The 243,793-nt window shown below is 37.5% G+C and overlaps 4 protein-coding genes and 1 non-coding gene across 24 annotated transcripts; 2 read left to right on the top strand and 3 right to left on the bottom strand.

Moving 5' to 3' along the window:
• Positions 1-3,390: 3,390 nt before the first annotated feature.
• On the bottom strand, positions 3,391-106,393 carry Kif27 (kinesin family member 27). Of its 10 annotated transcripts, none has more exons than XM_074052293.1 (17): positions 106,096-106,235; positions 97,107-97,193; positions 96,235-96,975; positions 88,785-88,928; positions 67,932-68,138; positions 62,741-62,910; positions 62,125-62,228; positions 59,740-59,895; positions 55,922-56,127; positions 51,163-51,360; positions 43,093-43,206; positions 41,054-41,230; positions 32,800-33,015; positions 13,122-13,328; positions 11,105-11,303; positions 8,975-9,139; positions 3,391-7,362 (listed from the first exon to the last, which is right to left on the bottom strand). In XM_074052293.1, exons 2-17 carry the CDS (start codon positions 97,122-97,124, stop codon positions 6,887-6,889), a joined length of 3,498 nt encoding a protein of 1,165 aa, XP_073908394.1. In that variant the 5' UTR covers positions 97,125-97,193; positions 106,096-106,235; the 3' UTR covers positions 3,391-6,886. The 10 variants fall into 10 exon arrangements, with proteins under 10 accessions (XP_073908394.1, XP_073908392.1, XP_073908393.1 ...); XM_074052291.1 differs by lacking the exon at positions 106,096-106,235 and adding an exon at positions 102,052-102,192; XM_074052292.1 differs by lacking the exon at positions 106,096-106,235 and adding an exon at positions 97,635-97,734.
• On the top strand, positions 76,765-76,869 carry LOC141415895 (U6 spliceosomal RNA). The gene has a single exon (XR_012440846.1). It is a non-coding gene; the product is annotated as a U6 spliceosomal RNA (small nuclear RNA).
• Positions 106,349-132,960, bottom strand: Qng1 (Q-nucleotide N-glycosylase 1). 3 transcript variants are annotated; one of them, XM_074052294.1, is made up of 5 exons: positions 132,426-132,864; positions 131,551-131,810; positions 124,574-124,769; positions 121,794-122,032; positions 106,349-106,480 (listed from the first exon to the last, which is right to left on the bottom strand). In XM_074052294.1, exons 1-4 carry the CDS (start codon positions 132,760-132,762, stop codon positions 121,800-121,802), a joined length of 1,026 nt encoding a protein of 341 aa, XP_073908395.1. In that variant the 5' UTR covers positions 132,763-132,864; the 3' UTR covers positions 106,349-106,480; positions 121,794-121,799. The 3 variants fall into 3 exon arrangements, with proteins under 3 accessions (XP_073908395.1, XP_073908396.1, XP_020029286.2); XM_074052295.1 differs by lacking the exons at positions 106,349-106,480; positions 132,426-132,864 and adding an exon at positions 132,871-132,960 and having other exon boundaries at positions 121,668-122,032; XM_020173697.2 differs by lacking the exon at positions 106,349-106,480 and having other exon boundaries at positions 121,668-122,032.
• A 9,112-nt stretch (positions 132,961-142,072) lies between these two features.
• Positions 142,073-153,627, bottom strand: Hnrnpk (heterogeneous nuclear ribonucleoprotein K). 8 transcript variants are annotated; one of them, XM_020173698.2, is made up of 16 exons: positions 153,468-153,627; positions 151,302-151,386; positions 150,793-150,890; positions 150,208-150,264; positions 148,608-148,651; positions 147,670-147,742; positions 147,119-147,190; positions 146,507-146,620; positions 146,116-146,244; positions 145,462-145,769; positions 145,299-145,353; positions 144,969-145,052; positions 144,706-144,721; positions 144,542-144,624; positions 143,969-144,138; positions 142,073-143,256 (listed from the first exon to the last, which is right to left on the bottom strand). In XM_020173698.2, exons 2-16 carry the CDS (start codon positions 151,357-151,359, stop codon positions 143,223-143,225), a joined length of 1,395 nt encoding a protein of 464 aa, XP_020029287.1. In that variant the 5' UTR covers positions 151,360-151,386; positions 153,468-153,627; the 3' UTR covers positions 142,073-143,222. The 8 variants fall into 8 exon arrangements, with proteins under 8 accessions (XP_020029287.1, XP_020029289.1, XP_073908379.1 ...); XM_020173700.2 differs by lacking the exon at positions 153,468-153,627 and adding an exon at positions 153,120-153,272; XM_074052278.1 differs by lacking the exon at positions 153,468-153,627 and adding an exon at positions 153,120-153,272 and having other exon boundaries at positions 142,073-143,196.
• Positions 153,628-153,676: 49 nt separating this feature from the next.
• Rmi1 (RecQ mediated genome instability 1) lies at positions 153,677-166,306 on the top strand. Of its 2 annotated transcripts, none has more exons than XM_074052277.1 (5): positions 153,677-153,844; positions 155,087-155,172; positions 156,799-156,957; positions 162,464-162,537; positions 163,511-166,306. In XM_074052277.1, the coding sequence occupies exon 5, from the start codon at positions 163,544-163,546 to the stop codon at positions 165,422-165,424; it is 1,881 nt and encodes a 626-aa protein (XP_073908378.1). In that variant the 5' UTR covers positions 153,677-153,844; positions 155,087-155,172; positions 156,799-156,957; positions 162,464-162,537; positions 163,511-163,543; the 3' UTR covers positions 165,425-166,306. The 2 variants fall into 2 exon arrangements, with proteins under 2 accessions (XP_073908378.1, XP_073908377.1); XM_074052276.1 differs by having other exon boundaries at positions 153,678-153,844; positions 162,327-162,537.
• The last annotated feature ends 77,487 nt before the right edge of the window (positions 166,307-243,793 follow it).

Raw genomic sequence — 243,793 nt, 5'->3', positions numbered from 1 at the left:
GAATTCATCCCAAACTACTGTTTCCTATAATTCTCTCCTGAATGGCTTCATTTTCCATTCAAGTACTGCCTAGGATGGCTTTTCATATAATACTGAATTAACAGTAATCATAGAAAGTAGAACTAGTATAAAAACTGGGATATTTTCAAATGGCAAATTCAGTACTAACTAGATGTGTTTTTAGGATCTTCTATTTGTAAACCACTTGTACGTTAGAATAACTGGCCCTTTTTTCAGTTTCTTGTGAATTGAACAATCCTTCCATTTTCAAGGTATTTACTCTTTACCCATGTATTTTTTAGGGCACTTTCTGACCCACAACCTTCACCATTCATTTGCCTTAAGTGTTATCTATAAGTTACTGTTAATATATAATCTCAATGGCTAGGAACTCCCAAATCCAGTGAATGTTAATTAGTATTAGCAAGGTAGGTCAATCTTGCTTTAGTGGAAGTGCTTCCAGTATTGCAGCTTTATGTTGATCTCAATTAGAGACAGACAGTCTTCTGCTTTGATCAAGACAGTTTTCTTTTTTCTTTATCCTTTCATATTTTAAAAACTTATTAGCATATTATAGCTGCACTGAGGTATACTATGACACTTACAAAAGTGCTCATACTATATCTTAGATTCATTCCCTCCATCTTTCTAGAAGTACTCTTTTAAGCTTTTAGAGATATACAGAGGTTGAAGTTTCAGTCCTTTTGCCTAAGAAATAAAATATATTCTTTCCAAGTATTTTTGAAAAGTCTTTCCTGGTCTATAGAATGCTTTCAAATCTTTCTTTCCTGTTCCCTCCCCTCCTGCCCCTAGACACCTGTCATCTTGAGTTGTGTGAATCCTGGGTCACTGTGGAGAGTTAAGGGTAAGTAAGCACATGCTTTTTAATTTGCTGATGATAATTGTGGAGTGAGGTCCAAGAGGTGGTTCTTTAAAAAATAAGACACCTTAGACTAGGTGCGGTGCACAGCTGTGATCCCAGCAGGATTACAGGACATAGGGCAGGATTACAGAGACAGGAGGATTTCAAGATTGAGGCCATCCTGGGCTACACGGTGAGATCCTATCTCAAAACAATGGGCATGGTGGTGCATTCTTGCAATCCCAGCTACTCAGAAGGTGGAGGCAGGAGTATTTTCAGTTTGAGGACAGCCTGGCCAAAGTTAAACAAAAGAGCTGGGGGTGTAGCTCAAGTGGTAGAGTGCATGCCATGCGTGAGGCCCTGGGTTCAGTCTCCAGAACCCCACCCCACACACACTCAAAGACACCTCAGGGTGTAGGCATAGCTCAGTAATTCAAGACTTGCCTAGCATGAACATGGCCTTGGGTTTGATTCCATGTGCTGCAAAAAATAATAAAATAAAAACAAAGCTTGAAAACACAATTATACATATATGAAGTTTAAAAATAATTTTATTCTACTTTAACAAGCATTAACTAGTAAGTGGACTTTAACTGAGAATCATAAGTATAAAATTTTTAAAGGGTTAATATTTTTACTCTTCTCTGTTGTGCTCTTTTGGTTTTGTGGGGGAAGGGATGGCACTGGAGTTTGAACTCAGGATCTCATGCTTGCTAAGCAGGCACTTTTTTTTTTTAATCTTAAAGCAATTATTTTTATTGTGCTGGGGGTGCATTGTGACATTTATATATCAAATATATCACCTCCTCCATCATTCTCCTTTTCCCCCCTCCACCCATTCCTGAAATAGTTTCAACAGGTCTCATTTTTCCATTTACATGCATGTGCACACAGTATTTGCATCATATTCACCCTCCTACACCCTTTCCCCACATTCTCCCCTCTCCCACTGTTCCCCAGACAGGACCTGTTCTGCCCTCCTGTTCTCTGATTTTGTAAAAGAAAAAAAAATGACATTTTTGTTTGTTTAAGCTATACGGGGAGTTTCCTTGTGACATTTCCACGAATATATGTATTACAGCTCCAATTGGTTTACCTCCTCTGTTTTTCTTTCTACCTTAGTCCCCATCTTATGATCATTTCAACAGGTTTTTTTTTTTTAATTCTATATTCATTCTTGTATAGGAAGTACATCAACCATATTCACTTTCTCAATTTCCTTCTTTTACCCTCCTTCACTTGTATTTGACCACCCCTTATCGGGACCTGTTTTTCATAATATTGCTTGCATTTATATTCCACATGAGAAAACATGTGTCCTTTGGCCTTCTGAACCTGGCTAACTTCACTTAAGAAGATTTTCTCCAGTTCCATCCATTTACCTGCAAATGACAAAATTTCATTGTATGTAAATACAATGTAAATACCACATTTTCTTAATCCTTTCATCAGGGGCATATTTCCATAGCTTAACTATTAGGAATAGTGCTTCATTAAACATGGGTATGCGGTGCCTTTGTTGTAACCTTACTAACATTCCTTCAGGCATATCCCTAGGAGTGATATTGCTGGATTGTATGGCAGTTCTATTTTTAATTTTTTGAGGAGCCTCCATGCTGTTTTCCATAGTAGTTATACTAATTTACATTCCCACCAGCAGTGTATGAGGGTTTCTTTTTCCCCACATTCTTGCCATTTGTTGTTGCTTATGTCCCTGATGATAGACATTCTAACAGGAGGGAAGTGGAATCTTAATATGGTTTTGATTTGCATTTCCTGTATGGCTAGAGTTGTTGAGCATTTCTTCATGTGCTTTTTTTTTTTTTTTTTTTTTTTGGCCATTTGGACTTCTTCCTTTGAAAAAGCTCTGTTCAGTTCTTTTGCCCATTTCTTCATTGGGTCATTGATTTTTTTGTTTAGGTTTTTGAGCTCCCTGTATATTCTTATTATTAATCCTTTGTATTGCTAGCAAAGATATTCTCTCATTCTGTGGGCAGTCTCTTCAATTTAGTGACCATTTCTTTTGTAGTGCAGAAGCTTTTTAATTTCATGTAATCCCATTTGTCAATCCATTTGAGTTCCATATAGGAAGTCATTGTAGGCAGGCACTCTTAACCCTTGAGCCATTCTCTGTTATGAATGGTTTTGTTCCTTGACCATAAAGGATTTGCTCATTATAACAGTCTATGAGAGTGCTGCATTTTTCTTTTAAAGAATCAGAAAGATACTCAATAAAGCTGGGTGCTAAGCCTGCATAAATAATAACACTTAAGTCTAATTCATTATCTTTGAGTACAATCAAATTATATTGCTATCATTTCCAATAGTAGCAATTCTGTTGACTCACTGGGGAACTTCCCAGAAGAAAAAGGGTATTAAAAGGGACAAATGAGAACTATTAAAATATTTTTTAAAACATTATGATATCAAAGTTTTCTAGATTTTTAAAAAATAATTTTCCATGTTCTAATTATCCACATTTGGGATTGTACTGGGTTCAATGCAAAGACCCGTATAACAACACCATTCTAGTATTTGATGGAGTGCATTCCAAGAGCAAGGAAAGTTAGTAGTGACCCCTATACAGCAATAAGGAGTGCAGTATTTGTAGAAAATTTAAAAACTAAAATACTATAATCCTATAAACTAATAGGAAGCTTGCTTCCTATTAGTAGCAATGACAGTGATAAAATACCGCTCTGTATTAGGCAGAGGCTTCCCCTACCCCACCATTGGCAAACCACTGCCCATTTGGGCTCAATGCATTTGAGACATTTATTGCAGAAGGATCTCACCTTTATTTTGAATTTTTGAAAATATAAACATGTTATATTAGTATTAATGGAGGCAGCCTACAACCTGTTATGATTTTAAAGGTAAAATATACATAATTATTTTTAAAATTCCAATGAAGTTAACAGGGAAACTGCAGACGAGCAACTTTCTACTTGAACCTTCAGATGTATTGGTACCCCAGCATTTTAAAATCACAAGTGTGTGCCTAAGGAAATAACTGAAAGATCAAAATATGTCATACTTGTATTTAGTGTTTGAAACTTAACCACAGAACTGAATCCCCCACCAAGAATTTGACTCATATAATTTAAGTAAGACTTAATATAAGGTCTTTGTAAGTCACCTATTCTCAAATAAGCATTCATAAGTTTATTGCCCTAGATTAATAAATATAAACAGAGCAATGGCTAGTGGCAATATAGTCCACATGATTGAAAGTCATATATACTTCTGCTGATTTTTTGGAACCTGAGGTTCACAAATGTATAAATAATTGAAGAACCAAAAAATACAAGCATTAAAGTAAAAAAGCAGGCTGGGAGCATAATTCAATGGTCGAGCATTTACCTAGCCATGTGAGAGAACCTGGGTTGAACCCAGCACCAACAAAAAGTACAAAAGCATCAATGTTTCATCAATGTTTTCATCATCCATGGTTCCCATATTAAAGAATTTTCCAACTCTGTTATCTGTAACACTCTGGAGTTAAGGAAGGAACTAGTATTTTTAGAGGCAGATAATTTTCTTTCCAAATGCTGTCATAGGTAGAGAATTAAAATATATAATGAACAAAACCCCCACATATGTTTAGACCAAGGAAAGCATGTGAAAAGAAAGTAAAAATCTGTTCATATATTTTAAAAATAATTGTATTTGCAGGGGGGAGGTACCTTATGTTCTGTTTCCTTTGTAAGGATACTGACTATAAACTACAATGACCAGAAGTTCACTTCTAGGATACACTATTCAGTACATTATTTGTATGTGTGTTTTGAGTATGTACATGAGTTCTATTATAGCATATAAAGGATATCCATTTAACCAAATGCTGGGAAAAAAATTCACACCTTTCTTACTTAGCAGTCAATTCACCTTTACATTATCAGACTGAATCACTGTAATTTGATGTAAGTTTTCTTGCTTTCTTAGTGAGAAAATGTTTTTATTTCCATAGGTAAAACAAATATCCACTAGCTTCTTGCATAGGCAGGATTCTAGTATCAGAATACTTTCTTAAAGCATAGCATATTGCTTAATCCTACAAGGAATTATGATTAGGACATTCATTAATAAATGTATATTTACTAATAAATGTATAATTTCTTTTTAAATTTTTTATTATTGTTGTGCTGGGTGGGGGTACACTGGAGTATTTACAAAGTAATAAATGTATAATTTCTATGCTCTTGTTGAAGGCACTGGGTTTTTGCTATGAGACTGATATGTAAACCAAAGGCAAGCAAAAAAAACAAAAAGAAAGAAAAAGAAAACTGGCTGAAAACCAGTATGACTTCAAATAGTCCCTGGCAAGAATAAAATTTCCAAGTTAGCTTGTAAATGAGTTACTTGAAGAAGCAGTTTCTCACTTGGTTGATGTAATAAACTGTCCAGTTCCTTGTAAGTCCGCAAAAATCTACTTAACGCATAATTTAAATGAATTTTAGCACCATGCTTAAATATAAACTATCCACCTACTTAGAAGTTTATTTCTCCTTTCCTATAGAAATTGTATTTTAGCAATAGAACAGGGAGCTAGCAGCTAGAAAAAAGAAAGAAGCCTTAAGTGTTTTCATCCCAGGGTGACAGTTTGGGTCTTAGAAGAGATGCTCAGGTCAACTGCAGTAGAGGGAAGTAAAAAACAAAGAAGTCAGTAGCAGCATTAGATGAAAACAAATGGATTCAGCAAGGAAGTGAGTGGGTAGCTCTTACTGAGAAGGCCTCTGTAAGTCAAGGTAGTTTTCCTGCTGTCTCTGCTCAAACATTAATTGGTCCAAGAAACTGAACTTTGGTTTACAAATTGAAGTTTAGAAAAGTGATAAAAGGTAACAAAGTAATACCTGAGGTCATTATAATGGGATGTTGCCTGTGATGGAAAAATATGGTGGAAAAAACTGGTGGGAAAATTGTTAATTCAAAATATTATATAAGATTTTGACCAAAAAAAAAAAGATTTTGACCAAGAAAAACTTAAAGAGAAATTTAGCAAAATTTTCTTTTACATATGTATAGCCCCAATGTAGTTTTCAGACAGACAGTCTGAAAAATCTGATGAAACAGGTTGTAGAGAAAAGCCTCAGATTTTTGCCCGTCAGACTATTAGGTAAAGCTCCACTGGTTTGACGTGAAGCTTTACAGACATACTCCATGTAACTAGATTGGTCCCAACCAGTGTTCTTTTCCTTGGAATGTTGAATGCTTTAGTGGTGTTCTATCACTGCTTCCCAATTCCATGGAAGTGCATCCAGCATTTTCTAATTTTGTTAGCATATGAGAGTTATGCTGAATGCATAGGACAGGAGAAAGGTAAAAACGTAATTGTATTATGTTAGCAAACCAATAGTATAAATAAAAGCAATTCTAGAAAAAGAACAGAAACTGTGTTTAAAAAGTCCAGATTGACCTCAACCTCTATGGCCTCTGAGAACTGTAAATCACTTCTGTCCGGAAACCTGGCAAATTACCTTAGCCCACAGACTGCATTTTAGCACAAAATTTCAGCTGTGGTAAAACAAAACATATGCAACAGGTGACTCCCTCTAACACAAGCAACATTTAGCTGGACCTTTTGAAAAATAGCAATATGCTTGTATTTTAGAATAACAGTAATACAGTTACTATATTATAATATGCTTTTCTAATGTATAATAATATACATCTCAAGGATACTTTAATCTATTAGTTTTTTCTTCAAATATGCCTGAAAAATTATTTAAAAACCAATATGCCTAAAAAATTAAGCATACTTATAAGTGGAAATATTTAACTATTATCAAGTATTAGAAAACATTTGATTATTATGGAAATGTAAATTGAAGCTCTAATTTACTATATAGAATCTACTATAGAAATAAATAACGAGAGTATACAAAAAGATTGTAGAGATTCAACCCTCCCCTTTTTTCATTTATCCTGAGGGAAAAGCTAGTGAGCTTGAGCTTTAATTTTTAGCAAGTAAAAAAAAGGAAACTTTTGCATATCTACCAAATTAGAAGTTCTATTGCTAAATGCCTAAGTTTTTAAGTCACTTGGTTTCCTAGATATTACAATGGAATCGGCAGTCATTGATCCAACCCCAGCTCCAAAACTGGAACGTCGTAAGGATATTTCCAAGGCAGAAATCTGACGTAATTCTTTGCGACACAGTTTTACAGGCATGATACCATGGAGCTGTCCCACATTTCCCACTGGCTGCATTTGGGATGATAATCTACTGGGAGACTGTGTAAACCGACTTTTATCTGTCTTCTCCTCATTGCTTAACAACTGCTCACTAGGGGGTACTACAGACCTAAAAATTGCAGGTAACTCTGGGACATCTTCCCACAGCTTCTGAGAATATGGGTGTGTTCTTAAGGTGCTTGAAGAACTGTCTCCTCTTTCTCTTCCACTTAATTTCGTATTTTCAGTTCTGGATGCCCATTTGAATTCTTCTGAAAGCATACTTGCCTCTTCTGGGTTTAGGACTTCATCTCCAGCATTATGATCTTAAAATAATTCAAAAAAACAAAATTTGGGAGATATTTCCTCAAAAACAGATATTCTGATTATAATATCCTAACATAACTACATTATTACCACTCAGTATACTAAGTTTTTCAGAATTATTTTTCTTTTACAAACAGATGTGTGAATATGAATTGTTCTTATTTCATTTACTGGTGTCTTACATGTAAATAACTCAATTTTAATTCAAGGAACAAAGTTGAGAAATCACATCTTCTAGAGATTTTGCTACTCCCTGGAAACCCAGGAGTGTTTTGGGTCTCTCTGTTACCTTGATCTGCTTGCCCTCTGCTTGGCTTGTTGCTTGTGAATTCCAAGTCCTGGCCAAGTATTCTCTGGAGAATACTTGCTCTGCCCCATATTCTCCAGGTGTACTTTGGGAATTTGGCATTGTATTATGAAAATCTGGTTTTAGTTGACCCTCCCAGCATGGTAACAGGATTCTACTGTTCAAATGCACTCTGGAGTATGTGCCATAACTTCCACTGTCAAAATGGAAATGAGATTATACTCCCTAAGTGAGGGCTACCCCACAAGAATGAGTAATCACAGTGAGTAAATAGATTTTTTAAAAAAGGAATATTAATTCCTTTCCATTTTGCAGTCTCAAGGAGGGTATATTTAAATTATAATAATGTATTACTTTCATAGCATTTTTCACTTTTGCCAAGTGTTTGATCATATTTGATCATTTTATTTACAAAGATGCTAATTGTATGTGTCTACATTGTCTCAACAATGGGGTTTAATTATATTTTTTAATTTCCAGAGGTCATAATAATAGAAGACTTATTTATCTTAGAAATATGTAACTTTTACCTTTACTTCTGTTATTCTCCATTGTCCATTTTTTTATGGTAATCAGAAGGCTTACTTTGGTAATCAGAAAGGTTATTTTAAGAATTAAATGAGTTAAGGACTATAAAAGCCACTGGCACATAGCAAATAATAAATGATCATTTGCTACGGTTTTAGGTATCATTTTAGATACAGTTTGTAGTTTATGTATTTATATTTTACATATTTTAAATATCTGAAAGTCAGTTATGCTCCTCAACTGTTAAGAAAATTCAGAGAAGGTTTATAGTGGCACTTAGTGATCAGTACTTGAAGGAAAATGTGTGGTTCTACATACATCATTTACTTTCAATTGCTAATTATACACCATTTACTTTCAATTGCTAATTATAGTGCAGAGATTATCAATTAATGAAGAATTAATCCCAGCATTTATACCACACAAGATATATTTGAAGCAAACTTTATTTGAAGTTAACATATTCTTTTGAACTACTTCATTTAGCCATATTTTCAAATTTGATCTAAATATTCTCCATGGTGAATAAAGCTTTGCCCTCTAGAACAAAAATTTAAAATAATCATTTTCTTCACACATAGACACATGTTCACTCATTCATACACTTCTCATGGGGTTCTGTATTATCAGTAAACAAAAAGCCATTTTTTAATCTATGGGGACAAGCAAAAGGTAAATGTCTCATCCTAAATAAACCAGTCTCTTAGGAAATGCTATATGATAATTCACCAAATGCTAGGTAAACAGTGTTAGCATTACAACCCTAAAAGTCTTACTTTCTGATAATGCTTGTTGCCACTGAACTGCTTCCCGTGCCAGTTCTTTAAGTTTCTTCTTAAGATCCCTGCTGGTTTTCTTATAGAAATAAAGATCTTTTTCCAACTGCTGGATTTTATCTTCATATGTTTTTAAAGTTTCTGTAATGCCTTCTCCATCTTGTTCTACAAAGCAGAAATTTACATTTAATTTAAACTTGGTTTTAAATAAGTGATTAACAACTATGTTTTAATACAGTCCCAGACTATCATTAAAGTCAGTATACTACACATACCTGTTATCTGAATGTTTTTTTTTTCAGCCACATTTGAATTTTTCTATCTATAAAAATTTTCAAAGAACTGAGCCTTTAGTTACCTTGTCCAGCCTACCTCCTACAAACCACAACATATTTATGACTCATAAACATTTTTTGCAATTACTACTAAACAAAATCCTTAGAACAGCACAGTAGGTATTATTAAGAGTTCATACCTGGAACTTTGTTCATTAGCTGTGTCAGTATCTTTAAATTTATTTCAGGAACAGTGGTTATATGGAAAGTCATAAGCCTAAGTTCTACAGGCCCAAGAAATATATAGCCAAAAAAACTCACAAAAAAAGAAAACCTGTTAGAAGAGGAAAGATTAGGTCACACAGGTAAACACCAAAGAAAAAGTGGGAAGACAGCCAGTGTAAACTCTAGTTGATGCCCATCATAATGTAAAGCTTATAGTTAATATTTATGTCTAACCCTATTCTAGGAAGTAAAATCCAGCATACTGACCTTAAGAAAATATATATTTTCAGGTTTATCTCTCCTACTGATATATTTATAAAATGGTCCTGCTGGTTTGTAATTTTGTTATAATCAGCTGTTTTGTAAAGTTTTACTTATTTATGTAGTTTAGTTTAATTTAACCCATCCTCTTGTTTTAAAAATTATGTAAAATTAATGACATCATAAATCAGAATCCCCATAAAGTAGGGCTGGGAATGTGTAGTTCAGTAGTAAAGCACTTGCCTAGCATGTGCAAGGTCCTGAGTTTGATACCCAGCCCTGCAAAAGAAGTAAAATGAAAACATACAAATCAACTTTTATTTTCCATATTCATTTAGATGAAATTATAAAATTCATTAACATTTTCTGTTAAAACTTTGTTATGAAGAACTTGTATGCTATAGAAATGAATTGATTTTTTTAAAATGTTCTCATTTGGCTATAACATGACCTTTGATGTATAATTCTGGTCACTTAAAAAATACATAAAAATTCTATTTAAATATCACTTTTAGAGACTTAAACAGAATGAAACTAAGGTAAGAAGAGCATGTCTGAATGCAATGACATGGAATCCTGCCAAGGAAATCCTATCATTAGACACTGGTTGCTAATTAGGCAGTTAAACAATAAACTTAGAGGCAAGTTGCCTCAATACTCAAATTCACATATTTTCCAATTTTCTGCATTTTCGGTTTGCTTCTTCCAGATCCCCTTTGATCCATTTTCAGCTATGGATTCACTAGAATCAAGACTAAGCAGCCTGGATTGAAGCAGAAACAGTTATCACTTGGCAGTGATTCTATTGCCATAGCAGCTGTTCTGTACTGGCTGTATGCCCAAGTAATGTGCAACCTGATTGCTGTGACAGCTCTCTTTCTACATCAGAGTTAATGGCTGAACTGCTGATCACTATGTGCCCATTAATGGTAGACTAATTTTAGCCTAAGATATAATATTAATGCACAAAACTTTATAATCAACTGAAAAATAAAATAAGAAAAGTAATTAGGAATATGACAGCCTATCACTTTAATTTTATGAATGGAAAATAATTTAAGTTTCATAGTACTGTTATTTTTGTGAGACAAAACATTTTTCACTGAACACCAAAAAGCTTAGTCCACATTTTCACATAAAAACTAGACCAACAAACTAACAGGATTGTAGCACTTTTTGTGTGTGATGGGACAGATAGAGGGATAGCATTTCAAGTATGAATAGCCTTAACATCAAAGTGAACTTTCCCAAAACATGTAAAGGCCAAAAACTGGTAGAAGTAGTAACATGTTGGATCCCATGTTGAGTGACTGAATTCCTCAATACCATCCCCATCACATTTGTGTAACTGACAAAAAGGGGCAGTTACCTTTGAAATGATGTAGCAGCAATTGCATCTTTTGTTCATGTTCCTTTTGCTGGAGGATCAGTCTCGAGTCACATTGAGATTTCAGATGTTCCAGTGCAGATTTCAACTCATGAACCATATTATCTCGTTCAAGAACCTTCATTTGAATCTCTTCATTCTGTAACTGTTGTTTCCGTTCAGCTTCTCGCAAATTAACCACCTAGTGAAGACATTTCTTATCTCTTAAATGTGTCTTACATAGCCTAACACAATAGATTAATGTACTTTTCTTGGACATAAAAGTGAACTTCTTAATCTCTGCAGCATAAGTGCTTCCTAAAAGGTGCTGTGTCCCTAGATAAATGCTTTATAACATACCCACAAAACAACCTTTGGAATTTTCTGCAATGCTGGTAACTTTTATTTTCAATATTGTTGTTCTATAATTATACCCCTTCAAAACTTCTTAGATGTGATCTCTGAGGTTTACATTATACAATTCTGTCTCTCTCTCTCTCTCTCTCTCTCTCTCTCTCTCTCTCTCTCTCTCTCTCTCTCTCTCTCCTCTGTCAGTACCAGGACCTCACACTTGCTAAGCAGCCACTCTATCACTTGAACAATGCCCCCAGCCAGCCTCAGACCATGATCCTCCTACGTATGCTTCTCATGTAGCTGAGATTATAAGTATGTACCACCATATCCATCTTGTCTTCCTAACTTTTTGCCCAGTTTGGTGTTAAATCCTGATCCTCCTGATCTGTACCTCCTGAATAATGTAACCTTACTTGTCTAATCTACATGGATATTAAGAAGAATTCTTATTATTGCAAATCTAGATAATTCCCTGCTTAACCCCAAGTGACAATTTTTTGACCTTAAAAAGGTTTCAGGACTTGCATTTTGTCTGTTTGATTCTTCCCAAGTAAAAATACTTAAGACACAGTATCTTTGTCACAGAACTTGTTAGTCATCTAATGACCTTCTTTTCAAAACAATATTTCTACAAATATTGAAAACCCACCAACCTTGGCTAGGGTACTGGACCTTGGGTTAAGAACCCTTAAACATACCACAAAAGAGTTCTCTATATCCAAGCCTAGCACAGTACTCTACCATTTTTCTGCTCTCCAAACACACAGCAATAGGATGCACTCTCATAAATAACAGTAATTACTGATAGTGATTATTAAAGAGGAGGCTGTATATAACATTTTCATTCACCTTTTATCTTTATTTCACATAATTAGAACTTTAAAAAATACTTGAGTGCTTTTTATCAATTGTCTGATATTCCTATAAACAATATGTTTTTTGGAGAAAATAATACTTCATAATATGTATCATAAGTGGAAAAAATACGAGAAAAAAGATCAACATATTTCTCAATGCTATGAAACATCTCTGGTTCAGTAAACTGTCAAATTTGTATGTAATAAAATATTTTAATTGATTTATGCATATGAGGTTAATAAAATCTACTACTACCTTTGCTGCCAATGCACCACTTCATCTCCATTGCAATTTACATATTATTAAAGAAAAGTACAGGTTTATCTACCCTACAGCAATGAAGAAAAAGAAGTTAAAAGTTGGAGGAGCCTTGATTTTTTCATGTATGCTGCATAGCAACATTCAAATCTAGACTTAAGAAATACAGAAGGAATGTACTTTAAATCCTTTGATTTTAAAACTATGTCAAAAAGGCCTTCTAATGAAAGGTCTTCCAACTTGAAGCACCTCACAAAAAGTTAAGCCTACGTATGCAGAAGAACATACTCAGTGCTGTAAACAGAAGTCATGCTTAGATTTGTAGTTACACCATCAAATCTTTGAGCCTTTAAATTTTTTCTTTAAAAATTAAATGTAAGGGCTGGTGGAGTGGCTCATGTGGTAAGACCACCTGCCTAGCAAGCATGAAGTCTTGAGTTCAAACCTCAGTGCAGCCAAAAATAATTGAAATAAAAATTAAATATAAATACGGGGAGCAACTTGATCTCTATTAGAAAAATACTGTTCCTCAAAAAAAAAAAAAACAAACCTTATTGAAATATCTGAAAAGAATAGCTCTAATCTCAACGGGAGTCAGGCAAATTAGTTTTTCCAGGACATTTGCTTCACTATGAGGTAGATTTTGAAATGATGCTCTAAGTAAGTTCTGGCGACTTTGGATAGTTTCATTCTTGTATTCAATTGCTGCTTCCAAAGCTTCAATCCCTTCTTCAAGTTGGAAAAGCATGTGTTCTTCCTAGACATAACACAATAGAAAAACACTCATTTACAATGAAATAGTACAAATTGGAATTAGTCATATTCTCAGGTCTTACTATACTATTTGAATTTAAGGAACATTGCCCCTCTTTTACTAAATTTTAAGAAAAGGTTTGAGTTCTTGCTATTCTCTACAATGTACCATATCTGTGAATAACATGGAATTGTTGCATCTTCACAATAAGCTTTGTGTAATAAATAGAAAAGGCAGAAGTCAGGTGAGTTCTGCAACATTCCAAGCTCATACACATGCTCATCACCTAATCCAAGGAATACACCTGAATAAAGCTTCATCCCACAGAAGTATCAGTATTATCATCTCCCTCCACAATTCCTGAAGTATATTTTACATGTCAGTATTTCCACTAATGAGATCTAGACACTCCCCTGCTGTCCTGCCAATGACCTATCAAAACAGTACATTTCTACGAGAGAAAGAAAAAATAAATTTAGAATAAGTTATTAAAAACTAGGAATCAGAGGAAAGTCCCTGGGAAAAAATGAAGTATGGTTAACAAAAGCTGTGGATACCTAAGGACATGACTGATTTCCTAAGATTTCTATGAAATGTTATTAAGAGAAATTATTTAATAACAGTCCTAAAAACTGGTACTTAAAAAGGTGGTAACATAACATGTTTTCATATACTAGAGATTTCCTTTGCAGGAAAACAAACCTGATGAATCCCCACCAGAAAACCTACCAGTTCTCTGACATGTTGTTTTGGCTGGGGGAGGGAGGAATCCAAATCTCTGTTAAGAAATTATTTCAGATTTGTGAGATTTGGTATGTGCTTCTGTATTTCTACACCTGTTGTGGAGGTTACCTGGACTAAGCTCCTTGAAGGCAGCAGACAGTCTTGTCCACACTCAAATCCTTATTGCCTAGTATAGTACCTTTCACATAAATCATTGTCTGTTGAATGACTCAATGAAGGAAAAGGAAAAAGATTTCTTATGTCCTTGGTTATTTTTTCCTATTCCTCTTCTCAGCAGCCTAAAGGAAAAGTGGGTATTTCTGATCTACCTAAAGATCAGAGTGACTTCTGGGGCTGGTGGAGTGACAAGTGATAGAGTGCCTGCCTAGCAAGCATGAGGTCCTGAGTTCAAACTCCAGTACTTAAAAAAAAAAACCAGAATGACTTCTGGACCTACTTTTTTGGAATACAAGAAACAGGTATGTAATAACCTCATCTAGTGGGAGGGCTGACATACTTATTTTTTTTTTTCAAGTCTCACTAGTTTCTCCGTTTTTTTTTTTTCATTTTTCTTTTATTATTCATATGTGCATACAAGGCTTGGTTCATTTCTCCCCCCTGCCCCCACCCCCTCCCTTACCACCCACTCCAACCCCTCCCGCTCCCCCCCCCTCAATAACCAGCAGAAATTATTTTGCCCTTATCACTAATTTTGTTGTAGAGAGAGTATAAGCAATAATAGGAAGGAACAAGGGGTTTTGCTGGTTGAGATAAGGATAGCTATACAGGGCATTGACTCACATTGATTTCCTGTGCATGGGTGTTACCTTCTAGGTTAATTTTTTTTGATCTAACCTTTTCTCTAGTTCCTGGTCCCCTTTTCCTATTGGCCTCAGTTGCTTTAAGGTATCTGCTTTAGTTTCTCTGCATTAAGGGTAACAAATGCTAGCTAGTTTTTAGGTGTCTTACCTATCCTCACCCCTCCCTTGTGTGCTCTCGCTTTTATCATGTGCTCATAGTCCAATCCCCTTGTTGTGTTTGCCCTTGATCTAATGTCCACATATGAGGGAGAACATACGATTTTTGGTCTTTTGGGCCAGGCTAACCTCACTCAGAATGATGTTCTCCAGTTCCATCCATTTACCAGCGAATGATAACATTTCGTTCTTCTTCATGGCTGCATAGAATTCCATTGTGTATAGATACCACATTTTCTTAATCCATTCGTCAGTGCTGGGGCATCTTGACTGTTTCCATAACTTGGCTATTGTGAATAGTGCCGCAATAAACATGGATGTGCAGGTGCCTCTGGAGTAACAGTCTTTTGGGTATATCCCCAAGAGTGGTATTGCTGGATCAAATGGTAGATCGATGTCCAGCTTTTTAAGTAGCCTCCAGATTTTTTTCCAGAGTTGTTGTACTAGTCTACATTCCCACCAACAGTGTAAGAGGGTTCCTCTTTCCCCGCATCCTCGCCAACACCTGTTGTTGGTGGTGTTGCTGATGATGGCTATTCTAACAGGGGTGAGGTGGAATCTTAGTGTGGTTTTAATTTGCATTTCCTTTATTGCTAGAGATGGTGAGCATTTTTTCATGAGTTTTCTGGCCATTTGAATTTCTTCTTTTGAGAAAGTTCTCTTTAGTTCACATGCCCATTTCTTTATTGGTTCATTAGTTTTGGAAGAATTTAGTTTTTTAAGTTCCCTGTATATTCTGGTTATCAGTCCTTTGTCTGATGTATAATTGGCAAATATTTTCTCCCACTCTGTGGGTGTTCTCTTCAGTTTAGAGACCATTTCTTTTGATGAACAGAAGCTTTTTAGTTTTATGAGGTCCCATTTATCTATGCTATCTCTTAGTTGCTGTGCTGCTGGGGTTTCATTGAGGAAGTTCTTACCTATACCTACTAACTCCAGAGTATTTCCTACTCTTTCTTGTATCAACTTAAGAGTTTGGGGTCTGATATTAAGATCCTTGATCCATTTTGAGTTAATCTTGGTATAGGGTGATATACATGGATCTAGTTTCAGTTTTTTGCAGACTGCTAACCAGTTTTCCCAGCAGTTTTTGTTGAAGAGGCTGCTATTTCTCCATCGTATATTTTTAGCTCCTTTGTCAAAGATAAGTTGCTCATAGTTGTGTGGCTTCATATCTGGATCCTCTATTCTGTTCCACTGGTCTTCATGTATGTTTTTGTGCCAGTACCATGCTGTTTTTATTGTTATTGCTTTGTAATATAGTTTGAACTCAGGTATTGTGATACCTCCTGCATTGTTCTTTTGACTGAGTATTGCCTTGGCTATTCGTGGCCTCTTGTGTTTCCATATAAATTTAACAGTAGATTTTTCAATCTCTTTAATGAATGTCATTGGAATTTTGATGGGAATTGCATTAAACATGTAGATTACTTTTGGGAGTATAGACATTTTTACTATGTTGATTCTACCAATCCATGAGCATGGGAGATCTCTCCACTTTCTATAGTCTTCCTCAGTCTCTTTCTTCAGAAGTGTATAGTTTTCCTTGTAGAGGTCTTTCACATCTTTTGTTAGGTTTACACCTAGGTATTTGATTTTGTTTGAGGCTATTGTAAATGGAATTGTTTTCATACATTCTTTTTCCATTTGCTCATTGTTAGTGTATAGAAATGCTAATGATTTTTCTATGTTGATTTTATATCCTGGTACCTTGCTATAGCTATTGATGATGTCTAGAAGCTTCTGAGTAGAGTTTTTTGGGTCTTTAAGGTATAGGATCATGTCGTCTGCAAATAGGGATATTTTGACAGTTTCTTTACCTATTTGTATTCCTTTTATTCCTTCTTCTTGCCTAATTGCTCTGGCTAGGAATTCCAGTACTATGTTGAATAGGAGTGGAGATAGTGGGCATCCTTGTCTGGTTCCTGATTTTAGAGGGAATGGTTTTAATTTTTCTCCGTTAAGTATAATGCTGGCTGTAGGTTTGTCATATATAGCTTTTATAATGTTGAGGAACTTTCCTTCTATTCCTAGTTTTCTTAGAGCTTTTATCATGAAATGATGTTGGATCTTATCAAAGGCTTTTTCTGCATCTATTGAGATGATCAAGTGGTTTTTGTCTTTGCTTCTGTTAATGTGATTTATTACATTTATTGATTTTCGTATGTTGAACCACCCCTGCATCCCTGGGATGAAGCCTACCTGGTTGTGGTGAATAATCTTTTTGATGTGTTGCTGAATTCGATTTGCCATTATTTCGTTGAGGATTTTTGCATCAATGTTCATTAAGGAGATTGGCCTATAGTTCTCCTTTTTGGAGGTGTCTTTGCCTGGTTTTGGGATAAGTGTAATACTGGCTTCATAAAATGTGTTAGGCAGTTTTCCTTCCCTTTCTATTTCATGGAACAGTTTAAGGAGGGTTGGTATCAGTTCTTCTTTAAAGGTCTGATAGAATTCAGCAGAGAATCCATCAGGTCCTGGACTTTTCTTTTTGGGGAGACTCTTGATTGCTGCTTCAATTTCATTTTGTGTTATAGGTCTATTCAGGTGATTAATTTCCTCTTGGTTCAGTTTTGGATGATCATATGTATCTAGAAATCTGTCCATTTCTTTTAGATTTTCAAATTTATTTGAATATAGGTTCTCAAAGTAGTCTCTGATGATTTCCTGGACTTCCATGGTGTTTGTTGTTATCTCCCCTTTTGCATTCCTAATTCTACTAATTTGGGTTTTTTCTCTCCTCATTTTAGTCAGGTTTGCCAGGGGTCCCTTCGCTTGCACCTCTTCTCCTTCTTCGATGCCCATGATTCTCAAGTTTGGTCTTTTGATGGAGTCAGTGAGTTCTTGCATTTTCTTTTCACAGGTCTTGAGTTGTTTAATTAATAGTTCTTCAGTTTTTCCTTTAATTACCATTTCATCTTCAAGTTCTGAGATTCTGTCTTCTGTTTGTTCTATTCTGCTGGATTGGCCTTCCATTTTGTTTTGCAGTTCTGTTTCGTTCTTTTTTCTGAGGTTTTCCATATCCTGGCTGTTTTCTTCTTTATTGTTGTCTATTTTTGTCCTGAGTTCATTTATCCATTTATTCATTGTGTTCTCTCTTTCACTTTGGTGTTTATACAGTGCTTCTATGGTTTCCTTTATTTCTTCTTTTGCTTTTTCAAATTCTCTATTTTTATTGTCTTGGAATTTCTTGAGTGTCTCCTGTACATTTTGGTTGACCCTATCCAGTATCATCTCTATAAAATTCTCATTGAGTACCTGTAGTATGTCTTCTTTTAAATTATTCTTGTGGGCTTCATTGGGTCCTTTGGCATAGTTTATCTTCATTTTGTTGGAGTCTGGATCTGAGTTTCTGTTCTCTTCATTCCCCTCTGGTTCCTGTACTAATTTTTTGCTGTGGGGAAACTGGTTTCCTTGTTTTTTCTGTCTTCCTGTCATTGTCCTTGGTGTTGTTACTGTCCCGGTACTGTGTGTAATTAAGTATTTTCTAGCTTGTAATAATAACAATGGTAATACTGAGAATGGAAGAGTGAGCTGAGATGGAAAGCAAGAAGTTAAAGAAAAGGGGAAAACAAATATACAGACAAGAGGGAGAAAGCAGAACAAGGTATCAGACAAGAGAGTTTCAAAGGTATAAACAGGGAGTGTTAGTGTACTAATCGACAGTAAGCTGAACAGACATTAGAGAGACAGAGAGAGGATTGAAAATCAAAGATTAAAAAAATAAAAAATAAGTAAATGAAAGTAATATCTATATATAAAGATGAATTAAAATAAAATGGAAAATAGAAAATTAAAAAAAAAAAACAAAAAACTTCCAAGTTTATATGCAATGCAGTTTCAGTCTTAATAATTTGGGTGTCTGTCTCAATCTCCAGTCCTGGAGTTGGTGCCTCAGATGTTGTTCTATAGTTGTCTCATCAAAGGGGATGCATAAAGTAGAACAAAACTACACACTCACATACACACACACACACACACACACACAAAAAGCCCCTCCAAGTGTCCTCAGTTCAAATGCAATGCAGGTTCAGTAAGTTTTTCGGCTTGCAGGTGTAATTCGGTTGTTCTCTCATCAAAGGTAGGGAGAAAAAGAAAAAAAAGCGTCTGGAGGCAGTTCTGAGAGTGGTATCTGCAACTGTGGCTTGCCTGCCTGCTGCTCTCAGCCTGTAGCTGGCGGCCTTATTTATGCAGATCTCTGGGGTGAGCTTAGCACTCACCTGGTCCCACAGGCTTTGTTTGTTCAGAGTTCTCCTGTGCGGGGGCCTCTGCCACAGGCTTTCCCCTTTGCAAGCACTGGGAAAGGTGGCACTGCCCCGGTTGTCAGGCCTGCGTGTTTATTTACAGTTCACGTGGGAAGTGGGTCTCCCCTCCTCTCACAAGCGTCCCCGCTCCTGGTTGCTGGGCGCGCCCCGCTCCCGCCAGAGCCTCTCCGGCCCGCCCGGCTTGTTTATTTACAGTCCCGGGAAGGATTCCCTTCCCCCAATCTTCAGCGCTCAGGGCGCCCCACCCTCTTTCCAGTGTGTCTTAACTGTTCTTATTGCTTATTACTCAGTTTCTCTTTTTTCCCCGGGTGGAGGTCAGTCTGTCCAGGGGGCTATGCTGCTCTGGCCCAGGCTTGTCTGTGGGGCTACCGCGGTACCGCGAAGCTCACCTGGTCCGCGTCTTCTCAAGCCGTATGGGCGCTGGCCACTGGCTGCCCCGGGGGCCCTCCTCGGTTCTCCGTTTAACGTGAAGTGGAGATTCTCTGCGCCGGCTGGAGATGTGGAGGCGTCAAAGTTATGCCTTTTCTCGGTGATTATGCCTGCAAAGTGTGTCTCTAGCGTCTCTCCAAGATTTCACTCTAGGAGGGTCGCTTTCTGCTTCCTACCTCTAGCCGCCATCTTGGAAAATCACTGACATACTTATTTTTAAAAGCCATTTTAAAAAATCTTCTGAAAGCCATTTGGGGAAAAAATGTTCAATAATCATTCTATTTCTCCATGTAATCGCTAACCATCATTCAATTATTTGATAATTGCTCCATAAGAAATAATATTCACCTCTTTGAGAAAAATAGAAACCACAGAGAAAGATTCCAAGATGGCGGCTAGAGGGAGGAAGCAGAAAGCGACCCTCCTAGAGTGAAATCTTGGAGAGACGTTGGAGACACACTTTGCAGGCATAATCACTGAGAAAAGGCATAACTTTGACTCCTCCACATCTCCAGCCGGTGCAGAGAATCTCCACTCCACATTAAACGGAAAACCGAGGAGGGCCCCTGGGGCCGCCAGTGGCCGGCGCCCATACGGCTTGGGAAGACGCGGACCAGGTGAGCTTCGCGGTACCGCGGTTCCCCCACAGACAAGCCTGGGCCAGAGCAGCATAGCCCCCTGGACAGACTGACCTCCACCCGGGAAAAAAAGAGAAACTGAGTACTAAGCAATAAGAACAGTTAAGACACGCTGGAAAGAGGGTGGGGCGCCCTGAGCGCTGAAGATTGGGGGAAGGGACTCCTTCCCGGGACTGTAAATAAATGAGCCAGGCGGCCGGAGAGGCTCTGGCGGGAGCGGGGCGCGCCCAGCAACCAGGAGCGACGCTTGTGAGAGGAGGGAAGACCCACTTCCCACGTGAACTGTAAATAAACACACAGGCCTGACAACGCGGGGCAGTGTCACCTTTCCCAGTGCGTGCAAAGGGGAAAGCCTGTAGCAGAGGCCGCTGCACAGGAGAACTCTGAGCAAACAAAGCCTGTGGGACCAGGTGAGTGCTAGCTCACCCCAGAGATCTGCATAAATAAGGCCGCCAGCTACAGGCTGAGAGCAGCAGGCAGGCAAGCCACAGTTGCAGATACCACTCTCAGAACTGCCTCCAGACGCTTTTTTTTCTTTTTCTCCCTACCTTTGATGAGAGAACAACCGAATTACACCTGCAAGCTGAAAAACTTACTGAAACTGTATTGCATTTGAACTGGGGACACTTGGTGGGGCTTTTTTTTTTTATCTTCTGTGTGTGTGTGAGTGTAGTTTTGTTCTACTTTATGCATCCCCTTTGATGAGACAACTACAGAACAACATCTGAGGCACCAACTCCAGGACTGGAGATTGAGACGGACATCCAAATTATTAAGACTGAAATTGCATTGCATATAAACTTGGAAGTTTTTTGGTTTTTTTTTTAATTTTCTATTTTCCATTTCATTTTAATTCATTTTTATATATAGATATTACTTTCATATACTTATTTTTTATTTTTTTAATCTTTGATTTTCAATCCTCTCTCTGTCTCTCTATTGTCTGTTCAGCTTACTGTCGATTAGCACACTAACACTCCCTGTTTATACCTTTGAAACTCTCTTGTCTGATACCTTGTTCTGCTTTCTCCCTCTTGTCTGTATATTTGTTTTCCCCTTTTCTTTAACTTCTTGCTTTCCATCTCAGCTCACTCTTCCATTCTCAATATTACCATTGTTATTATTACAAGCTAGAAAATACTTAATTACACACAATACAGGGACAGTAACAACACCAAGGACAATGACAGGAAGACAGAAAAAACAAGGAAACCAGTTTCCCCACAGCAAAAAATTAGTACAGGAACCAGAGGGGAATGAAGAGAACAGAAACTCAGATCCAGACTCCAACAAAATGAAGATAAACTATGCCAAAGGACCCAATGAAGCCCACAAGAATAATTTAAAAGAAGACATACTACAGGTACTCAATGAGAATTTTATAGAGATGATACTGGATAGGGTCAACCAAAATGTACAGGAGACACTCAAGAAATTCCAAGACAATAAAAATAGAGAATTTGAAAAAGCAAAAGAAGAAATAAAGGAAACCATAGAAGCACTGTATAAACACCAAAGTGAAAGAGAGAACACAATGAATAAATGGATAAATGAACTCAGGACAAAAATAGACAACAATAAAGAAGAAAACAGCCAGGATATGGAAAACCTCAGAAAAAAGAACGAAACAGAACTGCAAAACAAAATGGAAGGCCAATCCAGCAGAATAGAACAAACAGAAGACAGAATCTCAGAACTTGAAGATGAAATGGTAATTAAAGGAAAAACTGAAGAACTATTAATTAAACAACTCAAGACCTGTGAAAAGAAAATGCAAGAACTCACTGACTCCATCAAAAGACCAAACTTGAGAATCATGGGCATCGAAGAAGGAGAAGAGGTGCAAGCGAAGGGAATGCGTAATATATTCAACAAAATAATAACGGAAAATTTCCCAAATCTAGACAAAGATATTCCCATACAAATGCAAGAGGCCTCCAGGACACCAAACAGACCAGATCAAAATAGAACTACTCCACGACATATCATCATTAAAACAACAAGTTCAGAAACTAAGGAAAGAATATTGAAGGCTGTAAGAGAGAAAAAACAAGTAACATACAAAGGTAAACCCATCAAAATCACAGCAGACTTCTCAATAGAAACATTAAAAGCAAGAAGAGCGTGGGGTGAGATCTTCTGGGCACTGAATGAAAATAACTTTAACCCCAGGATACTCTACCCAGCAAAGCTATCATTCAAAATAGATGGAGCAATAAAAGTCTTCCATGATAAGCAGAAACTAAAACAATATGTGACCACAAAGCCACCATTACAAAAGATTCTGCAAGGGATCCTGCACACAGAAAGTGAAACCCAACTTAACCATGAAAAGGCAGGCAGCACCAAACCACAGGATAAGAAAAAGCAAGACAGTAGAGAGTAACATCAAGTTAGGTACACACAATCAAACCTTCAAACAACTAAGATAACTAAATGGCAGGAATCACCACATACCTATCAGTACTAACGCTTAATGTTAATGGACTTAATTCACCCATCAAAAGACACCATTTGACAAAATGGATTAAAAAAGAAGATCCAACAATTTGTTGCTTACAGGAGACTCATCTCACCGACAGAAATAAGCATATGCTTAGGATGAAAGGCTGGAAGAAGATTTACCAAGCCAATGGCCCCCGAAAACAAGCAGGAGTAGCAATACTTATCGCTGACAAAGTAGACTTCAAACCTACATTGATCAAACGAGATAAAGAAGGACATTCCATACTAAGAAAAGGAGAAATAGACCAAAAGGAAATAATAATCATCAATCTGTACGCACCCAATGTCAACGCACCCAATTTCATCAAACATACCCTGAAAGACCTAAAAGCATATATAAACGCCAACACAGTGGTTGTGGGAGACTTTAACACTCCATTATCATCAATAGATAGGTCATCCAAACAAAAACTCAATAAAGAAATCCAAGATCTAAAATATGCAATAGAGCAAGTGGACCTAGTAGATGTCTACAGAACATTTCATCCAACCTCTACACAATATACATTCTTCTCAGCAGCCCATGGAACCTTCTCCAAAATAGATCATATCCTAGGGCACAAAGCAAGCCTCAGCAAATATAAGAAAACAGAAATAATACCGTGCATACTATCTGACCACAATGCAGTAAAAGTAGAACTCAACAACAAAAGTAAAGACAAAAAACATGCAAACAGCTGGAAACTAAATAACTCATTACTTAATGAAGAGTGGATCATCGATGCAATAAAAGAGGAAATGAAAATGTTCCTGGAAGTCAATGAAAATGAAAACACAACCTACCGGAACCTATGGGACACAGCTAAGGCAGTCTTGAGAGGAAAGTTTATAGCCATGAGTGCATATATTAAAAAGATTGAAAGATCCCAAATCAATGACCTAATGATACATCTCAAACTCCTAGAAAAACAAGAACAAGCAAATCCCAAAACAAATAGAAGGAGAGAAATAATAAAAATAAGAGCTGAAATCAACGAAATAGAAACCAAAAAAAACATACAAAGAATTAATGAAACAAAAAGTTGGTTCTTTGAAAAAATAAACAAGATCGATAGACCCCTGGCAAACCTGACTAAAATGAGGAGAGAAAAAACCCAAATTAGTAGAATTAGGAATGCAAAAGGGGAGATACCAACAAACACCATGGAAGTCCAGGAAATCATCAGAGACTACTTTGAGAACCTATATTCAAATAAATTTGAAAATCTAAAAGAAATGGACAGATTTCTAGATACATATGATCATCCAAAACTGAACCAAGAGGAAATTAATCACCTGAATAGACCTATAACACAAAATGAAATTGAAGCAGCAATCAAGAGTCTCCCCAAAAAGAAAAGTCCAGGACCAGATGGATTCTCTGCTGAATTCTATCAGACCTTTAAAGAAGAACTGATACCAACCCTCCTTAAACTGTTCCATGAAATAGAAAGGGAAGGAAAACTGCCAAACACATTTTATGAAGCCAGTATTACACTTATCCCAAAACCAGGCAAAGACACCTCCAAAAAGGAGAACTATAGGCCAATCTCCTTAATGAACATTGATGCAAAAATCCTCAACGAAATAATGGCAAATCGAATTCAGCAACACATCAAAAAGATTATTCACCACGACCAGGTAGGCTTCATCCCAGGGATGCAGGGGTGGTTCAACATACGAAAATCAATAAACGTAATAAACCACATTAACAGAAGCAAAGACAAAAACCACTTGATCATCTCAATAGATGCAGAAAAAGCCTTTGATAAGATCCAACATCATTTCATGATAAAAGCTCTAAGAAAACTAGGAATAGAAGGAAAGTTCCTCAACATTATAAAAGCTATATATGACAAACCTACAGCCAGCATTATACTTAACGGAGAAAAATTAAAACCATTCCCTCTAAAATCAGGAACCAGACAAGGATGCCCACTATCTCCACTCCTATTCAACATAGTACTGGAATTCCTAGCCAGAGCAATTAGGCAAGAAGAAGGAATAAAAGGAATACAAATAGGTAAAGAAACTGTCAAAATATCCCTATTTGCAGACGACATGATCCTATACCTTAAAGACCCAAAAAACTCTACTCAGAAGCTTCTAGACATCATCAATAGCTATAGCAAAGTAGCAGGATATAAAATCAACATAGAAAAATCATTAGCATTTCTATACACTAACAATGAGCAAACGGAAAAAGAATGTATGAAAACAATTCCATTTACAATAGCCTCAAAAAAAATCAAATACCTAGGTGTAAACCTAACAAAAGATGTGAAAGACCTCTACAAGGAAAACTATACACTTCTGAAGAAAGAGATTGAGGAAGACTATAGAAAGTGGAGAGATCTCCCATGCTCATGGATTGGTAGAATCAACATAGTAAAAATGTCTATACTCCCAAAAGTAATCTACATGTTTAATGCAATTCCCATCAAAATTCCAATGACATTCATCAAAGAGATTGAAAAATCTACTGTTAAATTTATATGGAAAAACAAGAAGCCACGAATAGCCAAGGCAATACTCAGTCAAAAGAACAATGCAGGAGGTATCACAATACCTGAGTTCAAACTATATTACAAAGCAATAACAATAAAAACAGCATTGTACTGGCACAAAAACATACATGAAGACCAGTGGAACAGAATAGAGGATCCAGATATGAAGCCACACAACTATGAGCAACTTATCTTTGACAAAGGAGCTAAAAATATACGATGGAGAAATAGCAGCCTCTTCAACAAAAACTGCTGGGAAAACTGGTTAGCAGTCTGCAAAAAACTGAAACTAGATCCATGTATATCACCCTATACCAAGATTAACTCAAAATGGATCAAGGATCTTAATATCAGACCCCAAACTCTTAAGTTGATACAAGAAAGAGTAGGAAATACTCTGGAGTTAGTAGGTATAGGTAAGAACTTTCTCAATGAAACCCCAGCAGCACAGCAACTAAGAGATAGCATAGATAAATGGGACCTCATAAAACTAAAAAGCTTCTGTTCATCAAAAGAAATGGTCTCTAAACTGAAGAGAACACCCACAGAGTGGGAGAAAATATTTGCCAATTATACATCAGACAAAGGACTGATAACCAGAATATACAGGGAACTTAAAAAACTAAATTCTCCCAAAACTAATGAACCAATAAAGAAATGGGCATGCGAACTAAACAGAACTTTCTCAAAAGAAGAAATTCAAATGGCCAGAAAACACATGAAAAAATGCTCACCATCTCTAGCAATAAAGGAAATGCAAATTAAAACCACACTAAGATTCCACCTCACCCCTGTTAGAACAGCCATCATCAGCAACACCACCAACAACAGGTGTTGGCGAGGATGCGGGGAAAAAGGAACCCTCTTACACTGTTGGTGGGAATGTAGACTAGTACAACCACTCTGGAAAAAAATTTGGAGGCTACTTAAAAAGCTGGACATCGATCTACCATTTGATCCAGCAATACCACTCTTGGGGATATACCCAAAAGACTGTTACTCCAGAGGCACCTGCACATCCATGTTTATTGCGGCACTATTCAGAATAGCCAAGTTATGGAAACAGCCAAGATGCCCCAGCACTGACGAATGGATTAAGAAAATGTGGTATCTATACACAATGGAATTTTATGCAGCCATGAAGAAGAACGAAATGTTATCATTCGCTGGTAAATGGATGGAATTGGAGAACATCATTCTGAGTGAGGTTAGCCTGGCTCAAAAAACCAAAAATCGTATGTTCTCCCTCATATGTGGACATTAGATCAAGGGCAAACACAACAATGGGATTGGACTATGAGCACATGATAAAAGCGAGAGCACACAAGGGAGGGGTGAGGATAGGTAAGACACCTAAAAAACTAGCTAGCATTTGTTGCCCTTAACGCAGAGAAACTAAAGCAGATACCTTAAAGCAACTGAGGCCAATAGGAAAAGGGGACCAGGAACTAGAGAAAAGGTTAGATCAAAAAGAATTAACCTAGAAGGTAACACCCATGCACAGGAAATCAATGTGAGTCAATGCCCTGTATAGCTATCTTTATCTCAATCAGCAAAACCCCTTGTTCCTTCCTATTATTGCTTATACTCTCTCTACAACAAAATTAGAGATAAGGGCAAAATAGTTTCTGCTGGGTATTGAGGGGGGGAGCGGGAGGGGGTGGAGTGGGTGGTAAGGGAGGGGGTGGGGGCAGGGGGGAGAAATAAACCAAGCCTTGTATGCACATATGAATAATAAAAGAAAAATGAAAAAAAAAAAAAAACCTGGACATCGATCTACCATTTGATCCAGCAATACCACTCTTGGGGATATACCCAAAAGACTGTTACTCCAGAGGCACCTGCACATCCATGTTTATTGCGGCACTATTCACAATAGCCAAGTTATGGAAACAGCCAAGATGCCCCAGCACTGACGAATGGATTAAGAAAATGTGGTATCTATACACAATGGAATTTTATGCAGCCATGAAGAAGAGCGAAATGTTATCATTCGCTGGTAAATGGATGGAATTGGAGAACATCATTCTGAGTGAGGTTAGCCTGGCCCAAAAGACCAAAAATCGTATGTTCTCCCTCATATGTGGACATTAGATCAAGGGCAAACACAACAAGGGGATTGGACTATGAGCACATGATAAAAGCGAGAGCACAAGGGGTGAGGATAGGTAAGACACCTAAAAAACTAGCTAGCATTTGTTGCCCTTAACACAGAGAAACTAAAGCAGATACCTTAAAGCAACTGAGGCCAATAGGAAAAGGGGACCAGGAACTAGAGAAAAGGTTAGATCAAAAAGAATTAACCTAGAAGGTAACACCCACGCACAGGAAATCAATGTGAGTCAATGCCCTGTATAGCTATCCTTATCTCAACCAGCAAAACCCCTTGTTCCCTCCTATTATTGCTTATACTCTCTCTACAACAAAATTATAGATAAGGGCAAAATAGTTTCTGCTGGGTATTGGGGGGGGGGAGCAGGAGGGGGTGGAGTGGGTGGTAAGGGAGGGGGTGGGGGCAGGGGGGAGAAATGAACCAAGCCTTGTATGCACATATGAATAATAAAAGAAAAATGAAAAAAAAATAGAAACCACAAATACTGAGAAGTACTTAGGTGAGTGAATAAAATGAATCATGAAATAAGTGAATTATCCAAATAATATATTTGAATTTTCAATTCACACCGTGATTATGTTTCGCCAAACACAAATATGAAGAGTTTATTTCCCTTTATACCTAGTTGAAGATAATATAAATTTAGTCTATACAGTTTTGGATCTAAGTTAAGGAAGAGCCAAGATAATATGAGGTAGTATGACTATATAACTCTAAGGACAACCCACCCAGTGAGGCTGCACCACATAAGTGTTTGTGATTCCCTCTAACTTAGCAATAGTTATAGGCTGGTAAGGTAAGTGACCATGCGAAACTGTCCTGGGATGAAAAACAGCTATAACACAAACTGTAAATTATTAAGAGTTAACTATCATAGCTTTTCAAATTTTAATGTATACTAAGGAGCTTATTAAAATTCAGATTATGACTGAGTAGGTCTGAGTGGGGCCTGAGAAACTGCATTTCTAACAGACTCCCCACAGGTGATTCTGTTGCTGCAGGTACAGAGAACATACTGTGAGCAACAAGGACCTAAATTAGTGGTCTCCATATGTTTTGGGGGAAAAAAAAACAACAAAAAGTTAACAAGCCAGGCACAGTGGCTCATGCCTGTAATCCTAGGTACTTGAGAGGTGGAAATAGGAAAGATTACAGTTCAAGGCCAGCTCATGTAAAAAGTCAGTGACACTCCCATTCTCAACCAATAAAACCAGATGTGGTAGTGAATACCAGGCTACATGGGAAGCATAAATAGGAGGCTCCAGGTCACCCCAGCAGAAACATGAGAATCTATTTGAAAAAAAACTAAAGAGCAGAGTGTGGCTTAAGTGGTAGAGTACCTGCCTAACAAGCACAAAACCCTGAACCTTAGTATCTCAAAAAAAAAAAGTAAAAACTTTTGAGCAAACACTGTGTATGTGGTATTTATCTATAAATGAAATAAAGGTTCTAATAATAAAACATGGAATTGAAAGTTTATGAAATAAACAATAGTTCTTATATTTTCTCCTTGCATCCCACTTGCTAGGCAAGAACTTTTGTCATCTGCAGCAACACAGATGGGACTGGAAGATATTATATTATGTGAAATAAGCCTAGCACAAAAATGAATATAGCATGCTCTCATTTATTTATAGAATCTTAAAAAGTTGTTCACATATAAGTAGAGTAGAATAGCAGTCATTAGATGCTACAAGAATAGAAAGGTTAGCTAGTAAGTACCAAAATACATTTAGCTAGGGAGAAATTACTTCTTATGTTCCATAGTACAATAAGCTAACTACAGCCTACAACTATTATCCATTTCAAAATAGATAGAAGAGTCCAAAGGTTCCTACCACATAGAAAAGAAAATATTTGAGGAGACAGAAATGCTAATTACTGTTTTGAGCATTACACATTTTATACATATACATATGCATTAAATTGTAACACTGTTCCCTATAAAGAAGTACAACTATATCAATTGAAAAAAGAAAGGTAGAGGCTAGGCATGGTGGCTCACACCTGTCATTCCAGCTACACAGGAAGCATAAATAACAGGATCGCAGTCCAGGCCAGCCAGGACAAAAATATGAGACCATGTTCAAAAAATGACCAAACCAAACAGAAAAAAAAGTGACTAAACCAAAAAGGACTAGAGGTATGGCTCAAATGGTAGAGCACTTGCCTACCAAGTGCAAATCTCTGACTTCAAAACCTCAGTCCCACCATCAGGTTCACTAGACTAGCACAATGATCTAAAGTCTGTCATTCCTACAAAGTAATACAGTTGGGAAAAATAATTTATTATGAAAAGAGAAAATAATTTTAAATAAGTTTAAAGAATCAAGATCGCAACTATTCTACCTAGATTTTTCTTATGTCTTCTGTCAGGTTAGAGTCACATGTTTTCAATCATCTGCTATTGGAAGATCTATTTGGGAAGATTAATCTTGGCTTTACTATAGTGGTAAGAGCAGAGCCAGCTTCACAGCCACACTAAGAAAAAGAAGCTCACAAGACTTAATGGAACCCCAACAACTGGAAGGTTCATCATTACCTCAAGTTAGCACAGTGCTACATTTTCACCATAAATCCATAAATAATATTTTTATCTAGAACTCTACATGAACTAGAAGCCTCAATGATTCTTAATAATGGAAACATAATTCTGCAAACAATTTCCTCACTCTCCTCTCTATACCTTAACATTGTTCTATCTAAAATGGCCTTCTTATAATCTGCCAGCGCATGCCATGTTTTTCAGAATCCAACTCACAATTCTAATCGACCAAGGCAGCCTTGATACATCTTCCCTTACCACTGCACTGCTTTGCATAAATAATGTAATAACGTTAATATATTACCCATAACTTGCTTTTTTTTTTGAGATTCTATTTAATGTATTATTTATAATCTTTATAAATACTACAAGGAGAATGTTTTTCTTTTTTTTTTCTTTTATTATTCATATGTGCATACAAGGCTTGGTTCATTTCTCCCCCCTGCCCCCACCCCCTCCCTTACCACCCACTCCAGCCCCCTCCCTCTCCCCCCCACCCCCTCAATACCCAGCAGAAACTATTTTGCCCTTATCTCTAATTTTGTTGTAGAGAGAGTATAAGCAATAATAGGAAGGAACAAGGGGTTTTGCTGGTTGAGATAAGGATAGCTATACAGGGCATTGACTCACATTGATTTCCTGTGCGTGGGTGTTACCTTCTAGGTTAATTCTTTTTGATCTAACCTTTTCTCTAGTTCCTGGTCCCCTTTTCCTATTGGCCTCAGTTGCTTTAAGGTATCTGCTTTAGTTTCTCTGCATTAAGGGCAACAAATGCTAGCTAGTTTTTTAAGTGTCTTACCTATCCTCACCCCTCCCTTGTGTGCTCTCGCTTTTATCATGTGCTCATAGTCCAATTCCCTTGTTGTGTTTGCCCTTGATCTAATGTCCACATATGAGGGAGAACATACGATTTTTGGTCTTTTGGGCCAGGCTAACCTCACTCAGAATAATGTTCTCCAATTCCATCCATTTACCAGCGAATGATAACATTTCGCTCTTCTTCATGGCTGCATAAAATTCCATTGTGTATAGATACCACATTTTCTTAATCCATTCGTCAGTGCTGGGGCATCTTGGCTGTTTCCATAACTTGACTGTTGTGAATAGTGCCGCAATAAACATGGATGAGCAGGTGCCTCTGGAGTAACAGTCTTTTGGGTATATCCCCAAGAGTGGTATTGCTGGATCAAATGGTAGATCGATGTCCAGCTTTTTAAGTAGCCTCCAAATTTTTTTCCAGAGTGGTTGTACTAGTCTACATCCCCACCAACAGTGTAAGAGGGTTCCTTTTTCCCGCATCCTTGCCAACACCTGTTGTTGGTGGTGTTGCTGATGATGGCTATTCTAACAGGGGTGAGGTGGAATCTTAGTGTGGTTTTAATTTACATTTCCTTTATTGCTAGAGATGGTGAGCATTTTTTCATGTGTTTTCTGGCCATTTGAATTTCTTCTTTTGAGAAAGTTCTGTTTAGTTCACGTGCCCATTTCTTTATTGGTTCATTAGTTTTGGGAGAATCATAACTTGCTTTTTTATATTCTTTGAGGTTTAGGGTTTTTATTTTAATGTTTCTATCTCTTTTTGTAGATAGAATATCAGTTTCTCAAGGGAAGCATAACACTTTCTACTTTTTTGTTTCTTCCACAAAGCCTAGAAAACTCCTGGGTAGACAGAATTCCTTAAATGCACACATTTTACTGTATCTTAGGCTCTTATACTTCCAAATCTAAAAGCTTGGGGTTACAATTTAATACCTTAGGAAGATAACCTGAGTCTGTGAGCCTCTGCACAGCTATCCAAGTTAAGTTATGAAATAAGGTCAGTAAAGGCGTATAATGTTCCTTCAGCTGAGACTCTTCAATTCCTTTCAACAATTCAATGAGCAATAATCTAAATTTCATGCTATCCTTTCTCCTGTTTCTTCTAAACTAGTCCACTTAACTTTCTTGCCCCAATCTGAAATACACTACAAAGATTCAGCAAGCACATAATCCCCAACAATTCACCTTCTTTTAGCAATTTTCCCTTGATTTGGAAATGATAGGATATCAACAATACATATTTGCAGAGAAAATTCAAGCTCAAAAGTTCATCTTTGTCTAATAAAGTCAGGTAGAGGGACCAATACCAACTGAAATAAAAATTTTCTAAAAGACAAGTCTAGGGCAATTAGATAGCCAATGAATGAACTGTCTTTTACACAGTTTTGTTTTTTTTAATAGAGATGAGTGGAGCCATATGCTCTTTAAAAACTGTAACTGAAAGGTATTTTACTGGGATTTGATTTTGTGTGTCTATTTGTTTGGACCTAGTGGGAATATGCTCCCAAACATCAGCCCCTTTCCAAACATGTTTCCACAGAAAGAATTAACCCTAGGCATTTGTGGTACATAGTGAACCACCTAGTATCTTTAAGACAGATATATAAAAGAGAAGTTGGGTGCCCTCCTTGGAAGAACTGAGAAAAGAGTCCTTCAAATTATTTTCTGTGTTCTGTGATTTGGGATGAGAAAACCCAGCTCAGAAGGCCATACTCAAGGAAGTATTAGTTTCCTAATGCCTAACAGTGCCAGGAAGAGGCCACATCTCTGAACCACTCTGTGAGGACATCTGTCTCTACCCAATCATGGTTTAAAATAGTGCCAAAGAGATGCTAAGTAAACTCATTACAGCTGACAAAATCTCAAGGAAAACAAAGTTTACCAGATTTATCATTTTTATGATTATGTGATAAGAAATTACTCAAGTTATCCATCATCATACAGCAACTTCAGTTCCAAAGAATACTGACTTACTTCGGGCGACAGCACTCTACCATTTTTAAGTTTTTCATCCACACTGTTTCTTTGTCTCTGGAGCTGATCCTTTTCTTTCTGGAGGGCTTGAATTTGTTCTGAAATCTTTATTTTCTCCTCAGTTGTGCTGCTGTCAAGCTGCACACTCTTTTCAGACAACTCTTGTTCCAACAAGTTCAGGCGAGTTGATATTTTCAAACTGTCTGTGTTTAAGGCCTAAAAAGACACAACCCAACAGATAAATAACAATTCAGACTGCTTATAAATTAGGAAAAACAGACAAAATATACACTCTTACTGTTTTCTCCCATGGATTTTTTGGGGGTTCCTTATCAGAAACTTAAGTTAAATGCCTCTTTTAAAATAGATAGACAGATCGATTGATTGATTCAAACTATGAATTTACCATCAAGAATGCCTAGGTTAGGTTTTAAGAGGTACTATTTTTCTTTTTTCATTATTTTCTAAAATTGGCTTTTCTTCCTTGGCTTGTTACATGGTAGAATTGTTACAGTTTCTTAGAGGTTGATATTTGGTGTGTTTAAACATATAATTTGCTTTTATTCTTATGGAGTTATCTATCAAATTTATAAAGTGTTTATTGTAGCTTAATTTGAGGATAGTAATATGTATGTTATATATAGTAATTATATGTATACATTGCCATAATTTATAATATATATATAATGCTATCATAAAGTTTATCATTTAAAAAAAAAGCAGTTCCTTCCCTAACCTTTCACCTGAGTCCCACTCCCTAGAGCCAGCCTCCTTCCTCCTTTTTAGCTGTTTCTTCTGGTTTTTATGTCTTTTATGAATTTTAGGTATTGTCTACTGTGTATGTATCATAGGAGTAAGAGTTTATCACCTCCTCTTCTCTACTTATACTTCCCCCTCCATTCTCCCAATGTAAGTTACATTACAGCTTTTAGTTAAATCAATGTTCATTTATCTCATTATGATTTTATGGTATTATTCATACCTGAACTACCTAATATAAAATGACCATACTTCCATTTCATCCAACTTTTTGTGAATTATAACTAATTCTTCTCCAATAAAACTATAAAATTCCTCTCCACTCCTTTCATTCTTTTCTGGCAATGATTTGCCTAGAACCTCCATCCTCCTAGTGAACTAGTGAACTAGTTATCCTGGAACTTTTGATATTTCCTAGCAATGTCCATGATGGGTCACATTTTCAGATTATGGAGTCTTCCTTTTTTCAAAGTTTATGCTTTTATTTTTGGGGAGGACATCCTACAGTAGTTTCCTGAGACAGGTTTAATGCGAGATAATTTTTTACTTGAAAATGTCCACATGCAATCTTCACATATGATTAAGAATTTGGCTAAAAGAATTACTGACCCCGGGAATCATTTTCCTTATTAGTCTAAAGATTGTTTCAGGTCTTTTAACTTCTAATGAAGAAAGCTGAGAAGCTCAGCGCCATTCTGATTCTTTGATTGACAAGTGGATAGTCTTTTCTATTTGGAGGCTTCAGGGTCTGTTTTTCTTTTTGTTGCTCAGTGCACCACAAACCTTCACAGTGCTTTGCTTTGGGTACTCATTTTGCTAGGCTCTTTTTAAAAATCTGTTTTTCTTACATCTTTTCTTAGTATACTTTAATAGTAAGAGGGGATTTCATTGTGATAATTCCTTAGATGCATATACAGTGTACTTTGAAGAAGTTCACCCCCTGTTCCCTTAACCTCCCCTTTTCAAACAGTGCTTTGTGGACTTCATCATACTATCTTCATATTTGTATTTATATACATATATATGTAATGTACTTTGATCCTCTTCACTCTTTTGTACCCTCTCCTTTCCCACTCTCCCACTGATCCCCTTCTCAGTCTCCCTTTTACAATCAAGTCAAAATCATCATCATTTTAGGTCTAGGTCTCACATATAAGCAAAACCATATATGCTGTATTTGGCTTTTTGATCTTGGCTTATCTCATTCAACATGATTATCTTCAGTTGATTTTCTGCAAATGACATAATTTTATTATTATGGCTGAATAATACTACATGGTGTATACATATATGTATATATGTATATATTACATTTTCTTTATGCATTCATCAGCTGTTGGGTACCTAGCCTGATTCCATGGCCTGACTTAACGTGAACAGTACTTGTATAAACATGGGTGTACAGGAATCTCTCTTGTATGTTAACATATACTCCAGAAGTATGCCCAAGAGTGGTATACCAGGTCTATTTTTAATTTTTTGATGAATCCCCCCTACTGATTTCCACATTAGTTGCTCTAGTTTACATTCCTACCAATAGTGTCTGAGGGCTCCTTTTTCCCACATCTGCCCAGCATTTGTTGCTGATGATTGCCATTCTGACTGGGATGAGATGGAATCTCAGTACCATTTTGATTTGCATTTCCTTTATGGTAAAGGATGTTGAACATTTCTTCATGTATTTATTAGCCATTTATAATTATTCTGGGATGAGATGGAATCTCAGTACCATTTTGATTTGCATTTCCTTTATGGTAAAGGATGTTGAACATTTCTTCATATATTTATTAGCCATTTATAATTATTCTGAAATCTATTCATTTATTAATTGGATTATTTGTTCTTTTGCTATTTAATTTTTTGAGCTCTTTTATATTCTGGACATTAATCCTTTATCCACTGAATAGCTGGCAAAGATTTTCTCCCATTCTGTGCAATGTCTCTTGATTCATTTGATTCCAATTGTTTCCTTCGATGGGCAGAAGCTTTTTTAATTTGAGATATCTATTCTTCTCTTATTTCCTGGGTAACTGGAGTACTACTCAGGAAATAATTACAAATGTCTGTATTTTCCAGTGTTTTCCCATGGTAGTTTTGGATCTTACATTAAAATCTTCGAACCATTTTGAATTGATTTTTATACAGAGTGAGAGATAAGGGCCTAATTTCACCATACTGCATGTAGATAACCAGTTTTCCCAGCACAATTCATTGAAGAGGCTGTCTTGTCTCCAGTGTATGTTTTTGGCTTCTTTATCAAAATCAGATGGCTGTAGCTGTGTGAATTTATTTCTGGGTCTTCTATTCTGTTCCACTGGTCTTTGTGTCTGATTTCGTGCCAGTACCATGCTGGTTTTGTTACTCTAGCTCTGTAAAATTGTGATACCTTTAGGGTTGCTCTTTTTGCTCAGGACTGCTTTTGCTATTCAGGGTCTTTTATGTTTTCATATGAATTTTAGGATTGATTTTTCTACTTTTGCAAAGAAAGACACTGGAATTTTGATGGGAACAGCATTGAATCTGTAGGTTGCTTTCAGTAGTATAGCCATTTCCAAAATATTCTGTCAATCCATGAACATGGGGGATCTTTCCATCTTCTAGCATCTTCAATTTCTTTTTTCAAGTTTTATAGTTTTCATTGTAGAGGGCTTTTTTTACCTCCTTAGTTAAGTTTACCCTTATTTTTTGAGGCTATTATGAATGGAATTTTTTTTCCGATTCTTAGTATATAAAAGATGTATTGATCTTTATATATTAATGTAGCAAGACACAAAATTAATGTTTATCAGATCTAGAAGTTTTTTGGTGGAATATTTAGGGTCTTTTAAGTATAGAATCATATCATCTGCAAATAAGGATAATTTGACTTCTTCCTTCCCTATTTGAATCCTTTTTTCTTTCTTCTCTTGTCCTACTACTCTAGCTAGGAATTCCAGTAATATACTGAACAAAAGTGGGGAGAGTGGATACCCTTGTCTCATTACTGACTTTGTGTTCTTTCAGTTTTTCCTCATTGAGTATGATGTTTTGCTAGGCTCTTGATGGGTTATTTCAATCTAGAATCTCACATCATTAGTGTTCAGAATTTTTTTATATTGTATGTTTCATAATCTCGTTTTCTTTGTTCTCTCTTTGTGGAATTACTATTACTTGAATGTTGGTCTTCCTAGATTTATCTGCCAATTAAATTCTTATTTTCTAGTGATTTATTTTTTAATTCACTCTGAGATTTTTCAGCTTTATTCTTTTACCCTTTTCATTCCCAAGAATTTTTTTCATGTTTTCAATAACCCACAGTTCTTCTTTTATGGACAGAGTATCATCTTTTATCACAACGAATATACCAAAGTCTTTTTTGTAGTTTTTTCAGCTTCTTGCTCTGTCTCTAATTTCTGAGTTCCTTTTTTCCTAGTATCTATCTTTCATGGGGGTGCCATTCCTTTAATGTTGGTAGCATTTAAGAGTTAGGTATTAAAAAACTGATTAGATAGCTGGGCATGGTGGTGCATATCTATAATCCCAGCACTCGGGAGGCTGAGGCAGGAGGATCTTGAGTTTGAGGCCTCCTATTTTAGGATCCTATATTAATACAAACAAAATCCAAACAAGCAGAAAATGAGTAAGATGTGTGGTAATAAGATATATGTGAGATCCCAAATCTAAGTATTTTTAGGCATTTTTTTTTCAGGAAGTATTACAGAAAATCTGCTGGTTTCCTACTGGGAATATAAATCCAGCTTCTGGCATCTTGGGATCTAAATTGGAGTTAGGAAACAGATATCTCAGAATTCATATGTTGACTTGCATTCATTCCGTTTGGAGTATTCTGACTAATCCCGACTTTCTGGTGTGCCTGGTTCAATCTTCAGAAAATAAATCATCTTGTCCTAGAAAGAGAGAAGAATATGCCCTGCTTTCATCTTATGCCTTACTTTTGCCTTCGGAAAATCCTAGCCCTTTTATTTCTGTGTCTTTTTGATGTTCTACGTGAGTTTTATCTCACTAAGGTCATTTTTTCCTTAAGAAAAGAAAGAGCTAAAGCCAAAAGCCTTGGTCCTCATCTGTATTAAACCTGTATTGCAGCTTCTTCTGATCTGCTAATTGCTTTGCATATCTCACAAACATTTTTTTTGGTAATCTATCTCCCTTACTATTTTTATAGCTTTTTAAAAACAACAACTTTAATAAGATATAATTCATATACCACACAATTCAACTATTTCAAGTATAGAAATGGATTTGAGTATCTTCAGATTTATACAATCATAATCAATTTTAGGGCATTTTCATGACTCCCCAGTGACCATTCCTAGTCATTCCATTTCCTCCCTAATCCGTGCTAGCCCAGGCAACGACTATTCTACTTTTTGTCTCTATGGAATTGCCTAGTCTGTCTGTTTGGGTTTTTTGTGGTACTAGGGATTAAACCCAGAGCCTTGCCCTTCCTAGGGAAGGGCTCTACCACTTGAGCTACACCCCCTGCCCTGGAATTGCCTATTCTGGACATTTGATATAAATCATATTATACAAAGGTAGTCTATTGTGATGGCTTATTTCATTTAGCATATGTTTTCCAGGATCATCCACGTTGTAGCATGTATCAATGCTTCATTACTTTTATTACCAAATAATATTCAATTGTATGAATAGATCAGTTTAGCCATTCATCATCTGATGAACATTTGTGTTTTCACTTTTTAGTTATTATGTTATGAACATTTATGTTCAAATTTTTGTATAGACATATGCTTTCACTTCTCTTGGACAAATACCTAAGGAAGTGCTGGGTTATATAGTACCTCTTTATTTAACCTTTTGAGGAACTCCAAAATGGTTATTCAAAGCAACTGCACATTTTATAATCCTATTGGCAGTGGATGAGGTTCCAATTTTTCTACCTCCTCACCAACACTTGTTTTTTTTGGGAGGTGGGGATGGGGTAGAGGATTGTTTTGGTATTTTTGAGACAGAGTTTCACTATATAGCCCAGGCCAACCTTGAATGCACAGTCCTCCTGCTCAGCTTCCCAAGTACTGGAATTAGAGGCTGGTTATCTTTTTATTATTGACTTGTAAGAATTCTTTATATATTCTTTTTTCTGTGGTACTAGGGTTTGAAATCAGGGCCTTGTGCTTGATAGGCAGGCACTCTACCACTTGAGCCACACCCCCAGACCCCCGATACATGATTTGCAAATACTTTCCCCATTCTGTAAGTTATCTTTTTTACTTTATTCCTAAGAGTCCTTTGTACCACAAATATTTTTAATATTAGATGAAGTCCAGTTTATTTGGGTTTTTGTTGTTATTGCTGCTTGTGTTTTAGGTATAATATCCAAGAAACTATTACTTAACGTAAGATCACAAAGATTTATGCCTATGTACTCTTCTAAGTTATACAATTTTAGCTCTTACATGTAGTCTATGATCCAGTTTGAATTTTGTTTTGTTTTGTTTTCTAAGACGGGGACTCACTATGTAGCCCCAGCTGGCCTCTGCCACAGCCTCCCAAGTGCTGGGATTACAGATATATGCCACCATCTTATCTTGAGTTGAATTTGTGTACAATGTGAATATATTCCTTTTCTGTCGTTTTATTGATATAATGATACACGTTTTAAGTCTATCTATCAAATGCATATAATTAAATCTTCTAAATAATTTCTCAAACACTAGAAAAGATGAAGTCTTTTTGTCTTTTATTCCAAAAAGAGATTAGTCTCAAGTTTCTCTTCTGTTTCATTAAAAAATTTTTCAAAGAATCAATTTTGCTTTGCTTTGCCTTATTGTGACCTTCATTTATTTGTACTCCCTACTTATCTCCGAATGTTCTTGCTTCCTAAAAATTATAGAAAAACTGTTTTCACCTATTTTCTTTTTCTGTATCATGAAGTAATCTTATTTCAGAGAAACTATTTTCCTCCTAATGCTTCTTTTACTTCACTCTTTCTTCTCTTTTGTGATACAGAACATATCATAAAGGTCCAGGTAATTTTCTTCTATTTCAATTTGTTAATCTTTTGCTGTTATTTACATATTTTGAGGGATAGCTTTTACCTGGACATGGCACCAGCAATTTGGCTTGCTGAAGGCACCACCCCAACCCTCTATTCAGTGGTCTTCTAGATTAGGAAAAAGGACAAAGCAGAGGTAAGTATAGGTTCCTATCACCATCGCCACAGGTGATATATAACTATTACCTGTTGTATCGATGTGGAGAGGCTAAAAACACACCACCATCAACTCAGACCCTACAGGTCTATATGCTAACTAAAAGGCAAGTCTAATAGAGGGGCAGGTCACTGATCCTCTCTTCCATGACACAATGTATGGATTGATCCAGGATGCAAGGTTGGCTAGAGGTGAAGGTATCTTCTTCAAGTTGGAGCAAGACAGCTTCATTTTTAGATGCTGTTGTTGAAAATATGTATAGATAGGTTCACCCCCCCAAAAAATATTTCCTAGTCCTTCTACTTATTCCACAATCATTTCTTTTTCAAAAGTTGAAATTGAGGCAAAGTTGTCCATAAAACTACTTTAACTGGCTCACAAAATACAACACCTCCAGGAAAAATATTTGTAAAGTTTCTCAAATCTTTGTAATTAAAAAATAAATCTTCATTGTGCAAAATCTTCTAAACTCTAACATTAGGTGACAGCTAGAGAGATTTCATATCTATTTTTCCAAATTACCAGTATTCACTATAAAGCACAAAATGATATAATTTATTTAAAATGCCACTAAGATTACTAATAAAGATTGCCAGGGGCTGGAAGGGAAGGGAAATGGGGAGTTATTGCTTAATGTTTACAGTTTCTATTTGGGGAAGTAAAAATAGTTTTGGAAATTGATATTCCTAGTGGCTGTATAACACTATAGATATAATTAATACCAGTGAATTGTGTTTGGGTTTTTTTGGAGGGGATTTTTTTGTTTTGTTTTGTTTTGTTTTGGTGAGCCTTGGGGCTTGAATTCAGGGCTTTGCACTTGCAGATTCTCTACTGCTTGGACCAACCTCGAATCCTGAATTGTATACTTTAAAAGGGTTAAAATGGTCAGTTTTAGGCTAGGTGTGGTGGCACATGCCTACAATCCTAGCACTCAGGAGGCTGAGACAGGAGGGTCTCAAGTTCAAGGCTAGTCTGGGTTATATAACCAGACCCTGTCTCAAAAAAGAGGTACATTTTATGTTTTCTATATTTTATTACAATAAAAAAGTCAACAATATATCATACTTTGAAGAACATTGAACATTTTACTTCAAAACTGAAAATATTTTGGTGATGATCATTAAGTAGTAATAAGCAAAATACACTGAGAATAAAAATAGTTTTCTTTTGTCTGACAGTACTAGGTATTGAACTCGGGGCCTACCACTTAAGCCATGCACCCATGGAATAGTTTTCTTTTGGTTTCTAACTTTACAATTACATAATTTACCTCTTAATGAAAATAATTCTAGAACCAGAACCAAATAGCAAATTAAACAGAATACCTGACTAGATCTCAACTTCTTATTTTCCAGGTGGTTCTTCTCCTGTAGCAGGGCTTCCTTCTTAGCAACTATGGCCTCCCGTTTCTTTAAGTCTTCTTCTAGTTCCTCTAATTCTTGGCGTTGGCTCAGAACTTTCTCTACTTCTTCATCTAACCATTTCTTTTGCTCATCCAATTTCTACATTAAAATTCAAAAGAAATAACATAATTTTTGTTTTTCGTTCTGCCATAAAAATTATATGGTAATAATATAAATTCAGATGGGCTGAATCCTCTAAAATGAACATTAAAACTACCAGTGAGAACACATGCTCCTGTCTGAAACCAAAAAAGTGGTTCTAGTTAACATGTTGTGCTGTGTTGTTTTATGAGAAATTAAAATTTATACTCCAAATACGTTCAAGAGCGTAAGTACATGAAAAAGAAAGGACTGACAATTTTATCTTTAATAAGAACACACTGGGAATCTTTCTCTGTTGTAGAGGTGCATACCTCTATCACAATACTTAACACGGGAGGGGGTGCTCTACTAGTCTGTCTTTCCTTTTGAGTTAATTAGTTGACTGTAGGAGCTGTGCTTTTTACTTCTCCATCTATAATACTTGCTGGAATGTCTAGCATACAGTTGGCATTCAGTAAATGTCAACTGAGTAAGTGAATGTCTGATTCAATCAATGGAATGAAAAAATGAATATGGAGTGGAAAACATAAATGGAGTATGGAAGGAAACCTAATATACACTGTAGTTTGATAACTTCAAATATTATAAAGAAGTTGGAATACTACCCAATACCTTAGCATTTTATTACGGATACTCAGAAACAAGTACAAATATAAATAGAGTAAGGCTAAGATGTACTCTATCAATTGGACAGAGTAATGAAATAAACACACCAAAATAACAAACAAATAGAAAAAATCAATATGGTGTTATTTTTAGTCCTTCATGAACCCGATTTAAAAAAATCTCCTAGAAATTTATGTTAAGACAATAAGGTAGTAAATATGCATGAGAAAAAAAGTGGCCAAAGCAACAAAGCTACTCAGTCCTACATCCAGATGTATACAGTATGTGGTTTATAATACTGAAACCTAAAATAGCAGCTCAACAACCACAGTTTTGTTACAGCCTTAGATAGTCCAATAGGAGACCCTATAAAGTCTGCAATTAGCTTAAACATAGTCAAAAGCATTCCTCAATTGTGAGGGGGGTTTGAATGATGAGTAAAAAATCCTTTTTAAGTTCTGTTCCAATAAAGAGAAAACCCCAAAAAAAGTACGATTCAGTCATACATTTTTCTGGGAGGAAAGGGTATATGGAGGAATACATCCATGCACTAAATTTCACTAATAATATTTATAAAAGTTAAGAAGAAATAACACATTTTTTCATAGTTAAGATGGATACATTTGTATTTTGAGTATAATTATGATTTTTTCTTTGGCAGTACTGGGGGTTTGAACTCAGAGCTTTGTGCTTGCTAGACAGGTACTCTACCATTTCAGCCAGTCTGCCAGCCCTGTAATTACAATTTTAAGTACACTGTTTTTCTTTCTTTTTTAAAAGTACATTAACTTTCTTATAATATTTTCAGTTTCCTTGAACTCTGAAATTAGTTTATGGGTTATAACTTTTTATTTTTAAAATGTGGAACTGAAGTATTAGTTCTTGAATATATTATGTAGCATTTATGCAATTTGACTCTGTTTGAATGTAGAACTCTGATTTTTAGAAATATCCTGTCTCCATGGGAATAAGCCAGACCATAATGGGAATAAATATAATCTAGTGAACATGGATTCCATGTTTACATTCCACAATCTTCAAATGCACCCATTTCTGCTGAAATAAGAATATAGAACATTTCTGGGTCAGAAAATTTTAATAACAAGTTTTAAAAGAAATATTAGAAATTTTATACATAAGTAGCAAAAAGTTTAGTATTTGAAGATTTTATTCAGATTCACCTCTTTTTACCTCTATTTAGACAATCACCAAAACTGAAGTAAAACCAGACACACTAAACAGAATTGACAAACCTGGAGTTGGTCTACATTTCTAAAAGGACTTTTTCTCCTTTTCAAGTTAAATGCATGAAGGTCCTCAGCTTTCAGTTTTAGACCTTCTTCCTGTTCTGTTTTTAACTGTAGTTCCTATAAAAAAAGAAATTAAAACACTTTATTATTTTTATTACCTGGCTATCATTAAATACATAAATAATAGCTTTCTTTTCTTTTTCTGTTCTTTTCATTGCAGTGCTGGAGCTTAAACCCAGAGCCTCTAGCACTGACCTATACCTACAGCCTGGGAGTAAGTTTCTTAACATTTCTTAGTTGCAAAAAGAAAGAAAATGAGTAGATGAAAGTTGAATTTGGAAAAAAAATAGTAATTTTTAGGCTGGGTTGTATAAGCTCAGTGGTAGAGCACTTGCCTAACATACTAGAGCCTTAGGTTTAATCCCCAGCATGGCAAATTAGTTAAGTAAATAAAGCCATTAATGGTTAGCTGGTCTTTAAAAAATAATAATTTTACCTTTTGCTGAGGCAATAAAAATCTAACTGCAAAAGTCAAGGTTCACTAACGTAACAGAGCAATTTTTTTCATTCTTTGTGTTTACAAATTAGCATAACAGAGTAAGAGTCTGACCAATTACAAATGTGATTTTTCCTTTCTGCCCTTCTGGGCTCACGAATTTCATAGTTACTCCACCCAAGACAGCCTTCTACTATGGGTGTATTTGAATTTATTATAGTACAAATTCAAAAAGAAAAGTAACACTCAAGTTTTCAATGCTCATGAATAGAAGTCTGCAGCATAAAAAAAAAAATAGCCTTGCAAGAGAGATCATGGTCCTGTGAAGAGTATTTTCCAAATTTCATTAGTTCCCATCCACATCTTAAGAGTCAAAAGTCCCAGTGTTGTTCACCACTAATGCTTGGCAGGAATCAGGAAAGAGGCCACGGAAAAGTAGCCCATTTCACACACTATTTGTTACTGGTCCATGATGGATAAGTATAGAAATTCAAAGTCTGTGGTTAGATACTTTTATATCAATTTGACAGGATAATTCTATGTGTACTGACTCCTATAATTTAAAAAATGGACTTCAGCTGGGCACAGTAGCACACCTATAATTTCACCTACTCAGGAGGCTGAGACAGGAGGATAATGAGTTTGGGGCCAGCCTGGGTACTACAGTGAGACCCTGTCTCAAAAAAAAATGGATTTTATTTGTATATTTAATTTTATTTTTCTACTAATTCACATTTCACAAAGATTGGGCTGTGACACATACAGTTAGGAAAGAGGAACTTATTAGATTCCTTGGTCTGATGTGTCACAGATGGCCAAATTGCAGTCCAGTCATTGTGGGGACTAGGCCCCAATACTGAGAGGAAGGAGAGGCCACTGGGCTAGCTGCTAGATAGCCCTAGTAGTAGTCTCAACACGGGTTTACATTGCCATTGGAGACAAGATGAAGCCAAAGCATTCCCATGCTCTAAACAGGAAGCCAGACCACCCTATGAGTTATTCCAGCTATGGGCTATATCATCAGGAGCAGGGGAAGGTAGACAAGGAAGAACAAATTCTAGCCAATCAATTCTATGCAGAAAGAGGAAGCCACGCACTCAACTACCACATACACTACACTGGATGCCATCTTGGGAAAAGAAGTATAGGGAGGAAGAGGCTAAGGGACTGAGCACTGTTATTCAAGAGACCTAAGAATTATGTAAAGGAAATATTTACATTTTCAGAGTAAGATTTGGACAGGACATCTGGTTAGTTCCTACCCTATTTCTCACAAGGATCACAGGTCTGCTATAGACTAATGAAATTTTCTGTGTCCATCTGAGTTATATTATGAGTGAGTTTGGACCCCATTTTTATTTTGCTAACTCTAGTTCATACTTACAATTTAGCCCATCTCAAGGTGCTAGCAACTATGAGATGAGAAAGAATGCCACCTTAAATAAAGGCACCTTATACTTGAAGTTGAATCACTACTACTTCTATCTGTCTGTATACATTTTTAAAATATGCTGCAGTAGGTCTAATTCCTTCTCATACATGTTGCTCCAGGCATTATTACCTTTTTCCCTATTACTATATCAAAGTCACTGTGTAATAGACACTGCTAGATTTTTTTTAAAAAATCTGTACTATTTAACCCCCATCACAATAATACTGCAAGAAAGTGACTATTATAAACTCCACTTAATACAAGGAAATGGGTGCTTAAGGAAGTCAAACAACACCCAAGATCATGCCACCACCCATAATTTCAGGAGTTCTTAGTTCTATGCATAAGTCATACTATTTTCTGGAAATGGTTTAGGCAAGTAGAAAATGAATAAGTAGGAGTGTCATGGAAAGATGTCCTTTAGGACTGTGAGCAGGTTTTCTGTTTTTGCATGCAGTAGTGGAACTGTCAATGTACACTTGGAGCAATCTATTCCTTTTTATGGTACCAATATTCCCCATAAATGGGTCATTTTGCTAGAATTAGAAATGTGATTAGAAGGAACAAAACTGCCATACAGTTCTCTTTGAACAAGAGAGTTGTTTTTCTTTTCCCAAGCATGGATTTAGAGAATGTTATATCTTGCTGGTTCAAGTTATGGCCTGTGAGACATGAGAAGGTAAAACTCAAAGACAAAACTGACAGGCAGGCCTGATTCTTACACTGGAGGAGGGACTTTGATGAAGAGCCAAGGTTGTAAACAACAGAAGTAGAAATGGGACAGATTTAAGATATCTGGAAGATATACTATAAAGAGGAAGTCAATGATGGCTCCTAAATTTCTAGTTTACCCAACTGACTGAGTGTATGTACGTATAAATACATATATAATATATATATGCATATAATGAAAAAATATATAAATAACGTAAGCCACATTGGAGAACTATAGTCTCTTCCCCGCGAAGGGAGCTAAGCAAGGAAGATTGTGAATTCTATGACAACTTAACAAAAATGTTGTTGATTGGATTTATAAATCTGGAGATCAAAGGACAGAATTGGGATTAAGGATTAAATCTAGGAGCTGTCAGAGTTTAATGTTAGCCATGGGGGGAAAAAAAAGAGAGACCACTTAAGATAGAGTACAGAAGACAAGAGCAATAGGCAAAATCTTTGAGGAACTCCATTATTAAAGGACTGATAGAATAGAATAAGCTAGAAAAAGATTTAAAAAAGAAATAAGAAAGAAGCAAAAGTAAGGAGTAAAATGTCATGAAGGTAAAGAAGAAACTATTTCAAGATGGAGTGATGAACTATGCTGGATGCATCTGAATGTTAAGATAAGGGCTTTATGCTGAAATATCACACCACACCCAACAAATGTGTTCAATTATCATAGATCAAGTAAAATTTTAATTTTAAAAAATAATAACTTTAGTGACATAGAGAACACTAGTGAACTCAAGAGCCTTGAAGTGGTGGAAGAGCCAGAACCCAGAATGAAGAGGATAAGAGAATGAATGGGAACAGAAGAAACAAATGCAGTCAACTTTTCTAAGAAGTCTGGTTATGAAGGGAAGATGAAAGAAGTCATAGTTATATGGAAAAATAAAGTTGAAGGATAATTTTAGGATGATAAAAATCTAAGATACTTAAAGACAGAATACAAGAGAAAAGGAAAAGTTGAAGATATAGAACACAAAAGGATTAAATAAAACACATGTGTGCTTAGCATATTATCATCTGAATATACTCAGTAAGTATTTACTCCTATAATAATTACCATTTTGAAGGATGAGTAACCCAAGGAAATTAAGAAAACAATTCTATTTATAATATCTAAAAGAATAAAATATCTAGGAATAAATTTATAAGACATTGATGAAATTTTTAAAGACTAAATAAACAAAGACATCCCACGTGCATGCATAAGACTTAAATGCTGTCCATGTCAACAGTATGCTTGCAACCCAGCACTTAGGAGACAAAGACAGAAGGATCCCAAACTCAAGGCCAGCCTGAGTTACATAATGACTTCCAGAGCAGTCTAGGTTACATAGCAAAAAAAAAAAAATTGTTTCGAGTCAGGGTCTTACTATGTTTGAAAGGCTAGCATGAAACTCACTATGTAGCCCATGCTGGCCTGGAACAAATGAACTGACTGATTATAACTAACTATCCCTCTTTAAAAAATAGATGTCAATATCAGCCAACAAAGTCTATAGATTCAATGCAATCCCTATCAAAAATGCAATCCTTATCAAAATTTCAGTGGAGGGTGGGGGATATAGTTCAGTGGTAGAACACTTGCCTAACATATACAAGTCCTAGATTCCATACCCAGCACCACAAGAATTTTTTCCAATGGCTTTTGCAGAAATGTAAAAGCTAATCCTCAGATTCATACAGAATTGCAGATGACTTGAAGGCAACCTTGAGAAAGAAGACCAAAGTTGGAGAACTTCTCAATTTTAAAACTTACTACCAGGCTTCCCTAATCAAAACAATGTGGTCCTGGCATGAGGACAGAAATCTACACCAGTGGAATAGAGCCGAGAGTTTAAAAACCACACATGTATGGTCAACTGACTTTTATTTTTTGCAGTACTGGAGTTTGAACTCCTGACCCTGAACTTGTGAGCCAAGTACCTATCACTTGAGCCATGCCTACAACCCATTTTGCTTTTAGTTTGTTTTTCAGACATGGTCTTGTGCTTTTGGCCAGCTTCATACCACAATCCTCCTACCTCTACATCCCAAGTAGCTGGAATTACAGGTGTGTGCCCAGCCCCCTAGATGACTTTTTAAAATAAAAACTATACATATGTAAGGTATACAACATAGTGTTTTAATATAAGTGAAATGATACTATAGCCAAGGTAATTAATATAACTATCTACTCACATAATTGCCATTTTTGTGAGAAAGAGTAGCTAAAATCTGCTATTTTAGCAAATTCTTAATGTTCTTTTTTTTTCCCTTTCCTTTTGTTTGGTTTTTTTGTTTTGGTTTGTTTTGAGGCAGTCTCACTTATGTAGCCCAGGCTAGCCCTAAACTCAAGGTCCTCCTGCCTCAGCCTCCTGAATGCTGGTGTTGCAGAAAGTATTTATTACTTTACCCAACTTACAATACAGTATTCATAACTACAGTCATAAAGCTACATATTAGATATCTAGACTTACTCATCCTGTGTAACAGCAACTTTTTTCTCTTTGGTCAACATTTGCCCCACCATAGCATCTCTCCACTGCCCTAGCAAACTGATTTTGACAGGGGTGTCAAGTCCATTCAAAGGAGAAAGAACAGTTTCTTCAGCAGATAGTACTGGCACACCTGGAGTTCTATATGCAAAAGAATGAAGTTGGACCCCTACTTTACTTCATACACGAAAACTGAGCCAAAATAGATTAACCACCTAAATATAAGATCTAAAACCATAAAACTCCTGTCAGAAAACCTAGGGCTAAGTCTTCATGACCTTGGATTTGGCAATGGGTTCTAGATTTGACAACAAAAGCATGAGCAACAAAGAAAAAAATAGATAAATTGGACTTCAAAATTAAAAACTTTTGTGCATGAAAGAATATGTAAATGTGTAAGTTGTTTACAGTGGTGTACATCTGTAGTCTCAACTACTCAGGAGGCCAAAGTGGGAGGATCACTTGAGTTCATGAGTTTGAGATCAACCTGGGCAACATCTTGAGAACCAGTCTCGAAAGAAATAAAATAACGAGTTTAAAGACAACCTAAGTAATGGGAAAACATATCTGGAAATCATGTATCTGACAAGGCTTAATGTCCAGAATATGTAAAGAATTCCTACAACTTAACAAGGTAAACAGCCCAATTAAAAAGTGAACATGGCTGGGTGTGGTGGTGCCTACTGTAATCCCAGCACTCAGGAGGCTAAGGTAGGAGGACTGAGAGTTCAAGGCCAGCCTAATCTACACAGTGAGTTCAAGGACAACCTGTGAAACATAGTGAGATCCTGTCTCAAAAAACAGGGTTGGCACAGTGGTTCAAGTGATAGAACACCTACCTAGCAAGCTCAAAGCCCTGAATTCAACCCCCAGTACCACCAGAAATAAATAAATGAACAAAGTGAACAAAGGATATGAACGACATTTCTCAAAAAGATACTCGAATAAGCACATGAAAAACGCTCAACATTATTAGTAACTAGAGAAATGCAAATCAAAACCACAATAAGATACTACTTCAGCCAGGTGCTGGTGACTCACACCTTAGTCCTAGCTACTCAGGAGGCAGAGATCAGGAGGATTGTAGTTTGAAGCTAGCTCAGGCAAAAAACTCACGAGACCCTATCTTGGAAAAACCTAACACAAATAGGACTGATGCAGTGGTTCAAGCAGTAAGAGCATCTGCCTAGCAAGTATGAGGCCCTGAGTTCAAACCCTAATGTTGCCCACCACCCCCACCCCAAAAAAAGATACTACTTCACACCTACTTTGCTGGCTACAATAAAATAGAAAATAATAATGAGATAGGGAGGAATTAGAACATTCATACATAGCTGGTGAGAATGCAAAATGATGCTGGAAACCACTGGCATTTCCTCAAAGGGCTACACATAGTTACCATATGACCCAGAAATTTTACTCTTAGGTACATACCCAAAAGGTACTGAAAGCAGGAACACTTATTCATATGCCAATGTTCTTATCATTATTCACAATAGCCAAAAGGTAAAAACAACTCACTGTCCATCAATGGATGAATGGATAAATAAAATGTGGTATTATCCATATAAAGGTGGTTTCTACTGTTGGGTTTTTTTAAAATGGGTTCTTGCTATGTTGCCCAGGCTAGCCTCAAACTTCTGGACTCAAGAGATCATCCCACCTAATCCTCCCAAGTAGCTAGGACTAAAGGTGCATGCCACTGCACCTAGCTTTGCAATGGAGTATTATTTGGCCATAAAAAGAATAAAGTTCTGATACATGGTACAACATTATGCTAACTGGAGTAAGTCAGACATAAAAGGACAGATGTTGCAGGATTCCATTTACATGAAGTATCTAGAAAAATCACATTCATAGAGACAGACAGTAGATTAGAGGTTATTAGAAGCTGAAAGAAGACAAAAATGGGGCATTATTGCTCAATGATAGAGTTTGTCTTTGGGATGATGAAATGGTTTTGGAAACAAGGATGATGGCTATACAACACTGTATTATTAGTGCCACTGAATTATATACTAAAGTTGTTAAAATTATAAATTTTATGTTTTATATATATATTACCACAGCTTATAAAAATTAAAATGATACACCAAAATCCATTGTACAGTATGTGAATTATATACCAATAAAGTGGCTATTAAAAAATGAGCAAATATGGGCCGGAGGAGTAGGTCAAGCAGTAGATCACCTGCCTCACAAGCACAAGGCTCTGAGTTTAATCCCCAGTCCCAGAAAAAAAAAAAAGAAAACAGAAGTTAAAAAATGAGCAACAATTCTTAAGTTCCCTCTGTAACTAGATTCTGTGATTTTGGACTACAGGTATGGCTCAAGCAGTAGACTGCCTGCTTTGTGAGTACTTCCTTTGCTAGTGTGAAGCCCTGAGTTCAAACCCCAGTTCCACCAAGATAATAATATTCTGTGATTTTTTATGGCCTGAAAGTAGATTGTATCCAACATCAAAAATCCAATGATGTTGATAATGGGGAAAGCTATGCCTGTATGTATGGGACTAGATCTTCCTCTCAAATTTGCTGAGAACCTAAAACTGCTGTAAAAAAAAATAAAGTCTTGCTGGGCATGGTGGTTCAAGTCTGTAATCCTAGTTCCTCAGAAAGCAAGAGACTGGGAGGATTGCGGTTTGAGGCCAATGAAGGAGAAAGGAACTACTGGGAAGGGGGCTAGAGCCTCAATTAAAGATCCTACAAAGAAAAATCACCATACCTATTCTTTTGTGAAGTCAAAGCCTTCAAAGACGGTATTTGGAATTCAATAAATAGGTTTTACTATGTAGATGAACAAGCTTTAAAGTGAGTAGGACTGTAGTGAAAGGAAGATCAAGGATAGATATTTCACAAGCCAACTAAATCAAGACCTTGACTTCTTTAGCTCTGAGCCATTTAACATTTCATATTATACTTAGAAGGAATGTATGACAATATTACTTTGATTTTTTGTTGATCTCGCTTAATTTCTGCATCCAGTTCCTTCTTTTTTTCATTTTCTTCTTGAAGTCTTTTTTGCAGCTGTATCTTCTGATGTTTCATGCGATTTACATTCTGCTGTAGTTCACTGGCACGTTTCTCATTTTGTATCGACAGTGATGCCAATTTCTTACTATCTTGTTGTTTCTTCTGTAAGACCTAAGATCATATGGAATATTTCAAGATGAAAAAGTGTACCTCTCTCTACTAAACAATCTTTTCATTCAGTGGTAAAGGCAGCCATTTTCCCTATATTTCCATTCATTTTTGATAGGTTCACACTTGTTTGTTCTTCTACATTTCTAATTTTGCAACTGGGAAAAATCATAATTTTCACCAGATATGCAAACAATTAAAAATTATGAGCGTTCCTAATGCTGACAACCACAGCAGAATGGCCCTCTTTACTTTTTTATTAAGAATTTTCATTTAAAAAATAACTGCACATGAAAAAATTATACAATATCAAAACTGAACATATATTTTTAAAGATTCTCTCTTATCCCAGACCCCTAATCTACCTATCCTACTCTCTGACACAAAATTACTAATTGATTCTTCTAAAAATAATTTATGCATGTTGCATCTTACAGGTCTAAGATTTGTTCTATGTGACTGCATAGTATTCTACTGTACTCTTTATATCCAGCTGTAACCTAAATCATTAACTCCTTGAATTAAGATGATCTGATACAACATTTTCCCTGACAGTGTCCATTATTTTAACACCTAAAATTATTTATAGATAGCATTAAACATTTGTTACATTTTCAAAGTATTTTAACTACCAATATAAAACAACAGAGTGTTAAAATTTAATCCTGGTTAAATAAACGTATATTACACTTGTACCATTTAGTACCTTTTAGATGGCATAAAAAAGTTAAGGGGAGGTCATCCGTAAATTATTCAGACCACAATTAATTAATAGGTTGTTAACCTAAGCACATTTTCTTTTAATTAAATGTAAGGACTCATGGAGATGTTGCAGCTTACGGTGTGGTCTGTGGACCAGCACTAGATTAGACTGTTGATAAAACACTAAACACACCATTAGATTTAGTTGAGTTGCTATTATTTTCATGGATAAAGACTTTTTTTTTTTTTTTTGAGACAGGGTCTCACTGTGTAACCCAGGCTGGCCAGAAATTCTTGATCCTCCTGCCTTGGTCTCCTGACTCCTGGGTTTACAGGTGTGCATCACCATGTCTGGTTCATGCAAGACTTTTTGATGAAGGAAGCTCCAAACTGATTGACCTTATATCACTGGAGACCAAAAACTAACAATCTGTACATGGCCACTAGCTTGGAGGCCACAGGCCTTTGTGGTTTCCGTTATCTGGAATTGGATGCTAGTTTTGCCACATAACATAATATCAGCATATCAGTTTCTTTTTCATGTAATATTGAAAATATCAGGCAAGTGTTGGTGGCCTGTACTCCTGGCTACTTGGGAGACTGAGTCTGGAAGGACTGTGGCTTGAGGCCAGCCTGGCCAAATAGTTCATGAGACTCCCCATCTCCAAAATAACCAGAACAAAATGGACTGGAGGTATGGCTCAAGCAGTAGAAAGCCTGCTTTGCAAGTGCAAAGCCCATTCCCACCAAAAATAAATAAATAGATAAAAAATATCAATAGATAGCCTGATAAACTTACTTAAAAGTCAGACAAGCTGCCAAAAAAGGACACCTTTTGTTAGCATTAAACTATCAATGTCAAATGTAACTCTACATATATCTAAAGACATAAACATACAGATTTTTAGATTGTTTTTGGCAGTACTGGGGTTTGAACTCAGGATCTCACATGTACTAAGGCAGATATTCTACTGCTTGAGCCAGTCTGCCAGCCCGTGTGTGTGTGGTGTAGGGTGTGTGTGTGTGTGTGTGTGTGTGTGTGTGTGTGTGTGTGTGTGTGTGTGTGTGTGTGTTGGGTGTTTTTGAGATAAGGTCTCTCAAACTATTTGCCCGGGCTGGCCTCAAACTTCAATCCTCCTGATCTGTGTATGTGTGTGTGTGTATGTATTTATGTGTGTATGTTGGGTGTTTCTGAGATAAGGTCACTCAAACTATTTGCCCGGGCTGGCCTCAAACTTCAGTCCTCCTGATCTCTGCCTCTCAAGTAGCTAGACTTACAGGCATGAGCCACTAGTGTCCAGCTTCAAATTTTAGATTTTTTTGAATTTAAAACATTTTTGTTTATTTTTTTTGGCAATACTGGGGTTTGAACTCAGAGCCTCACGCATGCTAGGCATGTGCCCCACCACTTGAGCCACTCCACCAGCACGAGTTTTTAGTTTTAAAAATGAAAATAATTGGCTGAACACAGCAGCTCATACCTATAATCTCAGCAATGAGGGAAGTGTAGATTGAGAGGATTGGAGTTCAAGGCCAGCCCAGACAGAAAGTAAAAGAGACCCCTTTCAACACATAAGCAAAGCATAGTTGTGTATACTTGTGGTCCAGCTACATGAGAGGCCGTAGGTTAAGAAATCCTATGTAAAAAATAATCTAAAGCAAAAGGGCTAGAGGCATGCCTCCAGTGGCAGAGTACTTGCCTAACAAGCACAATGCCCTGAGTTTAAAATTGCAGTACCACCAAAGGAAAAAAAAAAAAGGAAATAACTAAATAACTGCATTATATTAATGAGAATGCTAGTATTTCAATATTCTAAAATGGCATATTAAATTACTGAAAACTGGTATTGTCATCATCACTATGTGATTCTGAATGAGTTATTTAACCTTTCTAAAACTTAAGTTTGCTCACTTGTAAGATGAAAACATACACTTCAAAGGATTCAAAGGATCATTACTTAATGATTAAATAATACACACTGGTACATATTTGGCACCTTGTAGACACACAACAAATGCAACTATTGTACTCATCTTCATCTAGCCCCATCCTTGTCTAGTTAAACCCTATTAGTAATTTTAATTTACTCTTTTAATCACAACCATTTTAATTGTGTGAGATTAGAAAATATAAAAATAATCTTTGTAAAATCCTTAACAATGCTTAAATTGTGTATGTATATGATATTAATGTTACTCATGAGTGTAAGAATTGTATCAGGAATGAAGCTAGGATATAAACCTATGAAGTTATAAATAAAATTTTACAATAAACACAAAGGAAAAATCTTACTAGGTTTAGTCTACTAAAGTCTTGTTAAAATGAGTACTTTGTTAAGACATCATGTCTCTAACTTAAAGGATCAAGAAATGAAAAAAATTGGTTACAAAACTCTGGGAGGTGAATTCTAAGTTGAAATAATTATTCTGAAGGAAAAATGACAGGTGTTACATGTACAACCACCATTCCTCCTTGAAGCAGTTCAAACATTCAAGTCATTATTTTAACTTGGTAGTAACTTGACAGGCTGTACAGCCAACAACTGTTAGTGAATTCAGATGTTTGATGCATGGAAACTGTAGGAGGGGCTGACTTTCATCTCTACCTGTGATAGGTCTTGGAATAACAAAGATGCATAGTAAATATTTACCTTGTTGAAAAAAGTAACAGTGACATAGTTACTTTCTCAAAATAATAATAATGCTCTGAACAAGTTAATTACAACTCAGCTCTAGCTACAATGGAAACAGCAGGAATATGTTCATTATGATCTGATTAACAAAGCACTGTGACTATCCCCAAAGCATCTAGAAATGGCTTCCTTACACAAAATCTCTCTGTAATGGAATATTCTCATAGCATAGGATTTTTAAAAAATATTTTTACAGTGGTAGGAACTGAACCGAGGGCTTTACACATACTAGGCAAGCACTCTTACTACTGAGCTACCTCTCCAGCCCTAGAACAGGGTTTTTGATTTTTTTTTTCCAGTACTGGAGTTTGAACTAAGGGCCTCACACTTGGCTAGGCTGGCAATTTACCACTTGAGCCAAGCCTCCAGCCCTTTTTGCTTTAGTTACTTTTCCAATAGGATCTCACATTTTTGCTCAGGGAAGCTGGACCATGATCCTCTTAATTTGCACCTCCTGTGTAGTTGGGCTGACAGGTGCATGCCATCACACCCAGCTTATTGGTTGAATGGATTCTTGCTAACTTTTTGCCCAGGCTGGCATGGAACACTATGCTCACAATTTCTGCTTCCCCAGTAGCTGATTAACAGGCCAGTGAGCCACTGCTCCCAGCAAGAATTTTTAATTGTAGCTATTTCTGAAGTTGTAGCTAAATTCAAGCATTAGAAAATTACAGTTGAATCATGTTACTCAAGGTTATTAACCTTTCTTAAACCAATCAGTTACAGTTTTAGAAAACTATATGAAATAGTTCCCATTTGTTGAGTGTTTACAAAGTGCCACACAGATACCTGATGTTTTATGTATATTTTTAACCATTATTTAATCCTCTGTCCTTCATAAAAGGATGCTATTTCTAACCATGTGGTTTTTTACATCAATATTAAAATAATACACTTATTGATAAAGAAATATACTACCCAGATCGTAAGATATGTAAACCAACCATAACCTGGGGGGGTGGGGGAGGGATACCATCCAGTTTCTACTACTCTGAATCTCACTTCTTTCCTAACTTGGTACAGGAATCCTCAAAAGTAGCATTCTTTTTTCTTACAGTGATGGGGATCAAACCATGGGCCTCATCAACACTAGGCTACATTCCCAGCCCAGCAGGATTCTTAAGGAAGGAAGGAAAAAAACGTTTTCTCAATTATAGTTTTTAAGTTACCTGGATTCTCAGCTTTGCAGCATCCATCTTCTTACGGAATTCTTTCTGTAATTTTACCTTCAAAGCAACGTCAGAAAGATCTTTGTTTTCCAGTTCCTGCAGCTGCTTTTCTGTTTCAGTCAGTTCCACTTTTGCCTGTTCTGCTTCATGCTCTAGTTTTGTTACTTTCAGAGAATACTGTCTGCTTATAGATTTGGCATCATTACCTTCACCATAATAACAATAATAACAATTATAAATTGTGTTAAATAAAACATTAAAACAAAAATGCTCTACTCTAAAATTCCACCTGAAAAAAAAAAAAAATAAAATAAAATTCCACCTGGACATTTAAGGTATAACATAAAAACCCAGCTGTCCCTACCCACCCCCAAACATAGCTTGCCACTAGGCCTCTTAATAATTAGTTCCTTAATGACTGTTCCCATTTGGTACCAGATGATCTTCTCCCTGGTTCATTGTTTGTGTTTTAGTGTGAAATTTTTGACCCTCTGAATTTGCAAGTGAGTTTTACTGACATCAAACTCCAGGTAAGAAGGCTATTAGAAATGCCTCTGTCTCTTGGCTTTCAGCTACCCATGATCTGTCTTTTTGAAATTTTAAAAAATTACTATGGAAAAAACATAAACATATCAAAAGTAAAGAAGTGAAGAAATGAAAACCCACCACTCAGATTCAATAGTTATCAATATTTTTTCACAGTTGCTTCAACTAAGCTTCCTTTTGTTTTACTTTGCTTAAATATTCTGAAGCAATCCCAGATGTTATATCATCTGATTTATACATACTTCAATAAACATCTATACAAAATATAGACATTACCAAAGTCATCACATCTAACATTAACATTAACTCATTAGTCCATATTCAGACTTCCTCAATTGCCTCAACATGTCTTTTATAAACTGGCTTATTTTAATTAGGATCTATAAAAGGTCCACAATATATCTGATTGCTAAGAATCTTTTATCTTAAGAAAAGATTTGCTTAAGAATCTTTTAATCTACAGCTGATTCCTTTTTTCATTACATTAAATTTGTTAAAGATTCTTTTAAAATGCTTTACTTAAAAGTATTTAGAACATACAGAAAAACAGGACATAGAAATCTCTACATTTGTTTTCATTCTAAGGCCAGATACTGACTCTAAAAGTTTGCTTTTGATTTATTCTAAATAGGAAACTATCTCTCAACTAGACTGGCAACTCGTGACAGCAGGAAACAGGAGTCTAGAGCTCAGAGGATGAATAGTATATGACACTGTTATACAGTTTGTTACACTGTATAACATTATACAGAAAATCTTATAATTTTTAATAAAAAGTTATTGAACTATTAAAGACAGTAAACTATCTTCTCACTCTAAAACTATATTTGACTAACTTTTTTATTATATTATTGTTGTATGACTAACTTTAAATACAAATAACTAGGGGGTTGGGGGCATACTTCAGTGGTAGAATGCATGCCTAGATGTCTAACATGTATGACTCTGGGATCAACCCCACACCCCCAAAATAAATACAATAAAACATAAAACTATTATGTATTTTAACAAATGTTGAATTATTCATCAGTTGTTCAGCAGACCAATATTTTATGAAACACTAAGAGAAAAATAAACAGGGCCAATTATGTCATGATAAAATGCTAAACTGCCATTGCCATTGATTGTAAGATACATCCTGATTTCAGAGATATTAAGATATAAAAAAAGCTTATTAGATTGATTATATATATTCGTTCTGTTATTACTGCTGACTAAATTAGCTCCTATCTGGGAGAAGTTTTCAGTGAGAGAACTGGAAAGTAATCATGCATTGATCCTTTTGCTAGTCACTACCTCTGAGGATCTTTAGGTAAGTTCCAAACTGTCCTTGGTCCTAAGGAGAAGACTGACTCTATGTCAGCTCAGATATTTTAAAGAACCAGGATGGGTATATCAGGCTACAAAAGTATTTTTGGTGAGATAACCTCTATGAAAGATAATTTATTCTAGGGAGTAAATATCCTCAAATTCCACAGGCACTATCCTGAAATTGTAAGTATAAAGAAATCATTTAAATTTCTAGATCAGCTACAAGATACTCCTAAGAGGAGTCAACTGGCATTTAATCCTGCCAGTGATAAAGAAGCATAGTCAAAGTCAATTAAATATCTGGGATAACTGGAGTTAGAACTGCATGGCAAGTATAGAACTAGAAATGAGGAAGGAAAATGCTTTGAGAAAGCAGAAGAGGTTGGGAAAGGAGGGGAACAATAGTTAGAAACCAAAGTTGCAGGAAAGCAGGGAAATGGGAAAGCCACTTTCTTCTTGCTGTCAGCATATTAGCATTCACCACAATTTAAGTCATTGTCATTATAGCCTTGGGTTTCAAGAAAAGTTCCCCAAAAAACTGACAATTGTTTCTTTCATGGAGTTGGAAAAAGAAATGCTAGTATCCTTTACTGAATTTCAAAGTAGTCAAGGCTGGTCATTTGGGTAAAAAACAAAAAACCTGAGTTATCCTTTCTAAGGCAAGTCTAGTACAGATAAGGAGATCTGGCACATATCCCCAACCTGACAAAGATATGAGACAAAGGAGAAGAGCTAAAAGCTTGGCTCACCTAGAAGAACAGCTCACAAAAACAAATCCTCACATCCTTAGAGAAATAAAAACTATCTCTACACCTAAGGGAACTATGGGGAGATAGAAAAGGAAGAGAATGATAGAAAGTGAATAATACTGAAACATAGTACAATCTGTGTATGAAGAAAGTATAACGAAATGCACTGAAAGCTGCTGAATAATAGGGCAATAGAGAAAGAGTAAGTAATAATGTGGGTTAATCTGATTAAAGGACAATATATACAAGTGTGAAATACCAAGGTGAATGCCCCCTTGAATAATCAATATAATTAAATATGAAGGAGCAGAAGATAAAACAGGTCCTATCCAGGAGGAGGTACCAGTGGGAGGAGGAAAGGCGTTAACAGAGAGGTGAAGGAGGGTGAATATGGTAGATGTATTTTGTATTACAACAGTAAAACTTGTGGAAATAGTTCTAAGAAGGTGGGGGGGGTGAGAGAGAATGATGGAGGGGATGAATCTAATTAAGATATACTATAAGCAAATATATAAATGTCACAATGACTCCCCCCGACTACTATTATATGCTAGTAAAAATAAAGAAAAATTAAAAACAAAGCAAAAAAATAAGAATATTTAAAATTAATGTTAAAAATGAACCATCAGCCGGGCACCAGCGCTCACACTTTTAACCTTAGCAACTCAGGAGACTGCAATTTGAAGCCAGCCCAGGCAAATAGTTTGTGAGATCCTATCTCGAAAAATCCCATCATAAAAAGGGCTGGTGGAGTGACTCAAGGCAATAGGCCCTGAATTCAAGCCCCAGTACCACAAAAAAAAAAAAAAAAGAGCCATCTGACTGGGATGTACCTCAGTGATAAAACACACACAAGACCCTAGGTTTAATCCCCAGCACCTCAAGGGAAAAATGAATTAGAAAAATGTCTCAGACATATTCCTAGATGCCTGGTATAATATTTTTAAATTGGGGAAAAATTAAGAGCCATAGATTTCTGTACAACACAGAGTTCCCATGCTCCAAACAATTCAAAGATGAAATATCAACATAACAAACTTCTATTGATAACTAATGTCCACATATTGGCTCTAAAACATATCTTGTTATACAAGCTACAGTGGATAGTTCTAAGTTTCAAAAACAAAAGTAAATGATACCACATTAGAAGCAATCCTAGAAGTTTTTTTTTTCTTCATGTAAGTTCATTTAAATACAGGACACTACTATTACCTGTTTTTATTAACTCTTTAATCAAATCTTCTTTCATCTTGATGTTAATTTTAAGTTCTCTCATTTTTTGTTTAGCTTCATTAAGTATAAGTTCTGAATTCCTTAATTTTTGCAAATTTGACTCTCGACCCTCCCGGAGACATTCAATCTTTAAATCTTTAAAACAGAAGAAACAAAATTCAGAAACAAAAATACCTGTTCATAAAAATATTCAATTGAAGTATAGTTCAAAAAGAAAAACAAAACAAAAGGAAATGAGAGGTAGCAGAGGAAGGGACAAACAGGAAGGGGAGGAAAAAAATGCATAGCAACTGAGACCTTACCTTTCTAGGTTACAGTCAGGATTTTCATTTACTTAAAAACTTTTAATTAAATGTGCGTGTGTATTATATATACATATATATATGTGTGTGTGTGTGTGTGTGTATATATATATATATATACTTTTTTTTTAATCATATCCCATAGGTTTGTATACACAGCTTGTCATTGCCTTTAACTGGAATTATCTGAGATGGATGTGAAATCTCCAGTTAGGTAAAGGGGTAAATTTTTGGCTTATTAACTTCTAGTTGTATGGTGATCAGAGAATGCAGTTTACTCAGAATATGGCCCTTTACTCTTTGTTACTGTCCTGCACCAGCATGTAAATCAACGTTTTTTCATAGCAAGGTTTTTCTCAATGAAGGAACTAGTGCACTCATTTCATGGTTGCGGACTAGAAATAAATAATTCAAGGATAGCTAGTTGAATAACACCTTTACTATTTCTACGTTTTGAAATTATTTTGGTTTATTTACAGTTAACTTTTGGTAAATATTCATGCATTTACTCTTAAAAAGAAGCTCTTTTTTTTATGCTGGAGCACTTTTCATTTTAAATTCTCTTTAACCATACTTTTCGTGTACTGACGCACTTACAGGCCGAAAGTAATGAAGTAATGAAAGGTATAAAGCATATTAGCTCAGGTATGAATATAAAAACCTGTATTCTGAGAGAGTTGGTCTGCATCTTTAGCCAAAATCTATTGGTAGAAACCCCTTTGCATTAAGGAATAAAAAGAGTGAAAAACTGAGGTAGAACTGAGAATGTAAAAGAAGTTCTGCCAGCTTGGAAAACATTCCTACCACGTTCTGGTTTTGAAAATTCCTAGATGCTTCTTAAATTATCGACTAAAAAGGGGGAGGGAGGAGAAGCTATTCATCTGATGGGACTAATATCCAGAATCTACAGGGAGCTCAAAACACTCAACCCCCAATGAAGAAATAGGCACATGAATTGAACAGGGAATTTTCAAAGGAAGAGGTACAAATGGCTAATAAATACAACTCCCCTGGCCATAAAAGAAATACAAATAAAAACTACACTAAAATTTCATGTCACCCAGATGGAATGGCTATCATCAAGAACATATACAACAACAAATGTTGGCAAGGATGCAGCAAAACAGAATTCCTACTGTTGGTAGGAATGTAAATTAATACAACCAATATGGAAAGCAGTATGGAGATTCCTTAAAAAACTAAAAGTAGCATTGCTATATGACGCATGATACCACTCATGGGCATATACCCAAAGGAATATAAGTCAGGATACAATAGAGACACTTGTATACTGGTATTTAATGCAGCTCTGTTCATAATAGCCAAGCTACAGAAACAACTCAGATGTCCTACAACTGATGAAGGAAAACAAAGGCCACATGTTTTCTCTCGTATGTGGAAGATAAATCCAAAAGATAAACATATACATAAAAACAAACATGACCATATACAAACTTATATGTAGAACATGTCAGTAATGGGGAACTACTCTATGGAATCTGGGGGAGGAGGAAAAGAAAAGAAATGACAGTGTCAATAATATCGAAATACATTACATCTGTGCAGGCAGAGGAATTAGCAATATGTATTAAAAGGTGTTGAATAATGGGGGTGTGGGAGGGAAGGGGTAAGGGAGAGTAATGGAAGGGGTTGAACTTGCCAATGTAAAGTATACTCACAGCAGAGATACTTCGAGAAACCCATTTGAACATTGACTTTGCAATTAATAATGAATAACAGGACTGTAAAATAGGTACAGTGCGAGGAAAGTGAATGGGATAGATGAAAGTGAGGGAATATGGCTGATGAACTTCATATACATATACAAAATAGAACAATGAAACCTCTTGCAATTGCTTTAAGTGGAAAAGAGAGAGGGTTGGGGGGAGATGTACAATGTAAGGCTATTTGGAATTGTCAAAATGAATCCCCCTGTAAATGAATAAAGAAAAAAATAAATCTCCGCCCCCGTACAACAAATACATTCTAATAAAAATGGGGGAAAGTGGGGGAGTGTCTTACAACGTTTAGATCTAAAATTATTTGAGAAAGTTTGAAATACCTTCATTCCCCAAACTTGACTTTTGTGATCCATCCTGGGTATCATTCAACTCAACAAGAGAACAAACAGAGCCTGGCTTTTTAATCCATGAGCGACTTGTACAGCTTTAAAAAAAAGATCAGGATAAAAGATAATTCTTGCCTTTCTAATCTGCTCTTAAATTAGTTTCTCCAAACAAGTAACAGTAATGTTAAAAATTAATTAAAATAAGCATAATTTTACTAATATTCCTCAAAAGTATGCTCTCCATGTTGGATTCAATGGAAAAGTCATGTTTGCTTCTAGTGTAGCAGTAAAATCAGGAAATACAAAAAATTCCCTCTGAAAATTCGAATAACTACAAATGCTCTGAAAGCAAAATTATTTTTCAATTATAAGACTGATGACTTCTGTTCAAACACTAAATTCATAGCACATTAGATGACAGTAGATTAACGAAAACTATTTGCTCTTTGATAAAATGGAAAAGATACACTTTAATAGAAAAAACTACATCTTCTGTTATGTATTCCATTATAAAATTATAATATTTATTAAATGGGTATACAGTACCCCATTAAATTATGGGGTACTGTATAATTATTAAATTATAATATTTATTAAATGGGGTACATACCTAATTCTAGATTTTTCCTGGCCTTCTGATTCTTCATCATCACTGTTACCAGAAAACTGGCAGTGGAGGACTTCATCTTCTTCTTCTATGTGACCCAACAGCATCTGACTTCGTGTTCGAAATCCAGCAAATACTTTATCCAGAGAGTACATAGGAGGACTTGAGTAGACCTTGCAAAGTGATTCCCCCACCCAATGACAAAAGAAGTGATTTGTTAAATGTCTGATTTTGTCCTATTCGATTTTTTTTTTTTGGTGGGACTGGGGTTTGAACTCAGGGATTTGTGCTTACAAGCAGGCACTGTACTACTTAAGCCATGCTCCCAGTCCATTTTACCCTGGTTATTTTTTGGAAATTGGGTGCCGCAAACAATTTGCCCAGGGTGGCCTCAAACCATGATCCTCCTTATCTCAGCCTCCTAAGTAGTTAAGATTATTACAGGCATGAGCCACAGGTGCCTGGCTCTATTATTCAAATTTTTAAAGAGAAGATTAGATAGGTACTCTTAAGATAGTCGATCACTGAAAATATGCCCCCCCAAAAAGATCAAAATTAATTTCACAATACTATTGTGCACTGTGGACACATACTTCTTTCAGAATCTACACAGTTCTTTCTCTTCTGGAAAGCTCTCCTATCTTCAATGATAGATTCATGTAAAAATAATATTAAAAAGTAAAACCAAGGCATCATGGAAAACATACCAGTTCTTCAACAAAGCACAGGCATTCCCCCAATAAAAGTGCCCACCACCCAATCTTTCCATTTCAGAACACATGGAGAATTTTGGGATTACTGCTGAATGTCTATGAACCCCTCCAATCCAAATCTCAACACAGAAAGAAATCCAGCACCATGATCAGCCACTCCCCCTGCCATGACAACACTCCTAACTTGGAATGCAGAACGCATTTACTCATACTTGACATGTAGTGGTTAGATACAGCTGAATTAATGTTTCAAGTGCTATATTTAATATATGCATATATATCATAGAATAAATTTTACGGGATAGTTTAGGATCAGTCTATATTAATAACATGTTATTAATGCACATGTTATTAGAAATGCACTTTAAGTACTCAAACATGACCTTGGAAATAGTTAACAATGAGGAGTTAGAAATTGTTTTTTATACTTTTTTCTTAAGTATAAAATTACTGTATGTTTTCTTTTTTATCTCACCTCTCTGTAACCAAACATTAGGATGATTTCTCAAAATAAGTAAATAATGAAATCTCAGGACATTCAGTTTATTAATATAAATCACTATATAAGGAGCCAGGCACTAGTGGCTCATGCCTATAATCCTAGCTACTGGGGAGACTGAGATCAGGAGGATCACAGTTCAAGGCCAACCTGGGCAAACAGTTCACAAGACCCCATCTCCAAAATAGACTGGAGGTATGGGTCAAGCAGTAGAGAACCTGCTTTGTAAGCACAAAGCCCTGAATTCAAACCCCAGTGTCTCTCTCTCTCTCTCTCTCTCTCTCTCTCTCTCTCTCTCTCTCTCTCTCTCTCTCTCTCACACACACACACACACACACCATTATATATGCTGTTAAAATTATAACATATAGTGAAATATGTATATCATATGGTGTTCAGCATTCAATCAGTTAACAGTAGGTCCCTCACTTATCCCTCATTAAGAGAAAAAAGTCTACCAAGTACAGAAGATTCTCTTAAATCTGATTTTTATGCCTCCTCTATTGATCACCTTCTAAGACCATCTATCACATCAACAGTAAGATGGATAGGGTTTTTGAGGTGGCCTCCCAGTTCTGGGAAATGACATATGAGGGATAGGGATTCTTCACAGAATAATCGATTCAGGAATTATCTACCTGATTAGTACAATGTGCCCAGCATAGCCATTTCACCCTATAACTGAAAGGCATTATAGTTTCTCTCGTCAGGGTTTGGATATTTTTTTAGGAGCAAATGAAACTTTTTATTAGGAGTCAAACTTTATTTTCTGGTGTTGTCATTTGCTTTTAAATTTTATTTTTACAAAAAAAAAAGTCAAATGGCTCAGCTTAATAATGAAAAGCAAGTAAGACCTGCCACAATGAGTAATATCTAGCAAATTAGTAAATGCTTATTCCAACACAACACATAATGGTTCTTGCCCCTCAAAAGTTCCTAAAACCTTCCATAATCCAGCCTCATTCTACCCTCCCCTCATTTGCTTCTATATTCCATAGGTACCGCTAGGGATATTTTAGCAAATTAACTATACCCCAAATAGTACTGATTGTAACATAGAACTAAAATAAGCTGACTGTGCAAAAAACTGAAACTAGATCCATGTATATCACCCTATACCAAGATTAACTCAAAATGGATCAAGGATCTTAATATCAGACCACAAACTCTAAAGTTGATACAGGAAAGAGTAGGAAATACTCTGGAGTTAGTAGGTATAGGTAAGAACTTTCTCAACGAAACCCCAGCAGCACAGCAACTAAGAGATAGCATAGATAAATGGGACCTCATAAAACTAAAAAGCTTCTGTTCATCAAAAGAAATGGTCTCTAAACTGAAGAGAACACCCACAGAGTGGGAGAAAATATTTGCCAATTATACATCAGACAAAGGACTGATAACCAGAATATACAGGGAACTTAAAAAACTAAATTCTCCCAAAACTAATGAACCAATAAAGAAATGGGCATGTGAACTAAACAGAACTTTCTCAAAAGAAGAAATTCAAATGGCCAGAAAACACATGAAAAAATGCTCACCATCTCTAGCAATAAAGGAAATGCAAATTAAAACCACGCTAAGATTCCACCTCACCCCTGTTAGAATAGCCATCATCAGCAACACCACCAACAACAGGTGTTGGTGAGGATGTGGGGAAAAAGGAACCCTCTTACACTGTTGGTGGGAATGTAGACTAGTACAACCACTCTGGAAAAAAATTTGGAGGCTACTTAAAAAGCTGGACATCGATCTACCATTTGATCCAGCAATACCACTCTTGGGGATATACCCAAAAGACTGTTACTCCAGAGGCACCTGCACATCCATGTTTATTGTGGCACTATTCACAATAGCCAAGTTATGGAAACAGCCAAGATGCCCCAGCACTGACGAATGGACTAAGAAAAAGGCAATGTGGTATCTATACACAATGGAATTTTGTGCAGCCATGAAGAAGAACGAAATGTTATCATTCGCTGGTAAATGGATGGAATTGGAGAACATCATTCTGAGTGAGGTTAGCCTGGCTCAAAAAACCAAAAATCGTATGTTCTCCCTCATATGTGGACATTAGATCAAGGGCAAACACAACAATGGGATTGGACTATGAGCACATGATAAAAGCGAGAGCACACAAGGGAGGGATGAGGATAGGTAAGACACCTAAAAAACTAGCTAGCATTTGTTGCCCTTAACGCAGAGAAACTAAAGCAGATACCTTAAAGCAACTGAGGCCAATGGGAAAAGGGGAACAGGTACTAGAGAAAAGGTTAGATCAAAAAGAATTAACCTAGAAGGTAACACCCACGCACAGGAAATCAATGTGAGTGAATGCCCTGTATAGCTATCCTTATCTCAACCAGCAAAAACTCTTGTTCCTTCCTATTATTGCTTATACTCTCTCTACAACAAAATTAGAAATAAGGGCAAAATAGTTTCTGCTGGGTATTGGGGGGGAGAGGGAGGGGGCGGAGTGGGTGGTAAGGGAGGGGGTGGGGGCAGTGGGGAGAAATGAACCAATCCTTGTATGCACATATGAATAATAAAAGAAAAATGAAAAAAAAAAAGAATGCTTTGGTTGTTTTCTTTATATATATAATTATGTCAAGTACAGAAAGAACATCTTTTGACTCTTGCTTTTATTTCCCTTACATAATACCAGACTTCATCAAGTATAAAATGCCACCAATTACAAGGCAACCATTATTTTTATACCATCAAGAAAGAAAAATAGCTGTCAAACTGTTATTTACCATTTACTGTAAAATGTACCCAGCCATCAATGATGACACATGTGAAAAAAATGTGTCTTACAATCAATGAAATTATCTGTTACAGATATCTATTACAGATTTTCAGCAGTGTTTTGGAATTTCATTAAACTCAAGCTATAACTAGGACTATCTTATAATTTTCCTTCCTAAGGTAACTTTTTAAATTTTTGTTTTTTGGTGGGACTGGAGTTTGAACTCAGGACTTTGTGCTTGCAAAGCAGGCTCTCTCCTGCTTCAGCCACACCTCCAGTCCATTTTGCTCTGGTTATTTTGGAGATGGAATCTCTCGAACTATTTGCCTGGGCTGGCCTCAAACCACAGTCCTTCTGATCTCAGCTTCCTATGTAGCTAGAATAAATAAAAATTAATACTAAACTTCGTATTCATGTTTGTTCCATCTTGACTTCATCAGCTTGGTAACACAGAATCATACATAAGTGTCATTTTGAAAACAGTAAGAAAGACCAAATAAATCAAAATAACTACCCTCCACCTCACCTTACATTTATGCCATCCAAAGGAAAAAAAAATCATGAATCAAACTTAGTAATGTCTGAAGTGATAGCTTTTACTTCTTGACAAAATGTAGACATTATCTTCATATAATTGTTTCCTCCAAATATAACTATGCATTCTCTTGCATTAATTTTTTTGTCAAAAACAAGCATGCTTGACCAAGTGCAGTGGCTCAAGCCTATAATTCTAGCTACCTGGGAGGAAGCACTTGAGAGGATTGCAGCTGGAGGCAAGACCACGCAAAGAGTTCCTAAGACCCCATCTCAATCAATAACTGGGTGTGGTGATTCATAACTGTCATCCCAGTTACGTGGGAAGCACAAACAGGAAGACCAAGGTCCAGGCCATGATACAAAAGAAGCTGATGGAGTGGCTCAAATGATAGAGCACTGCCTAGCAAGTAGAGCAAGCATGAGGCACTGAGTTCAACTTCCACTTGAACTGCCCAAAAATAAAGAAAGAAGAAAAGAAAGAAAAAAAGGAAGGAAGGAAGGAAGGAAGGAAGGAAGGAAGGAAGGAAGGAGGGAAGGAAAGAAGGAAGGAAGAGCATGCTCAAAAGAAGTGGTACATACAAAAATCCATGCAACCAAACAGAAAAACACAATGCAAAGACTTTACAAATATACAGTAATGGTATACTATAAATTTTGCTAAATCTCAAAATAAGAAAAAGATTAATTTTTAGACTTTACCTTCCTGGAATCTTGTCTTGCTGGGATGTGAATATAATACCCAAAATGAGTATCAAATGGTACAGTATATGGCCTCTTTTCAGGGATTCTGGCATCAGGCTCATCTCCACAATTTTCCTTAGCTGAGGAAGTCATGGATAGGTTAAGTTTTGTTAGTTCTTCATTCAGTTGATCCACAAGAAGTTGCTGTTCTATTATTTTTTCATTCTTTGTGGAAGAAAGATGAGAATTTGAAAAACAGAGAACTTCAGTACATGAGTAGGTAATGATTAGAAATGAATTTACATTGACCAAAATCACAACTACCTTAACAGTACAGTCAAGCCTCATTTATCCAAAGACTAGCCTTCTGGTGTTCACAAGTAGCTAGTATTGTTCAAACACATGAGAAACCTTTTCTTTTTTCTTTTTTTATTTTGCAGTGCTGGGGAACAAATCCAGGGCCTTGAGCATTCTACACCAAGTACGCTACCACTGAGCCACATCCCCAACTGATAAAAACCTTTTCAATATTAAGCAGAAATAGTCAAAAAGGTCACATACTCAAAGAAACACCCATTCACTGCAATTGCTGCTTTACCAGTGACTGAAACAACTTACTTAGCTGTCTTTATAAAAGGATGGACTTTTTGAGTAAAATCCAAGAAGTTAATAAGAGACAAAAAGTTGAAAAGTAGAGAAAGTATTATAGATTAGCAGAGGTTGCAGGAAAGGAGACAGAAAATGGTAAGCAGTTCTGTGAAGTAAAAGCCTTTACTCAGTGAAATAGGAAGCCAGAAGCACAGAGATAGAAGATGGCCAACTGGTAGTCCTGGGAGGAAGAGAACATAGAAACCAATGACAGAACACACTGTTTATCAAGTGTGTGTGTGTGTGTGTGTGTGTGTGTGTGTGTGTGTGTTTTTCTGGGTCCCTCTCTCTGTGATTTAGGTTTTCATGCATCAACTAAACAAAATCTTTGAATAAATAATGCTGAAAATTCTAACTTTAATCTTTGTTTTACAAGCACAAAATTACATAAACAAATCATTGTCCGATGAAGACTAGAGGTGTGACTCAAGCAGTAAAGTGCCTTCTTTGCAAGTGTGAAGGCCTGACTTCAATCCCCAGTCCCACCAAACAAAAAAGCTCAAAATTACAGAAAGTGTTGGGCATGGGTAGGTCACACCTGTAATCCCAGCTCCTCAGGAGGCAGAGATCAGGAGGATTGCAGTTCGAGGCCAGACCAGGCAAAGAGTTTGTGAGACCTTCTCTCAAAAATACCCAACACAGGGGGATTCCAAGATGGCGGCTGGAGGGAGGAAGCAGAAAGAGAGCCTCCTATAGTGAAATCTAGGAGAGACACCGGAGACACACTTTGCAGGCATAATCACACCTCCAGCTGGCGCAGAGAATCTCCACTTCACGTTAAACGGAGAAACGAGGAGGGCCCCGGGGGCCGCCAGTCGCCCGCACCCAGACAGCTTGGGAAGACACGGACCAGGTGAGCTTTGTGGTACTGCGGTACTCCCACAGACAAGCCTGGGCCAGAGCAGCATAGCCCCCTGGACAGACTGACCTCCACCCGGGGGGAAAAAGAGAAACTGAGTAATAAGCAATAAGAACTAATAAGACACGCAGGAAAGAGGGTGGGGCGCACTGAGCGCTGAAGATTGGGGGAAGGGAATCCTTCCCGGGATTGTAAATAAACAAGCCGGGCAGCCGAAGAGCCTTTGGCAGGAGCAGGGGCACGCGCCCAGCAACCAGGAGCAGGGAAGCTGGTGAGAGTGGCGGAGGGAGGAAAACTCCACAGGAGAGGAGGGAAGACCCACTTCCCACATGAGCTGTAAACAAACATGGCAGCTGGCAGGAGCAGCAGCACCGCCCAGTAATCAGGAGTAGGAAAGCTTGTGAAAGCGGAGATGGGAGGAGAACTGCACAGGAGTGGGACCCACCTCCCACATGAACTGTAAATAACATGAACTCAGGACAAAAATAGACAACATTAAAGAGGAAACCAACCAGGATATGGAAAACCTCAGAAAAAAGAATGAAACAGAACTGCAAAACAAAATGGAAGGCCAATCCAGCAGAATAGAACAAACAGAAGACAGAATCTCAGAACTTGAAGATGAAATGGTAATTAAAGGAAAAACCAAAGAAATATTAATAAACAACTCAAGACCTGTGAAAAGAAAATGCAAGAACTCACCGACTCCATCAAAAGACCAAACTTGAGAATCATGGGCATCGAAGAAGGAGAAGAGGTGCAAGCGAAGGGAATGCGTAATATATTCAACAAAATAATAACGGAAAATTTCCCAACACTAGAGAAAGATATTCCCATACAGATGCAAGAGGCCTCTAGGACACCAAACAGACCATATCAAAATAGAACTACCCCACGACATATCATCATTAAAACAACAAGTTCAGAAACTAAGGAAAGAATATTGAAGGCTGTAAGAGAGAAAAAACAAGTAACATACAAAGGTAAACCCATCAAAATCACAGCAGACTTCTCAACAGAAACATTAAAAGCAAGAAGAGCGTGGGGTGAGATCTTCCGGGCACTGAATGAAAATAACTTCAACCCCAGGATACTCTACCCAGCAAAACTATCATTCAAAATAGATGGAGCAATAAAAGTCTTCCATGATAAGCAGAAACTAAAACAATATGTGACCACAAAGCCACCATTACAAAAGATTCTGCAAGGGATCCTGCACACAGAAAGTGAAACCCAACTTAACCATGAAAAGACAGGCAGCACCAAACCACAGGAAAAGAAAAAGCAAGACAGTAGAGAGTAACCTCAACTTAGGTACACACAATCAAACCTTCAAACAACTGAGACAACTAAATGACAGGAATCACCACATACCTATCAGTACTAATGCTTAATGTTAACGGACTTAATTCACCCATCAAAAGGCACCGCTTGACAAAATGGATTAAAAAGGAAGATCCAACAATTTGTTGCTTACAGGAGACCCACCTCACCAACAGAAATGAGCATAGGCTAAGGATGAAAGGCTAGAAGAAGATTTACCAAGCCAATGGCCCCAGAAAACAGGCAGGAGTAGCAATACTTACCTCTGACAAAGTAGACTTCAAACCTACATTCATCAAACGAGATAAAGAAGGACATTCCATACTAATAAAAGGGGAAATAGACCAAAAGGAAATAATAATTATCAACCTGTATGCACCCAATGTCAACGCACCCAATTTCATCAAACATACCCTGAAAGACCTAAAAGCATATATTAACTCCAACACAGTGGTTGTGGGAGACTTTAACACCCCATTATCATCAATAGATAGGTCATCCAAACAAAAAATCAATAAAGAAATCCAAGATCTAAAATATCCAATAGATCAAATGACCTAGTTGATGTCCACAGAACATTTCATCCAACTTCTACACAATATACATTCTTCTCAGCAGCCCATGGAACCTTCTCCAAAATAGATCATATCCTAGGGCACAAAGCAAGTCTCAGCAAATATAAGAAAATAGAAATTATACCGTGCATACTATCTGATCACAATGCAGTAAAAGTAGAACTCAACAACAAAAGTAAAGACAAAAAATATGCAAACAGCTGGAAATTAAATAACTCATTACTTAATGAAGAATGGATCATCGATGAAATAAAAGAGGAAATTAAAAAGTTCCTGGAAGTCAATGAAAATGAAAACACAACCTACCAGAACCTATGGGACACAGCTAAGGCAGTCCTGAGAGGAAAGTTTATACCCATGAGTGCATATATTAAAAAGACTGAAAGATCCCAAATCAATGACCTAATGATACATCTCAAACTCCTAGAAAAACAAGAACAAGCAAATCCCAAAACAAATAGAAGGAGAGAAATAATAAAAATAAGAGCTGAAATCAATGAAATAGAAACCAAAAAAACCACACAAAGAATTAATGAAACAAAAAGTTGGTTCTTTGAAAAAATAAACAAGATCGAAAGACCCCTGGCAAACCTGACTAAAATGAAGAGAGAAAAAACCCAAGTTAGTAGAATTAGGAATGCAAAAGGGGAGATAACAACAAACACCATGGAAGTCCAGGAAATCATCAGAGACTACTTTGAGAACCTATATTCAAATAAATTTGAAAATCTTAAAGAAATGGACAGATTTCTAGATACATATGACCATCCAAAACTGAACCAAGAGGAAATTAATCACCTGAATAGACCTATAACACAAAATGAAATTGAAGCAGCAATCAAGAGTCTCCCCAAAAAGAAAAGTCCAGGACCTGGTGGATTCTCTGCTGAATTCTATCAGACCTTTAAAGAAGAACTGATACCAACCCTCCTTAAAATCTTCCACAAAATAGAAAGGGAAGGAAAACTGCCAAACACATTTTATGAAGCCAGTATTACACTTATCCCAAAACCAGGCAAAGACACCTCCAAAAAAGGAGAACTATAGGCCAATCTCCTTAATGAACATTGATGCAAAAATCCTCAACAAAATAATGGCAAACCGAATTCAACAACACATCAAAAAGATTATTCACCACAACCAAGTAGGCTTCATCCCAGGGATGCGGGGGTGGTTCAACATACGAAAATCAATAAACGTAATAAACCACATTAACAGAAGCAAAGACAAAAACCACTTGATCATCTCAATAGATGCAGAAAAAGCCTTTGATAAGCTCCAACAAAATTTCATGATAAAAGCTCTAAGAAAACTGGGAATAGAAGGAAAGTTCCTCAACATTATAAAAGCTATATATGACAAACCTACAGCCAGCATTATACTTAACGGAGAAAAACTGAAACCATTCCCTCTAAAATCAGGACCCAGACAAGGATGCCCACTATCTCCACTCCTATTCAACATAGTACTGGAATTCCTAGCCAGAGCAATTAGGCAAGAAGAAGGAATAAAAGGAATACAAATAGGTAAAGAAACTGTCAAAATATCCCTATTTGCAGACGACATGATCCTATACCTTAAAGACCCAAAAAACTCTACTCAGAAGCTTCTAGACATCATCAATAGCTATAGCAAGGTACCAGGATATAAAATCAACATAGAAAAATCATTAGCATTTCTATACACTAATAATGAGCAAACTGAAAAAGAATACATGAAAATAATTCCATTTACAATAGACTCAAAAAAAATCAAATACCTAGGTGTAAACCTAACAAAAGATGTGAAAGACCTCTACAAGGAAAACTATACACTTCTGAAGAAAGAGATTGAGGAAGACTATAGAAAGTGGAGAGATCTCCCATGCTCATGGATTGGTAGAATCAACATAGTAAAAATGTCGATACTCCCCAAAGTAATCTACATGTTTAATGCAATTCCCATCAAAATTCCAATGACATTCATTAAAGAGATCAAAAAATCTACTGTGAAATTTATATGGAAACACAGGAAGCCACGAATAGCCAAGGCAATACTCAGTCAAAAGAACAATGCAGGAGGTATCACAATACCTGACTTCAAACTATATTACAAAGCAATAACAATAAAAACAGCAAGGTACTGGCACAAAAACAGACATGAAGACCAGTGGAAGAGAATAGAGGACCCAGATATGAAGCCACAAAACTATAACCAACTTGTCTTTGACAAAGCAGCTAAAAATATACGATGGAGAAATAGCAGCCTCTTCAACAAAAACTGCTGGGAAAACTGGTTAACAGTCTGCAAAAAACTGAAACTAGATCCATGTATATCACCCTATACCAAGATTAACTCAAAATGGATCAAGGATCTTAATATCAGACCCCAAACTCTTAAGTTGATACAAGAAAGAGTAGGAAATACTCTGGAATTAGTAGGTATAGGTAAGAACTTTCTCAACGAAACCCCAGCAGCACAGCAACTAGGAGATAGCATAGATAAATGGGACCTCATAAAACTAAAAAGCTTCTGTTCATCAAAAGAAATGGTCTCTAAACTGAAGAGAACACCCACAGAGTGGGAGAAAACATTTGCCAGCTATACATCAGACAAAGGACTGATAACCAGAATATATAGGGAAATTAAAAAACTAAATTCTCCCAAAACTAATGAACCAATAAAGAAATGGGTAAGTGAACTAAACAGAACTTTCTCAAAAGAAGAAATTCAAATGGCCAAAAAACACATGAAAAAATGCTCACCATCTCTAGCAATAAAGGAAATGCAAATTAAAACCACGCTAAGATTCCACCTCACCCCTGTTAGAATAGCCATCATCAGCAACACCACCACCAACAGGTGTTGGCGAGGATGCGGGAAAAACGAACCCTCTTACACTGCTGGTGGGAATGTAAACTAGTACAACCACTCTGGAAAAAAATTTGGAGGCTACTTAAAAAGCTAGACATTGATCTACCATTTGATCCAGCAATACCACTCTTGGGGATATACCCAAAAGACTGTGACACAGGTTACTCCAGAGGCACCTGCACACCCATGTTTATTGCGGCACTATTCAGAATAGCCAAGTTATGGAAACAGCCAAGATGCCCCACCACTGACGAGTGGATTAAGAAAATGTGGTATCCATACACAATGGAATTTTATGCAGTCATGAAGAAGAACGAAATGTTATCATTCGCAGGTAAATGGATGGAATTGGAGAATATCATTCTGAGTGAGGTTAGCCTGGCCCAAAAGACCAAAAATCGTATGTTCTCCCTCATATGTGGACATTAGATCAAGGGCAAACACAACAATGGGATTGAACCTTGAGCACATGCTAAAAGCGAGAGCACACAAGGGAGGGGTGAGGATAGGTAAGACACCTAAAAAACTAGCTAGCATTTGTTGCCCTTAACGCAGAGAAACTAAAGCAGATACCTTAAAAGCAACTGAGGCCAACAGGTAAAGGGGACCAGGAACTAGAAAAAAGGTTAGATCAAAAAGAATTAACCTAGAAGGTAACACCCACGCATAGGAAATCAATGTGAGTCAATGCCCTGTATAGCTATCCTTATCTCAACCAGCAAAAACACTTGTTCCTTCCTATTATAGCTTATACTCTCTCTACAACAAAATTAGAAATAAGGGCAAAATAGTTTCTGCTGGGTATTGAGGGGGTTGGGGGCGAAGGAGGGGGCGGAGTGGGTGGTAAGGGAGGGGGTGGGGACAGGGGGGAGAAATGACCCAAGCCTTGTATGCACATATGAATAATAAAAGAAAAAAAAAACCCAACACAAAACAGGGCTAGTATAGCACCTAACTAGCAAGCATGAAGCCCTAAGTTCAAACCCCAGTACCACCAAAACAAAACAAAATACATGCCATCTGGGTGTTGTAGCACACAGGATGGAGAAAGATCATTAAGTTTAAGGCCAGCCTCGGCTACATAATGAGAACCTGTCTCAAAGGTAAACAGGTCATGTTAAGGGGAGGATACTTGTGGGAGGGGAAGGGTAAATGAAAAGGTTAAAGGAGAGTGAATATGGTTAATGTACTTTCTATGCATATATGAATATGGAACCTGTTATCATTTTAAGAAGGGGGTGGGGAAAGAAAATAATGGAGGGGACGAACCAAACCAGGTTCGTATATATGGAATGTAACAGCGAAACCCCCGTCTAACTATCATATACTGATAAAAATGTTTAACAAAACAAGAGCCTGTCTCAAAAAAAAACAAAACACACACACCTAGAAAGACAAATATTATGTGTTTTCTCTCATGTGTGGAATCTAGACCTAAAAACAAACAAAAAGACATGAATGTAAAGGAGAGACTATTATGGGGGCAGGACCAGAGGAAGGCACACAAGAGAAAGAGATGGGGATGAATACAATTAAAACACATTGTATGCATTATGAAAATGTCATAATAAATCCTGTTATCTTGTAAATAAAAATTTATCATCTTAGTACTTCGTGTGTATGATCAATGTTTAAAAAGAAAAAAATAAAACCTAATTTTGACTGTTAATACATAACAATAAAAATGCAATCTTATTTAAAATTCATGTGTTCAGATAATTAAAATATACAATACCAATGACATATAAGTTGGGAAGTGTTAAATGGAGTCCTTACATCACCCGAGAAAAGAGTAAATTACTGATTAAAATCAGACTTTAAGTCCAGGGTGTATGGTACACTCTAGGATAACCACTAAAAAACAGAATGGCTCAAGTGGTACACTACCTTCCTAGCAAGCATGAGGCCCTGAGTTCAAAGCCCACATCACCAAAAACAAACAAAAAAAAGGGCTGGAGGTATAAACAGTAAAGTGCCTGCTTTGCAAATGCGCAGCCCTGAGTTCAAGCCCCAGTACTACCAAAAAAATAAATAAATAAAAGTTAGAGTAATGACAATTAAGGAATAAAACACCAATAGAAGGTAAGGAAAGAAAAAGGAACACTGAGGGAAGGATAAATAAAGAGTACAATGACTTTAACCAAAATGTAAGAGTAATTATGCTAAATTCATAAATGAACTAAATAATCCTGTTTGTTACAAGACCATCAAGAGAGGATTGTAAAATTAGCCATATGCTGCTTACTTTAAATAAAAACAATTAAAATAGACACAGAAAGATTAAAACTATGATGGACAAAGAAACACCAGAAAATGCCAATTCAAAAAAAGCTAGTGTAGTTATAGTAATAGCAAAGAAGACTTTAACACAAGAACCATTAGAAGAGATAAAGAGGTAAAAAAAAAATTATTAAAAGGTCAATTCACCAGGACGAAGTAACAATTTTCCATTTTTATGTACTTAATATACAGAAAAAAAAACATTTAAAATCATTGTGGGGAGATTTTAACATCACTCCCTAAATTAATGACATAGAGCAAAAAAGTGAATAAAAATACAGATTTGAATAACATGATTAACTTCACCAAATGAGTGCTCGCTTCAGCAGCACATATACTAAAATTGGAACGATACAGAGAAGATTAGCATGGCCCGCGCAAGGATGACATGCAAATTCGTGAAGCGTTCCATATTAAAAAAAAAAAAACTTCACCAAATGAATATAGAAACACACATGCTTTTGAAACACATCTAACAAGTACAAAAATTGACCTTATGCTTAGCCAAAAAGCAAGTTTCCATATGTTCAAAGGATTAAAATCATACCAGACCAGAAGGCAATTAAGATAAAAATGAACAAAATAAAAAGAAATGCCCAATGTATAGGAAATAAAATTATTATAACTCACAGGTAAAAGGAAAAAGTCACAATAAAAATTTTAAAATATGTAAAGCTAAATGTAAAATGCAGATAAGGATAAGCTTTGGAGGGCATATATTATTTTAAATGCACATATTATAAAAGAAGACATGCTAGTATCAATGAACTAAGCATCCATCTGAAGAAGCTAGAAAGAGAGCAGATGGTTATCAGCCCTCCAAAATAGAAAAATTAAATAATAAAGGACACAAATTAGTGAAATAACAAACAAGTAAACAGTAGTGAAGACACTAAAAAAAATTGTGAGTGTATGTACGTGTGCTGCTATCAATCAAATCCAGGGCCTAAGCATGCTAAGCAAACCCTCTACCCCTGAGCTACATCCTCAGTCTAAAGATACTGATAAAATTAATAATCCCCTAATAAAGGTGCTTAAGAGAAAAAATGAGAATAGACACAAATAACCAGGAAGGAAAAAGAAGATATGAGTTAGGTATGGTGGTGCATACATACTTGGGAGTACTTGGGAGGCTAAGGAAGAAGGATCACAAGTTTGAAGCCAGACTAAGCTACATACAAGTCCAAGGCCAGCCTGAGCTATACAGCAAGATTCTACATAAAACACACACACACACACACACACACACACAATAGAAGGGAGGTTAAAGATGTACTCAGTGGTAGAGTGCTTGCCTAGTGTGTGCAGACACTGGGTTCAATCCCCAGCACTGAAAAAAGAAAAAAGGGATATATGACTGCATATCAGAAGGCATTAAAGAGACAAGAGATGCACATATGAATATAATAATAAATAAAAAAAGACAAGAAACTATCACAAACATGAAAGTAAATTTGAAAATTTAGAATGTAATACTCAATCTCACTTGTGAATATAAATACAAAAATCCTAAACAACATATTAGCAAACCAAATCTAGGACAACTGTGCAGAAAAAGTTAACAGAGTAGACCTGACAGCTGTCCTTTCAAAGACAAGCTATAAGGTTATCAGTTGTCTACTACCTGAGAATTTCAATTTGGGGAGGATTCCCAAATTCATTATGCTCAAATTGTTTGCACAATGTGTTTTATACTGAAAACCTGCTTTCCTTCTAACAGTCTGGCAATATACTCCAGGCAGAAGGTATCTTCAGATCCAGCCCTTGATAAAAATCATAGGAACTGAGGCTCTACTGAGTTTCCCTGGTAGGCAACATTTCACATGTTGTTACAGTCAGTGCTAGGGAATTAAGCACATCTTGTGTGGTTCCACTGAAAGATGACTCTTGGAAGCCTGCAACTTGTTTCCTCCAAAGTTTGCTCTATACCCTTTCCCTTTGCTGACTGCTCTGTATCCTTTTGCTGTAATAAATCTTAGCCCAATAAGAACAACTATTTCCTGAGTCCTCCTGTTACAACATCCAACCTGAGGGTGATCTTGGGAACCCCCAATACAACATAACTTTACAACCAAAAGGGATTCATTCCAGGGATATAAGCTTTGTTTCAAAGTAGAACCAGGTAATTCACATCAGCAGAATAAAATGGAAAAATTGTATGATTAAAAAATCCAGCCGGGTGCTGGTGACTCATGGATATAATCCTAGCTACCTGGAAGGCTGAGATTGGGAGGATCAAACGCTGAAGCCAGTCCAGGCAAAATAGTTCACAAGACCTCATCTGATCAGTAGCTGGGCATAGTGGCGAGTGCCTGTCATCTCAGTGGCATCAGGAAGCATAAATTAAGAGGATTGCAGTCCAGCTTAGGAAAAAGTGAGATACCCATCTCCAAAGTAACCACAGCAAAAAAGGTTAGAGGCATGGCTCAAGCAGTAGAGCACATGCCTAGCAAGTGTGAAGCCCTGACCTCAGTATCACAAAATAAACAAACAGAGAAATAAAATCATGTGTCTGGTGTAAGACCCTGGGTTTGATCCCCAGCATCATAAAAAAAAATCAATTAGTTAGAACTGGGATTGGGGATATAGCCAGTGGTAGAGAGTTTGCCTAGTATGTACACGGCATTAGGTTTGATCCCTAGGAACACACATACACACACACACACAGAGTAGGTAAAACTCAAAATCCAGTCAAAATAAAAATTCTCAGCAAAAAAAAAAATTCCTTAATTTGACAAAGGGTAAATAAATAATACCCATAATCATATGGTTCTTCATAGTACAATGCTGAAAACTTTTCCTCTATGACTACAAACAAGACAAGGATACTTACTACCACTGCTTGTATTCAGCACTGTATTTGATGGAAATCCCAATAAATACGGAAAGGTAAGAAAAAGAAATAGTCTAAAAGATTGCAAAGCAAAGCTAGGCATGGCAGCATATGCCTGTAATCCCAGCACTCAGGAGGCTGAGGCAGGAGGACCAAGAGTTCAAGTCCAGGCTGGGCTACACAGTGAGACTGTCTCAAAAAGAGAGAAAAGACTGCAAAGCAAGAAATAAAACTCATTATTTGCTGATAACACAATTATAAATGACAAAAGCATCAGAATTAAAGGGCTGGGGATGTAGCCCAGAGGTACAGCGTTTGTCTAACGTGTAAGACCCTGTGTTAGGTTGCTATGCGTACAAACACACACAAAATCAACACAGTTCCAGATACCAACAAATAATTAGGAAAATAAAATTTTAAGACTGCATTTATAGCCACATAAAAACTCAAGTATTTATAAATAAATCTAACAAAATATGTGCAACTCTTCTATATACACAAAAATAAGTCATTATTGAGAAAAACCAAAGGAAATATAAGTAAATGGATGAATATACTGTGTTCATAAATTAGAAAACTCATAATCAGAGGTTTATTCTTTCCAGACTGTGGATTTAATGCTAAGCCAAAATCAAGTTTTTTGTGGCCCTGACAAGCTGATTCTGGACATTTATATGGAACAACCAACATATTTAAGGTGGGAGGGACAGAGAACAGAGTAGAAGACATTGCTCTCAGACTATCTAGACTTACTATGAACCTATGATAAATAAGAAATGTGATACTGGCTCAAGAATATACAAAAAAATAGGCCTCAATAAAAGGCCCAGAAATAGATTCATGGACCTTTAGTTACAAAAAAGATAGCATTTGGAAGAATGATGAAAGGATAATGCTTTCAATAAATGATGCTGGCACAAATGGATATCCACATGGGAAAAAACTGAAACTTAACCTTTACCTTAGCCCATACACAAAAAACAATTACAGGAGGAAGGCAAAACTAAATGTGAATGGCAAAACAACAAAATTCCTGAAATATACAAAGTATCCTCAAAGGAAAGACTTGGAAACTGGAAAAACTTATTAAACTGAGAACAGACATCATTAGCTTAAAGAAAAAAATTGTTGAATTTGATTATAATACAAAATCTTTAAATCAAAAGTCACCATTGAGAGAAAAAGCTACAGAAAAAGAAAAAATATTTATAAAAACTCATACCCAGAAAACACCACCACACACATATATACATATATATATATATATATGTATGCATATGTATATATACTTCTACAAATTAATTTAAAAGACAGACAATTCAGCAGAAAAACAAGCTAGAGACTTGAAGGAGCACTTCACAAAAGAAGATTTCCAAATACTCAAAAATGTGCTTAAAAATGTTCAATCTCAATAATCATCAGGGAAATTCAAATTAAAACCACAATTAAAATAATACTTACATGCCTACCAGATTGGCTAGGATTTAAAAATTAATAGTAACATATGCTGGCAAGCATTTGAAGCACTGTGAACATTCATGTAACACTGTGGAGACTATAATTTGGAAAACACTCTGGCATCTACTACAGCTAAAGATATATCTACCCAGCAATTCAACTCCTAGGTTCAAATCTTAAAAACATGCATGTTACCAAGATACATGCATTTTAAATTTCATAGGAAAAAAACTCTACAAATTTCTATTAACAGTAGTTCAGAAAATAAATTGTGGTACAATGAAATCCTATATTATCTATCAAACTAAACAAGCTAATTGTACACACAAAACGTTCAACAAAAGCAGTTCCATACTGAAAGATACACACTGAACACATGTATTCAAAGTCTAAAAACTAAACTGTAGTGTTTAAGGATAAATACTTAAATAGTAAAACCATAGGAATAGCAAGAAAAGTATTACCACACAAGTCAGGAGAGCAGCACTTTGAAGAAGAGGAAGGGACAGTGATTGAAGGAGGCACTGAAGACTTCTGAAGAGCTGGCAGTTTAAAAATTCTTAATCTGGTGATTGTTACCCAGCTGTTCTCTTTGTTACAAATCACAGAACAATGCAACTTGTGTATCTATGTTTTAGTTTATGTTTTAAAACAGATAACTGAAAAGTAATTACTAGAAGCTAGGCAGGGGAAGTGAGAGGGGAAAGAGAGTGAGTTTGTATGACTGGTATTAAAATATACTTCAAAATATTGTTTTATTAAACCCAGGGTCATAAACATGCCAGGCGAGCACTCCTCCCTAAGTTACATCCCCAGATGTAACTTTTTAACATTTTGAAACAGGGTCTCACTAAATTGCCCAAGCTAGCCTCAAACTGCAATCCTCCTGCCTCAGCCTCCTAAGAAGATAGGATTTCAGGCATGTGTCACTATACCTGGCTGAAATATATTTAAATATTAGGAATAAATTCTAATAAATGGGACATCTGCCCAGGAAGCATGAGGCCCTGAGTTCAAACCTCAGTACTGCCAAAAAGAAAAAAATCTTGAAGTTAAAGAAATCAAAGTGAAAATAAAATGCAGTTGAGGGCATCAATAGCAGAACAGATCAAGTAGAATTTCTGAGCTTGAAGACAGACCTTTTGAAATAACCCAGTCAGATAAAAAAAGAAAAAGGAAAAAAATTAAAAAGAATAAAGAAAGTCTTCAAGACTTATGGGACACCATAAAGCATAAGAGAAGGGAAAAAGTATAAAAAAACCTGTTCAATGAAGTACTTGCTGAAACTTTCCAACTCTTTGGGAAAATACAGACATCCAGGTCTAGAAAGTTCAAAGTATAACAAGGCTCCACCTTCAGCCCCACTCCCGTAGAAACAGAATGATGACTTGACAGCAGAGATTTGAAAGAGGGCCCAGTCACTGATCTAGCTAAGTCCACTTTGTTTCTGATTCTCTCCTTCTCCTGAGCCTTTCTCCTTACAGTTACCTTGGATCCCAAGAACAACAAGCCTGACTGATGACCATCTTAAGACAAAGGACTGACACCATCCCTAAGCAATAGGGACCTTCTTGGAACCAATGGTTAACCCTGAGATAGTGGATGGATTTAATGATGAACTACGCCAGGACCATGCCAAGATGACCTGAACTACTACCATGGAAACCCCAAATCCTTGCCTTTGTTTCTCTTTCCTATGTAATACTGAGACTGCTCTAAGCACTTTGAAGACACTTTAGTTCATTAGACTTCTGTTCTTTCTGGTGTGGTCAGACTGTTAATTAGTGCTCATCTTATTAATTGGCTTTCCAGAATGGGTAGCCAACCCTGGTCCACTGAGACTCCTTGTAGTAACTTTTTCCATAATTCTGCTATCAAAAGGACCATTAATAGATTGAACCAAAAAAGATCCACTCTGAAGCATATTATAGTCAAACTGTCAAAGTACAACACAAAAGAGTTCTAACAATATTAACAGAAAGGCATCAAGTAAAAAAACCAGAATCTTGTTTAGACTAACAGCAAACCTTTCAGCAGAAACCTTACAGCCCCAAGAGAGAATGGATGATATATTCAAAGTCTTAAAGAAAAAAACTGCCCACCAAAAATACTATACCCAACAAAGCTATCCTTCAGAAATGAAGGATATTTTCTAAGACAAGCAAAAACGGAGAGAATTTACCATCACCAGCAAAAAATGCTTAAGGGAATCAATCCTACACTAGAAGCAAAGGAATGATAACTACCATAATTAAGACATGTGAAAGTATAAAACTCAATGGTAGATCAGATACACAAAAGAGAAATAGAAGAGAATCAAACCCTATCAATACAAAAAAAAAAAAAACCATCAAACCACAAAGACAGGAAGAAAGGAACAAAGGGTATATAAAACAAGCAGAAAAAAAATTAATAAATGCTAGAAAAAATCTTTATTTATGAGAGTACGTCTTTTTTTTATCAGTGGTAATAACTTTGAATGTAAACAGATTAAATTCCCCAACTGAAAGATATAGATTAGCCAGGTATGGTGGTACATGCTATAATCCCAACACTTAGGGGGCTGAGGCAGGAGGATAAAAAATTAAGACCATATATGTATTTTAAAAACGGGGATATTGAAAGTTCAAAGCCAGCCTGAGTTACACCCTGAGACCCTATCTCAAAAACAAACCAAAAAGATATATACTGGTTGAATGAACAGCAACCAAAAAAAAAAAAAGAAAGAAAAGAAATAGATCCAACAATATGATATACTGCCTACAAAACACTCATTTCACCAGTAAAGACAAACACAGACAAAAAAATGATGGTATGGGAAAAGAAATATCATACAAACTGAACCAAAAGTGAGCCTAAGTAGATACAATTAGATAAAATAGACTTTAAATCAAAAGCTAAAAGGTGAGAAAGATACATATACATACATGTATATATCTATATCTATATATAAAAAACAGGATCAATGCAACAGAAGGAAATAATACTTGTAAATTTATTAAGCACCCAATAATATAAAACAAACATTATTAGATCAAAAGGGAGAGACAGATTCTAATACAAGGATAGTTGGGAATTTCAATATCCCACCTTCATCAACAGACAGAATATCCAAGCCCTCCAAAAAATCAACAAAGAAACATCAGAGTTGAACTATACCATAGACCAAATGGACCTAACAGACATTTACAGAATTCTTCATCCAAATGCTTTAGCATACTCATCAGCACATTCTTCAGGATAGACTATATGTTACATCATAAAATGTCTCAACAAATTCAAACAAGTTAAAATCATATCATGCATCTTCTCTGACCACGATGGAATAAAACTAGAAACCAACACATGGAACTCTAGAAATTGTACAAATACAACAAACTAAACATTTTCTTTTTCTTTTTTTTTGCGGTACTGGAGTTTGAACTCAGGGCCTACACCTTGAGTCACTCCACCAGCCCTTTTTTGTGCAGGGTTCTTTCAAGATAAGGTCTGGCAAACTATTTTCCTGGGCTGGCTTCAAACCAAGATCCTCCTGATCTCTGCCTCTTGAGTAGCTAGGATTAGAGGTGCGAGTCACCCGCACTGGCTTAAACAACATTTTCTTGAACAATCGATGGATCAATAAAGAAATTAAAATGGAAATATAAAAATTTCTGCAAATTAAAATGAAAAAGGAAGGGCTGAGCACAGTGGTACATACCTGCAATCCCAGCTATTTGGGAAGTAGAGATCAGAAGGATTGCAGTTTGAGGCCTGCCCAGGCAAAAAGTTAAAAAGACCCCCATCTCAACAAACTGAGTATAGTGGTTTGCTTCTAGAATCCCAACTACAAAGGAGGTAGAGGTAGGAGGACAGCGATCCCAGACCAGCCTAGGAGGAAAAGCAAGACTTTATCTAAAAAATATCCTAAAGCAAAAAGGAATAAAGACCTGGCTCAAGTGACAGAGCCCTTGCCTAGCAAGCACAAGACCTTGAGTTCAAACTCCAGTACTTAAAAAAAAAGACCTTGAGTTCAAATCCCAGTACTTCCAAAAAAAACAGAAAGAAAAAGGAAAAAGAAAAAAAGGTTGGATTTCAGTGCACACAAACTATATGCATTTATGAAAATACCACACTGAGCCTCATTAATGTGTACAATTAGCATGTTCAATTTAAAAGACAAAAAAGAAAATACGACATACCCAACAACTGTGGGACATAGCAAAAGCAGTTCCTTAGAGGAAAGTTTATAGTAATAAGTTTACTTTAAAAAAGTAAAAAGAAAAAAAATCTCAAATAAACAATATAATGATGTAACCCAAGGAACCAGAATGGTATAAACAAACCAAGCCCCAAATTAATAGAAGGAAATAAATAACAAAAGTCAGAGCAGAGATAAACAAAGTATTGACTAAAAAAATTCAAATGATGAATGAAATGACTCAGTCTTTTAAAAATATAAACAAAATTAACAAACCTTCAGCTCAACTAACTGAGAAGAAAAAAAGGGAAAAGAACCAAAAAAATTAGATGAAAGAGGAGATATTACAAAAGATTATTAAGAACTACATGAGAAAAATTTAAAAACCTACATGCCAAAATTTAAAAAACCTAAAAGAAATAGAAGTGTCTAGAAACATAATCTACCAAAACTGAACCATAAGGAGGACACAGAAAACGAAAACAGAGACCAATAAAAAAATAACAAGATTGGGGGGGAAAGGGTGGGAGCGGGCGGAGAAATGACCCAAACAATGTTTGCACATGTGAATAAATGAATATAAATAAATAAATAAAACAAGACTGATCATTAACACAACAAAGATGCCCAGAACCTGATGGCTTCACTGCTGAACTTTACCAAACTTTTAAAAAACTAAAGCCAATTCTTCTGAAACTATTTCAAATTATTAAAAGTGAAGAAACCTTTTCAAATTATTCTACAAGGCCAGCATTATCCTAATACCAAAAACAAAGACACAAGAAGAAAGTTGCACACCAATATCCCTAATTGCTGAAAAAATTCTTGACAAAAAGTAAATTGAATCAAACAGCAAGTACATCAAAAAGATTACACACCACAATCAAGTCAGATTTATCCCAGGGATGCAAGGGTGGTTCAGGATATGCAAATCGATAAATTTAATGCATCAACTCAACAGAATGAAGGATAAAATCCACAGGATCCACCTGAGATTAGAGCTCAGTGGTGAGAGCTTGCATAGTATGTGTCAGGTTCTGGATTCAATCCCAGCACCACACACACACACCCCTTACTAGATGCAGAAAAAGTACTGAATAAAATTGAATAACCCAGGCATGATGGTGCACACCTGTAATCTCAGAACTTGGATGGCAGAAACAGGAAGATCATAAGTTCCAGGCCAGCGTGGGCTGCATAGCAAGACCCTATTAATAACAGTAATATATCTGAGGATGGGAATGTAGCTCAGTGGTAGAGCACTTACCTAGCTTATGTGAGGACCTAAATCTGATCCCAAGGACCACAAGTTAATTAACTCTACATATATATCTTCATGACAAAAACCCTTAAGAAAGAGATATAGTAAGAAGGTACCTCAACACTGTAAGACAAGACAATAATACAAACCCACAGTCTATATCATACTGAATGGTAAAAAGCTAAAATTATTTCCTCTGTGAAAAGGAACAAAACAAGAATGTCCACTTCTACCAGTCTTACTCAATACGATACTGGAAATTTTAGTCACTGCAATAAAACAAGAGGTAAGAAAAGCATTTCAAAATGACCAAATAAAAGGCATTTCAGAAGGGGATTGGACTTTGAGCACATGATAAAAGCGAGAACACACAAGGGAGGGGGTGAGGATAGGTAAGACACCTAAAAAATTAGCTAGCATTTGTTGCCCTTACCGCAGAGAAACTAAAGCAGATACCTTAAAAGCAACTGAGGCCAATAGGAAAAGGGGACCAGGAACTAGAGAAAAGGTTAGATCAAAAAGAATTAACCTAGAAAGTAACACCCACGCACAGGAAATTAATGTGAGTGAATGCCCTGTATAGCTATCCTTATCTCAACCAGCAAAAACCCTTGTTCCTTCCTATTATTGCTTATACTCTCTCTACAACAAAATTAGAAATAAGGGCAAAATAGTTTCTGCTGGGTATTGAGGGGAAGGAGGGGAGAGGGAGGGGGCAGAGTGGGTGGGAAGGGAGGGGGTGGGGGTAGGGGCAGGGGAGAGAAATGACCCAAGCCTTGTATGCACATATGAATAATTAAACAATAAAAAAGAGGCATTTGAGAAATAATAGAGGAAAGGGGAGGTCAAGTTATCCCTGTTTATAGACAACATGATTCTATAGACTCCCCAAAAAATCTGTTAGAACTGATAAGGCAGGATACAAAAATCAATATTCAAAAATCAGTAGCTTTTTCATACACTAATAACAAAACTGCTGAGAAAGAAACCAAGAAACCAATCTCATTCACAAAGATGTAAATAACCTCTACAATGAAAACTACAAAACCCCAATAAAAGAAATTGAAGAGAACACACACAAAGATGAAATTACTTTCTAAGTTCATGGACTGGAAGAATCAATATTGTTAAAATGTCCATTACTACCCAATCTACAACTTCAATGCAATACTTATGAAAATACCAGTACATTGTTCACAGAAATAAAAAATCTCCCCAAATTTGTGTGGAATTACAAAAGACTTCAAATAATTAAAGCAATACTGAGGAAAAGAACAAAGCTGAAGACATTATAAAATCTGACTTCAAAACCTATGATAAAGTGAAAACCAGAACAGCATAGTACTGGTATAAAAACAAACAGAGACCAATGCAGCAGAACACAGGACCCAGAAGTAAATCCATGTACTTATAGCCAACCGGTTTTTGACAAAGGTAGCAAAGACATACATTGGGGAAAGTCTCTTCAGTAAATGGTGCTAAAAATTAAATATTCACATGGAAAAAGAAAAAAACTGGACCTCCATCTCTTACTACATAAAAAATTAATTCAAAATGGGTCAAAGACTTATGACTTAAAACTACCAGGAAAAAAAAAAAACAAAGGGAAAATTTTTCAGGATAATGGCCTTAGCAAAAATTTTTCAGATATGACCTCCAAAGCACAGCAAACACAGCCAGGTGTGGTGGTACATGCCAGCACACAGGAGGCTGAGGCTGGAGGATAGGAAGTTTAAGGCCAGCCTAGGTCACATAATAAGACCCTGTCTCCAAATAAACAAATATTAAAAATAATTTATAATCAGAAAGGTTAAAAAAAAGAATAAAATGTCTAAATCAAAATCTAATTTGCACTAGATCAAATTATTTCTCTGGGCATTAGTTACTATCTGATATGAAGCTAAAGGCTTTGAATGATATTAACCATTTGCAGGGTAAAGAGTCACCATCAAGGAGTATAATATTTAGGAACATACTAAATATTATAATGCAGGCTATCTATATTAACCATAGAAATGGTTAGAGAATTTTTTGTAAGATTTAAGCAAAGTTAATGAACAAATCACTTATGGGATGTAAGAGAATAATTTAATTTAAAAGTTTAAATTTTAAAAGTTTAAATTATATGTTTGCCTTCCAACTCTTTTGAGTTTTTTTGATTGTGTGTGTGTGTGTGTGTGTGTGTGTGTGTATGTGTGTGTGTTGATGCTAAAGATGGATCCTAGGGTCTAGCACATGCTAGGGAAGTACTCTCCCACCGGGCTACCAGCCCTACCTTCCAACTCTTAAAATCACACTGCCTAGTAACTTAGCAAACAACTAAAGGCAAAAAAGTATGGAGAAAAAAATAACCATTATCTAATGTATAAATTAAGTTCCTGGATATTATCTTTATATTTGTGAAATAGAATCAGGCTAACAATAAACATATTTTCCCCTTAGGCTGATTCAGAGGGAATATTATAATTCTTTTCAAGTGCCTATGTCCAGAACTCTTCAACTGAAATACACTTTCGTAAATGTACCCATTTATCATTTAAAATGTTGTTCTGTTTGGTTAGGTACTACATCTACAGAGCTAGATACACTAAGAAACCCTACCTGCAATCTATTCACTTTTTGTGCTTCTTTCAAAGATACAATATGTTGTTTGTTTTCCCGTACCATCACTTGCACTTGATTCTTTAGTTCCTTCACCTCTAATTCCTTCTTATTAAATACTACTTCATCAGCAGCAAGAGCACACTGGGAGGGAGAGAAGGCACAAATGATATTTACCAGGGAAATTCTCAAGAAAACCTACGTAACATCACAAAACTCATATAAAGACAGCTTGACAATGTCTTAGAATTTTTTTACCCTTTTCATTTCAACTTTTTTTCTGGTTTATTTGTAAGAAAGACAAAAACAGTTGAGGACCTGTCACTGCTAAACCCTAGGAATTAATTACCATGAAGACAAGAACATTTGCCTTATCTTTATTTCCTGCATATGAAAACTAGTTATCTAGGTTCTAGCATACATACAACAAAACTTTTTCAAGTTTGCTAGAATTATCATGTGATTTTAATCAAAAAGATCATATTTTCTAAACTGATCTATAGTAAGTAATAATATTTGAATTTGGACATTTAAATAAAGTATACTTGGGAATTTTGTATACTTTCACTATGCGAAATACAGTTACATAGTTTTATTTCTTGGTTTCTGATGAAATAGTCCATTTTTAAGTAAACTTAGGATATACAAATAATTTTTAAAATTAAGTTGAATAAACGCAATTATTTAAGTGTCTACTTCATGCCAGATACCAACTTGGTATTTTGAAAATTTCAGTGAATAAACATGATTCCCTTCGATGAAGAAACTAAGGCTCAGTGAAATTAAAACCTCTTCCTAAAATGATACAGTGGCTAAACCAAATTTATAAGATTCAATCCCAGGGCCTATCTGTATCAAAAGTTTTCTACAAAGCAAAAGCCAGAATGAGTAGCTCATTTACAAAAACACTATTCACTTTACAAATAAAATTTAATCCATAAAATGTAGTCTGTGCATGACTCTTCTGGAGATGGCAAGGTAGAGGATGGGTCCCTACACTGGCAACCTTTCTGAGCCCAGCCTTGATTTTACCACAGATTCACACTTGCTTTGGGCAAGTCCCTTCTATTCTCTGTTTGGGATTATTAAGTTACCAAAGGAGGAGGGGATATATAATTCTCAAGGTCTAGATAATGCTATATGGTTGTATCACTTATGTGACTACTCTCTTCTAAAAGTAAGATATAACTATAATTCTCATGAATTGATTATCCTGTTTCTATATGCAACTAATTGTCTATTTTGGAAGTTCAAAATGTAACTTCTCTCCTGTTTCTGCATATTTAAGTATTTTCACATATGTTTTATAACTTAGTTTTATTTAGTTTACTATTTATTTAACAGTGCTTAATATACTCATCTTCATATACTACTCTTGTGCTCAAAATCTGGAATTAAAAAAAAGCAACAAAGAAGCTGGATGCAGTAGCTCACACCTGTAATCACAGCTACTTGGCAAGTGGAGATCAGGAGAATTGCAGTTTCAGGCCATTTCCAGGCAAAAAGTTAGCTAGACTCCCATCTCAAACAATAACCTGGGTACGGTGGTACATACTTGTGATTTTAGCTAAGAGGATCAATGTTTGAGGATAAAAACTCCAGACCCTAACCTAAAAATTAAAGCAACAACAGGCTGGGGGCACGGCTCAAGTGGTAGAGTGCCTGCCTAGCAAGCACCTGAATTCAAACTCCAGTTCTTGCGGGGGAGAAAAGAAAAAAAGGAAAAAAAAAAAAAAGCAACAAAGTCCCTTAAGAAGTATGAGGGGATGGAGTGCTTCAATAATTGACTAATGGTGAAAAACTGAGGTTATAAAAATGGTCAGATCCTAAAAGGGAAGAGAATGGTAACTTCAAAATAAACACTAACTTCAAAATAAACAGTTACTTCCTAAGCATTTATAATCTGGCCAATTGTCATCTGTGAATTGGCCACAATCTCATATTAGCCAAGAATTTTTTTAATAAGTATTTACCTGCTTGCCTAATAGACTCAAGAAGCAGGGCTGAGAAAGAAAATATTCTTGCTTCTCCTCACTCAGACTGCCATCCTGTCACCTTGCCTAGCAATCTCCCTAAGCATCCCAGTTTACCAAGCTACCTTCACAGTAACCCTTGGATGTGTCCTTCCCTATGACTACTAAATCTGATTGCTTAGCTGCCACTAATATACGCCCTAGGCAAGGGAGGGAAAAAATAATGGAAGGAGACAATAACTAACAATCATTGAGCCTTACTATGGCAGGCAGCCTTCTCTTTGCTTTTTGGATACTAATGTTTTAATCTTCACCACAGCTATATAAAGTAAGTATTATTGTTTCCATTTTACAGATGAGGAAATTGAAACACAGAAAGGTCAAGTATAAACCAAAGGTTATGGAGCTGGTAAGCAGAGGAGAGAGCTGTAGATTCAAATCTAGAGTTTGGCACTCATCTTCTTAACCAGTTTTTTGGCATCTCACAGAAAAGGAAGGGTAAAAAACAAATTTTTAGAAAGGATACACAAATCAGGGTACAGAATGACCCAAACAATGTATGCACATGTGAATAAAAGATACACAAAGTGAGAAATAACACCAGTCATTTCACCATTTGCTATTCAGTAATACCCAAAGATTATTAATCATGCAAGATCCTAGACAAAAAAGTGGGGGGAGCTGTATCCCTCACTTTGAGATTTATAATACTTACTAGCATTTTCAAAGTTCTGAGACGTTTTGCCATTAAGACTACTTTCTGCTGGTGGAATGGTTCAAGTGGTAAAGTATCTGTCTAGCAAGTGTGATGCCCTGAGTTCAAACCCCAGCACTGCCAAAAAAAAAATTAGCAAAGACTGCATTCTGCAATCTAGCATTCCCCCAAATAATCTGATGACATTACCCTTTTTCAGCAAGACTGTTAATATCTTTAGGAAGTCATAATCTAGAGCAACTTTAAATGTAGAGATTCCAGCAGATGGAGTAAGAAAGTAACCACCTTCCCACCCCCAAGCAGTGCCTTATATGGGCTTTCAATTTCAGCCACCTAAAAGCAAGAAGGAAAGAAAAGTGGTTGATTACCAACTCCTTCCAATTACCTGTACTTCCTGCTCTACCAGTCTCTTATACTAAAGAGAAGGGCTGCTCTATGTAGGAATGAGCATGGTTACTACCAAAAAAAAAAAAAGGAAGAAAAAAAGAAACCCTAATTTTAAAACAATATTACCTTAAATGCTTATGTTTACATATTTAATATGCATTAAATAAAATACTGAAAGCTTTGTAGTAGAGCAGCAGTTCTCACAGTGTGTTCTACAAAGACCCTTTTCAGGGCATCCATGAGGTCAGAATCATTTTCTCAATTAATATTAAGACAGTATTTGCCTTTTTCCCCATGCTGCCATTTGTGCTGATGGTGCAAAAGCAATGGTGAATAAATATGCTGGCTTCTTAATACAAATAAAGGAATGATACCAAATGCAATAATAATCATTGCATCTGCAATTGTATGCACTCACAATACAAATCAATGTTAGACTTTTTGTGTTTTTTGGGCGAGATGGAAGTTTGAACTCAGGACTTCATGCTTGCACAGCAGGTGCCCTACCACTAGAGCCACACCTCAACCACCTTTACTTCAGAATGTCTTGGTGAAGCAATAAAAATTCTTTAACCCTCAACTCTGGAGCTTTTGTTTTATCTTTCGGTACTCAGTATGACAAAGTGAAAGGTATGTGTAAAGTATTTTTGCTGCATGCTGAAGGAAAACAGTTGTATGTAGGAACTTGTGCAGCTGAATCCTAAGCAGAAATCACCACTTCAGAATAACAAATTAAGCCTGGCGCAGTGGCTCATACCTATAATCCCAGCTACTTGGGAGGGGAGATCAGGAGGATCATGGTTTGAGGCCAGCCTGGGCAAAATTTTGAGAGATTACATCTCAACCAATAGCTGGGCATCGTGGTCCATATCTGTTATTCCGGCAACACAGGAAGCATAAATAGGAGGATCCTAGGCCAGCCCAGATAAAAATGGGAGACTCTATCCCTAAAATAAGTAAAGCAAAAAGGGCTGGGGGTGAGGCTCAAGTGGTAGAACATCTGCCTATCAAGTTCAAGATTCTGAGTTCAACCACCAATACCACCAAAAAAAAAAAAAAAGATAACAAATGATGGTATAGTGGTGCATGCCTACAATCCAAGCACTCAGGAGGATGAGGATGGAGACTCAAGAGTTAGAAGCCAGCCTGGACTCCATAGCAAGACCCTGCATCAAAACAGCAACCAAAAAGAAATGACAAACCATAGTTATTCACACTTGGGTATGTAGCAGATATTTTCTCAAAAATGAGAAGCTATCATTTCAAGGAAAACAATTGTTACTAATGATAAAGTTTCACAAAAAAGTTAGAATTCTGGAAAACATTTCTGCTAGTATTAGCTTGATGGCTTCCAATAAATACTTAAGGACTTTATTAGTGAGCTCACTGGTGACATTAACAATAATGGCTGGGTGTGGTGGTGAACATCTGTAATCCCAAGTACTCTGGAGATGGAGGCAGAAGGATTGAGAGTTCATCTAGCCCTAGGAAAGTTAACAAGAGCCAATTCCTCCCAAAACAAAATATAAACAATAGAGCTAGAGACACAGCTCAAGTGGTAGAGCACTTGTCTAGCACATTCAACCCCCAGTATCACAAAAAAAGGTAATCTTTTGGTAATATAACAATGAAATTGAGTATCTGTATAACTTAGTACAGAAATATTTTGCAAATGACCAGTTTATGATACTCAAAATCATCTGTGGGTAAAAGATCCACTTAAGGTAAGACAGGGCTGGTGGCATGGCTCAAGTTATAGAGTGCATGCGTAGCAAGCACAAGGCCCTGAGTTCAAACCCCAGTACTTCCAAAAGAAAAGAAAAGGGCTGGAGGAGTGGCTCAAGTGGTAAAGTACCTGTCTAGCCATTGTGAAGCCTGAGTTCAAACCCCACTACTGCCAAAAAAAAAAAAAAAAAAAAAACACCAAATAAACAAAAAAACCTTTCAAATCATACATTACAAGTAAAGACTTGTTAAGTTCTGCTCTGATATCAAAGAAGAATTTCCAAGCCAGGAGTGGTGGTATATGACTATAATCCCAGCTACTCAGGAGGCACAGAGGATCTCCAGTTTGAGGCCAGCTTGGGCAAAATTAACAAAACAAAACAAAAAGGCTAGGGGCATAGATCAAGTGACAGAGCACTTTCTTAGCATGCAGGAGACCCTGGGTTCAATTACCATTATGGAGGGGGAAAAAAAAAAAAAGCAAAGAATTTCTACAATTATCTGACAAAGTTATTAAAATACTCCTCCCTTCCAACTACAAATCTACATGAGACTGGCTCTTCTTTAGAACTTCAACAACATATGGTAACAATCTGATGAAGCACATAATGAAAATCCAATTGTCTTCTATTAAGCCAGATGTTAAAGATTCCTGCAAAAATGTAAACAGCTCTACTCTTACTCTTTTTTTTTTTTTTTTTTTTACAATGCTGGGGATAAACCCAGAGCCTCACAAATACTAGGCAAACCCTCTACCACTGAGCTACATCCCCAGCCCAGGTCTTGGAAAAGTCATTTTTCATGAAAAAATGTTCTTTATACTAACAAGTTAGTAACTGGGTTATTACTGTTAGCCTTACTAAATGATTAAGTAGTTTGATTTTTTTTTTCAGTTTCTTTTTTTTTTTTTTAAATAACACTTTTTTTGAGATAGGACTTCACTACACAGCCCAGCCTGGCCTTGAACTCATGATCCTCCCGCCTCCCAGTATTGGACCACTCCAGCCCTCAGTTTTAACTCTAATGTGGTAAATCTCAAAGATATATAATCCACATAAACAATAGGTCTTTGGGAGCATCTTGATTTTATAAGTGCAAAGAAGACGGGAATGGTGTTTCAGGGATATAATCCCAGCAACTGGGAAGCAGAGACAGGAGTTCAAGACCAGCCTGTACATAATGACCTGGTCTCAAAAAAGAAAAAAAAAGCAGGGGCCAGGTGCAGTGGCTCATACCTATAATTCTAGCTACTTAGGAGGTAAAGATAAAAAAAACTCATGATTTGAGACCAGCACAGGCAAAAAAATTAAAAATTAGGAAGACCCCATCTCAACAACAACAAAAAAAACCCTCAGGTGTGGCAATCAGCACCTGTGAGTCCAGCTATGAGGGAGGCCACAGGTTAGGAGGTAGGAGGATCTCAACTGAGGCTGGCCCCAGACTAAAAGGGCTTATGTGTAGCTTAAGTGATAGGGCACTTGCCTGGACTCAAATACCAGTACTGGAAAAAAAAGTGCAAAGAAGCTCTACAATCAAAAAATTTGAGAAATGCAGTAATACAGAATAATACAAATGGCTTCCAATACATATGAAGGTATATAGAAACTATTTCTAAATAGAAAGCTATACTTTTATCTATGTCTTCCTATATTTCAAAACAACACAATGGAAGTTGGACACCATGCTACTTAAAGGAACTGAAGGCCCATCCATCTGTTCACTGGCTTCTGCTTACAAACTCCCAAAAGCAGAACCAGATTTATCTCATTCTCCACTATCTCACCCATGACAAACAATCTTCATGCAAAAAAATGGAGAGGATAATTCTGAACTCAAAATATGTACATACAATATGAATGCATCTTCATACCTACATTGTTTAAATATTATTAAACATGTCAATTTGTATTTTTTTTATCTTTACTCTGAATTCAAAGGAAAGTACTGTCTTTTACTTTTTTTTTTTTTTGGTTATACCAGGGCTTGAACTCAGAGACTCAAACTTGCTAAGCAGGTACTCTACCACTTGTGCCACACCTGCAGTCCATTTTGCTTTGGTAATTTTGGAGATGGGGGTCTCAAAAATTGCCTGGGCTGGCTTCAAAATGCAATCCTCCCGATCTCAGCCTCCCAAGTAGCTAAGATTACAGCTTTTATGAACCATCGACCTGCTGGAGGTGTGGCCCAAATGGTAGAGTGCTTGCCTACCAAGTACGAACACTGAGTTCAAACCCTAGTACCATCAAAAAAAAAAAAAAATCCAGAAAAGCAAAACAAAACCAAAAAACCCTATAGACCCATAGACAGAGAGAAACTGAATGAGGTACAAATTAATTTTGTTTCTGAAAACATTTCTTCTCATCTTCTAAACTGATAGCAAGGTCCACAAGGTTCTACTTAATAAAATATAACACATTAAGATATATTTTAATCATAAGAGAAGGAAGATGAACCAGTAAAGGTAAAATGTTGATGAAGAAGCAACAGGAAAAGAAAGAGTAGAAAGAAACAAAGCAAGTGAAAGGCAAATGAGATTTTACAGGTAATTCATTTTAAAAACTTCTGAAGTTCCAAAGTGACTTTTAGAATTTACTTGCCCAAATAAACATAGTCCATAAGAAAGTTACTCATAAAAATAATGTCTAGGTACCTGGTATTTCTTAAGCTTTCTCTTCAGCTGGAGAACTGTAATATGCTGTGGTCCCTCTTCCAGATTTTCAATGCCTTGGATCCCTCGGAATGAAGTGAGGACAGCCTTCCTGACCTTTTGGGTCATGTTAAACCACTCCTGCAGTTTGTGCTGCTGCTTTTGGTTTAGTCTGACAGAATCTTTTAAATCCACGAGGAAGGTAAAGGCCTCCTCTACACAATTTTGGTAGCCCTGACACTCCTCTTGTAGCTGAGCTACTTGCTCCTCAAGAGAATGAATCCTGTTTTTACCAGGAGCGCCCTCTTGATGGATCTGGCTAGTTCGGCTGATACTTGCCTGCTGGCTTTGCAAAGCTTGTCGCAGCAACTTAATTTCAAATTCCATTTCATCCATTCGGTCTGATTCTGGGCTAAAGTTTAAAGTGGGTTTGTTTCTAATGTTCCGTGCTCTGTTGGCATATTTGAGAGAATTTAAGGACTCATCAAAGTCCGAGGAAGATGGGCTAACACAGGTGATCATGACAGTCTTGGCCCTGCCTCCCAGGGAATCTTTCAGAAGCCGAGTAATTTTAGCATCCCTGTATGGGATATGTGAACTCTTCCTGCGTGGGTGTCCAAGAGCACTTATTACATTTCCCAAAGCCAGCAAGCCACTGTTGATTTGAATGGATTCTTTGAACCGTTCACTGGTATTCCCGGTTTTGGTCACTCTCTCTGATCCAGACAAATCTACAAAATGGAACTTGGAGACAATTTGCCGATGTGAATACCATAATTCATCTTCAGCTGCTTCTGTATTTTTCTCAATTTGACAAATGCTGATTGTAAAAATTGCATGTGATCTACTGGAGTGTTCATTCATCTGGGTGGTACCTGTATGTCTGGCCGCATTCCCCACCTCCAGAAGACTCATCACCTCATCCACAGTCTCCACATGGCATTCCTTGGCCCCAACAATCACTTAAAATAGCAACAGCAAGTTTTAAAACAAAGTTTTCATAAAAATCTAGCACAGTTAATTTAACCACATAACAGTTATCATTTTCTAAACAGCCCAGTCAAGATAGCTCCTTTTAAAAAAATAGCATTTCAAATAACAGTAACATCTGCAACATCATTAAATGATTTCAGAAAATCTCCCAAAGGAACCATTTTAATAGACACTACACATTTTGATGTTTAAACTCTAAAAGATCTAATATATTTTTTTAAACCTAGGTTTTTTTTTTTTTGTCAAACATCACACTTGATTCTTTAAAATGACTGACAAAAAAATCTTGAGCTAGGAGTATAGCTAGGGGTGTAATACATGAGGCCTTGGGTTAAATCCCGACACCCAAAAGAAAACCCCAAAACAAAAAAGTACATACACACATATACAATGCAAACAAACAAACAAACCTTTGTTTCAATATTCTGTTTTGTCTTACTTAGGTAGTTCAATATAGTTTCTCTCTTCTGGATAGACTGGTGGTTTGAGTTTCTTGTATCTTATGGAATGTAATTATTGAATCTTATATCAAAAATGACAAAAATAATATATGCAAGTTGTAAAACATTAAAGAATACTGAAGTATACACTATACTACTATTCCTAATAAATGTGATGATTAATTAAAAGAGATTAAAGATATTACTCAAAATAATCAGAAGTAATTAAAAGAAAAAAATTAGTTTCTTTTCAATTTTGTTAATATTCAATCCATCCTTATCTTAAGGGTGTTTTTGTATTATGGACTCATAATCAATGATGAATGAAATACAAATACAAATAAAGTTGATAATTCATTTAAAAAATAGGTATGTCCTACGTAGTATCAGATTGCAAGGTAAACAGATAGCAATTCAAAAAAAGCTTCTATTTTTTTTAACAACAGTGTAAGAACCAAATGCAACTTAAGCTTACTACCTGCATTAATTGTTTATATCCAAAAATACTTCAAAAAGGAATAGGTACATTTGAGATTTGAATCAGAAGTAAAGCTCCTGATCCTCACTCGAAGTACAGTGCCATGTTTCCTCTTCAATCAGATCCTGTTGTGTCACTGTTTCTTTAAAAAATAATCATTTCACTTATATTATTTCTATCATGACACTTTTGAAGTAACTAGTTCATTTAAAGTTCTAAACCAGTTGAGGTGGTTCATGCCTGTAATCCCAGGTACTTGGGAGGCAGAGTTGGGAAGACTGAACTTTGAGGCCAGCCTTCTGGTCAAAAAAAAATTGAGAACCTATCTCAAAGAACAAGCCAGGCGTGATAATGTACACATGTAATCTGAGCTGTGCTGGAGGAATAGGTAGGAGGATAGTGGTCCAACGGTAGCTGGACAAGAAGCTTGAGACCCTATCTGAAAATAACTACAGCTAAAAGGGATGGAGGCATGGCTCAAGTGGTAAGAGCTTGTCTAGCAAGCATTATTCCCTGAGTTCAAACCCCAGTCCTGCTAGGTGTCAGTGGCTCATGCCTGTAATCCTACCTACTTAGGAGGCTGGGATGAGGAGGCTCGAGGTTTCAGGTCAGCCTGGGCATCTGTGAGACCACATCTTCAAAATAACCAGAGCAAAATGGACTAGAGGTGTGGCTCAAGTGGCAGAGCACCAGTTTTGCAAGCATGAAGCCCTGAATTCGAAACCCAGTCAGACCAAAAACAAACAAACAAAAATCTGCCAAAATAAATAAATAAATAAGGTTCTGAAGTACCTGTACTACAAAAAGTCAGTGTTAAAATATCAAGGTTTATATAATATGGCAATGAAAACGCAAATCATCATAAGGTTTTCATGAAATTTTTCTGTTGGACTATAACTTAGCACCATGGTTTTAAAACCCACTTGCATATCACCTGGTAGCTTTATAACCTATGTCCAGATCCTATCTCAGGTCAATTACATCAGAATCTCTGAGAGGCAGAGATGAGAAATCATTTTTTTTAAGTTATCCTAGGTAATGCAAATCATGTAGCAGCCAAGGTGGACAAATACTGCTTCAGAGAGGTGCTAAAGAAATTTGTCAAACAAACACATTCTGGTTGTGAGACATTACATAAGATACATGGCAGCTGTAATTTGCTTTTGTTTGTTTTTTGTTTCTTGGTGGTGGTACTAGGGTTTAAACTCACGGCACTTGCTAGGCAGGGGCTCTACCATTTGAGCCCCATCACCAGCTCTTTTTTCTTTTTTTTGCCTCATTTTTGCCTGAGTTGGCCTCAAAGTGAGATCCTTCCAAGTTCTGGCCCCTGAATAGCAGACCCACGGGGGTGACTCGTAACACCTGGCCCCAGCTATGAAATATTTTGATCATCACATTTATTAGGAATAGTACTATAGTGTATACTTCCATGTTCTTTAATGTTTTACAACTTGCATATATTATTTTTGTCATTTTTGATGTAAGATAGAAACATTCAATAATTACATTCCATAAGATACAAGAAACTCAAACCACCAGTCTATCCAGAAGAGATAAACTATACTGAACTACCTAAGTAAGACAATAGACTTTCTAAAATATAAAACAAAAACTACTTTGTTCAAACATCTGGATTGCCACAACTGCCAACACAGGGCTATAAGAAGGCAAGATTTACTGTCCCCTGTAAGTTGCTATTTGAATGATGACACTCATTTTACTGTCCTCAGTGCTACAAATTCCCACAAGGAGTCAACTCTTCTGGCAGGATCTCCAGGAAAGTTTTACTAAATGTGTTTTCTAAGAGAAGAGGACACCAAGAACAGTTATTGCAATGTCATTAGTAAGAAAACCAGAAAACAGTCTTAATATTCCAACAAAGGAATACTTACTAAATAAATTATTATACAACATTGACGAGACAAATTACTATAGGACATTAGTTATAACTATGAAAAAATAGGGCTGGCAGACTGGTTCAAATGGTAAGAATGCCTACTTAGCAAGTGTGAATTCAAACCCCAGTGCCACCAAAGAAAAGTTAAACATGAAAATACCTAGAGGGCCAGGCAATGGTGAAGCACATCTGCCTATGATTTCAGTTACTTGGGAGGCTATAAGGAGGATCATAGTCTGAAGCCAGCCCCTGGCTAAAACACAAGACCCTATCAGAAAAATAATTAGAAAGCAAAAAAGGCATGGGGATGTGGCTCAATTGGTAGGGTGCCTGCCTAGCAAGTACAAGGCACTGAGGACAAAACCTACTACCAGCCCCACCAAAAACAAAACAAAAAAACTTAGTGACATGAAAGTGCTCACAAAGTAGAAAATAAAAATGCAAAATTAAATTTGAGCTTGCAAGTACATATTTTTTTAAATTATATGTACACAGAAAAACAAATTTGGAAGGAAATACAAAGAGAAGTTGTGGACTGGCAGTAGTGGTAAAGCACTACTTGCCTACCATGTATAAAGCCGTAGGATCAATCCCTATCGGCACAAAAAAAAAAAAAAAAGTTGCATGCTGGGCACTGGTGGCTCATGCCTGTAATCCTGAGACTCAGGAGGCAGAGATAAGGAAGATCAAGGTTCGAAGCCAGCCTGGTCAAATAGTTCCAGAGACCCTATCTCAAAAGCACCCATCACAAAAAAGGGGCTGGTGGAGTGGCACAAGGCATAGACCCTGAGCTCAAGCCCCAGTACCGCTAAAAAAAGGTTGCCATTTGTAGGTTCTGAGGTCAAAGATTAACTTTAACTTCCTAACCCGTAGTTCTCTATGTTTTCAATACGTTCTACAGTAAAAATACTAGCTTTTAAATCAGAAATTGCCAGACATGGTGGTGCACATCTATAATCCCAGCTACCCTAGAGGCAGAGACAGGATGGAGGTTTGAGGTCAGCCCAGACAAGTGCTGGAGATCCTATCTCAAAAACAAGCTGAGCATGGTGGGGCACACCCGTGGGCCCAGCTACTCAGGAAGTGAAAGTGGAAGATCAAGGTCCTAGGACAGCCCAGGGAAAGTTAGCATAAGACGCTATCTAAAACACAAACTAAAACCAAAAGAGTTGGGGGAATGGCTCAAGTGGTAGGCCACCTGCCTAGCAAGAGCAAGGCCCTAAATTCAATCCTCCATACCTCACAAACACACAAAAATTGTCATTCCTTAAAGTACTTGCATTTTCACCTTCCCTTTGCAACCCTCTCCCATTTCCAAACAATGGGTGTTAATTAATGAGGTTAACAGGTGCAAGCAAAGAAAGTTAGACCTCAGAGAAGCCTAACAAAGGATGGTAAATATCAATATGGACAAACAAAAACAAAAACACTAAACTTCTTTAACCAAAAAAAAAAGGAAGAAATAGGTGTTTGGGGAACAAAAATCAAAGAGGGAAAAAGGAGAATTTCAGATCAACTGGATGAACAGCTGAAGGAAAACCATCCTTAATTTCAGAGTATCTCTGAGAGTAAAAAACATACAAAAACAAACTTAGCCCATATCACAGTTTCAATAGAGGTCAGTCCAGAGGGGGCTGACCTCAATTATAGGAAATCAGTACCTTCAATTACAAATTAGTAAATTCACCTTACCAATCAGTCTGAAGAACTACATTTTCACCTGAGTGATTTAAATAAGACTGATAATCAATAAGCTATTTAAAATATTGGTTTTGCCAAAGTAAAAAATGAAAATAAGAGGTTGGGGTGTAGCTGGATAGTAGAGTGCTTACCTAGCATGCACAAGGCCCTGAGTTCAATTTCCAATGCCACAAAAATAAATAAATAAAAAGCAAAAACAGATTAATTTTGCTTATATATCTGTTTTTAAGAACTCCTTGGATTATATCCAGAAGCCGAATTAAGTGTATCTGTTTGCTAATGAAGGCAATCAATTAAGTAGGCTACTTTACCTGTGTTTCCTTTTCCATCTTCTCGGATGTGAAGATCTTTCATGGATGTCTCCAACTCAAGAAGATCTCTTAGGTCTTCCTTGTATACTTCTATATAGGATACTTTTATATTAAAGTCAATACTAGGATTTTCAGTGATGCTTTGAAATATTTCTTGGATAGCTCGAGGAATGATACCCTTTTGACCCTCTGCAACTGAAGCTAAAAATTAGGACAGGAAAGCACATCTGGAACTTGAAATGTAAGAAAAACCACACAATCCAAAACATACTTAATAAATGTATTTTCTTATATTTTTCTGCTATAAAAAATGTTAAGCCCTAAAACTCATGGACAAAATAAGCCAAGTGCCAGTGACTCATACCTGTAATCCTAGCTACTTGGGAGGCTGAGACGGAGAGGAACACTGTTCCAGGCCAGCCTAGACAAAAAGTTCTCAAGACCCCTTCTCAACCATTAAAAAGCTGGGTGTGGTGGCATGCACTTGTCATCCCAGCTGTGGTGGAAAGCATAAAATAGGCTCACAGTCCAGGCTGGCCTGAACAAAAAGCAAGACCCTATCTTCAAAACAACCAAAGCAAAAAAAAATGGCTGGAGGTGTGACTCAAGCAGTAGAGCCCCTGCCTAGCAATCACAAGGCCCTGAGTTCAAACCTTAGTATTGCCAAATACATTTATAGAATTAATACAATCTTCACTATTTCAAAAAATTTTTATCACCCTAAACAGAACTCTGCATCCATTAAGCATTAACTACCTCCAACCTCTAATATACTTCTTTCTCTATACTTTTTTTTTTTCTGTACTGGGGTTTGAACTTGGGGCCTCATGTTTGCTGGGCAGGTGCTCTATCACTTAAGCCACTACGCCAGCCCTCTCTGACTATTCTAGATATTTCATGCAAGTAGGCTCATATAATATTTGCCTTTCTGTGTCTGGCTTCTCCTATTATATATCAGAACTTCTTTTCTTTTTTTCTTTACAGTAGTACTGAAGTCCTAAGTTCAAATCCCAGTATACCAAAGGAAAAAAAAGTTTTTAAAAAAAGCTTACAAGGTAAATTTTAAAATGAAGGAATAAATTGAGACAAGGTTAAGTAAGTTTTTATAAACCAGGTTAGAAAATCTGCACAGTATTTTTAGCATTGTTCCACAGAAAATACATTCCAAGCAATAAAAGATTCATTAGCAAATGAACCTTAAAAACAACATGCTTCGAAAAAAAAGATTATTGAAATTCAGATTTTTGGCAACAATCATCCTAAAATCTGAACCTCTATTAACTTGAATGGACTGCCATCCTGTGGCAAGAAAAGGAAGCTGTTTGTTTTGAAGTTTGTTTTTCCAAAACAAGGGAAAATTCCTTTTTAAGAGTTTCCAGACTGGGTCTAGTGGCACTGTAAATCAAGCATTTGAGAAGCTAAGGCCAAAGAACCTTGAGCCCAGAGGCCAGTCTGGGTTTCACAGAGAGTTTGAGCTCAGCCTGGATTACCACTTCAACAAATAACAAGGCACAACAATTTAAAATATTTAAAAATTTGAATTTCAAATATTTATAATACAGATTAAATATGTATTTTGGTAACCTAAATATCACATTCCACATATGCAATGTTGGTCTTACATTCCTGAAACAGACTATTTCAGAGAGTAAACTTGTGAAGTTTAATATTCAACAGTCATTACTTTGCTATTTTATGCTACTTAAAGGATATACAAGAGTCTGTACTCACAGTCTCTAATATAAATCAATATAACTAAGTCACAAACCTCTGAATATTTTATAGCTCCTATTGGTATAAAGCATATACTACATCTTTAAGATCATAAGCCATCTGCCAATTTTTAAAAAAAGCTACAATTCTCAAGAAAAAAATGCAACTTTTTACTAGAAATATTGAATTCTGCAGAATGGTCATTTTTAAAAATTGGCATATGGGCAAGGGAACATAGCTCAAGTGGTAGAGCACCTGCATAGCAAGCATGAGACGCCTGGGTTCAAACTTTGGTACCGTCAAAAATACATTTAAAAAATAAAATAAAAAGCGGAACATATTGGGCTCTTCAGGCCTCTCCTTTTAATCTTTGGAATGAGGACTTCCTCATACTATACAGCTACTCTCCAAACTCTTCCCAATCTATGCATGTAATAAGACATTATTATATGAAAGTCACACATTTCTGAAAGTCACATATTCTATATTTGAGAAGTATAAAAACAGAAAAAATTGAGAGCTACTATATAAAGAGAAAATACTAAAATTTAGACAATGATGCATATATACAATATTCAAAAGTTTATTTTTAAATCAAAATGAGACAACAGTTTTCCAGGTGCTCTGAGAGTCATAGGTAGGATTCTCTACAAGCAGATATGAAATGGTGTGTGAGTGTAGATGTTTATTAGGGGCAAAGCCTTTGAAAGGAAGGAAGAGGAAGCAGAATTGTGCAGAAGTCACTCTGGCAAGCAGGTTCATCAAAGATGGTTCATGTGTTGTTTCCTCAGAAAATAACACATTGGAAATGCTTTGGAGACTGTGTTCCATCTTTTTCAGCTTTCCATAAATAATGTTCATAAAAAAGTTTCTTGGTTAAAAACTCTTCATGCTATGTGAAAATGAACCATGACTATAAATGATTCTTTACTTTATTCCAGCTCCTGAAACTTCCGCAGAACTTTTTTTTTTTTTTTGGTAAAAACCAATTTTAGCAAGAATCCTACACAGTGTAACAAGAATCCTCCAACCTCAATATCTCATCAATTACTCATCGTCCACCATCTCCCAGATGATGTCTGATCACCCTGGCCTGTCTTCTACAAGAATTCTATTAGTGCAGTTTGGTTAGAATCCTCCTAACTCTGATGTTAGTAATTTTCTATCCACCAGCCTCACCTTGTCCTCTGGCTATAAATTCCTACTTGTCCATGGAATTGACCCCAATCTGTCTCCCTCACTGCAAAGTCTCATTGCAGTGGTACCTACACCTATCAAAATAGTCTTGAATAAAGACTTCCTTACTATGAAAGAAAAAATTTGTTTCTGGCATAAAAATATAAATACAGGAAAAAAGTCTCAACAGAGGACTTGGCTTTCAATCCTCCACTCCATCACCAACCACCTAATTGAACAATTTCTTCATCTCTCCATGACTGGAGCGCTCATTTATCAATGAAGAAAAATGATTGCCAAGGTTCCCACCAGCTCTACTAGAAATCCCATGACTCTACCTTTTCCAAACTATTATTACAATTAGAAGAAATTATATTCTAAAATATTAAGTATTCAAATTAGAAATCTGAGAACTGGATATGGTGGCACACTCCTGTAATCTAAGCACTTGGGAGGCTGAGGCAGGAAGATCAAGAGTTCATGGACAGCCTGGGCTACACAGTAATATCCTGTTTGGGCAGAGAAGGTTAGAGAAAGAAGCATGGCTATAAAATGAAAACTTGAACCTACATAATAAATTTCTCCTACTCCCCCCTAAATCCTGGCTATTTAAGGATGTAAAATCTGATCATGTCAACTCATTTATCCCTATTTTAAATTCTGTTCAAAATGACAAGGGCAGAACACTGAACATTGTCTTAAATTTTTGTTTGTGTGTATATGGTACTAAGGATTAAACCCAGAGCATCATGCTTGCTGGGAAAGTACTCTACCACTTGAGCCATGTCACCAGTTCTTTTGGGGTTTTTTTGCTTTATTTTTGAGATAGGGTCTCCATAAATATGTCAGGCTGGCCTAGAACTCCTGATATTCCTGTCTCCATCTCTGGAGTAGCTGGGATCACATGCAACCACTATACATGGCACTGTTTTAAACTTCTTTCCAAGAAAAAATAAAATCATAAATTAGATTATTCAATGAAATCTCAATATTTAAAAATAAATCCTTCAAAAATAATGATTGTATGCCCACATTTTATTATCCTATTCATTCCTTCATTATTCAGTCTACATACTAAATATCTACTGTATTGGTTATTGTCTTATTTTAGTTTCTTTCTAGTGTCTCAAATAAAACTCAGTATGAGACTCTTACCAATATGGCCTCCTCCAATGGTGTATGTCTTCCCAGATCCAGTCTGTCCATAGGCAAAAACAGTTGCGTTATAGCCCTCAATGAGTGATAACACTAAGGGCTTTATACACGTATTATAAACTTCATCTTGAGTGGAATTTTTACCAAAAACAAAATCAAAAGTAAAAACTCTATCTCTCCCAATGATAATTTGCTGGGTGTTTGGAATAACTCTCACACAAACTTGATGATTATGAAGAACTTCTTTACAAAGCAGAGGTCTAATTCTTACGGCGACTTTTACTGGTATTTCTTCCATGGCAGCTTAAATTTTATTAAATAGATTCTCTACTTAAATGTTCAGTATACAGTGTGAAAACATCCATTTTATGTAAGATCTGGACTCCTGTGTATCAAAATAAAAGACAAATTTTAATTACTGACTCCTAGTAAAAGAAAAGCAAAGTCATTTGGAGCAGGTTTTTCTTTTGTTTTGTTTTCTTCCCCAGAAAGAAAACAAAGAGGGCTGGGGATGTGGTTTAAACAGTAGTGCCTACTTTGCAAGCAAAAAGCCTTGAGTTCAAACCCCAAGCCTCAGACCCCAGTCCCACCAAAAAAAAAAAAAAAAGTTACAAAAGAATAAATCTGTTTTGTAAAGTGGGTCAATAGTTTACTTATAAAGTGACATGATGTCTGTATTTGCTTCAAAACAGTTGAGACATGGAGGGCTGTGAATTAGTAAATTACAAAACCAAATGATAACCACATGGAATTCTGCTGTGTCTTTATTTCTACAGTGGTAATATTGACCAGTCCATTATTCCAAATACTGACTAATTAAAGAGTTGCAAAGTTCAGGCAAAGCTGGCTGAGTGGCTCAAGTGGTAAGAATGCCTATCTAGCAAGCAGGAGACCCTGAACTCCTGTGCCACCAAAAAAAAAAACCTCAGGCAAACATTTGTATTAGATCTTAGAGCTATTTATTTAAAAAACAGCATCTCCTCTTTACCACAAATGTTAGATGTAAATCTTATGAAAAGTTTCTATGTCAATATAGATTTAAAAATAAGTAAATATAAAAATACTAAACTTTTTATTTAAAATAACTAAAATTAACAAAAACTACTTTTTCCAGTCATAAATATTATGTTGCACTTATTTCTGAAACTCTCTGGTGAAATTAATACACTAAAAATTAAACTGGAGGGCTGGCAGAGTGGCTCAAGACGTTAAGAGCGCCTGCCTAGCAAGCATAACACCCTGAGTTCAAACCCCAGTGCTGCCAAAAAAAAAAAAAAATTAAACTGGAAACTACATTTACAATGAACAACCTGAAAATGAGGAAAACAATTCCATTTATATTAGCATCAAAAAGAATAAAACAGTTGGAGGCACGGCTCAAGTAGTAGAGCTCCTGTCTAGGAAGGCCCCGAGTTCAAGCCCCATTGAAAAAAAAAAGATGAAAATACCTAAAAAAACAAAATTAACAAAAGGTTTATAAAACTTACACTTTGAAAACTACAAAATATTGTTAAAAGAAAGTAAAATAAGTTCTAAAACAATGAAAAATATCTTATGTTCATGGATTGGAAACGCTGACCTAGGATTCGGCAATTGCTTCTGAGATACACCAACAAAAGCAAAAGCATAAAATAGACCAACTGGACTTCACCAATATTTAAAACTTTGTGCCTTAAAGGACACCATCAAGGAAAGAGAAAAGACAACTCACTGGATGAAAGAAAATATCTGTAAGTCATGTCGCTAGGCAGGTGCTCTCACCTCTGAGCCACTCCACCAGCAGTAAGTCATGTCTCTAATAATCTAATTATATATTCTAATATCTAGAATAATCTATTATATATTCAATATCTAGAATATATAAAGAATTTTTGCAATACAATAACTTTTTAAAAAGCACTCTGAATCTAGGTGGTTCCATGGAGAAAGAAAAAAGAAATAAAAAATAAAAAGCAATCTGAAATGGGCAAAAGACCTGAAAAGGCAATTCTCTGGAGAAAAAGGTCAATAAACACATGAGCTGGGCGACATTGGCTCATGTTTTAATGCTAGCTGCTCAGGAGGCAGAGATCAGGAGGACTGCAGTTTGAAGCCAGCTCAAATAATTGGGAGACCCTATCTCAAAAATACCCAACATATTAAAAAGGGCTGATGGAGTGGCTCAAATGGTAGAGTACCTGCCTAGCAAGCATGAGGCCCTGAGTTCAAACCCCAGTACAGTCGGAAAAAACCAAAAGTACATGAAAAGATATTCCAACATCATTAGCTATCAGCGAAATATAATCGAAACCACAATAAGATAATTCCACACCCACCAGCATGGCTAGTGATCAAAAAGGTAGATTAAAGAAGTGTTGGTAAGAGCTAGAGAAAATTGGAGCCCTCATCTACTACTAGTAGAAATGTACAATGCCACAGTTACTTTATAAAAACAGACTGGTGGTTCCTAAAAAAGCTAAACATAGAACTATCATCCGATCCAGCAATTCTACTCAAAGAAAACATGTTGCATAAAAACATACATCAATTTTTAGTCTTGGTAGGATAAAGCTTACACTATATAAAGCTTTTTAAAAGCTAGCAAACATGTGATCTATGTGCACATTTGAAAAGTAATCAGTTTGGGGTGAGGCTAGACTCACAGGGCAGAAAGTAATATTTTATGAACTACTTGCTATGGAAATGTTTATGACATATTTAATATTCACTTAGAAAAACTCTGAGCAGACTACCTTGCACTTATAATTTGGAGTGCAGAGTCAGCCTGGAGATTACAACAACAAAAGCCATTTACATCACTCTATTAGAATACCATTGAGAGTAAAAATATATGGGGTTCCTTAGGATGCAAAATCCCAAAACAGTCAACAAACTACCTTTAATGAGCAAAACAGAGATATACCTAGCCTTGGCAGTTTTAATCATTTTAATCAAATTCAGCACTGAAAAACTAAATGCTCATGTGTATGGTGAATCCTTTTTTCGATCATAAAGGACTACAATTATTTGGTACTGGAAACTTCCAAACTGCAGGGATGCTATCTTCTTTCTTCCAAATTGCTCTGAACACCTACAATTGAAATTTTCATCATACAGATCAATTTGCTTTTTAATGACATAGCACTAAAGCAAAAGTAAAGGTCTGTGTTAAGCTAACCCTAACTGCTTTTAAAGAAATTACTAATAAAAAATGTCAAGTGTAATTAAGATATTTTCACTTTCTTGGTTATGATGGTGGGAATATAGCTATCGAAGCTCACCTATCTGTAATCATTCAGAAACACTAATGACCCATACAAAATCAAATTCTTTTTAATCTGTCTATAACAATTATACTACTTCAGATTAACTATAGTTACTAGGAACAAGTATTGTCACCAACAGATGTTAACAACAAAGGTAAACTCTGATTGCCTGGCAATATTTCTGCATACTCAATAGGTTTTTGAAATGTGACCAAATGCGAGGCAACTGGTCCTTGATACCAGGTCATTGATCAGGAGGAATGGATGTCTCCAAGTACCTATGCCATCCTGTGCTCTTGGTTTCTTAGAAAGTAGTTGTCTAAAACTTGGGGTTTGCTAATTAATATTATCATAAGAAACTTCCTAGCAGAGAGTGAACTGCACAAGGATCTCACTACAGGCCACAAATGCATAAAGACGGTAGCTGAGTGAAGAGAGGAAAACGAGATATGTTTTAAAAACTGGAAAGGACGGCGTTGAGAAGTGTTTCAAAGGCAGAATGCGGAAGCCCTTCCTCTTTCTCCATGGTCGCCTGGCCCGGAGGACGCGGCTCGCGGGCTTCGCCGACGTTCGAACGCAAGCCTGGGTGGGAAGGGGCCCTGTCCCTCAGTCCCCTCACGGCCGACAGTGGGAGTACAAACAAGAGACACGCACGGGATGCGATTCCGCGACGTTCCCGGGATCCACCTCTACCTCAGTGGAGACCCAACTTGCCCCTGGAAGCGACGCTCGGCCTCGGGCCTACCCCAGACCTCTCGGGTGCCCTGCTCAGCCTCCCCGGCCCGCGAGCCCCCCCCCGCGGCGTCCGCAACTCGGGGCAGCGCCGCTCCTTCCAACGGCGGGCACAAGCGGGATGAAGGGCCGACGCAAGGGCACCGCGGGCAGAGCCGTGTCCAGCTTCCTCGTCTCATCTGGCCGGCCGGCCGGCCGCCGAGCACTAACCAGTTCGGAAAGCCCAGGCCGGCGCAGAACTCCTCGACTTCGCTCAGCTACGCCGCCGCCTCCGCCGCCCACGCCTTTTGTTGTCACAGGTTCTCACGGCAACCGGCGCCGCCCGACGCCCGTCGCACCTCCTCCGAGTCGCAGCGTCTCGGCCCCGCCCCTTTATTGGCCCCGCCCCTTGTAGGCCCCGCCCACGAGCCCGCCCTGCAGTGGAGTTGCCGGGCGCCCTTGCCCAGCTAGCCGCCAACCTCTGAGTGTGCCTGCAAAGGCTCGCTGTATCCCACCAGCCACCTGTTCGCCTGGGCTGAGCGCCAAATATCTATCCACAGGCTCCCAAAATGAAACATTGCGTTTAAATATCTTAGCTGCCAATTCAGGTTGTTGGGGATGGGGGGAGAGTTTCTTGAGGTAAAATTTGCAAAATATAAAATAAGCCACTTTTTAAAGTTTTTTTTTTTTTTCCAGTGCTGTTTACTATTTAGGAGCGAAAGGAAACGCTCCCTAAGCCCTCTGAAGGTTCGTAAGAATGAACAGACAAAAAGAAAAGATAAACTTACTAACATGCAAAAGGAGAAAATTCGCAGCGGAGGGAGGCTACGATTACCTACTAACACAGCATGATTCAGAAACATTTACCCCTTTTCCACAGGGGAGAGGAACAATGAGAATATGATGATTTTAAGGGGAACTCAATGGACTTGGAAAAAAAAATATCTGGAACCAAAAAAAATGGCCTGGGACAAGTCCGTTGAGGTCACAGAAAAGACAATGATTCTTTTTGAAATATTGAATGGAACCAAAACAAAAGACATTGGAAAAAATACGGAAAACTCTGGAAGATACAGGCATAGGTAATATTTTTCTGAATAGGATTCTAATTGCCCAGGAAATAAAAGCAAGAATTGACAAATGGGACTACATCAAATTAAAACGTTTCTGCACATCAAAAACAGTTACAAGAATCAAGAGACAACCCAAAGTGGAGGAAATCTTCAACAGTTATTCAACAGATAAGGGATTAAATCCAGAATACATAGAGCTCAAGAAGTTAAACAGCATGGGCTGAGGGAGTGGACCAAGTGGTAGAGCACCTGCCTAGCAATCTGAGTTCAAACCCCTGTACCACCAAAAAAAAAAAAAAGCCAAACAGAAGAATAATACAATTAATAGAGCAAGCGGGCGCCTGTGGCTCACGCCTGTAATCCTAGCTGCTCAGGACGCAGAGATCAGGAGGATCGAGTTTTGAAGCCAGCCTGGGCAAATAGTTCACGAGACCCTATCTTAAAAATACCTAATACAAAAAAGGCTGGTGGAGTGGCTCAAGGTATAGGCCCTGAGTTCAAGCCTCCGTTCTGCAAAATAAATAAAAAAGCAAATGAGTAGACAGTTTTCAAAAAAAAAATTACAAGTGGCTAATATATGAAGCAATGTTCAACATCCTTAGCCAGAAAGGCAATGCAAATCAAAACTGTACTAAGATTCCATCTCACTTCTATCAGGCTGGCAATCAAGAAAACAAATGTTGGCGAGGATGGACAGGTAGGAGGGAGAAAAGTGTATATTCCTCCAACATACACTGTTGGTGGGAATGTAAACTAGTGCAACCACTATGGAAATTAATATAGAGGTTCCTCAAAAAACTAAAAATGGAACTACCTTACGACCCAGCCATACCACTCTTGAGCATATATCTGAAGGAGTGTAAATCAATATTGATTTACAAGATATATGCCTGCATACCTTTGTTTATTGCAGCTCTCTTCACAATAGCTAAACTGTGGAATCAGCTGAGGTAACCAACAATGATGAATGGATAAAGACTATATGGAATATACACACATCATGAAATACTCAGCCATAAAGAAAAACAAAATTATGCCATTTGCAGGAAAACACGTGGAACTGAAGAGCATCATGTTGAGGGAGATAAGCCAAGATCAAAAGGTCAAATATCAAACATTCTTATTTGTGGAACCTAGACCAAAAATGATGATGATGATACTACTACTACTAATAATAATAATGGGACATGAATGTCTATGGGTGACTGTCTTGTGGGGGGGATTAAATGGAGAGGGGAAGGAAAGGATACTGAAGAGTGAAGAGGATGGAAGTACACTGCAATATATACACAAGAAGACAGCATAATGGAACCCACCAAACACTTTGAAAGAGGGAGGAGGAGGGAATGGAAATGTAATGCAGGGGTGAATTTACTCAAGGTACACTGTATGCATGTGTGGAAGTATATAACAATGGAATCCCCTCATTAATTGTATGATAAATCAGGAAATTTTAAATATTTTTTAAAAAATAAAATAGAAGGCTTTGGTGTGTGATAAAAGTCCATCCAAGTGTGTTGACAGACTTCAGTCTTTTGTCCTACAATATGACTTGAGTTAAGGGAAAATTCAGGGAAGAAAATATAGGTAATTATTTTCTTCCTTGGCAGTCCTAACTTTAAGCAAACAAGGAGATAAAGTAAAGCCTCTTCCAGTGTCTGCTGCTCTCTAAATTCCTTTAATACAAAATAATCAGCATGCCAGGGGGCCATATTTTGGGGTGACAGTTCCCGGACTCAAACATTCACAATGTTGCACAACCATTATCTTTGTGTTTAGTTCCAAAACAGTTTTATCACCTCCAAAAGAAAATTCTTCCAGATCCCATCTCCCTGCCAACTACTAATCTACTTTCTTTATCATGGATGTACCTATTCTGGGCATCTCATATTCATGGAATCTATAGTATAAGACATTTTGGTCTTGCTTTCTTTTTCCCCATGTACTGAGGATTGAAACAGAGCCTCACACATGCTAGGCAAGTGCCCTACCACTTGAACCATGCCCTTAGCCCTTTCATGTGTAGTTTGTTTTTGAGATAGGGTGTCTCACTAACTTTGCCCTGGTTGACCTCAAACTCCAGGATCCCTCTGCCTCTGCCTCTTGAGTAGCTTGGATTACAGTTGAGAACTACCATGTCAGGCTTGTATCTGGCTTCTTTTGGTTAACAATCATTCAAGATTCACTCATAGCATCCATCAGCACCTTTTATTCCATTTTTAAGGCTGAATAATATTCCATCACATAGATGTACTCCATTTTGTTTATCCATTCATTAGTTGATGGAAACATGAGTTATTTCCATTTTTTGGCCAGTACAAATAATGCTCCTATAAACATTTATATACAAGTATTTCTTTGAATGTCTGTTTTCAGTTCTTTTAGGTTTAGACCTGGAAGTAGAATTGCTAGGTCATGTGATAATTTTTTCTTTTGTTTGTTTGTTTTTGTTGGTGCCAGAGATGGAACCCAGGTCTCATGCATGCTAAACAAATGCTCCACCACTGAGATATATTCCCCCAACCCATTTGGTAATTCTAATTCTTTTCTAATTTAGTTTTAAATGGCTATTACATCTCATTTTTAGTAGCACAAACCAAGCATCTTTTTTTTTTTTTTTGGCAGTACTGGGAGTTGAACTTAAGTCTCACTCTAAGAGTATCTGGCAGGCACTCTACCACTTAAGTCATGCCCCCAGTCCTTTTTTGCTTTGGTTATTTTTGGAATAGGGTCCCGAGTTCATGCCCTCACCAGCCTGCATCTTGATCCTTCTATTTATGCTTCCCATGTAGCTGGGATGACAGGCATGTACCACCACACCCAGCTTTTGGTTGAGATGGGGTCTTACTTACTTTTTGCCCAGGCTGGCCTCAAACCTCAATCCTCCCAGTAGCTGGGATTAAAGACAGGAGCCACCATGCCTGATTCACTATATTGTATTTTTACAACTCATTAAAACACAAACACAGCCAGGCATGGTGGCACATGCATGTAATCCTAACACTTGGGAAGCTAAGGCAGTAGAATCATAAGTTCAAGGCCATAAATAAAACCTTCTCTCCAAAAAAACAAGAAAACATGTTGTACATAGTGACTATGAATTGACAGGAGAGACCACTGGCCTGCTGACAAAGTCTCAATAAATAATAGCAATAATTTAGGTTTGAGAATATCCAGAAGACCATGCAGAAGTTCTCAAGAGACCATAGGCTGTCCTCCATAGTGGAGAAGTCCTATAATCCTAGCACTCAGGAAGCTGAGGCAGAGGATCGTGACATCGAGGCTAGCCTGTGCTACATAGCAAGACCCTGTTTTAAAAATGAAAACAAAAAAGCCTGCAGAGAAAGAATCAGCAAATGCTAACAGCATTGTAACGAAACATTTTCCCCTGCCTCAAAATTGGTATCATGAGTCCAGAGATAAAAAGAAGAGGTTAAGTTCCCCACATTGTAAGTGAATGCCAGCCATTGCCATCCCTTCCTCCCTAGGATTTATAGCAGAACAAAGCTAATTCTATTATAGCTCTAATCATATTTCCTCTAAATATCATTATCAGAGGGACACGAGGTGATAAGGGAAACAGACAAGGTGTCTTGGGTGCATAGCAATTATAACGGGTACTTAAACTGCTTTTGTGTGGGGCCCATGAATTAACTAAAAACAAAAGAAAAGCTTGCCCACCTTGCCTCCATTTTCATGTCTTTGCCCTGAGCTATTCACCTTGCATCTATCTTGGAATCCAGGAAGGACAGAACTGTATCAAATAACAGTTTTAGCCAGGCACTAGTGGCTCACGCCTGTAATCCTAACTCAAGAGGCAGAGATCAGGAGGATGGAGTTCAAAGCCAACCCAGACAAATAGTTCGCAAGACCCTATCTCAAAAAAAAAAAAATTACAATAAAGGGCTGGCAGACTGGCTCAAGGTGTAGGCCCTGGTTTCAAACCCCAGTACTGAAAAAAATAAATATCTTTACAAGGAGGGATGGAGAAAACTGCCCCCCCCCCCGAAAGGAACAGCAGAGCCTCCTTCAGACGCACCATCCACCAGGCATCGATGACTTGCTTATCCTAACCAGATTGCTCTCCTCAAGTGATGACAGAGATAACTTCTCCAGAGCACCCCTCAAAACCAAGACTAAAATAATGGTCCACAGGAATATGGCTGTGACCGAGACTAATCAATAATTATGCATTCCTTTCTCTCCTTGCCCCTAATCCTTTTTCTATTTAAACCTAAAGCTCATGTCTATGAAGATGGGCTAAAGCACTTTCTCCCATGGTGTATCTGTGCCATAGAATCAATCTCCTTTCTCTGTCCTTCACCATTATCATCTCTTTATAGAGATGAAGGGGCAAGTGGCTAACTTGTGGAACCCTGTGAGTTTGGGCCTGTGACCTAAAATTCCAGTTTCAGGAAGGGAAGTAAGAGGTGAGATGCATCCCTTCTACCTCAAAGGGGGCTAAGAGATTTCTGAAGACCCTATAAGAGCTGCAAGAAAGCAAACTGGCCTTCTGGCTTGGTGCAGGTCATGAAGAGGAGGCTGATATGTTGCTATTCTCTTGGGACTGGAGCCAAGCATGAATGGCAGTGTGGGGAGAGGGTGCTGGAAATGGATCAACCTGTGCTCCTGGCAATTAGCAGGGTGAGAACCTGAAGACTGTCTTGAGAGCTGTCTTCTGGGCTGGGGTACTCAGCTTCCAGAGGAGGTGGGAGTAGCTGGCCTTGGCACTAAAAGAAAAATTGCTGACCTCCCCTTTGAGAGAACTGTGTCTTTTAGAGTTAAAACACTCACAGTCATACTATCTCATTCTCCTACTGGACATAATCTCACAAGATACTACTAAAACTTCTGAGATGGAAGTGTCTCTGAAATAAAATGATTTATTGAGTGACAGAACATCCAGGAAAAGGACCTGGTCCTGGTGTTACCAGAGATGAATGACAGGTTCTTTTTTTTTTTTAACTCTTTTTTTAAATTCTCTTATTCACACGTGCATACATTGTTTGGGTTATTTCTTCCCCCTGCCCCCCTCCCCCGGCCTCTCTCCCCTTCCCCTCTCAGTTCCAGGCAGGTCCTGTTCTGCCTTTATCACTAGTTTTGTTGATGAAAAGAGACAAGCATAATAAGGAAGACAACATGTTTTTGCTAGTTGAGTTGAGGATAGCTATACAGAAATATTCCTAGCATTGCTTTCATGTACACGTGTTATGACCCATGTTGATTCATCTCCAATTGATCTTTACCCTGGTTACTGATCCCCTTCTCATGATAACCTCTGTTGCTTTAAGGTTTCTGTATTAGCTCCTCTGGAGTGGGGACATCAAATGCTTTCATGTTTTGGGTTTTCTGCCTATTTTTACATCACCCAAATGTGCTCTCCCCTTATCATATGACCCACGTCTAACCACAATGCTGCATTTTCCCTAGATCTAAAGTCCACATATGAGGGAGAATATACAATTTTTGGTCTTCTGAGCTTGGCTGACCTCACTCAGAATGATGTTCTCCAGTTCCATCCATTTACCTGCAAATGGTAAGATTTCATTTTTCTTCATGGCTAAGTAAAATTCCATTGTGTACAAGTACATTTTCTTGATCCATTCATCAATAGTGGGGCATCTTGGCTGTTTCCATAACTTGGCTATTGTGAATAGTGCTGCAATAAACATGGGTGTGCAGGTGCCTCTGGAGTAACCTGTATTGTATTTCTTTGGGTATATCCCTGGGAGTGGGATTGCTGGATCATATGGCAGGTCTATGTTTAGATTTTTAAGGAGTCTCCAAATTTTTTTCCAGAGTGGGTATACCAGCTTGCATTCCCACCAGCAGTGGATTAGGGTTCCTTTTTCCCCACATCCTCACCAACACATGTTGTTGGTGGTGTTTTTGATGATGGCTATTCTAACAGGGGTAAGGTGGAATCTTAGCGTGATTTTGATTTGCATTTCCTTTATGGCTAGAGATGGTGAGCAATTTTTAATGTGTTTTTTGCCATTTGAATTTCTTCTTTTGAGAAAGTTTTATTAAATTCAGTTGCCCATTTTTTAATTGGTTCATTAATTTTAGGAGAGTTTAGTTTAAGTTCCCTGTATTTTCTGGTTATCAGTCCCTTGTCTGATGTATAGGTGGCAAATATTTTCTCCCACTCTGTGGGTGGTCTCTTCAGTTGACAGACCATTTCTTTTGTTGTGCAGAAGCTTTTTAATTTTATGAAGTCCCATTTGTTCATCCTTTCTCTTAGTTGCTGGACTGCTGGGGTTCTATTGAGGAAGTCCTTGCCTATACCTATTAGCTCCAGAGTGTTTCCTGCTCCTTCCTTTAGTAACTTCAGAGTTTCAGGTCTGATATTTAGGTTCTTGATCCATTTTGAGTTGATACTAGTACAGGGTGATAAACATGGATCTAGTTTCAGTTTTTTGCAGATGGATAACCACTTTTCCCAGCAACATTTGTTGAAGAGACTGGAATGACAGTTTCTTCATCTAGCTGAAGAAAGGGTTCGGGAGTAGACTCAAAGAGGAGTTTTAAAAGAGCAAGATTTACTGAAGCAAAATGAAAGAGCCTCATTAAAGGAGATTAGATGGAGGCAGTTGGACTGAGAAACTGAGCCTCATTAAAGGAGATTAGATGGAGGCAGGTGGACTGAGAAACTGAGTGCCTGTAGCCCCCAGGTCTTAGGTACTTTTATGGATATGCTTTAATAATTAGACTGAGGACATTGATTATGGAGCTTTCCAAGAAATGGGCAGGCTTTTCCAAGAATTGGAGGACAGTGAATGGTTATCTAATAAGGTGTCCTCAGAACCAACATGATGATTTGAGGGGAGGTGTATGCATAAAGCCATAACTATGAGATGTAGATGAGGCTTCTAGATAACCTTTAGCATTGGTAAAGTCCCCAACAGAGGACTGTTGGGCACTGTACCAAGTAGTCTCAGCTGTGGTCAGTCATTACTCCAGGGTAATAGTGGAGCAGGATGTTTGTCAAACTGCTAGGTAGGTGCTCCACAATTTGAGCCACTCCACAAGCCCAGTGTTTGGCAAACTGTATCAGAATACAGTGCTGCACCTGATCTCTGGCTCCTTTTAAAACACTGTTCCCTTTCTGCCTGACAGTCCCCATCTCATTAGGGTAAGTTTCTGCAACTACCAGCAGTAAGGCTAAATAGAAGTTGGAAAAATGCTTGCTAGACCTGGAGCTTAGAGTATTTTTACAACAAAACTGGGGTAAGCATAAGTTGTTTACACTGAACCTACATTAGTTGTATTTAAGATGGGTGGGATAAGGAAAAGCAAGGACAGCTTTGGAATAGGAGGCAGGTCTGTAAGAAGTAACTGTTGTTTCTGTCTTAGTTAGGGTTAACAGGCCAGAAGATAGATAGATAGATAGACAGATAGATAGACAGACAGACAGACAGATAGATATCATAGTTTTGGCTATCATGTTTAGACAGAACATCACTCAGAGGAAGAGGGATCTTCTCCTACGTCTCCTTCCTAAATGCAAAGAATCCTTTTCCAAAAGCCTCCTGGTAGACTTATCTATTTATCACTGGCCAGAACTAGATTACCCATTACAAAAGCAACCATAGGCAAGGGAACAGGATTACCATGAACAATAAATAATTCATACTATACCAGACCTAACTATGAAACTGGGCCTAGGTGTCCCTTCCCCTGAATCACACAGGGAAGAAAAGTCTCCAAATATTTATGGTTGTGCAAACTGCATTGCCCTACACCAGGAGGCCTCATTCACATTCATTGTCATCTGCATGGTGACAAATTTCCAGCAGATGGCAGTAAAGTGCTTAGGGAAAGGGCACCTTATTTGATTTACAGTTACAGCAAGAAGACAAGGCAACTGCATGCAAGGTAGGGGCTCACGCCTGGAGTCTGAGATAAGTAGGATGGCAGTTCCAAGCAAGGCTGAGCAAATAGTTCGAGAAACACAATCAGACCAAAATGGAGTGGCTCAAGCAGTAGAATGGTTGCTTTGCAAGCCCGAAGCCCTAAGTTCAAACCCCATCCTACCCCCACAACACATATCCACACAAAAAGACAAGTAAGTCTTCCTCATCTGTGGGTTCTGTGTGACTAGAGTCAACCAACCACAGATCAAAAATACACTAATCTTATCATCGTTCCCTAGCTAATTACAACTACTAATTATCAATTACTTACACAGCATTTAAACTGTATTAGGTATTACAAGTACTCTAGAGATCATTGAACATATGTGGAAAGACATGTGTAGGTGATAGGCAAACCAATGCTGTTTTTTATAAGGTACTTGAGCATCTGTGAATTTTGGTATGGGACAGGGGACAGGTCCTGAAACCAATCCCTGACCCAGCACAAGAAAAAAAGTACTGTAGATGCCTCTCTTAGAAGGAAAGTGGGGGTAGAGGTGGGAAGTGAGTGCTTAGTTGGTCCTACATTCTGCAACAGAAAGTAAATAATCAAATCTACTGTAAACCTTTAAAAATTGTATGTGGGAAATTCTATTTTTGTTTGTTTTGAGATATGATCTTGCCATGGAGCCTAAGCTCCTAATCCTCCTGTTTTAGCCTCCATAAGTGCTAGGATTACACTTATGTGCTACTATACACAGCTTGCCGAATTTTAATTTCTTTCACTTTTCAAGATTTTTTTTTTTCTCTCGGTAGTACTGGGGTTTAAACTTAAGAGCCTCATGCTTGCTAGGCAAGCACTCTACTGCTTGAGTCACTCTGCCAGCCCACTTTTTAAGATTTTAATACAGTTCAAATCAGTGTGACTGGTTCATTTTAACGACTTCACTGCCAAATCTGGGGGGCAGGGATTGCTTCAGTTTCTCTACTTCCTCCTTGTCAGTGATGACCTAAATATAAAAGTATCTGCTGCAGCAACCTTTGTTTATTTTTTTAGGTGGTACTTGGCTTAAACTCAGTGCCTCATCCTTGCTAGCCCATGCTCTACCACTTGAACCACTTCACCACCCAATTTGTGCTCCATATTTTCAAGATATGGTCTTGGGAACTATTTGCCCAGGATGGCTTTGAACTGAGATTTTCCTGATCTCTGCCTCCTGAGTAGCTGGTGCCTGGCTGCAGTAACCTTTAAAACTTGTATTTCTTGACCTTGACAGATTTAACATACTTTGGCTTGGCAATAAGTAGCAAATTCTTGATTTCCTCAGTAGTTCAAGGCATGGTGACACAGCATGCGGGGCAGACCAACACAACCTTATTTTATTTCGCAATTTTTTTTCTTTTTTTTGGTGGGACTAGGGATTTAATTCAAGGCCTTGTGCTTGTTAGGCAAGCACTCTACCACTTGAGTCAGCCATTTTTGCTTTGGGCTTTTTTGTTTTTATTTTTGTTTTTTGCAGTACTGGGGCTTGAACTCAGGGCCTCACACTTGCTAGGCAAGTGCTTTACCACTTGAGACACTACCCAGTCCTGTAGTTTGTTTTTGCCATAATCCCCCTATTTTTGCCTCCTGAATAGCTGGGATTACAGACATGTACCATGGCTTGGGTAAATTTTATTTTAATTAAATAATCCATTCCAGGTTTAAAAAGTTTTGAAATGTTTTGCTTTTTTTTTGTTTTTGATGTTGTTAATGTTTCTGTGGTCTGGGGATTAAACTCAGGGTTTTGTGCTTTCTAAGCAAGTAAGTACTTGTCTACATGAGCCACAACTCCAGCCCTTGAATATCTTCAACTCCATATAGTTAGTCTGAAAATAAATACTAGGCAAACATACCCAGGACCAGAAACCAATGTTTATATGCCCACTACTGTTATCAATAAAAAGTTTAAAATAAGTTGTCATCACTGATTTTTAGGACTTTAGGGCTGGGTGTGTGGCTCAGGTGGTAGAGTACCTGCTTAGCAAGCACCAGGCTGTGAGTTTAAACTCCAGACCACCCAAAAAAAAAAACACAGATCGTTATAAAAGTAATAGCTTATATGTCCAAAATTCTACCTTCTTTCTCTCTTCTGTATTAAATGATTAAGGCATATAGAAAATTACTGGGTAGTGCATATGGCTTGCCCAGCATGTCAAGGCCCTGGGTTCAATCTCCAGCACTACAAAAAAAGAAAAAAAAATTACTACAAGATGAGAAGAGCTATCAACTGAATAGACACAATATTATCATTGAAGACTATGCAGCACAATTTTTTTAAATCTGGGAATTTAAAGAAAGTATTAAAAAGTCAACTATGTGTCCAAAGCAGGGGAAAATACAGTCAAAATTAAATAAGCAAATAAAGTTGGGAATACACAATGAAATATCAAGGAAAAAACTTCTTTTTCTTTTTCTTTTTTTTTTTTTTTTTTTTTGCAGTACCAGGGTTTAAACTCAGGGCCTATACCTTGAACCACTCCACCAGCCCTTTTTTTTTTTTTTTTCCACCAGCCCTTTTTTGTAAGGGGTTTTTTCAACATAGGGTCTCACGGACGTATTTGCCTCGGTTGACTTCAAACCTCAATCCTCCTAATCTCTGCCTCCTGAGTAGCTAGGATTTCAGGCATGAGCCACTAGCCAGAAAAAATTTTAATAGCGACTTAATAATCAGTTTTCTTATGTAAATTATACCACCTTAAAATCAAACCAAAATTGTACAAATGATTATATGATATAGAAATGTAGACGTTTTCTTTGGATCAGTTTATACTTGGGGTCAATAATATATGCAACGTGTGCGATGAAAGGGAATTCTTTTCATATCTTCCCTATGGTCACGGGCATAGTCCCATAAGTAATAATCCAAAAGAACAGAATTGATCTCTTCATTAGGTTTTTCACCATTTTTTTCAATAAGCTCTAGAAGACAATCCCGGATCAGCTCGACACACCAAAGCGTACAACCTCTGATTTCCACTTCTTGCTTATCCCCATAGGAAAGCATTTCTCCTGTAAGGGTTAAAAATGGAGCAAAAAAAAAAAAAATCATTTCTAAACTTAGGCATTAATGAAAAATTAAAAATAAATTCCACAACGATAGGGGCCATGTATGGCTTTTTTGTCTCAGTACTTCCAGGACCTAGCATAGCATCTTGCATATACTAGCTTCCCAAATAGACATCTGTTAAATGAAGATATACCAACCCCAAATTTAAAAATATTATTAAATTTATTTAATATTAAATTTATTATTCAAAAGTTTGTTATTAAAAAGAAAAGATGTGTGTGTGTGTGTGTGTGTGTGTGTGTATAATTGAAAATTGTGGAGGCTGAATGTTGTCTTGGGAACATCCTAGGTCCATAAGGAAAACCATAGACCATCACAGTTGTTACCCTGAGCAAGGAAAACCATGATTGTGCTCTGGATTCAGGATCCTTTGGCCAGCTCTGGCTGAATATGGAGCTCATAGTTCACATAAGACCTCATCTATTTAGTATCCATCTCCAGGGAATACCCCATCTTGCAGGGTGGGCCTTGGTGTCGTGCCACTGAGACTGCAAGTAGAACTCATCAATTCAAATACCCATAAGAATCAGGCAGATGGAGTAAATGAACACAGCAGTCAGATGCAGACTGTGGTAAGCTACAGAGTATGTGCTGCCTTGTCTAAAGGTAGCATGTTTCTGTATTTCTCTACTTTTACAAATGCAGTCAAACAGTCTGTTTTATTTGTTTGTGGGACTGGAGTTTGAAGTCAGAGCTTTGTGCTTGCAAAGCACATACTTGAGCCATACCTTCAGTCCATTTTGCTCTGGTTATTTTGGAGATAGGGTCTTATAAACTATTTGCCTGGGCTGGCCTCGCACCTTTATTTTCCCAATCTCAGCCTCCCAAGTAGTTAGGATTTCAGGTGTGAGCCACCAGTGTCTGGAGAGAACATCTGTTTTTAAAGCCAGTCATAGTGGCCCATGCCTGTTGGAGGCTGAGGCAGGTGGACTGAGAGTTCAAGACCAGCCTGAACTACAAAGACCCTGTCTCAAAAACAACAACAACAAAACAAACAGTTGAATACAGCTGTATGATTAAAAAACAAAACAAAAAATATGCATAAAGAAAAATATGAGGGAAAATAAAATACAAAGAAAATGGCTTGATCAAGGGCAAACACAACAAGGGGATTGGACTTTGATCACATGATAAAGCGAGAGCACACGAGGGAGGTATGAGGATAGGTAAGACACCCAAAAAACTAGATAACATTTGTTGCCCTCAATGCAGAGAAACTAAAGCAGATACTTTAAAGCAACTGAGGCCAATAGGAGAAGGGGACCAGGAACTAGGGAAAAGGTTAGTTCAATAAGAATTAACTTAGAAGGTAACACACATGTACAGGAAATCAATGCAAGTCAACTCCCTGTATAGCTATCCTTATCTCAACTAGCAAAAACCCTTGTTCCTTCCTATTATTGCTTATACTCTCTCTTCAACAAAATTAGAGATAAGGGCAAAATAGTTTCTGCTGGGTAGTGAGAGGTAAGGACGGGTAAGGGGGGATAAGGGAGAGGGTGGGGGGAAGGGGGGAGAAATGACCCAAACATTGTATGCACATATGAATAAAACAAAAATTTAAAAAGAAAAAAGAAAATGGCTTTTTTAACATGTCCCTTTTAAACAATCATCAAGAACATAAGCATTATGACATAATATAGTATATCATTTTTCAAATAAGAACAAAATGATTGCCCAAAGCCAGCACAATAACCTGTTAAAACTAACCTTAGGAATAACGGTACCTTTATAGTCTATGTTATTCTGATTTGGGAAGACTTAAATCTATTTCACAAGACAAAATTATTCACTCATAAAACTGCCTCCTGAGAAGCTAGGATTACAGACATAAGCCACTGGCGCCCAGCAACTGTTTTTCTTTTAGAAAGAAATGTTTATTTTTTAAAAAAAAATATTTGCACCAACTTATCAACCCAAATTCCCTATTCTTATATTTACTAAGGTACCCAGTCTTGATGTCAATAATCATACCCAATAATGAATGACTAGTAAAAGGAATGACACATGAAGACAAATCAGTCTTTACATCACAATGTAGTGTACTTCTCAGATTAATTAATACTCCTCAAATACTACACCTGTACCATACACATCCATGGAACATAAATTTAGGTTTCATTTTATTAAATTCTGAAATTACAATATCCAAATAGCACAATTTTCAACAATCTCCATATTTCACAATGTAAACAAGAAAAGCCATTTTATTTTATTTTCCTATGTATTTTTCTTTACATATACTTAAAAAAATTTTTTTAGATAGGGTCCCCCTTGTATAGCCCAGGCTAGCCTTTAATCCTCTTGCCTTTGCCTCCTTATCCTGAGATTACAGATGTGCACTACCATGCCAAGCATATATATTTTTAACAATAGTGCCTTTTTTTAAAGCAAATGAGAGGCCTTTTTTTGTGTGAAAGAAACTAAACAAGAGATTCAAAAACAATTCATAATATAACAAATGATGACTTAAGGTTGCAAACCTTTGAGAAGCTTCTCCAGTAGTCTATCAGAATATTTCAGGGCTCCAAGGTAAGTAAGAATCTGAGGCAATCTATAATCAGCAAACATGGTGATACTGGAGATATCCTTAAAGCAGCCATCTCCCTTTCCTTCTAATACACTCCACGTGTCTGCCACAAGAATTTGGGCTCGTTTGTAAAAAGAAACTCTTTTCCCCTAACAAATGGAGAGAATATAAATGTTAGCAGGCTATCTGAAAGCTTTAGCTTGCTATTTGTTTAAAAGGCATACGTTTAATACATTTTTTTAAGGGCTGAATAATGTTACTCTTTTGGTAAGAATTTACAGACCTTTACAGAAAACAAAAGGATCTCATTAACATAATCACTCCAAATGTATTTTCTAGTTTTTTTTCAAGACATATAAAATATGTTATGTAATTTTGGTATGACTTAGTATTCTTTTTCAATGGTATTGCTTAATATACATATTTCAATGTCATGATAATCCAAGTAGTTATTGTTTTAACATGTAAATAGTATTCTTTTTGTTTTGGTGGGGCTGGGACTTGAACTCAGGTCTTTACACTTACAAAGAAGGTGCTTTACCACTTGAGCCACAACTCCTATATAGTATTATTTTTGAAACACTCTTCAATTTAAAAATAGGTTTATCTGACCTGGGGATTTAGCTCGGTGGTAGAGCACTTGCCTGGAATGAACATAAGCCCTGGGTTTAATCCCCAGTACCACCAAAAAAAAAAAAGTGTTTATCTGGTTTTGTTTGCTCACTTGTTCTTTTTTGGAGTCAGGGTCTCACTGTATTGCCTAAGTTGCCCTCAAACTTAAAATCCTCATGCCTCAGCCTTCCAAGTACTGAGATTACAAGCATGTACCATCATACCCAGCTCACAACATTCATTTAACTGTTTCCTTTCAGAAATGTGATTAACTTATTTTAGAAATGAAGACATAATTGAACAACAGCCAAAATTTATCAAGTCTACAATTTTTGAGGAAAGTCAAAGCCAATGTTTAAGACTATACAACAAAATTAATTAGCCAATCGTATTTGTACATAGAAACAAATTTAATCAAACATTTTAAGATAGTGGGTTATAGGCTAGCAGAGTGGCTCAAGTGTACAGTGTGCCTGCCTAGCAAGTGTGAGGCCCTGAATTCAAACCCCAGTACCACCAAACAAACAAACAAACAAAAATTCAGGATCTTTCTGGGCTCTGGTGGCTTATACGTACAACTACTTGGGAGGCTGAGATCAGGAGGATTGCGGTTTGAGGCCAGCTCCAGCAAATAGTTTCAGAGACCCATCTCCAAAATAACCAGAGCAAAATGGACTGGAGGTATGGCTTAAGAGGTAGCACACTGCTTTGTAAGCATGAAGCCCTGAGTTCAAAACACCAGTTCCACAAGAAAGAACAAGAGAGAGAAAGAAGGAGAGAGGCAGGGAGGAAGGGAGGAAGGAAAGGAAAGGAAGAAAGGAAGGAGAAATTCAGGATCTTGATTTTCAGGACAAACATACATGCTCAATTTTTTGACATGATATACAGTCTGTAAATTATATTGAAGGACTGGGGGGACAAATCATCATTAACAAATATTTGTATATTATTCTATGAACCTAAATTCCCAAACCTACCCAAATATGACAACTTGACAATTCTTCTTCTATATAGATTTATATATGGTAGGTAACTTTGTTTCTAGTTCAAGTTTCCTTTACAAAACAACATGATATAAAACTCAACTTCAAAATAAACTATATTAAACACAATTATACTATAAAGTTTACTGTAATAGTAGTTACTTTTATTTTTAACCTGATTCATATTATCTTCTAATTTTAACAGTATTCATAGAAAATAGAAAAAAAAAAACTAGGAATCAAACTTATACAACAAAATATACTAGCATATAAGAAAACATATAAATTATCATATAATGACCATTGCTTCTATGATAAATTACTATATCACAAAGATTAGATTATATTACCTCTTAAAATGAAAAAGATAAAGATTCAAATAAGGAATCAAACAATAAATTCAATTAATACATACTCAACCTCTAAAGCATTTTCTTAGTAAACTAATTATGGTTTAAGTAATCAAATTCTAGGTCTCAGGGGGCTGGTAGAATGGCTCAAATAGTAGAGTGCCCGCCTAGCAAGTGTGAGGCCCTGAGTTCAAACCCCAGTACAACCAAAACAAAAATATTCTGGATCTCAGAACTGGATAGGTAGTTCAGTAGTAGAGCTCCTGCCTATTATATTTAAGACCCTGGATTCCACTGTAAGCACTGGGTCAAGATGGGGGAAAGGGTGGCACAGGGATCTGGATCTCCAAATATTCACTGGTAGTACTAAAAATACCAGTAAGCCCCCAAATAGCAACTCCCTACTTGTTCCATCATAGTGCTTTGTGAATAAGGTATTTTCAAAATCATGTTTATAAAATAATTGTCAATGAAAAATTCTATCATCATAAGTTAATTTTTTTAAAAAAGTTCTATTCTTATTTAAAAAGTTTTCAGACACACAAAAACAGACATTCTACATACTAATAGGATACCATTTAATACATGTATATGTTGCGTATTTAAATCAGGTTAAACATATTTATCTCCTCAAACACTTACTATTTCTTTGTGATGAAAACTAAAAATTCTTTCTTGTAGCTTTTTGAAATGCACATTGTATTGTCACCATCCTGTACTAGGAGCTTCTTGCTCCTAGCTAGCTGTAACTTAATACCTACTGGTCAACATTCCCCCATCTCTCCCAATGAGTTAATTTTCTTAAACAAGGTCTTCAATACATTTTTATGAACACACAGAAAGATTAAAGATTACAAATGCTTAAGAGTATCATAAAGTGGGCTGGGGGTGTGGCTCAAGTGGCAGAGAGCCTGCCTATCAGGGGCAAAGCCCTGAGATCAAACCATATTATCACCAAAAAAAAATGGTAACATAAAGTATTATCTGTTGACATATTAAAAGGCCCATGTTTAATTTTTTTTTGAGGCAGTGTTCCCAGGGTAGTCCAGGCTGGCCTTAAACTCAAGGTCTTTCTGTCTCAGACTCTTGAGTGCTGAAGTTACAGTGTGCCACCAATGGCCCTCATCTGTATTTTTTAAAAGATAATGGCCCAAGGAAGCTTATTTATTAAGTAGGGCTTAGTGACTATATACTCTAAACTAAAGTCATTTCATGGGCTTAAAAAAACAGCTCTTCGTATAGCACCTGCTTAGCAAGCATGAGGCCCTGAGTTCAAACCCGTGTCCCACCAAAAGAAAAAAAAAGGCTGGCACTTTGCAAATACTATCTGAATTTTAACCTTCCTAAGTGATAAGGTATATGGAATCATGTTGGGAAATCAGTTATCTAAATCTGTCTGAATTAAAATTTGTCAACTTTATTTATTTGTTCATAAAGTCTAAAATTCAATGATAATAAATAAGTATTCATCAAAACTTTTACCAAAGCCTAGTACAACCAAAAAACAAGAAAACTTTTAAAAAGAATAAAAAATAATTATGACTGTTTTGTGCAAACTGTTAAAGATTAAAAGACATAGCAATTAGACCAGGTATAATATCAGTACTCCCAGCTACTCAGGAGAAGGAGAGAAGAGAATCAAGGTCCAACACCAGTCTAAGTAGTCTAAGTAACAGCACAAGATCTATTTGAAAAACAAACGAAAAGCACAAGGACTGGGTTGTAGCTCAAGCGGTAGGTCAACTGCTAGCAAATGTAAGGTCCTAAACTGAATTCCCAATATCACCAAAAGTTATGAAGCATTGGGGCTTTATCATTTTTCTAGAGAACAGTTTGCATTTTTATATATATGAAGCCTGAAAATTCTGCCCTGCTCTGACTTAGCAATTCTATACAATACTCTATTGTAGGAAGTAATTATAGATGTGTGCAAAGATTTAATTAAATTATTGTGTAGCATTGTTTATGATTGTGTAAAGCTGAAAACAAAACATAAAACTCAATTTACAAAATAAAACTGTGCACTAAACACAATTATTGAGGTAAAAATAGTTTGGGCAAATAATTATGGGACTGAATATTTACATATGCAAATATAACTGTAAATTGTCTACCCAACCCTAAATTGTTTAGCATTAAGTGAGCACCATATGTTCAGTATTATGTTAGAATATGTAGTTACAAAAATATAATGCTTTGGGGTAACTAATGATAATTTTATAGCAATTAATGATAACCTGCTGGAACAAATAAATGAGAAAAACATGGTGCGCATGTAAGAAACTATTGATTCCTAAGTGTGGCTTTTTGTTACATTTTGGGGATTCTTATGTAAAAACATATGAGAACTCATAGGAAATGGTTCATGTGCCAATTTTCATTTTAAAATGTGGAAAAGCGTTGGTGGTATAGTGGTGAGCATAGCTGCCTTCCATTTTAAAATGTGTTACCCTTGGCAGGGAGCCAGCTGGTTCATGCCTGTAATCCTAGCTATTTAGGAGGCAGAGATCAGGAGGATCGTAGTTCAAAGACACTCTGGGAAAACAGCTCATGAGACCCTATCTCGAAAATACTCACCACAAAACAGGATTGGTGGAGTAACTCAAGTGGTAGAGCACTTGGTAGCAAGTATGAGGCCCTGACTTCAAAGCTTAGTACCACCAAAAAAAAGTGTTAGCCTTACAATTAATCTACATCCAGGTACATTTTTTTTAAAAATTGAATTTTTCAGCAAAACAAATCAAAAGCACTATACTATAAATGGAAGTGACTGTACAAAGAAAAAAAACCAAAACAATACTCCTTTCACCCACAAAAACAAAAACTCAGAGTCTTTCCTCCCATTTCTTGCATGGGGAACAGAAAAGGCTTCTCTCTCTTTTCTCCCCATTGTTCCTCTCATAGTAAATGTTACTGTTACTTTTTACTAAAAAAAAAAAAAAAAAAAAAAACTCAAGACAACTTGAAAGAAAACAAACTACATGGTGTCCTGAATTTATTCCATTCTGCAGTCACATAAAGTTTTATCTCAGTCCTTCCTGTACTACAACAATGTCTATTCTGGAATACATGGATTATTAGCCATATGACTGGCAGACTGATTTCTTACTATTACGTTAGATGGACTAAATGATAAGACCAAGGAACTTGATCCATAATTCCCTGAAAAACAAGGATGAAAGGACATACTTTGAAGACAAAGATAAATCTCAAAGAAACTTTTGCATTAGCAAAACAGAACAGAATGAAATTCAACAGTGGCCTAAGGACTCTTTTTGAGTAACTACCTCTTTTGTCACATCCATACCCAGTGACGATAATTATGACTGACCATAATCCATGTCAGTTCATTTAGTCCTTGCCCTGGAGTTTTATAACTGGTACTGAAAGTGTGTCCCTCCCTCTCTCCAGTGACAAAAGCAACCAAAGCAATAACATGCAAAACTCATGCACAGTAATCCTTTCTACTTTATGGAGAAAGTCTGTGGTAAGAGAAAAAAATAGTGCCATCAGAAACAAAGATGAGAGGCTGAATCCTGATGGTACTTGAGTCCCAAAACTAGGATGTCCCTGTCACAAATTTCCATTTAAAATTCTTTTTTTGTTTTTTGCTTAAGCTTTTTCTAGTTATGTGTTTGTCACTTGCAATTTAAAAAATCTTTACTAACCAAACATAATCAGACATCTTTCATTTTGTAACAGAACCAAAAAGCTAACTATTTCTGACTACATGACCTAAGGTTAACCATCTAACCTTTTAGATTTTGGTTCCTGGTACAAAGAGAGGACAGTTATACCCCCTGCCCTTGGTCCACACTGCTATTCTATGGATCAAACGAGACTGTATATGTGAATACCTTGTAAGTCATGAAGTATGATTTAAGCAATATTATTGGTAATTTTAATTGTTGAATTGTGATTACAAAAGGAATAGTTTCAAAATTTCAATATTACATAAGCATTCACTTAATTATTCAATATATTTATATCTTTTTTTTTTTTTTCAGTATTGGGGCTTGAACTCAGGGCCTACACCTTGTGCCACTCCACCAGCCCCTTTTAGTGAAGGGTTTTTTTTTTTTTTTTTTTTTTTTTTTTTTTCATTTCAAGACAGGGTCTAACTATTGCCCAGCCTGGCTTCAAACCACAGTCCTCCTGACCTCTGCCTCCTTAGTAACTAGGATTACAGGCATGTGCCATCAGCACCCAGCTTCACATTCTTCTGAAGTTGCTTCATTTCTTTGTCACAGATAAAATACACAGCAATGAAGGATTAAACAAACCAGACATGGTGCACTCCTGTAATTCCAGCACTTGGGAGGCTGACACAGTAGGATGAAGCCCTGAATTCAAACCCCAGATCTACCAATAAACTCAACAGAAAACATAAAAAATGTAATGGCTTTATTTTTTTTGGTGGGACTGGGTTTGAACTCAGGGCTTTTTGCTTGCAAAGCAAGTGCTCTATCACTTGAACCACTTCTCCAATACATTTTGCTCTGGTTATTTTGGACATGGGATCTCAAGAACTATTTGCCCTGGCTGGCCTCAAACCATGATCCTCCCAATCTCAGCCTCTTAAGTAGCTAGAATTACAGGCATAAACTACCAGCACCTGGCAAAAAATGTAATGGCTTTGAAACACTAATTTTGTTACTGTTTTTTGTCCTCAGTGAACAAACTTCAAAAAAAATTTATTCTTTTTTCTTTTGGTGGTACTGGGGTTTGAACTCAGGGATTCACACTTCCAAGGTAGGTGCTGTACTGCTTGAGTCACTCTGCCAGCCCCAATTTTTTTTTTTTTTTTTGTCTTTTCTTTTTTGGTGACGGGGAGTGGAACCCAGGGCACCTGCTAGGCAAGTGCTCTAACAATGAGCTACATCCCAGCCCAAATTCGTGTTTCTTATTCATGAGTTCTAAAAGTAAAAGAGTAAACTCTAAGAGAATTACTAAGACTTCTAAAATTCCCAAGAGAAGCAACTCACCTCAAACTGAGTCACATCTCTGAAAGAAGGAAAACTTTCAACAACCAGGTGCATTAACTTCTGTGCACTCTTTTCACTTTTTCTGACACAATTAAGAAAAGAGCCTCCAAACTTCTCCAGCAGAATTTTCCCGGTTTCATTGAGAACCCTATGCCTCTCTTCTATTAGTGGCATGGAAACGTCTGTGTCAGAACGAAATATGTGCCGAACCTGATCAAGAGTCACTCTGGCATAGTAGGAGGCACTAGTTATTGGTATCCCTTTAGACAGAAAGATAATTTAGAAGAACTATGTCATACTCTGATAATTCATTACACCCTTGGTTTTATAAGATGCAATTAATATGAAACTATAAATGAACGCTACAGAAAAATATCAAAGGTGGGCAACTATTAGAAGCACACCCCTCATTTTCTACTTGCTCATCTGCTCACATTTCTAACTATTGCAATATTACATAGCATATATTTTCCCTCTTACGTGTAACCCTAGAGCATGCAATCTAACTGCATAAAATGTTTTATCAAATCTGCCCTTTGTTCTTCAGGTGTCATTTAAAAATGTGGCATTCTTACCGGGTGCAGGTGTAATCCTAGTTCTTGTCCAGGCCAGCCCGGACAATAGAGACCACCAAAACAACCAAAATAAAATGGACTGGAGGTGTGGCTGAAGCAGTAGAGTGCCTGCTTTGCGCTTGCAAACCCCAGTCCCACCAAAAAAATAAAGCGGCATACTTTAGGAAGCTTTCGTAGTTGCACTGCCACTGAATGTGGCCTTGCCCTGCTTTTCTTTCAAGCAAGGGGCTAACCTGGAGGACTCCCAGTTTTACTCACTACACCTCCCGCCCCGCTACGGTCCCGGCCAGGAGCACCGACCTTGGTCCAGGGCTCGGTTCACCGCCGCACACAGGGACCAGTACCCGGTGTAGGGCTTCCCCCCGTACCGCACCACGCACTGGTGCCCAGCCCGCTCGGACCAAAAGGAGAAGTTGAGCGTGTCCACCACGAACACCCAGTTGACTGCGGCCTCGTCGGCCGCCCTGGGGTTCAGCTCGTGTATGGCCTTCCACCCGTCCACGCGCAACTGCGGTCCCGACGCCTGGGCCCGCAGCAGCTCCGCCACCCGCCGCACGCCGCAGAAGTCGATGGACACATCCCGACTGCGCTCTGCAATAAACCGGGCGGACTCCCGGGGAGACAAAGGCCCGTCCATTCCGCCAGCTCCTGTCCCGCGGGGAAATGACACTCTGGACTTGAAGCGAGTCAAACTCTCTTCCCCCTCGGGATCCCGCGCTCCCAGAGAGTGGCTCTGAAAACTAACCCGGAGCAGGGTCCCCCAGCCGAGCTGACGCAGCAGGAGTCTGAGAAGACCGCCTACCACGAGTCGTACGCCGAGCTGAGGCCACAGGCACTTCCGGGAAGGCGGCCACACCCACTCTCACTGGGGCGCGCGCCCGGGCCAGTTTCCGGTTCTGGAGATCCGGAAATCGCCTCGAAGGGTCTGACCTGCGCTAGCCAAATTGCCCACCGTGGGGCGGCCGGCTCCGCCATTTTTTTTGTCTCCTCCCACACCACCTTTCGGGAAAATCACAGAAAGTGCGGGTTGCCACCCACCCGGGTCGCGACGACTGTAGTGATGTACCGTGTAGTCCTCACGCGGCTCCCGCCTCTCTCTCCCAGAGGGCGAAGTGCGAGTGAGACGCTCTCGGGAAGGGATGTTTGGCTAGCGTTAGGGCGGACGGTCTCCACGAGTCTGACACCAAACTGCCCTCTTCCCCAGCCCTACCCCTGGGCCGGTCGCTCCCTTCTGAGGACTAATTGGGAAATTTGGAGAAATAGATGAGGAAACAAGAATATTGAATTGCTAAAGTGGCACTTTGTGTCTGGTCCTGTGCGTAGTTACTAAATTTTAACTAAAAAAAAAAATGACAAAAACGGCTGTTGTAATCCCCGTCTTGTAGATGAAGCCGAATAATCCAGTGATTGACTCCGGCGCGGCGATGGTCTGAGCTAATGGATCTTCCCAAGTCAGGGCACTATAGGAGCCAGTCACCAATGCCAATCATTCTGGTGGCCAAGTAGTGACTTACCGGCGGCCCTACTGAGGAAATTGAGGGAAAAAATACCCTAAAACTTCAAACTTTTAAACATACTTTATTACTTAGAGAGGTTGTCACTACTTTATTAATTAGAGAGGTTGCTACCAATCCATTAATACCACTGTTGGGTAAATACAAAACTGATGGTTTGATTTTTTTTTTTTTTCCGGTGGTACTGGGATTTTAACTCCGGGCTTCGTGATTAGGTAGGCAGATTAGCTAGGTAGATTAGCTCTAGAGCTTAAACCACACCTTCAGTGCAAATTTTTTTTTATTTTAAGAACTTCTTGGTGATGCTGGGGATCAAACCCAGGGCTTCCCAGTGCTAGGCTGGCACTCCATTTCCAAGCTACATTCCCAGACCTGAGATTCTACCCTAGCAACTAAGTGTTGGGAGTCAAATTGTAAGAACATCTGACAATCTACAAAAGAATCCAGGAGAGTTGAATAATTTAGGCTTTTTCTGTCACTGACGCTTGTTGACAGAAAAAGAAAAATCAACAACTTGTCTTATCTACCTATATCCAGGGTATTGAGTTAAACACTAGTAGTAATATAAACAAGAATAAAATACGCTTCTTTCTTTCCAGGATGAGATACACCATAAACTTAGTGCCTGAATTTTTTATTCTGTTTTATTTTGTTTAAAGTATGTCTACTAGATACAGAGAATATGAAAAGTGACTTCTTTAAACTCACTCAACGTCTTTTCTCTCCCTCTTCCTTTTCAACAGATGGTATTCAGGAATCCCTCTTTCTTAACCACTATCTGTTCATCTGTCTCCCATTGACGACACTTGCTAAGGTCATATTCTAGTTTTGCTGTGGCAGCAGCTACAAATACCGACCCCACAGCATCCATGGTTATGAGCCAGGTTCTCTGGGGCTTCCATGCAGATCCTGTCTGAGAGGGAGAGGTGAACATTGTTCCTGGGACTCAGCAGTTCTCACCACTGGCGGTGACTGAGGCCAGGGCAGAGGAGGAGAAGCTGTATTCAGTCAGGGCTGCTGGGAAGGTGACAGTGCTGGCTTTTCCCAGACTCCCAGATGCAAGTTGCAATCCCTGGCTCCACGACTGGCAGAGGCTACCAGTCCCATGGTAATTGCAGATCTCCAGAGCAAGGATATTGCCCTTGTCCCTGCAGAGCCCAGTCCCCAGGCAGCAACATCCTGGGTATCTCCAGACAAACTTGAGCCCCAGTACTACTGGCTTTCAGTTGTGAGAAGCAGGTGGTGGAAACACAGCTAGACCAAAAAGGGAAGAGCAGTAGAATTTTCCAAAAGGCTAGCCAGGTATGCTAGCTAGAGCCTCCAGATCAGAGAAGGCCACTTAGAACACCAGTGTGCCCCCAGAGGATAGCTTGATCAGAAGCATTTCTGACTCCCAGAAATGGCCCAATTCTTTCATGGTTCCTGAAAGGCCATGCTGGCTTGAGTAGTTGGGGGTGAACATCCCAGGCTATCTGGGGCCTGAGATGGGGACCTGTGTCCAAGGCTTCCTCTTCACCAGGACTCCTCTGGCTTCTCTTCAGTAGTCAAGCTTTCTGGTTCTGAAACTAGACCTGGATTTGCGGCTCTGGATGTGGGTCAGCCTTTAGTTCTTTTTTGATGCTGAAACTAGGATACTGGTTGGAGTCAATAAGGTTTACCTTGGTCCTTCTGCATTTCTGGCCTCACTGGGGGTGCTGGGAGAGGTATATGGTCCTTGTGACCTAAATTCCTCCAAGGTCAGGGTTCAGCTTGAACTCTTGAACTTCTTTGTTAAGCCTCCCATTTCTACTCTCAACATTGAAGATCACAGTGGAAACCACATCAGATGTGATCTTCTGTTCACAATCCACAAGACATCACCAAAGATAGAAGTCCTCAGCTCCCGAGCTCCTCCAGCTAACAACAGAAGGCCCATGACCCTAACAAAGAACTCACTGTCTGAGACATGCCCAACAGTGTTTCTTGTATTCTCACTGACCAAGTTTGCATTTTAAAGGTTAGCAAAGAAAAGAGGTATGATCAATGATGTATCTTTACAACCTCCTCCTCCTGAATGGTATCCAAGTTATCCAGTCATCAAGAAAGCCATCGTAAGTGTTACAGTCCTGGGAAAACAGCAGCTAATAGCTGGCTGACATTCTGGGCCTGGTTTTTGCCAACTCTGTTGTCAACTATACCAGGATGTCAGCATAGTTGAAGAAAAGAAAAAAAAAAACAAAAAAGCAAGCCATCATTCTGACGAGCTAAATTAAATGTCAAGCTCTTGGCAGCAATTACTGCTATAGGTTTTATTTTCTGTCATGATAGCTATGGGCCTATATAAAGAAACAGAGGGTTTGAGATATATTATTGAGGAAAAGTTGCAAAAGTTGGCTAGAGCAACGAATAGGCGATAAATATCACTTGAGACTAGTTTCTCATAAATGCAGGAGTTGTGCAAAGAAGTAAAATGGATTTTGAAAGTAGACACTTTCACAAAGTTACTTTCCTTCTCAATATCACCAAAGTGATTCATAGACTAAAACCCCAAGAAGGCTTAGCAGAAAAGAGGTGAAAACAGAACTGAGGCAGAAATTTTTTTCCTCGAATGAAACATTTACTTATGATCATTATTGATCAAATAGCTTTAAACAAATCCAGAACAGGTTTTCACATTTCAAGCTTTTAGTACAAAGGAATGAAGTGCTTTTAATTGATTTTAGTTTTGCAGTGCTGGGGATTGAACCTAGGGGCTTTTGCATGCTGCTAAGTACTATACCCCTGAGCTACATCCCAAGTAGTGCTAATGTTTTATCAATGAGGGACATCATTGTAGAGGGGATGGAGTAGTGTCCTAGTCTTTGCTTCATTGTGAACTTCAAAGACACAGCAAGTCAGTTGGCACAATCATTGGTGAAGTCTCCTGACAAATTATGTGTAGAAACTGTCTTAGGACAACTATGGGAGGGGAATGAGGAAAGAAATTTTCTTTACTCTTTATTATCCATTGGTCAGGGAATTGAGTTCTCCATAATTCCAGGTTGCATCATTCCATCTCTTTGGTGGCTGCTTTGGAAGTCTTATCTCTTACCCATGAGATCTGACATTTTATTGAATTCTGAAAGTATAAGGAAGATCCAATAACTCCAGGCATGTTGCTCAGTGCACTATTTAGCAGCAGTCTTATGGTAGAGTCTGGCACTTCCCAGAAAATGACTGGTCAGCCCCAACCTGGCATAACTATGAAGGCTTGAATGATATTCTTTGGCAGCAGGGCAGCTGGTATACAGTAAGAGCTGTGACCCACATTTTGTTGCTCCCTTCTCTGAAATTAGCAATGCTGCCTATACAAGATAAATTTCTTTGACTAAGGGCTGTATGTAATAACAACTGATTCTGTCTCTTTCTCTTTTTTTGGTGGTACTGGGGTTCAAACTCAGGACTTCACGCTTGCTAGGTGGGTACTGTACCACCTGAGCCACTCCACCAGCCCTTAATAACAACTGATTCTGGATACTTTTGAGCAAAAGAATATTTTGAAAGATCATGAAAAACTCTCAGGGTAGAAAGGAAGGCACGAGTCAAACAGACAACAGACAGTTTTATTTCTTTATTTTACTTATTTCTGACACAGGGTCTTGCTGTATAGCCTAGGTTGGCTTCAAACTGGTGATCCTCCTGCCTCGGCCTTCTAAGTACTGGGATCATAGACATGCACCATCATGCCCAGAAACCAGGCAGTACTGAAAGCAGAAATTGCCTAAAGTTCTTTTCTATTACTGATGCTCAAAAAAACTAACTACAATCATTACAATTCACTTGCACCATTCTGCTCAAGATCAAAAATTCCAGGAGAAAGCCTGGTAGGACAAGCTTAAGTCAAATGCTTACTCACTTATGTTGTGGACCAGAATTTCTATTCCATCAAGCCAATGTGCAAGAAAACCCCCACAAAAAAAATGTTATTAGAAACAGAAATTGATGCTGTGTTAACAGAATGTCTTATATAATTCATCCCTTTGGCTGTTCAGCAATTTTCTTTCCATACATAAACTTTCAAATCAGTCTTTCCTAACATAATGCAGTTATTCCTCATAAAACAGAAATTTCTCACCCATTCCAGAGAGAGAGCGATAACTCAAAGCCTTGGTTTTTATTGCATCACTTGAAGTCCAGGATATATAGGTGATGTATGTTTCTGGTCCAACTCCAGCTCAAATGTCTTAGATCAAGTCCTAGAAGCAGAGACCAAGCCTGGGATTCTTTTTTTTTTTTTTAAATACATATAATATGAACACTTTAAGAGTTTCAGGTCATCCCATGGGCCAAGTGGTCAATATCCAGGACCCAAGAGCAAGTTTAGTGCAACCTCCAAGCCTCTCACTCCAACCCCAGCCCAGAGTGACGTGCTCACCTTTGTGCATGGGCCTTTCACATTGTAGATGATGGAGTAGCTCCCACCGTTCATAAATTCCACATGCACCTGTGTGCACTGTCCCTGGGAGCTTGTCCTGCCCAGCTCTTTGGTGACCCTAGCCAGCTTAATGGGCTGCACACAACTAGTGTCCATGATGGCAAGTGGCAGCCATTGAGTCAAGAGAAGCCTGAGATTCTGAGGAAGAGGGAAGTAGGAGAGGGGAGGGGAAATTAGGCCATGATACAGTCTCAACAGGGGTTGGTGTCAGTCTGATCCGACAAAGAATTCTGGTGTCAGTTTGAAATTCAGGTGTGACTAAATGATCTACAAAGGCTACCTGATGTATCACAACCTGGACAAGTACATCTGCCTAAAAAGTATGGCTTGATAGTATTAGACTTGCTTACCTCTCTCGTTTCTATAGGGAATTTCAGGACCCTCAAATTCCTATATACCCTCTTTGACTCAGTTGAACTTTCTTAAAAGTTCCCATTCCCACTGATGGCCCAAAAAAAAAAAATACATGAATTTTATTACTTTAATAAAGCTGGTCTCTTCCAGTTTTAAACTGTCTCACTTCAGGGAAAGTTTTGTTATATGTCAGCCCTTTATAAGGGCTGGTTGTTTTCTCTCCAAGGTCTTAAAGTCTTTATCTCCACCTTTCCAAGATGTATTCTGGTGTGCAGGCTGCTGTTGTGATTATGGGAGTATTTGTCAGCAAACTGCCTCTGATCTCTAGTTGAGATGTAGTCTGGTGTCTCAATTTTGGCTTTTGCTCTCCCCATAGCTACCACTGAATGGCCAATGTGATGATGTGGTTTCTCAGCACTCAGCCCAGTGGTGGTCTTTGACTTTTTCCATTTAACAGTACTGGGGGTACAGGTATACACTACCAAGCATTGACTAACCTGATCCCACTGTGGCTTTCACTGGTGTTGAAAATCCTTTACAATTCTGCCATGTCTCCATCCAGCCCCTGGTTGGGCTACTTTGTAGCTCCTGCTATGTAGTAATTACACCTCTTACCATGGTGATCCTGTGGCAAACCTATTAGCTCTAACTGACCCTCCCCCTTTTTTTGTTGTTGTTGTGGTACTGGGGTTTGAACTCAGTGCCTACACCTTGAGCTACTCCACCAGCCCTTTTTTTGTGATGGGTTTTTTCAAGATAGGGTCTCACAAACTATTTGCCCGGGCTGGCTTCAAACCATGTCCTCCTGATTGCTGCCTCCTGAGTAGCTAGACAGGCATGAGCCACTGGTGCCCAGTTCTTCTGTATTTTGTATCCCATGTGATCATAGGGACACTCTTAAGTTCTAAATTAGAAGTGAGGGTTGTGCCTTGCTTCTTGGCTCTATCTGGGGTCCGTTCTCTCACTAATCATCCCTGGTCCTGCCATAGTCTGAATTCTAGGAGAGATCTCTCAGGGAACTAGCTGGTACCTTCTACCCTATTCTATCAAAAAGACTTCTCCCAGGTCTGGAGATAGAATGCTTGCCTAGCAAGCATGAAGCCCTGAGTTCAACCCCAGTGCCATGAAAAAAAAAAAAAAAAAAAAGGGGGTGAGGGGGTTTGAGGATATAGCACAGTGGTAGAGTGTTTGCCTACCATGCAAAAGGCCCTGAGTTCAATCCTCAAGAACCAAACACTGAAAAAAAAAAGATGATTTGGGCTGGTGGAGTGGCTCAAGTGGTAAGAGTGCCTGCATAACTCAAATGGTTAAAAGCACCAAGAAGGTGTCAGGACAAAGGTACACCCCCAATCGATCTACTTCCTCCAGTTGGGCCCCACCTTCCACAGTACCACCACTTTCTACATCTATTCAAAATTTCAGTGGACTATAGAGCCAGGGAGCTCTTCTGGACTGGGCCCACTCCACCAGCCCTTTTTTGATGGGTTTTACCAAGATAGGGTCTTGAGAACTATTTGCCTGGGGCTGGCTTTGAACCTCAATTCTCCTGATCTGTCTTCTGAGTAGCTAGGATAACAGACATGACCAACTAGCACCATTGTGCTTTTTTCAAGGTGGTCCGAGGGATACAATTTGAAAAGCACTGCAAAATTGTTTTCCAAGACCAAGCTTGATGGCACATGACTACAATCCAGCAATCAGGGGGCTAAGGCAGGATGATTGTGAGCCTAGGATATAAAGAGACCATCTTTAAAGAAATGACAAAAAAATCCCAGAATAACTGTAAAGGGCTGTAAAACATGTTTATGTGGTTATTTTTTTGTCTTCCCTCCTTCAGGTTAGCACAGGGTCTTGCTATCTAGTCCTGGCTGGCCTCAAAACTGATCCTCCTTCCTCAGAGGAGAGATTACAGGCATGAGCCCCTATGCGGTTTAAAACAGGCCTTATTTGTGGAACAATGACTTTTGAGCATTAGACACAGGATATTAAAATTTTTCCTGCAGAGCTGGAGATTGAATCCAACCCAAGGCATTGTATGCATGCTAGAGAATTGTCTCCTGGAGCTATCCTAATTCCTTTTCTTTGGTGGAGGAGGGGAAGTTGTTAGTGGGGTTTGAACTCAGGGCACGGGTGCTCTACCACCCCCTATTTTGTGTTGGGTATTTTCCATAGTCTTGTCCAGGGTTGGCTTCAAACCATGATCCTCCTGGTCTCTGCCTCTTTTGTGAGCTACTGGTGACCAGACAAATCCTTGTTTTTTTGACAGGTTCTTGCTTTATAGTTCAGGCTGGTTTTAAATTAAGCCCCTCCTGCCTTCACTTTTTGTTAAGGAAAGGCTTTGCTTTTGAACTTTAGTACAATCTTATTTGCATCTCTGTTGACATTTTTGTACTAAGACTTAAGACTTTCAAAGTTATGCTAAAAGCACTTTTGATGCCTTATGTATAGATCCTTGAAGTTTTAGTAGTATGCACTACTTCTACACATTGATCTAGTGCCCCATTTAATGCATTTTAAGAATTTATGTTCACTTCTCTCCATTCGAGACTTCCCTCTAGTCCAATAACCCTACTTAACATCATTTACCAATCAAAAATAATGGCAAGGAAAAAGGTCTCCTTTTCCCAAACTGTATACTTTTAATTATCCATACCGTATTATTTTTTGATCAAGGTCTGAATTATGCTGAGGCAAACATTAAAACATTTTTAACAGTCTATTTATTTACATTACTCAATTCTCAACGACTTGATGAAAGCCTCTCCAGGGATGCTTTCTCCAGTAGGACTAACAATTTGACTCAGTTGTTACTAGTGGTAATTATTCTCTAGGGAGGACTCATTTTACCCTAAGCAACCCCAACCTACCTATGCTTAAAGTACCCCAGGGAAAGGTTAATTAACATTCATATGCCAATGAAGCCTACTCCCAACCTTTGGGGAAACCAGATCATAGACAGCAGTCATCTTAGGGGTTTTGATACTTAATTCACATGTACTACTAACCAGTAACTCTAATGCCTCTCTACAAACTAGAGTGTCACTTTAATTCCCTTATAATGCTTTATTTGCATGCACTACTTAATGTGTACTCAAAATACTGCCTAGATCACATTATATGCTTCTTTCCCAAATTGCAAAATTATACTTGAAGGCAACAGATAATAAGTTTAAGAGCTGTTCATACCAGGAACAATGCTTTGGAGTTATTCTACATTAATTTCAATATTCTCAAACATCAAACTAGTAACTTAATTAGAAACTCATTCAAAACCACTTTATGGCCAGGCGTGCTGGTACATGCTTGGGTAAGTGAGACCACCCCCCCCTCCCCAACACCCAATCTCAACCAGTAACATCAGCAGCCTGTTGCATGCCACCACAGAGGCATCTCTGTGGTCTAAGGTTGACCCCAAGGGAAAAAAAATCCAAGACCCTACCAGAAAAAGTAAAGCAGAAAATAAAAAAACCCAAACAAAAAAACTTCACTCAGGTATGAGAGGTAGACTTTTAAGTGCTATAAAGATACTTCATACAAAAAAATGTAACTTGAGACTACTGTATTTTCTTACATGAGGAATGATTTCAGTTATCAATGAACCCCTTTTAAATTGGGCACACATCAAATCTAGCATCATGGGAGTTTTATTTGGAAGTGAATTTTAAACTATTGATACAAATGCCAAAATACTACACAAAACATCCACAGGAACTTTTTGAATTGTTCACAAACATTTCCTACACAATCCAACATACAACAGAAAAATGGTACATCTTTTTCTTTTGATTTGCATACAATGGAAAAACAAGTATATATATATTTTTACAAAGTTAGACACTAGGTTAACAGTTTAAATCTATAGGTGAGAAATTATTTAATAAAAAATAACCAGAATTTATTCAGCATCAGCCACTTCCACAACCAAATGTTAAATATGACCAATAAAATTTGCTGCCAATCAGACATCTGGAATATAATTTGTATTATTACTTTAATACCGCTCCCCACCTTGGTTCTTTATAACTAACAGAAAACTAAAATCCCTAGCTTATTGTAAGCATGAATATGTGTATGATGGAATTTCTTCCCAAACAATGGATTTTCAAACCATCAAGAAATCACCCGAACTGAATTTGTCAATATACTTTGCTTATATCCAAGAGGTGCATTTATATCCAACAGAGGAGCTGAAAATCAAACTTAGTATTTAGGGGCGGAATGGAAAATTCAGCTACCATTTGAAAACTGTCTTAAAAAAAAAAAAATGACCACCAAAAATAGGTTCACTAAATTTATTTTAAAAATCATAAAACGTTTCTTACAAAAGAGCATTACATTCTGCACACTGCTCTGAACAAATGCCAGGGACATGTGAACTATTGTTACTTTCCTCCCTGCCCCCCCCCAAATGTTTACAGTGACCACAAAGCAAGGTGTTCACAATAATTACATGGGGGGATTTTTTTTTTAAAACCACCAACAATGAACAAAAAATAAAATCCACTCACTCTGCTGCTGTTTCAAAATTTCAATGTTAGTTTTTGCACACCCTCCCCCCCCAACCCTGTTTGTAAGGAACTAAAACATTACATCTGGTGAACAGCAAAGATTTCACTACACCTCAAATGCAGAACACCTATGAAGCAGAGGAATGTTGGCTTTTTAAACAGAAGCAGATAAAAAAAAAAGATGCAGGACTCCTTCAGTTCTTCACTAGTCTTAGAAAAACTTTCCAGAATACTGCTTCACACTATAAAAAAGAAAAAATATCTTGCATTAGAATCCTTCAACATCTGCATACTGCTTCACACTATAAAAGAAAAGAAAAAAAAAGTACGAATTAGAATTTTTGTTCGTAACATCTCATTCAACATTAAGACAATTTTAATGCTAAATTAAAATAAACATGTCCATTATTAAAATTAGAAGACTTTAAAAAAACATTAGCTACTATAAATTAAAGCAATATAAAATTCAAGAAAAATGATTAATCAGACATTAGTAGAGCAGAATCAAGAAAATGAAACTGAAAGTTGTTAATATTTGGTAGCAAAGACACAGAAATGCCAGGAAGGTGTGAAATGCTGCATTTTACAGCACCAATCATTTGTCCTGTAGAGGTGGCCTGTGCCATATGGCAGACTGTGATTTGTTGTCAATTTAGTTATCTAAAAACAACAAAATCACTAGTCTTCCACACAGAACTAGGTCAACATCCAATGTATCTTCTATAGTTTCTACAGGCTCTGTATAATTTATAACGAGTGGTTTTGGCAGCAGTTTTCACCAGGGAAATGAGAAGTTTGCTTGGTTTAAGGCTTCTTCCAGCAAGATTAGTATTGTCTTCAGTTTTAGTAAGAAAGCAGAAGAAAATTAAAGCAAAGCTATTAGAATATTAGAATGTTTAGAAGTTAGGTTCCCAAATGACCGAAACACCATGGTTTCTAAAAGAAAAATCAATTAAGAAAAGCTTTCAAAGGTTTTAGTGTGGAAATGTAACACAAAGCTTTATTGAAACTGACCTGTTCTGCAGCAAATACTGTGCATTCTGTATCTGGTCCTGTGTTCCTGTAATGGTAATGATCCGATCTTCAGATCCTTCTAAAGGCTCATCAATTTTGATCGAAGCTCCCGACTCATGACGAATTTGTTTAATCCGCTGACCACCTTTGCCAATAATAGATCCAGCCAACTGAAAAGATTTAAAAATACAAATGTTCACGAAACTTTTAAAGAAAATATGTAATCGGTATAAATCAATGATCATCAAAGAATCACTGGAGCTGGTGGAATGGCTCAAGTAGTAAAGAGGCTGAATTCACCTAGGTACAACCCCCTTCACATTTACTGGTTTTTATTCGGACTGGCTCACTGTAAAGTAGTCAAAGCTCAGACTACAATGCATTTATACTACACATGCTAACATTCCCTTTACAAGACTCAAAACTGTAGTGGTTATCTCACGCTGAAGACAATAAACAATCTCAATCCTAGTAATTTTGGTTAAATCCTTCGGAGTTTAAAGGAAATTTAAGAGGAGCAGGAAATAAACAGAAAATGTTTTACTAAATGTTCCTGGTATTAAGGATACTTACATCTTTGGGAATAGTTACTTGTGTAGTAATAATAGGTCCACCAAGATCACCATATGAGCCACGACCCCCTGCATAGGAATAATCTGATTTAAACAATGAGCAGTAAGTTCATCTTAAAAAATAAGCATGAAATAATGTTTGATTTCACAAAGGAGAAAACTTACCATATCCGGAGCCACCCTAGAAACAAAGAAAAAAATAGGTTATTACTTTACTTTCAAAATAACAAGCCATTTTAATACTGATAAAAACCCTATAAGCTTAAGAAATCATAATTCTCCCCTATCTTCTCTAGTTTATTCCAAGTAAATAGTAATAACAAAATGGATTTAGGTACAGAACAAGAAACAAAAAACATGAGGAGAAACACTTATTGGTAAGCAAATATCTTGTATTACCGATAAGCACAGTATCAAAGATACTCAACCTGTGGTTCATAAGCCATCTGCCATTCTGATGGGCTCCATGTGTCTATGGCGGAGTCCCAAGTCTCATCAGCACTGAAACCAACCTGTGTTAAGCAACAGAAATAAAATTAACATTAACCTATCATACTTGTCATGGTTACCATTTTTCTACAGGTAGAAAGTTTTTTGGAGTTTCAGTAATTTTAAAATAGAAATGACTACATGTCTAAGTATTTCAACTGTAAGAAAAGCTGCTCAATTGCCATTAATACTCAGCAAAATGTTAACAATCTGATTTTAGGAACTCCTCACAGCCCTCACAAACATACTAATAAATGAGCAGTTCTTACCATGCCGTCATAGCGGTCTCCAGGTCTTCCTCTTCTGTCATAGGCCATTAGATCTCTGTAAACATAACATCTGTTATAATCTCAATTTATCCACCACACATATAAAAAATTTCCACTATTCCATCTAGCTTTTTATGTTGACTTGTAGATTAAAAAAACTTACCCTCCTCTAGGTGGTGGTGGTGGTGGAAGAGGAAGATTCCGAGCTCTGCTACCACCCCGGCCACCTCGACCAGGAGGAGGAGGAGGAGGTCCTCGACGAGGGCTCATATCATCATAATCTCTTCTAGAGGGAGGCATGGGGCGTCCACCCCGACCAGGAGGCATCCTGTCAAAACCACCTCTTCCTCGCATGGGAAATCCCACAGGACGTCCACGGCGGTCATCAAACATCATTGTAAAACCACCATAATCATAGGTTTCATCATAAAAGTTGGGATCATAAGGCTGTGCACGCCCCTTGATGGGAGACTAAAAACAGAAATAAAAACCTTACAGATTTGAGAAGGAGAAATGGCAGCATTTTATAGATGAACCTACAAAGCACACAATGCAATGGGGTCAAGGTCTGTTAAGTGACCACTCGAAGGCTATGATGACTAGTATCTTGGGCCAGTCTATGATCCATAGGGAGGCACATCAGATGAGAAATGTGCAATGTAGTAAAATGATACAAAAGTAGCACTATTAGGGCTGTATGTAAAGCCAGGCAACATAAAATTGCTAGGAAAAGGGCAAGTAAACATTAGTCCAAATATTGTGAAACTACTTTTGCAGAAATCAGTTTCACGAAATTGAATGTAACAAGGTTATTTACCTCCGATATAAGATCAAGGATGATCTTTATGCACTCTACAACTCTATCAGGCTTTCCTCCAATAAGAACAACTCTGTCAGTGGAATGAGGACAGCACTCCTGGAAAAGCTTGATTGTTGTCTGAGTGTTCTGAGTTTACAAAAAGAAAAATTTGTTAGAAGAAATGAAACACATTGAAAAATAGGTTTTCTAGGCTCCACCAATCCCTTCTAATACAAAAAAAGTTAAGACAAAACAATTTGTCTAGACTGCCAGACCTTGGTCTTAAAAGCCAATTAGATAAATGATAAGGAATCTTAGAAAGTAACAGTACTGTCTATAGAATTTAGTGCTTTAGAACCCCATTTTCAGTAAGGAATACAGCAACAGGAAAAAAAAACAATGCTTTTACCTCTCGAAGTTCTTTGATTTTAGCACCTTTGACCCCAATAATCCCTCCTGCCAGACTCTGATGAATCAACAGTCTCAACTCGCAGTCAAAGTCGCTTCCTTTATAGTGTTGATACTGTGGAGGGAGAGTTGTAAAATTTTAGTTTGTTATCAATAACTACAATATATACTTATCAGCTATAAGCATAACAATAATATACTGTTGCAGAGAGCAACCTGAATTTATATTTCAATAACTTTACCAGTTATGTGCTTATTATCCTCAATAGCCAGGCCCAAAAAGGACATTCTGCACCACCTTAAAAATTATTTTATTTTCAGGTCCTGCAACACCATACCCACACTGCAGCCATTTAGCATGTCGCTGTTACCACAAAATTATTATTAACATTAAAATAACACCATAATAAAAATGACTGCAAAGCACTTTGCAAATGTAGTTAATTCCCACTGCAGCATGGAGCAGGGTCAACAGTTGAGTTGTAAGACCATTCATGTATCATGTTTTTAAGCCTTTTTCTAGAGATGGGAAAAGTACACTATGTTAAAAATAAAATTGATCCTATGGGCCAGGCTCCATACTTCAGTGGGGTTCAATGGCACTATGACATACATTTAAGCATTCCACAGCATCAGATTCGAGCGGGAGCTGGCTGGTTGCAGTGGGTGATGGCAACTGCAGGCCCTGAAAGTAGAAAAATAAGAGTAATAGGTTAAGTGTCTAGCGTGATCAGGCTATTGTCGCATATATTGGTAAAGCCACTACAATTTATTTTAAATCTATTAAGAAAACTGCTAACAATAAGACCCAATTTAAATTCTTTTCTATGTATACCTAGTAAATAAATCATTACACAGAATCTTAACGTCCTCTAGTTATATCTACATCTTTCTTTCAACATATTTCCACATTCCTAATTTAAAAAACCCACCTAAAACTAAATATATATTGAACCTATGACCACAAGTAGTTCGTATTTACTACTTCAGTAGTGGCCAGCCTGAGATTTTAAAAACAGTAACTCATGTACAGTAAAGCTACACAACACACAGATGTTACTGTTACAAACCATTTTAACCCACTCTCTCCCCTCTCCCACTATGCCCCAATAAAACACTTGAACCCCCATATTGCCAAATACATTTAAAAAAGTATGAGCCTACCTCTTCCAAGGTAGGGATGATTTTCTTCAGAATTTCTCCAATTGTTTCAATATCAGCACTGATGCTCAATATGCTGTCAAACATCACAAATACCAGATAGTACAAAAAAGTTGGAAAAGAAAATGAGTTTTGTGTTTGTCACCAGCAATCACATAAACTTTTACAGAAAAGTAACATAACAATTACTTAATATTCCCCATTTAAAGTAGCCTATTTATGGATTTTTTTCACATGCATTTTATGCCCAATATAGACATGGTAACACTATTAGGAGACTTGGAGAGAGACAGAGAATGGGCTTTTGGAAGGGCTCAGAATAAGTGGGCAATAAATTGACCAGAACTGAAGCAGAGTTGAATACGTATGTTCCCCGCCACCAAGTTAAGGACACCCTCGCTGTTACATTGGTAAAACTGGCACACCTTCTCTTAGGCAAAGTGGGGAATATGCAAGTGGTGAACATTGTATTTGGAGTAAGGTTATGGATACCAGTTAGAAATTAGATTACTAATGGGCTCTGCAAGAAAACAAATACAAATGCAAGACAAAACAAAGACAACACAAATGAGAAGTGAAGGAAAGTGAACCAGAGTTAGCATTTCATCAGAAAAAATTATGAACAGGCAATGTTGGGAAGCAAGGTGGGCCACAAAGACAGAGCGAGAGACTACTTGGGTAACAATTTGATTTACAATGCAGCAAATATGCAACACTTGAAGCTGTGCTCCTTCCATCGAAATAAAATTAGTGGATCGTTTGGGTGGGCAACTCACGGTAAAAGTTCAGTGACAAAAAGACTTAATGGGGAAAATAAGACAGAAACTTGAAAAACAATACACCGTCTAAAGGGGATACTATTTAATTATATAAAAGGCAGGTAATAAAATACATTTCTCTCTTTCTAATCAGGCAGTGAGGCATAAACTGTTGGGACATACCGCTCGGGGCCACTGCTGTCTGGGACTGAAACACTGGCATTGTACTGCATTGGTCATTGGCGTTCGTGGATGTTGGCATTGGGCATGGGCATTCAATCAGAAGTTGTCAAGTATGGTACCCGTTTGGCAACGAGCACATTTTTGGGCATAGCCAACCAGGGTTTTCACATGGGCGTTCAGGGGCGGATGGGCCAACGTCATGGTGGGCAACGCAGGGGTAAGTCGATCCAGTACATGGGCAACGGAGATATATGGCCAAAAAAACAAGGAGAGGGAAAAGGGGGAAAAGCAATAAATTTTAATTTAATACAAACTATACTCATACTCTCAATTAATGAAACAAGCTTAAGTTGTTCTGAAGACTAACACATTAATGGACTTCTCTATACCTGACTGTGGCTTAACATTTAAGGACCTTAAATGATGGTTCTATTTTTTTTTTTTAAAAACAAAACCAAAAATAAAATAAAAAAAAAGAAAAAAAAAACCAAAACAAAACAAAAAAAGGAAAAAAACCAAAAAGAAAAAAACAAAAAGAAAAAAAACCAAAACCAAAACCAAAAAAAACAAATGATGTTTCAGTAGCAGGCTGGCTCATGAGGGTAGACACAAAACCTGTCATGACTCAAAGTTCACTTGAGGAAAATGGGGAAATAACCCAGATAATTTATAGAACATCTGGATTAAGAGGAGACAGATTCATAAAAGACAAAACAAAAATTCCCACCCCAAAACCCCCAGTAATAAAAGATTGGTTTGGTTTCCTAAAGTTTAAAATGCATTAATTGACCTTAATAGGTAGGTTTATAAATTTTAAAACAAAATTTTAAGTTCAGTTTACAGTTATCAAGAGAACATACAAAGATCTGCGACCAAGAGAGAAATGAAATACTGTTAAATAAGTACTCAACACAAAGTTATTTGCCTCAATTTTAGCAAGAAAAACATCAAGAAATGTGTACACTATGAGAAAAAATTTAGAAATTCTGGTGTAGCCATGTCCTATAGACACACTCTGATACTGCTAACATTCAATGTGTCTAATCACAAGAGTCAACCCACTATAAATTATGAAGACCCAAACAAATCATAGGCATTGACAAATGATTTCCTGATTGTACAATTAAGTGCCTACTCTATTCTTTATACGTATTTAAACCATGCAACCTCAACATTAAAACCTCTCTGCTCCACGTAAGCTGTTAAAGAACAGATGGACAATTTTTTTAAGAAAGGAAGTAATTTCTGGGTTTATTCAGCTACCTACAATGGTCTTCAGTAATGCTGTAATTGATTCACACGCTTGGGGAATGGTGAGATTAAGGGTTTTCACATTTTGTCACTATTTCTAGTTAAGATGTTATTTTGCTTGAAGCAATCATTTGGTAGAATCTTATTAGATAGTGGAGAGGTTTAATATAAACCTCTTACCTTACTGAACTCAGGCTTTTATTAAAACAGGAACAGCAAATCTTGAAATCAACTATGTAATAAATTATTAAATAGTTTGTACTACATTAGGTGAGTCTTATGATGGATACCTTTAAACTTCTAGAAAAACAAACAATCTGCTTGTTTAGTAGCTTAAATTAATACTTACGTCTGTACGAAGAGCCTTAATATTCTTGCCTCCTTTTCCAATCACTGCCCCAGCATTCTGGAAAATATAAAAAAAATAGTGTGTCTGTACTTTTAACTTTAACCAAAATCTCCTATGTGCTCAGTACTAAATAATAAAGACTACTGTAGAATATTCAAAATGCCATTAACACTATGGGTACATATATTTAAATATAGATCAATTTCACAATACCCATTTGTAAAACAAGTCAAAAATTTAAATAGTAGGTACCTATGAAAACATGTTAATTGAAATGTTTCCTAGGGAGCACACAATGTAATTAGCATTTAATGGCTTAAGAATCATTCCTCAGACACTCCTAATTTGACCCTGTAGTGGCTCATTGTAGCAATGGCTTTCACCTTGATTAGCAAAACACCATTACCAACATCTTCAAGTCAGTTTAGAAAGAACTACACATGAAAGTAAAAAAAAAAAAAAAAAGTTAACAAAGAAGAGCTACACAAACTTTTTATATTCATCAGTCTGCAAAGTCCTAAAAACTCCCCAGAGAGCTAAATGAGCTTAATTTTCACTTTCAAATTTTCAAGATTAAGTTTGTACCTTGCTCTGAAGCAGAATGCGTAATTCAACCATCTCATCAGTGTTTCTAGATCGTTTGAAAGCTTGTTCCTCTTCCATATCTTCTGCAGGGCGTTTACCTAGAAATTAACGTACAAATTTATCAAAGTTTTGATCTGTAGTTGCAATAGATTTTTTGGTAATGTATTAATGTTTCAAAACAGCTAAAGGCACTACTGTGAAGTCTTGTTCTTCACCCTCCTTTGTACTAACACTTTATTAAACCCCAGATATTGTAACAAATGCTTCAAAAGATTAGAAAGCACAAAATGGAAGGAAAAAAATTTAATTTATTGACTACTGTTTTATCTGTTCTCTATGCACAACATGGTTAATTCTTGTTCATAAACAGCCAAGATATACTGACAAGTATCTAGGACTATGAAATTAAGTTATGTAAATGATAGTGCATTACACCACAAATCATAATGTAAAAACGAAATCAATTAAAGAAAAAATATAAAATTATTTTAATTAAAATGCTTTCTCACCAAATTCACCATTGGTTTCAGTGTTGGGGAAGGTTTCCTCTGGCTGTTCAGTTTCCATTTTCTTGTATTAAATGGAGACACCGATCTGTTGAAAAAGAAACTAGTTCATTTGGCTTATCGGGAAGCAAGCTGTGTATCTTGCTAAATGCTTTCAATTAAAAACAATACTGCTTCTAGAACGTACCAGTTATTATATGTCCTTGTTGAGCAGAACTGCACTGTTCTGAACAGGACCGAGAACTGACACCCTAGTGCTTTAGTAGCCTATTAAAGTCATTAATCAGTTTTGCTTTTATTATTCTTATTACTGAACACTAATTTCTTGACACAACACCGATTAACCATTTCTGAAAAGTTGACTCTTCATCGAATCAGTTCTTAACAACCATCACCAACATTCAAAGGAGTCTGATTTTTGAAAAAACAAACAAAAAAAGCACTAATATTTAGCCATCAGATTGCGCCTCACTATGACTCATTACTGTTAAAGCCTGAAAAGAACCTAATTTTGTCCACGAAGTACAAAGCACAAATCTATGAAGAGACACTGCACCTCATTCTTCATAAAACTTTTAAGTCCTAATCCTTTTTTTTTAAACTGATGGCTCAAAACGCTATGCTCTGAAATCTCCAAAGTCTACAAATACAACCAACGGCAAACGTCAAACATACAACTAGTTCAATCTGCTGGAGGGTTAAATCTAAAATCCTGCTTAAGGAGCAGACTCAAACTGCCACAACTATTATTCAACAAAGGTAATGGAGCCCTTGAAACCCAATACCGTTGCTAGCGGAGTATTTTAAATGAGGCTAAAAAGCATATAACCAACAATTATACCTCCAACACGAAAGCCGCTCAGTGACAGAGCTGAGAGCGAGGACATGGAGCACTGCTAAACGGGCAGCTGGACCGCGAAGACCTAACGTTAGGCCAACACTTATGCCTCCCAGTCTTCCAAAACGTCCGTCGCCTCTCTCCCCTAACCACCGAAACGACATCTTTCCGGTCCAAAACTGTTTCTGAGGTGTGCTGGAAGGTTCAGGAATAATTTGAGCCAAGACTGCAGGTTTTATCCGTAAAGATAACGTCGCTGCTCGCGGGTCACCCTTCCGTTCCTGTGGTCAGTCCCCACTCCTCAGACCCCGAAATTCGTCCAGCAAAAACCCGCCGTGCCCTCCTCTCCGCACCTCCCCAAGGAACAGACAACACCCGAACCCCAACAGTTGGAAGGCGAGCGAACCAAGGCGCCGCACCCCTCCTCACCCGGATCCGGCAGGAAATGGCGGCCCGCGTAATGGCGACTACGTGCTACTAGGCGGAGCCGAGCGCGGACCCCTCCCCCACCCACCACGCGGTCCCGAAATCTCATCCCCCGCACCCCCCGCGGCCGGAGACAAAGCTACCACCGCGGAAGCCCCGGCCGTTCCATCCCTCCCGCTCCCGCTCAGACCCCGGCCAGGAGGCCCAAGCTCTGCGGGTAGCACACAAAGAGCGGAGGTGGCGCCCCCGCGGCATTCTCCGGTTCACGGTCCCGCCTGCCGGCGCTTTCTTCCTACAGTAAGGCCTACTCTCCGTGTCGCACAACTACAGTTCATCCTAGACACATGCCTCACGATTACTCGAAGTTTAGTACCACAACGCCGACTGCAGATACACGCTCAGGGAAATGGCGGAGGTGGGGGAGGGGACGCCGGGCAACGTTCCCCCTCCAAGAAGCGGCCAACCACTAAAGAGCCCCTAGAACGGCCCCCCTCAAGCGGAAAATCTGCGCCCCGACTCTCGTACCCACGCGCCGTTCGTCTAGTATTGCTCCTCACCCCGCAAGTCCGCCGTTCTTTACCAGCCGCGCCGCCTCAAACGGTCACAGCCAGACACAGAGAACGAGAACACTCCCCTCCCCCGCCTTCTCGCGGCCTCCTACTCCGCGGTCGCGCTCGATTGGCTGCCCAGGCTTCGTTGGTGGTGCGAAAGCAAAGCGATTGGCCCAAGGTCGCGTCAATCAAGACGACCGAGGCTCCAGGAACCCCGCCTCCCGCCGGCGACTCCCTTCGGGCTGTAAAGCCACGGGCCGGAGAAAACCCGGATAAGAAAAAGCCAACTCAGTCTTTCAGGGACTGATTCCCTTCCCGAATCCAGAATAACCAAGCCCCAGTAACTCCAATTACCTATAAGCCGCAAACAAGTGAGATGCAAGCAAAATGTCGAAGTCGGTGCCGCAGAGTAACAGAGGATAATGGCGTCCGCAATGCTGTCGACTGGAGCGCCCGCCTCCTCTCCCGTTCGCGCACTCACTAGTTGGGGGGAGGGGGAGAAGGGGAAAACGTCTCGCGAGATCCGAAGACTGTCGGGTTCACTCGCGTAGGGAGGGGGCGGTGAAGGGGCGTTTTCCAACCCTGAGGGAATCTGCGGTTGGAGGAGGGGCGCCAGCGCGCGGCAATTCGGGCGTGAAGAAGCAAAAGCAGATTAGGTGTCCTCCCGATTTCTGCTCTCACAGTTGCGCGGCCCATGGATCTCTGTTGTGCGAGGAAGGCGGAACGCCCAGGTCGGTGCTGGGCCCAGATTTATGCTCCCGGTTTCACAGTTCACACTCGCGTCTCCCTCCCTTCTTTCTCAACAACCATGTCCCCTCCCGCAGCTGCTGGGCCTCAGGGACAATCTGTGCGGCCGACAGTGAGTGGCCGGTCGGCGTCCGCCTGAAATGCGCTGTGTAACGGTCCATGCTGGCCGGTGGGCCCGGGGCTCGGCCGGCCGCTGGGGTGGGATCCCGGGACGCGCGGGTGAGCCCCAGAGTCCCGCAGAGCCGGGCGTTTTTACATTGCTCCGTCCTAGCGAGACCTTCCAGTCTTTTTACGTTTGGTTAATGTGCCTCGCGATGCGAGTATTGTGTAGTTTATTCTGAAAAAAAACTTTTTGTGTTTACCCCTAAGATGCAAATCGCAAAATACGTTGAAGGCATCCGCCTGCCTTTCACTCAGACCCTCGCACTCATACCAGCTCCGGATTAACGGTGCCGTCCACACCGCCCGGTGTGTGGTCACTTAGTTCTAAGGCCCCGCGCCTTTGTTACGGCGCGTAAGGTCGCGCCGACTGGGCGACATTCCGGGAAGTCGCCAGCCCTGCTGGTACCCGCTTACTACGTCCGGATTCAGCCTTCCAGCCGCAATCGCAAATTCGTGTCGGAGCAGAAAGATGGGGCAGTCCGCCAAAGGCTAAATTCACCATGACCAGAAATGAACACGCAAATACCTGTAGTAGAGTTGCATTGTGCTGATTCACTCCCGTCCTAACAGTTTCCTTGTTGAATAATGTACAGAATAGAGATGCCGCCATCCTTTTAAAATAGCTGTGTCATGATTAAACACTCCATCCTAGTTTACTTGAGTGATAAGGAAGAAAACTTGTTAGGGGGACTGAGGACTTGGAGAAGTACTAGTATTTACATCCTGGGCGGATAGGTTGTTGTTAATATTTATTACCCGGGATTGTGGAGATTATAAAAGTTAATGTCTGTAATTTTTAAATGTCCCATGAAGAATGTTTAGTCTTGTTGAGGAGGTAAAACGTAACATTTTGGTTCTAAGTTAACAAAGCTCAGCTTTCTATTAAGGATTCAAGAATTGATGAGTGTATGTAGGGGCTGGGAAAATTTGGGATTATAGAGCTTTAATCTATCAGGATTGGCAACATTTAAGTGTCTGATTGAAAATCTGGGACATTTCACTAATGTGTACATACAACGTACTGTAATAATGATCCCTTATTGAAGTTAGTATTTCTATTGTAGCCATCATTTTCTGCCTTGATCAACAGTGATGAGACGGAATCCAAAGGAAGCAGCTCTATATAGGAACTGTCTTGACTGGACCACTGGTAAAAGCTGTTATGTTCTCCAGATGCTTTTGTGTGGGAGGGTTGTTTGGGTCGTTCCCCACCTACTTTGTTTTCTTCCTATCTCATTTTTTGCTTTTACTTTTTCTCTTTCAATGACGGGAAAGTCTTTTACCCATCCTTTCATTCTCTTCTTAAAACTGGGAGTTTTCAGTTCAACAATATTGCAACTTGTTCTCAGGGTCTGATAAGTAGCTCAGTGTTGGATACCTAGGCCCCAGGCCTTAGGTTTAATCCCCAGGACCACAAAACGACAACCTGCGCTCATCGAAGGGCTTGACAATTTGATTTATTCAGTAGCTCCTCCCTGGTGTAATTAATTGATACAAATTAATGATCATTTCAGATCTTCAATGAATTTAAAGCCAATATTATTTAGCTGTGCATTTACTTTAGGTAGGCTAATGTAATTGAGATTGTACATTAGCCAGCTGGAATATTATTTACAGCTGCCATTTCCTGAGTTCTCCACTATGTTCCAGACCTCATGTTGGCAATTTAATGCTTGTTATAGTACTTCTAGTAACTTGTGGTTATCTTTGTTTTATGAACGGAAAGTAAGACTGAGAGGTAAGGAACATGTGCAAGGTCACATAACAGAATTGGGTTTCAGACCCCTAAACCTATTCTCTGTTTTTTTTTTTTTCCTTCATACTAGGTTATGGAGGATCCACAAACAACTCTGCTTATTTCTTTTTTATTTCAGTCCATGTACATAAATTTTTCTTTCCCTAATATTTAGAGTACCTTCTCAAAATTCTGAAACTACCTTTTGAAATCATCCCCAACAAATTCAAACAGACTTCTTTTTATTTTATTTATTTATTTTTTAATTTTATTATTCATATGTGCATACAAGACTTGGGTCATTTCTCCCCACCAGACTTCTTTTTAGATGAAAATAATGGAAGCATGGGATGGACATAAATATTTGTTAGTGCTTTTAAATCTCAGCTATTAGTTGAATGCCACATAAAAAATATGTGTTAAAAAATGGATATGTGAAGCTAATTGAAAACTGATAAGTCAAATATATGTAAGCCTTTTTGATGAGTGATAGAATTTTTCTGCTCTGTTCTTCTGTTGAATGCTTGGTAATCAAGATCTAGAATGTAGATTAGTGTGGTCAGCCAGGTTTATCAGGCACAAAATGCTAATCAAATTTTTCTCCTGACTATAAAATAGTGGGGATATGTGGCCTTTTCCTTAACAAAATGTGAACATATTTCTGTGTTATTAAATAGTCATTAAAAAATGTTTCTTCCAAGATTCCATTTCAGGGATACAATACAGTGTATTTTTTTTCTATTGTTAAACATTTGGAATTACTTTTTCCACAATATAAAAACATAGTGATGAACACTGGCACATAAATGTTTGTTACAGCTTTCTTTTTCTTTTTTTTTTAGCTGCTGGGGATTGAACCCAGTCTTATTAGTGAACATTCACTCTACCTCTGAGATATATCCCCAACCCCTTGTCCTTATTTCTGATTGTTTTCTTAACATTAATTTTGGAAAGTAAAAGAGGTATATCATAGTATGAACATATCTCAATGTACAATTTAAAAAACATCTTTTCCAAAGTTATTTTTCTTTTCTTGCATAGTGGAGTGAAGTTCTTGAGGATAAGAGGCTGTTCTTTGCATATCAGCAAGTGGGAAATTGTCTGCCCTAGCTAACTTCTCCTGAGCTGCTTTTGCCTGCTATGACTATTGGTTCTTAAGAAGAGGGACAAAAATCTTAAGAATTCTCTGAAGGACTAGATGTAAGTAATACAATTTGCTGAATTACTAAGGTTCTCAGTTATTGAAACTCATAATGTAGATACTATATGACACTTTTCTTATTTAATTAAAATTAAAGATTTTCTTTATAACCTGTAGGGAAAAGTTCTATTACTTATAATTTTTTTATTATAATTGGATATGACATGCAGTTGTAGGAACTATATATGCATTCCTGGTCAATCATATCACCTGTTTTGCTTACTTTCCTGATAAATGAACTGTGTAACAGGTTTGCATTTAGCAGTCAGTTTTTTCCACAAAGTTCTTGAATTTTTGACAGAATATTTGAGAATAACTATTAGAATGCTTGTACAATGTTTTGTGTTTTACAAATGTCTTGATTACCTTTTAAAGTTTTAGTTACTGGAATTTTTTTTTCTTTGCCTAGTTATAATAACATTACTGTAAAATTATAGTATGTCAGTTAGCTCCAGAAGTTGAGGTTCAAATTCTGAAGGATAGTACTTGGAAAATTATTAATTAGGATTGGCAAACATTAATGGAACAATTTAGTTGTTATGGTTCAATGAGCAGTGTTTCTTAGAATTTGTTCCAATTGTCAGCTGAAAGGAGTTGTCACTTGCTGTGTCCCGAAGCACATACTGGAATAGTAGTGCATTCTTGGAGTGCATAAAATAAATTAAAAAAAAAATTAAACTGACACAGTTTAATTTAAATTAAGCCTTAAATAAGAAGTTTGTAGTATTTTGAAAACTTAAAAATTATTTTATGTGGTATTTTGGAGGTATAGCAAAAGAAAAGTAATACTTAACCATAATACTGCTATTTTGAAACTATCACAAAGATAAAAGTAGTAGATGATTTTTTTTACATTTTAGTTGACTGTGTAGATGAAATAATTTAGAATGACAAGGTAAACTTTTATATGAAATCTGACAAAAGTCTTCATTTCACTAACAGAATGGTCATTTAAATTTTATATGTAAGTGGGTTTTATATGCAAAGGATGGACTAGCTGTACTTGCTCTTTGCACTTAACAGGGTCTAGAAAATGGTATAGGAATAGAAATTAGCAGGGTTTATATTTTAGGTTTGGGTAGGATGTTTGGTATGACCTGTATGCCTCAATGCATCATCTCTCGGATAGATAATACTGTTTCTATTACAGATTATAATTTTGGGATTTAGATAATGCTACACATATAAAAAGTATTCTGAAAAAAATTAAAATCTTACAAATAATAATTTATTTTTATCAAACCCTTATCTTCAGTTCTGTGTATATATATCTCTACCTGCTGGGATATAGAATTAGTATCTCGGAAATTCATCCTTGTTCATTTTTTGTCCAGCCTTGACCTTTTCAGTTCATACCAATCTTCCTTTCTTACTGGTTCATTCCTCCTGAAGATTTCAATAGTATTATGTCCTGGTATTTTGACAGATTCTGGTAGAAGATAGCATTTGTGTTATATGACTGCATGTAACTTTTTTCCTGGGCTGGCCTCAAACTGCATTCCTTTTGAATAGCCAGGATTAACGGTTTGAACCACCTTATCCAGCTAACAGCTAACATTCAGGTTTTTTTTTTTTTGTGGGGCTGAAGTTTGAACTCAGGACTTCCCACTTGCAAAGCAGGTGCTCTGCCACTTGAGCCACACTTCCAGTCTGATTTTGCTCTGGTTATTTTGGAGATTAGATCTCGTGAACTGCTTTCCTGGGTTGGCCTTGAACCATGATACTCCTGATCTCAGATTCCTAAGTAGTATGGAACAGGCATGAGCCACTGGTGCACAACTGACATTCAAGTTTTTAATGAGCATAAAAAGTATTCACATGCAGAACTGTTTTCCAAAATGACTGTGCCATTTTGCAGCAGTGACGAGAATTCTAGTAGTTGGTATTGTCAGTTATGTTTTAGTTTTAACATTTCCCTGGTGTTGAATAATACTCAGCATTATTTCATGTGTTTATGTTGGTTTATTTTTTTGTGAATTATCTGTTCTTTTGCTCATTTTAAAATTTGTTTTCTTACTAAATTTTAAAAATTCTTTATATGGTTAGAAGCCTGTTCAATTGTATGTTTCTCCTAGTCTGTGTCTTGCTGTATGTGTGTGTGTGTCTTACTTTTTAACAGACTGTTTCACAAAGCATAAGTTGTGTACATTATATAAGATAGGTCTGTCTTTACTCTTTGCATGTAAATATTCAGTTTTCTCAGCACCGTTTGCTGGAGAGACTATCTTTTTTCCATTGTGGAAGATCATTTTCAAAGATCAATTGATCAGATAATGAGTGTTTCTTTCTGTACTTTTTTTTTTCCTTTCTAGACTTTCTATTCTGTTCCATTGGTTTATATGTCTTTATGCTATTTTCTCCCTTTTAATCCATGTTAAGACTAGCAAGAGCTTCTAGTACAATGTTTAGGTATCTACAGTCACATCTTGCTTTGTTCCTGATCTAGAATGGTAATATTTAGTCTTTCATTCCTTTAAGTTTTCTTCTTTTAATTCCTTTTCGTTTTAAACATACATGTCCTGTGCTATTTCGTTCATTGCTAGTAGCAGTAGTAGTAATGAAAAAAACAGAACAAACGGAAGATAAAGTTAAGGAAACTTCTCCCAAAGTTAAGAAAAATCCCAAAAGTGAAACATCAGTGCAAAGAAATCATTGGAACATTGAGGACTGAAGAAATGAATCATACATATATCAAACTTTAAAGAGTTGTTTTGAAAGTGACAATCCCACAGCTGAATGTGGTGATGTACCCCTGTAATCCCAGCACTCAAGAGGTTTGATGTAGCCTGGGCTACATAAGAAGATCCTGTCTCAAAAAAAAAACCAACAAAACGAAAGGTGGGGAAGGGGAGAGGGATATAATATATAGCAATCCCTTGCCTTCCCTTCTTTTTCCTTTTTTTGGCAGAACTGGGGTTTGGAACTCAGGTCCCTTTGCTTGCTAAGCAGGTGTTCTACCACTTGAGCCATGCCCCTAGTCCTTCATCCTTCTCTTTTATTTCCCTCCCTCAGAAGCAATTTTAACATCTATAGCTGATTCTTTTTTAATTTACTTTCATAGCTCTGAAAGCATGCAAAGAGCTACTTTGCCACTTCTTGATTTTTCAGTTGTAGGCATTTTATCTGTTGATTTTTACAATGGAAATGAGGATTTAGCTCTGTCTCCACCTGTCTTACTATACCTCATCTCCATTCTCACACATTTTTCCAGCTCACTGTATAGTTAAAATTTTTATCAGATTAGTATTTAGGGTGTGTATTAGTATATCTATGTATATGATATTAGCAGCCAAGTCATATAGTATACAAATAGTAGTACTTTTGTCTATCCAGTACAACTTTTGATTTTTCTCTGAGTTATCTTGTTTTTTCTTTTCCTCTTAGTATTCTGTATGTTTATTGTTAGTCTCTCACTCCTCTTGTTCTTTACATCTCCTTTTTACATTGAGAAGCATGGGTGTAAAGTAAAAAAAAGAATTATGTGAAATCCTGAAAATTGTGGTATTAACAGTTTTTTTTTTTGGTGGGGGGCCTGGGGACTGGGGTTTGAACTCAGCTTCATGCTTGCAAAGCACTGAGCTTGAGCCTTGCCTCCAGTCCATTTTGCTCTGGTTATTGTGGAAGTGGAGTTTTGAGAACCATTTGCCTAGGGGGCCTCCATTCGAGATCCTATACATCTCAGTCTCCCAAGTAGCTAGAATTACAGGTGTGAGTCACTGCTACCTAGAGGCCTTACACAATTTTTTATCCTTAAAAAATAATCTTTCCCGAGGCCCTCTGGCTGTATGCCTGTCTTTTGTGTAAGAGCCAAAATATCATGTGTTTTTCTTTCTTGTTTTATTCCTCTGTTGTTATGTTAGAGCATACCCTCTACTACAACAGTTGTTTTATAAAATGCTGGCCTGAAAATCTTCCCTGTCTTTGAACTTTTAAATTGATATCATTAGAACTAAAGTACATATAACTTAACTTTCTTCAATATAAAGATTTACTAATTCTGTAATTATAATGACCTTCACTTCCCCATCTCCTTTATTTATTTATGTATTTTTTTGTGGTACTGGGGCTTGAACTCAGGGCCTTCACCTTGAACCACTCCACCAGCCTTTTTTTTGATGGGTATTTTTGGGATAGGGTCTCACTAACTATTTGCCCTGGTAGGCTTTGAACTGCAATCCTCCTGATCTCTGCCTCCTGAGTAGCCAGGATTACAGGTGTGAGCCACCGGCACCTGCCCCTCCCTATCTCCTTTAAATTTTAACCATTCATTAAATTAATAATGTACTCAATGTTTGTAGGTTCCTGAGAGCTATATGTTTCTACATCTTTCATGGGCTGTTTAAAAAAAATATATTAATGATAGCAAGCACTTACATAGAAATTAATGTGTGTTAGAACAGAAATATAGAACTGAAAAAAGAATAGTTTAGAGGCAGTGATAAGGAGTCCATGTCACTGAAAAATATGAAAATATGGCACCTGGCAGCTTTAAGTTCAGTAATAAACTGAAGTTTACTTTCCTTACATTTCTTAGGCGTGTGCTACAGTTCTTTTCAACATTTTTTTGGGATGCAATGTAAAATAGTCTTGTCGGTACAATATGGCTTAAGGTGAGCTGTATTACAAGTTTCAGGCTTCAAGTTCCTAAAATTTCAGATAGGTGTATTATTTTCTTATTTAAAAGTTTAACAAGAACAACAACAAAATCCCATTTACTAATTTCAGGCCATTCTAGGATTTTATTCAATGTAGGAGTTGGTCATTCATTCCAAAATAGCAATAACCATAGTTTTTGAGTGACTGCTTTTTGCCAACTGTAAGTAATAGTATAGTTTACAGAGTTCTTACCATGTACTAGGTGTTGCTTTTTCCATGTTAGTTTATTCTGCATAACAAGCCTATGAGGAAATGCTATTCATCTTATTTTACAAATGGGATAAGTAAGGATACCTTGTAGTTGATTAACTTTTTCTTTTTGATGGGACTGGAGTTTGAACTCAGGGCTTTCTTTACGCTTGCAAAGCAGGTGCTATACCGCTTGAGCCACATCTAGTCCATTTTACTCTGGTTATTTTGGAGATGGGGTTTCGAGAACTATTAGCCTGGGCTGGCCTTGAATCATGATCCTCCTGATCTCAGCCTCCTAAGTAGCTAGGATTACAGGTGGTAGCCACAATTGCCCAGTACAGTTGATTAACTTTTTAAGGTCACAGGTTTGTAAGTGAATGATAGTCTGGCACCAGGGTCATCTTAAATTTTCATAGTAGCCCTATGAAGCAGAAATAAGGAAATAGATTTAGAGCAACTTTCTCAGGTACTTGTCTCTGTTCATCTCACTCTAAACCTCATGTTTTTTATTCTGTATTAGCTCTACCGTGACTGATAGCAGGAACCTCCTGAGCCATACCATCAAACTCTTGTACTCATGAAAATGGGCTAGTGATTCTATAGCTTCATTTTATAACCCTGCTTCTTATCTTACCTCTCCTGGACATTTCTGAGCAGCAGAGGTTTTGAGTACTCCATTGAACAACCAATTCTGAATCCTGTCATCAAATCCTGTGCTGTTGTGCCAAGAGGTAAGTTTTCTTATGGACATATTAAAACTTAAATCAATTCTACCTCTTAAATATCTTCATCTGTAGAAGGACAAATTAAATTTTTGTGAATATGTGATTGATTCGTATTTAATGTTTTGCTACTGCTTTATCATACTGAGAAAAATCAGAAGCTGGGTGCTGAGCACTCATGCCTATAATCCTGGCTGCTCAGGATGCAGAGATCAGGAGGATTGTGGTTTGAGGCCAGTCCCAGGCAAATGGTTCAAGAGACCCTATCCTGAAAATATCCAACACAAAAAAGGGCTGGTAGAGTGGCTTAAGTGGTAGGGAGTCTGCCTAGCAAACATGAGGTCCTGAGTTCAAATTCTATTACCACCCAAAAAAGAAAAATCAGAAGTAAGTGTATTTGCTTGGCAGGACTGTTGAGAATATTTACCAAACAAATACGATTGCTTTATATCAGTTGAGAGTCTACTCTTACATGTTAAAATTCAAATACTAGATGACCATAATGATATAACTTTTAATATAGTTAAGTTGTAATTAGAGTTCAGTATAGATGTAAAAAGAACTTTAATGACATTGTTTACTAACTGAATTGTAAATGACTAATCTTGTTATTTTAATATAGTATTATATTTTCTTTCATACTTCTGACATGCTCTGTAAATACTCATGTAATTCTTACAAAAATCTTGTTATATAAATAGTAGTATTTACATTTTCATTTTACAAATGCAAAATCTGAGAGAATTTAACTTGACAGCCAGCTTTGAGACCTGGTATATCTGTCTTAAAAATTTTGCTTTTCCTATATACTGTCAGATAATTAGAATTTTTGAATTTTGGACAGGTAGAAAGTCAGAGATTTTTAAGATGCTGGAGAGAGAAAAATCTAAAGGACTTGGTGGTTTTGCCTATTTGCTCATTATAAATAATTATAAAAGCCGTATTTAAACATACTGAATTATTTTAATTTTTTTATTTTCAGGTGATAGATGCATATTTCTTTTATGTAAAAGAAATGAGTGTAACTGCTATTGCATCAAGAGTTGAAACCTGGCTTTCAGCCACATGGCATGTTAAAGTACCTCTAATGTGGCTGGAAGCTTGTATCAACTGGATCCAAGAAGAAAATAATAATGTTACTTTGAGTCAGGCACAAATGAATAAACAAGTGTTTGAGCAATGGCTACTTACTGATTTGAGAGATTTGGAACATCCTCTTTTACCTGATAGCATTTTAGAAATTCCAAAAGGAGAGTTGAATGGATTTTATGCCCTACAGATTAATTCTTTGGTTGATGTAAGTCAACCTGCGTATTCCCAGATACAGACGTTGAGAGGAAAGAATACATCGAATGATCTAGTTACCGCTGAAACACAAGTTATACAAAAACCTTGGGAAGCAAAGTCTTCACGAATGTTGATGCTGCAGCTCACTGATGGAATTGTACAAATACAAGCAATGGAATATCAGTCTATTCAAGTTCTTCATAGTGATCTTCCTCCAGGTACAAAAATTTTGATTTATGGAAACATTTCTTTCCGTCTTGGTGTTCTATTACTGAAACCAGAAAATGTGAAGGTGTTAGGAGGTGAAGTCGATGCTCTTTTAGAAGAATATGCCCAGGAAAAAGTACTTGCAAGATTAATTGGGGAACCTGATCCTGTAGTTTCAGTTATACCAAATAATTCTGACCAGAACATCCCCAGAGTTACAGACAGTCTAGATCCTGTCTTAGGACCTTCTGATGAAGAACTCTTGGCAAGTCTTGATGAAAATGATGAGCTTGCCACAAATAATGACACTTTCCTGGAAAGATGTTTCGACATAGACAGTGCCTCAAATACTATTCCCACAAGGCAGTCGAGTTTTGAACCAGGATTTGTTACTTCTCCACAGCTAAAGGAGAAAACACCAAACCAATCTATGCATTTCAGTGATGGGGAATTAGATGACTTTTCATTGGAGGAGGCCTTGCTTTTAGAGGAAACTGTCCAGAGAGAACAGATGGAAACTGAAGAGTTGCAGCCACTGACTTTGAATAAAAATATAGATAAATGTATGGAGAGATTTACACACAAACCTAATACTCCCAATGATGTTTTTTTAATTTACAAACAAGGAAACAAGAATTGGAATGAAAAAAAGTTGTTTGAACAAATGACTTCTGAAGAGAAGTCTTTTGATTGTCCAGCTGCTAGAGACCAAAACAGTAATGTTTTTTCATGTCATCATAATACACCATTAGCCCACGATTTTACAAATAAAGAAAAGCAGCCAGAGATAGTTAATAAAATAAAACAAACCATTAGCAGTTCAGAAGAAAATTTCTTTAGTAATAAAACATTAAATAGAGAGTTGGTCAACTGTGTACCAAAAAAGAGTTCACAAATTTCTGATGAAGATGGTCACCATTTATCAGATTATTCTTCAAGATCTTTGGAGACTAGTACTGATCTTCCTATTGGTATGGATTTATATTCTCCACCTTTTATCTATTTGTCTGTTCTAATGGCCAGTAAACCAAAGGAAGTTACAACAGTGAAAGTCAAAGCATTTATTGTAACTTTAACTGGAAAGCTCTCAAGTTCTGGTGGCATTTGGAGTGTAACTGCAAAGGTTTCTGATGGTACTGCGTATCTCGATGTAGATTTTGTAGATGAAATACTTACTAGTTTGATAGGGTTTTCAGTACCAGAAATGAAAAAGTTAAAAAAGGATCCTGTTGCATACCAAAAATTCCTAGAAGGTTTGCAGAAATGTCAGAGAGATCTAATAGATTTGTGCTGTCTAATGACTATCTCATTTAATCCTTCCTTGGGTAAAGCAATGGTACTTGCATTAGAAGATATTAGCATGGAGCACCTTGAGGACCTAAAGAAGCGGTTGAATAAATAATTTACCAAAATAGTATTAGGTAACAATTCAAAACAATAAGGAAATATTTAGAATTAAGTTTGATCACAAATTTATTTATTAAACTCTGTAAAAAGAAAAAGTTTCATAGGTTATTGCAATTTAATTAAAAATGTTCTATCATTTTGTTTTATGTATAGGCTTTTTCTTTCTTTAGTGCTAGAGATTGAATTTGGGTTTTTGCAATTGTTAAAGGAATTTGGTGACTGACTCTTGTTGAGAAATTTGTTTTCAGCCTGTCATTTCATATATAAGATGAGTTCTAAAGTATTACAGTGATGTTCCTTGAGGAGTCATATTATTGAAAGCTAATAATCATAAACATGTAATTTTACTTCTAATATGTTGTGTACCCAAAAAGATTTGTTTATATCATCATTCTTAGGAAAAATATTAAAATCCAGTGGATAGAATCAGACTTTCAGATGCAAATTTCTTTGCTGGTTTTTATTTTATTCATTGTAAATATTTTCTGGCATATTTAAGGTAAATCTTGTTAACTAGATACTGTTTCACAGATATGTTGAGTGATTTAAAAGCCTTGTTTCTAAGAACAGTGTATTTTAAATGGCATGTTGAAAGCTTCATTATTAAGTACTTCATTTATTGGATTAAAATAAGGCATTCATGTCTTTAGGTATAATTGTCTGCTTTCTGAATTAATTGGATTAATTGTACAGATAAGCCTTCCTTTAATTTTGTTGTAAGTGCTGATTGTCTTAAAGGGAGATTTTTTACCACTTTTCCACTTTGCTATTATGAAGTTATGTTAGAGAAGTAAAAGTTACATTTATTAATCTTTTATGTTAAAATTTTAAAGTGCCTTGAATTTTAAAACATTAAACAAATGCTTAAATAATAAAATGAAGGCATTTTGCTTTATTTTAGTGAAAATAATATAACAGGAAATATCTGGAAGATAAAGATGGAATCTACAAATAGAAGAAAAAGATCTTAAAAATATTTTTTTCTTGTTTGGAGGATGATAAGCAGAGGTCTAAGCATAAGAATACAGATAGTGCTGTTACATACTCTTAATCTTGTCTATATGTAAGTATATAAACAATAGGCAAGATTACTATTAGAGATATAAATGAGATGACATTAGCTTTCATTATCTTTTTTCCGTTTCCTCCTGTAGTCTTGTCACTGTGAGTGGTGCTGAAAAAACTGTAATTAGATTTAATTTTCTCCCTTCGTGTTCAATTATTGAAAAAAAGTACCAGTCCATCCTTCTATATTGGTTCTTAGTGCTTTGATTTTGTTTCTAGTCTTTTGTGACCTTGATTATTTTAGTGGTTTACTAATTGGTCTTTACCTTATTTTGTTGTCAAACCATTCTTCATAATGTTGCCAGAATAATCTTAGTTTTAATAAATTTCTTGTTTTTCATCATTAACCTTTAATATCAGTCTTCTCCACCCTCTTAATTTCAAGGTAAAGTCCAAATTTCTCATCTGGTTTATTCTTTTGTGATCTGGCTTGACTTTTTAAATTTATATTTATTTATTTATTTATGCTATTGGGGTTTGAACTCAGGGTCTACACTTGAGCCACTACATCAGCCCTTGTGTGTGTGTGTGTGTGTGTGTGTGTGTGTGTGTGTGAGAGAGAGAGAGAGAGAGAGAGAGAGAGAAAGAAAGAGAGGGAGAGAGATGGGTTTTTTGAGATAGGATCCTTGAGCTATTTGCCCAGGCTGGGTTCGAACTGCGATCCTGATCTCTGCCACCTGAGTAACTAGGATCACAGGTGTGAGCCACTGGTACCTGTCTCGACTTCTTTTTTTAACTTTATCTTGCTCCATTGCTCTCTCTCTGCCTAGTCTGCCCCTAAGATTTAGTTATACCAAATTATTTGTAGTTCCCCATTGTGTACAGGATATACTTCTTACTTTCTGATTTTAACTCCCCAAATCATATTTCCAACTGAGTTTTAAACTTCATTTACCCATTGTGGTGGTTCATGAATTCCACTCTCCACTCTCATGCTTTCCTGTGCCTCATGCAGACTGATAGGTATTGTGCTTTTTTTTTATTACTCCATAGCTATATTTTTTGCAGGATAATTCTTATAGGGGGCTGTTTTGTACTTTTTAGGATGTTTTGCAACATCATTGACCTGTACTCAGAAGATGCCCACAGCATCCTTTCTAGTTGTGGCAACCAAAAATCTCTAGACATTGGCAAATATTTCTTAGAAGAAAAATACTCCCACTTAAACATTGCTCTGTTGGGATGTAAGCTGCTTAAGTGATGTGATTGAGGGATTTGTCTTTGTTAACCCCAGTAAGTGTTTTATCAAACCAATCATCTTCATTCCCTTGCTTAATACATTTTTAGTGATTTCCCATCACACATTCTAATAGCATGGTACTTAAGATCCTGCATAGTCTCCCTACATGGTACCTTAAAGAGGTAAAGAAACAGATTAGAAAAATCTGCTCTATTATAAAGGCAGACTGTGTGAAGAATTGGCGTAGGTTCTGGCAGGGTGGGGAAAAATGGGTTTTAAAATTTCTCTGGGAATTTGTAGCCATAGTTCTGCACTTATGTGGATCTAAGCAGATGCTTAAGTTACCTGCATGAGAATCTCCAAACAGAATTTAACACAAAAAAAGAGTGATCCTAAGGGCAGTGGCAGGGAAGGAAAACAATGGACCTGATCAGATCAGCTTTCTCTTCCTCTTGAGGATGAATCTGTTTTCACAGACTATATTCCTTGTCCATTTTTTTTAAGTAATCTGGATTGGTTTGACACTGTTTAAGATGTGGTAAGTAAGTCTACCCAGTTCTGGAGCAACACATGAGGCTTTAAAAGTCACATGCTAGAAGAGAGAGAGGGAGACAGAGAATGAGCAGGAGAGAGGAAGGAAGAAAAAATTTCAGCAGAGAACTGGTAATTTAAAAATGAAGTGGAAATTCTTAAAATGATGTAATAGCTAAATTGAAGTCAAGTGAGTTTAACACCAGATGAAGAGAAATTATAAACTAAGTTTTCTTAGAAGAAAAAGATTCAGAATGGTGCATACATAGATAGGGATAGGAAAGAACCAGAAAACAACATAACAGAACAGTTAAGCAACTGGATCCCAGAAGTAGGGAATATTTGTAGTTAATTCTTAGGAATTTTCTGAAAATTTGGAAAATCATCAAGCTACAAATTTCAAAGACCACATAAACCTAAAGCAAAATCATCACTATGCAAGTATTACTAAGAAACTAAATAAAAATCTGGAGTGGTAAAAGAACTAAGGTGTATTACCTCCCAAAGAACAAAATGTGATGACTGACTTCTCAGTAGAGATGGATGGCCTCTTCAGAGTGATGAAATATAACTGACAACCCAAAGTTGTAAAATAAGGGTACATTTGACAAAATACAGAAAATTTCATACAAAAGTATTTCTTCCCTAACAAGCCCCCCACACAAGAAATTTTTCTTGAAGGTATGGCCCAACCAGTAGAGCATCTGCTTTGCAAGTGTGAAGCCAAGTTCCAACCTCAGTCTCACAAATAAATAAAAGAAAATTGTCTTTAAGCTGAGAGAAAAATGCTATCAAATAGAACCTTAGAGATGCAAGAAAGAATGATGATAAAGATAAATATGTGAATTAAATGGATAGTGATTTTTAAAACTAATGTCTTAAGGGTTTTCAAAACCAGAGGATGCACATGGAAGCAATAGCATATAGGGGAGGAGGATAAATGGAGTAAAAGTGTTTAAGAGCCTTATTTCTGATAGAAGGTTAAGTCATTTTATATTAAACTTGAATGTTCAGTGGTGTATTTTGTACTATTTAGGATAAGCACACTAGAATATTTTTAGAGATTATGTTACTATAAAGCTAATGGGCCAAAAATAGAATCACAAAAAAGAAAGAAATGAACAAAGAAAAAGTGACATGTAGGAAAAACAATTGCTGAGGTGGTAATTCAGATGTTTCAGGCATTAAATGTAAACAGGTGGGTTAAGGGGTAGCTGGTGGTTGACTGCCTTGCATCCCAATTTTGTATATATATATATGTATATATATATATATATATATATATATACATATATATATATGAGAAATACATAAGATGCCAAGTTACAGAAGTGAAAGGTAAAAAAACCCACATATACATGAATCAACAGAAAGCTGCTATATGGGGCTGGGGTGAGTGGCTGAAGTGGTAAAAAAAAGACTGCTGTCACTGAAACCAGAGTTTTGGATCAGAGACCCAAACTCCTGAGATTCCCTATGCCAAATCCAGCTACCCTCCCCTAAATGCCAAATAAAGAGGCATGGTGAAAGCAGAGAAAGGAGGTTTATTACACAGCTCAGGACATGTGGGAAGAGGCAGAGGAAGCACTCAGCTCATCTTCAGCCATTTTTGGGGTACAGACATGAGCTATAGGTTTAAGTAGATAAAAGAACTGGGGGCAGGGGACAAAGGTATGCATATTTAAACAGTCCCAGTCACAGGTGTGTTCTGGTTGATCATTATCTCAGTCCAGGGGCTCCCACAGGGGTCTGGAGAAGATTTTGCTGTCATCACTTGAAAGGATCTCTGGTTCCCATGAGATGATTATTCCACTCCTGGGTGCAGCCTCAACATTATAGGTAATTGTCCTCATTTGGATGTGTGGTCTGTCCTGCAAGTCTCCACTATTCCTTATGGGAATTTCAGTCTTTTCATAAAGATGTTATCAGTTCTGTCCTTTCTGGAATCCAAGGAGATGCAAAGTGACTGCAAAGAGAATGGCTTAGAGCAAAAATGGATACAAAATGGAGGCAGGAATGCCAAGCTTCTGTTTTTAGAAGCTCCAAGTAAGGAGTCAGTGCTTTTCAGCAAAAGCAATTTGAGCACCTCTTATATCACTATATTAATAAAAAACAATTTCAGACAGACTTGCTGATAGGAAAGAGGAACTGGTGATGATGATAAAAGGGAAGGTTTAACAATTGTGGATTAATGCAATTCAATATGTAGCTTCTAAATTTATCAAAGAACTATAAGGAATAAAAAAAATCTATAATCATAGAGGAAGATTGTGCCTTCAATGAACAAAAATATTTGGCAGGGATATAGACAATATAACTAATTCTGACCTTAGCAACATGTATAAACTATTGTACTACACAAATGAAAAGCATTGTTTTTTGTGGACTTGTGAAACATTTTCAAAAATTGACTGTACACTGTAAAGCAAGTAAAAATAGATCTCAAAGGATTATAAACATATTCTTGCCATAATTAAAACAAGTTAGGAGAAAAATGGTCAGAGAGTCACATATGTTTAGAAACTATAAAACATTCCACAATAATGTTGGGTTAAGGAAGAAATCACAAGGAAAGCTAGAAAATATTTTAATTACAAGAATGGCATCAAATTTACAGAATACAGCTAAAACCACTCTTAAAGGAAATTGTATAATTTTGCAGAAAAGAATAAAAGCTTAGCATCAAGATGGGCATTTATTCCAATAAGTTGTAAAAGCTGCAAATTAAACATAAAAGGAGAGAAAATGCTGAATTTAGTGGAATAAAATGTATAATAGGACTAATGAATTGCTTGAGAAGATTAAAAACACCTAACAAAACTAATGAAAAAGTACAAAGGCTCAAGCATGTGCGCGCGCGCACACACACACACACGCTAGAAATGAAATGGAAGCATCACCCATTGTTTCTTAATAGTTTTTAATTTTTATTTATTTTCAGATAGGGTCTTAATGAGGGAAGCAAATGAGAGTGGAAATAAAGGGCTCTGGGAACGTAAAGGAAACGTGGCAGAAGTAACTTTGTCTTAGGTAAAGGAGACAGGAAGGCATAAAAGCAAACATCTAAGGAGACATGAGGAGTGGGCTTCTCACCCAGATAATAAAGCACAGCGGGCTTTCTCCTAGGTAAGGGAGACAAACATTCTTAAAGACAAACATCTAAAGAGATGAAATATAGGAAAGATAGTACAGCAAATTTTCTCTTGAGGGTAGAACAGCAAATTTTCCCAAGATAAACAAAAAGGGAGTTTCACCAAGATAATGTTTATGGCAGGTCTCAAGGACAGGATGGACTAATAAGGCCCTCCTAGAATGCCCAGTCCAGTAAGTCAAGACCCTCCTAGAATGGCCAGTCTGATAAAAACGGGGTCAATAAGTAGTTAAATAGCCAATTGTAGATGCAATTTCAAAGTAAAGTAGGGGATGCCTAAATCAGGCTGAGCATCTATATCATCTAGACTTCAGCCATTCTTTGGCTTAGCTCTAAGTCTCACCCATCAGGTGCTTGCTTTCAAGAAACTTTACTATCCTTTCAAAAAACTTTGTGCTTGCTTTAATTCTTAACTTCTTCAATCACTGACTACATCAGGACATGAACTCAGGAACAACACTCCAGTATCAGTCTCACTGTGTAGGTTGGCCTCCAACTCTTGATCCTCCTGCCTCAGCCTCCCCAATGCTGGGATTACAGGTCTGCACCACCACACCCAGTTTAAATTATTATTGTTAGTAGTAGAATAGTAAGTCTGGAGTTTGATTCAGGATTGTGCTTGCAAAGCAGGCACTATTGCTTGAGCCACGCCTCCAGTCCATTTTGCTCTGGTTATTTCGGAGATGGGGGTCTCAGGAACTATTTGCCAGGGCTGGCTTCAAACCAGAATCCTCCAGATCTGAGCCTCCCAAATAGGTAGGATTACAGGCGTGAGCCATAGACATCAGGCTAAATTATTATTTTTGTGGTACTGGGGCTTGGACTCAGAGCCTAAACCTTGAGCCACTCCACGAGCCCTTTCTTATGATGAGTTTTTTTTCGAGATGGGGGGTCTTGTGAACTATTTACCCAGGCTGGCTTTGAATTGCTATCCTCCTCTCTCTGTCTTCTGAGTAGCTAAGATTACAGGCATGAGCCACTGGCTCCCAGCTCTTCTTTTTTTTTTTTTTAATGGAACCCTTCACAAATTTGTGTGTCATGCTTCTCTGTATCATTTAGTTTATGTGCTGCTGAAACGAGCACAAAATAGCTCTTGAAGCAGAAGAAAAAGGAAGAAGGAGGGGGAATTTCCCACCTTGATCTCATCCTTACGTTCTTCCAACTTCTTGGGGCAGTATCAAATCCCTTGGCTCTTCCTAGATACTTTCTTAAAGAAACACAAAACGTGTGAAGAAACTATGAAAAATTGAGAAGAAACTATGGCGAGTTCTCATATATCCCATACCCTGTATTATATTAGTATAATACATTTTTTACAATTAATATTGTTACATTATTATTAATCAAAGTCTCTTTTAGTCATATTTCCTTAATTGTCTTTGTTTTTCATCATCCCATCCAGGATACAAAATTACCTTTAGCTGTCATCTTTCTTTAGGCTCTTCTTGGTGGTGACAATTTTCTCAGACTTTCCTTGTTTTTGGTGACCTTGAGGTGTACTTGTATTTTGCAGGATACTCCTCTACTAAAATTGGTATGATTTTTTTCCTCTCATGATTAAACTGGGCTAATGGGTTTCTGGGAGGAAAATCAAAAAAGGTGAAGTTCCATATAAGTACATATTATCAACATGATTCATCACTTTTCATGTTGTTCACGTGGATCACCTGGATGAATAGTATTTGTAAAGTTTTTCTACTATATTTTTTCCACCCTCCCCTGGTTTCCATACAGTATGGTATAGAAGGAAGTAATTACGTGTAACCTATACTTAAGAAGTGGGGATTTATGTTCCCTATCCTTGAAAGCAAAGTATCTACATAAATTACTTGAAATTCTTTTGCAAAAGAGATTTGTCCCTTTTCTCTCATTTATTAACTTGTTCAATCATATATATCAGTTTGCATTCATGGCTATATATTTTATACTTTGGGTTATAATTCAATGCTACTTTATATTGTTGTTTAAATTATTCCAGCTTTAGACAAAGCTGAAAGGTCATTGGAAATTCTTTCTCTTAGCTCCTGTGACTCTTTGACATACTCCCATCATTTTTTTTAAAAACCACTTCTTTACTTTCTGGTACTACAAGATGCTTCAGACTCATCTTTTATATTTTCTGTTCTAGGCCTAGAATCGGCCATTTCTTCTTTTATTGGAGAATGGTGTTAGAAACAAAGGTCTGTACCCTGGGCATTAGATAACCTCCTTCAGAGTCAATTTCCTTTAATTCTATTGTCAGTGTTGGTTAGGCCTGTTGCTCAGTGCTTAGATTATCTTTCATTTTTCTCTTAACTTGGGTCTACTGTTTCTGGGATATGATTTCATATGTTTTTTTGTGGGAGCATAACCTCAAGTAACTTTAAAAAAAAATAGGTGTTTAAAATAGATTGTCTTTGAGCAGTGGTGGCTCACCTGCCTGAATCGTATACTCCTAGTTACTCAGGAGGCCAGAGATCAGGAGGATCTCAGTTTGAAGCCAGCTCCCGGCAAATAGTTGGAGAGGCCCTATCTTGAAAAAAAACCATCACAGAAAGGGCTGGTAGAGTGGCTCAAGTGGTAAGACTGCCAACCTAGCAAGGACAAGACTCTGAGTTCAAACCCCCCAAAAAAAGAAAAAGAATGAAAAAGATAAATTGTCTGGGTATGGCATGTTTGAAAGCTTCTTTATTGTACAATTATAGTTGGTGGCAAATTTGACTTTATCCCCAGTGGTCTGCTATTTCACAATGTCAAGTCTAGGTGTGGCTCAGGGTAGTTGCTGTAGTTTGGATGTTGATTGTCTCCCCTGCCCCCCCAGAGGCCTGTGTATTAAAAGCCTGGTCTCCAGGTTGTTACTATTGGGAGATGGTGGAACCTTTAAGAGGTGGGACCTAGTAGGAGGTCCCTGCCACTTCCTTTTCGTCTTTGCTCCTTGGCTTATCACCTAAACAATTTTGCTCTACCTTGTACTTCTACCATGATATGCTGCCTCACCCTAGACCCCAAATAATAGGCCAACTAGTCATCAACTATAATCTCTAAAACTGTAAGCCAAAGTAAATCCTCTTATCTTATTAATTACCTAAGGTTATTTTGTTATAGGATGGAAGGCTTACTAACTCAGAGGTTAAATAGATATCTCTATACCAAATAAGCTATTTAGTGATAGAGCCAAGAATAAATCTCAGAAAATCCACTCTAGAGCTTCATATTCTTGATTGCTCTCTAAACTCATTACTCTGAAATCCTAAAACCCTTAGATACATCCTAGCAGGATTTTAAGACCCAAAATACCTGAATAAGTCTATGACTCCTACTTAACTATGCTGGGTAGATGATTCTAAAATGAATCAAGTAATCTTTGCCCTGGTTTATCACACTTTGCATCCCCTTACTCAGTCATTAATTGCTACATATTATTTGATTTATTTGAACTGTTTACATTTGCTTAAAATATTTTAAATAATAGAAATGAAATGGAAAAATAATTCAGAGAAATGAATAAAAACTGGAAAGGTAAAGTGGAGTGATTGAAAGTGCCTTTCCACTGATGACTTAATTTTTTTTTTTTTCCCAGTGCTGGGGCTCGAACCCAGGGTCTTGCCATGTTACACAGCATTGCATCACTGAGCTACGCTCTCAGCCCAAGATGGCTTATTCCCTAGATGGCTAGTCCCTAAAGGGAATTCTATAAAACAGAATGTATCAGGCAAGCCCTGATGATGCCTGGTTAGCACATTCCAGAAAATATACTCTTAAGTATAGAAATTTACTGGAACCTATATGTCCGAATCTATATACTGAATACCAGAAACCTGGTTTTGAATATTCACAATAAATCTTGGCAAGCCTCTATCAAGTTAACTTCTTGATTTTCTATTTAATTTTACTGCTGACAATGAACAATGTTTTTCAGAGCCTGTTTCCTCATTTATACAGTAAAAAGGCTAGACCAGATGATATCAAAGTTCTCATCCATAAAGTTCTGTGCCTCTATTATCCAGACCTTTGTCTTTTGATCAGTACTTTATTGATGTATAACTTATATATTGCTCACTGACAAAACCAAGCTTTATTTAGACGTCATTAACAAACATGACATTCACCTGTTTATTTGGTACACTTCAGTGATTTTTAGTATATTTATAGATTATTGCGACCATCACCACAATCTACTTTTGGAAAATTTTGCATCACTCTAAAAATAAATCTAGTACCCATTAACATTTATTCTCATCCTCCCTTTCCCTTTTCCCTGCCAACTCTTGGGAACCACTGATCTAATTTCTGTCTCTATATGTTTCTTTATTCTGGACCTTTGATACAAATGGAATCTTACGACATGATGTTATGTAATGGCTTCTTTTATTTAACATAGTGTTTTTGAGGTTAATCCACGTTGTAGCAAGTATCAATACTTCATTACTTTTGATGCCAAAATAGTGTTCCTTTTTTATATACAAAGCACATTATCCATCAGTTGAGAAAATTTAGCTGTTTCTATTTTTTTGTGAATAATAATGCTGTGTGAACAATTGTGTTTGTGTGGATGTATATTTATACTTCTCTTGGTTAGATAGAAGGATTGGTATGTTTTAACATGACACAAACTGCTGCTACTAAATTTTGAATATAGTTACATAATAAATGGAACTGTTAGGTATTTCTTTTAACCTGGAGTGATTAGTGATGTTAGTATCTTTTCATTTGCTTATGGCCATTTGTATATGTTGTTTGGAAATCTGTTGCCTATTTTTTCAATTGGGTTACTAGTATTTTGTTGTTTAGTTGTAGGAGTTCTTTTTTTATACCAGATATTAACCCTATAGTTAGGGTTAATATGTGGTTTGCAACTATTTGTTTCTATTCTGTGAGTTGCTTTTTCACTGTGATGGTTAAGCCCTTTGATACGCAAACATTTTAATTTTGATGTGGTCCAACTCATCTAAATTTTTCTTTTGTTGTCTGTGCTTTTGGTGTCACAGCCAAAAAAAATTGCCAAATCCAATGTCATAAAGATTTCCTCTTTTTTTTAAAGAGTTTTATAGTTATAGCCCTTATGTTTAGGTCTTTGATTTACTTAGAATTAATTTTTCTACATAGTATGTAATTTTTCTACATGGTATATAAGGTACAACGTCACATTTTTTTTTTTTTTTTTTTTTTTTTTTTACAGATGGATATCCAGTTTTCCCAGCACAATTTTTGGAATGATGTTGAATGGTTTTGGCATCCTTGTTGAAGATAATTTTGAAAAATTGCCAAAAGTTTTTCAAAGTGGTTGCATCATTTAACACTTTTTCCAGCAGGATGTAAACGTTTCCATGTCTCTACATCCTTTATAATACTTATTATTAAGACGAGCATTGTCTTTTTGAACATAGCCATTCTTAACACAACTCAGCAGGCTAAATTAACATGCTGAGGATTGCCATATATTGTATGTATGGGGGTACCCAAACCTGAAGTCAGTAAATGAACTGGTAATCTGTAAGCAAGATCTGTCACACCAAATATCTGCACTAGATTTAAGGCTTGTGGGAAATATGGGATTATCCTGTGGCTTATCCTAGTTATGCCAGTCTGTTGTCACCAGGTTTGCCTGACTTACCTTGTGGTTATGGTTTTGGCTTCCCCATCCTCCGTGGGGTGCCAGGATTGGAGCTGTGGATGGTTTCCTACTTTTCTCCGTGCCTGTTTCTCTCTGATTTTCAGCTGTCTTGTCATCTCTTTTGTGATTCCCGATACTCTTCTTCCCTTTGAAATAGAGTATCTCATTTATTACTCTGATTCTTCTCACTTGTGGAGTCAAATGGACGGACGAAGCTTCTAATCCACCATCTTGCTCTTCCTCTTCAACTGAATTTTTTATTTGACTTATTGAGCTCTTCATTTCCAAGATTTTTGTTTAGTTCTTTTTCAAAATATCTTTCTCTTTGCTGAATTTATTTGTATACTGCATTGTCTTCCTAATTTAACTGTTAACCTGTATACTCCTGGATCTCCTTGAGTTTTTTTTACAATAACTTTTAATTCTTTTTTCCACTGTATATTTAAAAAGTCTAAGTTTCCTTTAGCATTATATCTGAGGCTGTAATGAGAATAAAGGAAGAAATTAAGGATCAATTCCACATTCAATTTTAAGAAACCTCCCAATAATGAATGCATGCAACCCGTAACCAATTTTTTGTTTTTGTTTAGGAACTACTAGGGTTTGAGCTCAGGGCCTCATTCTTGCTAGGCAGGTACTCTACCACTTAAGCCACACCCCCAGACCTTTTCACTTTAGTTATTTTTTGAATTGGATTTTGTGTTTATATGTGGGGCCGGCCTAGATTGTGATCTTCCTATTTATGCTTCCTGTGTAGGGAGGACAGGCATGTACCACCATACCCAAATATTGGTTGAGATGGGGTCTTGCTGTTTGCCCAAGCTGTCCTTAAACTGTGATCCTCCTGATCTCCACCTCCTGAATAGCTGGGTTTATAGGTTTTAGTCACCATGCCTAGCTACCAATTTTGAAAGTATGAAATATCATATGTTTATAATATAGAAAAATATAGTATGGAACATCCTATCAAAAGAAGATGGACTGAATAGCTGCAATCTTTAGAATCTGAAGACTTTAATCCACCATGTTCTGCTATTTTCCTATTCTAACCTAGAACTTTGGACAAAACTAACAATACAGAAAGATTTTGGGGGGCAAAGAAGGCTCTGAGGAGTGTGATGTTGTCCCTGATAAACCAGTAAGCTGGTCTGGTGTTCAACCAACATCATGCTATAAGAGCCTGAAAGCTTTACTTCTTACATTTCAGACTCTGTCAGGGAAACCATTCTCTTTAAACTACAATTTCATGATTATATAGAAAAGAATGGTTCTTCAGAGAGTAAATTCAGGGGTGGTGGAGTGGCTCAAGTGGTAAGAGCTCCAGCCTAGCAAGTGGGAGGCCCTAAGTTCAAACCCCAGTGCTGCCAAAAAAAAAAAAAAAAATAGATAAACAAATAAAAACCCAGGGAGTAAATTCATACTGTATATAGTAAGTATTTTTAAATAATGTCTTGGTGAAAAGCTGCCAAAATAATAATTAGGATTTTTTAGAAATGAAAAATGAGGTGCATTTGAAGTTAATAAAATCAATCAATGACTCAACTGTATATATGTACTCCCAAAATAATTGGTTCTGCCCAACCTACCAGTATAAAAAAAACAAATAAAATTAGAAGCTTACATACAAGAAAATATTTTAAAAATTACAGATAGTATAAAAAGGAAAAACGAGTTTTAGACATGTTGTAATACTTCCTTAGAAGAGCATTTTAAAAATTATTATTGTACTGAGGGTACATTGTGATATTTACCAAAGATCATAGTTGAATTCTCCATCATTCTCCTTTATCCTGGAATAGTTTCAACAGTCTCATTTAAGAAAAGCCTTCTTTGAAATGTATAGTTACTATACAAGCAAAGAAAGAAATACAGGGAAAAAAACAACCTAAATGTTGTTATTACAACTGGGCACTGGTGGTGCACACCTGTCATCCCAAGCTACTTGGTAAATTGAGATCAGGAGGATCGTGATTCTGGGCCAGCCCAGGCAAAAAGAGTTTGCAAGGTCCCATCTCAGCAGAAAAAGATCTGGAAGTGGTAGAAGCACTTATTATCCCAGCAATAGGAAGCCTAGGATGCTCATAGTCCAGGCTGGGTTGGGCAGAAAATGAGATACTATCTCCACACAACTAGAGCAACAAAGCCTGGAGGTGTGGCTCAAGTGGTAGAGGGCCTACCTCACAAACAAAAAGCCTTGAGTTCAAACCCCAGTACCACCATGCATTTCAGTATATCAGTAGTGTCTGTCTAATATCTCTGATAAATCTATCATTTCTAAAGCTTTCCACAAAAGGGCACTACGGTTCTTATTTTTTTAAAAAGTCAGTCCTAATATTGAAAATATTTTTTTAAAAAGTCAGTCCTAATATTGAAGTTATAAGGACAAATTATAAATTGTTGACAGTACAATGAAGAACATCTTATTTAAATAAAAAGGAGATAAGAGCTCTCTCTCTCTGTATATATACATATATATATATATATATATATATGGACAGATGAGAATTTTACAAAAGAAACAAATCCTGTTTTCCTCAAGAATACTACTATCTGATGGGACTAGAGGAGTGTCTCAAGCAGTAGAGTACTTGCCTCAAAAATGCAAAACTCTGAGTTCAAACCCCCAGTACCACCAAAAAATAAAACAAAATAGAATAAGAAGAGAAAATCCTCTGAAGAATACTAGTATCTGCTGTAAATATTGTTTTCCAGCAGATATTAATTTGCAAGTTTGAGATGAAAAAGCCAAGTCGTGATTTTGGTATTGTCCAACTAGTTGCTTCTCCTTGGTCTGGAGGCATGTGTTATTGAGAAATCACCTTGTTGCTACCACTTCTCGTCTCACAGTAGGATCCATTAGGGTCGAACATTCACATCCTGAAGGCCTAGCAAAAATCCCCTGGATCTCATAATGTTCTGTTTGATAAATTCTGTTGCTTCTTCAATCATATTGTTGATTTCAGGTGCTGCTTTATTTGTCCATTTCTTAATCTGTTTTTCTTACTTTGTTTACAACATTTCCATGCTCTTCCAGATGATCTGCACATAATTCACTGACTAGTGATCTAAAGTAGAAAAAAGTCACCACCTACTGCAAATTCTGTAAGTTTTCCAACCTTCTGGAATGAAAGTCCTGTATACCAGTTAGTCTTGTCACCCATTACAATCTGGGTAATTACTGAGTATTTTTCTATCATAGGTCCTGAACTGTGGCCAAACACTTGATTCAACCAGTGTGTCTTCTTGAACATTCAGATCCAACACTTTGTAAGACCCATCATCATTGATATTTTGGGAAAAGGGAGTTTTGGGCTCTTTTGAATTCTTTATCAGACATTTTACCATATCTCTTTCTGCATAATATGTTGTTAAAGAGTTAGGAGCTTTTGGCCTTGGTTTTTTATATTTTTTTTGTTCCTCTGTTGAGATTTGTGCCTGTGGTGGATCAGTTACCTCTGTCACTTTTATTGGGTGGCCTTCTTAGGAAGTGGCTTTCTTTTGAAGATGTGTCTTAGAGTATTATTATGCAATGTTAGATTTATTTTCCACTTGGGCACTGTAGTTTGACTTCCCTGTAGCTTCTTTGGCTATGATTAGTGAGTGTGGGCACAGTACATACCTTGTTGGAGTTAGATCCACTGTCTCTATGGGCCATGCAAGAGTGGGGACACTTTAGCAGTTTAGGCATGCATAGTACAGACAGCAGTGGGTTTGAGGTGCTCACTCGAAGGCTAATCCTATAATTGGAGTGGTGGCCCCTAATCAGGTGATTATCCTAAGATACTGTTGATATTGGCTCTGCTACTAGCAGGGTTCTCTGGTACCAGTGGGCACTAGTAGTGGTAAGGAACCTGAAACACTTGTCCTCCAACCACACAGTGGTACAGATCCAGATGGTCCATGGGGAAAGGCAATAGCAGGAACCACAGCACCCTCTTTGTGGTACGCACCCCCAGTTCTGACAGCAGTGTGTGGTCAGACAAGGTACAGGGGGAACTGGTGATGGGAATTGCATAGGTGGGGTGGCAGCAGGAACTGTGGTGTCTCTCTCTGTTGAGGCTGCCCAGGAGTGGGACCCTGGTCCCCAGCTGTGTACACCCAAGGACAGGACAATGATTGGTGCTTTTCTCTCCACCCTGACACTTTCAGGTATAGTTCTCATCTTGGATTGAGTGGCAGTAGGACACACCTAGAGCAGGGAAAATTCTTCTTGGGGCCTCCTTTGGCACTGAATGGGATGTTGGTTCTCAAGGTTTACTTCATAGCTAGGGAAGGATGGATAAAAGAACAAGTCTGGCTGTTCTCATGAAGATTAAGCCTTTTTCTTGAATAACCCTATCTACTTTGCTGCAAGCCTTTGGTAATTCCAGAGTTCCAAAAATGTTGATTCTGATGATTTTTGCCAGTATTTTTGCTGAGGAAAGAATTTTCAGAGGTCCTTATGGTCCCATTTTCATTGATGTCTCTAATTATAGGTATTTAAAACTTTATTCTTTTTGTGCAGTATTTTATCTGATTTTTCTACACTAAGCTTGTATTGTTCTTACATTAAGCCAGACATTATCACCACCATCATCATCATCTTCACCTAAAACAACACAAATTTATTCTGTCAGGATTCTGGAGGAAGGAATCTGAGTGGTATCTGTGGAGCCTTGCTTTCTCCAAAGCCTCTAGGGAGGACTCTCCTGACCTCCTCCAGCTTCCAGTATCCCCAGGAGTTCCTTGGTGTGTAGAAGCATCCCTCTGATCTCTGCCCTCCCATTCTCCTGGTGTTCTCCTGGTGTCTCTGTGAGCAAGACATAATTTTTAATTAAGAAAATATCAATTTACTGGGTAAATAATTCTCAGTTCAGGACTTTACATTTGTTGTATTTTTTTTTCTTGGTTTTCTTTATGAAGTTAGTTTATAGAGTTCCTGAAGACAGGAACAGGAACTTTAGACAGAGCAAAGAAATAGTGTTTACTGTCATTCAGAATCAGTGACTTTTAATTTTGTGTACTAGCAGAATTAAACTTTTTTTTTCTTTTTGTGGTGCTGGGGATTGAGCCCAGGGTCTTTTGTGTGGTAGGCAAGAGTTATACCTCCAGCCCTAATTATTTTTTAAATTACAGAAATCAGGAAATTTAAGGAGCACCAATTAAAAGTATTATTACAAGATAAATATATGATATAAAAATAGATTTATAATAATAAAAGTGTCTCTTGTGAATTTTGAGTAATAATGAAAAAAATCACACTATATGTCATTCACTGAAATGAGTTTTTAGATATTTCAGATGGTTTATTTATTTATTTATAGACAGGGTCTCCTGTGTAGCCCAGGTTGGTCTCAAATTTGTGATCCTCTTGCCTCTGACTCTCAAGGGCTAAGAGTAACAGGCATGTGTTACCATACCTAGTGGTTTAATGTTTTATGTAACTTAAAAATCAGTATGAACTGGGTGCCTGTGGTTTACGCCTGTAATCCTAGCTACTCAGGAGGCAGAGATCAGGAGGACTGTGGTTTGAGAGGTCATACCTCAAAAAAACCCATCACAAAAAAAGGGCTGGTGTAGTAGGCCTTGAGTTCAAACCCCAGTATAAGAGAAAAAAAAAAAAAGGAAATCAGTATGTATCAAATCTCATAGTATTAAGACCGTAATGAATTTTTAGTTCATTTCTAGACAACTCATCTTTTTGGACTATCCATTTTGTCCTTCAGAAACTGAGCCTTCTGAAAGTCCCCATGGGTTCAGCAATCGTCAGAAATTGGTTTTGGTTCTGGTTATTCCTGGCAAGCTAAGATTTAGGAGTTCATATAAATATTACCTATTTAGATGAACTAGGATCAACTTGAAATAGATGGCTCAAGTAATAATCTCAAGATTTCTAAAACATAAGACAATCTCACTCTGTCATCTATAGCCTTCAAATTATATTACATACATACACCTCTCAAAACTCATTAACAACAACAAAAGACCTCAAGAAAAAACTTACATTTCATCACAGAATATATACAGACATCAAATAAGTGTGTGAAAGATATTCAACATCATTAGGTACTACGAAAACACACATTGAAACCACAGTGAGATAACTCTGTACACCTAGTAGCATGGATAAGATAAAAAAGACTGACTATATCAAATGTTGATGATACAGTGCAGTTGGGACTCTCATACATTTCTGGTGAGATATAATAGTACAATGTCTTTGGAAAACAGTATGGCAGTTTCTTAAAAAGCTGTGACCCAGACATTCTACTCCTAGTTTTTTACCCAAGAGAGTAAAACCTTGTCTGTACAAAGAGGTGTGCAGGGATAGTCACAGTAGCTTCATTTGTGACAGGCAAAACCTGGAGACAATCCAAATGATAAAACCTGGTAAAATTATCTTGTCTAGGGCTTTTAAGTGAGAACTCTTCAGTTACCTATTTAATCTCAGCGAGGTTTTGGTTTAGATTTTCAACCTCTTTTTGAATTACATTAATCTACATTGTCTAGAAAAACATATCTCTCAGCTAGATCTTCAAATTTCTTATATTTGTATTATAATAGTAATAATCTCAATAATAATAACCCCATTTCTCTGTTTTTCCTAATGTTATCTATTTTCTCTTTTCCTTAATCAAAAGTGCTTTTCTATTACTGTTCTTTAAAAGACAAACTTTTGTTTTTATTTTATTGTATTTTTGTTTTCTGCTTCCCTAACTTTTCTAAGTTTTTATTTTTTAGCTCCCTCAACTACTGCATTTCTCTTTATTTAGTTCTTTATCATCTATACCTTATTTATTATTTGTTTTCAAGCTGTTTGAATTCTATGCAAAGTTCACTTATTTCTAGGCTTTCTTAGATACCATGAATATGTTTTGGGCATATCCTGTATGGGATGTAGTGTTCTTATTGTTTATCTCAAAATAATTCCCAATTTTCTGTTATTTCTCAACTGTTAATTTAGAAAGTATAAACATTTTTCAAATGAATAAAGTTCTGTTTTTTCTTTAACTTTTTGTCATTCATTTCCAAATATATTTCATTATAGCTACAGAAGGTAACCTGTAGCTTACTAAAGAAATTTTTGTGAACACTGCAGATCTGTTGGTACAGCCTATATATAACTACAGGATTCTTTGTGATTATATTACTTAAATTCCTTATGTTTATACTGTTTTTTTAAATGCTGGGAATCAAACCCAGGGTCTTACATATGCTATGTGACTTTCTACCACTAAGCAATACTCCAAGCTACCTCCTCATACTTTTAAAATTGTGTTTTATCTATTATTATTAGAGACCTGGTATCCCTTGTAGTCCAGACTAGCCTCACACTTACTATGTATTCTAGGCTAGCTTCCAACTGGAAATCTTTCTGCCTCTACCTCCTGAGTGCTGGGATTACAGGTGTGTACCACCATGTCCAGCTTTTCTGTTAACTTCTGAGATAGATCTTGTAAAAGTCTTCAACTATGATTGGTGTTGGTATATTGTTTGTATTGCTTTATGTATTTTTAAGTTGTAAGGTACAAAAGATTTAAGATATCATTTCTTGGTAGATTATATTTTTAAATTATTCTACAATAGCCTTTTGTTATACTTATTATTATTGCCTTGCCTTGAATTTTATTTTGTCTGGCATTGATGTTGCTCTAACTGTTTTTTTTTCTGCTTTAGTGCTGGATTGACTCAGGCCTTGAACATACTAGGCAAATGTTCTACCACTAAGCTACACTCCCCGTCCTTTTTTTGCTTTTGCTATTTTTCAGGTATGGTCTTGTGTTTTTGCCTGGGGTATGCCTCAGACCCGTATCCTCCTACCCACAGCCTCCCATGTACTGGGATCACAGAAGCATGCCACCATGCCCAGCTTATTCAGTGAGGTGGGTTCTCTTTGCCTGGGCTGGCCTGGAACTGAGATCCTCTTCATCTCTACCGCTCAAGTAACAGAGATTACAGAGGTAAACTTCCCCTGCCACTCCACTGCCCACCTTTAACTTTCCTACAGTTTTTTTTTTTGGAGGGGACTGTTACTGGGGAACTCAGGACTTTGTGTTTGCTAGGCAAGTGCTCTACCACTTGAGCCATGCTCTCAGTCCTTTTTGCTTTAGTTTTATTTTTGATAGGGTCTTACATTTTTGCTCCAGGCTAGCCTCAGACTGGGATCCTTTCACCTCTGCCTCCTGTATAGCTGGGACTATAGATGTGGACCATCACACCCATCTTGGTTTTTGAGTTAGGGTTTAGCCAGCCTTTTTGCGTGGACTGGTCTTGAACTCCATCTCTTATCTCTGCTTCTCAAGTAGCTGGTATTACAATAGATGTAAGCCATTATGTCTGACTCCACGAATTTTAAAAATAGGTTTCATTATGTCCTTTTCATATGTACTTCAATTATATTCTTTCCCCACTCTGTCCCCCCGACCTCCTGCTGTTTAACACATATACTTAAATTTTTTTCTTGAAATCCAGGGTTACTAATTATTTACATTTCCCCTTAACAAGATAATAGTCTCAGCAAGCTAAAAGTTATCTCACTTTTCTCATCCTTCTTGTTATCTCTAATAATTGAATGTACCTGGGGAATTTTAGTTCCAGATTATAATTTTAAAATAAATTAACAGTATAAATCAGCAACTTCATACATTTTAAAAACGCTTATCTAGTTTCTTGTTCACCATTGTTTTGTACATCCATGTCTATTTTTAATTTGGTTAGACTAGATGTATCTCTGAGTAATTTATTCTGAAGTAATCTGATATTGTTAGCTTTCTAAATTCTTTTTTTTTTTTTTTGGTGGGACTGGGGTTTAAATTCAGGGCTTCACACTTGCAAAGCAAGCACTCTACTGCTTGAGTCGCACCTCCAATCCACTTTGCTTTGATTATTTTGGGAATGGAGGCTGGCCTTGAACCACGATCCTCCTAATCTCAACCTCCTAAATAGCTAGAATTACAGGCAGGAGCCACTGGCATTCAACTTTAAATTCTTGACTGGATGAAGATAGTTCTCATTTCCTCTTATATTGAATAATAATACTGCTGGATGTATAATTATAGATTTTGAATTTTGCCTGATGAGAAGTCTGACTTCAATCTGATTCTTGCTTTTTTTTTAGGCAAAATATTTTTATTTCCTTTTCTGCAGTACTGGGGTTTGAACTCAAGGCCTACACCATTAGCCACGACACCAGCTCTTTATTGTGAAAGTTTTTTTTTTTAATAGGGTCTCACAAACTATTTGCCCTGACTGGCTTCCAACCTTAATCCTCCTGATCTCTCTGCTTCCTGAGTAGCTAGAATTAAAGGCTTGAGCCACCAACCCCTAGCTTTTCTTTTCTTTCTTATCTTTTCCTTGATGATATAAAATTTCACCATGATGACTCTGGGTAGGGAATTTTAAGACATCATCCTGTGTAGCACTTGACATTTTTAGTTAGGAGACTCGTATCTTTCCTCAGAGCTAGGAAAAATCCAAGCCTCTGTCCCCTCCTGTCCCTTTCCTCTCCCCTTCCTCCCCCTCTCTTTTTGTTCTGTTTTGTTACAGTGCTGGGTCCTCAAATCAGAAGTCCCTTTTAGAAACCTCTTTATGCACTGGTGATATATGTCAGAGGCAGAGCTTTGCCCAGCATGCTCACAGCCCTGGGTTCATCCCCAGTAGCAGCAACACCCTCTTTATTATGGAAAATTTCAAACACACATAAAAGCAGAGAGATGAGTGTGGTAATCCCCCATGAACCTATCATCCAGCTTCAATAGTTTCAACTTAAAAACAGTCCTGTTTCACTTCTAACTCCTTTCAGTACCTCCCAACTTACTGTGAAGCCAACCCCACATAGCATATCTCATCACCTATTTCAGCTGTAAAGATTTCTACAAAAGACATTCTTTAAAAAAAAAAAAAAGCATAGCTAGAATGCCATTATTATGCTTAAAAACAAGGTAATCATATCTCTGGTCAGTGGTCAGATTTTTTCTGGTGATCCCACAGGGCTTTTTTTTTTTCTTGGTGGTGGTACTGAGGTTTGAACTCAGGGCCTGACACTTGCAAAGCAAGTGCTTCACTTCACCCATTCCATCAACCCTGATCTCATAAGTTTTTGAGCATTCAAAAAGGATTTATACATTACAAATGGTCAATATGTCCTTTTGATCTATAGGACTAGATTCCCACCTCCTTTACCACCCAATTTTTCTTGTAATTTATTTATTTTAACTTTATCTTTTGAGACAGGGTCTTGCTATGTAGCTCAGGCTGGCCTTGAACTTTTGTGTGTGTGTGTGTGTGTGTGATATTGGTGTTTGAACCCAGGTAAAGCACTTGCTAAGCAGGTAATCTACCACTTGAGCCATGCCCTCAGCCTGGCCTTGAACTGTTGCTCCTTCTGCCTCAGTCTCCCAAGTTCTGGGATTTCAGGTGTGGGCCACCATGTCCAGATTGCAATTTGTTTCTTGAAGAATTTAGGTTATTTATATTGTTAAGTCTCAAAACTATGTCTTGTGATTAATAGTAATTGTCTAGATCCTCTGATTGATAAGGGATTGCAAATGATAGTATGTCAATTATGTTATTTCTCTTTATTTATTAGCTAGAATACTTCTGTAAAAAATTTGCTCATTATCTATTTGTTTTCCCTGAGACATAGATTATATGGGAAATATAGTATAAATGCTTGATTTTCCCCATTTTTTTCTTCTATCCGTTTCAAAATAAGTTCCCTGATATGAGTTAGATCCCTAGTATCCTACAAAGGTAACCAGTGAGTTATTTTTATTTTTAAATTATTTTTGTTATCATTCTGACCTTACAGATTTGAAATATGTAATGAATTTCAAACAAATGTTGTTTTATTGAAACTCAAGTTGTTCCTTTTTTTTTTTTTTTTTTAATGGTATTGCTGAGGATTGAACCCAGACCGTCACACATGTTAGGCAAGTGTTCTACTGCTGAACTGCACCCCCAGTCCGAAACTGTTCCATTTCTGGCCAGTTTCATCCTCCTTAGGTTGGCTCCTGAGTCTTTTGGATATGACACTAATAATCTCTGGTAGCTTTCTTGCTTTCTAATATGACAATGTATTCCAGGCTTATCTTGGACATTTGCTGCTCCAGACCTGCAATCAACTATTATTATCAAGAGCTGTTTGCTCCTTTTAATGGAATATATTTAGAGACCATAATCTGGGCACTAAGGGATACTGATTGGTAAAGGTTTTATTTTTGCAAGTATTTTCAAGGTCAAGGCCAGAAATTTTTAAAAACTTAGATAAAATATATGCCATGAGACTATATTGACATTTTCAATTTAAATTCAGGACACAGACTTTTATATAATACATATATATTTAATTAATTACATGTATTTATTTATTTATTCCCCCTCATGCCAGAAATTCTAATTCCAATGGCACCACACTAACATAATAATTCATTTTATCCCACAATGTTTATAAAATAGCCTCAATAAATAATACTAGCATATCACCAAAAATGATTATGAGAACAATTAAAGATTTTTAATTTTTTGCCATTCTTTTTTCTTTTCAGTGTATTATACTAATGATGTACAGTTCAATTATTATGTTTTGGTGGTACTGGGGTTTGAACTCAGGGTTCACACTTGCAAAACAGGCACTCTACCACTTTGGCCACACCTCCGGTCCAAGTATTATATTTTAAAGCACTCACAAACTCTCCTTTTCTGTGTGGTTATGTCATACACAGATATGTTTATTTTTTATTTTAATTTTTAGAAATTGATTTTTTCATTAAATTTTATTATATCATTATGAAATGCATTTACACATAGTTCCAAGGCTAAGTATCAAAACAAGATGAATTATAAATATTTAAAGTAGATGGGGGAAGGGAGAGGGGAGCAGGGAACAAGGGGGAGAAATGGCCCAAACAATGTATATATTTATGAATAAATGTATAAACAATTAAAATCATCATAGAGTACATTAACATCAGTGAATGCTTATTTCTTATTTCAAAGAAACTTAAGTCATTTTATAGGTGTTAAAAAACATTAATTTCAAAAAAAAATTAAAGTATAGTCTTTAAACCTTTCCCCTGTTCTATTCCATACAGATCAACATTTTAAAAAATATTTCTTCTTCCATTAAAAAAAATATTAGTCAACCTTTCATCGCTGTGACCAAGTACCTGAGAAAAACAACTTAAGGGAGGAAGGATTTATTTTGATTCTCAGTTTGCTGAAATTTCAGTCCACAGGTCTGCTGGATGTATTGCTTTGGACCTGAGGTGAGGCAAAGTATCATGGCAACAGGAATGGATGAAAGAAGATGCTCACCTCAGTGAATTTTCATCATACTTAGGATTAAAAAACAAAACAAAACAAAAAATCTTCAACTGGTCTTCTTAACATCTATCTTCTTGACCACTTCATTTAAAACCAGGCAAGCATTTGTTGTTATTGCAGTGCTAGGCACTGAGCACATGACCTCACACATGCTAGGCAGATGCTCTACCACTGTCCACAATCCCCAGCCCATGAGCTTCCTTCACCTTCTGTAGTGCAACCCTTGGTCTTCTTTCAGTTCCCTTAACATATTCTGCTCTCTCTTGCTTTCAGGTAATTTTATTTATTTTTAATTTTATTTGTTTATTTTTTGAGGTACTGGGGCTTAAACTCAGGGTCTTCACCTTGAGCCACTTCACCAGCCCTATTTTTGTGAAGAGCTTTTTCAAGATAGGGTCTTGTGAACTATTTGCCCAGGCTGGCTTTGAACCTCAGTCCTCCTGATCTCTGCTTCCTGAGTAGCTAGGATTATAGGCGTGAGCCACTGGTGCCCGGCTTTAGGTAATTTTATATGCTGTTTTCTCTAACTACCAGATTTCCTCCTCTTCCAGTCCACTTTCAATTTAGGTTATATCCACTTATTCTTCAGATTTAAATTTATAATTTACTTCCTCATCAGATTAGGTTAGATCCTCACTGTTATGTGTTCTTTTAATACCCTACACTTTTTCACATCATTTATGATCATTGTAATTGACATTTCTAAATTTCAAATTTAGAAAAAAGTAGAGTAGATAATGTAAGTTCTTGAATCAGTAAGATCATTGTAGTTAATAACTTAGAAGTCTTACACTCAGGTCCAAAAAATACAATTGCAGAACTTCATGCTGAGGGAAATGCAGCTTAACAATTTTAACAATCCCACTCAAGGTAAGTCTCATTTAAAATATAAATCATAGCCTGAATATTTTGAAGAAAATCCCATACATTCTGTAATTTAATAACTAATATTTTGGTATCATAGTTATAATTAGTAACTCATTGTGAACTCTGTGTTTAATGACTATCTCCGTTGTCACAATGTAAACTCCATGGGCTCAGGGATGTGAAAGTGTTGTGCATTGCTGCATTCCCAGACTCTAGCTCAGTGCAATGAATATAGTAAGCATTGAGAGATACGTTGAATAAATTAATGATAGGGAAAACAGATATATGCATTTGTTCAGCAGGACATTTCTTGTGTTCTCCTATAGGATCTTTGTTAACAATATAGGCTAGAATTAAGAACAGTTCATTTCTTTTTAACTGCCTGTAATGAGTGGATTAATGAGACTGTAGTTTTTTAGTACTGTGTCAGAGAGGGCTTTTCCTGTCATCTATTCTTATTCCTCAATTTTCTCCCTCTTCTTTCTTTCCTCCTCCTCCTCCTTCTTTTTTTTAATCAGAAACTTGGATGAATAGAGAGGAAACTCTTTTCCAATTGAGAAAGGTAGAAAATATGCTGGGCACAGGATCAGAATTCAAAATGATTTTGACAGCTTAGGGTAACAGAAATCAGTAAGATAATTAGTAGTAGTAACAGTAGAAGTCTTATCCTTGGGTCCAAAATATACAGTTTCAGAACTTCATGCTGAGGGAAATGCAGCTTAGCAGCAGCATGTGTTAACAATATCTAGCAAAGGGGCTGGGGGTGCAGCTCAGTGGTAGAAAACATGCCTAGCATGTACAAGGTCCTAGTTCAGCACCCCTCTCAACTCTTCCAAAGGAATATGTAGTGTGCACAATATGATATAGCCACTCTGAAATCTGTTGTTAGTATTAGATTTTATTACTAGAAGGTAGCCTCTAGAAGAAGTGAGGTAATCACTCCACTTTTCTCTTGCTAATTGAATGGTCCCAGGAGTGTAATATACACACATACATATATATATATGTATATATGTCTATACATATATTTGAACTGAGATTATTTGATCTATCTAATCTAAATATCTATCTATCTATCTATCATCTATCTATCTATGAACTGAGAATATTTGATCATTTGATCTGTGGAAATTAAGCTTAAGCAGTGTTTAAAAGTGGGTTTTTTTGGTTTGATTTTGTTCTTTTGAACCCATGGACCTCACACTTGCCATGCAGTTGCTCTACCACTTGAGCCACACCTTAGTGCTTTTTACTGTGGTTATTTTTCATATAGGCCTGACTGGGCTGGGTTGTGATCCTCCTATACACATAAACTTCCTCTGTATTTGGGATGATAAGCATGCACCACTTGACCTTCTGCTTGTCCCCACTAAACCTTCAATTTTATGCCAAGAGTTGAAGCAGCATGAGGCCCTCAACAGAAGCTGAGCACATGCTGGTATCATGCTCATGGGCTCTAGAATAAACCTCTTTTCTTTATAAATTACCTATCTCAGGTATTCTGTTATAGTAGAAGAAGGGGACTAAGATAAGTAAGAAAGGGCTTAACTGATGGCTATTTCCTAGACTTTGAAGTTGTTTAAGGCTAATTCCATTTGAACTTTAGTATCAACCAGACTTCCTATTAGTGATTTCTTCAGAAACCCATTTCTGGGGATCCTACATGCAGATGCCTTGACAGGTAAATTACCTCCTCTGACTTGTCACTTATGAGTAGCTCAATGACCCCTGGACATATTTGTCTGTACACCTTTAGCATCTTTCTGCTAAGGTTGTCATACTACTCCAGGTGGCCCTCATTAGCAAGATCTGAGGCTGTTTCACACCCTGCTCTCCCATTACATTTCTTCTGACTTTCCTTGTCCCTGTAATAAGATGACAGATGCTTCTCAGAAATGAGAAGGTGGAGCATGTTCAAAAGTGTAAGACCATTTGAATGCACTCCAGTTATTATTTTTAGTTATCCCATACATTGTCAGGGGCAATACTCATTAAAAATGAAGATGCACATACCCTTTGACCTAATGATTTCACTTACAGTACTTTGTGTTACAGATCTATGTATATGCACATATATTCACACTAATTTACACAGTAGTCATTGAGACAGAACTTGTTAAGCAAAAACTAGGAAGAACTTAAATGTCTATCAGTAGGGAATGCATCCATGTAGTGATTAAAATGAATAAAGTATGTATCATAAGGAGTAAACTCTAAAATACATTGTTAAGTGAAGAAAAGTAATTTGGAGAGTAACATGTTTAGCATACCACCATTTAAGTGGGTTGGAATTTTAAAAGGGCATCTATACATATGTACTTGAAAATACATAGACTATTTTGGGGTAGATATATAGAAAATGGGTAACATTAATAAAACTGATAACAAGGCCAGGTGCCAGTGGCTCATGCCTATAATCCTAGCTACTCAGGAGACAGAGATAAGGAGGATTTCAGTTCAAAGCCAGCCCAGGCAAATAATCCATGAGATCCCATCTTGAAAAAGTCCATCATAGAAAAGGACTGATGGAGTGGCTCAAGGTGTATGCCTGAGTTCAAGCCCTAGTACTGCAAAGAAAAAATTAAAAAAAAAAAACAAAACTGGTAACACTGCTTCTAAGGAGGGGAATAAAGTTATGGTGGTCAGAGAGGAGGATAAGCCCCTGTTTACCATACATAATACAGTATTTTTCAGTGCCTTTTTACTATATGTGTTACTTTAAAAACTGCATTAACTTGAAAAGTCATTTTTAAACAAAAGAAAATAAGTTCTATTGAATATTAGACCTCCAATGATAAATATTTGACTTCTGTAGTATTGTGCTTTGCAACCTTAACTTGTTAGTATATATTTTTTTCACAATGACTAGGGAAGTAGTATTTACAATGTAATAAATAGATATGTACAGAAAAGAAGGATGACTATATTTTGAGCATACTGACTTTGGGATGTCAGTAGGACAAGTTGGTGACAATGTCTAAGGCAAGTAGAATACAGACTAGAGCACTGGTGAGACTGAAAATGAGTAGAAGAGGCTTCACAAAATTGCCAAAGGAAAGAGGATAAGAGGAGAAATGGTCAGGACATAATCAAAGGGAGTATTTAGATTTGGGGTGGGATGAAGAAGAATAAAAGGATGAGAGGCAGATGTGAGGTGAATAGCTTTATACAAATTATAGGAAGAGAGTATGAAGAAATAAGAATTGTTAGTGGTGGCTTACTACAGAGTGTCTAACAGATAAAAACAGAAAAATTTGTTGTATTTGGTCTGTCAGTTATTATCAAAAGAGGATTTTCTGCACAATGATTAGATGGTAAGGAGGTGGAGGCAGTAAGAAAGGAACTTGGTAATGACCTGTGGCTGCTGCCTATAATCCCAGCTATGTGAGAGGCCACAGGTAGGAGTAGCTCTGTCCTAGGCCAGCCCTGAAAAGCAAAAACAGGATGAATGGTTTAAGTGGTGAACCCTGAGTTTAAATCCCAGTACTAACCCCCCAGCCCCCCAAAAAATAAACTTGGAAATGAAGGGGAAGAGGGAGGTAATGAAGCTAAAGAGTGATTGGAGGTAATGTGTGGCATACAGGTGTATATGTGAGAAAGAGCGCTTCAAATTTTTTATACACTGGCAGGAAGGAGTCACAGAAGAGGACTGGGAGAGTGGTTTGAGTGATAGAGTACTTACCTAGCAAGCACAAGGATCTCAATTCAAACCCCAGTACTGCCAAAAAAGGAAGGAAGGAGAGAAGGAAGGACGGTAGGTACTATTGTCAGGTTGGGTGAATTATTGGAGTAATGGATAAGAATAAGAATCACAGGTAAACCAGGTACCTGTAATCCTAGCTACTTGGGAGGTTGAGATCAGGAGTATCACGATTTGAGGCCAGCCCAAACAAATGGTGTTTAAGAGCCTATCTCCAAAATAACCACAGCAAAATGGACTGGAGGTATGGTTCAAGTGGTACAGTGCCTACTTTGCGAGTATGAAGCCCTGAGTTCAAATCCCAGCACCCCACAAAAAAAAGAGAGCGAGAGAACCACAGAGAGTGGTACCTTGAAATAGAAGAGTGTTGCCTCTTTTTCTGTGATAGTAGTGAAGAGAATGGGGGGAAGAATGGGAAGTAGACACTCCTCCATATTTTGTGTAAAGAAATGAATGAGATTATCTGCAGAGAATAAGGAGATCAGACTAGAAAGGGGCTTTACATTTATAGAACAGCCTCGTGAATTTTATAATTAGAAGTACAAAGGGTCTTTTTCTTAATTTAGCAAAGCAGGTGCATTGCAGTGGCATGACATAATGGAAAGAGCATTAACTCTGGAGCCAGAAAGACCTGAGTTTGAAACATGCCTTTATTCTTTACTAGTAAGTTACCAAGCTGATCTTTCTCAGTTTCTTGGTAGTAAAACAGAGACACAAATGCCTATTGTTTTACACCTTCAACGAGAGACGTTAATTCTGTTTCAGAAGCCTGCCATTAATCTCCTGTTGCATGCTGCATGCTCTACGTGGCCTGAATCCTGAACAAGTTTAAACTCCAGGACGGAAGATACCTCCTTCCTTCTCTTTTGGGATAAAGAACCGACTTTGGGGAATTGTGAAAGGTCTTTCCTGTTTGTGTGCTTTTAAGTGTTAGATTCTGCCTGCAAGTTTTATTCTGGCAGCCTGGCATTAGTCATTAATGTGGGAAGCCAGTTTTTTTAGTGAGCCACAGTTCTGACACCTTGTTCGTGGGCCAGTGGCCTTGGCAGAAACACTCACAGCTGGCAGCACCTTCAATTGATGACTCAGCCTATCTCATTCTTTTTTTTCCCCCAGTACTTAGTTTGAACTCAGGGCCTCATGCTTGCTAGGCAGGCACTCTACCACTTGAGCCATTCTACCAGCCCTGTTTTGTGTTGGGTGTTTTTTTTTTTTTTAGTCTGGGGTTTGAACTCAGGGCCTCACGCTTGCTAGGCAGATGCTCTACCAAATTTTTCTTCTTTTTTTTTTTTTTGGTAGCACTGGTTTTTGAACTCAGGGCCTCACACTTGCTAGTCAATGCTCTATCACTTGAGCTACTCCACCAGCCCTTGTGTTGGGTATTTTCAAGATAGGGTCTTGAGCACTATTTGCCCAGACTGGTCTCAAACTGTCATCCTCCTGGTCTCTGTCTCCTGAGTAGCTAGGATTACAGGTGTGAGTCACTGCCACCTGGCTCAGCTTGTCTCATTCTTACCTCTGCAATAAGCTTGGTGTTTATTTATTTATGTAACCTTTTTTGGGGGGCAATTGTTATTATTGTTGGTAGCAGCTAAATAGAGGGTTGTTTAGCTTTCGTTTCTTCATATGGAATTTCATTTTTGTTAGGAACTATTAGAGAAATTTCTTTAGTGTCAGAAGGGGTAGACATAGATACCCTCCCCACTTTTCTTCCATATAGCTGAAACGCTGTATACTTTTAGAAATCTTCTTATGTTTTTATTTAATTTTTAAAAATTTAGGATTTATTAATAGTACAAGGGGATTCATGTGAAAATTCCATATATACACAGTGTATTTTGAGCAAGTTCACTCCCTCTATTATCTTCCCTTAATCCCCTCCCTTCATCCCTTCCTTTAAAAAACAGTATTTGATAGGTTTCTTTATGTTATCTCCATACATAGAAAAGTCATGTGCTTTGATCCTCTTTACCGACCCTATCCTGTCCACTTCCCCTCTCCCTCTCATTGAACGCCCCTTCCCAATGTCTCTTGTGCACTTGAGTCCCATTGTTATTTTTATCATTTTGGACCTAGATTCTGCATATAAGTGAAAATGTGATATTTGACCTTTTGAGCTCAGCTTATTTCAACCAATATGATCTCCAATTTTATCCATTTTCCTGTAAATGGCATAATTTCATTCTTTATGGATGGATAATACGCCATTGTGTGTACATACTAATTTTCTTTATTCATTCTTTGGTTATGGAGCACCTAGACTGATTCCACTGCTTGGCTATTTTATTTTTGACAAAGGAGCCCAAAATATGTGTTGCAGAAAAGACAGCCTCTTTAACAAGTGGTTCTAGGAAAACTGGTTATGTACATGCAAAAGACTGAAACTAAACCCTTGTCTCTTACCTAGTACAAAAATCAGTTCAAAATAGATCAAAAATCTTAATGTAAGACCTCAAACTTTGAAACCACTACAGGAAAGACTAGGGGATTGAAGATATAGGCATGGGCAAGTATTTTCTGAATAGGACTCTAATCACCCAGAAATAAGAACAATAATTGACAAATGGTAATGCATCAAATTAAAAAGCTTCTGCACATCAAAGGAAACAGTCACCAGAATGTAACTGTAACTCTTCTACCAGTTAAAGAGACATCCTACAGAATGGGAAAAAAATCTTTGCCAGCTATTCGTCAGATAAAGGATTAATATCCAGAATCTATAAAGAGCTCAAAACCTTAAATATCAAAACAAATAAACCAGTTAATAAAAGGGTAAATGAATTAAACAGATGATTGTCAGAACAAGTACAAAAAGGCATATGAAGCAATGTTCAACATTCTCAACCACAAAGGAAATGCAAATCAAAACTACACTGAGATTCCATCTCACCCCAGTCAGAATGGCAATCAGCAAGAAAACAAACAACAAATGCTAGTGAAGATGGGGGGTGAGGAACATAAAGTAGTCCAGCCCTTATGAAAATCAGTATGGAGGATCATCAAAAAGCTACACTCTTCTCTACCACTCTTGGCATGTATCCAAAGGGGTATAAATCAACACACAAGAGGGACACCTGCACACCCATGTTCATGGCAGCGCCATTCACAACAGCCAAGCGGTTGTTTAGCTTAATTTCCAAATAGCTCTCCAGAGGGCAAAAGCCCCACCCGAGGACCTGAGACAAATTGACCACAATCATGAACAATAATGAAATTCATCCATTTCTAGTCCCCATTACTTTTTGGGAAAATAAAATAAAGATACACATCTTCAGAGAGATTAGAATTAATCATAATGAGTGGATTTGGAGCATAAGTCTAGAGAAGTATAAGTTTGAACAGAAGTGCTTTTGCAAAAAAATTCTAAATTAATTTGTGTACTTTAGGTGCTTAAGTGATTCTAACATCATCTAAGCATTTAACAGCAGTGAGTTATTTCAGTATCATGAGTTATTTGTGATGAAGACCCGCACATCCAGATCAGAATTGGGTTAACTGAAACTCATCACGACAGAAAAGACAAAACATTCTGCATACCTTGGAGATAATCTCAGCACCCTTTCCAGATCACCTCAATAAAGTGAATGTTTAAATAAAGCAAGTCACAGGGAATTTTTGGTTTCCCAGTGCATATGAAAGTTATGTTTACACTGTGCTGTAGTCTAAGTGTGCAGTAGCTTTATGTCTAAATAAACCAGTGTACATCCCTTAATTTAAAAATGATTTATCTCTGGGCACTGGTGGCTCACGCCTGTAATTCTAGCTACTCAGGAGGCAGATATTGGGAGGATCGCAGTTCAGAGCCAGCACTGGGTAAATAGTTCACCAGGCCCTATCTCAAATAAAACCATCATAAAAAAGGGCTGGTGGAGTAGCTCAAGTCGTAGAGCATCTGCCTAGCAAGTGTGAGGCCCTGAATTCAAACCCCAGTGCTGCCAAAATTAAAAAGTAATTTATTGCCAAAAAAATACTTATGATCATCTATCTGAGCTTTCAGTGTGTTGTAAGCTTTTGGCTGGTGGAGGGTCTGGCCTTGATGTGGATGGCTGCTGACTGATCCAGTTGGGGGTGAAGACTGGGGTGGCTGTGGCAGTTTTTTAAAACAAGATGACAATCAGGTTTGCTGCCATTTCCTTTCATAAAAGATTCTGTTTGATAGCATTTTACACTCAATGGGACATCTTTGGAATCCATCTTCTAAAACCCTGCCACCCTTTATCAATTAAGTTTATGTTGTGCCAGGGGCTGGTGGCTCATGCCTATAATCCTAGCAATTCAGGAAGCAGAGATCAGGAGGATTGCTGTTTGAAGTCAGCCCTGGGCAAAATGTTTGAGAAACCCTATTTCAAAAAAACCCATCACAAAAAAAAAAAAAAAGGCTGGTGGAGTGGCTGTGTAGGCCCTGAGTTCAACTCCCTGTACCATATAAAAAAAGTTTATGTTGTATTCTAAATTCTTTGTTGTCATGTCAAAGAACCCTCACAGTATCCTCACCAGAAGTAGCTTCCACTTTCTTAGGGCTGGACAAGTGATTCTAGCGGTAGAGTGCCTGCCTAGCAAGCATGAGATCCTGAATTCAAATCCCAGTGCTGCCAAAGGCAAAAAAAACAACTTGTTACTTTTGATAAGAAGCCACTATCTTTACTCATCCGTGAGAAGCAACTCCCCATCTGTTGAGTTATAGCATGAGATTGCAGCAATTCAGTCACGTGTTCAGGTGCCACTTCTAGTTCTCTTGCTATTTCTGCCACATCTGCAGTTACATTCTCCACTGAAGTCTTGAGCCCCTCAAAGTCATCCACAAGGACTGGAACTCAGCTTTTTGACCTTCTCCCATGAATCACAAATGTTCTCAATAGCATCTAGAGTCCTTTCTAGAATGTTTTCAATTGGCCTTACTCAGATCCACCACCTGTAACCTTACAAAATATTTTTTTCTCCTTGGTGGTGCTGGGGTTTGAACTTGGCCCTATGCTTGCTAGGTAAGCAGTCTACCACTTGAGCTATAACTACAGCACTCCCCCCTTTATTTTGGTGGGACTGGGGCTTGAACTCAGGGCCTCAACTTTGCTAGGTAGGTGCTCTACCACTTGAGCCACTCTACCAGCCCCCAAATGTACTTCTTAAATAATAAAACTTAAAAGCCAAAATTACTCCTTGTTGCTGGGTGCTGGCGGCTCACAAGTGTAATCCTAGCTACTCAGGAGGCAGGGATCAGGAGGATCGTGGATCAAAGACAGCTCAGGCAAATAGTTTGTGAGACCCTATCTCGAGAATATCCATCACAAAAAAGGGCTGGTGGAGTGGCTCAAGTGGTAGAGTCCCTGCCTGGCAAGTGTGAGGCGCTGAGTTCAAGCCCCAGTACTGCAAAAAAAAAAAATATTATTCTGTTCCATGGACTGCAGCATGGGTGTTGTGTTATTAAGCCTGAATGCAATATTAATGTCATTGTACACCTCCATCAGTGCTCTTGGGTGATCAAGTGCATCATCAATGAGCAGTGATGGTTTGAAAAGAATATTTTTTCCTGAGCAGTAGGTCTCAATACTAAGCTTGAAACAGTCACTAAGTCATGTTGCAAACAGATGTCCTTTGTTGGTTCATTTATAGAGCACAGGCAGAGTAGAGTTAGTATAATTCTTAAAGACCTTGGGATTTTCAGCCCAGTAAATGAGCTTCAACTTCAAGTCACCAGCTTCATTAGTCCCTGACAAGAGTCAGCCTGTCCTTTGAAGCTGTGGAGCCAGATAGTGACTTCTCTGTAGCTATGAAAGTCCTAGATGGTGGCACCTTGCAATACAAGGCTATTTCACCTTGTCAGTCTGTTGTTTACTGAAACCACACTTATCAGTGATCTTACCTAGATCTTCTGGGTAACACTATAATTTCTATGTAGGCACTTTCTACATTACCTGCACTTCCATTGCATCATGAAGACACTTCTTTCCACAGCCTCATGAACCAATTTCTGTTACTTTCCAACTTTCTCCTGAAGCTTCCTCATCTCTCTTAGCTGTGCACAAGATTAGAGTTAGGGCCTGCCTCTAGATTAGCATTGGTTCGAGGGAATGTTGTGGCTGGTTTTACCTATCCAGACAACCAAAACTTTCTCCTTATCAGCAATAAGCATGTTTTCCTTTCTTATTCATGTGTTCATTGGAATAGTACTTTTAAGCTTCTTTTTCTTTTTTTGCTGTACTGGGATTTGAATTTAGAACTTCATGATAGTTCTATACCACTTGAGCCATGCCCCCAACCCTTTTTTGCTTTAGTTATTATTCAGATAAGGTCTTGAATTTTTTGACTGGGCCAGACTGGACTTATGCTTCCTGCATAGCTGGGATTACAGATAAACACCACCATGTCCAGCTCATTTGTTGAGATGGGGTCAGTAACTTTTTGCCTGGGCTGGCCTTGAATCATAATCCTCCTGATTTATACCTCTTGAGTAGCTAGGATTACAGTTATGAACTGCTGCACCTGGCAGCACTTTTAATTCTTTTCACAAATTTTTCCTTTGCATCCACAACTTGGCCAACTACTTAGCATAAGAGGCCTAGCTTTTGTCCTGTCATGGCCTTCAACATGCTTTCCACATTAACCATAATAATTTTTAACCTTTGGCTTAAAGTGAGAGACATGCAACTTTTCCTTTCACTTGACACTTAGAGGCCACTGTAGGATTGTTAACTGACTAAATTTCAATATTGTTGTGTTGCAGGGAGTACTGAGGTCCAAGGAGAGAGAGAAAGATGGAGGAACAGCTGGTCAGTGGAGCATTCAGGTCACATACAACATCTATTTGCTATGTTGGTGCCTCCCAAATATAGCAATAGTAATAATGTGTGATCCTTGATCACACAGATCAGCATGCCATATATAATAGTAATAAAGATAATTTGCAGTATTGTGAGAATTGCCAAAATGTGACACAAACACAAAGTGAGCACATGGCTTTGGAAAGATTGTGCTTTTAGACTTGTTTTGCAGGAGCGCCACCAACCTTCCCTTTGTAAAGAATGTAGTGTCTACAAAGCACCATAAAGTGAAACACAATAACCTGAGGTGTGGCTGTGCTAGGACTGCAGAACAACAGCTTTCCCTTCTCCACACCTTCTCCAATGCAGCTGTGCATCTATATCTTACGCCGGATCAACATGGGTTTTGTGGGACCCAGCCTAGGACTATGCCAATACTTTCCTGCCAAAGCTGGCAGTGGGAAGGTCATAGATGCTTCTTTTTCATACATGTAACCTCTTAACTTCTCCTAGGCAGGGCACGTTATTTTCCACAGGACTGACCTATTGCCCAGTGTCAGCCTTGCATGAGAATGATTGCAGCATCATGGGCGTCAGTAGAATATTCCAGCTGACCTTCATTAGACCTTTCTTAGAGGAAAAATGGAAAAGAAAAAAAAAGGAAAAGGAAAAAAAATCAGCCAACCAATCAAAAATCCATCAATCAAACAAATGGATGAAACAATTGGCAAATGTCAAGGTGTCTTCAGTGAGTGACAGTGACTTTCTTTAGAAATTTAACAATTCTGTTAAATAGAAGCAGACCAGAGAGACTCACTTGCTTATAGCGAGATAATGCATGAAAGGCACTCAGCACAGAGCCTGGTGCAGGGCAGTGCTCAACAAAGACCAAGTGTTATTTTCTATTATTTTTATTGGAGTGCATATCACTCATTTCCCGTCCCTGTTCCCTTTGTGATCCTCATGAACATCTGCCCTTTTCCTCTGAACCCCAGTGTGTGAAAGTAAGCAATATCCATTCTCATTTCTGAGGACAGGCTCCCTGATGTTGAAGGTGATGGGACAGTCACCAGTTCTGGATGCCCCATTCCAGATTCTGGGCAGTTTTGCTGAATCAGCAGCACAGCCTGGCAAGTTGGCAGCTGGCTGAAGATTGAGGTCATGCTCTGTATCGGCTTCTACTGGAGAATTGCTATGCACAGCCAAGTCTTCCCTGGCAATTAGGAGTGGAGAGCAGCCCTGGGCCCTGCTTCACAGCATTCCTTTAAACTATTTACTGGGAAGCCAGAACTCAAATGTTTGTATCCAGGAAGCCAGTTTTTGGATGATCAAAAGCATTTTTGTCAACAAAATATTCAGGCCAAGGTTGAGTTACTACATTTATGATTGTGTTCTACTCAGCCATACCTACTTGTAGGCATGAGGATTTGGAACTTCTACAGCTTCCAAACCAACTCTTTTCAACACAGATGGCTCCTTGTTCTAAATAATATCCCCTGTAATCCTGGCATTTCTAACTGTCTGCTGGACATTTCTGCTTGGATGTCCAGCTATTAATACTTGTCCCCAACTCCCTTATTTCCATATGTGCTATCACTATTATTGAGAGACATATATTTACTGGTTAAGAAAGAGTGAGGAATTTGGGGACTGACTATTGAGTTCCAAATCCCTGGTGTGCAACTTACTAAGTGTGTGGACTTGGAAAATTTGACTTCCAGATGCCTTAATTATTTAGCCTATATAATGGGGGCAACACAAATCTCATCAAGTTGGTGTAAACATTTGGGTCAATGTCTGGCAGATAGTCAGCTTTGGGTCAATTTGGTTGTATTAAGCTTCAAGTAACAGGACACCAGTTAACAGTATCTAAGGTGATAAACATTTAATTTTCTTAAATAACTAGAATTCTGGAGGTGGTCAGTTCCAGGTCTGGAGCAGCAGCTTAGTGGTTCCATCAAAGACTCATTTTTCAAAATCTTTCCTCTCTGCCATCTTTAGCATATTGGTTTCTCATCTTCATCTTTATGGTCACCAGGCTGCTGCAACTCCAGACATCATGTCCACATCAAGGCAGGATGAAGGGGCAAGGGGCTTCTTTTGTCAGGAAAGCAAAAGCTTTCCAAGAAGCCTCCTATAGACTTCTCCCATATCTTATTGCCAAGGATAAGTCACATGTCTACCCTTGTCTGTGAAGAAGGCCAGGAAAGTGTATAGTTTTCCAGCTTCATATGGGAACCCAGCCAGAAAGAAGAGAGTTGTCTGTGATTATTGAGGTAACCAGTCTATAGTGACTGCCCTAGCGATTAATACAGGCTAGCTGTTACAATTATAATAATTATTACTCCCATTTCTTAAGTTAGAGATGTTGAAGTATTTCTCTTCCCTGCTCTTCATCTCTAACAGACACTTTAGTCACCAAGTTTGATGATTCCCTTTCTCAGTGCTTTTCATGCCTACTCCTTCCTTTCCCTTCCTGCCATTCCTGACACTTCTGGTGTTATTTCACGCCAGGAAAAATATAGCAGCTTTTGTTCTGTCCCTTCTTTCTCCAGTTTCCCCATACCTTACTCCATCTTAAACTCCACTAGGTGAATCTTGATCAAATCCCTTCCTATCATGTATAGTAGTGATTCTTTGTTGTTTTTACAATGCTAGGGATTGAATCCTGGGTGTGTTCTAGACAAATGCTCTACCATGGAACCACATCCCTAGTCCTACAGTACTGATTTTTTTTTTTACCGGTAAGTGGGGTGGGGGGTGTGGCAGAGGATAGGGAGGGAGGGCCGTGGGGGTTTGATTCGGGGCCTCCTGCCTGCTAGGCAGTGCTCTACGCTTGAGCCACTCCATCAGCTGTTATCGTGTTGACGATTTTTTGAGATAAGGTCTCACTTTATGCCTGGGCTGGCCTGAACCACGAACCTTCTATTTGTGGATCTCCACGTCACTAAGGATGACAGGAGTGTGCCACCTCACCCTACCATTGGTTGAGATGGCATCTTGTGAATTTTTGGCCCAGACTGGCCTCAAACCATGATCCTCCCAAACTCTGCTTCCCAAGTAGCTAGGATTATAGGACTGAGCCTCTGTGCCTGGCTCCTATAGCAGTGATTCTTAAACCTTAGTGTACATATGAATCACCTGGGAAGCTGGTTAAAAATCAAATTTCTTTCTCTTTCTTTCTTTCTTTCTCCTTCCTTCTTTCCTTCCTTCCATCTCTCTCTCTCTTTCTTTTTTTTTTCTTTTTTTTTTTTGGCTTTAAACTATTATTTTATTTTATTTATTTATTTATTTTCATTTTTCTTTTATTATTCACATGTGCATACAAGGCTTGGTTCATTTCTCCCCGCTGCCCCCACCCCCTCCCTTACCACCCACTCCACCCCCTCCCGCTCCCCCCGCCAATACCCAGCAGAAACTATTTTGCCCTTATCTCTAATTTTGTTGTAGAGAGAGTATAAGCAATAATAGGAAGGAACAAGGGGTTTTGCTGGTTGAGATAAGGATAGCTATACAGGGCATTGACTCACATTGATTTCCTGTGCGTGGGTGTTACCTTCTAGGTTAATTCTTTTTGATCTAACCTTTTCTCTAGTACCTGTTCCCCTTTTCCTATTGGCCTCAGTTGCTTTAAGGTATCTGCTTTAGTTTCTCTGCATTAAGGGCAACAAATGCTAGCTAGTTTTTTAGGTGTCTTACCTATCCTCACCCTTCCCTTGTGTGCTCTCGCTTTTATCATGTGCTCATAGTCCAATCCCCTTGTTGTGTTTGCCCTTGATCTAATGTCCACATATGAGGGAGAACATACGATTTTTGGTCTTTTGGGCCAGGCTAACCTCACTCAGAATGATGTTCTCCAGTTCCATCCATTTACCAGCGAATGATAACATTTCGTTCTTCTTCATGGCTGCATAGAATTCCATTGTGTATAGATACCACATTTTCTTAATCCATTCGTCAGTGGTGGGGCATCTTGGCTGTTTCCATAACTTGGCTATTGTGAATAGTGCCGCAATAAACATGGATGTGCAGGTGCCTCTGGAGTAACAGTCTTTTGGGTATATCCCCAAGAGTGGTATTGCTGGATCAAATGGTAGATCGATGTCCAGCTTTTTAAGTAGCCTCCAAATTTTTTTCCAGAGTGGTTGCACTAGTCTACATTCCCACCAACAGTGTAAGAGGGTTCCTTTTTCCCCACATTCTCGCCAACACCTGTTGTTGGTGGTGTTGCTGATGATGGCTATTCTAACAGGGGTGAGGAGGAATCTTAGTGTGGTTTTAATTTGCATTTCCTTTATTGCTAAAGATGGTGAGCATTTTTTCATGTGTTTTCTGGCCATTTGAATTTCTTCTTTTGAGAAAGTTCTGTTTAGTTCACATGCCCATTTCTTTATTGGTTCATTAGTTTTGGGAGAATTTAGTTTTTTAAGTTCCCTGTATATTCTGGTTATCAGTCCTTTGTCTGATGTATAATTGGCAAATATTTTCTCCCACTCTGTGGGTGTTCTCTTCAGTTTAGAGACCATTTCTTTTGATGAACAGAAGCTTTTTAGTTTTATGAGGTCCCATTTATCTATGCTATCTCTTAGTTGCTGTGCTGCTGGGATTTCATTGAGAAAGTTCTTACCTATACCTACTAACTCCAGAGTATTTCCTACTCTTTCTTGTATCAACTTAAGAGTTTGGGGTCTGATATTAAGATCCTTGATCCATTTTGAGTTAATCTTGGTATAGGGTGATATACATGGATCTAGTTTCAGTTTTTTGCAGACTGCTAACCAGTTTTCCCAGCAGTTTTTGTTGAAGAGGCTGCTATTTCTCCATCGTATATTTTTAGCTCCTTTGTCAAAGATAAGTTGCTCATAGTTGTGTGGCTTCATATCTGGATCCTCTATTCTGTTCCACTGGTCTTCATGTCTGTTTTTGTGCCAGTACCATGCTGTTTTTATTGTTATTGCTTTGTAATATAGTTTGAAGTCAGGTATTGTGATACCTCCTGCATTGTTCTTTTGACTGAGTATTGCCTTGGCTATTCGTGGCCTCTTGTGTTTCCATATAAATTTCACAGTAGATTTTTCAATCTCTTTAATGAATGTCATTGGAATTTTGATGGGAATTGCATTAAACATGTAGATTACTTTGGGAAGTATAGACATTTTTACTATGTTGATTCTACCAATCCATGAGCATGGGAGATCTCTCCACTTTCTATAGTCTTCCTCAATCTCTTTCTTCAGAAGTGTATAGTTTTCCTTGTAGAGGTCTTTCACATCTTTTGTTAGGTTTACACCTAGGTATTTGATTTTTTTTGAGGCTATTGTAAATGGAATTGTTTTCATACATTCTTTTTCCGTTTGCTCATTGTTAGTGTATAGAAATGCTAATGATTTTTCTATGTTGATTTTATATCCTGCTACTTTGCTATAGCTATTGATGATGTCTAGAAGCTTCTGAGTAGAGTTTTTTGGGTCTTTAAGGTATAGGATCATGTCGTCTGCAAATAGGGATATTTTGACAGTTTCTTTACCTATTTGTATTCCTTTTATTCCTTCTTCTTGCCTAATTGCTCTGGCTAGGAATTCCAGTACTATGTTGATTAGGAGTGGAGATAGTGGGCATCCTTGTCTGGTTCCTGATTTTAGAGGGAACGGTTTTAATTTTTCTCCGTTAAGTATAATGCTGGCTGTAGGTTTGTCATATATAGCTTTTATAATGTTGAGGAACTTTCCTTCTATTCCTAGTTTTCTTAGAGCTTTTATCATGAAATGATGTTGGATCTTATCAAAGGCTTTTTCTGCGTCTATTGAGATGATCAAGTGGTTTTTGTCTTTGCTTCTGTTAATGTGGTTTATTACGTTTATTGATTTTCGTATGTTGAACCACCCCTGCATCCCTGGGATGAAGCCTACCTGGTCGTGGTGGATAATCTTTTTGATGTGTTGCTGAATTCGGTTTGCCATTATTTTGTTGAGGATTTTTGCATCAATGTTCATTAAGGAGATTGGCCTATAGTTCTCCTTTTTGGAGGTGTCTTTGCCTGGTTTTGGGATAAGTGTAATACTGGCTTCATAAAATGTGTTTGGCAGTTTTCCTTCCCTTTCTATTTCATGGAACAGTTTAAGGAGGGTTGGTATCAGTTCTTCTTTAAAGGTCTGATAGAATTCAGCAGAGAATCCATCAGGTCCTGGACTTTTCTTTTTGGGGAAACTCTTGATTGCTGCTTCAATTTCATTTTGTGTTATAGGTCTATTCAGGTGATTAATTTCCTCTTGGTTCAGTTTTGGATGATCATATGTATCTAGAAATCTGTCCATTTCTTTTAGATTTTCAAATTTATTTGAATATAGGTTCTCAAAGTAGTCTCTGATGATTTCCTGGACTTCCATGGTGTTTGTTGTTATCTCCCCTTTTGCATTCCTAATTCTACTAATTTGGGTTTTTTCTCTCCTCATTTTAGTCAGGTTTGCCAGGGGTCTATCGATCTTGTTTATTTTTTCAAAGAACCAACTTTTTGTTTCATTAATTCTTTGTATTTTTTTTGGTTTCTATTTCGTTGATTTCAGCTCTTATTTTTATTATTTCTCTCCTTCTATTTGTTTTGGGATTTGCGTGTTCTTGTTTTTCTAGGAGTTTGAGATGTATCATTAGGTCATTGATTTGGGATCTTTCAATCTTTTTAATATATGCACTCATGGCTATAAACTTTCCTCTCAAGACTGCCTTAGCTGTGTCCCATAGGTTCCGGTAGGTTGTGTTTTCATTTTCATTGACTTCCAGGAACATTTTAATTTCCTCTTTTATTGCATCGATGATCCATTCTTCATTAAGTAATGAGTTATTTAGTTTCCAACTGTTTGCATGTTTTTTGTCTTTACTTTTGTTGTTGAGTTCTACTTTTACTGCATTGTGGTCAGATAGTATGCACGGTATTATTTCTATTTTCTTATATTTGCTGAGGCTTGCTTTGTGCCCTAGGATATGATCTATTTTGGAGAAGGTTCCATGGGCTGCTGAGAAGAATGTATATTGTGTAGAGGTTGGATGAAATGTTCTGTAGACATCTACTAGGTCCACTTGATCTATTGCATATTTTAGATCTTGGATTTCTTTATTGAGTTTTTGTTTGGATGACCTATCTATTGATGATAATGGAGTGTTAAAGTCTCCCACAACCACTGTGTTGGCGTTTATATATGCTTTTAGGTCTTTCAGGGTATGTTTGATGAAATTGGGTGCGTTGACATTGGGTGTGTACAGATTGATGATTATTATTTCCTTTTGGTCAATTTCCCCTTTTATTAGTACGGAATGTCCTTCTTTATCTCGTTTGATCAATGTAGGTTTGAAGTCTACTTTGTCAGAGATAAGTATTGCTACTCCTGCTTGTTTTCGGGGGCCATTGGCTTGGTAAATCTTCTTCCAGCCTTTCATCCTAAGCATATGCTTATTTCTGTCAGTGAGATGAGTCTCCTGTAAGCAACAAATTGTTGGATCTTCTTTTTTAATCCATTTTGTCAAACGGTGTCTTTTGATGGGTGAATTAAGTCCATTAACATTAAGTGTTAGTACTGATAGGTATGTGGTGATTCCTGCCATTTAGTTATCTTAGTTGTTTGAAGGTTTGATTGTGTGTACCTAACTTGATGTTACTCTCTACTGTCTTGCTTTTTCTTATCCTGTGGTTTGGTGCTGCCTGCCTTTTCATGGTTAAGGTGGGTGTCACTTTCTGTGTGCAGGATCCCTTGCAGAATCTTTTGTAATGGTGGCTTTGTGGTCACATATTGTTTTAGTTTCTGCTTATCATGGAAGACTTTTATTGCTCCATCTATTTTGAATGATAGCTTTGCTGGGTAGAGTATCCTGGGGTTGAAGTTATTTTCATTCAGTGCCCGGAAGATCTCACCCCACACTCTTCTTGCTTTTAATGTTTCTGTTGAGAAGTCTGCTGTGATTTTGATGGGTTTACCTTTGTATGTTACTTGTTTTTTCTCTCTTACAGCCTTCAATATTCTTTCCTTAGTTTCTGAACTTGTTGTTTTAATGATGATATGTCGTGGAGTAGTTCTATTTTGATCTGGTCTGTTTGGTGTCCTGGAGGCCTCTTGCATTTGTATGGGAATATCTTTGTCTAGATTTGGGAAATTTTCCGTTATTATTTTGTTGAATATATTACGCATTCCCTTCGCTTGCACCTCTTCTCCTTCTTCGATGCCCATGATTCTCAAGTTTGGTCTTTTGATGGAGTCAGTGAGTTCTTGCATTTTCTTTTCACAGGTCTTGAGTTGTTTAATTAATAGTTCTTCAGTTTTTCCTTTAATTACCATTTCATCTTCAAGTTCTGAGATTCTGTCTTCTGTTTGTTCTATTCTGCTGGATTGGCCTTCCATTTTGTTTTGCAGTTCTGTTTCGTTCTTTTTTCTGAGGTTTTCCATATCCTGGCTGTTTTCTTCTTTATTGTTGTCTATTTTTGTCCTGAGTTCATTTATCCATTTATTCATTGTGTTCTCTCTTTCACTTTGGTGTTTATACAGTGCTTCTATGGTTTCCTTTATTTCTTCTTTTGCTTTTTCAAATTCTCTATTTTTATTGTCTTGGAATTTCTTGAGTGTCTCCTGTACATTTTGGTTGACCCTATCCAGTATCATCTCTATAAAATTCTCATTGAGTACCTGTAGTATGTGTTCTTTTAAATTATTCTTGTGGGCTTCATTGGGTCCTTTGGCATAGTTTATCTTCATTTTGTTGGAGTCTGGATCTGAGTTTCTGTTCTCTTCATTCCCCTCTGGTTCCTGTACTAATTTTTTGCTGTGGGGAAACTGGTTTCCTTGTTTTTTCTGTCTTCCTGTCATTGTCCTTGGTGTTGTTACTGTCCCTGTACTGTGTGTAATTAAGTATTTTCTAGCTTGTAATAATAACAATGGTAATATTGAGAATGGAAGAGTGAGCTGAGATGGAAAGCAAGAAGTTAAAGAAAAGGGGAAAACAAATATACAGACAAGAGGGAGAAAGCAGAACAAGGTATCAGACAAGAGAGTTTCAAAGGTATAAACAGGGAGTGTTAGTGTGCTAATCGACAGTAAGCTGAACAGACAATAGAGAGACAGAGAGAGGATTGAAAATCAAAGATAAAAAAAATAAAAAATAAGTATATGAAAGTAATATCTATATATAAAAATGAATTAAAATAAAATGGAAAATAGAAAATTAAAAAAAAAAAAAATAAAACCAAAAAACTTCCAAGTTTATATGCAGTGCAATTTCAGTCTTAATAATTTGGATGTCCGTCTCAATCTCCAGTCCTGGAGTTGGTGCCTCAGATGTTGTTCTATAGTTGTCTCATCAAAGGGGATGCATAAAGTAGAACAAAACTACACACTCACACACACACACACACACACACACAGATAAGGTCTCACTCTGTAGGTCTGGCTGTCCTCCTGCCTCAGCCTCCCAAGTGCTGGGGTTACAAGCATGCACTATCGGCTGACATTTCTTGAAACATAAGTGCCAAGGCTACAAAATAATCTGGAGTATTGTCATTTGTTTTCTATAGTACTCACTTAACACATTAAATATTTTGCTTAACATAAGATCTATTATTCGTTACCTTTTTACATATGTAAGTTTTACTTCCTATGATAGATCAGACATTCCTTGGAGGCAGAGATTATACACTAAATCTCTGCAGGTCTCATTAGTTCTAAAACATTCAACAATTTTTTTTTTTTTTTTTTTTTTTTTTTTAGCAATCAGTGGGGCTGGAGGTGAGGCTCAAGTGGTAGAACACCTGACTAGCAAGCTCAGAGCCCTGAATTCAAACCCCAGTGCTACCAAAACAAAACAAAAACAAATAACTGCCCCCTAAAACAAATCAGTTTGTGTTTATACAAAATTTTCAGTAAGTACTTAATAAATGTTGGACAGATACAATAAAATTATTGGAAAGCCTCAGACCAGGTGAAGAAATACCTCTATCTATTAGATTCACTATGTAGTTTGAAGCAATCTAATAATGTATCTAGATCTTGCATGGTTCCAACAGAAAGATAAAGGGTAGATCTCCCATAAATGCAAAACTTCAAAGGGTTAAGGGCCAGTAACCAGCTATTCTGTCAGCAATAGGATTTTTTTCTTTTTTTTGGTGATACTAGGATTTGAACTCAGGGCCACCTGCTTGCTAGGCAGGCTCAACCACTCAAGCCATGCTCCAGTCCTGGTAACAGGATTAGTTTGATTATTGTGGAATATACTGCCAATTAGATAATGTTCTTTTCAAGTCACTCAAAGTGCCCTTTGGAGGGAATGCTGGTTTTGGTAACAAAATGTATTACAGATAAAAAAAAGTAGAAAAAAGTCACCATTTTCTTGTTTATTTAATTCTAATAATTGATAAATACTTCTTCTATGCTAAGTAATGCAGTGTTCTTCATTGATGAGTAAGACTCAGCCTCTCAAGGAATTTGGTATGTAGTAAGTAAAAGAAACAAGCAAATAACTCCAACAAATAATTTCAGGTGTGACCTTAGAGTACTGAGTGTGAGTAGGGGTGCGGAAGGAACAAAAAGTTAGGGTTTCCTCTGTCTAGAAGTGTGAGGGTAGCCTTCCCCAAAGTGTTATCTTCCCTCTCACCTTCTACTATTTTTCATCTGGCTTTTTTTGGAATCTTGCTAGAGCGATTATTATTATTATTTTTTTTGCATTTTTTTCATTTTCTTTTATTATTCATATGTGCATACAAGGCTTGGTTCATTTCTCCCCCCTGCCCCCACCCCCTCCCTTACCACCCCCTCCCCCCTCCCCCCACCAATACCCAGCAGAAACTATTTTGCCCTTATTTCTAATTTTGTTGTAGAGAGAGTATAAGCAATAATAGGAAGGAACAAGAGTTTTTGCTGGTTGAGATAAGGATAGCTATACAGGGCATTGACTCACATTGATTTCCTGTGCATGGGTGTTACCTTGTAGGTTAATTCTTTTTGATCTAACCTTTTCTCTAGTACCTGTTCCCCTTTTCCTATTGGCCTCAGTTGCTTTAAGGTATAGAGTGATTATTTTTCTCATGTTTAATGTCCCTTTCTCACCAGCTGCTAAATTGCAAAGTTAAACATCCAAGGAGTTGATAACATCTTTGCTTCTTTGCACTGATTAAACTGGAAACAATCTCTGAAATTATCACTTGTTTCAGCCCAACCAACAAAATGGTTATCTCTTTCTCTCTCTTTCCACTCTCCATCCATCTCCTACTCACATCCCTGAATATGAGAGACTAAGGATGATCAACCATCCTAGTGCGTCTGGGAATGAAGGGTGTCTTAGGATACAGGGCTTTGGGTCCTTCCTGGACAAACGAGGATGAGTAGGTCCCCTGAGAACATAGCAGAAATATTCGGAGTTAAGGGGCCTGGGTTAATTTAGGTTAAATTCCTGACTAAATTCCTTAGTGCTGATGTGTGATGTGTTTCTTTGGAAGCCAAGCCTGCACAGACTCAGAGCAAGTATCTTACAACAGTCTCCTGAGTTTCATTTGTACACTGGTTGAACTAAGTCAACTCAGCCATATGTTTTCTGTAAATATTTGACTGAAGTTCCTTGGAATTTCCCATTATCTCAGATTCTCATGGTCTCATAATAAAATTACATGAGACAAAAAGAGATCAATCTCCTCATTTTTGCTGGCTCCAAGAGGTTGGTTCCAATTGCCAGAACCACATTACATCACATATCAACACTAAGGGAGTTGAGTATGAGTCAGCTTTGCCAATTACTAATTGCCTAACCTTGAGTAAAGGCTTTATTTTCTCATCTAAAACATATGATAAGGCTAATCATAATGATCAAATAGGTAAATATGAGTATTAGTCATGACATAGAGAATATTTTTGTTCAAAACTTTTCACATGAAGAAAGTGAACTATGGAGAGGTAAAGTATCTTTTCTATGGTCATACAACTATAATGACTGAGCCCTCTCAGTGGTCCAGCCTCCTAGTCCATAATATTAAATGCTGCTCTCCTTATTGTCTGTAGTACTGGGGACCTGCAACCTGAGGAAATAGCAGGAACTTGGCTGCATCTGCAGGACTGTATCCTGGATACTGAGGCCCAGTAATCCAGGGTCCCAGGCCTAGAATGGAAGCTACTTGTTCCTTCCCTTCCCTTCCCTACCTTCCTTTCCCTTGTCCTCCCTTTTCTCCCCTTCCCCTTTACTCTACTTTTCCCTTCCCCTTTGGAGGAGATTGCAGGTTCAATAGGAGGAAGGAGTGTTCTCACTCCTTTTTTTTGTGGTACTGGTGTTTGAACTCAGGGCCTCACACTTGCTAGACAGGTACAATGGGTTACTAGGGGCTAAACTGTGTCCCTCCCCCCAAATTTGTATGTTGAAGTCCTAACTTATATTACCTCAAAAATGAGTATATTTGGAGATAGTATCTTTAAAGAGGAACTAAAGTAAAATAAAGTCATTAGGTGAGCCCTAATCTGATATGTCCTTATGAGAAGAAGGAAATTAGGATACAGACACACACATAGAAAGACCACGTGATGCCTAGGGGAAAGATGGCCATGTACAAGCCAAGCAGAGAGCCTTCAGAAGAAACCACCTTCTCTGACAGATTGATCTTGGGCATCTAGCCTCCAAAGTAGTGAGGAAATAAACCTCTGTTGTTTAAGCCCCCCAGTTTGGTCCTTTGTCTATGGAAAATTTTACTTATGAGCAGTCTTAGGTCAGGCTTTCCCAGATTTAATTTATTTGGGAGATGACCTCAGGAACCCCCCGAATAGGAGGAGAAGAGAGAGGAAAAGAAAGGAAACCAATCCAGAGCACATCCTTGCTGGGGGGTACCTGGAGCTGAGTGCCATTGTAAATCTCTGAAGACTGTAAATATTCCTCAGGTTGGCCCACTGCAGGGACAATTTATTCTCCTTCTTCCATTTGTCATGAAAGGTGTTGTCAATTACCTGGCAGCACAGTGGTTTAGTTCTGCAGTCAGACCTCTGGCAGAGAACTGGGGTGTTGGTAATAAGAAGCTACAGATGAGCTGCTGTGTGGTTCAAGTGGTAGAATTTCAAGGCCCTGAGTTCAAACCCCAGAATTGCCCTCCCCCCACAATTAAAAAAGGGAAAAGAAGCTACAGGATGCAAGGCAACAGTTGACATGTTTTTTTGTTTTGTTTTTTTTTGGGGGGGTTTTCTTGCAATAAAAAAATAAAGATTTAAAAAAACAGGAAAGGACTATACTACTAAGACCAGTTTTACTTAACATTATATCAAATAATTAGCATGTTCAGACTATGAAACGTGGCCTGTAAACAAAAGTAGCCATCTGTAGTTGGAGTGTGATGTGATATAAGCTATCTGCTTTCAGTGCCTTGCTGACATGCATCACCCCATAGCACCACTCATACTGCCATTCCTGAACTCCTAGGGATTAAGCCTCATGGTGAAGGCTTCTGAGACTCCTTAAAACCAGTGATATGTTGATTAAAATAAGAAGTGAAAATTGAGCATGGTGGTTCATACCTGTAATCTCAGCACTCAGGAAGCTGAGGTAGGCTGCCCACTGGGAGAAATGCAGCCAAACTCCATATAGGAGTCTGGGAGTCAATCCTGGTGGCCTTCCTTCTTCCTTGCAACACTCTCCCTCAGGGCTCCTCCTGTACTCTGCCAGCTTTGCCTAGTGACTCTGACACTAAGGAAAATACACATGACTAAAGATATAAGAAGAGCTGGAGTCAGGCACAGTGGCTCATGCCTGTAATCCTAATTATTCAGGATGTGGAGATCAAAGGATATCAGTTTCAGGCTAGGCCAGGCAAAAAGTTCTCGAGACCTCCTTCTCAACCAATGAAATCTGGGCATGGTGGTATGCGTCTGTCATCCCAGCTATGTGGAAAGTGTAAATAGGAGGATTGTAACAGTCCAGGCATAAACATGAGACCTATTCGAAAAATACCTGAAGAAAAAAGGTCTAAGGGTAAGGATCAAGTGGCAGAGTACCTTCTGAGCAAGCACGAGACCTGAGTTCAAACTCCAGAAACTGAAGAAGAAGAAGAAGAAGAAGAAGAAGAAGAAGAAGAAGAAGAAGAAGAAGAAGAAGAAAAGTTGGCTTTACCCCATTAAGAAGCCAGAAAAATGGGAATTAAAGCAAGTTAGATAACTATGTGTGGGTGTTTAAATAGGGGTCTCAACATGGGTCTCAAATAAGGGAGGAATATGGTTAGTAAACTTTGTAAATGAATCCTTCTGGACAGGACTCTTCATTTTAATATAGCATATAACTGGATAATTCTCAGAATGAGATTCAGATTTAAAAAATCACTCACAGACAACATTTTCTCAACAGAAACACCTGGATTTCTGTATCAAAAAAGAACATAGCATATGCAATACTGAAAGCCTGTAGTGAAAGCTAATGCCTGACACCAGATGCATTTTCAACATATGTTAGCTATGCTTATGATGATCTGTCCCAGTCATTGTCTCACAGGAATTTCAGAGCATTCCTGTGCATAGGAGTATAGTGAGTGACAGAGACATGGGATGGAAGGGCATGTCAAGGTCAGGTTCACAATGCATACCAACATCTAGTGACTCCAGTTCTCCCTTTGTGAAATCTGCTTTTCTAAATCTCTCTCAGAGCTGCCAGAGTGGCTCAAGTGTGGAGTGCCTGCCTAGCAAGTGTGAGGCCCTGAGTTCAAACCCCAGTAGTACCAAAAAGAAAAGAAAAAAATTCCCTAAATTCTCTCTTTTCTCTTTCTCTCAGTGGTCCTGGGGCTTGAACTCAGGGGCTCATACTTGCCAGGTAAGTGCTCTACCACATGAGACACACTCCCAGCCCTTTTTGCTTAATTTATTTTTTAGATAAGGTCTTGTGTTTTTGCCCCGGGGCTAGTCCTGGACCAGGAAACTTCCTACTTGTGCCTCCCACATAACTAGGATTACAGATACACACCACCACAACCTGGCTTGTTTTTTTCGAGATAGGGTCTCAGTAACTTTTTACCAGAGCTGGCCTTGAACTTTGATCCTCCCAATCTCCACCTCCTGAGTAGCTGGGATAGCAGGGATTATAGGTGTAAGCCACCACATCCAGCTCTAAATCTCCTCTGCAGGCTGTCTCTGTCCCTTCCCTCATATCGGTCCAACCTTTTTCTTTCCTGCCTATGGATTTCTCCCCATACCCTCTTCAAATTCCTTCCTGTGCTTCAGAAATTGACCTTAAGTCATTACAGAGGAGATGTTAAAAAAGTAATCAGAATATAAGAGGTTGACTGCTATAACGCCCAGAGGTGTGAACACCAGGAGCTCAGTGACGGGGATGCATCCTGAGGGAGGTGGCCTGGGTGCTGGCCTAAGCCAGTGGATTGGATTCTGACTGACAGCAATGGGCATGATTATTCTTGGTGGAAGGAATATCTTGATCAAAGCCACAAATGTGGCACAGTCCAGGGACAGATCTTCCCAGTTAAGGAAAGTAGTGGGCAGAAGCAGGTCCATATTCTAGACGGCCTTGAAACCAGGCAAGGGGACCTGGTTCTAAGGTCACATTTTTGTGCAGTTCATCTGAGCATTATTGGGGATGTTAGCCATAATGTGGTTGTCATGAGTAGGGCCAGGGGTGAATGAAGAGAACATTCCCATTGGTATTCAGTCCTCAGGTATCAATGTAATTCTTGCCTACTCAGAAACCTTTAAGGCTTCTCTCTAGCCCACAAAATAAAGAACAGACACCTTAAAATGCCATTCACGTCCTTTGTACTAGTCAGCTTAAGCTGCCATAATAAAATACCACAGTCTGAGTGGCTTAAACATCAGAAATTTGTGATTTCTGGAGGCTAGAAGTTTAAAATCAAAGTTCTGGCTGATTTAGTTTCTGGTGAGGGCTGTCTTCCTGGTTTGCAGACAACCATTTTCTCACTGTCCTTTCCTTGGTGTGTACTCACAGAGAGAAAAAGAGAGTTCTCTGGTGTCTCTTATAAAATCACCAAATCTTATGACTTCATTTAACTTAATTACTTTCTTAAGGGCCACATCTCCAAATAGAGCCACACTAAGGGTTAGAGCATCAACCTATGAGTTTGGGTAACACACAAGTATTAACAGTCTCCTATGAAAACAATAACTACTATTCTTGAAGTGCCTGCTATATTCTAAGCTTTGTATAAAGTTCTCTTTATATATCATTTTATCTAATCATCATGAAAACTGCATACAGTAGGTATTTTGTTATCTATATTTTGCAAATGAATCTCAGGGAAGGTAAATAATTTGTACATGGCCACACAACCTTTAGAAGTGGAGGCAGAGTTTGAAGGAGAGCTGCCTAATGCCAAAGCCCATGCTCTTGCCTTTCAAGTGCTCCCTGCTTCCATATTCAGCTGTGACTGTACCCCTCCCACCCCATCCTCCAGTCCCACTGTACAACCCACTATTCCACCCATGAAATTCTCATTGTGTTTTCTCAGACTGCAGTGTCTTTTCTTTTTACTTATTGTTCAGGTTTCCCCTCAAGGAGGAATGCTTCTGTGAAACCTTCCTCTGCATCTTTGCTTTTGTGTTGAATCATATGTGTGAAGTATTTCTATGTGTTAGTCAGCTTTCAGTTGCTGTGATAAAATACCTAGAACATCAACTTAAAGGAGGAGAGATTTATTTTGACTCATGGTTTCAGAGGTTTCAGTCCATAGCCACTTGGCTCTGTTGTTTTTGAACCTGTGATGATGGCGGGAGCATGTGGTGGAGCAAAGTGACTCACGTTATGGCAGTCAGGGAGCAAAGGGGAAGGAGAGGAAAGGGATGAGTCCTATAAACCCTTAAAGGACACATTCCCAATGACCTGCTTTCTTCAACTAGGCCCTACTTCCTGAAGTTTCCACCACCTCTCATGCCTTTGGAGGACATTCCAGAACCAAGCTATAACACTATATGTTCTGTTTCATTTGGCCTTGCATTCTGGTTACCTGTCTAAATGTCTGTATTTCCACAACTTACCACCATGTTATAAATATTTTGGGATAAGTATTACACACACCTGTATTACATATGCTCGGTACATAGCAAGTGCTTTAATAAGTATTTACTGAGTGAAGGTGTGACAGGTGTACTGACTGACAATGGGAATACAAAGGAGAGGATGATAAGACTTGGTAAATCTTAGGATGTGGGGGCCAAGATGGGCAAGGATGCTTCAAGAGAAGAACAGCATTGATAGTACAGAAGCCAGAAGGAGATGCTACTTGTTTTAAAGACACTAGTAATAGTGGCAGCAGTAGTGATGGTAGCAGCTACTGCTGAGTACTTGAAACAGTCACTGGGGCAAGTCACGTTGTTGCAGGAAGTTGCTAGCTTAGATACGGGACTCTGAGGCAGACTAGCAGGAAGCAATGTTTATTGTTCCAGCACAGACCCAGTGGACTTGTATGCAAAGACTGAGCCCGAGAACAAAGGGGTCTCACCTTATATACTCTTGCAAGCAGGTTACAAAAGCAAAAAGCAAAGTCTAATCCATATATGGTTACATTTAATTTTATTGGTTACTTTTCCCTAAGTGCTATATGATTTTTCCCCTCCTCAGTGCTGCGTGACCTTCCTCATGTTCAGATTTCTCAGGTTTTATCTCTCTGCTGTGCCATCCCTACCTCCCTGCTACTTTCTCAGGACTTAGGTCTAGTCTGTTTTCTTTTGATCCTCCTCCCCACTACAACATATTTCTTGCTTATTTCTTGCAATAGTTTTGTGAGGTGAGTATTGTTAGGCTCAATTCATAGGTGATTAAACAGAGGCTCACAGAGATTAAGCAAATTGCTTATGGAAGCAGAATTAGCAAGCAGAAGAGCTGAGATTCAAACTCAAGTCTGTCTGACTCCAAAGCATGTGTCCTGAAGCAAATTTTCCCCTTGAAAACTGCGTAGTGAAGTTATTTTGTGTTTTTTGTTTGTTTGTAGATTGAACATAGGGCCTTGTACACATTAGGCAAGAACTCTACCACTTGAGATACCCATCCAGCCCTTTTGTTTTTATTTTATTTTTTTAGATAGAATCTTGCTACTATTGCCCTGGTTGGCCTCAAACTTTTGATACTTGTGCATCTACCTCTCAAGTATTATGTGTTTTTCAAGAAGCAACAATGGAAACACTCCCCATACAGTGTCTGGTGACTGAGCAGAGACCAGTGCCATGTTGGTTCTGCATAACACGAAAAATTCCCTGCACTTATATGGAAAGTTCCCTGCCCAGGGGTAGCACTGCAGAGTTATGGGAGAGGAATAAGAAATGTCTGGGAGAGGCCCCAGCTGTTCCCTGTTGGGCTGTGCAGGCTGTTTGGTAGAAGTTCCCAGAGATTCTAGCCTTGTTCCAAAGATACATAACTTTGGCCAAAAAGATACCAAGGAAAGCTAGGAGATGTCAACTTTTATTCAGGTGACAACAAATCTTGACACAGTGTCAACAACTACTAAAGAGAGCATGGGGAATACAACTTCTTCAGCAGTAGGAGATATCCAAGACTCAGGTCATATTTCTGATAATACAAGAGTTTGGATAATAGAAAAAAAGGTTTCAAATTTGCTAGTGATAGTATGTATGTTAGCTCTGCATCTTGGAGAAAAAGAGCAAGCCAATAGGAAGTGCAAAACAGGGACATCTTTTACAGATTTTTTTTTTTTTTTTGGCAATACTGAAGTTTGAACTCAGGGCCTCATGCTTGCTAGGTAGGTGCTCTACCACTTGAGCCATGCCCCCAACCCTATTTTGCAGAATTCTTTAGGCAGTCACCTTACTGGGCATAACATGATTGTATTTTAAAATTACACATCTGATTGCATTTTAAAATTGGGACCTGTAAGTAGAAGTAGCAATGTAAGTGATTTGACAGAATTGTGAGGAGGAGCTATACCAGATCGCAGCATATAATAGAGGAAGACTTGGGATATAGGTATTTCCTAAAGATGAAATGGATTGACCTGTTTATTCTGACAACATAAAGGAAAAAAGGAATGATTGTGACATTCTTCCTGCAGTATGAAAAGAGAAACTGGCATCAAATTTTCACCATGTCTACCTAGCTCAGCACCAAAGGGATTTACTCAGAACACCCAGAATGATGATGTGTGGATGGAGAAAGGAGAACAACAGAAGATCTATTAGGTGATACTAGAATTTGCCTTTCTGGCAGATTTTTTTGAAAAATAAAAGAATGGATTACCTTCTAGGTTAGCTAGTGAGTTTTCTCTTAGATCAGTGATTTTGTAGAAGTCGTGGATGTTCTTAGTTTAACGCATGTTAGTCTCACATTCAGAAGCAGACAGCTTTAAGCTTATTTACCTGCTACTTGATTAAAGAATAATTTAGCATTTTCCCCCTTCAAAGAGAAATATGAGCTTTCATAAAAATTTCCCTTTTGTTTTTGAAGCATTTTGATGTGTTTTAATATTTTAATAATCTTAAATGTGTATTAATTTTAACTATAAATGTTCCTGCACATAAGCCCACTGGTAGTAATATTCTGTGTTTACTTTCTCATTTGTACGATTTTGGGGGGTAGTACATTCTGATAACTCATTAAGATACATGGCTAGACATTCTCATTGTGAAATAGAATAGTTTTAAGCAACATTAAAATTTAATTAGAACCTTTCACTGCATTTCATTATGAGGTTATTCTGTAATTACTCAGCAGGTCCTGGTGTTTACTAATGCAGAAGTGACAGCACATAATACTATGAAATTATTGCCACATTGCTGAAAAAACACAATTATAAAATGGAGAACAGATAAAGACATTGTTTAAAGAGTCTCAGGGGAAAACACAGCCTCAGAACACAATCCTTATTTTCATCCAACCACCTTTTTCTGCGGTCTAAGGGCAACACATGGCATGTGGCCCTTTCCTACTATAGGTAAAGTAGACTACATAATGGCTCCAGGTGCAATTTTCCTGTTTTTCATGAAATCCTTTTCTGTAAGAGGAGGTATGAAATGGGGTCTGTTAGACACACTATAGTTCTAAATTGCTCAGACATATATTTGGGAAAAAGTAAACCACCAAATAACTGCCACAAATTGAGGTTTCTGAGATTTATGTTTCTTCATTACATTCTATTTCCCTTTAATTTGGGTGCAGACATTTTATTATGACTATTGAACATAATGTAGTTAGGAAGCTCCACCAAACCTACCCTGACTCTTACAACATGGCAGGGATGTGCAGATCATAATTTTCATATACAAGCACATTAAAATTCTTCAGACCTCATATTCTTGCTGTTAATTTAATTCCTGCCCAAACAGCCTCTGTATAGTCTTTTTCTGGTTTTAGTATCACAGTAATCCTTGTATCATAAAATGAATTGAGAAGTTCTAACCTCCTCTCATTGCTGGAAAAAAATTGTGTAGAATTTATATTATTTTTCTTTTAATTGTTTTGGTAGAATTCCTCAGTGAAACACTGAACCTGAAGATTTCTTTTTCAGAAGATTTTCAACCACTAATTCAATTTCTCTAGGGGTTATATATTTTACTTTGAATGAATTTTAGTAGTTTGTAGTTTTTACAAAAGTACTCCATTTCATCTATGTATGCAATTGTTTGTAAATCCTTTTATTATCCTTTGAATTTCTGCAAAGTCTGTGGTAATATCCCCTTTTCATTCCTGAGATTGGTCATTTGACTTCTCTGTTTTTTGTCATTCTTGCTAGAGGCTTATACATTTTTTTGATCTTTGTCAGTCTTGTTAGAGACATCAATTTGATCAGGAATTTAAAAAAACTACCTCTTTATTGCACTGATTTTTATCTATTGTCTTTCTGTTTTCAATTTTATCAATTGCTGCTTTTTTTTTTATTATCCCCTTCCTTTTACTTGCATTGGATTTATTTTGTCCCAGGTGGAATCTTAGATTAATAATTTGAGACCTTCTTTTCTAATGTGAATATTTAATGCTTTAAATTTTCCTCTAAGCACTGTTTTAATTTCACTTCACAAATTTTGATATGTTGTATTTTTATTTTAGTTCAATTGAAAACATTTTCTAATTTCCCTTGATAATTTCTTTTTGACTCAGGAGTTATTTAGAAGTGCATTGATTATTTTCCAAGTGTTTGTATATCTTTCTGTATACCTTATACTCATACTCTGAATGTAATTTTATACAGTATTTTAGTGTGCCTGCATTTTGACTGTGACCCATAACATGAAGTCAAGTGTGGAATTTTCCACTTGTGGTATCATATTGGGGCTCAAAAATTTTTAGATTTTAGAGCACTTTGGATTTTGGATATTTGGATTAGTGATACTCAAGCTGTATTTCTTTTTAGTAGTTGATCTAAGAATTACAATACATATACATAACTTTTAACATTATACTTAGAATTAATATTTTACCACTTCAAGTATGTGCATTAAAGGATTAATTCGGTAGACCTGGGATGTTTACCTCTATGATGTATTTCATGTGTAGTTTGCCGGTAGCCCAGGAATTCGTAAACAAATGAATGTGGTCGTTTTCCTGATGTAATTTCCTCTTTCTGTAATCTTTCTGGTCCTTTGCAGATTCCTGGCCCCATTTTTATTTTTCTAGCCAAAATCTGGGTCTTTAGTTACTGTACTTTTCCTCATAACTCTCATAATTAAACTGGCACCTGGAGCCAACCAGCAGGAGGAGGAAGGAAGGGCATCGGCAGCAGATTGCCCATCTTTTTGAAACTGCAGCTTCTCTGATGGGAGAAAAAAGCATCCATTTTATGAGTTTTAAGTACTACCATTATCACCACCATTGCCACCAGTGTGGGACCCTGGAGACTGGGACTTGACAGAGTGGAGATTGTAAAAGGAAAAAGAAGAAAAACAGGATTTCTCCCACTCTTTCTGAATTTTTGGAGTCTCCTATCCCATTCCTAGAGCCAAAGCACAGGACTGCTCCTGGAGATGACCGTGTTCATTCCCTTGGCACTCACTTCAGGGTTTCGGCCTGCCTTGTGCTGGACTGAGAGATAATCAAAAGAGCAACTCACTTACTGTTCCCCTACTGGTTGGGTGGTCTTTTAGATTCTGCTCTTCCTTTCCAGCCAGTCTGCTAGTATTTACTTCCCTGAGTCCTCAAATAGCTGCTCCATCCATTCTTTCTAGGTTTTACATCTCTACACAGATGGTAAGACAGAGTGGACTGGGTTTGTTCAATTTTACCTGGACTTGGAACTCTCGTATGGATGCTTTAAACTATGAAGACCCATGGCACATAATTTACTGTTGTAGCTGTCTCTGTTGTAAATATATGACATATTTATGCCCTACTGGTTCTATTCCAATGATAGCCTTGGGTGTTATAGAAGAACCCAGAAAGGAGGCAACACTTACTCTCCTTCCACTACATTGACAGTCCTATAATATTTGCCAATGGTGCCTTTTTGAGTAATGTGAATGGTGTTGTATTGATGGATCCTATGTAAAATTGAGAAGTTGGTTAAATGCATCATGAGGAAAGCCCAGCCTTTCCTTTCATGACTGTTGCCATCCTCCATGGCTCCAGGACACTCTTAATGCAGGAGGGTTCCTGCATTCTCTTATTCCTGTAATGGATAAATTAGGTCCAATCGTGTTTGAAAGTGTGCGATTTGAAAGGATTGTTATGCCTGACTTCCAAGGAAGTTCCATTAGTGATGTCTGTATTGACTAGGTGAAGGTCAGTGGTACCAAGCAAGCTGTTGTGTTATTTCTCTTCTCATATGAAAATCTTACTACAGAAAGATCTGCTGTTATCAGGTACAATTAATTCGTTAATTAGTTGAGCTAGGGTGTTGCTGTGTAGCACTTACAATACTCCTGCTTCAGCCTACTAAGTGCTAGGATTATAGGCACGTACCACCACAGCTGGCCAGGTACATTTTTTTTTTTTCTGGCGGTACTGGGGCTTGAACTCAGGGCCTCATGCTTGCTAGACAGTCACTTTATCACTTGAGCCACTCCTGACATAAAATGAAGAAAATGCCTGGTGTGTGTGCTGTAGGTACTCAGCAAATGTTAGTTCTTTGTTATTCTTAGATTGTATTGGCGGTGTCATGCAATCACTGCTCACCTTGCATCTTTGGTCTAGTTGGGTGGGAGCAGGGGTAAAATCATGGGAGGTGTCATAGGATTGAAAATCTTGACCTTTCTTGGATGGGTAAAGGCACCATCATATATTTCATAGTAAAAATAAATTAGTTTCTCAAGTCAAATATTAACAGAGATAATAATGATCTGCTTTTCTTAGCAACCACCATGAAATTCAGAACAATTTTCAACTGTGAATCTCTCATTGAAACAAAAAGTTCATATAAGCAAATGCTAATATTTCAAGAATATTCTTAAAAAAAAAAGTAAAACAGAAAAAAAAAAGAATATTCTTGGAGGGATTTAATTGACACATGTAAATGCTGTAGTTCAATTTGCATTTAAATAGGCATTCTAAATATTTTCTTTTAAATGGGCTTTATTTCTCTCTTGCAAAACTAAAAATTGATTTCTTCTCTTTTAGCAAAACGGATACATACTAGGGTTCATGGTTAAGAGATGTGGTGCAGCTGTTCTTTTATTTCTTCCACTCATTGGGGAAATAGCCTTACCAGAGAAAGGCAGACATGAACAACAGGAATAATATATTTTAAAAATGTGCTTCTGCAGAGGATTGATCAGTGATTTAACAAAGATTGACATCAGCATGACATTCTCCATAAATGCACAAGGCTAAACAGAAAAATCTCCCCTCTTTACAAGCACAGTCAATCTTCTATCTCTGCTTTCTCTTAGGGACCAAAGTGACCCTCTTAAAAATGTACTGGAGGGATGGATTTTTCTTTGCTTCTCCTCATTTTTAATTGAGTTAAAATGGTTCTCTGAGAAAGTCTCTGTAAATGCAGTTTTTGGAAGTGGAGTTTTCATCTGAAACTTAGTATCAAAGCAACTCTTGGAAAGAGGTTTGCTATTTGTTCACAAGTTCCTGAGAAGGGGAATCATGGTATGGAGTTTGGAATTTCTTGAGGTCCCTTATTCATATTTAACTTTAGGTCTCCTAATAGTCTTTGGCAAGAAGTACAAATCTACATTCTCCTCTTCATTCTTGTCTAGGCTACATTTTCCTGCTCCTGCCTCACTGCTAATGTGTTACTTTCAGCTTGGTTCAGAAAATCCTTCCAGTTGAACCTTGCTGTTTTCTTTTTCGAGCTGACTCAAATGCGATGACTCTCAGGGCAACCTTGGAAGCCATGTGTTGAAGATGGCAGCATCTCCATCAGTTTGGCTCCCCTGAATGACTGTTCTGCCAGCCTGTTCACTTATTCAATACTGTTTGATGAGCCAGAAATAAACTTCTATTGAGTTTGGGCCATACTCTTTTACTTTCTTTTTTTTTTCTATAGCAGTTAGTTTATCCTAGCTAATAAAATCCCCTTTAGAATAATATTTTTGAATGCTTTCAGTCACAATCTATGTATTTCAACTGGGCTATGAGTTCTGGTAACACAGGCCCAGTATTCCTTTAGGCACCTGGTATAACCTCACATTCTCTGGTAGTGTGAAGTCTCAGGTCTTGGCCAGTGATGCTAAGGATATTCTTTTTCAGAGTGCCTGGCATTCTCATCCTAGCAAGTCACTTTGAGGGCTTTTCTCTTCTTGAAAACAGTCACAGTTTATTCAACCATTCATTCATTTGATCATTTGATGAACAAATCATCTGTTCATTTGATTATCTGTTCTCAAGAATGTTCCAGATATGAAAAGCAGTTTACCAAGTGAATAGAATACAAGCAAATGCTCTATGAATGTGAAGAGTGAAATAAGAAAGGAAAATGAGTAGAGTCAATGAAATGGTGAGCCCAGAATATAGCTAATATACATAAGTGATACAATGTCCCCTCTGATATTGAATGACTACAGGTGCCCCTGGCTGCTTCCTCTCACCTCCTTCCTTACAAATCCTAATTTCTTGGAAGACCATTTCTTTAAGACATTGCCTGATGGCCCCAATTTGTCCTCTGCTCTTATTAGATCCTTGGTGTCTTCTCACTCTTTTAACCTTTATTCAGGCACTTGGGCAGTTTGATCTAAGAAGCCTTAACTCAGGGCATCATTTTTCTCATCATTCATGAGGCTGAGTATTTTTTACCATATTTAGTTGCCATTTATATTATATTTCTTCTTTTGTGACTTTTCCTTTTGTTGTGTTGTTTTTGCTGGGAATGGAAAAGATGCACGCTGACCATGTGCTCTGCCACTGAGCTACATCCCAGTCCTTTAGTGAGTTCCTCATTGTAATAATTACTGACTTTTCTAGTTGTTAAAAATCATTCAGTAATATTCTTTGCATATGAATAGTGTTAATCTGATTTTTTTTTTTTTTGGTAGGACTGGGGTTTGAACTGAGGGCTTCGTGAACTCTACACTGAAGCCACACCTCCAGTCCGTTTTGCTCTGGTTATTTTGGAGATGGGGTCTCATGAACTATTTACTACCATGATTCTCCCAATCTCAGCTTCCCAAGTAGCTAGGATTACAGGCATGAACCTGGAAACCTGGAAATTTTTAGTATTTATGTTACAAAATATTTTTCCCAGTCTGCTTTTTGCCTTTTGAAAAAAAAATCTTTGTGCAAGTTATACTACTTTGCACTTCCTAGAAAATTTCAACGTATAATTGTTACGGAGGGGGAAGTACTGGGGTTAGAATTCAGGGTCTCATCAGGCATGCTAGGCAGGTGCCCTATCACTTGACTCATGTCCTTTTTCAACATATAAATTTTATTTGTTCAGGTAATATGTTATATATTCCTATAAAAAATAAAAGGGTACAATTTATAGCCATGAGTGCATATATTAAAAAGATTGAAAGATCCTAAATCAATGACCTAATGATACATCTCAAACTCCTAGAAAAACAAGAACAAGCAAATCCCAAAACAAATAGAAGGAGAGAAATAATAAAAATAAGAGCTAAAATCAATGAAATAGAAACCAAAAAAACCATACAAAGAATTAATGAAACAAAAAATTGGTTCTTTGAAAAAATAAATAAGATCGACAGACCCCTGGCAAACCTGACCAAAATGAGGAGAGAAAAAACCCAAATTAGTAGAATCAGGAATGCAAAAGGGGAGCTAACAACACACACCATGGAAGTCCAGGAAATCATCAGAGACTACTTTGAGAACCTATATTCAAATAAATTTGAAAATCTAAAAGAAATGGACAGATTTCTAGATACATATGATCATCCAAAACTGAACCAAGAGGAAATTAATCACCTGAATAGATCTATAACACAAAATGAAATTGAAGCAGCAATCAAGAGTCTCCCCAAAAAGAAAAGTCCAGGACCTGATGGATTCTCTGCTGAATTCTATCAGACCTTTAAAGAAGAACTGATACCAACCCTCCTTAAAATCTTCCACAAAATAGAAAGGGAAGGAAAACTGCCAAACACATTTTATGAAGCCAGTATTACACTTATCCCAAAACCAGGCAAAGACACCTCCAAAAAGGAGAACTATAGGCCAATCTCCTTAATGAACATTGATGCAAAAATCCTCAACAAAATAATGGCAAACCAAATTCAACAACACATCAAAAAGATTATTCACCACGACCAAGTAGGCTTCATCCCAAGAATGCAGGGGTGGTTCAACATACAAAAATCAATAAACGTAATAAACCACACTAACAGAAGCAAAGACAAAAACCACTTGATCATCTCAATAGATGCAGAAAAAGCCTTTGATAAGATCCAACACCATTTCATGATAAAAGCTCTAAGAAAACTAGGAATAGAAGGAAAGTTCCTCAACATAATAAAAGCTATATATGACAAACCTACAGCCAGCATTATACTTAACGGAGAAAAACTGAAACCATTTCCTCTAAAATCAGGAACTAGGCAAGGATACCCACTATTTCCACTCCTATTCAACATAGTACTGGAATTCCTAGCCAGAGCAATTAGGCAAGAAGAAGGAATAAAAGGAATACAAATAGGTAAAGACACTGTCAAAATATCCCTATTTGCAGATGACATGATCCTAACCTTAAAGGCCCAAAAAACTCTACTCAGAAGCTCTTAGACACCATCAATAGCTACAGCAAAGTAGCAGGATATAAAATCAACATAGAAAAATCATTAGCATTTCTATACACTAATAATGAACAAACTGAAAAAGAATATATGAAAACAATTCCATTTACAATAGCCTCAAACAAAATCAAATACCTAGGTGTAAACCTAACAAAAGATGTGAAAGACCTCTACAAGGAAAACTATACACTTCTGAAGAAAGAGATTGAGGAAGACTATAGAAAGTGGAGAGATCTCCCATGCTCATGGGTGATAGAATCAACATAGTAAAAATGTCTATACTCCCAAAAGTAATCTACATGTTTAATGCAATTCCCATCAGAATTCCAATGACAGTCATTAAAAAGATTGAAAAATCTACTGTTAAATTTATATGGAAACACAAGAGGCCATGAATAGCCAAGGCAATACTCAGTGAAAAGAACAATGCTGGAGGCATCATGATACCTGACTTCAAACTATATTACAAAGCAATAACAATAAAAACAGCATGGTACTGGAACAAAAACAGACATGAAGACCAGTGGAACAGAATAGAGGACCCAGATATGAAGCCACAAAACTATAACCAACTTGTCTTTGACAAAAGAGCTAAAAATATACGATGGAGAAAAGACAGCCTCTTCAACAAAAACTGCTGGGAAAACTGGTTAGCAGTCTGCAAAAAACTGAAACTAGATCCATGTATATCACCCTATACCAATATTAACTCAAAATGGATCAAGGATCTTAATATCAGACCACAAACTCTAAAGTTGACACAGGAAGGAGTAGGAACTACTCTGGAATTTGTAGGTATAGGTAAGAACTTTCTCAATGGAACCCCAGCAGCACAGCAACTAAGAGATAGCATAGATAAATGGGACTTCATAAAACTAAAAAGCTTCTGCTCAACAAAAGAAATGGTCTCTAAACTGAAGAGAACACCCACAGAGTGGGAGAAAATATTTGCCAGCTACACATCAGACAAAGGACTGATAACCAGAATATATAGGGAACTTAAAAATCTAAATTCTCCCAAAACTAATGAGCCAATAAAGAAATGGGCAAGTGAACTAAACAGAACTTTCTCAAAAGAAGAAATTCAAATGGACAAAAAACACATGAAAAGATGTTCACCATCTGTAGCAATAAAGGAAATGCAAATTAAAACCACACTAAGATTCCTCCTCACCCCTGTTAGAATAGCCATCATTAGCAACACCACCACCACCACCAACAGGTGTTGGTGAGGATGCAGGGAAAAAGGAACCCTCTTACACTATTGGTGGGAATGTAAACTAGTACAACCACTCTGGAAAAAAATTTGGAGGCTACTCAAAAAGCTAAACATTGATCTACCATTTGATCCAGCAATACCACTCTTGGGGATATACCCAAAAGAATGTGACACAGGTTACTCCAGAAGCACCTGCACACCCATGTTTATTGCGGCACTATTCACAATAGCCAAATTATGGAAACAGCCAAGATGCCCCACTACTGACGAATGGATGAAGAAAATGTGGTATCTATACGCTATGGAATTTTATGCAGCCATGAAGAAAAATGAAATGTTGTCATTCGCTGGTAAATGGATGGAATTGGAGAACATCATTCTGAGTGAGGTTAGCCTGGCCCAAAAGACCAAAAATCATATGTTCTCCCTCATTTGCAGACAAGGGCAAACACAACAAGGGGATTGGACTTTGAGCACATGATAAAAGTGAGAGCACACAAGGGAGATATGAGGATAGGTAAGATACCTAAAAAATTAGCTAGCATTTGTTGCCCTTAATGCAGAGAAACTAAAGCAGATACCTTAAAAGCAACTGAGGCCAATAGGAGAAGGGGACCAGGAACTAGAGAAAAGGTTAGATCAAAAAGAATTAACCTAGAAGGTACCACACATGCACAAGAAATCAATGTGAGTCAATGCCCTGTATAGCTATCCTTATCTCAACCAGCAAAAACCCTTGTTCCTTCCTATTATTGCTTATACTCCCTCTTCAACAAAATTAGAGATAAGAGCAAAATAGTTTCTGCTGGGTATTGAGGGGGTGGGGGGAAGAGGGAGGGGGCGGAGTGGGTGTTAAGGGAGGGGGTAGGGGCAGGGGGGAGAAATGACCCAAGCATTGTATGCACATATGAATAATAAAAAATAAAATAAAATAAAAAATAAATAAAAGAGTACAAATTATATAAGAAAATTATCTGCCTTTAAAATAAAATTCCTTTCTATGGGGTCATTTTACTTGCTTCCTGGGTAAAAAACACTCTACCTATTATGAATTTTCCACATTTTCATTTAATGTTCATATAGAAATCACATATATATTATTCTGTAGCTTACTTTTTTCACTTAAGTATACATTTGGAGAACTTTCCATGTAATATGGCTAGATGTACCTAAAAAACTTACTGTATGGCCAGGGATGGTAAGCATTTTTTCATGTGTTTTTTGGTCATTTGCAATTCTTCCTTTGAAAAAGTTCTGTTTAATTCTTTATTGGTTCATTGATTTTGGGGGAGTTTAGTTTTTTGAGCTCCCTATATACTTTGATTATCAGTCCTTTGTCTTATGTATAGTCAGCAAATATTTTCTCCCACTCTGTGGGTGGTCTCTTCAGTTTAGAGACCATTTCTTTTGTTCGAATAATTTTTATTCTTCATTGTTCTTTGGTAGTACTGGGGTTTAAATTCAGAGCCTTTAGGCTCTGAGCACTTACTAGGCAGGCATTCTACCATTTGAGCTACTCCACCAGCTACTATCCCTAGCCATAAGGGAAATGCAAATTAAAACCACACTAAGGTTCACTCCTGTTAGAATAAGTGTCATCAAAAACACCACCACCACCAAATGTTGTCAAGGATGTGGGGAAAAAGGAACCCTCATACACTGCTGGTGGGAATGTAAGTTAGTACAACCACTTTGGAAAACAATATGAAGGCTTCTTAAAAAACTAAACATACATCTGCCATGTGATCCAGCAATCCTACTCCTAGGGATATACCCAAAGGAATGAGACTCAGGTTACTCCAAAGGCACCTGCACACCCATGTTTATTGCAGCACTATTCACAATAGCCAAGTTATGGAAATAGCCAAGATGCTCCACTACTCATGAATGGATTTAGAAAATGTGGTATTTATACACAATGGAATTTTACTCAGCCACAAAGAAGAACGAAATTTTGTCATTCGGAAGTAAATGGATGGAACTGGAGAACATCATCTTATGCGAAGTTAGCCAGGCTCAGAAGGCCAAAAATCATGTTTTCCCTCATATGCAGACTTTAGACCTAAAACAAATGCAGTAATATTATTGGACATGGGTCACATGCTAAGGAGAGAACATGTACAGGAGGAATAGGGAAAGGTAGGAAACCTAAAACTTCAAAGTGTTTGATGTGCCCACTGTAGAGGAGTGAATAAAGTAATCTTAAATTGGCAGAGGCCACTATGGGAAGGTGACCAGGAAGTAGTGAAGAGGTCTGGTAGAGATGAACCAGTTTGGGTTGTAATACGCATGTGCATGGAAGCAATGCTAGGAATCTCTCTGTATAGCTATCCTTATCTCAAGCTAGCAAAAATGCTATGTCCTTCTTATTATTGCCTATGTGTTCTCTTCAACAAAATTGGAGAAGAGGGCAGAACAGGTTCTGCCTGGAAGCGAAAGGGGTTGGGGGGAGAGATGGCCCAAACAATGTATACACATATGAATAAATGAATAAACAATAAGAAACCTTATTGTATGATATTCTATTATATTGATTTGTTACAGTTTACTTAACCTTTTTCTTCTATAGACATTTGTAGTGTTTCCAATTTTTTAAATTATAATCAGTACTGTAACAAAATTCTTCTGAAAGGAAGTGGAGACTTTAGGCTCATGTGGAAGCATTTCCAGATTTGCTTGGTGTTTTCATCTTTTAAAATATTTTTATAAGTCAGATGCTATCTATTTGTTGCTTCAATGTACATTTCACTGAATCTCAGTAAAACCAAGCATTTTTTTTCATGTATTTGTGGGTGATTTGTATCTTCCTTATTCTGGAATATGACTTTTTTAGAATATTAGTCTTTTGTTTTATATGCTATAAATGGTTTCTCTCTGTTTCTCAATTGTCCTTTAAATTTTCTTTATGATATCTTTTATGAGTAATTTTTTTAATTTTATGAAACAAGTCAGCCAATCTTTCATTTTTCACTTTCAGCTTAAGAAAAATATTCCTTACAAGCTTACAAATAGATCTTCCTAGGTTTCTTCTGCATAAAAATGTATAGATGAGGCAGATACAGGAGAGGTTAAACAAACTGTTTTCTTTTTGCTCCTGAGCACCCAGCCAGACTTTGCAACCCAACCTTCCTTGCAAGTGGGTGCGGCCATGTCATTTATTGAGTTCTGGGTGATGGAATGTGGACATAGGTGAACTGCTGCCTTCTGGGACTTGCCTGGGTGATCTTTTGTGTTGTTTTCCTGGTTGATTGGCTGTAATGGATACAACCACAGGGGGAAATGGAGAATTATGTATTGAAGATGGTGGAATCACAGTATGGAGGAAGATTTTGAAGAAGAGATACTCAACCAGAAAGACTTTTTTTGTCTTTCAAATAAAATTTAAGCCACTGAGATTTTCAGATTTATCTGTTATAATGATAAATTAGCTTAACAAATATATGTAGATTTATATTTCTAACATTTATATCTTTAATACAATTGGTAAAATAACTTATTTTCATATTTGGTATGAGGTAAGGATCCAACCCAAGTTTTTATCCTAAATGAGTGGCAAAATTTGGGGATAATTTGTCTTTTTTCTGCCTATAAAAATGCTACCCTGCTCATATGTTTGGTCATACCATATCCATAGTTTCAACTGAGTCACTTTACTATTAAATTCTCTTCTACATAATATAATGTTTAAGGACTTTCTGTTCCCTGTTCTCACTAGCCTGTTTGTTTCTTTATCAGTAGCACACTGATTTCATTACTCTAGCTTAATATCATATCTTATCATATCATATCATGCAGGAAAATATAAGCTCTGAAATTAGTTGGTAATATAAAAAATCTTGTTGAGATTTTGAGTGAAATTGCACTAAATTTGAACAGATTGTTTTGAAAATCAACATCTCTATAATATAGAGGTTTATCAGTTGAGAATATGAACATAAATAGTGAAGGTAAAACTTGTACACAAATAATTGCACTGCTTAATTTTAAAAAGTATAAGACAGACTATATAACATGCAATCATTTGTGGAAAAGGGGAGGGAAATAAAAATCACACTCATATTTATTTCCAAATGCAAAAAGAAACTCTAGAAGGCTTAAAAGAAAGTAATAAAAGTGATTACCTGTTGGGCTGGTGATGGGAACTGGGATGAATATGACACTTTCACTCTATATTTTTATAACATTTTTGCATCTTATACCATGTGACTATATTGCCTTTTGTAAAGTTAAATAAATATTCATGAAACACACCCAGAAACATGTGCTAGAGAGACTGAACTACATAAGACAAAAAGATGAAGATAAATTTATAATGTTTGATTGAAGATATACACACTGTGTAAGGAAGGCATCCTGGGAGCCTGATTGACCTTGGCTTCTACAATATCAACTCTTCCCTGAATTTCCTTTTCTCTGTGTGTGTGTGTGGAGGATGTGTCATTTTTTTTCCTGTTCTCCTTTTATTTTATTGTTTTTATATTTACTTACATATGTATACATTGTTTGTGCTACCTCCTCCTTAGCCCCCAAATTTCCTTGATTTTTACCCTGTTGCCCAGTCTTCCAAAAACTTCCAGGCTGCCAACCCTCACAAAAGTTAGCCCAGCATTTATTCTGCAGGGATTTTTTTTCCCCCAGTGCTGAGGATGGAACCCATGGCTTTCCACATGCTAGGCAAGCACTCTGCCATTGAGCTGTGCCCCAAGCCCAGCATATATTCTGAAATGAGGAGTAAAGGAGAGTAGGAAGTTAATAAAATTCTGTGTCTCATTGTCCCTAGTCTCTGCTGCCCACTCCTAAACAGGATTTGAAAATCTTAGTGGGGCACCTGTCCAGTATAATCTGCTAGTGACTTTAGAGGACACTATTCCTTGTCCTATGCTCCACATATTTCTGTCTCTCAATGTTCATGTCCTGGGATGGTACTTGGTACTTGGTACCATTGCTCTGGACGTGAATAGCCTATCTTAGGAAATTACCAATCCTATTCCCTAAAGTACAAAGGCAATTCCAGGTTTCTTCGCAAACGTCACATGTTCTCTGGGTTCCAATGAATATTCCAATGTCAGCTCTCAGTGAACTCTCAAAGAGGACTATGGAAGTATAATGAGGCTGTCAGAGGCTTAGCCATTGCTGAGATTTACCTTTGCAAATGGCTCAGTGACTGAGAGGAGGGAGGGGAATCTTTCAGCAGGAAGAATCCACACTGCTGTTCTATTCATCTAGTGGTACATCATGAAGTTGAGACTGAAATAGGTGAGCTTGCTGCCTGGCAGATCGCAAGCATAGGCAAATATAGAAGTCAACTTCCTATAGCAAAAGTTAATTAGTTTGGTTTTGAGACAGGGTTTCACTGTGTAGCCCAGTCTGTCCTTGAGCTCATGATCCTCCTGCCTTAGCCTTCTTTTTTTTTTTTTTATTTTTTTTTTTTTTCATTTTTCTTTTATTATTCATATGTGCATACAAGGCTTGGTTCATTTCTCCCCCCAGCCCCCACCCCCTCCCTTACCACCCACTCCACCCCCTCCCGCTCCCCCCCTCAATACCCAGCAGAAACTATTTTGCCCTTATCTCTAATTTTGTTGTAGAGAGAGTATAAGCAATAATAGGAAGGAACAAGGGGTTTTGCTGGTTGAGATAAGGATAGCTATACAGGGCATTGACTCACATTGATTTCCTGTGTGTGGGTGTTACCTTCTAGGTTAATTCTTTTTGATCTAACCTTTTCTCTAGTTCCTGGTCCCCTTTTCCTATTGGCCTCAGTTGCTTTAGGGTATCTGCTTTAGTTTCTCTGCGTTAAGGGCAACAAATGCTAGCTAGTTTTTTAGGTGTCTTACCTATCCTCACCCCTCCCTTGTGTGCTCTCGCTTTTATCATGTGCTCATAGTCCAATCCCCTTGTTGTGTTTGCCCTTGATCTAATGTCCACATATGAGGGAGAACATACGATTTTTGGTCTTTTGAGCCAGGCTAACCTCACTCAGAATGATGTTCTCCAATTCCATCCATTTACCAGCGAATGATAACATTTCGTTCTTCTTCATGGCTGCATAAAATTCCATTGTGTATAGATACCACATTTTCTTAATCCATTCGTCAGTGCTGGGACATCTTGGCTGTTTCCATAACTTGGCTATTGTGAATAGTGCCGCAATAAACATGGATGTGCAGGTGCCTCTGGAGTAACAGTCTTTTGGGTATATCCCCAAGAGTGGTATTGCTGGATCAAATGGTAGATCGATGTCCATCTTTTTAAGTAGCCTCCAAATTTTTTTCCAGAGTGGTTGTACTAGTCTACATTCCCACCAACAGTGTAAAAGTGTTCCTTTTTCCCCGCATCCTCGCCAACACCTGTTGTTGGTGGTGTTGCTGATGATGGCTATTCTAACAGGGGTGAGGTGGAATCTTAGTGTGGTTTTAATTTGCATTTCCTTTATTGCTAGAGATGGTGAGCATTTTTTCATGTGTTTTCTGGCCATTTGAATTTCTTCTTTTGAGAAAGTTCTGTTTAGTTCACATGCCCATTTCTTTATTGGTTCATTAGTTTTGGGAGAATTTAGTTTTTTAAGTTCCCTGTATATTCTGGTTATCAGTCCTTTGTCTGATGTATAATTGGCAAATATTTTCTCCCACTCTGTGGGTGTTCTCTTCAGTTTAGAGACCATTTCTTTTGATGAACAGAAGCTTTTTAGTTTTATGAGGTCCCATTTATCTATGCTATCTCTTAGTTGCTGTGCTGCTGGGGTTTCATTGAGAAAGTTCTTACCTATACCTACTAATTCCAGAGTATTTCCTACTCTTTCTTGTATCAACTTAAGAGTTTGGGGTCTGATATTAAGATCCTTGATCCATTTTGAGTTAATCTTGGTATAGGGTGATATACATGGATCTAGTTTCAGTTTTTTGCAGACTGCTAACCAGTTTTCCCAGCAGTTTTTGTTGAAGAGGCTGCTATTTCTCCATCGTATATTTTTAGCTCCTTTGTCAAAGATAAGTTGCTCATAGTTGTGTGGCTTCATATCTGGATCCTCTATTCTGTTCCACTGGTCTTCATGTCTGTTTTTGTGCCAGTACCATGCTGTTTTTATTGTTATTGCTTTGTAATATAGTTTGAAGTCAGGTATTGTGATACCTCCTGCATTGTTCTTTTGACTGAGTATTGCCTTGGCTATTCGTGGCCTCTTGTGTTTCCATATAAATTTCACAGTAGATTTTTCAATCTCTTTAATGAATGTCATTGGAATTTTGATGGGAATTGCATTAAACATGTAGATTACTTTGGGGAGTATCGACATTTTTACTATGTTGATTCTACCAATCCATGAGCATGGGAGATCTCTCCACTTTCTATAGTCTTCCTCAATCTCTTTCTTCAGAAGTGTATAGTTTTCCTTGTAGAGGTCTTTCACATCTTTTGTTAGGTTTACACCTAAGTATTTGATTTTTTTTGAGGCTATTGTAAATGGAATTGTTTTCATACATTCTTTTTCCGTTTGCTCATTGTTAGTGTATAGAAATGCTAATGATTTTTCTATGTTGATTTTATATCCTGCTACCTTGCTATAGCTATTGATGATGTCTAGAAGCTTCTGAGTAGAGTTTTTTGGGTCTTTAAGGTATAGGATCATGTCGTCTGCAAATAGGGATATTTTGACAGTTTCTTTACCTATTTGTATTCCTTTTATTCCTTCTTCTTGCCTAATTGCTCTGGCTAGGAATTCCAGTACTATGTTGAATAGGAGTGGAGATAGTGGGCATCCTTGTCTGGTTCCTGATTTTAGAGGGAACGGTTTTAATTTTTCTCCGTTAAGTATAATGCTGGCTGTAGGTTTGTCATATATAGCTTTTATAATGTTGAGGAACTTTCCTTCTATTCCTAGTTTTCTTAGAGCTTTTATCATGAAATGATGTTGGATCTTATCAAACTGCCTTAGCCTTCTGAGTGCTGGGATTGCAGGTGTGAATCACTACACCTAGTTAACAGTTTTTATTTTGATTGAACACAGAGCCTGCCTTGAGCATTGCAAGGCAAGAGCTCTACCACTGAAGTAGTATCTCCAGCCCTTATAGTCTTTAGGAATGCCACACTAAAGATTGTGCCAATACATGTTTGTATTTTTTGGTGACAGTTTTTCTCTACTCATTTTATCTATATCCCTTTGATGAACATTGTGCGTGTGTGTGTGTGGGGGGGGGCGGTGCTGGGTTGGAATTTAGGGTCTCACACATGCTAGACAAACACTCTGCATTGAGCCACATGCCTAGTTAAAACATTGTCTTATAAATCATACTTTAATAATAACAAGAAAGACTCTATACATTAGTTGGCTCAGTAAAGAGATGAAAATTGTTCTGGATTTGCACACACTTAGGGAACTTGTATCTCTGGCATACTGTTGGCAGTTTGTAGAAATAAGAGACAGCAACAGCAATAGATGTGACTTGTTGTTCCTACTGCAGTTAATATGTCTCAGGCTGCAAGGCTCAGTGCATATCAAATTATTTTAGTGAAGCCTGTCTTAATGCAAATTGTTCCAGCCTTGATCTCATAGTTCAAATTGGATCACTTAACTATCTCTTAAAAATTTCAAGGCAAATTGGTTCCAGAGAACTAGCACATCATTCTCTCGTAGCTCCCTTATTCACTAAAATAGTTACATTTGTTAACAAATGTAAAGTATAGAATTGCCAATATTGAACAGTTTCAGCTGCCTTGGCCTGATTTGTTCATTAATATTAACCACTCTTTCTTATGTAACTGTAAAGGTCATTGGCTTTTAAATTTACCTTATGAATAGAGTTGACAAGTTGCTTGTGGTACATTTTTTAAAAAACAGCTTCATTGTTATCTTTAAAAAGTATCATTATTACAAAGTATTATCAATTGTGAATTGTAACAAGAGAATTTACATGAATATAGCCACTGTAGTCTAGTGATTTACAATGAAAGATTAACTTTACAATTGAAGCTATACAATGCCAATTCAATGATAACTGTGAAAGTTTTCTGTAAAGTGCAACCACACAAATGTATGGTATTGTTATTTTTCAGCATGCCTTGTAATACAGCAAATGTAGAAAATGACATAGAGGATGAATGAGGAGTTCAGATTGAGGAAGATGGACGAAAATAGTTCTAACAAGCATAATCAGCTTTTAGCTGGAGAAAAAGGCCCCACAAATGTTGAGGTTATTAGCTGGTCCTCACCAACTACCTGGTCATGATGTATCTCATGAGCGTGAGCACTAATAACTCAAGGAACTGTGAGTCAAATTAGGAAGTTTTCTTAAAATGTTCCAACACTTGTCTTCAATTATTTAGATGCAATCTAATTTTCCTTCAAAATTAAAGTCTGGGATTCAGGCTAATTTATGTGACTGAACATTTAAAAAAGTAGATGTTCTCTCTACCTTTATGCAACATTGCTGAAAAAAAGCAAGGTGTTTCGTCAGCATTGTCTTTGAAACACGACCATTTTTCTAAACTTGTTAAAATAAAATAATGTGCATATTTCCAGCTACGCAAGAGTGTAGCTGGAGCTTTGTGCCTGAACAGTGAGACTTAAAGAGCCTCCAAATTCCTTCCCTCCCATCTGCCCTCCACCTCTTCTAATCACCTCTTCAGCAGCAGCAGCAGGCTCCCTTTCACTTTTACCTCTAAACCCCTTGGCATTTGGGCACAGAGAACTCATATGCTTCTTCTGGGTAATCACCACAGAACTGTCCCTAAACCTGGAGGCAGGGGGTGCCAGTCAAGCTATAGCCCTCTGGGCTGTGGACGCTGGGACTTATTTTACTGGTGTTTACTTATTTCCTCGGCTGTCATTCTGCATGTTCAGGAGCCAGGCACAGCTAGTTGTAAAAGCAGGCATGGCAAATAGCTTGCTGCTCCTTCCAGCTGGTGTTCCATGGATTCAGGCCGTAGGTGTCATCAAGCCTATGTAACATCTAACCTTCTCCCTCTCCTTCATCTTCCCTGTTCCTCTTTGCTGTGCATTTGACCTTTCCTTCTGTCTATTTTCCTATACAAATTTTACCTTTCCTCTAGACTCCAGAGGCAACCCCTCCACACATTTTAATAGAATCAGCACTCACTGATTTAATAACTTAAGTGGGGACAACAGTTTAGAGCAGTTCTGAGTATTTCCAGTGGTATGGCTTTTTCTTCAAGGGCAGTTGATCTCATTTGAAGGGACAATGCGAACATTTTGATTCCTGAAGGTCTATACTGCCACAGCATTCAGTTATTTCTCAACTATCTACACAAGAAATGTAGACCAAATAAACAATTTGAAGATATTTGGCATTAGAATGCATGACATGACTTTTTTTTTCCTCAGAAGCTTACTTTGACTAATTACCCTTGGTTTGGACTTGTGTTAAATAAATATTTCTCTAGAGTACACAACAAGCTGATTCTCAGGAGAGGCAATCTAGAAATGGTTGGGACAGAGGAGGAAGCCAAGGAGAAATGAAATAGCTTTAGAAACGAGACTCTACATTTATTAAATTACTTATTTCCCCTTATTGAAGGCCAAAGGGTATTTTGATGAGGAATAGTAGCTGTGGTTCCAAACTGGGTGCATCAAGCGGTATTCTCAGGCAGTCTCCCATTTAAGTACTAACAAGGCCCAACCCTGCTTAGCTTCCAAGATCAGACGAGATCAGGATGCTCAGGGTGGTATGGCCATAGATGGCATTTTTGAAGTAGATCTCAGGCCTGAAGGACTAAGTTGAATGTGAAGGAACTGGGCCTTGCTAATGTCAAGTTATCCCATTTGAGAAAAGAATTGTATTCTTCTTACCAGGAAAATTTTGAGAAAGTAAGTGGAACCCCACACCTTTGACAATTTCCCAAATACACTAATTCCAGACAAAAGTGTAAATCTCAAGATATCTTTGTTTCCCCTTTGCATCCACATGGACTTTCTTTGACCCCAGGACCTTGATGTGGATCTCCTTACCCAGGGTTACACCTCGCCTTTGCCACTGCATGCCTTGTCTTGGATCATCCCAGGCTAAAGGAGCCCTCAAATGTCTTTAATCATTCACCATCTATACCTTAACCCTAGGATAGGAAATAGTGCTGGGAGGGCTTTGTTCCTAACCCTGCTTCATAACTTGGTTGTCCATGTGGTAAAGTCATCTTTTCATTGTCCTCCCAGATCAATATCCTAGACTTACTTGCTACTCAGCTACCCCAGTTAATGTTGCTGAGAACTTTGTGGTGTTTGACCCCATCCATGACTTGCTACTGTCTTTTTAAGTGTATCACCTCAAAGGAAATTTCTTTGTGCAAATTGTTTTCCTACCCGCTTTTCCACCCTGCTGCTCGACTCTTCTGTTTCTTAATTCAATCAGAAGCAAAGGTCAATAACTATTAGGTTTTAGTTCATAGCAGCTGATATCAGTGCTTTCTATAGTGAAGTTTTTTCTCTTTTTCCAAACATTAAAGAAATTTATCTTTGATGCATAAAAACATAAAAATTGTACACATTAATGTGGTAACGTGATGTTTCAATACATGTATATATCATGTAATGTTTAAATCTAGGTTAAAAACATCACCTTAAACATTCATTATTTCTTTATGATGGAAACTTTCAAAATCTGTTTTTCCAGGTGTTTAAAATATGCAATACATTATTTATAGTCACCCTACTCTGCAACAGCACACCAGAACTTCTGTCTCCTATCTAACTGTAACTTAGTACCCAACCCTCACTTCCTTCTCAAGAGCCTCTGGTAACCACCATTCTATTCTGGCCGTGTAGGAGACCAACTTTTTTAGATTCTCCATGTAGGTCAGATCATGAAGTACTTACCTTTCTGTGTCTGGCTTATTTCACTTAACACAATGAACTCTAGTTCCATCCATCTTGTTGCAAATGACAGAGTTTCATTCTTGAGAGCTTGTTTGGAGGTTCTAGCAGGGGAGCACAGCTACTCATGCTCTTGATCAAAATATGGTCCTCCTCTATTGAGGATGGTCGTCTTCTTCGACCAAGTGTGCAGCTTTGGGAGGGATGTACATGGAGTGGTGAAGGAGGAAGGGGACACCCGCCTAGCCAGCCAGATCAACCGAATCAACCCTGGCTATCAATGGGGTGACAGATGTCACAGCCAGATCACCCTCACATCTGAGTTTCATTCTTTTTTTTTTATGGCTGAATAGAATTCCATGGTGTAAACATACCACTTTTTCTTTATTAGTGAAGTTTTTAGTAGTTTCTCAACACTGTTAGAGTCAATTATATAGTTGTATTTTTTAAGAGGAGAGAAAAATGAACCATCAGTAACATGAATCTAAGCACTCACTCCTTCTCCTTGTAGAAATGACTTCAAAGAAACAATGCTCAGTTTCTAAATCACATCAGCTCAAATCACTACTTTGTCAAGAAGGGACTTAATGCTTGAATTGCGTCACATTACTTTAAAATTATTTTCACCTTGAGATTGGCATACCACTAGGTATGTTAAAGTATTAAGAATACCTCCGACTATATTTATTGGGACAGACTGATGTTTAAGAACAAGGTTGGTGGTTTTAATAACCAGGCTATTAAATTTACACCAGGAAGACTTCTAGCAGATAGTTTTTTTGTCAAATCAATGTAAGCAAACGCAAACATAAAGAAGAGGGTAAAACATTTAGTTTATAGATAATACATTCTCTAAGGACCCGCCTCTATTTCTTTGTGGTTTTACAGAATTTGTTTGAAACTGAAGATGCTGTATCTGAAGCTGACATTTTGTGCAATCAGCTTCTGAATTCAGCCCCGAAGGGAACACTTTGTTTTCAGATATAGTGTTGATGAATTATTGAAGAAACTTCAATCAGAAGTCAAGGTAACTCCTTTGGGAGGTTAAAACAAAACAAAAATGACTTTGCCTCATTTAAAAATATTTCTTTGGTCTTCTTCTCACCCTCAAAGACCAGGGCCCTATAAACATTCATCCTTCATTTAGCAAACACTTACAGTCCATCTTTCCAGATACAGTACTATTCTCTACGTTGAGAAGCATAGTGACTGTACAGCAGAAAAGTACCTTGCTGGGAATGTATCAGTTTGATGAGAATTTACCTGAGGAAACTGGTAGAGACTCAAATATCTCAGGATATTTGTAAACAGTAAAGGTATAGAGGTTTTTTTTTCTTCTTTTACATGTACTACAGATCTATTTGAAGATGTTTCTCTCTTTCTTTTTGGTAAAATATATGACAATGGAGCCCAAGACATTTTCAGAGAACTGGTCTGCTTCTTGTTGAAAGAGTGACACAAAGTACTGTCCAATGGTAGGACAATTGGTGACAAATAGTGCTATTTGTGATAGAGGAAATATGTGCATTTATGAGAGCATTTATGAAATAACTTGGTTTTCTAATACATTATCAGGAATTAGTGAGATTGGTTATGGACTTAATTATGCTTTTCTAAAAAATGTTTTAGTCTGCTCTCAAACATTTTGAAGTGGACCTTTATTACAGTTACCAAATTGTATGAAAGCGCATTGCCCTCGTCACATGAGGGTCACAGGTGGAATGTAGCAGGGCTGAAATGAAGGGTAATGGAAAATCCACTACTTGTGTTTGCTACTTAAATGTCAGGGCTGGGCAAATGGATTTCTCTACTTCCTAGGACTCGGCTTCTGCTACATTAGTCTGGCAGCAATTAGAGAGGAGAGGTTGCTCTGCAAATTGGCTTGGCGAACCATGTAGTTCATCTTTTTATTGTGCAAAACAGAAAAAATTGCTTCTAATCAATTCACTTCAACTTTTAGTCTAAAAATTATTTACCATCCCATCAGCTGAAAGTACCAAAGAAATGTTCTATTTGAATTAACTGAAGGGAAGAGATATTTGTATCAATAAGCTGATCATGATTATGGCGGCACAATCTTACTATGAAAACAATAGAGACTGCATTATTATTGAGGTGTCTTTGCCGAATTGATTAATGCTTTTAGGATAATTAATCTACATTTCAAGTGTAATTGGGCTCTTATTAACTAAATCAGAAATGTTCTACTTCATGACCACAATGCTCAAATGAGGTAGGTTTTCCTCCCCAATAGAACATTATTAACTTTGAACTTGTTGTAATCTTTGCATTTGATTCACATGGTTTGATCAACCCCTCTAGTTTATCACTGCCTTAGGATGTAACATTTGTCAAGCTGAGATGAAAGTTTACTCTTATTTTTTCTAAAGTGTAGATGAACAGAACTGATGTGAGGTATAGGAACATTTTACTAGTTTCTACTTTGCTAATTAGCACAGGAAATTATTTTAAGAAATGAATGAATGAATTATACTTCTAGTAATTACAAGAGCAAATTACAAGAGCAGACTTCTTTAAAGCTGTGCCTTAACCCAACGAGTTTCATTAAGGAAAAACCCTAGGACCAGCAGTTGAAGGAGAGAGAAGAAAGGATGTGTTGAGGGGGTCTGGTAGCAAGTGGTTTATGATGTTCAGGAATCCTGTGCTGGGAATTAAGGCATTGTAGGCTAAAAAATCTTGCCTTTGTTTGAAGACAAAACTTTCCCTCATAGTAAATATTATTTGGCTCCTTAACACCCAAAGATTTTCTCTGCAGCAGGAGTCCAAATTTCTGAACAAACAATCTTAGCAGAGAAGATGCTAAAAAAAAAAGTATGTTGAAACCAAGATTTTTCTAGGAGTTCTAATTAATTATTTGTGTTTGCTAAACCCAAATCATCTAAAAATAAAAAGAATTCTTTTAAGGAGAAAACTCACCTTTTTTAGATGAATGTCGATTACACAAAGGGGTATTAGACTGTATCTGTACACAATGTCATGCCTTATTTGGTGTAAAGGTTGAAATTCTAAGCCCCCATTTCAAAAGAAGCCTTTAACCTTTGTAGAAAATAAATAGAACTCCAT

Source organism: Castor canadensis, chromosome 13 (assembly GCF_047511655.1).
Source record: "Castor canadensis chromosome 13, mCasCan1.hap1v2, whole genome shotgun sequence".
NCBI classification, from domain to species: domain Eukaryota; kingdom Metazoa; phylum Chordata; class Mammalia; order Rodentia; family Castoridae; genus Castor; species Castor canadensis.
This window is presented reverse-complemented; position numbering and strand designations above follow the sequence as displayed.

Excerpts from the sequence above, each read along its gene's own strand:
- Rmi1 (XM_074052277.1), top strand. The coding sequence starts at position 163,544 with ATGAGTGTAACTGCTATTGCATCAAGAGTTGAAACCTGGCTTTCAGCC.
- Hnrnpk (XM_020173698.2), bottom strand. The coding sequence starts at position 151,359 with ATGGAAACTGAACAGCCAGAGGAAACCTTCCCCAACACTGAAACCAAT. Across the intron at positions 146,245-146,506 it reads AAATCAAAGAACTTCGAGAG|AACACTCAGACAACAATCAA; the intron begins GTAAAAGCATTG and ends TTGTAAACTCAG. Across the intron at positions 144,139-144,541 it reads AAGTAACTATTCCCAAAGAT|TTGGCTGGATCTATTATTGG; the intron begins GTAAGTATCCTT and ends AAATCTTTTCAG.
- Qng1 (XM_074052294.1), bottom strand. The coding sequence starts at position 132,762 with ATGGACGGGCCTTTGTCTCCCCGGGAGTCCGCCCGGTTTATTGCAGAG. Across the intron at positions 131,811-132,425 it reads GAACCGAGCCCTGGACCAAG|GGATACCAATAACTAGTGCC; the intron begins GTCGGTGCTCCT and ends TTCTGTCTAAAG. Across the intron at positions 122,033-124,573 it reads ACTGGAGAAGCTTCTCAAAG|GAGAAATGCTTTCCTATGGG; the intron begins GTTTGCAACCTT and ends TAACCCTTACAG.
- Kif27 (XM_074052283.1), bottom strand. The coding sequence starts at position 106,393 with ATGGAAGAAATACCAGTAAAAGTCGCCGTAAGAATTAGACCTCTGCTT. Across the intron at positions 33,016-41,053 it reads AGAAGTTGAGATCTAGTCAG|GCCTTAAACACAGACAGTTT; the intron begins GTATTCTGTTTA and ends GTGTCTTTTTAG. Across the intron at positions 7,363-8,974 it reads GCAACAAGCATTATCAGAAA|ATCATAATGCTGGAGATGAA; the intron begins GTAAGACTTTTA and ends AATTATTTTAAG.